The sequence below is a fragment of the Protopterus annectens genome, chromosome 10.part0 (genome assembly GCF_019279795.1).
Source record: "Protopterus annectens isolate FY-2018-M chromosome 10.part0, PAN1.0, whole genome shotgun sequence".
Lineage (NCBI taxonomy): Eukaryota > Metazoa > Chordata > Ceratodontiformes > Protopteridae > Protopterus > Protopterus annectens.
In genome coordinates, this window is record NC_056744.1 from 1,640,990,566 (window position 1) to 1,641,278,923 (window position 288,358).

Sequence of the window (288,358 nt, forward strand, 5' to 3'; positions counted from 1 at the left end):
AGTAGTCAATGTTTGATTATGGTTTTGTGCATAATACTCAGGAAGCTTTATTTATGGTTCTTGTTCCATAAAAAAAAAAATAGTTTTTTTCATCAGATGAAATCTGGGAATTACACCAGTGATTATAAAGTGTAATTTCTGGTCACTAGTTTGATTCCATTATAATGTTATAATCCATCCATACATATGCAAAATTTAAACCGATACTATGTGCAGAGTACTCAGTAAAGTAAACTGACAATATTATAAGTAATAAATATGAGAAAAATTGCAGATTGTGGAGAATGGGTGTTCTGGTCTAAAACATGAAACACAATAAAAATCCCATCTTTTTCCAATATTTAGACAGTCCAAATTTGGGATTTACTGGCATTTTCCTCAGAAACTGGAAAATCACGGTCCCTAATAATATTTTAACTTTACATATACCAATTTCAGAGCCTCAGCTTCCTTTACTTAAATCACTCTGGCCTATCCTTTGTTAACATCTATAGCATTACCAGCTCTTCATAAACAGTATAGTACGTTTGAAACTTTAAGTAGCACATTTCAGAACAGCAATGAATTTTCTATGAGATGTCACATACAATGCATACTGTACTGGACTGAGTATCTAATCACAGTCTGCTCATCTTCAGTTACCAATGTTTAACGTTTCATTATTTAATATTCAGTGTTTTGGGACTCAGTATCTATTTGTTTATGAACCTCAGTACATGCTTTATTGCAATATGCAATTATCTCTCAGTTTAACTGGCTATTTTTTATCTAATCATCTATAGTCTGAATCCATGTCTGATTATCTGTCTGTCTGTGCCTGTCTACAGGCAATCTATTATATTATCTCTATTTGAGTATAATTTTGACTGGTAACTATTGTTTGTGGTGGTCTTGTATGTGGATTGCTAATATAGACACTATCACAAAGTGTGCAATACTATTAGCACATATAATGTAACTAATAGCAGATTAATTTACCATATTCCAAAAACAAAATTAGTACAAGCAACAAGCAAGACAGGAGACTGTGGATGCTTTTGGGATTAGGTATATCACTAAGGTCCCTAAAAGAATGATAATTCATAGTTAGATACAGTTTATCCTGAGCCTCTGGTAGTTTACTTTATCAGAAATGTTACAACAAGGCAGTTCTCTGGATTAGGCTGAAATGAAAAAACAGGGGAAAATGAATGATCAACTAACTTGTTGAGGCTACTCTGAAGTGTATTTTATGTTGCATGTGTGCCTGAATAGATTATACATAAAAACATGCAAAACATTGGCAGCAACAGAAGAGTGATGCATACATGAGTCAGGCATGTCACATTTTGTTTATGGTATAATGCTTACATGAGTCAAGCATGTCACATCTTATTCATGGTACAATGCATACATGAGTCAAGCATGTCACATCTTATTCATGGTACAATGCATACATGAGTCAGGCATGCCACATTTTGTTTATGGTATAATACATACATGAGTCAAGCATGTCACATCTTATTCATGGTACAATGCATACATGAGTCAGGCATGTCACATTTTGTTTATGGTATAATACATACATGAGTCAGGCATGTCACATCTTGTTCACGGCACAATGCATACATGAGTCAGGCATGTCACATTTTGTTTATGGTATAATGCGTACACCAGCCAGACATGTCACATCTTGTTCATGGTACAATACATACATGAGTCAGGCATGTCACATCTTCTTCATGCTACAATGCATACATGAGTCAGGCATGTCACATCTTCTTCATGCTACAATGCATACATGAGTCAGGCATGACACATCTTGTTCATGACACAATGCATACATGAGTCAGGCATGTCACATTTTGTTTATGGTATAATGCATACACAAGCCAGACAAGTCACATCTTCTTTGTGGTACAATACATACATGAGTCAGGCATGTCACATTTTGTTTATGGTATAATGCATACACCAGCCAGACATGTCACATCTTATTCATGGTACAATGCATACATGAGTCAGGCATGTCACATTTTGTTTATGGTATAATACATACACGAGTCAGGCATGTCACATCTTGTTCATGGCACAATGCATACATGAGTCAGGCATGTCACATTTTGTTTATGGTATAATGCATACACCAGCCAGACATGTCACATCTTGTTCATGGTACAATGCATACATGAGTCAGGCATGTCACATCTTCTTCATGCTACAATGCATACATGAGTCAGGCATGTCACATCTTGTTCATGACACAATGCATACATGAATCAGGCATGTCACATTTTGTTTATGGTATAATGCATTCACAAGCCAGACAAGTCACATCTTCTTTGTGGTACAATACATACATGAGTCAGGCATGTCACATTTTGTTTATGGTATAATGCATACACCAGCCAGACATGTCACATCTTATTCATGGTACAATGCATACATGAGTCAGGCATGTCACATTTTGTTTATGGTATAATACATACATGAGTCAGGCATGTCACATCTTGTTCATGGCACAATGCATACATGAGTCAGGCATGTCACATTTTGTTTATGGTATAATGCATACACCAGCCAGACATGTCACATCTTGTTCATGGTACAATGCATACATGAGTCAGGCATGTCACATCTTCTTCATGCTACAATGCATACATGAGTCAGGCATGTCACATCTTGTTCATGACACAATGCATACATGAATCAGGCATGTCACATTTTGTTTATGGTATAATGCATACACAAGCCAGACAAGTCACATCTTCTTCGTGGTACAATACATACATGAGTCAGGCATGTCACATTTTGTTTATGGTGTAATGCATACACCAGCCAGACATGTCACATCTTATTCATGGTACAATGCATACATGAGTCAGGCATGTCACATTTTGTTTATGGTATAATACATACATGAGTCAGGCGTGTCACATCTTGTTCATGGCACAATGCATACATGAGTCAGGCATGTCACATTTTGTTTATGGTATAATATATACATGAGTCAGGCATGTCACATCTTGTTCATGGTACAATGCATACATGAGTCAGGCATGTCATGTCTTCTTCATGCTACAATGCATACATGAGTCAGGTATGTCACATCTTGTTCATGACACAATGCATACATGAATCAGGCATGTCACATTTTGTTTATGGTATAATGCATACACCAGCCAGACATGTCATATCTTTTTCATGGTACAATAAAGGCAGCTCGTGAAAACGAAGTTTGAGTCTTGGCTTCCTCAGATCACTCTACTGATGGACTGGAACATAAAGCAATAGACTAATGAGGCAAGCCTTCTGACATGGAGATTTACTGACTTGACTGCCTCACCAGTGATCTAAGCTAATTTGACATGCAAGGTATGAATAAGTGACCTGAGGTCTGCTTACCTACCTCGGGGGGGGGGGGGGTTTGGGGAGATCATTTTATAGAGTCATTTTTTGACAGGTGCTAGGAAACAACATTTCAAATCTTGCATATACGCCAAGTAAAAATAAGAGGAGATGTATGCTGGCTGCACATTGTGGGTGTGGCATTATATGCATGTACCTTAGCATTTGTAAGCATGCATGCCCTGGTTAAAGGTCAGGGCTCCTCACTTCTGTACTAGGATGCAGTAGGAGGACCAAATGATATGTAGATCACCAGTTCTTGCTCCTGTTGCAGACCACCTTGATATGTCATGCCAGAAATTAATCACCACTGGAAAGGGAGGCCCCACCCTGCATAATGTGATGTGGAGGTTAAGGTGATAACAGTACATGGAGGGATGAATGTATTTTCTGAAAGTCTGAAGCCTGAATATGGAGGGGAAAGGGTTGTTGTAGAGAAAGGACCACTCCAGTATAGCTTTTCTAGACTTCATTTGACTTTATTGATACTATGATACAAACTCTATTTGCTGGTTGACATAGACTTACATGTCAGAAAAGTTATAATTAGACAGTCACCAGCAAGATCCCTTACAATTTTTCAGCCTAGTACTGCAGAGACAAGACTTTTCCATCATTTATTGGGGTCACAGTTTTAGGAATTGGCTCAGAGAATCAGATGGGCCATCAAAGTCGGATCAAGGTCAAATGGGGCCCTAGGCAGGGTAATGAATCACGACACCCCATACCCCCCCACACAGTCATTTTAGTGTCCCATTGCTTGGCTATTCTCTTCAATTAACATAAACACCTCCCAGGATGCATACTGTTTCCTGCTTTACCTCTACAATGATTACAGCTATTTGGATTTAATCTAAAACTTTTATTTCAAATTGTAAAGCACAAACACTGACAGGGATTTGCTACACAAAGAAATACAGTCTCACAATGAAAACAGACTTAGCTGTAAAACTTCTCTGCCTTTGAAACTCACATTCACCGAAACAGCATTGAAACCCAAATTCAAAGAAAATGCATCTGGCTAGTGGTGGACTAAGTTTACCTTTGGGCTGTTTTCAAATCATAAGCCCCTTGTACACATTTTTAGGACCATGCAAACATGCAAGAGTTCTTTGATTCACCTTCTTTATTGCATAACACAGCACCGATTGTTAGAGCAATTAAATTTATAGTTTTGAATATTTTTCCAGTAAGCAATGAAACAAAACATATGAGCAAATAATGACAAAATTGCCCAGTGCAGAACATTTCAACCATAAAAGGCCACTCAAACTTCTGTCATTACTGTCAATATCAGTCAATATGCACAATCTATGCAAAAGTAAAAGTCATTTGAATAATTCCACATTAAAGAGATATGTAACTAATGAACAGGTTGCTGCTAGCAAACAACTTTATATTTCAGTGTTTCATCAAGAAATTCAGTGCCTGCTGCCCTTGAAGAATAAATTGCCTATGTTACATTAAAAAAATGGTAACCTGGTAATATTGCTATAGGGAATGGATGGCAAACTGAAAACAGGTTCATAGTTACTAGGCATCCCATCCAAAGGAGGATATACTAAGGACTGCAGCACCCCACTCCCCTTAAAATATAACACAGTATCAGCAATCTATCTGTCTACTGTGGGTGTAGAACCCAGAGCCTACTTTATCAAGAAGCAAGTATGTTGCCTGTTGTGCTATCAACTTTGCTTTTCAATTCTGTCCCATAATCGATACCATTTGCTAAATAAAACAGTTGTACATTGTAAACAGACAGCATGAGCAGCAGTAAACTTCTCTTCCCTTGAAGTTCACAATTCCTTGAAAATGCACTTGAAACTCAGTTCTTTAAAAATGTACTGAAACTCAGTGCCTTGAAAAAGGCAGCTTGGTAGCTGGAGGAGAGGATTCAAGCTCTTGTTTCCTGTAGCTAAAATACAGAGCTTAAGCCTAAGCAAATTACTAACCATCTGCTAACCCTAACTAGGGCATTTCACACTTTCACACACACACCTCAACCTCTTACTGCAAGAAATCTGGACAAAGCCTAAAATAAATTGAGACAGATTATAAATACTGCTCTCATAAACTAAGAAAATTGGTAGAGTAAAATGATTCATGTTAGTATGCATTTTTCCAATAGATATGATGACTAAAACTCAATTGTCTTGTCAATATTTAGCAACTTTAGTCCTTTTATAAAGAGCAGACAAATATGGGGCAAAAATCTGGACAGTTGAGGGGCATGCTACCTTCCTCTTATACACACACACACACACACACACACACACACACACACACACACACACACACACCATACCTCTGAACCTGTTTGCACAAGCAATCTAAACAAAGCCTGTCATAAATGGGGAGACAAAGGCCCAAAACTAAGGACACATCTTAAATATTGCTCTTATAAACTTAGAAAGTTGCTAAAATACAAGATTTGTGTTAGAATGAATTTCCTGAAGGATATGAAGACTGAAACTCGGGTTCCTATTGGATGACCAAAGACTCATTATATCGAATGCATCTTGGTCGAACTTAAAAGAACGAAAAGGTGAAACGGCTTTTAAGTGAGTTCTTTCCCAGAGAAAGAATTCGCTTGGCCGCTTCTGTTGCTTTACAGTTTTCGGCACTGTAGTGCTATCTTGGAGTTGGTATATTTAAGTAGGGGGATGTGGGGGCACAGCCCCCACATTGGGGGTGTGGGGGGGTCAAGCCTCGAGGTTTATATATTATTTAAATTTTTTGGGGGGGGGTTTGTTTTTTTTTTTGGAACAGCGTTTTTTTTTTCCCCTTGGAAAAAAATATCGCTGTTCTGAGCTTTCGAGATTGTAAGCTTTCGCTTATATGGGTTTGATTATTCATCGTTCACTTTTTTAAGCGTTCGATGATATAATATAGTCCCCTGAAACTCAAATGCATTTCATTACTTAGTGACTTTAATACTTAGGTCATCCTAGTGATTTGTCAAAAAAATGCAATTTTTATGAGGAACAGACCAAAATATAAGGGAAAAAATGGACATTCTGCAAAAATCTGTACAGTTGAGAAGTATGACACACACACCCACACACACACACACACACACACACACACACACACACACACACACACACACACACACACACACACATATTCCTCTCAAACTCTTTGAGCAAGAAATCTGGACTGGGTGGGCAAAGGCCCAAAAATAGGGACACTTTTTTTTTAAATATTGCTCTTACAAACTTAGAAAGTTGACAGAATAACAAGTTTTGTATTAGCATGATTTTGCTAAAGAATATAAAGTCTGAAAATCTCATGACTGCTATTATTTTCTGACTTCATTTCTCAGTGATTTGCAAGAAAACTACAATTTTATGAGAAACAGACCAAAAATATGAGTCATAAATCTGGACAGTTGAGAGCTATGCACCCTACCTCCCTCTTACACACACGCACACACACACACACACACACACACACACACACACACACACACACACACACACACACACACACACACACACACACACCTACCTCTTAAACAATTAAAACCTAACACTTAAACACTTAAAAACGCACATCCACACCCACACACCCTACTTCTCACTTGACCGTTCTTGATCTGCAGTCCAAACCTCTTCTGGCATTCAAATTCCACATGCACATGGAACACAAAGATGTAAACAATCAGTCGCACACACCTGTTGTGTCTGTGCAACTGGACACAAAGGGTATTAAGGGCATTCTTAAAGAAGAACACCCTTTTATTAAAAAAAAAAATCTCCTGGCCAGCGGGGCCTTCTGACAGCTAGTGGGCCTTAGGTGACTGCCTTGGTCGCCTAGTGTTGGATCCAGCTCTGTGAGCCACAAGAGCTTAACATCCCCTTTCCATTCTTGAATAGAAGTAAATTGAGGTTTGAGTTGATAAGTAAATGATCACTAGTAGAAACTGACACATACGAAGCAGCTGCTGGGGTTTAAAAATAGGAGAGCTGTCCATGGCAGGTACCTTTGACATCTTTGTAGACTCACAGCTTAGAGGAAGGACTGAGGCAGAAGCAGCTTTCTCTTAGGTCCATCGAAAGGACTAATTAGCCCATCACTGACACCACAGTTCTGTACTCATTGGTCCATCACCAACACCACAGCTTTGTACTCATTGGCCATCACTGGCACCACAGCTCTGCACTCATTGGCCCATCACTGACACCACAGCTTTGTACTCATTGGCTCATCAGTGCCACTACAGTTCTATGCTCATTGGCCCATCTCTGGCACCATAGCTCTGTACTCATTGGCCAATCACTAGCACCTCAGCTTTGTACTCATTGTCCCATCACTGACACCACAGCTCTGTACAAAACCAAAAAACAGCAGAAGGAAACACTTGACACACAGTACAATACTCCAGTTTGTTTCTTTTTCAACACTGGTTTAAGACTTACACTCACATTTACCCCACGTTTGACATCTGCTTGAAGTAACGTGGTGATAAGAAAATAGTTGAAGGTGAATGTGTTAGAGTTTTTTTATATAGCTCTTTTTTAAACATTTTTTTATATGTTTTTTATTTCACTGCCTATTTTATGCATATATTATGTTCTGTGATATTTTATAAAATGTTCTATAAGCCATTGTATGGCTTTAAGGAAGGCACATGTTTTCATGTGATTTTATACTGATTATATTAAAGTGGAGTTGAAATTCTCTCTTTGCACACTGACGAAGGACATAGGTCTGAAGGCTCTGTGAGTTTACTGTTTGTGATTAAATCTTTTTTGGAGTATTGTACTGCTCGTTGAGTGTTTCCTTCTACTGTTTTTTGGTTTTGTTTGGACTTTCTTGACTACAGAGAAGGTTTACCTTAGTGCTGGTCCTTGTTATTTACCACAGCTCTGTACTCATAGGCCCATTAGTAGCACCACAGCTCTGTATTCATTCACCCATCAGTGACACCACAGCTCTGTTCTCATTAGCCCATTTCTGGCACCACAGATCTGTGGATAGTGTAAAATAAGCTTCGCATTTTTGGCTGGCATTAACACAGTTCTTTAAAAGGAAAGGGAGACCAACCCAATGAATTTAATCTGGGATGTAAACCTTGCTATTCAGCAGGATTGAAACAGTGTCAGACTTTGATCAAGGCTGGGGAGGGATCCAGAAAGCAAGTGAGGGTCGGTAAGTCCCAGAACTAAAGTCCTGACTCCAACACACCCTCTCAGTAGCAGTAATATATTATGCATAGTTCTTTGCAATCAGAAAGGAAATAACACTTGCAGAAAAATAGAGTTTCATATGGAAAATGAAATTAGTCAAACTAGATATAACATTTAAAGGAGGTGCTTATCAGTGGTAAGTGTTGTGTCTCAGACTTGAACAAAAGACGTAATTTAGGGAATGGTTGCATACCAGTTTTGTTGTAATAAGTACAATGCATTTACTTTCTCTCTGTGTCTCTCTGCAGGTTGATTATGGGGGTCCACTGGTATGCAATGAGAATGGAACCTGGTTCCAAGCTGGCATTGCCAGCAGTGGCTTTCAATGTGCTTTCCCAGGCCAACCTGGCATTTATACCAGAGTGACAGCTTTTGCGGATTGGCTGCCTAGAAATGTCTCCTATTTTGCCAACCAGACTATCCAGGTGGAACCCAACCAGGAAGGAGATGACAACTGTCAAAATAGGAATCCAAGTAAATAGACATCTATTAACTTATGATACTCAGCATAAAACAGAAGAACATATGCAGTTTGCTAACTGTATTATTATCTTTATTAATATTACACATTGCATAGTGACATGATTAAGCATTCAGTTATAAAGCTACCTGTATTAGTTTTATATGCTCTTTGCTACTGTACCTAGAAACCATCAAGCCTACCTCTGTCATATAGACCATTTGTCCATTTGTTAACCCTTTACATCCTGGGGTTTCCCCACTGAGGGCATAAGCTGGCCAGGAGAGGCCATTGTACAGGCAGCCTCAGCAGGGAGGGTTGTTCCTGTGATGGCTTTACAGCATTGAGAGTATATTTTTGTATGACACTTACCCATCCCCTGGATAGGGTACAAGTGGTCTGTGTCACCATAGGGGCCAATATGCCCTCCCTGTGTGACTGCATGCAACCCCTGCATCCATGTGGAGAACTACAATGTTTGAGGCTTGGTGGCCAAATAACCACCCTGGCTGCCCTTCCTTCACTGCCCATTCTCTGAGGGACTGAGGAGTTGGATGACTCTATCTTCTGCTCTCCCAGATAATAGTCTCATCCATCCTGTCCACACCAACAAAACCCAAGCAGCTAATTGAATTCTGGTCACCTGGGCCATAGTCAGAGTTTTAACACTCTACTACAATAGAATTCCAGTGTGTTAATCGTGTCATTAGTAGACATAGATGTTTCCCCTCATTTCACCACATACAGTTAGTTGCTATGCATAATGTGCAATAGAAAAGCAATTAAAGTAGTCTGTAAGACCAGACATGCTCAGTGAGAATAAAGAGCAATGCTGCCAACTGAATGAGACTCACCTGCATGATCAGCCCCTGCACTTGTCCTACCCTCTGTCTCTACCCCTCCCACTTAACCTCACCCATTGTTAGAAGCATTTCCAGAATTACATTCCACTGCATCAGATACAATGGCACTCTTCCAGTCCTTAATTCTTTCACTGACTATATTTCTCTTCATTTTTCTTGAAAGTGCTTATTTATTTATTAACCAGGAAACAACTTGGAACAAAGCCAATTTTCAGCAGAGGCCCAGAGTGAAATGTTCCAGATGCATGTCTTTGTAACGTGGGAGGAAATCAGAGCACCCAGATGAAACCCACATGAACACAGGGAAGATGTGCAGACTTCACACAGAAGGCACCCCAGTTGAGAACCGAACTGGAGAACCTCTTGCTGTGTGGCGACAATGCTACCGCTGCACCACTGTGCCGTCTGTACTTCCTACCATCTGTCAGTTATACCCCATCTCCATTGTCCATCCATTCTCTTCATCCCTTCTTCTTCGCATGCTGTGGACTCAGATTATGATCCTTTCTCCTCCCAACTGTAAAATGTTCATGGTTGTCAGTCTCTCCTCATATTTCACACTGTTAAATTACAAACAGTATTTTAAAAAAAAATCAGTATTTTAAATAAGCTTAACTTATTATCATCTAATACAATGTATTATGGCTACTTCATCTGGTTTGGCAGATTTAGGCATTTTGTGAATATGTTCACTTTATGACTAAAGTTTAATATACTTGCAGCTGACACTCCTAAGTGCCATCACTGTATATCAAACCTCAAGTGAAGTAGCATTTATCAAAATGTGCTGTTTCACTGCATTTTTTTCCAGGGGATGCTCACCTGCACCCCTCAGTGTGGTGAGCTATACTGCCACATTCCCTATTTCTTAAAATACTCTTTTTCAAGATCATCGCGCTATGGAGAAACATTAATTCCTTTAGACTCTATAATCTTGATTGTGAAACAAAAAGGAACAAATAAAACAGTTGTGATCATACATTACAATGTTGATCATAGATGGCTCACAGTAAAGGCAGGAGCATGCACATTTCATTCTACAACTGTCATCGTGCACCAACATTCAACTTTACTTTTTCTGGCACTTTTTATATGTTTTTTCCCTTTATTTTTATTGACAGTTTGCTTTTTCCACTTTATTCCTGCTACCTAAAAATTTTCTCCAAGGGGCCTTCAGTCCATTCATCCCTCCGCTGCAATGGCCACTCGGTGGAAATTTAATGTGGAGACAGTCGACCAGAGGGGCCTTCATCATAGCAGCTATGAAAGTACATAGCGCCCTTAGCTGCACTCTCAGTGTCTACCTTGCAAGAAGTGCCTTTATCCCAATAGCCTTGCTTCAGGAGACAGAACCTAATTATTGTTGAAGTATGTTGATCTGTTAACAACAAATCTAGCAAATGCCAGTAGAGCATATAGCTATACATGTATAGGTACCATTGCTGAGGTTGTGCTGCAGTGGAGAAAACTGAAAACTCCACTGTCAATGTAAGCTGTTTTGACACCTTTTCTTCAACCTACTGGCATTCGGTAGACTTGCTGTCAATACACTGACAGGGCCCAGGTGTGAAATTATTCTTAGCACAATATTCTTTAAGCCTTAATAACACACTTAGGCAAGGAATTACAATACCTTCCCTATGTACATACATATGCACATGAGCTAATGAAGGCTGTTACCTACACTGCTTGGGAACACTATGTGGACATCCCTGACCTTTTGCACTGTACAGTATGCACCTCTGTCTCCTACAGCTGCTAGCGTTGTAGTGCATCAGACCACATCCCTCCCTTATAATCTGTGACACAGTGTTAACTACAAAGTCCCACTCTAGGTTATTGACTTCTTCAGTACCAATGTCTCCAATTAATCCCTAATGATATGAGTTATAAACAGGCCTTTATCCCTCTGTACTACAGAACAGATAATCTTTTTGACACATTCTCATTCATGCACTTTCAAACCCCCTTTTGTAACATCTCTTTAAAGTATTTTTGCTTGAATCAACACTTACTGGCTTTACATTATTCTTTGCCATGTTGAAAATATACTTGTCTTTTGGAACACAGACACACAGGCACTTTATTTGTTAAGCATACACTCAACTTGTTTACTTGCATCAGTGTCAGCTATTTCCATAGGCACTGTTGTACTTAATGGTTGCTCTGATGTCAAATCTCCTTTAAATTGCATCACCTTCATGTATTCTCACAGTACATGTTACAAAAAAGGCCATTTCTTAATGCGTCATTGGATCATATGAGGTACAATGCAACTGAGCAAAGTGATCACTTCCATCTTTTAAGCACCCACCCTTAGGCATGGGTCTATAACAGAACATCGAAGTATTAAAATTTTGAATGTTCTGATATCGAACACTATTCAGCGAACGCTAAGAATAGCGAAGCTGCAGAACAGCGAATTCTTTCCTCGGGAAAGAATTTGGTTGGCCGTTTCTGTGGCTTCGCTATTCTTAGCAGGTGAGGTGGAAAGTAACGGGTTGGGTTCAGGTAAGTGTGCGATTGTTTGTACGTTAGGGTTAGGGCCAAGTTAAGTGAGTTAGGATTAGGGCTTGGGTTAGGCGTTTGTGCGATAGTGACAGACTTTAGGGTTAGGGGCGGTTTATGTGACTTGGGGTTAGGGCGCAGGTTAGGCTAATGAGGAGCTCTGTTTGACATAGATAGGTAGTCTGTTCCAGAGTATGGGAAGTCTCTGGGACAGGAATCTATCCCTCCAGCATGTTCTGTTTATTGTGGTGACAAGGTTTAGGTCCCTACAGCGTGTAGCTCGCAGGGATTGGGATTTCTTTAAGTGGAGCATGTCCAACAGTTCTGGGTTTGACATAGCTTTGTATGTTAGGCAGAGATCACCTCTGAGTAGGCGATATGCGACGGAGTAAAGCTGGAGTTTTTTGAGATGGTCTGCATAGGGCATATGTTTGAGGCCAGTAATCCTCTTTGTGAGGTATTTCTGTGGCCTTTCCAGTTGTTGTAGATGTCTTGTGAGGTACATACCAAAAAGGGCATTGTACTCTATAATGGGTCTAATGAGTGATAAGTAGAGGGGAACAATGACCTCTTTTTTTCTGGATGAGAAACCTTTTGTGATGAGGTGAGCCACGTAGAAGGATTTCCTGACCACTGTGGCAATGTGATTATCAAAGGAGAGACTACTGTCCACATGTGTCCCAAGGTCTCTTATCACATTTTCGGTGTTAAGTAAACTATCAGCTATGCGGTAGTTCATGGGTACAGAGTTTTTACCAAAGGGGATGACAATACACTTTTTGGCATTGTGCTTCAGGCCATGGCTTTGATACCAGGCATCTGTCTCAGTGAGGCCCTTTTGTAGTATGTCCACATCATTAGGAGTTTCGATTATGGCTCCTAGTTTGCAGTCACTGCAAACTTTGTTAGCCAAAGACCTTCTGTGTTAGCCTGTACTTCAGAGAAGTAGATACCAAGCAGGAGATGACCCAGGACTGAACCCTGTGATACTCCACTTGTCACTGGTCTGAAGTCAGATTTGGGGTCTGCTACTTTCACAGTGTGGGTTCGGTCCATGAGCCAGTTGGCAACCCATCTTGTGACATAGGGATTTATACCTAGTTTATTGAGCTTATCTATAGTTCCAGAGTGGGGGATGGTGTTGAAAGCCTTGCAAGATCTAGATAAGCTGTGTGAACCACCTTACCCTCATCTATGGCTTTGGTGACTGCTTCAAAGAAGTCAGTCAGGTTTAGGTGACATGATCTGCCTTTTACAAATCCGAACTGGGTAGGGTCCAGAGTTTGGAGATTACCAATGTCTTTGTTTATGAGTTCCATGATGATATGTTCCATGGCCTTGCAGACCAGGCTCATCAGGCTAATGGGGCAGTAGTTCCCGGGGTCCGTCGTGGCTCCCCCTTTGTGGAGTGGGATAATCGTCGCAGTGCACCATTCAGTGGGCACAAAGCCTGAGGTGAGGCTATGACTGAACACATGAAGTATGTGTTGTATTACTTTTTCCACTCATTTGTTTGTGTCCACAATTCACTCTGCCTTAATCATTTTTCCTATAAAATTACAATTCAGCTCTTTTTATCTTATGCTTAAACACCTTTTCTCTTCTTTATCTTCATTTCTTTTGTTGACAGACTCAGCAGTCTGCCCTCCGCTCCACTCAAAATTTCTGTCTCATATACTATACCACAATTTTTTGTTATTAATTTCATCCTGTGTCAACCAAAGTCCATCACCGTCATCAATTTGATAGGCATTGGCTTGATTACAAAAAGTATTAATACTGTCGCATAAAAAGTACTCAATGATGGATCTGGTGGTTAAAACATCTTTAATGAAAATTGAACATTACAGAAGGCTTGCAGTGCAGACGGTCGAATCCACTTCACGAGAAACCCGAACCTCAAACGTTGGCAATGTCAATCTCCAATATTGCCGAAGTACAAATCTGGCCTCTGTCTGGACCCATGATATAACTCGCCCCTAGGTCGCATTCGAGATGTATTTTGGCAATTCCAGAGTTTGGCAATGTGCGTTTTCACGGATGTCGGTCAATGATATGACCATTCAATCGAGTCCGTTTCAATTAAATGATAGTAAACTGAAACACACACATGCACCTCACCTAATGCATGCATCTTCTACATTACCCAATGGCAGTCATGAACTTGTGGGATTACATGTCCTAGCTGCCCCTACATAGCTACTCAGAATTCCAAACAAGCTGTTTTAGATTTAAGAAGACATACTCTGCTCTTCCTCAACTCTTCTTCAACTACTTCCTGGTCATTCTTACTCTTTCTTCCCATCTCCTTCCTCCCTGTCTCTTTTGTTTGTGTTTGTATACAGTGTGACAATAAAATGATATGTCTGAGTCAATATTCACTGCACACAGACAAATTTCTCTGGAAAATATCTACACTCACCCTACACAGATGTTTCTCTTTGTCTGTGTTTAAATGCTTGCAATTGTTACTCATTGCTTAGTCTATGCATGTTATCTTTTCTTGTAGATTACTGTCTGCATTTGATTTTTCTGCCTTCTTAGACATGTGGCCAGATTCAATAAAGCCTACACTAAGTGTACACTAAGCATACACAGTATGTATTCAATAAAATTCTTATCACATGTTTTGTGCTTTCTGTGGAGATATGTGAAGGCTGCCAGCCTAGCTAGATAGAATTTTGTAGATAATTCTGTCATTTGTAAATATTAATATAAGCCACAGGCTTGTTCTCTTAAATGTGAAAAGACTATATTGGATGTTGAACTGCAAAAATGTAACAATAGTGCATTCTGCTGTAAGAAAGCTAATAAGTCAAGCATTTTATGCCTGGTTTGATCTCAGGGCACGAAGCCATGGTGTCTGAACCAGCAGATTCTTTTTATTTTTTTAGACCAGAGTTAATGGCTAGAATTTACATGTATAATGTCTTTTATTGCTCTGGCTTCCTTACCAGGTGTAAGCTTACTAAGAAATGTTAATGTAGAGTTTCTGTTAGCCTGGGAAACCAGAGAATTGTTAAGAATGACGTAATCTAAAATGAGTCAGCAGGATGCAGTATTAATTTAAAGGACTTTCTCAGAGACAGAGAGAAAGCAGTCCCAAGAAAAACAAATAAATGAGCCACTCCACCACGTCTATAATTCTGTAGAAATCACTTTAATTCTTCAACAAACAGTAAGCGCTTTCACGATCTCTTGAACTGCTTCATCAGACTGAATAAAACAACAAGTTGACTCCTATTTAAATGTATTTAAACAGTAAAAATTTAAAGAAATGTGTGTTACCAGCTACCTCCATATGTTTTGCCAGGGCATTTGTCTCTTTTTGATTTAAAATGTCCCTGTAATGCTCTTGTATTCATTCTTTCAACATGTGGTTGGTTTTACCAATATAATAAGCCTGGCAGACTACGCAGAATGCAAAATAAACAATATTCTTGGTTCTGCAATCTGCATAATGTTTGGCATGTATTTCAAAGCCTAACCTAGGGTGAATGAATACAGAACAGGAATATATATATTTACAGGCCGAGCAGTTTCTACATGTATAGGTACCTTTTCTCTGGGACAAATCACAATTCTTCCTTGCATTGCTGTTATAACATAGCTGATCCTTTACCAGAGCATTGGTATTGTTTTCTCCACAGAGAGAAAGCAGTTTTGCATTTGTCATGAGAACATCCAACTCACCAGCACTCTGCCTGTGCTCTGTTTGTAAGTAGGATCTTAGACTTTAGTGTCTCTCTTAGAAATAGCTAGGAAATAGGAAGATTAGACTAGTTGTTTTTCTGTAGTGATGTCAGAACTATTAGACTGTATTATTTTAAGCATTTCCCTGTGACCTCTGAACTCTTGACTAGCACTGTGTAGTAAGAAGTATTGTCTTGTGTTTTTTTATTATTTATTATTAAATATTTTTAAACCTTTCAACTGTGGCTGTTTTATGTAGAGATAATTTAAACTCTAGAGTACATTGTATGTATATAGTGGTACTGCACAAAGCCATTCCAATAGTCTTGCTGCTCAGTCACACTTACCATATGGATAATAATATTGCACAGTAATAATTGGACACCCCTTGGTAAGGGCCTTATTAGTAGCTGCTATTAGTGGTTGGTGGCGGTGATTACTACCTTATAGCCTGGCAGAAAGGAGCATAGCTGGAGAACCTGTGCCAGCCTTCCACAGGAGTGTCTTATAACTCATATCTTAAAGAGTGTGCGTGTGTGTCAGCTACTTGGGCAGGGACACGAAGCACTGGTTGGACAGAGAGGGTGCTGAAGGTTTTAGCTTGACCACTAGGCTGAAAACTGTACCCTATAACTGTGCCACTGGGGAGTCTTATTGATGATCTGGAGAGAAAGGGAGAAAGGGAGAAACCAGCCCCAGACTGACTGTGATCTCTGTGTGCTCTTAAGGGAAATTGTACTTTACTGTGTGTATATTTGTTATCCTTCTCAATGTGGATACCCCTCACTGGTGTTAGTGGTGAGGATTGAGGCTCCTTGATTACTGGGCCAGTTCATGGGTGTCACATATTAATTCCAAGCCCTGAGATCAAAGCAGGCATACAATGCTTGACTTATCAGCTTTCTTACAGCAGAGGGCACTGTTGTTACATTTTTGCAGTTCAACATCGAATACAGTCTTTTCATATTTAAGACAACAAGCCTGTGACTTATATTAATATTTACAAATGACAGAATTATCTACAAAATTCTATCTAGCTAGGCTGGCAACCTTCACATATCTTCACACTTTCTAGTAACTTGGAAAGATTACATTAAGTGTACATGTAGTCTACACTTTGTGGTAACCTGTGTGAATCCCTGTCAGTATTGAAAACTGCAAGAATATCAGTAGGAAAACTAAAATTAAGAGGAAGAAGGTGCGAGTTATGTCTGTTGTCTGTTCACGCAGAACAGTGTACACTTATTGTATACTTAGTGTAGGCTTTATTGAATCTGGCGCATGGTGAACACTGACTGAATACTGTCTGCATATGATTTTTCTGCCTTTTTTGCCATAATGCATACTGTCTGAATACTGTCTGCATTTGATTTTTCTGCCTTCTTTGACATGATGCACACTGACTGAATACTGTCTGCATTTGATTTTTATGCCTTCTTTGACATAACACACACTGAATACTGTCTGCATTTGATTTTTCTGCCTTCTTTGACATGGCACACACTGACTGAATACTGTCTGCATTTAATTTTTCTGCCTTCTTTGACATGGTGCACACTGAATATGTCTGCATTTGATTTGTATGCCTTCTTTGACATGGTGCACACTGACTGAATACTGTCTGCATTTGATTTTTCTGCCTTCTTTAACATGGTGCACACTGACTGAATATGTCTGCATTTGATTTTTATGCCTTTGACATGGTGCACACTGACTTGAATTTGTCTGCATTTGTTTTTTATGCCTTCTTTGACATGGCACACACTGACTGTATACTGTCTGCATTTGATTTTTCTGCCTTTTTTGACATGGCGTACACTGACTGAAAACTGTCTGCATATGATGTCAGTACCTTATTATCAACGACTGTCTTTCTAGAGGTTTTTCTCCTGGCTTTTACCATAAATTGTTTTTTTTCCAATTGAACATCATAACCAAATCATGCAAAAAAATAGATGAATAATTAAATTCTTGTATTCTGATGCAAAAACTTTTGTAACAGAGCCTAGGCATTCTGTCTCTCCCATCTGTGACATGATACTTTTATATACTAACTGGACCAGTTTTCTGCTTCAATTTAGCATTCCATTGAGTGAAAAAGTAACGTGTCTTGTATCAATATGATATTGTATGTCTTAGACTTCTGTGGAGAGTTCCACTGTCTGTCCTTACAGACTTCTGTGGAGAGTTCCACTGTCCTTATAAATTGAATTATTCTGTTTGTTGACAGTCTCTAGTCACTAGCCTGGATTGGGGCTGAAAATGGTTCTTGAACCAGACCATCTACCTGGCTAACACATAAGTGTATAAATGCATAAATGCCACTGAGTGATTCTAGATGGCTTTTCAAATTTCTGAGACGTGGCCCATTGTTCTGGTGTAGACTCAGACCAATAGTCTGCTGTATACCCTAAATTCCATATCAAGGACTATTTGCTTTTTTTTCTTCATTGCATAGTCCAATTTTCTAGGAAAAGCACTTAATGTACATAACATTATCTGAAATCTGCTGTCTTTAAACTTTGGGGAGAAAGGATCTAGACAAGATTTTTGAAATGTAACTTATGGACTGTTGTCCACCCTTCCCCCACCAAGAAGTAGCCAGAAATTTCAAATTTGTACACTAATTCTTATACTGCTATCTCCCCAAACATACATTTTTAATGTTATATATCCTTAATATGCAATAACATATACAACATATTAGAAGCCTTTAAATGAATAATTTAATACGACAAACATACGTTTATTTGTAGCATTATTTGCTGGGTCACTTGCACCTTTTTTGATTTCATATATATATGTTTGAAGTTAGGACATTTTGTGCCATTGAGCTGGGCAAAATAGTGACCCTTTAATATTTAATATGTGTACCATGTCTGGCTATACCCATGATTTTGTGTGGACCACCTTTAATTTGCAAAGTTTAGCCTTCTATTTTACAATTCTTTTCTCTGCTATTTTAGAATATTCTTTTTGTTGGATAAGAAAAGGTTTTGGACAAATGAGTGGGGTTATGAGAGGGGATATAGGAGGATGTTTAGCTTCCTTTAATGAATACATTCTGATCACAATCTTCTCATAATAAGTAAGTGACTAATGAGTGAGTTGACTTTTTAATGAAACCAGTAGAGATTAATCCTTAAATACTTTATGTTCCATCTATAGAATGTGGCTGGTCCTTTAAAACAGAGAGGATTGTGGGTGGTGAAGATGCACAGGAAGGAGCATGGCCTTGGCAAGCCGCCATCTTTCTCAGTGGACAGCTTTTCTGTGGTGGCTCCCTCATTGCAGACCGATGGGTTCTTTCTGCTGCTCACTGTTTTCCAGAGTAAGTAAGGCTAAAGAAGCATGGTGGTTGGGTTAGTCCAACTGAAATAAAAATAAAAATTCACAGCACCAATGAAAATATATGACTTTGTTAAGAAAGTACAGCAGTCCAAATTTGTTATGTTTCATATTCACAATACTTTTGCCTATATACTTAATTGCTCTAACTATATATTTCGCCATTACATTCTGAGATTACATCTGTGCTGTAAATCAAATGCTGCAGTTCTGCATACTTTCTGTTCATGTTTTTGTTATAAAAAGTATTTACCAAAATTGTGAGAATAAAGAGGTTACTAAAGCATTATATCACCATATTTCTTCTGCTGTTAAACTTCTCTTTAATAACCAGGTTGATAGCTTTATTATTACATATGAATACAATGAAGGCATAATAGCAGCAAATATGACCCAGAAAACATCAAAACTGTAACACCAAAATGGCACTTTATCAATCCCCCCATCAATTCTCCATCTGTTATTACGGTTTACCTTTACATAGCCAAAAATCACACGTGCGATTGCTCATATGAGTGAATCCTAAGCACGAAACACAAAACCACGACAGTTTCCAATGTTCAAAAATCAGCAAATCGAAAAACAAATTTGCAGATTTTCGAACACAAAATTCAAATACGAAGTGTAATGAAGTGTCCCCCTGCACTCCCCATGTAAGGGGCTTCATCCCCCCACCCCCCCTACTTCAATATACTAACTCCGAGATTGCACTACAGTGGGGAAAGGGTCCATTTTCCAATCCCCACTATAGTGCAATCCGCACCCAAAATGCCAAATCTGCAATGAGCGAATGTCACTGTGCATTCGCTCATTGAACATTCAAAGCATTTTTCGTTCAACATTTGGGAACTTTACAAACTTCCTTTCGAACATCTGTCGTTTGCCCGTGAGCAGAACGCACATATGAAGGCAAACCTGTTATTACTGTACATTCTTCTTTTTTGCTGCAAATGCTAAGGTTGAGAATTTTGACATTCATTTTTTTTAGTTTTAAAAATAAATAAAGAGACTTGAGAGTTTTTAGTTCCCCAAAATTAAATACATTAGTGCCAGTACAAGTTTAACTAAAAAACAACGTTAGCTGTAAACATGATTATGTGTTTAAATCCCAATGTATTACACAACAACCTGGCATTATATATTAAAATTAGCTTTATAAGATTTTAATTTTGTATTCTTCAGAAGAGATGCCATGTTAATATTTATTTTATAGTATAGACTTAATGTGCTCTTTGCTTTCTTTCTTTTATTTATTTATTTATTTAGTTAGTTTTTTTTTGTTTTGTTTTTTTTTTTGTCTGGACTTGCCACATATACAGACAATATGTTAGTCTGGAATGGGGTCTTGAACAGTTAGTTGTCTACCTTAAATCTACATTCAGCCAATAAGAGTAAAGATTCTAGATTCCAGTTAGGCGACTGTTATGCAGCACATACAGATATGCTCCCTGGTTAATTCTTATAAGTTCATAGGAAGTTACTAAGTATGCAGTTTGCAGACCATTTAATGAGCCTAGCCCAAATTCCCAATCATCCCTGAACCATACTTCTCAACTGTCTAGATTTTCACAGAATGTCCACATTTTTTACTTATATTTTTAGTCAGTTCCTCATAAAATGTGTGTTTTTCTGGCAAATCATAGAGGATTGAAGTTACTAAATAATGACACACATTTGAGTTTCAGACTTTATATCATGCATAAAATGCATGCTAACACAAAACCTATTTTTTAGCAAATTTCTAAATTTATAAAAGCTATATTTAAAATCTGGCCCTATTTTTGGAATTGTCCCTCCATTATTTTAGGCTTTGGCCAGACTTTTGCTCTTAAGAGGTTGAGTTGTATGTTCAGAGCACAGAGACTTGCTCAAGGGCACAAAGTAGGCTGAGGACATCAAGCCCTGTACCACAGGAAGTAGCAAACCCTGTACCACAGGAAGTAACTTGCTAATGGCTCAGACCTTTAATCTTCTGCGCCAATAGCAGACCTTTAGTGACAAGTGTAGAAGTGTAAGCTGCACTATATGAGGGCAACAGCAAGGCAGTGCTGATAGCACCTGGCAGGACAGTTTGATCTGGGCTTTGCTAAACATTTATTCCCATTCTTATCACTACAAAATGCTTTATTGAATCTATGTTTGCTGACCATGTAGGTAGACTGGTTCTCAGACCTTTTTCAGCCATGATCTGGGTACATACAGCACACAATGATATACAAACTGTATACCTCATTTCATAGCAATGAGTACAAAATAACATACAATGAAAGATAAGCCAAAGTCAAATGTTCATATTTTGACCAAAAAAAAAAAAAAAACAAAACACAAAAGGATTTTCAGGTTAATTAGTGGTATGATGTATAGATATCATATGTTGTTTTATCAACGTTTTGTGGGTTAAAGAGATATTTTGTAGTTCAGCTTAGTAGGAATACTGGCAGAGCACAGAGGTTAAGTGAGACAACACAGAAGTTTGGCATAAGAAGTAGGGAAACGCAGAACTTACAAAGGTAGGTAGAGGTGCATATGAGTGGAGAGGACAGCCAATGGGGATAAGAGGAGATAGAGAGACAGACAGACAGACAGACAGAGAGAGAGCTGAGGTGGAGGATATCCTACTATGTGTTAAAGTCTCTAGTTTAGTCTTTACTGGAGTTGGTGGGGAAAATACAGAAGGTCTAGCCATTGTCCTTAAGATATTCCATTCTATGCTGAAAGAGTTTACCAAGAAATATTTTACATCAGTGTGTTGTCTGATTTCTTGTGGTATCCTATTCCAGTTTGCAAAGACAGCCTTGCCAAAGCTTCTTTCTTCAACTGCCAGGTTGAAAGGTGACCTGACCAGTGTAAGAGCATTATTGTCCTGGTTTCTGAGAGTGTATAGTGAGTGCTAGTTTGGAGACAAGTGAAGAGCATTAGTGTGTGTGGAGGATTTTGAAGGTAAAAGTGAAAAGGAAGAGTAGATCTTGTAGAAATGAGTAGCTAATTGCTTTTATTTAGGGAGACATGGTGGCATTAATAGCAAGTGGCTAGCTGGATGAATAAACAGATTGCATTGAAAATGGTCTGAATTATATTGTTGTTGTGGACTGAGTACATCGTAATAGTGGTTAGTCACTGCTCCATTTAAGGAATAAGTACATTTTAGCAATTAAAGAATCAAGAGCTCACCATTTGCAAACTGTAAATCCTGTTTTCTTTATAATAAAAGCTAAAAAAAAACTCTTAATCTACCCACTGCAGTTTTTCATCACATTAACTTAACAATGTGCCCAGTGCCCCAGTTCCAGCCACCCTTAAGTGCTCTAATGATGCTGGTTATGTACCATCTGCTAATATAATCCCTGAAATAAAGAAAATTGTTTTTTATGAATGACAAATGTAATAAGATAAATTCTTCACTCACCCATAGTCATTTTTTAGCAAATCATTGCCCATATTCTTTTACGGTGACACCGGATGGTATCCAGTACTTCATCTGGCATTGCATCTACCACTAATGAAACTGGTGGGCCTCAGTCTTCCTCTGTAACCAAATGTTTCACTATTTACAAGTGGGTTTTATTTTTATTTTATGCTGTTTTATTTATTTTATACATTTGTTAATCCCACTGGACACAAGGGTCCCTGTCCAGGGATAACCCGGGTGCAATGTCTGGTTAAGTGGCTTTCTCAGGGTCACATATTAAGCAAATGGTAGTGTAGTTCTATTTACAGATTAATTTGCTATAACCCCACATTTGGATTCTTTGGATGAATTCCCAACATTTTATTAACTGCTTTATTCATACTATGGCATAGTTTTATTATTTTATTTCATTTTATTTTATTATTAATTGCCTAAGTAGCCAAATATGTTGGTGACTACAGATTAGGTAACATAACTACTTCAGTAAACGATACAGAAGTCTACAAAAAATACACATCTGGTGTATTGGTAATGACATCATATTTAATGTCATTAAATGTAACCTCATGAGGGATGTGGCAAAAAGAACTTAAATTATACCTGCAAAATAAATGGTTAAATCGCAAAGTGACATCTGTCATTAAAGATCTACACACAATGGTAGTAAATCACAAAGTGACACCTGTCATTAAATATCTTCTGACAATGGTAGAAAACAAGTTAAATATCGATAATTGTGTATCTACTAAAGTCATAAACATATACTCTGTCACTATCAAGGTGCAGGTACTCCACGACTATCGAAGCCAACCATCAACCAAAAAAGCAAAAATCAATAAAAAATGTTTATACTTGAACAGCAAAAGAACTTTATTCCATGGGTTGTTAGCGCTTTCACGTCTACTCTGGGCGCTTCTTCAGACTTTAATAAAACACTTCATCACTTCTGTATTTAAACACTTATCAATTAAACAGTTAACCAATGAAAGCTTTTGTACGAATATATAACTATAAAAAGTCAGAAACTTCTAAATAGATAAAAAGTCAGAAACTTATATTGTGAAAATTAAAACTTCAAAATTTCGTCATCTTAAGCATTAGCAGTTATTTCTTGCTATACCTTTGACTTTTTCATGTTTCTTGATGTTAGTAGGAATATATATTTTTAGAAGTTTTTCAGTAGTTTCATACACTTGAAATGTTTTCATTACATGCTGTTTTTATATGCTCTTGTATTTTTAAATATTTATATGCTATTTGCCATCTGAAATGTTAATAACAGTTATAATCTATTACTACATCCATTTTAATGTCAATGTTAAATTTTGAAGTTTTAATTTTCACAATATAAGTTTCTGACTTTTATCTATTTAGAAGTTTCTGACTTTTTATAGTTATGTATTCGTACAAAAGCTTTCATTGGTTAACTGTTTAATTGATAAGTGTTTAAATACAGAAGTGATGAAGTGTTTTATTAAAGTCTGAAGAAGCGTCCAGAGTAGACGTGAAAGCGCTAACAACCCATGGAATAAAGTTCTTTTGCTGTTCAAGTATAAAAATTTTTTATTGATTTTTGCTTTTTTGGTTGATGGTTGGCTTCGATAGTCGTGGAGTACCTGCACCTTGATATTGACATTTTTTCGTTTGGGGACATAGCAGGTATCTTACCCTGAGAGATCTCTGTTTATTTATCATATACTCTGTCACATCTAATTCTAAAGGACACTTTAAGCAAGTAACCTGAAAGAACTTCAAGTGCTTTGATTGCTCTACTGTATCCCCACTGCCTGCCAATCATCAGTCCCCCTTGAGTAACTGGCCCTTTTGATCCCCCATCAATGGGGTGATGGTCAAGATGGAAAGCCATCATTAATGTATACCCCCACCCTCCCAGTGACAACCCCTTAGTAGAGATGCAAAGGTCATCAGTGCTGCACCACCCCTCGCTTCTGCAGAGGGGGGGACATGAGCAAAATATTCCTGGCCACTCAGAAGATACCTGTGACATCAGAGCATGGGCTGATAATCAAATTCAGATTACATGGACTGCAGTCAAAGCTTTATTTTCATGTAACCAGTAAAACTTTGAGAAGGTATAATTGCTCACTAAAAAAATGTAATGAACAAAACTATTCAGATCAGCTTCAGGAGGTATTATACTCTGTTTCTTATAAAGTACTTAGAAATGACCCTGACTGGTTTATAAGGCAATTTCTGTTCTACTCCTATCTGAAGGTCTTGGTCTGGAATGCACCACTAATTAAACTAACACATCATCAGGGAATATAACACTAAAACTTGATAGAAAAACATGACAGATATATTATGCAGTTGCTTTCTGCATTATTAAATAAACTTCCCTTTATAATTAAACTGTGTGTGTGTGTGTGTGTGTGTGTGTGTGTGTGTGTGTGTGTGTGTGTGTGTGTGTGTGTGTGTGTGTGTGTAATTGATTTGCATATCTATAGACTGTCCTCCAGGTTGGTGCTCAAGCCCTTCTGGTTTGCATTTTTGTCCCCCCATCCCCATCCCAGTTCATGAGTTGGATCATGAAAGAGAACCTGGAAGACCTGTTACAAAAGTATTTAACGGGCAATGTGCTCTGACCAGACCTGATCTAATGAAGTTTTGCACATTGTGAAACGAAAGCGCTAATCAGTTTTTATTGTTTTATGTATTAAAGTGGTGCTTGCACCATTTGAGTACTTGTATACAGTTTACAGTCGTTCTTCAAGCTGTTTCTACATTCGTTGATTGCCTTTGGGATTTTTTTATTCAGTTTTGTGAGTTTTTGGCTTGTTTGCATCAGTATCTATGTGTTTTTATCACAAACCAGTGCAGTGGCCACATCTGTGCAGCATTCCATAAGATTAACAGTCAGTTTAGCAGACAGAATTAAAATGTGCTTTTATATGAATTAAAAGGTAATTATTGGTGTCTTCACTAACTCATTTTTCAGACAATTTTTCCTTTTTATATTGATGAACAAAACTAGTTCCTTTCATAATCACTTCTAACTAAAATCCTGGTGTGACGACATAAATCAACATGAACACAAATACGGTATGCAGTGTCCTTTAAAGAATGTACAGCTTCATGAGAGATGTGGCAAAAAAACAGTAATTTGACATTTGGCCATCATGTGGGCAAAGTAGTAAGAAAATCCTTCTGTGTCACCTAATGCATAAGTAAGAGCATGGCATCGAGCCCAAGGAAGTCATAGTGCCACTTTATTTGGCCCATATCAGACCCAGCACTGAGTATAATGTTCTCTTCATCGTGTACCTGGCCAGACACATGCAACAGCTGGAACACCCACAAAGATTCCTTACCAGGAAACTCCAGAGTATAAACACATTGTCCTATATGGGTTACCTTAAAGCCTTATCTCTATACTCAGTGTCCTACAGGTTACTTAGAGGAGATCTATGTCTGACATACAAGGCATGCTTGGATTCAGCTCTCATGGACCTTTTTGCACATCTGCAAAATGAATATCATCAGAGTCACTAGATCCAAAGTATTTAAATTTTGCTCATGACATAAATAAGACATGTAGGTGAGAAAGATATCTGTCTCAGAGGATCCCCATGCTCTGGAACAGGCTTTGCATCCAAGTAAAGCAGAATCTATCCCTAACCCTATTTAAGCATAACCTTGACCAATGGATGGCAAATCAGAAATTTACCCTGGGTCTGGCCCCTATATCTCTGATAGACAGAGGCAGACAGTAATGCCCAAACTAACCCCCATAACCTCTAGAAACTTCCTAACTAACATATCTCCTCTTAATAAATGCCCATGATATACAAGGAGACAGTTGGGTTGGGTTGCATAGCTAGGCTTATAAAGGCCCTGGTGGTTGTTAGCCGAGTATATGCCTATGAACTGGTACTATTAAAACTTTACAAAATGGAAATAAAAGCAATGCTTCCAATTAGAGACTGTTTCTTCCTCTTTCAAGTTATAAAAATGTTGTTTAAAATAAAAAAATACAAATATAAGCAAATAAAAATCTTCCAGCCATAATAGTGATGCCAGCACTCCCTGACTATACATGAGTCAGCTGGGTAAGGAACTGAAGTACAACGTTAGGGCTTAGAACTAAAACATTAAAAAATAATTGATTGTGGGAACTACCTGTATGACTGATCTGCCATGTTGGAGATGTTAAGTAACAGATTTGAATTATTTAAGCAGCATAAAAGAAAATTAAACAAGATTGACGTTCATCTTCTACTAAAGAATGTGACTGCAAAACAAAATAATGAAAGTGTCTTCGGCATACTGAATTAGTGAGGCATTTAGGGAGCAATTGCTCTGCATAAGCACCAAGGATTTTAGGAAAAAAGCAACCCCAGTCCACCAGAGGGACTAACTCAGCTCTGTCATAGAAATGGGGCTTTACATTTGTACATATGGGACATCCCACAAAGTAGTCAAGTACTGGAAACTTTATTCAGTGTTTCAGCTATGAGAAAAACAATCTTACTTTCATTCTGTGAGATCTGAGCACCATGTGAAGCAGTAATGTAACAACAGAGCTTTACAAAAAACAGTGAATAATACCATACATTGCGCTATTAGATGCACTACAAGGAGTTTGAACAGTTTGCATTACAAATGTGCTACCTACCTAAGAGTGTAGAAATCTACAATGAGTTTTAGCTGTATTCACTGTCACATGCATCCATAACTTTTACACATTGAAGTGAATTGCATTTCTGATAGAAGTTTCTAATTCTATGTATGTGTGTTACAACATTCGTTGGATTGTTTTGCTGCGCAATAATCCAGCTCAAAGAAAATCTTAGCCACTCAGAAGTCACTTTCTTCTAATAAATATCATAGCACTGTCTTCAGAATAACTAGTTTTTATTTCTCTTTTTTCAGCCCACAGCTCTTCTTAAACTATTCTGTATATCTGGGCATGTACCAACAGTTTGCCAATGACAGTAATCGAGTTGCCATGGGAGTCAAGCAGATAATCGTGCATGAGAATTTCTCTACAGTTCTTCAGACCAACGATATTGCCCTTGTGGAACTTAATGTCACTGTCTTCTATGATGACTACATCCTTCCTGTATGCCTACCTGCCTCTCAGATTCAGTTTCCAACTGGAACCAAATGCTGGGTTTCTGGATGGGGGGACATTGAGATTGGCGGTAAGAGACAAAATAAAATGAACTTGTGTTATTAGTAGGAAACTTTTCATATGTACATATAAAACTACTATTCTCCAGTTCCACCATAGATTAGCCTGCTAGCGACAGGAAGGCAAGATCACTTTCCAGATCTTCTGGCATCAAAACTGATTGATTGATTGATTGATTGATTGATTGATTGACCGATTAATCTTTGCCTATGCAGATTACAATATAGGTTAGTTAATCCACCAGATTCCATGTATTTTGTTTTCTGTTTCCTTGGTAGCTGAGTGGATCTGCAGTGAAATTATAACATCCATGTTAGCAGTATTGCATTAAAATTGAACTAGGAGAATCAAACACTTGTTATTCTAGACCTGAGTTGTGTTCCTTACAATAGAACTTCATCATTCCCCATGTGGGTCCTGTTTTGTACGTCAGCTTGTTCAGTCTCCTCTTAAAACCATATTACATGACCTAGACTGCAGTGTACTAGTTACTAAGACAACAGACATGTATTATTATGTTTGCCGTTGTGTTTGTTCATGTCATTTATTGATTCACTTTTCGCTGTCCTGATGACCTGCAGTGGTGAGAATGTTTTCCCTGTTCTCAAGTCACAGCTGGTTTGGGGTGTTTATAGTCCTTAGAACTGAATACTGTGGGGCAGTACAGAAATGCCTTGTGATTCACAGCAAAATGCCCTGATAGTACACTTCAGAATGAAGTGTCTATGTCCGTGCAGCTGATCAGTCAGGCACACACTATGCACACTCGTTCACATTTATATATTGTTTACTTCTATGAAGTTAAGAATGCTGTCTTCCCAATTTTGTTTAAACTGCAAAGTGTGGTTTGTCCTTCAATTCTACTACTTTTGTTTCCTGGGTCACAATCTGTACTCAAAATGTTTTTGTTAATGAAAATGTTCCATCTGTACAACATTAGTAAAACCCATTTGCCTTGTGTCCTGTACCTGTGATAAAGGAGGCTACCACTTCACTTTTTAATTGCAGATTATAATTCACTGGGTGTGATTCAACTTTTTTGGGTGCTTCTTTCCAAACAACACTTACACTTTTTATGAATGACTCCAGAAGTGCCTTTTTCATCACCATGCATGCTAACATCTGTATGTTGGTGAAGCCCAAATTTATTGGAATTCCACACAAAGAACAAGGTCCTTTTCTCTCATTTTTGGCAGACCTTTTGTTTTGGATTGACTTCCTTGGTAAACTACTATGCAGACCACCTCAGTGAACAAGTACATATATTAACAGTGGCAGAAATGAGTGGTTTGTACCTCATCCAAAAGAATGTGCCTACAGACTGAGTGCTCTGAACTCTGGGGACTCAGTTGACTCCTGTGAACAATGACAGGGTGCAATCTCTATCTAAAAGCCTTAAAACTGTAAATGTTAGGAGGTGCCTGACTCCTCCCCTCCATTTTGAGTTCTCAAATTCAGAACATTATTAAGTTTCCAGCTCCCTAGCTTTGAGTTACTCATTAATTTGTTAACCTAATAACCAAACTGATTGAAATGGACCCATTTCATTTTTGATCCAAACATATTACAAAACAGAAATCAAACTGCCAACAAATTAAAATCATAGGACTGATATTATGCCAAATATTATATGATGCATAAAATAAAATTAAACTAACAGAATAGTAACAAAATAGAATAAGTAGAGTAACTCAGATCAGAGTATTGTCAGGTTCACACAACGTCCATGAAGAAGAGACTTGACATGAAAATAAGTTCAACAGATATCACAAACTATACACTTATAACAGTCAATTCCCTCTCTCCAAAATACTTGAAAATGTATTTAAGAACAAGAAGAACCCATATCCCCCTCAGAAGACAGCTTCCACCCCTCCCATAGTATTAACACTGCACTTTTTAGAGATAACAGCAAACTAGACTCCTCCTAATTTCTAGACTTGTCTAAAGCCTTCACCAGTTTGTCTAAGCAAATGTTTACTTCAAATGTTGTCCTTAGGTCTAGCTCAACCCACCCTTCTATAATTCAAAAGCTACTTGTTCAATGGGTGTTAGTCAGTAAATGGCACTCCACCATCTCTCTATACCTCCCAGTCTCCACTGGTGCACCACAAGGCTCTATCTTTGTTCCCTTCCTCTTTAACATTCTCACCAAGACTCTCTATACATCCACACCACAGCCCACCCTAATACAATACACAAATGACTCCCCACTCATACACACATCTCTAAAACATTGCTCCGGAAGCTTTAACCACCACTTGAAACTCACAACTCATGCTCAACCAAAAAAAAAAAACTTTTCTCCAAGTCCCTTTCTCATGAAAAAACAAAATTTTATATCCTCTCTCTTAGTAATACCACCATTAAAGTCACTTCTCATAGCAAATTATTATGGATGATAATGGATGATAATCTTAAATTTAGCCTGCATTATACAAAATTGCTTATAAAAACTAACCAAAAATGCTTTACAGAGCCAAAAGCTTTCTCACCAATATTGTCAGGCTGCCAGCCCAGCTAGGTGGAATTTTGTAAATAATTCTGTCATTTGTGAATATTAATATGATTCGTATTCTTGTCTTACAAAAGTAAGAGAACTATATTTTATGTGGATACTAAACTACTGGTGCAGAAGCGTGTGTTGAACTGTATGTTATGTACTGAGCTTAAGGAATGTAACCACAGTGTACCCTGCTGAAAAAGAACAGAAATGTATATAAACTATAGTTGGAACATACAGAGTTAACTTGCAAACTCTCAAGAAAATAAGTTGAAAAGTAAAGAGTTTTACGAGTGTGTTTCAGTGCAGCAAGCAGACACAATGTCTAGAGCTAGAGGTTTTCCTATTGACTTGAAAAAGAAATAATTACTAGGTTTAAAATGTTAAGTATTTTTATTGCTCTGTGACTTCCTAGCATCTGTACATCTGAGAGGTAAGTATTTTTGACACAGAGGTGCTAAATTCTAAGTATCTGTTTAGCCTGGGAACTGGGGATGGTTGATTTAACTAATGTCATCCAAAGCTGACCCAGCAGTAATGTTTTGATATGAATTTGGGAACTCTCTCAGAGACTGTACATTTTGTATCTTGTCTTGGATCTGAAAACATCCATTCAGCACTTCTCATCTGCATTTGCCTTGCTCTGTAAGTAAGATTTAGGTATAGTATTTCTCTTAGAGATAGGAATATAGTAAAGATTAATTTAGATGTTTTCTGTATTTATTTGAGACTGTCCTGCAATGTTGTTTTAAAATATTTCCTGTGATTCTGAACTCTGTAGTCATGGTGCTGAGTTATTGAATATTGTCTTGTTCTTTTATTATTTATTATTAAATATATTTAAACCTTTTAATTGTGGCTGGTTTGTTTAGAAATATTTAAGCTCTTAGAGTACTTGCATATGTATTTAATGACTCTGTACAGGCCACTCCAATAGCCTTGAAAGTCTTGGTCACACTTACCATTTGGATAATAGTAACATTACACAGTAGAATTGGTCACCCTTTGTAAGGTCCTTATAGTAGCTGATAAAGAGCTGATTGGTGGCAGTGATAACTACCTTTTAGTCTGGGAAGAAGGGGGTATAGCTAGTAAACCTGTGCAAGCCTTTCCCAGAAATGTGTGTGTGTTTGTATATAAATCAAATCTCAATGTGCGTGTCAGCTACTTGGGCAGAGACACGAAGCATTGACTGGACAGAGAGGGTGCTGGAGGTTTTGGCTTGTCCGCTCATCTGAGATCTTAACTATATAGCTGTGTCAGTGGGGAGTCTTACTGGGGATCTGGAGAAAGAGGGAGAAACCATCCCCAGACTGACTGTGATCTCTGTGTGCTCTTAAGGAAAAGTGTACTTTACTGTGTGTGTACTTTTCATCCTCTCAATGTGCAGGGACATCACAACTAAAACTAACTTGCCACTACTTACCTCCTCACCTCACTACTTTATGGTACTCCCATTCTTATCGACCTACAGGCATCCCAAAAAGCAAAACTTGAACACTGCTATAATAAAGTGGCTAAAACAGCAGCAAATACCCCTTTCAGAACCCACCACTGTATAGCATTAGAAGCCTAAACTGGTTATAACTACCCAATCAACTAACATATAAACAATTTCTTACCGCCTATAAAATTATCCAGCATCCATCTGCTTGTCTAGCACTAAATACCATTCTACACAACTGTGTTCCCACTCAGTCATTATGATTCAATGACCAAAAACTTTTCTCTGTCGGAAAAACCTATCAAATCGCTGGGCATGGTTTGAAATCATACCATGTTGCTAAGGCCTGGAACTCCATACCTATAACCAACAAGTAAGTACCTTACCTCCAGTTATTTAAAACCATTCTGAAAGATTTCCTAGACTAAATCTGGCTCTGTTCTTGCTCAACCCCAGATTAAACTATATCCCTAATTATGAACAAGTACCTCTTCATACTTTACACCTCCTTACACCCCCTTCTTTACTCACTTCCTAAATTCAACAAATTTCTGTCTTCTGACTGTCTATCTAAATATGCCATACCCTTGTTTTTGTTTTGTTTTTTTTTTCACATTGCAATTCCTCTTCATATTTATTTATTTATTTATTTATTTATTTAATTTTATTTTATTTTATTTTATTTGACATTTGATTACTGGGATAGTCTGACTGGGTTGATAGCCCATTTTCACTGACAAACAGAAAAGTACAAACAAAAAGTACAAATGAGAAATACATTGAGAGTCAGATAAGACAGTATATAAGCACACATTTGTGACATGAATTAGAACTATTACAATCTAAAAAAAAGGCAGGAGATGTTTAAAATTGTGCAAAATTATTTACATATAGTAACTGTTACAATTAGTAAAGTAAAAAATTATATAATAATATTACAGACTGAGTAACTGGTACATACATTCAGGTAAAAACTACTGCCAATATGACTGCATATAAGAGCAGGTAAGAGGTGAGTGTCATATAGGGAGAAAGAGTGATTTCTGGGTAATCAGTGTGGGTGTACTCTAGCCAGGGGTAGTGCAAGAGCACTTCCAGTTGTTGTTTAGGTGGGTCCTAAGATGTTGTTTGAACATAGTGGAGTTGGTAGTGCTAAGGATGTTTTGGGGGATGGCATTCCAGACTTTGGAGATGCAATTAGAATAAAGGGTATCTCCAAAGCTGTTATAAAATTTAGAGACTGAAAGAAGGGATTTATCTGTGGATCTTAGTGTTCTGAGATTAGAGTATAGTTGGATGAGGTTTTGAAGTGCAGGACAGTTTCCTGGATTAGTAATGATATTCTGAGCAGTGGATATTTGATGGAAATGCAGGAGATTGGGTAGTTCTAGCCAGCTGAGCTGGTGGAGTTCTGCATAGTGGGGGGACTTGTGAGGGGAATTTGTAGTGAATTTGGTTATTTTGTTGTAGCATGTCTCCAATCTAGCTAGGTCAGGTTTTCTCAGGTTAGTAAAGACTGGTGAGGCGCATAACAGGGTGGAGAGAAAATGGGTTCTAGCAATAGCTTGCCTGGTGGGATGGGTAAGGAATTGTTTGGACCTGTAGAGAGTGCTAAGCTTAATATGGGTTTTCTTGATAACTTCGGATATATGCTTGTCAAATTTAAGGTTACTTTCAATAGTGATGCCTAGAAGTTTTTTATGGGATGTAGGTTCAACTTTGGTGTTATCTGCTGAGAAGATAGCGAAAGGAGCTGTTGGGTTTTTGTTAGAGAAAAGAATGAGTTTAGTTTTTTGGGGATTCAGTACAAGTTGTTGGCTAGAGAGGTAAGATTCTATTTCTGTGAAGGATTTTTGGGTTTTTTCTTGTAGCTGGGACAGAGGGAGCAGCACAAATTAGAGCTGAATCATCTGCATAGTAGTAGCCAGGTAAGTGGCAGTATGCAGACTGGTGCTAAAGACTGTAAAGAGCAGTGGGCCTAAGACTGAACCTTGTGGGACTCCTACTGATACTGGGAGGTGGAAGGATAGGTCATTATTCCATTTGACTGCTTGGTGGCGTTCTGTGAGGTAGCTTTGAAACCAAGTTAGTGCGGAGTGGAATAGGTTGAGTGAGGCAAGTTCATTTAACAGTTTTTGGTGTGACACAGTGTTGAATGCCTTGGACATGTCCAAAAAGATAGATGCTACTTGTTGGCCATTATTTTTAGGTGATTAATAGTGTCCATGAAAATAAGGAGGGCAGCAGTGGTCATACTATGGTTGGGCCTGAAACCATGCTGGAGCTAGTTAGGAGTTTGTGATCAGTTAGGTAACCCATAAGTTGGGTATGGTTGCATTTTTCTTGGACTTTTAACAAAGGAGATAGAATAGCTATCGATCTATAGTTTGTGAATTCAGTTGATACCACCCTTGTGTAGAGGGATCATGTATGAGGTTTTCCAAAGTTTGGGAACATACTGTTCTTTGATTGATCTGTTAATTAGTATAGAAATAGGATAGGCTATGGAGTTAGCAGCTAGCTTGAGGTATGAAGTTGGTAACTGGTCGAGAGCAAGAGTTGTGGGTTTTAATTTATGTAGTAGTTTTCTTATGGTGGATGTTTGGATGGGTGCTAGGGAAAAGGTAGTAGTGTTGTTAGGGGGTGGGGATGGGATGGTTGGAGAGGTGGGGGTAGTGTGATTTAGGAGGGATAGGATGGAGTTAGTAAAAAAAAAGAGTTAAGCTGAGTGGCCAAAATATCTGTGGTATTGGAGGTGGTGGGGGTGGGGCTGATGACTGTCCTGATTGCAGAAGTTTTTTTATACTACTCCACAGTTTTTGTGGATTGCTATGGTGGTTTTGAATTTGAGTATAGTAGGCTCGTTTATCGTTTTTGACTTACCTCTAATTTCTCTAAACTGGCTAACATTTCTCTAAATATTAAATTACCATCATATAATTTTTATCTATTTTTAAACAATGTTTCACATTATGTGTAACTTGGTATAATTATTTAATTTATGTAGATTTTTTTATTATTTTTAAAGCTTGTAAAATTATCGTTCTTAAAATGTTTTTGTAATACTTGGAGCTTTTCTCCCAGGGCCTTCACTGAAAATGGGCACCTACCCAGGCATACTTTTCCAGAAATTAAATGTCAGTAAATAAAGAAAACAAAGTAAGAAAGAAAAAAGAAGGGAAAAACTCCATCATGCTGGCTGCTCTCCAATAGGAAGCATCTGCAGTTGTGAATGGATGTGTGAGTTCAGGGCTGGATTACTGAATCACCACGGAATACTGCAGGAAAGCAACATTGGGATGAACCTCAGCCTGAAGAATTGCTGATAATGTTGATTTTGCAAAATTAAGAATATTATTATGAGATCATCACCCTGCCAGTGGTGAGTCCTCTATTTTAGAGTATGCTATGCACACACTCTCCATTGCCAAGTCATTAAATTGAGAACATTAACTAATATTCAACACTTCTGTGCTGCCCCCAAACTGAGCAAGCTAATGAGTTCTATACACCAGGACTAAGTCTATAAACTGAGCAGATAATTGCCTGACAGTGAAATGCTTGAATTCTTCCAAATATTTTCACAACCCAGATAGAAATGTTGCACTTCTTCACTAATATTACCTTTCAAGACAGCTGCATTTTTCACTCATACTTCAAGAGATAAGGTCATAACATGAACATGTTGAAATTATAGGGCACCAATTTTGAAAAGTACTGAAGTTGTGAGTACATTTAAGTTTTCAAGAGACTGAACGTTCACTGGTCAAACATTCAGTACATCAAACCGGCTTTTATGCTGATTGCCAGTAATGTGGGGATTGTTAAGTGTGCCCTAGAACATGGTAGCATGATCTTGGAGTTGGTGTATATGTGTGTATGTGTGTGTGTGTGTGTGTGTGTGTGTATACATATATATATATGTATATATATATATATATATATATATATATATATATATATATATATAAATATCTTTTCTTCCGGTTTCCTCTTTTCCTTTTTTTACATATATAAAGAAATGGTATGAAGGAGAACTATTTCAGCAAAGTTTTTTGTCATTTCTAGTGTAGCATCTTATTGCTGATAGACTAAGTTTCAAAAACTTGACAGATTTGTTTGAAGCATTTCTAATTAGACTACCAATCTATGGATTCCATGAGGGAAATGGATTGGTTTACTTATTTAGAAGTCTAAGATAACATATGTACATATATATATATATATATATATATATATATATATATATATATATATATATATATATTATATATATATATACATATTAGTTTATGGCATGTCTGAAAATAAATTATATATGTTTTGCTATAAAAAATACGGCTTTGTTAACTCTAGATTATTGAGGTATTTTAACTAATGCTGCTGATATGAAGTCCTTCCTTTCCCTGTAGTCTTGTTCCCCACATGTCCTAACCCTGGCAGCTCCCCAGTGAGACCCGTACTGAGGCAGTCTTCCTTCCAGGTAAGTACTTGTCCTTGGAGTCCCCCTACTCTATGCCAGGCTAACACAGCTACAGACATGCCAGTAAAGTGCAGCAGAAAGAGGTAGGACCTGTGCCTGGCCCTAAATTCCACTTCTATGTGCTGATGGCAGTCATGTGAGAGTAGCTACAGCACATGTTTGGTACCCAGGCTAATAGAGCTGCAAAACCTGTGCTGATTTCTCAGTATCTCCAGGCTGGAATCATCTCCTTGAGCTCTGGCCTCCAGTGGAGTCCTATCAGAGAGGGTTGTCTGCCATGGTCCCACCTCCCAAAATAGGCATGCCTATACTCTCTGCTAGCAGTGCCAGATGCCAAAAGCTGCTAACTGAACTCAGGTCACCTGGGTCATAATCTGGACTTTGTCCATTGGGGTGGCTTTGTTAGGTCTAGATTAGTCAAAATGTAACTTGTATATCAGTTCATATTGCATCTAAAATATTTTGCAATAATTACATTACAAATTATAATGACAACACTTAAGGTACTCTCATTGCATATACCATTGGTCTAAATAACTTTAAATTTGTTAACTCCCAAAAACAAGGAGGAAATAGTGTCTTGAAAGTCACAATAACCAAAAAATACCAAAGCACGCAGGAATCCAGTCACCACAGCTTCACGAAGTGAATAAGGCAGCAAGATTTAATCTTGTTTTAACATTTCAAACAAAACAACTGCATTTTCGTCCACCTACATACAGGACTTCATCAGAAATACAATAAAAACTAAATTCCCTCCTTTTATACTACTTCCTGTAACATTTAATCACTTGAAAACCCTTTAATATAAATTAACTAATTAGTAACTAAGCAACCATAATTATCTAAAATTCAAGTTACAAGCAAACTGTAGTAATGAATGTTAGTTAAAAATTTTATATAAATTTCACAATACTACATACAAAATGTCAAAAAGGAATGCATTTTTCAACCCATTTAAAAACACACTAGTGTGCAAAACAATGTTAACATTCTAACTATATACATACAATAAGTTAAAAGTAAAAAGTAAAATGCTATAAATATAATGGATATGGTATACAAAACTAAACAATACTGCCATCTCCTGGTTTTGTAAGCACAATACAACTAAACAAATTTCAACCAAATCTTGTCTTAGTAGAGGCCAACATTTTTTTTTTAAAAAGGACCCAGTTAAAGTTTAGCAGACCTGAGTTTAAGAACTGGGCCAATGAGACATGATCATTGAGTCCTGGTAGCCTATTGGCTTCTAATCTGAGTTGCCAAAATAGCTCCCTAAACTCAATAGTTGTCTCCCAGGGACACCCCCCCCCCCCCCGTGGAGCTGTGGTTACTGGATTCCTGTGTGCTTTGGTGTTTTTTGGTTATTGTGACTTTCAAGGCACTATTTCCTCCTTGTTTTTGAGGTTTGAGTTTTTTGTTACTTTATGGAGGATTTGGTGACCGGTATCAGCTCTTCATTCGGAAGAGCAAGTGACTTACAGAGTGTGAGCGAGAGGCTTGCACGAGTTGAAGGGCAACTTACACAGTTGGTGGCTATTCTGACTCAGCACCCAACTAGTTCAGCTGGCATTTCATTTTATGACAATAATGGAGCACATTCTTTGCCTGGCAACCAGGAGGCATTATCTAAACAACTAGGATGTCCAACATCACTTCCGGAATTGTTACCGGGCACACAGTTGCCTCGAGGACGGAGGGTAGAGAATTCGGAAGAGAGGAGAATTCAGCATATTGTGAATTTATATCAAATTTTTATACTAACATTCATTACTATAGTTTGCTTGTAACTTGAATTTTAGATAATTATGGTTGCTTAGTTACTAATTAGTTAATTTATATTAAAGGGTTTTCAAGTGATTAAATGTTATAGGAAGTAGTATAAAAGGAGGGAATTTAGTTTTTATTGTATTTCTGATGAAGTCCTGTATGTAGGTGGACGAAAATGCAGTTGTTTTGTTTGAAATGTTAAAACAAGATTAAATCTTGCTGCCTTATTCACTTCGTGAAGCTGTGGTGACTGGATTCCTGCGTGCTTTGGTATTTTTTGGTTTAAATTTGTTAAATTACTGGGACAAATTTTTCCTCTCCTGTACACAAACAGGCAATTATCCATTAAGTGTGTTGAAAGTATGGGGTTAGATAGTAAGATACCCTGATATTTTTGTATCAGTTTCCTAACCTCATGGGTTCAGGGGCCCAAGAATTCTGATCATTTCATGCAAGAAAAGAAAGGTTAAATCGAAATGAGAAAAGATGAATTATACTTACAGGTGTTTGTACCTGGTCTAAATGAGGAATACTGACATTCTAGATATCACCCCAACCACCACCATTTGACTACTTAAATGAATAAAAATTCTTGAAAGAATACAGATATAAATATAGATATAGTTATGGATATAGATATAGATATAGTTATATATATATACATATAGATATAGATATAGATATATTTTGATGATTTTTTTTTGAGATTATACACACCTGTTTGCTGGTTTTATTTGTAATAATATTTCTTTAAAAAGGAAAATGTTTTGTAATATCATTATTATGTGATCAGGAGAGAGGTTATATAATGCTTTGTAACTGGCTGTTTCTGATCTGTACTGATGACGCAGTGGGATATACCATGAAACTGGTTTACATTTGTCTTATCTGAATAAAGTCTATTTTTGGCATTCTAGTATAGGCCAGAATATCAGGTGGATTTAGATATATCATATACATCAGATATTAGGGTAACTAGAAAGAGTAGAATTTGAATGTATTCTGGGAGAATTTACTGAAATTAAAATATTTGACTTTGTAGGCTCAGAATCTTTATATACTATTCATGTTTTTGGAACCCAAGCATGTCATTGTCATCTGCCCCCTACTTTTCTCATTCTTGCATGGGGTGGGGGTGTCATGTCCACAGTATTCAATGTGACTAAATCACCTCAAGTCAATGTTTACACCACCGGGTGGATAGCCCTGACGTAGCCAATCCATCTTTATAGGGAAAAGCATGGAGTATTTCTGTTCCATCCTGATGCAGTCCAATATCATCCTGTGACTATCACAGGAAACTTCACCTTTACAGATGCCTCCATTACTGTGTAAGACAAAGTTACTACAGAAGCACATCTGCAAGGATAACTAATTGTTACTCCAGTCCAGGGTAAAAAATGTCCTCCTTCTCTATGCCCCATAATTCTAAGCTCTTCAGGCCATTTCATGGCCATCTAAATATCTTATAGTAGCCTGAATTAGCTGAGATATGATCTCACTACATGCATTAAAGCAGGATATGCCATAACCAACCATAGAAGTGATATTTTCTTGTTTATAAGGGTACTAGCATTTATAATGCTGCACTTGTTTTCCAGGGAAAAATACCTTTTAACATTTATTCTTAAGACAGTGATCCAGGCACATTATTAATAGAATTCTTGTTTCTCATGAGTTTGGCTATAAGGTCGATTCTTTTAAAATCATTTCTTGTCCATTGCCTAGTTAATGTTGTTATACTTAGTTTAATTATTGGCAGTAGCTAATAAAATGTATTCATACTTGACTAAAATTAAAGCATGGCTAGATAAACGGTACGGAGCAGGTGAAATTCCATGTACTAAAAAGCAATATAATCAGGTTTCACTGATCATAACTATTTGTTATGCTTCACAACGTGGATATAAAGATTTACACCTTGTGCTCCGGTTTCCAAAACTCTTTAGGTGAAACTCAAACACATAAGCTGGTTATGATCAGAAACACAATCATAATCTTTTGTATTATTTGTCATTAATTAGTGACTAAGCAGCTGCCAAACTCTTCTCTTGTTATTTTATGAAGGGAACACAATAGCAGGAATGCTTGTGTCTTGTGTATGAAGGGGAAGAGGGCTACATTTTGGAAGTTGATGAACAAGTCCTAAAGTCCTGGCTATGCCTATACCTTACTGTTCTCCGTGGGTGCAGTGGGAACTAACTGCCTTAGTCTAATATGTCATATGTCATGTCTGTCAAAGTGCTTAAACAAATACATTTTCTAACGTGGGGCTTAACGGGGCATTTATATCCTACACAAGATGAAAGTGAATTGACTGACTTATTACTACTTAAAATCTAAAACAAGATGCTAAACAGGGTTGATATCCACATGGTCTTTTATTTGTAGGGGGTTATGTATCTATATGTATATCAGTAGACAGATGTAATCATACATGTATACACACACACACACACACACACACACACACACACACACACATGCAGAGTCATGCACTATAGTGAAACTAGTGAATTTCTGGCTTGTAAATATAGTGGATGATCATGTTTTTGTGCTAACATTCTGTTTCACATGTCTCTATTTTATTTTGTTTTTCTAGTTGGCCTTCCTTATCCCGGAACTCTACAGCAGGTGGAATTACCTATCATTGGTTATCAGCACTGTAACTGCATGTATCAAAGCAGCAGTACATGGGACATTATGGAGATTACCTCTAACATGATATGTGCTGGCTTTCCACAGGGAGGAAAAGACTCCTGCCAGGCAAGTATAACCTCCAGCTTTGGGCTTTATTATTCTAAAGATTCTGACATAGGATGGGGGAATAAGGATAGAGACCCTTTACCAAGCCATTATGAACTGCATGTGAGACTAGAAAGTGTGCTACAGAATAAAATACCACACTTAGAAATAACTTCAACAGCAGATAAAGACTCCTTTGTGCACCTAGGTTTCCTGTCTCAACACCTACTAAATAAGCACTTTAATCTTTGTTGTCATCATCCTTTCCTTCTTAGAACCGAGATATGTATCTGACCTATTTATTCTTGAGTCCGGTCACTGTTTCTGACCCCATTACCTAATTTTGGACTCCATTAATACTGCACCCACTGTTGTTTCTTTGAAAATGTACTTACCTCTTGCACATTTCTTTTTTATGAAGAATGTGTTGCTGTTAGATTTGGGTCACTATCCTGTAATTTGCAGTAATGCCCCCTCCCCACCATTTCTTCTAGAACATATAATCGAAGGTCACCAGTGGGTGAGGACTCCAGTGTCTTCAATCCAAACTGGCTGTATACATGGAGTCTGCATCAGGACAAACTGAAATTCCAACACAAAATTGTCAAGTGACCAATTATTTAGAGCTACCCCTTCAACTAAATTGTTTTATTTCTCAAAACAAAATAAATCCATTTCCAAATCCTCCTCCTTCAAAAGAGTGACTGTAATAAGTGGATCTGAAGGGATTATAAGGATGAAAACAATCTGTAAAAGGAATGATATGTAGTCAGTCTCTCTCTTTTGCAGGAGCAGGATTTGGAACTGGATTTATTTTGCTTTTAGAAAAACAATAATTTGATTGAAGGGATTGCTCTAAATACTTGGACTGTCAACAATCCTGTGTTGGAATTTCTTCTAGAATGCAGACATGCATGCACTCTCAAATATGTAGACTATATAGTTTTCAGTATGATTTGACAATTCTTAATCAAGTGGCTTTCTTCACTGCATCTTCAAGATGATTTTTAATTTTAAATGATCAGAAATAAATTTCTCAAATTATCTTTCCTCTTTTGTTGTTAAAAGTGCACTTGCTTCTAGTATGTGCTATTTACAGGCATTGTTCTTCTCAAGTAGCAATGATGTGCATTAAATCGGAGCTGTAATTTATATAACTATTCATGTGGCTTTCCAAAGTGGCATTTGGTCCTCTCACCACTGTCATGTGTGTCTACTCTGTTTTAAATCATTGTGTCATCTGCAGAGACATTTCTTTCAGTCCCCTCACACTGTCATTTGCATAGACATTGAACTGGTTCATTCACAGTACTGAGTTCTGTGGAATCTAACTGTTAATCCCTTCTTCTTTAGTGTTGATGTCATCAACTATTACCTTCACTGGGCTGTTTGCAGCTGGCTTATTTGCAAGACTGTTACTTTACAGACCAGTAATGGAGGGACAAAGGCCCACAAACCATGAGAAAATTTTAAATATTGCTCTTATAAACTTAGAAGGTTGTTGGAGTTTTGCATTAATGTGTTTTTTTCTGAATTATATGACGTCTGAAACTCAAATGTCTACCATTATTTAGTGACTTCAGTCCTCAGTGATCTGCCAGAAAATCACAGATTTTATGAGGAACAGACCAAAAAACATGAGGCAAAAATCTGGACATTCAGTAAAAATCTGGAATGTTCAGAGGTATGATTACCCTTCATCTGTATTAATCTTTTATGAGTTCTCCCATGTTTAATGTTTTGCTAAAAGCTTGACTAGCCTCTTCTGTAGCACCACAATGGTTTACTACTTTGGACAGCTACTTGGTTAACTTTATTATAAATGTTTGAGATGAATTTTTATGTGAGCCCAAGCAATCTTTTAAGCATTTAACATACTCTACTCTACTCTACTCTACTCTCTGTGAAGAACGGTAGAAAACATGTAATTGATTTGCCGGTAAAGATCCACAGAGATATAAAATATGCAACTGTACTTCTCAGTAAAGCAAAATATGTGAAAATGGCAAGCTACACAGAAAAAATACTTTTCTGTAGCATTGCAGCAGAACTTTAAAAGTGAAACTGTTTTTTCACACACACACACACACACACACACACACACACACACACACACTTCTATTTCCTGTTGAAGCTGTAATGTTGGATTTGCGCACACACCTACTTAGCTGAGTATAAATCTCCTTAGACTGCTTCTTCCCATCAAAAACTAAGTTACCTTTTATTTTTGGCTCAATGTTTTTGATAAGCTAAGTAACTTTGTTTTGGGGGAAGGAGAAGATAGCCGATTTAAATTTTTGAAGTGGCTGGAAGTAAAGGGTTAGAACATCCTTACATAATATAGAAATGGGGGGATGTGTGTAAAAGGACTGTGCAAACTGAACATCTCCTATAAAGGAAAGAAACTGATTGTAGTAAACAGGAGCATAATCATATGATCCATGTTCTTTAGATATGATCCTTGGTTTCCTTGTTCTGTTGAATGTTGACAGTGTGTTTTATACTTAGCTGCAAATAAATCTGACTACATGAAGTCTGATTTTAATGTTAATATTTTAACTGTGAATAAGTTGTTTGTTTGTTTTTTGCAGGTGCTCAGATATGAAATGCAGTGTGTTTGGGCTGCAACAGTTTGGCTAGCAGTTAGTACAGATGAGTAAGGCTATGAGCTGTTAAAGAGCTCTTTCTTGTAGTATATGGTTTGATTCCCTCAGCCTTCATTTGTCTTCTATGTGACTCTGTCAAGTTACTTCACCAGATAGTACTGTTGTGTTGCTCCAGAAAAGGGACATTTGTGCCCAGTGGGCTGTCCCACTCTGTTACCAAATACATTATACATTTATCTTTTGAATTCCTGCACCTTACACAGATACGCTTATTAGTACTTCACTATATACTGTTTAAGTAAGAATCCCTGCACATCTCTTGTAGTTTACTGGGTGGTCAGACACATTTCATAGGTTCATAGGTTGGTATTAGGCTATCGGTCCTAGGGCCTATACAGGCCTAGCCATAACAATTCTCTTGCTATTTCTTCCCACACTGTTTACTTCTCTGGACCCCTGTCTAGCAGGATTTTCATTAAATGTGAGTTTCTAGGCAAGATAAGTTTACTGTTTCTTATGCCAAGTCTGTTTTCAATGAGAGTGTTTTGTTTAGAAATTGGCTGTCAGTGTTTTTTTTTTCTGTAACATTTTAAACAGATGTTTTAAATGAAATGAAAATCTCTGTGATCATTGTAAAAGTAAGAAAGAAAATATAATGTGCACTGAGTGGTTTGAAAAGTTTTTATGGTAATTGAGGAAAGGCAAACAAGTAAAAGGACATTAGAATGACTGCAGTGGGGGGAGGGGCTGGTTCAGTACCCTGACTAGAGTCCCATATGAACATGATGTAGCTGTGGGTGAGGCACCATATAGACACAGGGGACCAAATAGTCAGTCAGATGAACTCTTTCAGGGTGTCTGAGAAAGGCAATTAAATCATGTGAGAGGAGTTGCTACAAATGTTAGACTGGGGCAACTTAGAAATTCAGCAATCCTTGGGCATCACCAGTAATGATGGAGTTAAAGAACAATCACAATGCCAGGTTCTATGTACCATATAAGAAACTGAATAGACACACAATGTTGGAAGCTTTCCCCATGCCAAGAACAGATGACGTTTTACAGCATTTTGGTGGGGCTATGTATCTAAGCACTACTAACCTGACTAAAGGTTATTGGCAAGTATGTTTGGCATCTGTGACATGGGAGATGTAAACTTTTGTTACTCCCTGAAGGTTGTATGAGTTCGACAAAAATGTTATTTAAAAATTAGTGTGCTCCAGTAATTTTCCAGAGGCTGCTGGATTACATTCTGGCAAAAGCTTGAGATTTTCCTTTGAAAGGAAGTTGGTACAGAGGTTTAATGCTATGAGCTGTATTTCTTGTAGTGCAGGGGGTTTAATTATCACGACTGTTATTTACCTACTATATGTCTTTGAGCAAGTCATTTAACCAGCTATTGCTTCCAGGTCATCCCTAAAAAAGAGATTGTGTGCCCAGTGAGCCCACTTGGTTATCAAATGGATATTATCATGCCTTCTATTACCTAGGCAGCATTACAATTTATATTCAGTCCTGGCAGGACCATGCTCAACATACTAGGAATGTATTTAGCAGATTAAAAAAAAGCAGGGTTAACTATTAAAGCAAACATACATCAGATGGGAATGGCAGAAGTATCTTATTTAAGTCATTAGGTAGTTAATAGCAAGATCCAGCTAGAGTTTACTGAGATGAAGGCTATACAGGAAAGACCTATGCCTATTACCAAAAACAGACAAGGCATTAATTGGGACAGCAGGATATTATAAGAAACTTAGCCTCACTACAGCACAATAGCTAATTCACTTACAGACCTTACCTGAAGCAAGAATAGACCATATGACGTCATTTAGACACTGGCTTGTCAGCAGGCATAACAAGAGTTCAAGAAGACCTTGATTGGACCTCTGTCCTAGCCAGTCATGATTACAAGAAATTGATTGTGAAAGTGGATGTGTCAAACCTCAGTCTGGGGGAAAATGAGGTTAACCATGCCTCTTCAAAGGGAAAAAGGCATCTAGTAGTAAGTCTCAGGCATACTCTTTAGACACTATTGCAATCAGTTGTAGAAGAGGAATGCTTGGGGATAGTCTGGACTCTCTAAATGGTTCAGATACTTGTATGATAGAAAACTCACAGTGATTGCAGACCATAATCTGTTAAAGTGGTTCCACAGGGCCAGTGGTCAGAACACTAAACTGTTCAGAATGAAGCTTTGAATGACAATCCTGCAATGTGATAATTCTTTATAGGGGCAGTGCCACTAATGGAAATACAGATTCTTTGTCATGACAGGGACGTTGGTAGTTTAACAGGCTTATACTTAGATATTCTGTCTTCTTAGTGACTCAAAAAGCTTGTTTGTTGTCTAGGAAAGGAAGAAATGTGGAAAAATATGTGTAAAACTGAAAAACCATGTGCATTTTTCTATGATAACGTCAGAGTCATGCTGCAACATTGCCAGAATGCTGCTGTACTCCCAGAATCATGTAGAACCATAGCAATAATGTCAGAATAATCTCTACCATTCTAACAATTCCAGAATGCTTCTGTACCACTGCAATAATGTCAGAATCATGTAGTACCATAGCAGTAATGTCAGAATGTTCTTTAACACTGTGACAATTCCGGAATGCTGCTGAACCCCTGTAATAATGTAAGAATCATGCAGTACCATAGCAATAATGTCAGAATGCTCTGAACCACTCTGGCAATTCTGGAATGGCGCTGTACCCCTGAAATAATGTCAAACTTGTGTAGTACCATAGCAAAAATGTCAGAATATTCTGTATCATTCTGATAATTGCAGAATGCTGCTGTACCCCTGCAAATCCCAGAATCATGCAGTACTATAGCAGTAATGTCAAAATGTTCTGTACCACAGTCATAATACTGGAATGCTGCTGAAGTCCTGTAATAATGTCTGAATCATGCAGTACCATAGCAAAAATGTCAGAATGTTCTATACCACAGTCATAATTCCAGAATGCTGCTGTTCCCCTGTAATAATATCAGAATCATGCAGTAACATAGCAATAATGTCAGAATGCTCTGTACCATTCTGATAATTCCAGAATGCTGCCATACCCCTGTAATAATGTGAGGATCATGTAGCACCATAGCAATAATATCAGAATATTCTTTAACACCGTGATAATTCCAGAATGCTGCTAAACCCCTGTAATGAAGTCAGAATCATGCAAGTACCAGAGCAATAATGTCAGAATGTTCTGTACCTCTCTGGCAATTCTGGAAGGGTGCCGTACCCCTGAAATAATGTCAGAATTGTGTAGTACCATAGTAGTAATGTCAGAATATTCTGTATCATTCTGGTAATTCCAGAATGTTGCTGAACCCCTGTAATAATGTCAGAATCATGCAGTACCATAGCAATAGTATGCTGTGGTAGTGGTGCTGCGGTAGCGTTGTCGACTCACAGTAAGACATTGTCCTGTTCGATTCTCAGCTAAAGCGTCTTCTGTGTGGAGACATGCGTGAATGGGTGTACCTTCATTGAAGGTTGTGCATCAGGGCTGGCAACTTGGTGCGTAAAAAATCTACTGACAATCATTAGTGGACTGGAATTCTGCTGTGGCAACCCCTAACCGGGAAAAGCCGAAAGATACAACAACATGCAGTACCATAGCAATAATGTCAGAATGCTAATTACCATTCTGGTAATTCCAGAATGCTGCTGTACCCCTTGCAATAATTTTAGAATCATGCAGTACCATAGTAATAATGTCAGAATGTTCTGTACCACTGTGATAATTCCAGAATGCTGCTGTATCCCTGTAATAATATCTGAATCATGCAGTACCATAGCAATAATGTCAGGATGCTCTGTACCACTCTGGTAATTCTAGAATGGTACTATACCCCTGAAATAATGTCAGAATTGTATAGTACCATAGAAATAATGTCAGAATATTCTGTATTATTCTGGTAATTCCAGGCTTCTGCTGTACTCCTGCAATCAATGTCAGAATCATGCAATACCATAGTAATAATGTTAGAATGGTCTGTACCATTCTGATAATTCCAGAATGCTGTTGGATCCCTGTAAAAATATCATATCAATAATGTCAAAATGTTCTGTACCAATGTGGTAATTCCAGAATCCTGCTTTTCTATACCAATATTATGAGAATGCTACCGTCAACAGTGAAAAAATTGTTGTTATACCCCTGTAGCACTGTTAGATTGCTGATATTTCACAGCAGAACTGTCAGAGTGTTGTTATCATACTAGCAATGTTAGAACACAGTTATACTATAACATAATTAAAGTCAGAAAGTTGCTGTTCATTAGAAGGACTGTCAGAATACAGGAGCACCACAGCAATAACATTACAATACTGTTGTACCACTGTAATAATGTTTGCTGCTGTGCCACAAAAGTACTGCCAGAATGGTGCAGTTCCAAAGTAATTATGTCATAATTCTACTCATCTGAAGAAATATCAGTATGGCATTATACAAAGCAAAAATAAAACAATGGAAGAATGGTATAAGGTTGCATCAGTAGTGCTAGAATGCTGTTATTGCACAGCAGTAATGTCAGAATGCTGCTGTTCCACAATAACACTTGGAGAGTGTTTTTATTAAAAAAAAACTAATATATGAGTGCTGCTGTACCACAATAAGCTAAACCATAGCAGTAACACTTGAACATCATTATACCACACTGGTAATCTCATAATGAACTGATACTACAGCAATGACATCATAACTCCCGTTTACCACAGTTATTTTCATAATAATTTTTTTATAGCATAGCAGTAACATCAGAACACTGTAGCACTACAATGATACTGTCATTAAAGCAGTAATATCTGAACTCTGTTGTACCACAGTGTTAGTGTCAATACCATAATACTGTTACAGCACAGCAGTAATGTCAGAACACGTTGTACCATAGTGATATTGTTATCACAGCAGTAATATCTGAACTCTGCTGTACCATGGAGCTAGTGTCATAATGCTGTTACAGCACAGCAGTAATGTCAGAACACTGCTGCACCACAGTTGCACTGTCATAATACTGTTACAGCACAGCAGTATTGTCAGAACACTGTTGTATCACAGTGATACTGTCATCACTGGAGTAATATCTGAACCCTGTTGTACCACAGTGGTACTTTCATAATACAATTACAGCACAGCAGTAATGTCAGAAGACTGTAGAGCAACTATGATATTGTCATCACAGCAGTAATAGCATAACTCTGTTGTACAACAATGGTAGTGTCATAATAATGTTACAGCACAGCAGTAATCTTAGATGGGTGTTCTACCACAATGATACTGTCATAGCAGTAACATCTGAACTCTGTTGTACTACAATACTAGTGTCATAATGCCCTTATACTAGACCAGTAATATCAGAACTCTGTTGTGCCACAGGGTCAGTGTCAAAATACTGTTACAGCACAGCAGTAATGTCAGAACAGTGTTGTACCACAATGATACTGCCATTACAGCAGTAATATCATAACTCTGTTGTAATGCAGTGTTAGTATCATGATATTGTTACACCACAACAGGGATGTCAGGAACACTTTTATGCACCAATGATACTGTCATCACAGCAGTAATATCAGAAGTCTGTTGTACCACAGTGATAATGTCATAATACTGTTACAGCACAGAAGTAATGTCAGAATATAGTTGTACCACAATGACACTGTCATTGCTGCAGTAATATCTGACCTCTGTTGTAACATAGTAGTAGTGTAATGATGCCCTTACACTACAGGAATACTATAACTCTGCTGCACCACAGTGGTACTGTTGTAATACTGTTACAGCACAGCACTAATGTCAGAACACTGTGGTAGCACAATAATACTGCCATCATGGCAGTAATATCATAATGCTGCAATACCACAGTGGTAGTGACATAATACTGGAACAGTACAGCAGCAATGTCAGAACATTGTTGTAGCACAATAATACTATCATCACTGTAGTAATATAACTCTACTTTACCACAGTCCTTACAACAGTTATATCACAACTCTGTTGTACTACAGCAGTACTGTTGCAATACTCTTATAGAACATCAGTAATGTCGGAATGCTATTGTACCATAATGATACTATTATTAATGCAATAATATCTGGACTGTTGTACCACAGTGGTAGTGAAATAATATTGTTACAGCACAACAATTAATGTCAGAATTCTGTTGCACCACAATGATACTATTATCACTGCAGCAATATTTGAACTATTTTGCATTATAGTCGCAGTGCCATAATGCTGTTACAGCACAGCAATAATGTCAGAACACTGCTGCACCACAGTGGTATTGTCATATTACTGCTTGAGGACAGCAGTATTGTCAGAGCACTGTTGTACCACAATGATACTGTCATCAGTTAGTAATATAATGACTCTGCTGTACCACAGTCATGATGTCATAATACTGTTACAGAACAGCGGTACTGCCAGATCACTGTTGTACCACAATGATATTGTCATTCATGAAGTAATATCTGAACAATACCACAGTGGTAGTGCCATAACACTATTACAGCACACCATTAATGTCAGAACACTGCTGTACCACAGTGGTACTGTCATAAAACTGTTACACCACAGCAATAATGTCAGAACACTGTTGTATCACAATTATATTTTTATCACTGCAGTAATTTCTGAACTCTGTTGTATCACAGTGGTAGTGTCACAATACTGTTACATCACAGCAGTAATGTCAGAAGACTGTAGTACCACAATGATATTGTCATCACAGCAGTAATAACATAACTCTGCTGTACTATAGTGGTAGTGTCATAATGCCCTTATACTACAGCAGTAATAAGTAAAATAATTTTATTTGTACCACAGTGTTAGTGTCATAATACTGTTACAGCACAGCAGTAATGTCAGAATACTGCTTTACCATTCTGTTATCACATCAGTAATATTATAGGTCTGTTGTACCACAGTGGTCATGTCATAATAGTGTTATAACACAGCAGTAATGACAGAACACTGTTGTACCACATTGATACTGTTATCAAATCAGTAATATAATAACTCTGTTGTACCACAGTGTTAGTCTCATAAGACTGTTCCAGCACAGTGTCAGAACATGTTGCACCATAAAGAAACTGTGATCCTAGCAGTAGTATTGCAACTCTATTTTACCACAGAGGTACTGTCATAATACAGTTACAGCACAGCAGTAATATCATAACATCATTGTCCAACAATGAAGCTGTCACCACAGAAGTAATATCATAACTCTGTTTTACCACAGTACTAGTGCGGTAATACTGTTACAGCACAGCATTAATGTCAGAACAAGACTACAGTAATATCTGAACTGTATTGAATCATAGTGCATTAATATCTGAACTCTGTTCTACCTCAGTGGTAGTGTCATAATACAGTTACTGCACAAAAATAATGTCAAGACTGTAGTACCATGATACTGTCATTACAGCAGTAATATCCTAACTCTGTTGTACCACATTGGTAGTGTCATAATACTGTTACAGCATAGCAGTGATGTTAGAAGAGTGCTGTACCACAATGATACTGTCATAAGAGCAGTAATATTTCAACACTATTGTACTACAATGCTAGCATCATAATGCTTGTTACAGCATTGCACTAATGTCAGAACACTGTTCTAGTACAATGATAGTACCACAATGCAGTAATATCTGAACTCTGTTGTGCCACAGTGGTAGGGTCATACTGCCCTTACACTACAGCAGTAATATCATAACTCTGTTGTACCACAGCAATAGTGTCATAATACTGTTACAGAACAGCAGTAATGTTAGAACGCTGTTGTACCACAATGATAGTGTCATCAAAGCAGTAATATCTGAACTCTCTTTTACCACAGTGGTATTGTCATAATATTGTCACACTATAGCAGTAATATCAGAGCATAGTTAAAACACAATGATACAGTCCTCACAGCAGTAATATCATAACTCTGTTGTAAAACAGAGTTAGTGTCATAATACTGATACATCACAGCAGTAATGTTAAAATAGTTCCATACCTCAATAATACTGTCATGAAAGCAGTAATATCTGAACTCTATTGTACCATAATGCTAGTGTCGTAATATTGTTACAGTACTATAGTAATCTCAGAACGCTGTTGTATCACAATGATATTATCGATACTATAATAATATTTGAGCTCTGCTTTACCACACTGGTAGTATCTTAATACCGTTATACTACAGCAGTAATATGATAACCATGTTGTACCACAGTGATACTGTCATAATACGGTTACAGCACAGCAGTAATGTCAGAATACTGTTGTACCACAATGATACTGTCATCAAAGCAGTAATATCATAACTCTGTTGTACCCCAGTGGTAGTGTCACAATGGCCTTATACTAATCAGTAATGTTATAACTCTGTTGCATCACAGTGGTAATGTCATAATACTATTAACATTCAGCAGTAATGTCAAAACTTTGATGTATGACAATGATGCTGTCATCACAGCAGTAATATCATAACTATGCTGCACCACAGTGGTAGTGTTGTGATACTGTTACAGCACAGCAGTATTGTCAGAACACTGTTGTATGACAATGATACTGTTATCACTGCAGTAATGTCTGAACTCTATTGTACCACAGTGGCAGTGTCATAATACTGTTACAGCACAGCAGTAATGTCAGAACACTATTGTACTATAGTGATACTGTCATCATGGCTCCACAGAGCACCCCAGCACTACCAGGCTATAACTCATACCACACATTTCGGCCACATAACATGGACCGAAACACAAAAGGAGGGGGTGTATCCATATTCATCAAGGATACTTACACCTCCAGGTTAGTGGCGCAGCATGATACCTCCGAGATCATCCATGTGCAACTAACATCAGGAAAATCTGCAATGCAAATTGTGGCCTGCTACAGATCACCCTCCATGACCCAGGACCACCACTCCGCCTTTCTGGAGACACTGGAAAATATGAAGGTCCTACCGAACACCCTGATATTGGGCAATTTCAATTACCCTACCGTTAACTGGGAAAACTACTCAAGTACAAACTCCCAAGTCCAGCGCTTCCTGGAATTTATCAGCTCAAATGCCCTGGATCAGCTGGTAAACTCCCCTACCAGAAATGAAAACATATTGGACCTGGTCATCACCAACATGGGCTACAGGTGTTCCACATCCATCAACCCATCACTGGTTAGATCAGACCATAAACTAATCACTCTGGATGTCCACACTACACCACCACCTCCAATAAAGGAAACCACAGTGAAAAACTTTTCTATACCAAACTTCACCTTACTTAAGACAGAGGTGATAAGTTTCACAGCCCCCATGCTAAAGGATAACAGTGTCCAAGATGCAGGAACCTTTATAAATGCACTCTATGAGCACCTACAAGGATGCATGGATCGTGCCATCCCTAGCAAAACCAAGACTCATTCCCCTAAGAGAAGGAAACCAGTCTGGTGGACCCCTGCCATAAACAGGCTATACAATAGAAGGAGGAAACTAGTTCAGAAAAAAAGCAAATCCCAAGAAGGAAAGACATCCTTGATCAGTATCAGTAAGAAACTAAGGTCCCTCAAAATCCTCCATGGCTAACTTCGAAAGAAAAATAGCCAAGGATTCGAAAGATAACAACAAAGCCTTCTTTAGCTATGTCTAGAATCTAAGTGGCAACTCGCAGATATGCTCTGAGCTAGTGCAAAATAACACAAAATATACTGAACCCACTGATATTGCCAACATCCTGTCAGATAGATTCACTGTAAACTTCACCCCCTTCTCACCCCCAAAAGGGACCACAACAATACCGGAAAAGTGTAGTGTCCCAGAAATCACAGACGCACAGGTGAAAACAGCCCTTTCAAAAGCCAAAAGCACAGCATCAGTGGGGCCAGATGGTGTCCCAGGCTGCATCTTGCATGAACTACAGAATGAACTAACCCCCCCACCTAAACACACTGTTCAACCTCAGCTCTTCACAGGCTACGTGCCCATAGAATGGCACACAGCAACAGTTATTCTGCTCCACAAAGGAGGGGCCACAACTGACCCTGGTAACTATCGCCCCATAAGCCTGACTAGCCTGGTCTGCAAGGCTGTGGAGCACATCATCATGGAACTCATTAACAAAGATATTGGAAACCTCCAAACACTTGACATGACCCAGTTCGGCTTTAAGGGCAGATCATGCCTACTAAACCTGGTTGACTTCTTCGAGACAGTCACCAAGGCCGTAAATGAGGGGAAGGTAGTTCACACAGCCTACCTTGACCTTGCCAAGGCTTTTGACACCATTGCCCACTTGGGAATTATAGAAAAACTCACCAGTCTGAACATAAACCCCTATGTCACGAGATGGGTTGCCAACTGGCTTGCAGACAGAAATCACACGGTAAGAATAGTGGGCTCCAGGTCTGACTCTAAACCAGTCACAAGTGGTGTCCCACAAGGCTCGGTCCTGGGATCCCTACTGTTTGGCATATACTTCTCAGAAGTACAGGCAAACACAGGAGGACTATGGCTAACCAAGTTCGCCGATGACTGCAAACTGGGAGCCATAATTGACTCTCTGGCTGACACAGACATTCTCCAAAAGGGCCTTACTGAGACAGACACCTGGTGTCAAAGTCATGGTCTCAAGCTAAATGCCAAAAAATGCATAGTCATCCCATTTGGGAAAAACAAAACACCCATGAATTACCACATAGGTGGCAGCCCCCTTAATACAGAAGAGGTAATAAGAGATCTGGGGACCCAGGTAGATAGTAATCTCTCCTTTGACAATCATATTGCCAAAGTAGTTAGGAAATCCTTCTATGTAGCCCATCTAATTACTAAAGGGTTCACATCTAGAAATAAAGAGGTTATAGTGCCCCTCTACCCATCACTCATCAGACCCATCATAGAGTACAAAGCCCCATTTGGGATGTGGTTCACAAGACACTTCCAACAGCTGGAAAGACCACAAAAGTACCTCACCAAGAGGATTACTGGCCTCAAACATATGTCCTGTGCAGCCCGACTGGAAAAACTCCAGCTGTACTCAGTGGCATATCGCTTACTCAGAGGTGATCTCTGCCTGACTTACAAAGCCATGTCCAACTCAGAATTGATGGACATGCTCCACCTAAAGAAATCCAAGTCAATGCAAGCCACTCGCTCTAGTGAGCTAAACCTCACCACAACAATAAATAGAACATGCTGGAGGGATAGATTCCTGTCACAGAGACTCCCCATACTTTGGAACAAAATGCCTAACTACATTAGGCAGATCCCCTAACTAACACTTTTCAAGAGAAACCTTGACGAGTGGATGAGTAACAGAAAATACACCCCTGGGATCACTTATTGGCTCTTCTTAACAGAGGCTCAGTTAATTAATCAATGGGGTGACGAAAGCTGACACACTCTGGCTAGGCGTATAAATGCCCTCGGGCAGATAGCCTAGTACCTACCTATGAACCTATGGCAGTAATATCAGAACTCTGTTGTATCACAGTGTTAGTGTCATAATACTGTTTCAACAGAGTGGTAAAGTCAGAAAACTTTTGTATGATAGTGATAGCATCATAATTCTGATGTACAACAGCAGTAATGTCAAACACTATTGAACCACAGTGGTGGTCTCTAATGCTGTTATACCACAACAGTAATCTCAGAACACTGTTGTATCACAGTGGTAGTGCTACATAAGTTATGTGAGAGTACTTTTGTACCAAGAGGTAGTATCATAATGGTATTTTCCCACTGCAGTGATGTCAGAAAGCTACTGGATCCCTTACAGAAATGCTGACTTGTTTCTACACCTGAGCAACGCTGAATGCTGATGTACTACACTGCTAATGGCAAAACCCAGATTTAGTATGATAGTGATTCTTCACTGCTGCGGAGTAATCACAGTATGATTCAGAAGCAGTTAAGGGTTGGCATAATGGCTAAAGTATTTATCTCACAGACACAGGGTACATGGTGTGACTCTGACCTTTGGGGAAATTGGCTAGGCTAGGCTTAAAATGGTCCACTAGGGCAGTTAGCATAGTATTTACCTATGAACCTATACTACTGTTTTTAGAATGACTCTGTCCCACATTAGTGTTATACAAATACTGTTGCTTCAAGGAAATTATGCAAGATGTTTGTTACATCACAGTGAGCTTTGCATTAATGATGCCAAAATGCAACTGTTTTAACAGGTCTCAAATACTGTGCTGCACATTTGTCTCTGATGTGATAAAATACTTCAGGCACAGTAGTGCAACTTCCTGCGTGTGGCAGAATAACACAAGAACACAAATCATTATCAACCCCTTTCTTCCACCTTGACATGGGATGTGGTTATAACAAGTTTCATGTGATTTGGATTTTCATTAAATCTTTTTTCTTTTATTTCGCGTTGCTGGTCTTCAGTTTGTGGTTCTATGATTCATCTTTACTGGTTGTGGTTTATTTCTAATACCAATAATATGTTTAGAATGCAATACTGGGCAGTGAGAAGATAGTGGTAAGTGGTGTGTTAATAGAATGTGGAATACTGGGGAACCAAATGAAAGTTATAAGCAGGAAATCAATGAGATAATACAGTCAGCTGAACTGATAAGGCAGCATGAACAAGGTTGATAGGCGCATAATAGGTTAATAGGATAATAGGTAAGTACTAGGTCAGCTGCCCTAGTGGGCCATTTTAAGACTAGCCAGTTTCCCTTTTTGTACTCCAAATAACCTATCCCATTTGGTTACAGATTGGCCTTACCCATCTTATGGTCAATAATTATATATTACCCCTAATGATAATAACTGGGATCATACCATAGATGCTGTTAGGGGACCCATGCATTGGATAATGCATTTAGGAGCTGCATCTGTCTATTAGTAGTACAGGGGGCAGTCCTGGGGTAGATCTAAGTTGCCCTTGAAAACAGACAGGGGTGAGGTTTATTTTATGTGGATGAGGAGTCTGTTCCATGGCAGCGTTATCCTCTGTAAAATGTTTAGATCCCCTAGACTGAGTATTTCTGATGTAATTTGACTTGCTGTTGTGCAGTGAATCCATCAGTAATGGGTCAGAAGATGCCTTGCATGCCAGACACAGGTCACCTCTTAGCAGCCTGTAGGATGTCAAGTATAATGACATTTTTTGAGTCAATCCATGTAGGACATGTTGCTTAAGAATTGTATCTCTGTGGTTGTTCTAGATGTTGCATGTGTCTGGACAGATACATGCCAAAAGGGGCTTTATATTCAGTGATTGGTCTAAAGAGGGATAAGTAAAGGGGGACAATGATATCCCTAGATCTAGACACAATCCCTTTGTTAATAAGGTGTGAAATATGTGAAATATAGAAGAACTTTCTTTTGGGTCAACTCTTAGTGGTATATTGTCAATGTGATAGTTCCTTGGAGTAAGTGACTTCCCAAAGGCTACAATAATGCATTTTTTTGGCATTTAGTTTCAGGCCATGATTTTGACACCAGTTATTTATTTGAGACAAACCTTTCTAAGTGACTGCTCCTAGCCTGCAGTCATCAGCAAATGTAATCAACCAGAGTCCTTTGGTATTGACTTTTACTTCAGAAAAGTAGATGCCAAACAGCAGAGGTCCCAGCACAGAACCTTTGGGTATTCTACTAGTGACTGATCTCTTTGTGGAGGTAACTTCCTGCATTTTGATTATCAGAGTCCTATCTGTGAGCCAGTTGGCAATCTAGTGGGTGACATAGGGGTTTATTCCCAGTTTATTTAGCTTTTTTGTTATACCTGAGTGGGGAATTGTATCAAAAACTTTGGCCACGTCAAGGTATGCAGTGTGTACCGTGTTGCCTTCATCCATTGCTTTGTTGAACTTTTCAAAAAAATCCACCATGTTGAATAAGCATGACCTGCCCTTGAAGAATCCAAACTGAGACGCATCTAGTTTTTGAGGTACCCTATATCCTGATTGATTAATTCCATGATAAGTCTTGCCATAGTTTGCACATGTGGCTGATCAGATTTATGGGTCTGTAGTTGCCTGGTTCTGAGGAAAGTCTTCCCTTATGCAAGGGAATGACTGTAGCTGTTCTCCATTCTCTTTGTACAAATCCTGTATGACAAAGACCATCAAATCACAGAAGAATGATTTAAGGCAATGGTACTACTGTAATAATAACAGAGTAAAAATTAATCACTAAAACACAGCAAAAATAGTATTGTGAACTGTTCAGGACAGCCTAAAGGCAGAAATATCAGGAAATCACTCAATGTTGACAGACTAATGGTAATACAGACTGATAGCAAAAGACCAGTTTAATAGAAATTATACAGTAGGAAAAAGGAAACAGCCTTTCAGTGGGAAAATACCAGCAAAACACTTTAGAGGCAAAACTGCAAAAACAGTGTAATAGTAAGTGAAACGTTGTTGTTGTTCTTGTATCTTTCGGCTTTTTCCGGTTAGGGGTCGCCACAGCGGAACTCCGGTCCGATAATGATTGCCAGTAGATTTTTACGTACCGAGTTGCCGGCCCTGACACACAACCTTCAAGGAAGGTACACCCATTCGTGCATGTCTCCACACAGAAGACGCTTTAGCTGAGAATTGAACAGGACAACGTCTTACTGTGAGGCGACAACGCTACCGCAGCACCACCGCTGCAGCAATAGTAAGTGAAACGTGCATCAGTAAAAAGAGACAAACAATCAAAATAATGTAATTCCATACAAACCAGTAAAATAGTGATAAAGCAAAGGGAGTATAATTTCAAAAGAAAAATCCATTTTTAAATTAACCAGAAGAGTTTACCTTGTTGCTGAATTCTGTTAGAGCAGGAGTTGAATTTAGATATAGAAGGAAAGTAAGCTAATATCCTGCTGATTGTACAGTACGTTGTGAGGCACAATTCATTAGAACCCAGGTGGGAAAAGGACTTAATTGTTATTCTCCTTCTCTTTCTCTTATCCTTGTTGTTGCATTGGACTGCACAGTGGTCATCAGCTCAACAGAGTACAACGCCAAGCTGTGTAACTATAAGAAAATTAGAGGAACAACTTGGCCAGTGTTCCTGCTCTCACCAGGAACTACTGGCACAACAGTTCCAACATAGCTCAGACAAGCAGGTTTGTTTCACATGTTTCATTGACACATTCTCTTGTACAACTTCAGTTTGTAAGACTGCATTCAATGTCAACTACCCTCTTGGTGAAGTAATGCCCTCACATGTCTGGCCTGAACATGACACCTCTGTATATTTATACTTTACCCAGGTAAGTGACTTGGGCCACAAGTCCCATTTTGAACTACAACCTGTACTTCATGTAATAAGTGTAACGTTACAGTGTATTGCAAAGATAAACCGATATATAAATAAAATCAGGAATTAATACATTTTAAGGAAACAGTGCAGATATTATGCTGAGTCAAATATTTATAAAAGTGGTATATGCATTCTAACACTAACAGTATTACAAATGCTGAATAAAAGAACACAATTTAGTGCACTATGTACAGTACATAACATTTTAGGGAGTGAGGTTAGCTTGTATTGAGTAACATTGCTTTAGTGAGAATATGTAGGGCAAATGCACTGGGTGTAGTGGCGGCAGGATAAAAATCCAAGTTTGAAGAGTAGATCAGATGGTACAGAGAATCATAATAATAGGTACTGAAGGATATAAAATTAATAACGATCGTAATACTTAATTAATACTTAATCGTAGTTCAGAACTATAATCGATATATTATAGCTAGAGATTACGTGGAAGGACAAGATGATGTAAAATCTATAATAGTGAATTAATGTGCATGTGGGCTATTACAGACAAGACTTTGTATTTTAGAATGTTTGGAGTAATAATGTAAACTAGCTAGAGAAGTGCTTGATGGGGAATATCAACAAAGTACCACACATGAGTAAGTATTAACCATGTGTGAAGCATCTACATTTAGCTTATTTAGTGAGGTGCTGTAGCAGTAACAGTTTTGAATACAATGTAACTTTGCGTAATTCTCAAAAGACTGATTTTTAATGTACGATTACTAAATTCTGCCCAAATCTTACACCTCTTCTTACGTTTCAGCCTGCTTCATTTTATAGTCCATCTAAATGTCTTGCAAGTCCAGTTCACGTTTCTTCTGGTTTTTTTTCTTCCCTCAAGACTATCCTGGTTTAATGTTTTGGATTTTTCTTATAATCACCGAAATCTGTTCTCCACAAATGATTATAATGGTATTCAACAACCCAACAGTTTCGATGTCTTATTCAAGAATACGTACATACAAATATTTCAAGCAAGGGCAATGATATCCTTCTAGCCTGCAAATACACCAGAACAGTTGTTCCCATATTAAGTATCTAGGCTGTTCTTAAAAATATCAAAATTGGCGCTTACTTTAATATAATTTGGTAGACTGTTCTATGCATCAGCTACTCTCTCATAAAACCAGATAGCACACTTCGCATTCTTACAGAATGGTCTCAGAACTAAACACAGTACTAAAGGTGTGGTCTGTCCAAAGCTCTGCAAAGTTTGTTTGTTTGTTTGTGTCTTTCGGCTTTTCCCGGTTAGGGGTCGCCACAGCGGAACTCCGGTCCGCAAATGATTGGTAGTGGATTTTTACGTAAGTATCAGTATATTTTCTGATTCCCTAGAACAATTTCCTGAGCTTTGCAACCAAATAATTTGTTAACTTGTTATACAGATTGGAACACTGTCCTCACTGTTGGTATAAATGTGCTTTGCAAAGCTCTGACAAACAGAAAACATGTTATGTAGTGTATTTTATGAAGTAAAGCTGTCCTTCTTGGTTAATGAACTAGTGCTTTCTGAAGTGGTCTTCTCTGTTATTTTGCTTTCAGAATATCAGTGTGGGCAGGCAGTAGGTACTACAACAACTAAAACAAATTGCAAAAATGAACAAAATACTGTTCAATATAATGTCAATCACTTTCATCAGGAATTCAATCAGACTTCTTTAGAAATGAGAAAGTCTGTTTTAATTGTGAATGAAAGTGCTAAACATTATATTAACCAAATACTTCCAGAATGATGGCTGAGTCACTTGAGTTGTATCCCATATGATCTTCATTGTCTCTAACAGTGGCTGGGATAAGTAATTTTGGGGGTGCTGTTCTAATGCACAGAATAAATTAATGTAATTTGATTTAAAGATGTAAATCTCAGAATTAAAAAATCTAAACATTTTTATTTGCAATTTTCTAGGGAGATTCAGGTGGACCTCTTGTCTGTTCTGACAATGGAGCTTGGCTGCTTGCAGGAATTGTTAGCTTTGGAAATGGCTGTGCAGAGCCAGGATTCCCTGGGGTCTATACCAGGGTGAGCTCTTTTCAGAACTGGATTTATAAATATGTTCCTGAAGTACAGTTTGTGAACACAACAAAAGCAATTCCCCAGACTGTAGACATTTATGATTGTCTGTCGTCCTCTGCAGATTGCTCATGCTGTAAGCTGTCCTTCTTTTTCTCATCCTATGTCATTTTATTTGCAGTGGCCTTGATAGAGAAGTACTTAAGCACCAATTAACTTCTGAGATGTCTATCCTTAGACCTTTTATCAAAGAAACACTATCACCTATCTACGGTTTGTACTCTAAAAAGAAATCTATACCTCATGATAAAGGCTGTACCCTCAAATCTTCTACCTCAGCAATCAGGGACAAGACTTAAAGGAGAGGACTTGATAACAATGGTCACCCCATAGAAATAAAGGGGCTGGTCCCCATTTCCACTCGGATTTGTCCATCATTTTCTGTAGTACAAAAGACAGTAACAGACTAATTTTGCTTACTTTCAGGTTGACATTTAATATAACTAAAAATCCATCTATTCTCTGCAGTAATTCTTGTTTGGTTTACTAGGAGACCTAATAATCTGCGCTACCTTGTTTTATTTAATGTTCACGCAAGTGTTCTATGGCTTTGCAATATCTGCAGGGATAAGGAGATCTTCTCTGCTAATTCATAGTCCCAGGATGGCAACAGTGAAAAAACTTAAGGAGATTTATGAATAGTATTTCTAAACCATATTGTTCCTTCCTCGTTTACTTTTCAGTATTGTCATTTGCAGAGGACTTCTGGGATTTGTAGTTTCAGAAGAGAGCTTAGGAGCAACAAGAATTCTTCCATAAATTTCACAGCAGAAAACAATTAAAAAGTAATCAAATAAATGAACACATTTTGCACAATGATGCATACACTGGAATCAGTTCTTTCGTTGGCATGGCACTGTTTATGCTCTTCCATGTTACAAATTCAGCAACAATATACCAAAGATGGGACAACATTCAATTATGAGCAGCCTTTCATTTCAAGCAGACAGAAACAAATAAGGGACGCACAAAATGGCACACCTGTGTATGTCTGAGTGGCAACTCCATCTTCCTGTCTCTTGATAGAAATTCTTGTCAATGTAATGCTTAACAACTCAGAAATATTAACACAAAGAATTCCCAGAAGATGGAGCAGCAAAGGCAACATCCGAAAAAAATGAATCCACTACACAGATAGAACTGGGACCAGCAGGAAAGCCAAATCACACTTCTTTAGCGAATAAAACATCATTGATATGACCTAATTAAACAATTAATTAATAAGTAAACTCATCCTAAAATTACTAATTAAAATCTAAAACTTACAATAAATACCATTTAAACACCAGAAAAAGACAAAAGACAAAATATTTAACTCAGAAATGTTGAAATGTGATCACTGAAATCCAGCGGGAGACAGTGTCCCTGTAACATCCTTGATGACTCAAGAATTGTGGTTTGAATATGGGATTAGATCCTCTGCCTCCAGTGTGTCCTTGCGATGTCTTTTTAAAATTAATTAGGGGCAAAATGTTTTTTTTCTTTTCTCTCTCTCTCTCTCTTTAGAGAGAGACTGCAATAATAGCTATTATATAATGTAGTTCAAAATAGGTGCAAACTAGTTTGAAATGTATACATTTCTTTCATTGCCATAATTTATCATTTCAGACCTTAATAAATAAATATTTCTACATTAATCTCTGAATGTTATGTATTATGTCATGTAAAGTCAAAGGTAAGACTCGAGAAAAAATGAAAAGGCTGATAAAACAGGATTACTAAATGGTTGTAGCAAGAAAGTGCCATTGCTGGCAAGTATATTTCTATGACATGACATTCATTGGATGGACATTCAAAACATGTACTTGAATTGCAAGTTTCCCACCACCCACAACCCACCCCTGCATCTTTCAGCAGAAACATTACTGCTGTTTTATTGTGAGATATTTAATTCTTTTGCATAATCGTGCCAATAATCTTTTATGGAAAGAAGAGACTGTAATATTATATGTCCTTTTTCTTTCTGTATACAAGGATGTGTGATCTATACATTCAGAAAAACATATGTCTTGAATTCAGATTCTCCAGATCTTGCATGCTTTTGAAGAAGTATCTGATACTATCCTTTGATGTTGTTCCCCCATATTGGTGCCATCAATAAATATAAACAGTAGGGTCAGAGATTCAGGTAGACTAATTTGATCTTGACTTTGCTCAGACAATTATACTGTTGTTGAAACCATATTGTGATTGTCACTATTAAAAGGGAGCCTTTGAGCATACAAAAAATTAATAAAAAATGGTCATAGCCTACCAATTATAATCTAAAAGTAGTACGATCAGTGTGTGTGTGTGTGTGTGTGTGTGTGTGTGTGTGTGTGTGTGTGTGTGTGTGTGTGTGTGTGTGTGTGTGTGTGTGTGTGTGTGTGTGTGTGTGTGTGTGTGTGTGTGTGTGTGTGTCTGTGTGTGTGTGTGTGTGTGTGTGTGTGTGCGTGTGTAAAACAGGCAGCATTTCATTAATATTCTGCACAGGCACATTTTTTTCTAATTTTCTTAAAAAGTAATATGAAAAATGTGTGCATAATGAAAGGGAGTACAAAAGCATACAGTTAACTCTAAAATGAGTTTGATGTTTGTATATAAACACACACAAACAGTGGACAATGTTTCACACACACACACACACACACACACACACACACACACATTCACAGTGGACAATGTTTTCACACACATACACACACACACAGTGGACAATGTTTTCACACACACACACACACACACACACACACACACACACACACACACACACACACACACATACATACACATTCACAGTGGACAATGTTTTCACACACATACACACACACACAGTGGACAATGTTTTCACACACACACACACACACACACACACACACACACACACACACACACACACATACATACACATTCACAGTGGACAATGTTTTCACACACATACACACACACACAGTGGACAATGTTTTCACACACACACACACACACACACACACACACACACACACACACACACACACATACATACACATTCACAGTGGACAATGTTTTCACACACATACACACACACACAGTGGACAATGTTTTCACACACACACACACACACACACACACACACACACACACACACACACACACACATACATACACATTCACAGTGGACAATGTTTTCACACACATACACACACACACAGTGGACAATGTTTTCACACACACACACACACACACACACACACACACACACACACACACACATCCACAGTGGACAATGTTTTCACACACACACACACACACACACAGTGGACAATGTTTTCACACACACACACACACACACACACACACACACACACACACACACACACACACACACACACACACACACACACACACACACACACACACACACGCACACACACACATCCACAGTGGACAATGTTTTGCAAGCAGACAAGAATGAATAAGTTTAAAGCAAAAACAGATACCAGACAATGTAAGGTCACTCAGCCCTCAGCTAACTCCATCCTAAGGATTATTTTACATACATGCAGCACCTCATTGGATAGAAGATATTAATGCTATCCTATTCCAAGACTCTGCATATGGCACATGCATCCAAAAACAGAACACACACAACTTGCAAGATAAATAAGTGATTACCTAGGAGCCATAATGTTCCAGTTTCATCCTAATAAAGAACCAAGGCATCATATGAAATAAATGTAAAAAGCTGAACCACAGCAATGATAAAAATATATATTTACACTTTGGCAGTTTCATCAAAAGATTTATTTAATGGTTGATATCAAATATTTATCTATACTCCGGCAGTATAATAATGCATTTAATTATTCCGCTGACAGCAGCCATAGTTATTCACAGTGGAATAATGTCTAACAACTAAAACAGATACATTTATATTGTAAATTCCATGTTATTTATTATTAAATGTTTGTAAAATGTATTTTAAGAGCCTTAAGCAGAGAGGAGGGAAATGCCATTCATCATTTTCTGCCACAATGAATAAAGAAAATGCCATCTGTGGAAGAAAGCATCCAGTTAATTCCTTCTGCAGTATTACATTATTTAAAACAAACTATTCCTATCAGGAACATTGTTTAACTTTTACAACAATATCAGTTCTAGCTTGTTTCATTACTCTTTTGAAAGAATGACAAAGCTAAGTAACCCATCCTGTTCTGTTGCGATCAGTATGAAAGACTGACTCTGGAAATATTTCTTAAGCACAGTTATGTAACTAGATAAGATTCTTGCTGTAGGAAATCCTAATATGACTAGGTAACAGAGCAAATATTACAACCAACCTATGGTGTTGAAAGTCATGAGCCCAATGGGCTTGTGTCATAAAATCCTAGCTTACTGGTTCCACCTCTTTAGTTCACCCAAAATATATGACTGCATTTATAAAATGCCACATTTGTAATATGCAGCCATTTTTGTGTAAAGACTTGCCTTCTGTATGTGCTGAATACATTTTCATTCTCATTCTAACCACCTACACTCTATATCATTACATTATGAATGTACACTTAGTTACATTTTATCTTTTAAATCAGTCATATTTTAGCTGGATGGCAGAGAGAACCATATCTTGCCACACCAATCATCATCATCTTCTTTCGGCTGTTCCCGTTAGGGGGTCGCACAGCGGATCTTCTGTTTCCATTTCTTCCTGTCCTCTGCATCTTGCTGTTTCACACCAACCACCTGCATATCCTTTCTCACCACATCCATAAACCTTATCTTAGGCCTTTCTCTTTTCCTCTTACCTGGCAGCTCCATCCTTAGCATCCTTTTCCCAATATACCTAGCATCCCTCCTCAGCACATGTCCAAACTAACACAATCTCGCCTCTCTTGCTTTGTCTCCAAACTGTCCAACCTGAGCTGACCCTCTAATATACTGATTCCTAATCCTGTCCATCCTAGTCACACCCAGTGCAAATCTTAACATCCTTAACTCTGCCACATCCAGCTCTGACTCCTGCCTTTTCGTCAATGCCACCGTCTCCAACCCATATAACATAGCTGGTCTCATTACCCTCTTGTAGACCTTCCCTTTCACTCTTACTGGTACTCGTCTGTCACAAATCACTCCTGACACTCTTCTCCACCCACTCCACCCTGCCTGTACTCTCTTCTTCACCTCTCTTCCACACTCACCATTACTCAGAACTGTTGATCCCAAGTATTTAAACTCATTCACCTTCGCCACCTCTACTCCCTGCATCCCCACCATTCCTCTATCCTCCCTCTCATTCACACACATATATTCTCTCTTAGTCCTGCTGACCTTCATTCCTCTTCTCTCTAGAGCATATCTCCACCACACCAGGGTCTCCTCCACCTGTTCCCTACTCTCACTACAGATCACAATGTCATCTGCAAACATCACAGTCCATGGGGACTCCTGTCTGATCTCATCTGTCAACCTGTTCATCACTACTGCAAATAAGAAAAGGCTCAGAGCTGATCCTTGATGTAATCCAACCTCCACCTTAAATGTATCTGTCACTCCCACCACAGTCCTCACCAATGTCGCACTACCCCTGTACATATCCTGTACCACTCTTAAATACTTCTCTGCCACTCCCGACTTCCTCATACAATACCACAACTCCTCTCTAGGCACCCTGTCATATGCTTTCTCTAAGTCCACAAAGACACAATGCAACTCCTTCTGACCTTCTTTGTATTTCTCCAACAACACTCTCAGAGCAAATGTTGCATCTGTACTGCTCTTTCCTGGCATGAAACCATACTGCTGATCACTAATCATCACCTCCCTTCTTAACCTAGCTTCCACTACTCTTTCCCATAACTTCAAGCTGTGACTGATCCATTTTATCCCTCTGTAGTTACTGCAGCTCTGCACATCACCCTTATTCTTAAAGATAGGTACCAAAACACTTTTTCTCCACTCCTCAGGCATCCTCTGCCTTTCCAAAATTTTATTAAACAATCTGGTTAAAAATTCAACTGCCATTTCACCTAAGCACCTCCATGCTTCCACTGGTATGTCATCTGGGCCAACAGCCTTTCCATTCTTCATCCTCTTCATAGCTGACCTTACTTCCTCCTTGCTAATCTGTTTCACTTCCTGATTCACTATCCCCACATCATCCAACCTTCTTTCTCTTTCATTCTCTTCATTCATCAGCCCTTCAAAGTACTCTTTCCATCTACTCAACACACTCTCCTCACTTGTGAGTATGTTTCCCTCACTATCCTTTATCACCCTTACCTGCAGCACATCTTTCCCAGCTCTGTCCCTCTGTCTAGCCAATCAGTACAGGTCGTTTTCTCCCTCTTTAGTGTCCAATCTCTCATACAACTCTTCATACGCCTTATCCTTAGCCTTCGTCACCTCTCTCTTTGCCATGCGTCCCATCTCCTTATACTCATGTCTACTTTCTTCATCTCTTTGGCAATCCCACTAATTCTTCACCAGCCTCTTCCTCTGTATACTCTCCTGTACTTCCTCATTCCACCATCAGGTCTCCTTGTCCTCCTTCCTCTGTCCAGATGTCACACCAAGCACCTTTCTAGCAGTCTCCCTTACTAGCTCTGCTGTAGTTTCCCAGCTATTCAGTAACTCTTCACTGCCTCCCAGTGCCTGTCTTAACTCTTCCCTGAACTCCACCTCACAATCACCCTTTTTTAACTTCCACCATTTAATCCTTGGCACTGCTTTCACATTTCTCCTCCTCTTCTTCATGACCAATGTCATCCTACAGACCACCAATGTATGCTGCTTAGCTACACTTTCCCCTGTCACCACTTTACAGTCTCCAATCTCCTTCAGATTGACCCTCCTACATAGGATATAATCCACGTGAGTGCATCTTCCTCCACTCTTGTACGTCACCCTATGCTCCTCTCTCTTCTTAAAATACGTATTCACCACAGCCATGTCCATCCTTTTTGCAAAATCCACAATCATCTGACCTTCTGCATTCCTCTCCTTAACACCATACCTACCCATCACTTCCTCATCCCCTCTGTTCACTTCACCAACATGCCCATTGAGGTCCGGTCCAATCACTAGTCTCTCACCCTTGGGTAAACTCACCACCATTTCATCCAACTCACTCCAAAATTTTTCTTTCTCATCCATAGCACACCCAACTTGTGGAGCATATGCACTAACAACATTCATCATTACAACATCAATTTCAAGCTTCATAAACATCACTCTATCAGACACTCTATTCACCTCCAAAACATTCTTGGCATACTATTCCTTTAGGATAACCCCTACCCCATTTCTCCTGCCATCCACACCATGATAAAACAACTTGAACCCGCCTCCTATACACCTGGCCTTACTTCCCTTCCATCTGGTCTCTAGCACGCACAATATATCAACTTTCCTTCTCTCCATCATATCAGCTAGCTCTCTCCCTATACCAGTCATATATATCTTGCCACACCAATCAAATGACTGAAAATGACATTGATAAGTTAAGAGATCTCTGATAATCAGTACTGAAAACCACTGCCTTATGATACATCTGTTTTGAGATGCTACCACTGCCTTATGATATGTCTGTTTTGAGGGGCTACAACTGCCTTATGATGCATCTGTTTTGAGGTGCTACCACTGCCTTATGATACGTCTGTTTTGAGGTGCTACAACTGCCTTATGATACATCTGTTTTGAGGTTCTACAACTGCCTTATGATACGTCTGTTTTGAGGTGCAATCACTGCCTTATGATACATCTGTTTGGAGGTGCTTCCACTGCCTTATGATACATCTGTTTTGAGGTGCTACCACTGTCTTATGATACATCTGTTTTGAGGTGCTACCACTGCCTTATGACACATATGTTTTGAGGTGCTACCACTGTCTTGTAATACGTCTGTTTTGAGGTGCTATCACTACCTTATGATACGTCTGTTTTGAGGTGCTACCACTGCCTTATAACCCATCTGTTTTAAAGTGCTACCACTACCTTATGATACATCTGTTTTGAGGTGCTACCACTGCCTTATGATACGTCTGTTTTGAGATGCTACCACTGCCTTATAACCCGTCTGTTTTAAAGTGCTACCACTACCTTATGATACATCTGTTTTGAAGTGCTACCACTGCCTTATGATATGACTGTTGTAGGGTAGTTTTAAAACAGCCTTATGTTTTTTTGAGGATGGTGTTAATACTTCCTTGACATACTTCTGTTTTTTTTTAATGTTATTAGTGCTATCTTATGATATCTGTTTTTTAAGATGATGTTAGCAGTGTCTTATACTACTGTTTTGATAGAGTATTAACACAATCAGTTTTTTGCAGGGTATTAACAGTGTCTTATGATATGTTGGTTCCAGATTTACAATATGGCTCTTTTTCACAATGTTATTAGCACTACCGTGAAATCTCTGTCTTGTGGCTAGTGTTAACGGTGCCTTATCCGTAGTCACTTACATTAGGAACAACTGCATTGATAGTGCTTACACATCTTGCCATGGTGTTAAGTACAGTCAGTGCTATCGAAGCATGGCTTAATGGCATTGCATTGCTAAAGCAGAAATATGGGGGTGGTCAAGGATTCCAGCAATGACTGGAAACTGAACAAATGTTTTCCTTTTTTTTTTATATTAGCATGAAAAATGTTTTTTTTTCTTTTAGTGGGTCCAGAAAGTATTAATTCAACTTATATGATGAACGTTAAAGACACAAGGTCCATCACTTTTACTTTTTTGTCATGACAGATTCTTTTTGACAGTGCTGAATTTAAAGTTTTTGTGTGGTATGGCAGAACTTCCTTGAGAGTCATTTTCATTAATGCAATTACCATGTGGCCACTCAGAATGCCACATTTCTAGATATATTTGAAAAAGACTACAGACATGAGAAAGGGGCATCAAAGGGCACTTCCTCTGTTGTCTTCAATTGGTCAGTGGTCAGCTAATGCTTCAGCAAGGCTGAGCAGATAAGTACTCTTCTGGGGAAAATGTACCACTTTAGCAATGCTTCTGAGGAAAAGTTTATTTTTTCTTTACAAAATTATAAGGCTAGGAATTGTGTTTTGGTGGTTTTCACTAAAAATGTTACTTCACAATTTTTAACTTATGCCAGTGTACCTGTTTAGGAGAAACTATTTTAAAATCATTTTTGTGAAAAATTCTGCCATATTTTTATTGAGAATTAAATATAAGGGCTTGGACTTGAGACTTTGTGGCTGTCACTTAAAATGTTATGACTCTGCTGAATGAGACTTTGTGGCTGTCACTTAAAATGTTATGACTCTGCTGATGCTGTACCCCAAGCAGCTGCTACTGGATCAGTAATGAGGAGGTTTGACTGCTCCCTTAGATAGTATTGCTTGCCTCCCCCCTTCTGCTGAGGTCCACAAAAGATTTGATGAAAGAGGAAAGTTAATTCAAGGGTTCATTAAAATTTTTCAACCCTCCTTGTCAATGTTTTATAGCATATTTCCTTCCAATTCAGGATCATTTTATAAAAAAAAAAAAAAAAAAAAAAAAAAAAAACAGAGCAAACAGTCTCAACAAGGTTCAGGCAAATACAATTTAAAAAAATCAATGGCAGGAGGCTCAACAAAGAAGGGGGTGGGGTCACAGAACTAAGGACAGTCCAAAAAGACAGACCGACTATACACTCACTGAGGTGTTTCACCCTTCCCACCATGACACCATATTAAACATTTCCTAAAGTCAAGGTCTTCGTTTTCTCCATGGCAAAATATAACCTCTGACAATTGGGTTCAAGGAATCATTTAAAAAGGATACAGCTGGCAGTAGGAGTCCTTTCTTCCTTTTCAGGGGATTCCCCTCCATCTGTCAAACCAAACTTCTCTATTTCCTCCAGTCCTGGAATAAATATTATCGATAGCGGTAATAGAATCAGTTCCTCCATATTAAGCAGAAAAAGGATATTATTCAAGAATATTTCTGGTGTCAAAGAGTAAGAAAGGGAACATGGAGACCAAACCTAAATCTTTATTTTCTAAACTTTCACATCAAAGTCCCAAAGTCCAAGATGTTTCTCTTTAGTTTCAGTTACCCCTCAGCTCACCTCTCAGGTTTTTGCTAACTCTGGATTTAAGAGATACTTTTCAGCATATCCTAGTTCTCAAAGACTGTCTTATATTTGTAAACTTTTTTTTTTTTTTCAAAATGCCAGGAATCTCTTACCTGGGCAAAGGACCTCATTCTCAGTCTGGGGTTCCAAGGAAACATCTATAAATCTTTCCTCATTTTTTCCTATCCTATCAAGGGTAGTATTTCTGGGATGCCTTTTGGTTACATCCCTCATGAGAGATTTTCTTCCACAGGACAAAGTAGATCTTTACAAGAAGTGGTTTCTGATTTTTCTCAAACCAGTCTCTGACTTCAGCCATAGAATATCTCAGAATTTCAGGTCTTATGGCCTCTACAGTTCTCATGATTTATCTGGTTTGACTTCCCATGAGAAAAAAATCAGTGGTCCCTCAAATCTGTTTGGACCCCACCAGCATCCATTGTCTTTTCAGATCCCAATGTTGGGATTTGTCAAAAGACAGTTATTTTTGTAGATGGACCAGTTGTCTCTCAAGCCAGGTCCCCCTTCTCTCTTCCAGTGCCTACTCATTCAGTAACCATATGTGTCTCAGACTCTGCTAGGAGTTTTCTTCCCAAGGGGATACAGTTCAGGGTCTGTTAATCATGCAGGATAGGCTAAAACACATAAATGGTAAGGAGATGATGTTTTTTATAAATGCTCTTAAATCTCTAAACCATCTTGGGACTCTAGGCCCTCTCATAGGCTTAGTTATACAGTTCCAACTCAAAGGCCATTGAGTGTTATATTGAACACATCCTTTCCCATCCAATCAACAAATTTTATTTTGAATAAATAAGCATTAAGTGATAACCTGATATTAAGTTGAATTTTATTCTAAATCCCAGAATTATTTGAGTAAGAAATATTCTTCTTATATTTGGTTACAACATCATCTTCTTCTTCTTCTTTCGGCTTTTCCCAATTAGAGGTCACCACAGCAGAACAATAGTCCGCAGAATGATTGGCAGTGGAGTTTTACAGTATCGAGTTGCCAGCCTGGCACCCAACCTTCCACAGAAGGCACACACACTTATATGGACACACACACCTAGGGCCAATTTAGAGTGTCCAATCCACCTACAGCATGTCTTTGTCATGTGGGAGGAAACCGGAGCACCCGGAAGAAACCCACACGACCACAGGGAGGACATGCAGACTCCACACAGAAGGTACCCCAGCCAAGAATCGAAACAGAAAACCTCTTGCTATATATTTTGTTACAGCATATATCAAAATGTATGTTATGCCTATGAGATGAAGATTTAGAAGATAAGGACAAGTTATATACAACTTCTAACATGTCATCATTGAAAACCTTATATACAGTTACTGCCTTACCCTTTTTGAGTCTGTAAAGGAGGGAGGATAAATTTAGTGACATGCACATGTCAGGGTAGCTAAGGTTCCTAACTGAAGGTGCTTTCAGTGTATTTCCATTGCACAGAGTCTGTTTTATTTTGCTGAATCTGTGTATAGAAACAAAATGCAGTATTGCAGTCAAGAATGGGTTTTGCATATAAGTTATATAACTGTGTTTAAGTTATATTCATCTCTTAAGGAAATGCATTGGAATATCAATTCTATAAGGCTTAAAGCTCTATTTATTACCACCTAAAATTGTCCAGCATCCATCTGCTTATCCAGCACTAAATACCACTCTACACAACTATGTTCCCAAAAAAAATCCTCTCTGTTCACAAACCTATCAAATTTGCTGTGCATTGCCTGAACGCATACCATGTTGCTAAGGCCTGGAACTCCTTACCTGTGACCATCAGGTCAAAACCCTCTTTCCAGTCCTTTAAACCCATTCTGAAAGACTTCCTAGCCAAAATCTCTTTTCTTGTTCACCTCCAGAATAAACTGTATCCCTAAATATGAAGAAGTACTTATTCATATATCTTCTTGCCCCCCTTTCTTCACTGAGTTCCTCACGTCAATCAATTTTAATTTGTTTCAATTTCTCAGTTTCTTTCCCCAGACTAATTAAATATCCCAAAACCCTGTTTTTCTCACTTCATATTGCATTTCCTGTTTGTATCATACTAACTTACCTTTAATTTCTTTAAAATGAGTAAAATTTCTCTAAATATTAAATCATTGTCATAAAATTTGTATCTATTTTTAACAAATTTTGTCACATTATGTCTAATTTGATATAATTTTTTAAACCATAGATGTTTTAGTATTATTTTTGGATTGTAAAATGATTGCGCCTAAATGTTTTTGTAATACTATGGAGTTTTTCTCCCTGGGCCTCCACTGAAAATGAGTATCTACCCAGTCAGAATTTGCCAGCAATCAAATGTCAATAAATAAATGAATAAATAAATAAATAAATAACTAAATAATAATGTTCACATTATTAGCAAAGGAAAAACCCAGAGGTATAAGAATTCTTAAATATTTGAATTCACTTACTTCATGAAAAATAACACAATTAAGAGTTAGATTATGTTTAAAGGATGGTTTGCCAAAGTATATGATTTGGCATTTATTCTGATTAAAAAATAATCCAGTCTTAACTGGCCATAAAACAAAAATGCCTTTAAAAATTCATTGATGACAAAATAGCTCAAACTACTGCTAGCTATGAAACCCACCTTGCAATCATTGTAGTATTTTGCAATCCAGCAATGGTTAATTGAAGGAAATTTGAAAAAATAAATTAAACATGAACAGTTCCAGGACCAATCCCTGAGGCACACTTGATGTAATAGGTTGATTATCTGAATGAATTCCTTATAACAGCACTCAATGACTGTAACCAGAAAAGCTGTTATTGATCTGATTTTCCAAACATGGGTTGAAATTATAATGCCTTAATACCAAGTTTATAGGATAGCAACAGGGGTGTCAAAAGCTTTAGTTTAATGAGTCTACTGCCAAAGAAAACTGGTCAAAAAATTCAACCAAGTTAGTCAGTGCAGATTTACCCTGTCTATACCTGTGTTCATATAAGTCAAAACTAACACCATTATTGTTTGAGATGGATAAAAGATTTAGCATGTATCTCTCAAAACATTTGCAAAGTATCACTCTCAAACTAATTGGCCTGTAGTTGGCAATATCAAGTTTATTACCCTTTTATAAACTGGAGAAATAGGTTATTTCCATAATACAGGTATTTAATATCTCTTCAATAGTTTATTAAACATCAGATAAAGAACTGGATTAATCATATTCCAGATACCAGATATCAATGGTTTACCTTCAAGTGCATTATGAACTCGTGCGAATCAACTTTGTGGGAAAGGAGGTTTTCAAATTGGCAAAACCTCAAAAAAAATTGTCCGAATGTGCAATGGGTAAATGCACATTGGCATTCGCTTATTGCAGATTCTACATTGTGGGTGCAGATTACATTATAGCGGGGATTGAGAAATGATCCCTTTCCACACTGTAGTGTGATCTAGGAATTAGTATATTAATGTAGGGGGGTTCAGGGGGCTTGTCCCCCTGCATTATGATGTGTCTTTGACATTTTAGTTCAAAAATCAGCGAATCAGCTGTTCGATTTGCTGATTTTTCGAACTTCTGAGAATGTTGAAGTTTGAAATTCGCGCATTTGGTTCACCTAAATGCGCGATCGATATTGTCATTTCCGACAATATGAAAATAAACTGATATAAGTATGGCTGCAGTGTCATCTGATTCCATAGGTGTTTTAGTGTCAATCTTTTTTTAAAGCTTCTGTGATCAGTTGTTCAGACATAAGACGGCAGGCATAATTATTAGATAACAGAGGTTCAGTGGAACTGGTATTATTCCTGTGAACCAAAGTTTCTAATTTTGAAAAATAAATGTTAAACTAATTAGCCATCTACTGCGGATATGTCGGAATATTGCCTTGTAAGGATATAATTATTTTTTTTTTTACAGTTTACACATTTTAAAAAAGTGTTTTTATTAGTTGTTACTGCAGTCAACTTCATTTCATAGGTAAGCTTTTTTTTTCCTCGATATGGCTGTAAAGTTCCAGTTAAATCAATTAATCTTGGTTTTAATGCTTGGTGTTGATGATTTTCTATTTGCAAACATAAAACACTTTTTTCCTTCTTGTATAATAACGACAATTTCTCACTAATAAGGAACCTTTTGAGTATTTGTGATTTGTTTTGTGAGATGGAGTTTCTTCCATAAAATATTGTAAAATATATTTTAGTACATTATACTGGGTCTATATTACAGCATTGAAACGTAATGTCAAACACCAAATGAGTGACACGTATTCATCAAAACGCATTTAAGCGATTCAATGAATACTTTACAGGACAAAGGTGTAGTTGGCCAACTACACAATGGTGCTTTTTTCTCCACTGTAGTGCAATCTCGGAGTTGGTATATTTAGTTAGGGGGGGTGGGGGGGTAGAGCCCCCCACGTTGGAAGGGTGGGGGGGCAAAACCCCCCACATAGTTATGTTTGTGTGTGTGTGTGTGTGTGTGTGTGTGTGTGTGTGTGTGTGTGTGTGTGTGTGTGTGTGTGTGAGCAAACAAATTCTTTCCCAGGGAAAGAATTTGCTGTTTTGACTGTTCACGCTTTACTGTAATCGGTCTTTATGTGTCGACGAAGAGGTATTTGCTTAAATGCCTATTCGGTGTTATAATATAGACCCATTATACCTTTCATCAGAGTGTTGAGCACTCTCATAGATTCACTGAACATGATTAGCAGACTCAGGTAGGTCATGAAAATTAATAACTTTAAAATTATATATTTTATTCACAAATGGAAGTGAGCATTAACATAACAAAATATAAAAAACAATGACTTATGCTCAGAGTTACTTAAAGGTGATTCAAAATTAACTTTAACTTCTTTATGGTCCTAGTTTGTTACAATTATATCAAAGATGTGATTGTCTCCAGTGGGATCTTGTACCACGTACACTAAGTTGTGCAGTACAGTCATATAAAGAAAGTCATGGTCAAAGCTATAGCCAGATGTATGCATTTTCCATTTAATTCTGGGGTAATGCAAATCTCCTACCTTAATATAATCAAAGTGAGTTTTGGAATCAAATAATTTCCTGTTAGTACAAATTAATCGTGCAAGATCAGTAGATGAAGGGACCCATATAGCAACAATGTTTCTCGAAGAGGTGTTAACCAAAACTGTGTTAGATATGACATCATTCCAAATTAACGATAGTACACCTCATCTGTTCTTTTCTGGCTTTATGCACTCATTTTTATTATAACCCAGGAACAAAAGTTACATGGAATCCCAAACCCTGGTAATGACTGCAATACAAATGGTGTCTTGTTTGTTCCAAGGCTACAGATGTCACAATAGAAAAATGTTAAAGGAGGATCGGGTCTTTTGTATTCGAAGCCATCTGTTCTGAATTATGAAATGGTCTAAAAACTCATTTAGGTGAGATGTTAATTTGTTATAAACAAAGGCGGCACTGTAGTGATTGAGGTGCAACTTGTCATAAGCAAATATATCTTCCCAATGTATGGCTAGTTTCGGTGAGAAGGCACTTCTAAGTTGCTTAAGCCAGTTGTTAAAATTTGAAACCTTAGTTTGTAAGTAATCATCCAAAGAGAGGATGAGTTCCCCTAAAACTATATAATTTTTATTTGATTCACAAATCTCTAAGATATCCAGTAAGGCAACTTTTATATGATTTACTATTTTTTTAATCATGTGTTCCATAGTGAATAAATATAATATTGCATGTAGCCCCTTCTAAGAGTAATTTATTAACTAAGTCGGTATCTCAATTAACTTAAGAAGAGACAGGCACAAAATAGTTACCTTAGCATTATCAACATTGCTTAACTTTTGCCTGACTGATTTAAGCAGAGAATCTGATAAGATCAAAATTTCATTATAGTCTTAACATTTATTAGAGTAAAGTTGTGTGCATGACAACAAATACATTTCAGGACCTACCTGAATTATTATCAATAATATTAAGTCCAATAGTATCTATCTGCCTCTGGAAAATCATATGAGCTCACATCAGCTCTACACTGGAGGAGTATCTGTCATAAGAAAAGCTTTTATATGATGTCCTTCTATTCTCATGTTGCAGTATTCCAAACTCGGGTTTTCCTCTCTCCCTACCCCGAAGGTCTGGCCAGTATACAAAAGCTTCTAGTCACTGCAGAGTACATGGGATGTCTGACATTGGCTAAAGGAATGTGGGCCATAAAAATTATGTCTGCACATACCAAACCTCAGAACATCTTTACCGCCAGTCGAACATCAGCTGTTCCTGCCGTACCAGCCATCAAATCAAATTTTCTAAGATAAGTACCATGTTGAGGATATTTTGTTTTTTTGGATCACTGCATGCCTGTGTAGATTCATGTCATCCAGTAAGGGAAAGTGTAGGTGCAGTCATCAGATCCCCCATAAAGACACCCATGACCTTTGTCTATTTTGCTTAGGGCCTATGGACAACCATAAGTCCTGTTCCATCTGCCAGGCCTTTGTTCTAAAAACCCTGTGCAGCCATCTGCACTTGTTGAACATTTATATTGAGAATTAGCACCTCAAGCACTTAGCTTTAGGAATGGAGGGGCCATTCAGTCAGCCCCATCAAGCCACCAAAGAAAAAAGGTAAAGTCACTAGGCCAGAATCCGTAGCTGCACCTCCTCCACCAAACATCTCTTCTGTGGCCTACATCAGCCTGGAGGAATGATCGGTCACCTCCAAGATGGGTACAGTGGGTACCAATGTAGAAGCCACAGAACTCAGAGCAGAAGGCACATCCTCAGAGGTAATGCAGATGTTGGCTTCTAACAGAGAGGAGGAACTTCAGCTTGTAACAGCCGGCCAGATGGATCACTCCAATTGTTTGCAGGTTACTGATCTTAGGCCTACCTTTGCCCCAACCCCAATTAGGCCTTCCCTTAAAAAGAAAGAGAAAAGAAAACATGTTTCTCCCCCAGTAGAGAGACAGACAGACTAGCAGGCCTTTTCTCAGAATTTTGTCAATGGCTTTATGGCTGTAAGGCCTGCTACACCCTTAGCCTCCCCAGTGGCTTCTCCTGTGATAAGCCCCATACCTCAAGCCTTAGATACTTCACAAGCTGAAGCTGAGGAATCCTCTGACTCTTCCTCAGATGATTCCCTGTCATATGTCTCTCAATTACCATCACCGCTTGGTTATGCCTCCCCGAAGGAGGAATCTGCAGAGGCAGATTCTCCAGATGAAGATCTCACCTTTGGGGAGACCATTGCAAAGATGAGGGAACATTTCAAATGGGACTTCTCTAAGATGACAGAAGTTCAGGAAAGATATTATGAGCTTCTTCAGATGGACTCCCCTGCCCCTTCAGCTATACCACCAGTACTCCCAGCATTTCTGGATGCATTTAATGCTGCATCGATCAATCCTGATTCTCAGCCTCCTGCACCTCCAAGGCTTGACAGATTTTACAAGGTCCCTGACGGACCCAAATTCTTGTTAAGTGCCCTGCATCGGACCCAGACACTGTTTCAGTGTCAGCGGATAAGGCATCTAAACTCCTTCTATCCTCCTCACTACTCCCACAGACAAAGACAGCAAGGCCGTGGAATGCCTTAGGAAGAAGGTCTATACTTCATCTACCTTGGCATTCAGGGCAATAAACTACCAAACCCATATATTCAAGTATGCCCTAGCCCTTTTAGAACAACCCACTAAACTTCTGATTGACATCCCAGACTATACTGCTAAGGCTCAGATATCCAGCCTTATATCTCTGTATTCCCAGGTCAATAGACATTCCATTAGGTGCAGTTACTATGCTGCTGACACTTTTGCCAGGTCTGCTGCATCCTCCTCAGTCCTGAGAAGATATTCTTGGCTAAGGTTACAGCCCCTATCTGATGACATTAGGTCAAAACTTTTGGATGCGCCTCTTAACAACTCTGCCCTCTTTGGGACAAAGGTGGCTGAGTTATTCAAAACTCTGCAGCAAAAGGAGAAGGAGTTACAAGACCTGAAGCACCTATTTGTTTCTCCTATCCCCATCCACAGGAACTACTCCTCAAAAACACAATTCATCAGGAAACATTCTGCCCCCACCCCTCCTTCCAGGGGCAGAAAGACTGCCAGAAAGCAAACAACTCCTTCCAGGCCAGTTTAGACTCCAGCACAGAAGCCTCAATTTCAAGACAGGGCAGGTAGTCTGTGAAAAAAAAAACCCTGACCCCATCCCCCTATCCCAAAGGCTCTCTTACTGTCTCCCTCTTTGGAAAAACATCACCACAGACAGGTGGGTCTTATCCATTATAGAGAAGAGTTATTTCATGACCTGGATTACAACTCCATCCTTGATGGGAATTCCACAGCCTCCAAAAGAACAGCTTCCACTTTTTCAGCCGGTTATAGACACCCTCATTGTCCAGGGAATAATCCAACCTTTTCCTCTGAGACAGAAAAGAAAAGGTTTCTACTCCAGGCTCCTCCTAGTCCCAAGGAAATATGGCTCCTAGAGACTAATCCTAGATCTTTCCCCCCTCAATCTCTTCCTGCAAATGTGTACTTTTCGAATGCTCACTCTGCAAACCCTTTTCTTTATTTTATTTTACATTTGTTAACCAGGAAAGTCCATCTGGACATGTGTCCTTTTTCAATGGAGGTCAGGGGAGAAAAGCTCTTCAAAAATCATACTGTACAGCAATAGACAGTACAGTGTTTTGTTACAGCAGATTTAGAAAAGACAAAGTAATTACACTTCTAATACATTACAAAATTAATAGTTACACAGGAGACTGAACAGGAAAACGTTTTGTAAGACTATTTACAACAGTGATGAAACAAATGAGTGAGTTACAGTCTAATGGGGTTGTATTTAAGTTCATTATGATGAGTTATTAAGAAAGGAAGTATAGATAAGATCAAACATAGATAATAGATAAAGGGGAAGGTAAGATTTATGTCTGATTTTCCCTCAGGGGTTCTTGGCCAACTTGGACTTCATGGATGCCTACCTCCACATCTGCATAAGGCACAGTTACAGGAAATACCTATGCTACTCTGTGGCATCCTCATATTTTCAATTCCCTGCCTTGCCCTTTGGTCTTTCATCTGTACCAAGGGTCTCCATCAAGTGCTTGGCACCAGTGGTAGCCTTCTGCTGGAACTAAGGGATTCAAATTTTCCCTTACCTAGATGACCTTGTCATTCAGGCAGACTGCATAGAATCCCTGCAATGCCATTTACAGTAAGTAATATCACTCCTGAAGGCACTGGGCTTCAAGATGAATTACCCCAAGTGCAACCTGACCCACTCCCTGAGAGTGTGCATGCGAGTGAGTGATATGAATGAACTATTGTGGCAGAACTAGCCACCCAGCAGTGTAAAGCTTGGCTCAAGATGATTGTCACTGCTGAAGTGACACGCCAATTCCCTGTGCAAAATGGAAAAAGGGGCTGAGGATGGATTAATTCGTTTTTGTGTTTCCATTTCTCTCAAGGAAGTTTTGAGTATTTCTTTAATAAACCTGTTTGGATGTTTAATTACTTAATGAATTAGTAACTGAATGTATGTATTTAAGAAGATGGTGATGCATTAGAATTGTTCTGAAGTCCCATGTATGGGGATGAAAGCACTTAATCATTTTTGGACTTAATAAACTTGTTTTATTCAAAAAGTTTTTTTTCCCCAAGTCTGCTTTTAACTATTTTAGTGTATGCTACCTCTATTCATGAGACAACATAAACCCTCTGGCTTGATTCTTGGCTTTTTTATAGTTGCACATCATATACACCTGTTTATGGGAAGTTCCCATCTTCTACAAACACAGAAAAAGTTTGCAAAACTTAGAAATATTTTGGCAAACTCAGGAGAACATTGGCAACCTGAGAACAGCTTTTACAGTACCAGAGGAGGTTAGGAAATATCAGAATACTGTTAAAATGACCTAAGGGCAATATATTTACAGTGTGGTTGAGACTGCCTTAATTGTTGGTCTACAGAAGTAACGCACATTGGTTTATCATGCCAGATTAATTATGGATTTTTCTTTCTGCTGATCCTACTGTCAGGGCTACATGTAAAGCACTGCAGGGGCTTTGGCTGGACCACACGTTAGATGAAATGGCTAATATGATGTAAGAGTTAGGGATCCAAGTTTATGTTATTCCATACAAATCCAACATAGAGAACAATGGGAAGTTAAGTTGTTGGGATCATTCTACCTGGAGGACAAGTTGTTGGGATCATTCTACCTGCAGGAAAATGCTATGTGAAATCAGGAAAAAGTTACACATAGGATGTGGCCATTCTATAACTCCTTCTGTTGCATTTATAGTCTGACAACAGTAATCGTTCTAATGGTGTATTTTATTTTACCACTTGTTTGCCAAGTAAATCCTGCTAGACACATAGAGATGGTTTCAAGGTTGATTCAGAAACTGGGGTCTGTTCCAGTGCTTGTCTTGAGATAGCACAGTGTCCAGCTGTAATCTGTGGGACTCAGACTCCACTTATAAGGTGACAGTTTCTTCATGGCCCTGCCACTGAAAAGTTGGTAGTTTTATTGTGCCATCACCTACCTAACCCATAGTTATGCCATTGATTACGGCACAGAACTTCTTTGTCAGCTGTACTGCTGATAGCATATAGTGTTCTAACCCCTTGTTTTTGACCTGAAGTAGTACCACTGATGATAACCACAACATTTTGCTGATAGTTGTACAACTCCCTGTTGGTATAGACCCATGGTGATGGTACTGTGTGGGAGCAGGAAACAGCTGACAGTTGTATAACTCCCTAATGGAGCAGTTTGCACTCACACCATTATGAAAATTGCAAAATGGCATGGAGTATAGTATCTGTCTCTCTCTCTCTCTCTCTCTCTGTGTCTCTCTCTCTCTCTCTCTCTCTCTGATAGCTGTATTATGCCACTAATAGGGAAGGACTGGTATCTGCCAGTGAACACTGCAAATCCCTTATGGTAACATTTAGTGATCTATTACAACTCTGACCTAAAACAATGACATTTATGAGGGTCATAACATCTGCCTAACATCTGTGTCACTCAGTGTTGGCAGCATAAAGGGTTCTGATGTCATTGTGATCCACAGCAATGCCAATGATAACAGGGTGTGACCATTTGTTTGTCAGTATGCAGTGGTCTACCAGTGCTCTAACCTACCTTACTGACATTGATGAAGGGACAGAGCAGGATATGGTACATAAATCAAGACATTATACAGTGATATCCTAGTTCCGCAAATAAATGAGGGAGAAACAAGCAAACAAACCTATGGTCTTTGGTGATGGAGGGACAACCGTCTTACTTAATATGACTTACTTCAATTTTGTAAGATTTTGGAGTATGCTACAGATTTTGAAGGACGTGATACCTTCCTATAGCAGCTCTTGATCTATAATTAAGTTATTGGCAAAAGCAGATCACCAGTGTGTGATAACTGCATTACCTCATAACATTAGTATATAGTACTCTGACACTGTTCTACTCTAGAACTGTGCAGCAGAAAAGAAACATGGCACTGGTCTAGCAGCTGTCTAAGCCTCCCTCATAGATGGCTGATTTTATACTGTAAGAGATTTTAGCCATTGTACTTACTCTTTCCGTCTCACTGTGTTTATAGCTGAAAGGGCTCCACGAAGGACCATTTCATCTACTCAGTTAAAAAACAAAAAGAACTAGTCAGGCATGGCAATGTGCAGTCTTTTGGTATCGTTATGACTTGCAGCCTATGATAATTACTTTGGTAACATGAAATGGTGTGGCAGCATTCAGCTTCACAAGAAATGACATTAAGAAATGGGCAGAAGAGACCAGCATAATGGTTAAGATGTTTACCATGCAAACACAAGGTGCCGGGTTTGATTCTCACATGGGGTAATTAACTATGCTTAAAATAGCTTACAAGGACAGTTAGCCTAGTACTAATCTATGAACATATAAGAATGTTACCCCATCTACTCTCTAATGGTGTTAAAAAGCTCGCTGGCAGAATTCCATCAACCACATTAATGAGGAAGGGGAACAGACTGACAGAGCTGATAGTACCTGTAGCAGCTCCAATAATTAGGAGAATCTCACCGAATGACTATAATGTTATAGCAGATACCACTAATGAGGGGTTGATCATCTGTCTAGTCACTAATGGGGAAAAACATCTGTATATCTGTTATGTTGCTTTCAGTGGGTCGCAAATACGGCTGTGGTATCATTCTGACCTAGAGAGTTCCAGATGGTGGGCATTGGGTCACAACATGCTTCACAGGTGTGCTTTGTCCTTATGCTAAGTCATCAGTATGTTTGCCCAACAATGGCACCAATGAGGGGAAAGCATCTGGCTAAGAGCTGGGCTACTGCCAGTCTGTAGTGCACTGACAGCATTTGGATCCAAGGAAATGGGATAGTGGAGGAATATAAAATTCTCTGGAGACCTGTGCTACTCCCTGATGATAGCACGCTGTGCTTCATTACTGTCCTTGTTGGTGGTGGTGTGTCATAGGGAATGCAGATGGTAGGTGGTGTTTGAAGACAGGGAAAAAAGCAATACAGATGCAGCACAGAATACAGCCATGTAAGTTACCAGTGCTCTTAACACAAATGCAGCCTTTCCTAGAGCTATTAAGTAAGCCTCAATGGAAGTATAAATGCACTCCCTCCTGCACATGTAGAGCAATCTTGCATGGAAGCATATAGTGTTGCAAAGTGAAATGAGTCCTCCTGTGTAGGACATAGTGTAGCATTCTGCAGAGAATGCAGGTTTCACTTACTAACAGATAGAAATTCAGTCTGTCCCGGTGGCATAGTACAGAGTTTAATTCTGACTTCAGTATTGGCAGGGCTTAAAATGGCCCTTCAGAGCAGTTAATTTAGCATTCACCTATGAACCTAACTACAGCCTGGGCAACTGAAGTTCATTTAGCAGAGTGGGCACTTGATGGCACCTCCATGAGAGGATGATTATACCCTTCCAGGGTTGGAAGGCATGCACATTTCCAGGAGCACATGCACACTGGGATCTCCCTGGTGGATGCTGGGAATCTGCAATGCAGTACTTCCTCTAGATAGGCAAGGTGTTCTGCTGATGTCAATCCCTTGAGGAAATCAGGGGAGGGACAATGGTGATGCAAAATGCGTGTCCCAGCCATGGGTTGTCATTGAGCAGGTATAGCAATTAAGGCTTAAAAAATAAAGCCTGAATCACCCCTGATGACTGCCTCAGTGATGGCCTCTTTGTTTTGATCCATTGATGGGAAACACATGGGCCAGTTGTCCAGGAGGACATGATGATCAGCACACAGGAAGGACAAACCATGACAAAAAAAGATAGAAAGTCTGGCAGTTATTGTAGCGGATTAAGGCTATGATTTGTTAATGAACTCTTTCCTGCAGCCCAACACTCAGCCTCCATTTGCCTAGTGTATGGCCCTGAACAAATCACATGATCAGTCAGTGAAGTCTGTAAATCAGTCTGAAAAAGGCCCATGCGATCATTTCTGTACCAAAGTTAACAAACACAAACTTTTTTTTGGTGGGGGGGCAAGGTATGAGACACACATACAGGAAACAGCAAATAGAAACCAAAAGATTTACAGAAAGGCATGCATTTCAAAAACATGCATCTGGAGCATTTCTCCCCAGGCCTCCGCTGAAAATATGTTTTTGTCCGAGTCAAACTTTCCCAGTAAACAAATGTTAAATAAATAATAAAAGATAGGAAAAGATCAACAAATCCAAAAAGTACAGGAGAAGGGGCAGATGTAAGGGTAGATAGAGCAGGAAAAGAGACAGAAAGGGATAGAAAATAAACACCTCAGTAACTACACAGGAGTTAGAAAGAGCAGGAATCCAAGTAATTTGGAGAGGCGTGCACAGTAAGGTAAAATATAAAAGTTAGGAAAGGCAGCAGGAAGGAAAAAGGAGACAGCAAGATATAAAATCAATGAATACATTTAGTGCATAAAGTTACAAATGAAGACATTTTTTCTTAGATATTTATTGGTAATGACTTATTTTACTGGTTTAATCTGATGAAATACCCAGCTGTAAAAAATACTTATCATTACGCTTTAAGTTTTAATGGTACTTTATATCTTAATAAATCTTTTTTTTGAGTTTTGTGGTTCAAGAGTATTTCTTTGGGTAACAGCAACGGGAAGGAAAGGAGGGACACACGAACGTCACTGCAGGGATAAGGATATGCATATTGCGGGAGTGCAAGGAGAACGCAGCAGGCAGACCTGTGACTGCTACAGGAAGTAGCTGAGAAAAGAGTACTTGTAAGCATGTCAGCAGTGCTTATTAGTGTTATAACAATGAGTTAGAGCCTAACAACGGGCAGAGGGGGTCCAACTGCAGGTTACTGAGTGATAATAAGAGAGAGAGAGAGACAATTGTCTAACAATGAAATGGACCGCCAGTGAAGATAACATTGACTCCCTATTAATAGGGTCACCACCTTTTCAAATGCCCAAAGTTGGACATTTGTTGTAGGAATGGGAGATTCTGCAGAACAAAACATACCCACAGCCAGTGCAAATTTGGAACTTCACATCTTTGCCAAAATAATGGCTTATTTTGTAGCATTTCAGTTGCTTATGCTATTTCATATAATATTTATGTGTTCCCGACACAAAATGACTGTTTTTTGCAACTATTAAAGAAATCTTAAGAAATATATTCTGTCATAATAATCTGAGGACATTTGACATTTTTTTAGCTTTTGTTCACAGGACACAACTACCCAAAGTGAGACTGTCCCTCACAAAGAGGGACAAGTGGTAACCTTACCTATTAAATGTCAGGCAAGTAATTGAGATTCCTCAACTTCAGAAATTGAAAAACAATATTTTCCAGCAAATATGGACATGTGGAAACCCACTGCAATATCATTGAAATATTTTTGAGTTGAGGAACAGGAACAAACTTCTCTAAACCCCACAATGCCCAGCTACTTACAGTACCTTAGAGTATGGGGGAGGGAACACCCTGTGAAGTACCCCAACCTCAAACATACTATTTGCACTATTCACACTTACAGTCTCAATATTCCAAGGACTGCACTTCTGATCCTTGTACGTTCAACAGGAACATTCCAAGGATTAAGCAAATACACACTTCTCAACCTGAAAACTTGTAAATCAGCGATACTGGACAAAGTAGACAGACCTTATTAGAAGAAACTGTTCAAATTAATCAGCCCAGGACTCCAGCTTTCAGAAGGATTGTGGGACATGGCACACACGTGCAACTAAATTCATCTACTATGAAAAAGTTCTCACTGTTCCTCAACTGCAAATCCTCAAGAAGTGCCAGTTACATACAAGATAAGAGGACAGTTCAAAACAGGTGTTCTTTTACATGGAGGCAAGTCCCCTTTCGTGCCTCATGTTGCAGGCAAGTCCTCTACACATCCAGACTTATAACTACTAACTTCACAATCACACAATATTGCACAATGGGGAAACATCCCAAAACAGTCCAGATTTTGAGCAGTCATTTGTTTCACTTTACCATATGCAATCAAATCATTTTTGAGTTACTGCAGATTGAGGACAAATGGAGAAGTTCAGTTGGATTTACACAAAAAAATTGTTTATTGGTATTATATATACATGTATGATTCTTTCTTTTATAACAGATTGTGATGGGTTTAAATTATATATTTCTACCATGACATTTTGCCTTTTAACAGATTATAACATCAACGTGAATGTAAGGAGAACATTTCTGAATCTGTTTTCAAGCCATTTATTCTAAGCTTGGTTTCATCATGGTTTACCTATGAATCTCTGAGATTTCAGTTTGCCAGAAACTTAGTTAAATTACATGAGATCCAAAACACAGAAGAAACTCAACAGTGTTTTTTTCCCACAAGGGTCAAACTCCCTTGAAAATCCCTCATACTCCCCAAATGTGTTATATACACACATATATGCATATATTAACTTCTTGGTCATGCAAATACAAAAAAAAGGAGAAATCTCCCAAAATGAAGGACTCAGTTTAACCTAACAGTTATAAACCACACCAATGCTGCTATCATATGGAAATGTGGAATCAGCAATTTCAGCATTAGGCATTTGGTTCTCGTGGAGTTGAAGCTCAAGAAACAGAGGCTGGAGGAAGTGTATGGAAGCCTTCACCATTTTTCATAGGGTATTAGTGTTCTTGATCATAAAATTATGAATTAAAACAGTTAAGATAATTTTTCTTGATGGTAAGAGGTAATTAAACAATAGAGGCGAGAACAGGTGATAATGCTCCCCCTTCAGGTTAAAGAGCCAGCATAGCCAGCCTTAGGCATAGGCCAACTAGGTGGCTGCCTAGGGTGCCGGTCTAGCAGGGGTGCTTTTCCAGTATTTATTTGGTGTAGGTAGACCAGGATGGGAGCACCAGGTGGTGTGGGGGGTGCCATGGAGCCCTTTTGCCTAGGGCATCAGTTGACCTAAGACCACTCCTGAGAGGCAGCGATCACAAAGTTGTTGTTTTGTATGCCTGGGTTGGTTTTTCCCTACTAAAATGTTTCATTCTGAAACAATGTTATTCTAAAGTCTAAAGTACTGAATATGATATAAGGAATCAGAGACAGTGATTTAAATAACCTTTTAAGTATCCCAACAACATAATCAGAATATACAGACATGCACATTAAAATACCGGACTAGATATTTATAGTACATCATTTTCAAATGTAAAGAAATAATGATACAGTTGTAAAGAACAAAACAAGTACATCAAAATGTTCTTTACATTTACAGGGTTTTGTAATTATATGTTACTGTGAAATATGTTGCCATGAGAGGGACATTGTTTAAGCAAAATAGGCAAAGGTAATTATTCTGATTTCATCATAGTTTGTCCAAGATGATGTAACCATGCATCTTTTCCTTTTTGTGTTGAAAAAAGTGAAAGTGTCAGTATGATGGAATAAATAAGAAAAAAAAACATTTGCAGGAAATTCTATTTCCTGTAAGATGAGTTTTTTTAATATTCTTAGTTTATAAAGCATTCACCATCATTTTAGCACATATTGTGATAGGAAGACACTTATAGTTCAATCAAATAGCCTTGTAAGGATGTTGTCATAAAACAGGGTGCATTAATGTTCTTCCTAGGTAAATACTAGGCAATCAGTCTGCAGACTATTACATACTTAACCAATGGTCAGCCAGTGACCAAAAGTGAGAATCAAACTCTTTACCTTGTGCTGGCAGGATAAGTACCTTAACCATTATGCTAACTCCTATCCTAAAGTTGATACAACCCCAAATGGGATTCAAACCCACAATCTCTGGCTTAGCAGACCCATGTCTTATTCATTAGGCTGTTGGCCTTTATTGCACTTCTTTTGGGAATGAATAAGTACATAGTCATCATCATTTTACTGGCATGACAATATTATAACATATTGTTTTAAGGATTTTTTTTTTTAGTTTGCTTCAAGTGCCCTTACAAAAAATATTCTCACAAATCAAAGTATATTAGAAGCCTTTATAGCATTTTTTACATGAGATCATGTAAAGAATTAATAAGTTATTAGCATTACAAAGAAACAGATGCTGCTCAGCTGTGCATTCAAAATGGCTGCATGTTCCTGATGTCTTGAACATTGATAGAAACATTGCTGAAAAATCTCACAAAATTCTCTACAATTTCAGGACCATTTTTTTTGCAGTTCTTCAAAGACCTTAGTTATGCTGTAAAAGGTAGTGTGTATCTACACATCATCAAAAGTAAAAATTCACCTAAACAGCCATAATTGGACCAGAGAAGTCAGATATTGTAGAAGCAATATAAACAATGGTCCAGAAATCATCAGTTTATTATAAAACAACAAACAAAACTTTTGAGTTAACAAACTCTTCTTCAGTATAATGTTAATACAGACAAGCTGTAATGCATAAATATTTATCACGTCAGCCAATAAAAACAACACAGTTCATCACATGGTATAAAAGCGTACAATTTTAAAATCAAACATGACTAATTGTTTAACAAAGCATCAATTTGAAGTTAAGTCACATAAGAGTGTTTCTCTTTTAATACTGGTTTTAAACTATTAGTTTAGTCCTGGTGGGTGGTCAGCCAAAAATAATTTATCCATTTATATTCCTCTATCTCTGTTTTATTAGCAAGGTCACCACCTCTATTCCTTAGTGTTACTCGTGATAAAACACGAAATTTAAAGCTATGCTGCACACAATTCATCATTATAAGCTTTGCCAAGGTATTAGTTGGCACACTTTTTGTAATATCAGAGAGATGTGAGGAAATTCTTTTTTTTAACTTTTGGTTGGTCTTTCCAATATAGAATGCCTTGAAGGCTATACAGTTTGCTAAATAGACCACATCCTGGGTAGTGCATGTTGCATACTCTGTAAAGAAAAAAATGTTATAAGTATGCAGATGTATAAATTCATTAGCTGTATTTATATATCTACAAAAAATTAAAACCACTATTAAAAGAGAAACACTCTTTTGTGGCTTAACTTCAAATTGATGCTTTGTTATATGTTACATTGATGCATTACAGCTTGTCTGTTTTAACATCATACTGAAGAAGAGTTTGTTAACTTAAAAGTTTTGTTTGTTGTTTTATAATAAACTGATGGTTTTGCATCTACACATCATGGCAGAAGGGGTTGTAAAAGAAGTAGTAAGTCGAAACAAGGAACCATCTATTTATATGCCTATCTATCTATCTATCTATCTATCTATCTATCTATCTATCTATCTATCTATTTATCTAATGTATCATTTCCTTACTGATTTTCAGTAAATGAGCTGGCCTGTGACTCCCTTTCAGCAACAACCTGGAAGGCAGATGGAATTTAAGACTATGTAAAGCTTTTCAGAGGAGCTGCCGCATTCTCTAGTGCAAGGAAGGAAATGATGAAGCAGTGCAACTGGTTGCTCAAGGAATGAGTGAGAAGGCAGGGGCAGGGGACAGTGGGAGACTGGTGAAAACATAGTGAGACAAGCACCTCCGTGATGCCCTCAGAGACCTCATGTAAAAGCTGTAGGGGGAGGGGTAATAAAGAGGGCATGGTGAGAATGGAAATAAGAACAGTAAAGAGATAATTCAAGAGATAAAAAGGTTATTAGAAAGGAAGTTTGCTAGGAAGGAATGCATATGGTTTGGGAAAGAAAATAAATAAGTCACAGACAGTTATGGTATCTGGAGAGGAGGACCGACTAGCAATACCAGGGAGTTAGGACATAGTAGAACCAGGAAGCAGGATCATTAGGAACACAAGACAAGGAAAAGAGGGTGTCAGTACCTGTATATGTAAAGGAAGGGATCAGCTTTTGGTATAACAGTGGATGAGATAGAGGCATTATTTATTTAACATTTGTTAACCAGGAAAGCCAGACCTGGAACAAAGCCAATTTTCAGTAGAGGCCCAGGGAAAAACACTCCAGACACACATCTTTGTAATGTGGGAGGAAACCAGAGCACCTGAAGAAAACTGACATGAACAGAGGAAGGACATGCAGACTCCACACAGGAGGCACCCTAGCTGAGAATTGAACCAGGGTACCTCTTGTTGTGAGGCAACAACATTACCGCTGCACAACTGCATCACCCACCAACATTAGAGAAGGAACAGAAGAAGAAATGGATTAGACTTTTTCAGACATTGGAAGCAAAGGAGGGGACATTAATAGTTTGCCACTTTCTACAGACTGTAAATGCCACAAAAAGGGAGTTAAGAAAATAAAAAAAAAAAAAACAGAAGGTAAGGTAAAGTATTTTTCAAATTCCCTAAAATGGACTAAAGTATCTCATTATGATGGGTCAACAAAGAAGATGACACAATGGAGATGACTGATCATGAGGTCATTGCACAGAAGTGAGGAAGGATGACTGATATTGTGCTGGTGCACATCAGAGGAGGTGCAGAGTGTGGACCTAAATGTTTCCCTTGCAAGTAGTGACCACAATAGCCTTTACTTCTGAAGCAAGGACAGGACGAAAGTGGAGAAGGACCATGGGGGAGCAAATTATAGAAACATTTCAGGGTCTATGTTAAATCATCGAACACTTAAAAAAGTGAACGATGTTCTTGCTCCCTAAACCTAAAACACCCCTCCCACTCTCTAAACCAAAATCCTCCTCCTGATCTCTGTCCAAAAACTAAACTACACCCCAATCTCCACCACGTCTTTCTCCATAGCGCCAGCTTACATTTCTCAAACTAGAATAAGGTGCTTGGGCAAGGTGTGTCACATTCTCTGTCTCTCTGCATAACTGCCTGACCTTGCCTGAGCTCACAATTTAAGTCTGAGTAGGAAATCAGGCTATGCGAGCTGCATGACACTCGAGTCACTGGCTGCAAAACGGTGGTCTTTGAGCAGCTGGGACCAAGGTACTTCTAGTAGGCCCATAAGTCATGTATGTTCTCTAGCATTTGCCTGCTGCTTAGCTGTCAACAGAAGATCAAAGAATCTTTCTTTTAATAAGAAACCTGTGCATCTTCTGCTGTATTGGTTGATGCAGGATGTCGTCTCCTGTTGAATTGTTTCTTAAGTCTCCACATTTTCATTCTGTTCTCATTCTACTTTTCTGTTTCTAGTTCATTACACAACAGGAAGAATAAGCAACATATATATATATATATATATATATATATATATATATATATATATATATATATATATCTCTGTTTGGATACTCCTGGTTGTTAAATAAATAACTGGTATCAACACTTTTGCTATGCTTAGCAGATACTTTGGTGTATTACTGTCTTACAAACTACTGCTCATTAGCGGCAATTTCCAAAAATCACAGACAATATGTATATTAAGAGGATTGTACAATTTTGTTGTTGATGTAAAATTGAAATGTTTTATCTCCTAAACTACAGACAACGAGATGCACACACCTACACACAGAGTAATCAATTGTCAATTCTGTGAAGTAGGGCTTGAATTTGGGAAAATTTAATTTAATCCCATGCAACCCCCTTGTCCACTTTTATATCATCTTTCTCTTCTATATGTAGAATCTTGTCACTAATTTCATCTTCCTGTGGAATTAAGCACAAATAGCAGACATGGCAAGTGAATGTCAATTGGTCTAAGGCATATCTACATTTGCAGATGGAAGACTACCAGGACAGAAGCCATACTTGTTAAGATGGTGAAGAGTCTAAAAATGCCGACGCAATTGGCATATTTAATGGCACTGTTCACTGTTGTGGTATTAGGATTCCTGTGGGTGACACTGTTCACTGTTGTGGTACTAAGATTTGTGAGGGTGACACTGTTCTCTGTTGTGATACTAGGATTTATGTTGGTGGCACCAATCATCGCTGCACTATCCTTTGCAGAATTTGTGCTGACAGTGCTTGCGTAAGGATTTCCATTATCCTGTATTATCACTGCCACTCCATTTTGGAACTCGCATGTTATATTAACCAAGGGCGATGTTGAAGTTTGGGTAAATGTCACAAACTGCAGCCTGGGCACATTGCTCTGAAGCCATGTCTGGAATTCTGTGACATGTGTGAACACCGCAGGGCGAAGAGGCTGTGCGCATCTATATCCCCAACTTGTCAGACCTACCAGTATCCAGACTGCACCCTCCTTGCATACTAGTGGTCCTCCAGAGTCACCCTGCAAAACAAATGGGGAAACATCAATCATGGTGAACAAATCACTGCTTTAAATCTCTGTAACATATTTTTGAAACATGTCTGCTTGCTTCTAAATCAGTGTCTATCACAGAAAGGCACCAATAATCTGACTTGCAAATAGACATACACATCTGATTCCAAGCTCAGAAATGTATTTATTTGCCACAAAAAAGAAACACAATTTTTTCCCACTTTTTCATTAAAAAAAATGTTTGTGACCAATTCATTAGCTCACTAAGTCCATGCCAATTTTCCAAGTACGTTTTGCTTTTTTGCTGTTACCTGCAGTGTTATGCTGTCTCCAAGGTTACCTGTAGTGTTATTCTGTCTCCAAGGTTACAGAGTATGTATATATGGATCTAGTGTCTGGATGTCCAGTCATTACTGGACATATATTTTGTTGTATGTTAAGAGGCAGCAGGAAGCTACATGCCTTGTTTAGCAGTCACCCAAGGAATATATACAGCATGTACATAGCAACACATCCTGGAACATGAACTCTGCATCATTACATGTGCAGATCTAGTTTGGATGTAATGGCTGTAAGATATACTGTAAGCACTTAAAAGACAATACAGGCAGAGATATGTCAAAACACGTTTATTTGCAGAACTAAATGAAAAATGAAAGTGCACCCTACTTATTTTTTTTCAATAAATTCCACAGTTTAATATATACATGGTACCTTTCATTTAAATTTACAGTCCTTAAAAACCACCTCCACCATAATGTTTCAGTTCTACATGAACCCTTCCAGCAATAGGCTGCAAAACAAAGATCACAGCTGAAAGCCTTCTCATGCCTATCAGTTAATAATAATTAAAAAAAAAAAAAAAAAAAATCTTTCCTTGAACTTGCTTCACTCTATATCCACAATAACTTCCAAATGGACCAGAATGGTGACCCTCAGTTTGAGGAACTAGCTTCCTCTCGCTCTCTCTCTCTCCTTTTTTATTATTATTATTTTTGTTTGACATTTGTTTACCGGGATAATCTGACTGGGTCAGCAAAACCCATTTTCAGTGTGGGCCCGGGGAGAAAAGCTCCAAATACAGATATATATAAAATAGAAACATAGCATACATACATTACAATTTCATAGCAAAAAAGAATATGTGTACAAAATTCCTGTGACACAAAGTAAGTCGATATCACATCAGTTAATGTAATAAGCAGACATTTATTACAGTTCCACAGTAAAGAAGAATCTGTGCTCCAAAAATCCTTTGATAGAGAATAAGCAGATAACACGCCACTTTAAATAACAACAGTGAGTAGCTCACAAGTAAAACAGTTGAATATAACGTTTTTTTTTAGCAATGATTGCATACGGTTGAGATTGTTAGCAGAGTAAGGGAAAAGTCTAAGAGAAGGGAAGAGGAGAAACGTGCTTTTAAGAAAAGCAGTTTTGGTTAGATTTGATTACGGTGAGTTCTTCAGATCGAGTTGTAGAGGATTAAGCAGTTGAGAGAGCAGAGCAATAAAGATATAGTAAAAGTGACTTTACAGTTTAAATTCTTTTATACATGCTCAAATTGTAATTATTACTCTATCTAATGTAATAATTGTCAGCCTATTTTTTGTGAGAAAGCAACAAGATATTTTTAAAGGCACATTCCACCCTTTCTTCCACACACAAAATGGCAGTCATGTCACTCTTTCCTCTATCTCTCTATCACTCTCTCTCTCTCTCTATATATATATATATATATATATATATATATATATATATATATATATATATATATATTCAGAAAGATGCAGCCCAGTTCATCAAGTCTGAAAATGGCAAGATGAAAATGTCATAACTTCAGAAGCACGAACTCCCAGAACATCATCTTTCCTCTCAGGGAAAGTAACCACTTGGCCACCATGATGAATTTTGTCCTTTCTCCACTGTAGTGTGATCTTGGAATTGGTATATTTAAGTAGGGGGGGTTTGGCAAATCCCCCCACTTCAATGGGTGTAATTTGCTACCAGTTGTGGTTTTTTCATTGGTGACCAAGTGGTTACTTTCCTGGGGGGGAAAGATGATGTTCTGGGAGTTTGTGCTTCTGCGGTTATGACGTTTTCGTCTTGACGTTTTATACACACACACACAAACACACACACCAGGGGAGAAATGTGTTCTAAAAAAAAATAAATATAAATATATATATATATATATATATATATATATATATATATATATATATGGGTTCACTACACATTACCGAAAACCCATAATCCCGGCGCCCAGAATACCGAACCCACATTACCTAATGCCCATAAACCCGACATTTCACAATACCGACGCCCAGAATATCGACAGCCCATAATCTCGAATTCGAATTCCACGTCACAACAGCATTGAAGAGCAGTTCATGTGATAAGCCAACACCAAACCACATTCCTATGTGCAGAACAACACCCTGAGATGTCATACGACAGAAAACAGATAATGGAAACAAACCTACATCACCATAACATCTAAACACCATCCCTTGACCCTAACATACTTTAGTGTAACACTGACATGACATAACAACAGACTTGTACAGTATAAAAACATCACAAAATGCAAACGGATACTGGAATAACGGCAGTATAACACCTTATATGCAGCTATAACATCTCACATTTTAAGGAGCCTTGCAATACATCTCATAAACTCTAGGGTCGAATAATCAGCTTTATTGTCTAATAACCGTTGAAACTTTTCCTGTCTTTCTACAACACGCCTACGTTTAGGAGAGGGTGAACATCCAGCTGCTAATTGCTCACGAAGGCTATCTACTCTATTCTGCTCTCTACTAAGGCATGACATTAACACAGAAAGATCTCTAGCCCTATCCCCAAGTAAGCATGTCAATCGTCGATGCCACGCCTCCACCGAGTTTTGTGTTCGTGGTAGAAACAGTCTATTCAACTCAGAAACATTCCAAAATGTCACAGGGAATACGGGTGGAAACCTACTAATGGCAGTTGACCTAGTTGTAAACTTCCTTACCCTACCGAGTGCATACCAGTCTGTAAAATACTTTATTAATTCTCTACCTTCTTCAGGAAATGACCCCTTCAACTCAGTGAACGTTGGTATTACTTCCGACTCATCAAGGAATGCCAGTCCAACCAAAGACTTAACAGATAACTGGAACCCATGGCATTTGTTATAAAGTGACCCTAACCCTAGCTGTTGCACTTTACGCCACACATTCATACTGAAGTGAAAAAGGCAACCCTTGGCTGTAACATCAGTGAAATTAAGCCTAATACTTTTAATGGCTGCCACCTCATAATCACACAGGATAAACTGTAGTGACAGGTTTAATTCCTGGCAAGCAAACAAATGTAAAACACAGTGCCACAACATATTATATGCACGGAGTGACTTTTTGGACATTAGAGCGTAAATAAGTGGGACAGATTTACTATAGCCACAACACTTAACTATGCCATGAATACTGTATAATTGAAGACATATAGTGCCTTTACAGAAGTACGTTCCGTCCATCATCCAAATTGTTGCTACACTTAGATCGCTCAGATTGTTAACTGTACTAAACACAATGACATGTGTACCTGAGCCGGTGTCACTAGCCCGTTTGACAACAAATTCACCTGTTTGTAAAGGGAATTTACTTACATCTAGTGTCTCCAGTGTCAAATTAGGTATGTGAACCACACCTGCACTCTTAGACCTAACTCGCCATATTTGCTGGAGCATTGCCTTCCTATTTGGAAGGCTTGGAACACAAGCTAGCGAGGTGGATGCTAACGCATCCTCCACTAGTAAACAGGGAGTATCTCTGGATATAGCAGCCTTGTCGCAGAGTGATCCACAAATGCTATAGCGTTCTACTTCGAACAGATCACCCGCATGATTATGAGGCATAGATTTCTTCAGCAATTCATCCTCAGAGAGTAACTAAGTTACCATTCGACCCTTGCATGTGTTGCTTCTTTTCAGTTTACAACACCAGTAATGCTTGCTACCGGTCTTGCGTTCTAAGTGATAAATGTACCCATCTATAATGAGCACCTCCTTACATTTTTGTGATCTAAGACGTGGATAAAGCACACCAACACTACCAGGTGCATCATAGGTTGGGTTTGCCATCCCTGCACCGTCAGCCGTTGAACAGCTTACATTGTATTACACCCAGTTTTATACTTCCACGTCTGTTGACGTGTAAATAACATTTTTACTATATCCGCTAGTGCACTATTTTCCTGACTTACTAGCTTTTACTAACTTACTGACGACATATGTACGATACTCTTCTACTTCTGCAATTGTACTCAGCATTTCATCATTACGGTATTGTGGGCGTCGGTATTGTGAAAAATCGGGTTTATGGGCATTAGGCAATGTGGGCTCGGTATTCTGGGCGTCGGGATTATGGGTTTTCGGTATTGTGTAGTGAACCCATACATATATTTATATATATATATATATATATATATATATATATATATATATATATATATATATATATATATTCCCCCCCTCCAGTCATGACCTGTACCAAAAAGATAAAGGCTCAATGGTAATGAACAAAGTGACAGAAAATAATACTACTTAGCAAGGAGACATTGTTCTAATAAACTCCACTACAGAACCAGAAATTCTGAACGTATTTGTACTGAAATGTAATCAACATAATGACCTAAAAAGAAACCATAGCAGAGATATTTACAAATAGTTAGGGAAGTACAAAGCATTTAAAGTGTTATACATAAAGTGCATTTTATGTATCATTCTTGTGTGGTGCAGTCCCGTAATACTTAGGTTCATAGGTTCATAGGATGATACTAAGCTATTGGCCTGGAGACCCTTATAAGCCTAGTCAAGAATTTCACCCATGTTCCCTCAAAGTCAGCACCTCTTTCCCCTGTCCAGCAGGGACACAGGTGGGATCCCAGGGGTATATTTTCTGTTTCCCATCTAGTCACCCAGGTTCCTCTTAAAGAGGGCTAGAGTGGTACTATGCTTGACATGGAGAGGGAGTCTATTCCACATATGGGGGAGTCTTTAGGACACAAATCTATCCAACCAACAAGTTCTATTAATGTCACAGACCAGGTTAAGGCCTTGTATGCCAGTTGTGCGAATGAAGTTTGTCTTATGGATGTGCAGCAACCCCATCAAGGCTGGGTCTGATATGGCCTTGTATGCCAGACACAGGTCACCTCTGAGCAGTCTGTATGAGACTGAGTAGAGGGACAGGGCTTTTAGCCTATCTGTATAGGATAGGTGTTTGAGACCCTGGATTTTCCTGGTTAGGAACCTCTGTGGTCTCTCCAACTGCTGCATGTGTTTGTCAAGGTACATCCCGAAGGGGGCATTGTACTCGATAATGGGTCTGATAAGGGAGGAGTACAGGGATGTTATAACCTCCTTGTTCATGGATGAAATACCCTTATTTATTAGGTAGGCCATGTAGAAAGCCTTCCATACAATGAAGGCAATGTGGTGGTCAAAAGTCAGGTTGCTATTAGCCCGGGTGCCCAAGTCCTTCATGACTGATTGCATGCTTAGTACAGCTTAAACAACTATGAAAAAATGCAGTTAAAACCATACTGATAAGCAGCTATTAAATGTCAAACTAAACTGAGTTGTTTTAATGCACTGTACAGCACAGTATCGTAGGAAATGTAAAGGTTTGATTCAATTCTGAAATGGGGATCTTTATTAAGAGCTTCAAAAAAAATCTGTGTTGTGGTTCATTTATAATATCAAAGATAGACTAAATTGCTTTACATAGGAATTTTCAGACATTTGTGTATACCTCAATCATGTGAGAAGTAAATTCTATAACCTTATAAGTGGCATATACTGCACTATAAAGATGAAGCAATTAACTTTTAAAATAAAGTAATTGTATACCAGTATTTCAATTTGTAAATTATTGCAGATTACTCAGTATGAAAAGGAGCCATAATATATTTGTTTTTGCATACAACTGTGCCCCCTCTGCACCTACCTGCACAGTATTCTGTCCACACCCCTCACACGCACACATCTAAATAAATATACAGAGGTCACAATCCCTCAGAGAAAAAAGGAAAGACTGGTTTTGATGGCAAACCATTTCCTTTATTCAAAGGGACTGTGACTTCCAATTTAGAAGGTATAGCTCTCATGTTGAGGAGTGCCAGGCCATAGGTGGCAAAAAAGTGTCACTGTGCTTCAGAAGTATATTCATATAGTCTTTGCAATTGACAATACTCAGAAATACTCTGTTTCTGTTATTTGAGGAGCCATGGCCAATATTGTTAGCACTGATTTATGTGGTGTTTCTGTAGCTTATATATAATGTTTTGAAATTTACATTTTTTTATGATTCTCCTTTTTATAGAGGGGCATGAACACACAAACACACACATGCACACATACACACACACACACACACACACACACACACACACACACACACACACACACACACACACACACACACACACACACACACACACACACACACACACACACACACACACACACACACACACACACACACACACATACACACACACACACACACACACACACACACACACACATACACACACACACACACACACACACACACACACACACACACACACACACACACACACACACACACACACACACACACACACACACGCACACATACACACACACACACACACACACACACACAGACACACACACACACACACACACACACACACACACACACACACACACACACACACACATACACACACACACACACACACACACACACACACACACACACACATATTACACTTACTCTGAATTCTAATACATCAAAGAATGGAATTATGGAAGTAAGAATTGCATCCCCTTGATCCCTGCTAACTTAAATATACTAACTCTGAGATAGTCGTGGAACCTTCCTATGTGGAAGGTTTAATTTCTGTAACTCATTGGACAGCAAGGGAACCTTTCTACATCCTAGCACTGGAAAACATTTGACCTTTGGTCTAGCAGCTGATTGCAACATTACCAATATGGTATACCTGGCCTACTGTGTTATGTGCCAGGTATTCTATTTAGGTGTGACCACACGTAGACTATGTGATCGCATTAGAGAACATCTATATAACATTCGTAGGGAAATTGACACTAATGCATTAGTGAGACACATCTCGGATACAGATCTATCGCATACATTTAAGTTTATGGTTGTGGAGAAAGTATGGATAGGGAATAGAGGAGGTGCTGTCAGAAATAGAGTTGAAAATAAGGAACTAGAGTGGATCATCAGAATGAGAGCAACAATGGGTAAGGGCCTAAATGATACGCTGTCTATGTTAGCTAATAGACCCCTTAAAAGATAAAAGATGTATTCCTGCATATATTTTTATACATATATATATATATATATATATATATATATATATATATATATATATATATATATTTATACATATGGTATGCATCTTTATGTATGTGTTTTTATCTTTTGTAGTAATTTTTTGTAGTGTCCTTGCAGTATTTATGTAAAATATTGCTGTATTCTTTTCATATATCATCTAATTGCATATACCTGTATTATCTTAAGCTTGACTGAAAAAATTTATTGAGTGATTTATTTTTAATTGTTGTTGGCTTATGAATGGATTGCATGAATTTAAATAACAGGAAATGCAAGGAGTTTTTGTCTGATAAAGCAGCTCTGGCTGCGAAAACGCTCACTTTTTACTACTGGGATAAATTTGTGTATGATTTTATCAGCTGTGGTCTGGTCTCTTCTCCTGTTTTATTTCACTTCAGTATTATTAAATGTGCTTATGATGCAGCAGATGCTGTATTCATAGGTCACTAAACATTTTCAATGTGCTTATGATGCAGCAGATGATGTATTCATAGGTCACTAAATGTACTAAATGTGCTTATGATGGAGCAGATGCTGTATTCAAGGCTGCTGCTACTTCTACTACTACTGTAATGCATAGAAATGCTTGGATAAGATTACAGAATTTCCCTGATGAAGTTAACGTCCCTCTTACCTGAGACCTCTTGTTTGGCAATTCTTCAGCAGAACTATTTTTTTAATCATCTTTATTGAATTATTACTTATGACATAGGCAATCATACATTATATGATTGAAAGGGTTTACTATGGGAATGTCAGATCAAGCTCGGTCGAACGTTTACTATGTCGACCTTAAATATTGAATCCGAAATTCCGAATAGTAACCCACAACGAAACTGAATACATCAAACTCCATGTTTTGATGTATTCCACATAGCAGGAGGTGACATCACTCACCTCCTGCTATACACAGTAACCTACTGTTGAACTCTACATTCAACGGTATGTTAATTCTACCCCTGCACTCCCCGTGGGCGGGGCTGTGCCCCCCCCCCATACCCCTGCACATTAAATATATACCAACTCTGAGATCACACTACAGTGAGGAACTGGGATAATTCCCTGTTCCTCACTGAAGCATAATGTCTTGGTACCTCGTTTGTTGAAAGGTCGAGTGCACCATGCAACTCGACTAAATGTGGTCGACCACTCTTGATTCGTTTTCGTGCCCCTTGGAAACCATGATTTCAACAATCAGCCATTCGACTAACTGCCAGTCAGGTAAATGATTGCAAACTGATTGAAAGACCATATTAACATATTCTCAGTTACAAAAATTATACGTCACATATAATCTTCTCTGAAGTCATTGTCAATTAAACATTACATAGCTTACTCAGTTCCTGCCTTCCGTTAAACCTTATTCCGGCTCCAAAACATGTTTCTCCATATATTGTTCCCACAACTCCCATTTTTTAAGCAGTGTGCTCCTACCCTTTTCTAAAGATCCACTTCCAGCTCCTTTATCTCTGTTACTATATTCACTCCTTCAAATACAGTTGATTTAGACTTTGATTTCCATTTGCTAGTAAGTACTTGTCTGACAGCCTTCAGAATTAAACTTAGCAAGGTCTTACTATGTCTAGGCAATTCAGATCCTGAATCCCAGCTCAGAAAAAAATTATTTCATTATTTACATCAATTTGGTCACCCGGTATTTCTGACAGACTAACCTATATGGAATTTTTAAAGCCTGCCAACTCATTACACACCCAAAACAAATGTTCCCAGCTATATATTCCATCCCATCACACCTAGAATATTTGCTCTCTATCTGAGTAAAAATTATTTGGAGTCTGCTTGGGGTATAACAATTTCTATGCAACAGCTCCAAGCAAAAATCCTAAATCTTCTAGACTTTGTTGCAAATTTGGGAGCCGTACAAATATTTTCGCATTGTTTCTTTGCGAACTGTTTATCCAGCCTCTCGGCCTGATCTTTTCTAACCTGCTCTTATTCATTCCTGTAGTTATCCCACAATATTTTACATGCCCTGCCAATTATCCCTCTTCAACAACACCTTCTTTTCCAGATTTTACTTTATCAATATAATATTCTGTATGGCTATTGTTATTCTCCTAAGGATCTGCATCCAAGGATCAGCCTATCCCACTTGACTCTTGCCCTCTTCCCCTCCCAGACAAAATCCTTCAACTCTTTATTAATTGCTATCCACAACTTCTCCTCTGGTTGATAAAATTATTCCTGACATGTATAAAACTAAAAGGAACTAAAAACATTTTCACTGTTTGTATCTTGCTATCCATATCCATAAACAAGAGCTTCCAATTCCACAGTTTTTGTATTATCTTTTGTTTAGTCTCTTCCCACATATCTTTAGCTGCCAAAACAGAATCTATTTTAACCCACACTCCTACGTACTTTATTTTATCATGTCAACATAAATATGGGTATTGTGGAACCAATTCAATTGTGGGTACATAGCTTACAATTATAGCGTCTGTTTTATCTTCATTAATTTTATATCCCAAAAAGACTTGAAACTGTCTCAGAATGTTCCATTACACTGAGATGTCCCTTTCTTGTTTTATGAGGTACAAAATAATATCATCTGCAAATAAAGCCAACGTTTCATGATTACCATACCAATTATATCTTTGAATTTCAGAATCCCTTTTTTTGCCATTGGTTCTAAATATAACACAAATAATGAAGGCAGAAGAAGACACCCCTGCCTGGTTTCTCTATTCAGACAGTACTTATCAGAGAAGAATTCCCCTATTTTAATTTTCACCTCCAGTCCCTCATGTATCCTCCTAATCAACCTCATAATTTTATCAAGGAATGCAAATGCTTCCATTGCTGTACTCATAAAATGCTTTCTCCGCATTTTCTTCTATTCTGCTTCCCTCTGGATCATCATTGCTCTGTTAATGCTGTCAAACATTTGACTCCCCTCCACAAAGCCTCTCTGATCCATATCTATAAATTTTGGCTTCAACTTTGCCATTCTTTTAGCCATTAACAGACATAAACACTTTATAATCATGGTTTAGGATTGAACGGGCCTATATGAGGCTGGATCTGATGGGTCTTTACCATCTTTAGGTATTACAATCACCAGAATTTTCTTCCAGGATATTCATGCTTCTTCTCCTTTTAAAATACTGTTAAACAATACCTTCCTGATCTTCATCACTTTCTTCTCTCCTAGCTTCCAAACGTCCACAGGAATACCATCTATTCTTGGAGACTTTGTTGTAGATTGGTTATACGTCACCATTTTTATTTCATTTCCTTCTATCCTAACTGTTAATAATTTAGCCTCATCTACCTCTAACCTTGGCATATTTAATTCCTTAGCAAATATTTCCATTTGTGTTTTTCTTGATTTTGATATTTCTCTGTTTTATATAGATTTTCATAAAATTTCTGAAATATTTCTAGTTCTTCTACAGGATCTCTGGTTATTTTCTTTGTTACAGGCCCCCTAAGCTTGGCAATGACCCTTTCTACTTTCTGTTGCCTGGGTCATTTTTACTTTGGCAGAATTATTAAAGAAACTGGAAAGACGTGGTAAGTTGATGCAAAGAGTCAAGCAACTTTTTTTCTCCTATTCCTAGATAGCAAAAAATATACCCATTTTTCTCTGAATATTTTTAAGTTCTTTAAAGTTTCCCAGGAAAGCCAGTGGGACAACTGCCTTGGGTGGGGGGGGGGGGGGTCTAAAACTAATCACTGATCACTGCAATTTCTATCAGGTAGTGGTCATCTTCCAAAAACATTAAATCTGTTCAGGTTTTCTGACCCAGGATGTAATAGAACCAAGTTTTTGTTACAGAATGTTTCTAGTTCCAAAAAAAGGAATGCACATGGAAACCAGCTTTGGACCATTCAAAGCTAAATACTTTTGTTTCCCTTTTTTTCCACTAGGCTCTTCTAGTAACCTTAGACTTAAATGATACCTACCGGTGCACTCTAGTCAACAAAAAAATACAGGCATAACAGTAGAGTCTTTGCCTTGGGGTTGCACTTTCAGTTTATGTCTTTGTCTTGGTTTTTCCACTACCCCAAAATTTTTCACAAAATGTTTAGCCCCAGTCTTAGCCTTTTGCAGACTTCAGGGCATCTATACTTTTTCACATTTGGATGATTGCCCCTTCTGAGCTCCATCAGTCCAGTCAGTCCAAGATACCTTAATAGCTCTTCAGTTTACCATGAATCTATTCAGCAGTCTATGATTCATGCTAACTCTAGAAAAAAATCTTATCTATATGCCTCTCACAAGTTGGTTGCCTATTAGATAACTCACTGTCCACTGCATACCTCCATCCAGACAAATTACCATCTTATCAGATTCAATTTCTGAATTTGGTCCAACAGAGCATGTCCACTGTAAGGAAGATTCTCAAAACTCTGGGTTTAATGGCTTCCTCCATCTTAATTGTCCCATTTGCCGGCATACCCAGTGATACCTCAAACCAGTTTGGTCCAACCTCTTTATTCTTTGCCTTTCAAGATTCCAGTGCTCAGTTTCATTAAGAAGGGCCTATCAGGACTTGCTAAATCCATATCTCCCATTTTCTTCCCCTGAAACGAGAGTCAAGCAAAATGAAAGCGAGTGGATTAAAGAAAGCTATGTGTGAAGATACAAGATAAAGGTGACACAGAAGACAACTGACCGAGCAAAGGTGCTCATGGAATACACAACTGCAGTGCCACAAAGAGAAGAGTAAATCTTTCTAATACATTTCAGTCAGCCCGCTGGCTTACAGACATAAGGCCCTGACTATGGCTTAGGTAACTTGAGTTCGATTAGTGGTTTGGTCTCTTGAGGAGGGGTGTGCCCACCCTAATGGGAGAGGGAGACAGATGTAGTAACAAGCTCAAGTAGTCCTTTTGAGGAAGAAAGTGGTCATGCATGTAGGTCAACTAGCCACTAGACAATAGTAGCCTTCATCAATCAAGTCTATGGGAGTGACACTTCTACAGGGGAAGGCAAAGTATCTCATGTCTTGATCGGGGTCATGTGTCCCCCTGGCAGGGCTGGGGTTAGGCCAAACAATAATATCCTCATTGCCACCTTCTTTTGGTTGCATAAATGATGCCCCTCCTGGATAACTCAGCAATACGTACTAGAGTCCAATTGGTGAGGAATAATGGCTAGTAGGCATTTGGGTAAATAAAAGCAAACAGAAAAAAAATCTTTCTAATGCGTGTCACTGTTTTGTTATGCACTGATTAAATAATTGTTCTTTCATCTCTTAGTTACATTACAGATAGTGTGTCCTGAGACCTTCTTGTTCGTATTATACCTTTTACAACCTTTTTCACTTCATCCTTCACAGCTTTGTAGGCAGTAATAAAGTCCCTTCTTAATCTATACCTGAAAGAATACAAAGAAAGACACTTAAATTTAACTGAGTAAATTATAGAACTCAGTCTTCGGATTTTTTAAAGTACTTATTTACAGGTTCAAAGTTTCTGGTATAAGCAACAAAACATAATCAGAAACTATCATTATCCAATTATTGATGAATATATTATAGTATGATGGCAATAGAATCTCAGATTTCCTTGAAGTTATAACCCTAAACTTTTGATTTATTATAGCGAAACCTTTTTTTTTCAGTAGGCATTCTAGGACAATTCCATTTTTCTTTTAACGACAGAACCTAGGACGTTATATCTAATACCTTCTTTAAGAATATCGCAGTTAAGTGACGTGAGTAATGTTTACTATTCGGCACAAGATATCCACCTTCATGTTCTTTTTATTCTTATTAAAGTTGCTTACATTTGAGTCACCCTTAAAATATAGGTTATCAAGCTATGTCTGTAAATTTAAAAAAATATGGCAGTGTTATGGGCTATTTTCCTAATTTACAAGCATCCATGAATTTTGAGAAGCAGAGTACAATAATAAAAAATATTATTACAAGACTCCAAAGAAGTTCATTGGAAACCAAAGCTATCTGTAAAAACGTTTTATTGATGTAAATGGTATGAGCTTTACTGGTAAACCAACTTGTAATCAATCTGATGATACAGTCATTAGTTTTAAATAGAATAATCTTATTGATAATATGGCTAAGAGGAATGGAGCAAATCTAACATTATAACTTCAACAGGAAATAGAAGTGTGTGTGTGTGTGTGTGTGTGTGTGTGTGTGTGTGTGTGTGTGTGTGTGTGTGTGTGTGTGTGTGTGTGTGTGTGTGTGTGTGTGTGTGTGTGTGTGTGTGTGTGTGTGTGTGTGCATGTGTGTGTGTGTGTGTGTGTGTGTGTGTGTGTGTGTGTGTGCGTGTGTGTGTGTGTGCGTGTGCGTGCGTGTGTGTGTGTGCGTGCATGCTTGTGTGTGTGTGTGTGTGTGTGTGTGTGTGTGTGTGTGTGTGTGTGTGTGCATGTGTGTGCATGTGTGTGCATGTGTGTGCATGTGTGTGTGTGTGTGTGTGTGCACGTGTGTGCTTGCGTGTGTGTTCATGTGTGTGTGTGTGCATGTGCGTGTGCGTGTCTGTGTCTGTGTGCGTGTGTGTGTGTGTATGTGTGTGCATGCGTGCGTGCTTGCGCGTGTGTGTGTGCGCGTGTGTGTGTGTGTGTGTGTGTGTGTGTGTGTGTGTGTGTGTGTGTGTGTGTGTGTGTGCATGTGTGTGTGTGGTATATTTAACTTGGAAGTTGACTATGCTACCACAGTGCATTGGCTGGTAGGGGAAAAAAAAAATTTCTGTTGCAGCTGCTGCCAAAGATGTAGAGATGGACAGCATCTACAAGGGTTCCTTGGTCCCTCCCGTGATCCAGGCAGTATGAACCCTGAATCACTGCCTGACTGTCCTACTCTGGAGGCAGTCAAGGGGTGTATTTCCCTGCATCCCCTTTTGTGGCTGGCCATCATGGAAGACAGTTGCATCATATCCAAAGGCAACTCAATGCCATTTTTGAAATTTCCCAAATAACTATCCTCCCATCCAGTGTCATTACCATCCCATCAAAAGGTAGCAGCTTGACAGGAGGTGGAAAGTCTTCTCAGGAAAACAGCTATCTAGTAGGTCCCACCCAACCAAAGAGGATCTGATATTCTTCGAGTTTCCTCCTGGTGTCCAAAATGACCCAGAATCTCCAGCTACTTCTAGAACTAAGCCACCTAAATTGATATGTGAAGATGGAGCCATTCTGGATGATCACATTGTACTCTATCCTGCTGTATTTGCAGGCAGGAAATTGGATGTGCTGTCTGAATCTCCAATATGCATATGTGTACATAAAAATAGCCAAGCTACCTAGGATATACCTATGCTTCCAGGTGAGAGCCAATCATTAATAATTCAGAGCCTTTGGTCTCACCACAGCCCCCAGATGTTCACCAAGTACATAGCTGTAGTTGCCACCCATATGTGTCTGCTGAGAATAAAAATATTCCTGTATCTAGATGACTGGCTCATTGCTGAATCTACAATGAAAAACTCATTATGGCAAGACAGCATTTACTCCATATATGCCTATCTTTTGGGATCTCAGTCAGGCTAGCAAAATCCCACTGGATAATATTCACAGGTTGCCAGTTGGACAAAGTAAAGTAACTGTCCATTCTTCACGTGAACCTCTACAACAGAGTAAGCAGTGTTAACCTTTCCAAAGCTCAGCTCCAGACACAGCATTGAGTCAAGAAGTGCCACACCTCATGGCAGCTTCCATTCAAACAGTTCCTTTTGTCAGACTGGACATGAAAGTGTTCCAGTGGTCACTAATGGCTCAGTGGTGTCAAGAGAAGGAATCCATAAAATATAAAACTTTCAAAACCTTGACAACAACACTTTTTTGGAGGATAACCCCAGAAAATTTCAGTTCAGAAAACCTCCTTTGTTCATCCAGTCCAAACCAGAACTCCAGCCATTGATGCATGCTTACTGGGGTAGGTGTGTGTGTGGGGGGGGCATTTTTTGAACAGGATGGTTCAAAGGACATAGACCACATGTAAGGCCAAGTTACACATAAACGTCTTGGAGATGAAACTGGTCTTATATGTGTTGCAGAACTTTCAAGATCTTTTCATAGGTGAATACTAGGCTAATTGCCCTTGAGGGGCCATTTTTATGCCTAGTCAATAACTTGTGGTCAGAATCAAACCCTGTACCTTGTGACTTTGAGATGAAGACCCTAACCATTAGGCCAACCCCACCCTCTAGAGTATAGTATCTGTCCAGTCTGACAACATGACAGTGGTGTGGTCCACCAACGAACAGGAAGGAACCCTTTCCTACCCCCCTCTACCAACAAACTATGTGGGTTTGGGAATGGGCCATTTCTTCACATTGCTTTCTCATATCAATACATATCCTTGGGACAGACGACATAATTGCAGGTAGATTAAACAGATTATGTGCCCTCACAGATTTTCTCCTCCATGGGATCTGAATTTTATTTTGGAAAGACTAACTTTACCTCCCCTTGAGAATGCTAACACAGCTGACATAAGACCCTCTTGCTAGTGGCATCTCTTCAACTATAAGAGTTTCAGAGCCACAGTCTTTGTCGTGCAAATTTCTCTTCATCACATTTCATAATGATAAGGTATCTCTTAGAATTAGGCCATTTTTTATGTCTAAGGTTGCTATGCAGGTCAGGTTAAACCAATCTGTTCACTTACTTGTATTTTTCTCAAACTATTCCAACAAAGGAGATTACAGACTTCATTGCTTTGACAACACAGATGTTACCTTCATTGAACTAAGGAATTTAGAAAGGATGTCTTAACCTTTTGTGCTCTTTCCAAACTGAAAGAAAGCCAAAAGATTACCAAAGCTTCACTATCAAAATGGTTATCTGATTGCATTACTTTATGTAATTCTTCTGGCAACAAATTCCTACCAACCCAACTAAGAGTATTCCTTGTCAGGGCTCAGGCTACCTCAGTGGCCTTCCACTGAAATCTACCTTTCAAAGAAATTTGGGCAGCAAATACTTGGTCAACCTTATATACTTTTGTGAAGCTCTATAGTCTGTTTAAACTATTCAGGTCTAGAGACTCTCTTGGAGGTTCTATTTTTTTAGGTATTTTTCTCTTACTACCTCCTTAGGTCTGCTGGGGATTCTATCCACAGGACTCCAAAGCGTGGACAGGACAAGCTTAAATATATATGTTATGTACTTACCTGATCATTGATTTAGTTGGTACCTGTCCAGAAACTGGAAACATCCCTCCCACCTGTCCCCCATCAAATTGTTTTTCCAGAGGAAACAAAGGGAGGAGCACCAGACATCTTTGACTGGCACCTGTCTGATAAAGTGGACATGTCATCTGTTTACTTTTTTCTTCTCCATGTCTTTGCATATTAGAATGGCTTCACTTGATTTGGAGAGTTTAGTGAGGCCAATGAATTATGGGGCATAGGGATGAGCTCGTGCTGGTCTGAATAGTTGGTGTTGCCATGGGATTCAAACCTTCAGCAACCAGTTCATTAGTTTCCAGTGCCCAATCATATACCAAATATATCCAACATTCTGGTAGGTACAAAACTTATGTTTTCCATTCATACAGTCTCAGTCTTCCAGGACTCTCACTGATAAGTTGCAGGATTTCAAATGGTTACCTGTCTAATCACACAATGTATATAATGTACATAGTTTAATAGTTACAATATGGTGTATATTAGATATTTAATTACTTATGAGAATGGTTGAATTAGAATGAAATTTTAAGTATTGCAAAATGATTTTTATTGTATCCTTTGAAGATATTTGTCTGTATATTATGGCAAGTTGTCTGCAATATCAACCCTTAAAATAAAGAAAATGATGTTTTTATCAGTATGAGTAAACCTCATATTGTTCTAAAATTCACTGAATAATGTTATACTGTTACCATAGCTTACTTTGAATTTATTAAAATGGCATATTTGCAACTACATCAAAACACACTGATGTTTCAGTTTAGTATAGTTACTTACAAGTAGAAACTACCTGCATCATTGTTTCTAGCCTATATGCCCACACTTAACTTGCCTAAGATTTATTGAATACCAGGGTCTAGAAATATCCCATGATTCCCCAGCATTCAATTTAAAATATAACTTATAAGTAGTAAATGCTCAATAAAAAAAATATTCTTTATTGTGAGAACTGTCAATGTAAATGCTCAATAAAAAAAAACTCTTTCGGGTCTACTTTTTTTGGTCGAAGTTTCAGTATTTTGAACTTCACTTGTACGAACCAATTGTTCGAAGTACTGAAACTTTGAAAACTGACTACGGAAATCACAATACAGTGCGGAATGGGAATATTCCCTTTTCCTCGCTGTAGTATGATCTCGGAATTGGTATATTTAAGTAGGGGGGTGGGGGCACAGTCCCCATATGTGGGATGCAGGGGTGCTTGCCCCCCTGCAAAAGCATGTTTTTCTTATACTTTTTTTATTTGTGAGGCAATCGGGTGCCTAGACTTCAGCGAAAGTGCACTTTCGTTAAAGTGCACTTTTGCTGAAGTGGGTAATTTTCTGTTAAGTGACAATTCGTTGTAAAGTAGTAGACCCAACTCTTCCTTATTGTGATAACAGTCAAGGTATTAAAAGTCTAGTTTACTATTAGAATATCAAAGCGAACTCCGTCAACTGTACTATTGTGAAATACAGAAGTTCGAAAACGGTAATATCGAAGACCAAAAACCAGCCTAGGAATGGGTTTTAAAATGGATCAAGATAGGTGTTCAGTGTTATTCCGAACTACAAACCTCTCCCCTATCTCGACCAATGTTAAAATCCGTTCCTAGGTTGGTTTTCGGTCTTCAGTATTACCGTTTTCGAACTTCCGTGTTCAACAATAGTACAGTCGACAGAGTTCACTTTGATATTCTAATAGTAAACCAAAAGTATAAATAGGTGCACAGAGTCCTCTCTAGGCACAAAACTGTCAGTGGAAAATAAGGAACTTCAAATGTAAAGAAGCACTGACAGTACCACAGCGTGGAGATTTATTTAAGTTAAACAGTACAAACAGTACACAGGTTAGCGCTTTCAGGGATCTACCCCTTCATCAGACAACTGTTGAAATTCCACACTCCCTTAAATACTTGAGTCAGTCACATGATGATACAAGCAATTACCCTAATCACTGTTAATTGAAAAGAAACACAGTTGCCAATGCAGAATAAAAATATAAAACTAAATATTGCAATAAGAATTCATTGTCCAAGCTAATGATACTGTTAAAACATGCATAGAAAAAATACATACAAAAAACATATAAAAAAATATATAAAATATATCTATGAAAAATGTGTACAAAATACATATGACTTGATACCAGTGAGTATATGTACTAATGCATGTGCCTTGCTAAGAGTATATAGGCGTAATATAAATAGTGAGAAATATATATAAATTAATGCCAAAATATACTTGTGTATTGACATACACATAAAAGCAGCATATAGACATGCATAAGTATAAAATATAAAAATATAAAAAAATGTATATAAATATATATATATATACTGGACATGCCATTTATTCATTGGCAACTGTGTTTCTTTTCAATTGACAGTGATTAGGGTAATTGCTTGTATCATCATGTGACTGACTCAAGTATTTAAGGGAGTGTGGAATTTCAACAGTTGTCTGATGAAGGGGTAGATCCCTGAAAGCACTAACCTGTGCACTACTTGTACTGTTTAACTTAAATAAATCTCCTAGCTGCGGTACTGTCGGTGCTTCGTTACCTTTGTAGTAAACCAAAAGTCTTTACTTCAGTACAGTACAGTTCAGTAAATGGATTATAATGAAAAAAATCAGTCCTATTTTTTTTAATTGTCACAAACTGTTCTTAATTTAAAAGGTGAGCAATACTGACACATAGTATTACAAGTACTTTGTTCAGCCAGATTCGACCTTTGATACGACCAAAAGCAATTCCTTTTTGGGTGCTTGTTTTGAAAGGAATGCAGAAGTATAAAAATAATGCCTGTAATTAGTGATATAAACACTAAACAAGCTGTACAACCTGCAGTGAAAACATGACTGACAGTTTGGTTCATCCATGTTGGTTTCACAATCTTAATGAAAGTATGGAAATATTGCATATATAATGGCTCATTATTATGTGTGGTATAGTGCATTATACGTTGACAGTGATTTTTTTTTGTCTCAGATCTAGATATTTTTCAATATGACCCTCAATAACATGTAGAAGACTCGGTTATGAAAATAAACATAAGTATAAAAATAGGTACCATGAACATCAGCCACTTGTTAATATCACAGCTGTAGTGCATCCTGTACAAACAATGTTAGCTTCCTTTCATTTCTCATGCACTGCCCAAAAGACATGCGGCCTGTCATTAACTCGCTTGAGGAAGCCAGCTCATGATGCTTTAAAGAATGCTGCTGTTGTCTTTCGGCTTTTCCCGGGTAGGCGTCGCCACAGTGGAACTCCGGTCTGCTAATAATTGGCAGTAAATTTTCACGAACACCGAGGTGCCGGCTCGATGTTCAACCTTCAACAAAGGCATGCCCATTTACGCATGTCTTACGAACAGCCACCCAGCCGCAGGGAGGACATGCAGACTCCACACAGAAGGCACTCCCTGCACTCCAGCCGAGAATCGAACAGGAGAACCTCTTGCTGTGAGGCAACACCACTACCGTTGCACCACCAAGTGTTAAATGGTCAACCTGCACTACAACTTAAGGAGTTATCACTGTTATATTGTAACTTCCAAACTGCCAAAGTCCAAAATTCACTGCAGAAAGACACATGATCAGTTCTTATTTATATACCCATTCTTACTCTATTACTGTTTGGTGTGTCCTCTACTTTAGGAGGACATAACTTACATTAAATACCCAACAGGATGCATAGCAATAAACCCACCCATACTCTCTCCTCACAAATGGACTGGTATTGTGAAATTCTGAGTTTTCCTACTACATAAACTTTTTGATAATATGTAAAAGAATACTGAAAAAAAGAAATCACACAACACTCTGCCCCTCCTGCCACAAGTGTTGTGAGTTATACAGTTATTAAATACTATAGCAGGGAGTGTAGGGGTGACAGCAGGCATTATTAACAGTAATAACAATTACAACAAATACTTTTATCTTACCATTTGAATTTGCATGGCTGTCAATCAGCCATTCTCATTCCTCTAAAGGCGAGCACACACCTGGTTGAAATATGTTGCAGGGTGCTTAAAGTAAGTTATAACTTCATGTCTGGATAATGCACTTTAAAAGCACAGTAAATAAATGTTATGTATGATTATTGCTCATCTCCCAAAATGGAAACTATTTTAAAGCTGGTTTATTCTAAGAAGACCTATAAAGAATGGAAAGTGGTTTAACATTTCCTAACACTAGGGATAAGATGAATAATTCTCTTCGAAAGCAGATTTTGAAGAAATGGATTATAACAACAGAGGCTGTGCCCAACACTGGTAAAATACTGATAAAAAGTCATGAAACAGAAAAGAAGGAAGGACAATTGAAAATATTTAAAGGCTTGTGCTTCGAATTGTCATATCATCAAGCCTACAGCAGTAATTGCTTCATCTTAAGAACCTTTGTCTCCTGTTCAAAAGACATTTTGTTCCCTTTTCTCTCCTTCCTCTGCGTGGCCTAATAACACAGTTGACTCTGCTCTATCCTCACTCATTGACTAGCTTCCATCCCTGGCATTCCACCTCTGAATTTGAATTCAGTCCATAAAGCTTCCCAATAAATGCCTTCACAATTAAAAATAAATGAAGGAGCACCTTACCAAAGAATACAAATGCTGTTGTTTCAGAAGCTTTGGTTAATTTGTCTCTTTAGGTATAGTCATTAAGAACAGGTTCAAAATGTATTTAAATGTACTTTGTACATTTATGTACAAAGTTATTATTACAATCTTTATCATGTACAGTAGCTCAGGGCTGTGGCTGAGAAAGATCCAGTACTCATTCATTCACCCGGTTACCAGACTAAATAAATAGATAAATAAATGGCCTGTTAATGATTTCTTCTTAGAAGTAAGGTGGAGGCTGCGTCCAAAAGCTAAGGCAGGGTGAAGGGGGTGACTTTCCCAGGCACAAGCTGTTGGGAGGGGTACAATCGGCATTATAGCTGAGGTGTTGATCAGTCACTGGAGGAACAATGAGTAATGATTTAAGCATGGCTGTATAAATGCAGGTCAGTCAGTGGTATTTGTTAGGGGTGTTACAAACTATAACAAGGCACTAGTATACCTCATTTAGCTCTTTACTGATACATAATACCTCTTTTAGTTTTTTATTGATACATAATTGATTGTTTAGTTTTCTTCATTGATCTATAATAGCTCTTTGGTTAGTGACGAGTGTGACAATTTCTTGACACTTTTTTTTTTTGAATGATGTGTACCAAGCAGTGAATATCAGTTTTTTAATGTTGCTAAAACAACATTTTTTTTTTGTATCTCATCTTCTAACTGGGCAGGCATTGCCCTGTGCACCAACCAGCCTAGCCCTAACAGAGACTGTGGCATCTCTCCCAGTCAAAGTGTGATAATCAATACAAGATTACAGATCTTTTTTTTATCCCCCCAAAAAAATGCTATTTTACACGTGGACTCATTCAATTATTTTTTTGCTTTCTGAGGCTTCACAGCTTACTTCATCTGCCAGCTGGCTAACACTTAAGCCAAACTATCATGACTCTTGGTGGTTGCAGTAGGTGGATGTAGGCAGGTCAGGTTCTACAATCATTCACATTGGTAATCATTACTTCTTTAAGACTCCTCAGCTATACACTGGTATCACCACATATACTGTCTGAAGAGAAGGTGCTTCTAAAATTCAAGAATTGGAGATGTTTAAGGAGAAGCCTAGATGAGGACTGCTGCTGCAACCTTCCCTGGTAAATCTGAATGTGCCACCAATAATGTAATATTGTAAATATTTTAAGATGGACATAGACCCCCCCCCCCAGAACCATAGGCCCAGATTGCCCCTGCATAATCCATTAGTGCACACACATACAAAATCATTCGTATGATATGTATACCTGTGGGCAATTTGGAGGACTAGAAGTTCACCTAAACCAAGTCTGTGGGATGTGGGATGAAACATTACCTCTCTGTGAAAACTACATGGGCATTGGGTGACATGCAGACTGCCCACCCACCTTGGAACTTGACATGAAGACTACCCACCCACCTTGGAACGTGACAATAGATCGATAACACTAAAGAGTGTTTCACTTCCTTTATCTGTAAAAGCCAAACAACAAAAACTGTTCTTTAGTCTCCTGGCAGTAGTTAGAAAAGTTATTATAAAAAAATTAGAAATTTAATTCAGTTCCTATGTTCAAAGAATTTTTTAAATTTAACAACAATACTATGTAAAAACTGCAGTGGTGGTGCTGCGGTAGCATTGTCGCCTCACAGTAAGACGTTGTCCCCTTCGATTCTCATCTAGAGCGTCTTCTGTGTGGAGACATGCGTGAATGGGCATACCTTCGTTGAAGGTTGTGCGTCAGAGCCGCCAACTCGGTACGTAAAAATCTACTGCCAATCTTTAGCGGACCGGAGTTCTGCTGTGGCGACCCCTAACTGGGAAAAGCCGAAAGACACAACAACAACAACAACAACAACAATACTATGTAAAACTGAAAAAGAAGTGATCAGAACAAGATCTATAAATCATGCTAGACTTTTAGCAGTTGAGATAACCTTAAAATTATGCTACGATGTCCTTGATGATTCAGTGTATTCCTATCATTGTATAACAGTATGTAATGTTGAATTTCTTCCTTTCTGTATATATATTGTAAATATACTAAATTAATAAAAAAAATTCTTAAAAAAGAATTCAATACTACAGCATTAATTTTGCTAAGATCTCCTGACTGCTTGTTTATGACATTCTATTTTAGACAAATTCTGAATTTCATGATAGAACATTCTACTTATAACAAATCTTAATAGTTTTCTAACCCTGTCTGCACTTGTTAATATTAGACAGGAAACAAGCTAACAGATACATACAGAAGGAGACTCAAGATTTCGTTCTGCTATGAAAGCATATTAGAAATGAAATGCAAGCACTAACATTTTTCCTTCTCTCTACTTATCACCCTGCACACCATCAAAACATAAAAAATGTTTTTGACGGCGTAAGCTCCCATGCACTTATATCCCTGCAACTCTAAATATACTAACTCTGAGATTGCACAGCAGTGGAGAAAAGAAGTATAACCCCCCCTACACTGTTGTTTCCCATAATGGTCTTCATGTAATACATGATCCTGGTACACTGAAATGCATCCACAAGAAAAAAACAAACATTTTGTTCAGAAGTTTCCTGTGTCTATCCTATTTCTATAAAAGGTCACACAACAGTGGGAAACACAAGAAAATTGCTAGTCCCCACTGCACAAAAATTGCCATCTGTTAAAAATGTAACTCTTTTTGTATTCACTTTTCTTGTTCGACTTTTGTTGATATAATCAAAACATGATATAGTGATAATAAATAAATTTACGATGAGAAAAACAGCAAATACTGCTATTCACATTATTTACAGATTTTATAGGATATAAAGAGAACAGAAAACACGGGGAAATGTGTGGAAATGAATGAAAGAAGCATAAATTGTGAGGGTTATTTATTTTTTATTTAATTATTTGTTTTACATTTGCTTACTGGGAAAGTCTGAATGGACCAGAAAGAAGCCCTTTTTCAGTGGATGCCTGGGGAGAAAAGGTCCATACAGACTTCTTCTTTCAGCTGCTCCTGTTAGGGTGTCGCCACAGTGGATCATCTGTTTCCATTTCTTCCTGTGCGGCTCTGTCACACCAACTACCTACATGCCCTCTCTCACCACATCCATAAACCTTAACTTAGGCCTTCCTCTTTTCCTGTTACCTGGTAGCTTCATCCTTAGCATCTTTTTCCCAATATACTCTGCATCCCTCCTCAGCAGATGTCCAAACCAACATAATCTTGCCTCTCTGGCTTTGTCTCCAAACCTTCCAACCTGGGCTGACCCGCTAATATACTTATTCCTAATCCTGTCCACCCTTGTCACACCCAGTGCAAATCTTAACATTTTTAACTCTGCCACGTCCAGCTCTGACTCCTGCCTTTTTGTCAATGCCACTGTCTCTAACCCATATAACATAGCTGGTCTCACTACCCTCTTGTAGACATTCCCTTTCACTCTTACTGGTACTCGTCTGTCACAAATCACTCCTGACACTCTTCTCCACCCACTCCATCCTGCCTGCACTCTCTTCTTCACCTCTCTTCCACACTCACCATTACTCTGAACTATTGAACCCAAGTACTTAAAATCATCCACCTTTGCCACCTCTACTCCCTGCATCCTCACCATTCCTCTATCCTCCCTCTCATTCACACACATATATTCTGTCTTAGTCCTGCTGACCTTCATTCCTCTTCTCTCTAGAGCATATCTCCACCTCTCCAGGGTCTCCTCCACATGTTCCCTACTCTCACTGCAGATCACAATGTCATCTGCAAACATCATAGTCCACGGGGACTCCTGTCTGATCTCATCTGTCAACCTGTTCATCACCACTGCAAATAAGAAAGGGCTGAGAGCTGATCCTTAAATGCATCTGTCACTACCACTGCAGACCTCACCGCTGTCACACTACCCTCATACATATCCTGTACCACTCTTACATACTTCTCTGACACTCCCGACTTGCTAATACAATACCACAACTCCTCTCTAGGCACCCTGTCAAATGCTTTCTCTAAGTCCACAAAGACACAATGCAACTCCTTCTGACCTTCTCTGTACTTCTCCATCAACACTCTCAGAGTAAACATCGCATCTCTAGTGCTCTTTCCTGACATGAAACCATATTGCTGATCACTAATCATCACCTCCTTTCTTAACCTAGCTTCCACTAATCTTTCCCATAACTTCATACTGTGACTGATCAGTTTAATTCCTCTGTAGTTACTACAGCTCTGCACATCACCCTTATTCTTAAAAATCGGTACCAAAACACTTTTTCTCCATTCCTCAGGCATCCTCTCACTTTCCAAGATTTCATTAAACAATCTAGTTAAAAACTCCACTGCCATTTCACCTAAACACCTCCATGCTTCCACAGGTATGTCATCTGGACCAACAGCCTTTCCATTCTTCATCCTCTTCATAGCTATCCTTACTTCCTCCTTGCTAATCCACTGCACTTCATGATTCACTATCCACACATCATCCAACCTTCTCTCCCTCTCATTCTCTTCATTCATCAGCCCCTCAGAGTACTCTTTACATCTGCTCAACACACTCTCCCCACTTGTGAGTACATTTTCCTCATTATCCTTTATCAACCTTACCTGCTGCACATCTTTCCTAGCTCGGTCCCTCTGTCTAGCCAATCAATACAGGTCCCTTTCTTCCTCCTTAGTGTCCAACCTTTCATACAACTCTTCATATGCCTTATCCTTAGCCTTCGCCACCTAGCTCTTTGCCATGCACCTCATCTCCTTATACTCCTATCTACTTTCTTCATCTCTCTGACAATCCCACTTCTTCTTCACTAACCTTTTTCTCTGTATACTCTGCTGCACTTCCTCATTCCACCACCATGTCTCCTTGTCGTCCTTCCTCTGTCCAGATGTCATACATTCCTTCATTTACTCCTATCTTATCCCACCTTCTCAGCCTAATTACCCAATACCAGCTCCCCCCATTACTCCTCCCACCTATAGCCATCCTTCTTAAACTCTGTAATCTGTACTCCACCCAATAATTATAGTCCCCTCCTCTTTCCTTAAATCTCTAGAATACCTCCATCACTTTTTAAACCCTTTCTTCTTCATAGCCTTCTCCATTTTCCTAACCACTCATACCACTCTCTCTTTGCTCCAACATGCTCTCCTCAAGTTATCACACCCTCCAGTACCCCGGCTCCTCTTTCTGTTCCTACTTCCCTTATACTATGCTACCTCATATCCCACCTATGCTTGTCCAATACCACCTACAAAGACAACTACCATACAAACCCACCTTCCCCCTCACTCTTACTCCCATTTCCACTCTATCTCCTCTTCTCTCATTCAGCACAACCCTCTGCACCTATTCCACCCTAAACTCTTCTCCTCTAAAGTCAAGACACTGTCACCTGCTCCAGTCTACAATCTACCAAAATTCATGCCTGGCAGACCAATATGGCTAAAGGATATCTCCTTCAACAACCTAGTCTAAGCTGGTCCTTTATTAACAACACTCATCCCTTACCCTCTTTCTCCTATCTCAACACCCTAAAGATTTTTACAATTAATGCACAAAGTCTAAACAACAAAGTACACCAATTTCAAGCTTGGTTAAGCCATAACCAACCAGATATCTTAGCCATTTCAGAAACCTGGCTCAAGCCCTTTATCTCCGACTCTGAGATTCTGCCCCTAGGATTTCATTGTCTCAGAAATGACCAAATAAATAAAAAAGGTGGAGGCACTGCCCTAGTCTACTCCAACCTTCTTACCTTAATTCCCCTCCAAATTCCAATTCCTCAATTCCAGAACACTGAACTAACTGCTGGAATTCTAAAACTAAATAAACGTAAAAATATCTGCATCATTGCCCTATATATCTCACCTGGTAACAATATCTCTATACTTGAAAATATTCACCTACGGGCCTCTACTGAAATTAACTATGAAACTTATATCCTTGGTGATGTGAATATTGACTGGAATAAAATCAATTGCCCCTCTCCCTCCCTATCCATTAACTTCTATAACTTCACTCACATAATCTTCTCCATCACTCGACCTAACAAAATAAACCCTCTCGGATCCACTATAGATTGGATCCTAGTCTCAGATCCAAATAAAATTACCAATTCTGGCACAATTCCTGATACCTTTAGCGACCACCTCCCAGCCTTCATGCATCGCTCAACTAGTTCCTCCCCACACTAGCATCAGTACATTTAAACTTATAACCTCAGTAGCTTCAACCCAACTACTTTCTCGAATACTTTCAGACAAATGAACTGGCAAATTCTAAACAGCCTTTCTCTTGACAAGGCTATAGAATACTTCAGCTCTGTCTTCCTTGATACTTTAAACTCACTATCCCCACTAAGAAACAAAAGGATAAAAACTAAAACTGCTCCTTGGCTATCCAAAGAGACAAAACAGATTATGCACCACAGAGACAAACTATGGAAGCTTTACCAAAACAATAAACTGGACAATACCTTGCTCCAATATAAACAGCTCTGCAACCATGCAAAACGACTAATCACCAAAGACAAAAAATCCTACTATATCAAACTTCAGTCCAATAAAAATAAAATCCCCCAAAAATTCTGGAACTCAGTAAACTCACTCCTCAATCCAGGCTCCAAGAATAATCCCTGTCCTGACCCAAGTAAATCTGATCTTGAACTAGGCTCTGAATTTAACTCATTTTTCATAGACACTATTACTACCCTCACCAAGACATTTCCCAATAATAACCCAACTGCTCTACACTCTCCCCCTTCTAACTCACTTCATCTGTTTGAACTCAAACCCATCTCCACTAACTTTATAAAAAAACTTTTGTCCAAACTTAAACCTTGCTCTAACGCTCCCGACAATATTCCCTCTTCCTTCCTAAAATGTGCTGCTGATGGCATTGCACTTCCAATCAGCATCATTATCAACTGATCCATAAAAGAATCATACGTCCCCAAACTCTGGCGCTCAGCTTATATTCTTCCTGTTCATAAAGGAGGCAAAAATACCAGCATCTCAAACTTTCGCTCCATTGCTTTGCTCTCACCAATCGCCAAAATCCTAGAAAAATGCATCCACCTCCAACTTATGCCTTTCCTGACCCAAAATAATCTTCTCACTCCTACCCAGCATGGCTTCTGTCCAGGCCATAGCACAATAACTGCTCTACTCTCTTTCCTAGAAACTGTCAATCAAGCCCGAGATTCAGACCACTTAGTTTCTACTGTTTTACTCGATCTGTCTAAAGCCGCTGATGCTGTTTCCCACAAGCACCTTCTCTGTCATCTCTCAAACCTTAATCTCTCACATAATGCTTTATCCTAGTTCTCCAGCTATCTATCAGACAGATCACAGGCAATCAAATGGAAGAACTCCATCTCTTCCTTCCTACCTACCCCAACTGGCATAACACAGGAATCCATCCTTGGGCCAGTGCTTTTTAACATCTTCGTCAATAATTTTCACACTGCTATTCCTGATGCTAAAATCATTCAATATGCAGATGATTCAACCTTAGTCTGCTCTGCCTCAAACCTCTCTGAATTGCTGACTAAAACCCAAACTGTCTTCTCAACAACTGAAAACTGGATGCATCAAAACCACCTCTCTCTCAATGCAAATAAATCAAAGATTCTACTATTCCCTCCCACAAAGACCCTCTCCTATGATAAAAACAACTTCAAAGTCTATAGTCAAACCAACTCACCTATAGAAGTAGTCCACTCTGACAAACTACTTGGCATTACTGTAGATGAACACCTCAAGTTTGATATTCATATTCAACAAATTATTAAGAAAACCCATCAAAAGCTAGGTATGCTCTCTATAGGAATAATCGCTTTCTATTCAACTCTACCAGGCAAACTCTGGCCTCGACTTTTCTTCTTCCTTCCTTATTATACGGAGCCCCTCTCCTAACCAACCTGTCCCCCTCTGTCACCTCTAAACTAGAAAACTGCTACAACAAAATCCCTAAATTTGCTTCTAAATCTTAAAATACCACCCATCACTGCCAAACCCTACAATCCTTGAACTGGCTTGAACTCCCGAACTACCTAGACTATCTCCAACTCACTACTGCACATAGACTCATATTTCACCCAACAAAATGTCCCGCTCTAACTAACATCCTTCCCCCTTATGCACCCAACAGAGCTCTCAGATCTGAAAATCAGAACTTAATTACTATCCATAAACCTAAACGTCCTGCTGGCCAACCTCTCCTATCTTTCTCACTAGGCAAAAAATGGAATTCCCTTCCCTCCACACTAAGAACCATACCAAACTCAGAAAACATCAAAACCCAACTATTCATACACCTGTTCACTAAATGGAAATGTACCTGCCTTCACCCAACCTAATCCAATGAGGTTCTTGCTCTGGTTCCCAGGCTCTACAACTCTCATAGTTATCTTCCTTTGAGCTTATCTAAGCTCTCAACAATTTCTATAGCTTTTCTCTAAGCTCTCACCTCCTACAGCTACCCTCACACAGCCCAATCTTGTAAATATTGTAAATAGCATTCTACTGTTGATGTGTGTAAGTAAAGTGTATTTACATTTTCTTAAAAGGTTTGTATGTAATCTGTTTCCACACCTAACCCATATCTGTTTTCTTCAAATGAAACTGTGTGATTTCTACCTTCAAGCTTAATGAATTTGTTAACTATGCATGATATTGAATACATTTATGAGTAACTATTCTACATAATATCTTTAATATTAACTATCATTTGTATCTAAATTGTATAATGCACCTTGGAGCTTTTCTCCACAGGCCTCCACTGAAAATGGGTCAATTCGGCCCAGTGGACTTCCCCGGTAATCAAATTGCAAATAAATAAATAAATACTAAGCAACTTTCTAGCCGTCTCCCTTACTAGCTCTGCTGTAATTACCCAGCTATTCGGTAACTCTTCACTGCCACCCAGTGCCTATCTTAACTCTTCCCTGAACTCCACCTCACAATTACCCTACTCCATCAGACCGACCCTCCTGCAGAGGATATAATCCACCTGTATGCATCTTCCGCCACTCTTGCACATCACCCTATGCTTCTCCCTCTTCTTAAAATACGTATTCACCACAGCCATGTCCGTTCTTTTCACAAAAATCCACTACCATCTGACCTTCTGCATTCCTTTGCTTAACACCATACTTACCCATCACTTCCTCATCCCCTCTGTTCCCCTCACCAACAAGCCCACTGAAATCTGCTACAATCACCACTGTCTCAGCCTTGGGTACAATCATCACCACTTCATCCAACTCACTCCAAGCTTTTTCTTTCTCATCCAACTTGTGGAGTGTATGCACTAACAACATTCATCATCACACCATCAATTTCCAGCTTCATAAACATCACTCTATCCAACACTCTTTTCACCTCCAAAACACTCTTAGCATACTGTTCCTTCAGAATAACCCCTACGCCATTTCTCCTCCCATCCACACCATGATAAAACAATTTGAACCCACCTCCGATACACCTAGCCTTGCTCCCCTTCCATCTGGTCTCTTGCACACACAATATACCAACCTTCCTTCTGTCCATCATATCAGCTAGCTCTCTCCCTATACCAGTCATACTGCCAACATTCAATGTTCTGACCCTTACTACCACAGTCCTAGCCTTTACCTGCCTTCAGACATGCCTTCCCATATGACAAAAAATGTTAAAGTTACAAGTGAAATGGCATGTGAAATAACAAAAAGGCGTTTTACAACTGAGTTGTTTAAACCCAGGAAAACTTACATTCTGTTCAAAAACACATTGTATGTATATGGTGGTTAACTAACAGTTCAGGGTGCAGATTGTTAAGATGTGATAGTAGTATGGATAGACAGTGTAGTAGAGAGTCCACCAGGGGAACATTATCAGTGGAGTTATAAATTAGGAAATAGACAAGTATTCATAGGATTAAAATACCTATGAAGTGATATCGGTCATGCCCTGAGCTTTCTAGCACCAAGCCTTGAGCTTTCAAGCACATAGTGAACATTCAATGCCAAAAGGAAGAAGGAGTGAGGCTGGATATAAATAGAAACACTTAAAGAGAGACAGGCATTTATTTATTTAAATAAACATTTATACAATTTGTTAGCCGGGAGAGAACACTAATCCCATTGGACCAATTTCAATCTCAGTTCAGAGTCAACGTTGACTCAAACAGAAGAAAAAGACTACAGGATTGTACAGGAGGAGAACAAGATACAGTTTTCATTTTAGGAAGCATGTGTTGTTCATTACTGGATTCATTTCATTTCTCAGCACCGTATAATAATTGGTTCCAAAGACAAGTGTCAATCCTCATTATAATAGCTGTTATTTCTCTAGGAACCCTGCTCAGAACATGTCATATTACTCTTTGGAGTGGTCAATGTGAACCAGAAAAATGTTATTTTAATAAACTGCATTAACCATGCCTGGCATACTGTGATATGTTCTAGAAGATATTTAATATATTTTCCAACTGCAAAGTTACCGCCTTTATATGAAAGAGGATGCTAGTAGAGCATGCTTTAGTAGCTATGCATATCAGTGATGGCTGGATGTCCTATATACAATATTATATACAATATTGGCATTGCAGAGTACACTAGTGTACGTATTCCATAGTACTGCAGATCACAGCTGAAAATGTCCTTTCTGACCCTGCCCACCTAGCTATCAAATAAATAAATACAAATAAAATACAAACACTCATGTATCCACCACCTGTACCGTGACTGATGCTGCTTAAGAAATACTTACATCTGTGATCTGTTATGAGATCCTACTACAGTGGAACCATTTCTGAGATCATACTACAAATGAGGCCAGCTCTGAGATCATACTACAGTGGGGCCATCTCTGAGATACTACAGTGGGGCCAACTCTGAGATCATAGTACAGTGGGACAAACTCTGAGATCATGCTACAGTGGGGCCAACTCTGAGATACTACAGTGGGGCCATCTCTGAGATCATAGTACAGTGGGACAAACTCTGAGATCATACTACAGTCAGACCATTTCTGAGATCATACTACAATGAGGCCAACTCTGAGATCATACTACAGTGGGGCCAACTCTGAGATCATACTACAGTGGGGCCATCTCTGAGATCATACTACAGTGGGGCCATCTCTGAGATCATACTACAGTGGGGCCATCTCTGAGATCATACTACAGTGGGGCCATCTCTGAGATCATACTACAGTGGGACCATTTCTGAGATCATACTACAATGAGGCCAACTTGGAAATCATACTACAGTGAGACAAACTCTGAGATCATACTACAGTGGGGAAAGGGCATATTCCACAGTCCCCAGCATATTGCAATCTATTACTGACAATGCTGGCACATTTTTATCTGCTGTACCAAATCTGTCACATGCCAAATTACCAGACTCCTTGGCAAAATGTTCCACTCCCATAGAACCATGGAACAGCTTACCGGTCCCTCAGTTCTTCATTTCTCTAGACCCAAGACAAAATTACTGAAGAGTCCTTGCCAGTGCAGCGAGCTCCTTCTGTGGCTCAGGTCAACGGTGGGTGTCTCTACTTTGTCCATTTCCTTTTCCTTGGACCATTCAATTTTATCACTGAATCCTTCTAGTGTGCCCCTTCATCCACTAAGGACTGATAGATATTTCCTCAGTGGCTGTTCAGGTTTCCTGCTTGGGCATGGGAGAGCCACTCTTGTTGGGCTATGAGGAGGGAGTGGAGATGCTTCCATGAATGGCTGGACTAAGAGACCTGTTCCCCAGGTTGAAGCTCCATCTAGTAGTTAGTGTCCTTCTATAGACTATTATATAAAAAAAAAAAAACAGACAGTTACACATTTACCCTCTCCATGCTCAACCTTTACATACAGTTGCATGTTCCTCTGATAAAATAATTTGTAAAATTAACCAATATTTTAGTGGGAACAAAATGAAATTCCACCACCCTCTTTGAAAAAAAATACTGTGATTTATTACAAACTGATTTTCCTCAATCAGCTACTGTTCCTCCACATTTACCAGTTTTAAAAGATGTTTTTTCTTATACTCTGTAGTATGTCTGACAGTCAATCTTCAGCCCCAAAAAGCCATATGGATTATATAAAGTTCCTCAGTCTCATATACATTTATTTTCTCATTTCATATCTGATACTGCAGAGATTTCTGTGACATATCCCTCTGCTGATAAACATTTAGTTAATGTGAATCCCACTCCTTTTGACAAGGATAAGAATGTTTTGACACATTTGGAAAAAAAATATTTATTGTTCTGTCACTTTATCTTTAGAGCATCTTTTGAGAATATGAAGAATATTGCTGTCAGTTTTCCCTCCTCAGAAAACAAGTCTTGTTTGAATTCTTTAATTAATTCTAGTGCCCTGGTGACCAAGCATTCTTTAAAGTCCTCCTAAAATTGCACTGATGTTGTTTCCAGAGCAGCAGCTTCAGCTACTAATATGAGAAGGTTTACATAGTTACAGACCCAAAAGTTACCGGAGGATGTCAAAGCTGAAATTTTGAACTCTCTTTTGGACTAGAAAGTGTCATTTGGTTCATCTGCTGACAGGTTCTCAAACAATATGACGAAAGTGGGAAGCTGATTATTAGGTTACTTAGTTGTTTCAATATTCTCTTTCAAAGTTTACAAATACTTTTTTCTTTGTACACAGGACTTTTTCACAAAAAGCAAAATAAACAGTATCAACAAGCTTCTAACAAGCAGGCTTTCAAGAAATAGTAGCAGGGAGTTTTTTGTTTTTTGTTTTTTTTTTGTTTTTTTTTTTTTTGGGGGGGGGGCTGTCAGAACAAAAGATGGGATTGTCCAATAACTTAGAATGCTTATTGCAGCATTCTCCCACCCTGTACCACCACCTTAGCAATGCTTTAAATCTGTCCCAAGAATCTGTTTCTTTATTTTCCTCTTTGGCAATATATTATCATAGACAAACGGGGCTGAGAGTGATACTGTGGTGATACAATTGGCAATGAGAGACTCTTCCTCCTTTCCACATCCGCTAAATCAGACTTATTGTTCCCTCCAGTCATTAAGCAAATGCTTTTCGTGGGAGTGGTGGAGTGAGTTCCTTTAAGAAAGATAGGAAAAGGTTTTTACTCAAGATTTGTTTCTGGTGTCAAAGAAGAAATCCTCTTGGAGACAAGTTCTTGATCAATTCTCTACCAGTTTGTCTACATAGGAAAAAATGTCAGTCGTGGTAACAATACACACAGGGGAAGAATGAGGTTTAAAAGAAGGCATGACTTCAAATAGCTATGTAATGCTTGACTGAAAATGATTGGGTAGAATAGATTATAAGTGATGTGTAATGTTTGCAACTGGAAGTGTGTCAGCATGGTTTGTGATGTAAAATGCTTGCAACTAGTATTGTGTCGGTGTGGTTTGTTTTCATTTATATAAATACATGATTGCTTATGTCATAAGTGATGGTTTAATAAAGATGTTTCTTGTTTAAAGAAAGGGGCAGGAATAGAATAATTTATGTAATGTTGCTTAGGTTATATGGTATATGGCAATATATGTGAAGTATAATGTTTGTTAATGCTAATGTGTTAATAAAGTTTGATTACTTTCGTATAAATGTAAATCTGCCTATGTCACAAGTGATAATTCAATAAAGGTGTTTAAAAAATTTTTTTCACCAGTTTGTGAAAGTTTCAAAGTTCGAACTGCTGTCATATTCCTTCTTTTCACTAGTTTTGTAAAACTAGATTTAAACATACTTAACATCATGTCTACAGATTTCAGGTGTTTCCTAAGATTTTCTGTGTCTTTCAGGTCTCCGCATTACCATTTGGTCTATGTACTGCCCCAAGAATGTTTACAAAGCGTCTAGCTCCTGTGAGAGCCCATTGCAGATGCAAGGCATACATGTCTTTCTTTATTTAGATAACTTACTTATCTTTGCAGAGTATCTTGCAAAGTATCAGGACTCTGTTCTGGGGTAAGGCACATCCTTTCCTAAGATTTTCTGTGTCTTTCAGGTCTCTGCATTACCATTTGGTCTATGTACTGCTCCAAGGATGTTTACAAAGTGTCTAGCTCCTGTGAGAGCCCATTGCAGATGCAAGGTATGGATGTCTTTCTTTATTTAGATAACTTACTTATCTTTGCAGACTATATTGCAAAGTATCAGGAGTCTGTTCTGGGGTAAGGCACATCCTTGTCACCCTAGTCTTGCAAGTGAACTGTCAGAAATTCTCTCTAGTTTCCACACACAGGATAGTGTTCCTAGGATACGTTCTGCATTTATTCATTTAAAGACCCTTTCTTCAACAGGAAAAAGTAGATCTATATCTACATCTGTTCCTGAGTTTTTCCATTCAGCCAAGGACTTTAGCTAGGGAATTTTTTAAGATTTTAGGGTTCATGGCATCTATGATTCTTGTAATTCTTTTTTCCAGACAACATTTGAAAACATTCAATGGCTGCTGAAAACCATGTGGTTCCACCATCTTCACCCCCGGATTCCAGTGCTGGACTTTGTCAAAACAGAATTGCCATAGTAGGGGGACCAAATAGCTCTGAATCCTTGTCTCCCATTCTCTCTGACAACCCCTGCACAATCTGTAATGACAGATGCTTCAGAGTTTGTATGGGGAGCTGTGTTTATGGGAGTTTATGGGGGTAAAAGTGAAAGGGGTTTGGAATAAACAAGACAGACAAAAGCACATAAATGCAAAAGAGATGTTAGCAGTAATAAATTAGCTCAGTTCCTTTAATCATTGGTGGTCTCAAGGACCTCTTCTACTGATTATGGACAACATCATAGTCTTGGGGTATATAAACAAACATGGAGGCAGCAAGTCAGCACCTTCTGACGTCCTACATTCCATCAGAGTAAAATGTTATGTTAGACAAGCAGAGCAGGACCCAGACGGGGTGGGGGGGGGGGTCTTCCAGGATCTGATCCATTTGTAAAGAAGTCCTCAAGCAGATCTGTTTGCCTCCTTTCAAAACAGACCACTAAAGAAATTCTGCTCCAGGATTTCTTGCAAACAGGCCTGGAAAACATATGCCTTTTCATACCCTTGGTTAGGACTGTTCCTGTATGCTTTTCAACCCTTTCCACTGACAACCAGGATCATTCTTAATATTCAGAAGGATTTTCAAAATATCACTGCGGTGACTATCATCTAGCCCAGGCAACAGTGGTTCTCCCTTATTATGGACTTGGCCAAGGGCAGTTACTACAAGCTTCCTCAGAGAATGGATCTACTCACACAAGACAGGTTGTATGATACACCCAGACTAGGAACAATAACAATTAACTGCCTGGATGATATAATTTTTAGGCATGTTTTTTTTTTTTCACTACATGCAACATGTGTTAATGATGCAAAGAAACCTGCTACTAGGAAGTCATATATTGGTTACCAGGTAAGATTTTCTAGTTAGTCTGCAGTAAGAAGCAGGACTCTTTCAAGGCTCCTTAACCTCTGCTTATGCAATATATGTGTGAGTTATTATCCTCTGCTCTTTCATACTCCTGTATCAAGGTTAATCTCATGGCTGTCTCAGCATGTCTGTGCATGGATCCACCACTTTCAACACAATCTTTAGTTAAGCTTTTCTTACAAAAGGTTCTACATTTGCATCCACCTAGAAACAGGTGGCCCTTACTGGGGATCTTAACTTTCTCTTTGGAAAAATAACACTTTCTCCTTTTGAACCAGTTTGTCTGGTTGATATCAGGTTCTTAATTTATATAACAGTGTTACTCATTGTTCTGACATCTACATAAAGAGTATCTGAGCGGTAGGCTCTTATGGTGTATCAAAATTATCTAGTATTTCCTAAAACAGGGTTTCTTTGAGAACAAATCTTTCCTGTATGCCTAAAGTGGTTTCAGAGTTTGCTTTGAATGAAATCATCCATCACTGTGTCTTCTTTCCAAAACCTAAAAATGCGAGCAAAGGAGTCTCAAAATCTGGATGTATACAGACTAACTCAGATATTATCTTGACAGAACTATTTTTTGTCTGGAAACCTGAACAGCTGTTTCTCCTATAAAGGTAAGAAAAAAAGATTAACCAGTGTGGAAACAGACTATTTCCAGATGGTTTCATCTGGCATTTTCTTTTTGTTATTCTCACCACAAGAAGGTACTTCCACCCAGGGTCAAGGTTCATTTTACTATGGCCTTAGCTTCTTCTGTGGCTTTTTGGAAAAGGTAGACACTAGATGCATTCTAGAGGTAGCTAATTGGTCCCTTTTTCATACTTTTACAAAGCAGTGCAAACTAGATTTCTCTTCCAGCTCTAGAATAAGCTTTGCTAGGACCATTCTCCAGGGTTCCCAGACCCTTGTCCTTTGTCCTCCCATACTATACAAGCTTTAATAGTCTGACCATACAGCTTGGGCTGCTGCAACAGCGAACTAATGATGGACATAATGCAGTTGTGTAAGTAAACTTACCATAACAGTATATATTCAAAGACATCACTGCAGCAATGGTCATTCTTTTCCTCCACCCCTTTGTTTTTATGTATTTAGTTACCGGGGGGGGGGGGCTTTTCATGTATATACATAGCATTTCCATTCTCATTAGGATGTCATGCTTCATTTTTTTCTTTTGGCAAGAAGGACCTGAAGATTTTGCCACCCAGAGTGCTAATTTTCCCATTTGGGAGCTTGTATATTCAACAGTCTGGGCACATACTTAATTTAGCATTTTGTTTTTCTTTTTCTTTAAGTAAAATTTAAAATATAAATTTATGTCATTGGCAGTTATGTTCAGCACATAACCTAACTTAAGAGACGTAGTGCTGAAAGTAAAAAAAATAACTTTTTAAAAATAAAATTTTAGTACACAGTGGCTGGCCATTCCCACCACCCACCCACCAGAACTGTGGTCCCCAGGTGACCACTCAAATCACCCCCACTATAATCAGCCACTGTGTACAAAGATGCCTTGGGCAAGCTTTTTGTAGGAGTAGAAAACTTTCTTTTGGCGTACCATTTAGTTGGCTGCATTTATAAACACAGGTGAGTCAAGTTATGAAATGGTGCCTACATTTATAAGCACAGTTGGCTCAAGCTATCTACCTTCTATATATGGTTCCTCTGGCCCCATTTTAGCATTAGTATGCTCTAACAAATAGGTGTCACACAAAATGCTTCCTTTTACCAAACAGAATTACTTATTTTTTAATTGTTTTAATTCTGTTTAAATATACAAAGCAGTCCACAAATGCAGTAACTCCTTGTATGCACTAGACGTATAACTTATAAAAAACTGAAGGCACGGCTTTCGGATTCTGTCCAGTAGTGTAGCAGTGTGAGAGGAATCACTAATCAAGCAGCTGTCATTTTACAGGATTAGCCAATAGTAAGCTGCATGGTTGTTGCCAGAACATTGTCCTAAATATTACCTTGCTAATCAAATGCACAAGGGTAGGGTGGCATAATTGTCAAGGTCTTTACTTCACAGATAGAAGGTACATGGTTTGATTCTGATCTCTGGTTATTACCTAGGCTTGTAGTAGTCTGCAGTCTGATAGCCTAGTATAGACATATGCCTACAAGTTCTTAGCCGATGAATGGCATGTCACTAGTTGTGAAGAAATCAGGAAACTATGTCCAAACCTTCTACTCTCAATACCAGGTAATAATGCATGAGTGACATGGCAAACCAGGTAATAATGCATGAGTGACATAGCAAACCAGGTAATAATGCATGAGTGACATAGCAAACCAGGTAATAATGCATGAGTGACATAGCAAACCAGGTAATAATGCATGAGTGACATAGCAAACCAGGTAATAATGCATGAGTGACATAGCAAACCAGGTAATAATGCATGAGTGACATAGCAAACCAGGTAATTATGCATGAGTGACATAGCAACAGTAAAATAAAACAGATGAGTAAGCTCAATAGAAAAAGTTATTTTCAACTATCTCTGTATCATTGTAATTATACACATAAAATAATTCCTGGAATTTCATAATGATGTTGAATTATGAGCTGGTCCATCTCTTAAGTAATACTTTTTTTTTTTTTTTTTACATCAGAGCTTGATTTGTGTATGTGACAGATGAATATTGTGTAACTTAGAGTAGAACATATGACTTCATCAATGTTCCTAATTCATTACTAAAGACATACATTTAAATCTAGTGGGTCTTGCTCAGTTAACAAAGCAATATACATACACATATAGATATATAGATAAAAACATAAATATATTAGGCAACAAAGAAAATGTAAAAGTTTACCTGACAGGTACTCTTTCCACCCAGCGTGTACCCAGCACATATGGTATCAGATGATACGATCTGCTCTTGTTCAGTGTAAGTATTGTTCACATGATAAATGCAATCACACTGCGGCTGATTTATGATGGGCATTTCCACTTGCTGTAAAGTCTGAGGGTATGGAAGACTGACTGAAAAAGCACAAGGGACTATGGGTAATCAATTGAAAAAATAAGCTGTTGTAACATAAACATAAAACATCCAAGCACCTTAAATGATTCAGCAAGTAATCCAGAGTCAAGGAGAATAACAGTAGTAGCAAACGCTTTCTTTGTAGTTCAATGGATGCACTCTGCAATGATAGTAATGAATGATGGGGGGAGGGGTTACTCAGTCATGAAGAACTGGAAGCAAATTACATGTACTTCACAGAGCTGCAACACAATGAGCTAGCTACGTCCAAGATACCACAATAGTCATTCTTTCTGATGCACATTATATCAGTATTACAAAGTAAATGGCTTTAGTTTTAATCCTACTAGTACACTTGGTAGCCACAGTGAAGCTGTGGTTGGCTGCTTACTGAGTATCAAAGGGTTCTTATAAATCTGAAGACATGACTTTCGAATATAATGTCCGCAGATTGAGAGTGGCAACTCCATTTTGGTTGCATTGCATATTGACATGGACTGAGTAATATAATGGAAAATCTCAGCTCCCAGTAAACAGAAAATCAGGAAGATATCAGAACATACAATTATTATAGCAGGTTTGCACCTTACCCCTTTGACATAGGGTATACCCCACATCCAACTATTTATTCAGACTCCAAGGCTGCATGACCTCAGATGACCTCGGAGATGACTGCACTACTCATTTTCATGTGAAACCAAGCACTGCAGTCGTCTCTGAGGTCATGCAACTGACCAATTGAGATGCCAAGATTTTTAAATCTGACATTCTTAATGTCTGGCCATAAAATGCTTAATCTTTTCCTATAGACTTACGTAGTGAATCTGCAGCCAAATTACTTTTTAGTCTGACAAACAATCGATATAAAACAAAAAACAAACTGTTAAAAACAACAAAACTTGCAAGAAATACCGAGTCACTGTGTAATATTAGCGCTTTTGTCAAGTTTATTAACTCAACTTCATCAGACAAATAAATCACTTCACAATGTATACTTAAATGGTCTTCCCTAATCACATGACTAAAACAATTGAGACAATTGATTCATCAATACTACATTTTAAAAATATTAAATATTAAAAATTATACAAACATATAAATGTACATATATGTGCATATAAAAAATAAAAAATAAAAAAATATATAAAAATAACAGCAATACTAATGATTGCATTCATCTGTTGAGGCTTTTAAGCTTTAAAATACATGAAATAGACGATATATCATTCAGACCTGGTCTAGCATATGCTCTGGTTAAAATTTGCCAATGTAATTCCAATTGCTCTAATAATAAAGACATAGATCCCCCCCTATTATCCACTACTACAGTGTCAATGGCTCAAAATAAAAATGAATGGTTACAATAATCTTTAACATGCCTGGCTAGGGCATTTTCAACTTTTTCTTTTCAAATATAATATAGGTGCTCGTACACCCGCTCCCTTAACTTCTTATCCATTTTGCCTATGTAAAAACATGGGTAAACTTGGCATTGGGCTAAGTAAACCAGTCTACTTGTATTACAATTAAATCTATGCCTCCTAGTAAAATCTTTGCCTTGGATAGAGAAGTTAGCACTCATCTGCATATATCTGCAGTAGTTGCAGGATTCACATCTATACATGCCCACTATCCTAGGAGGTACTAAATGCTTGAAACTTAAAACATTCTTAAAATTAGTTGTGCTTTGGAAAATTACCCTAGGTACAATTCTACTCTGAGGTGATCTCTGCCTAACATATAAAGCTATGTCAAACCCAGAGCTGTTGGACATGCTACACCTAAAGAAATCCCAATCCCTCTGAACTACACACCACAATAAACAGGACATGCTGGAGGGCTAGATTCCTGTCCTAGAGACTTCCCATACTCTGGAACAGGCTACCCATCTATGTCAAGCAAAGTTCTTCATTAGCACTCTTCAAGAAAAATCTTGATGTGTGGATGGGAAATAGGAAATACACCCCAGGGATCACTTCTGTGGCTCTGCTGGACAGTGGCACCGGAAAATAACTTTCTTGGGTGGCGTAAGCCAGAGAACCTTGTTGGCCAAGCTTACGTAGGCCCTTGGGCTGATAGCCTAATACCTACCCATGAACCTATGAACCTATTCCCAGACATGTATATCTGTACATGGCACAGTGAGCACAACATACGTGTTATTCCCAGTCATGTGTATCTGTACATGGCACAATGAGCACAACATACGTGTTATTCTCAGGCATGTCTATCTGTACATGGCACAATGAGCACAACATACGTGTTATTCTCAGGCATGTCTATCTGTACATGGCACAATGAGCACAACATACGTGTTATTCCCAGTCATGTGTATCTGTACATGGCACAATGAGCACAACATACGTGTTATTCTCAGGCATGTCTATCTGTACATGGCACAGTGAGCACAACATATGTGTTATTCCCAGTCATGTGGATCTGTACATGGCACAATGAGCACAACATATGTGTTGTTCCCAGTCATGTGGATCTGTACATGGCACAATGAGCACAACATACGTGTTATTCTCAGGCATGTCTACCTGTACATGGCACAGTGAGCTCAACAGGCTCATTCCCCATGTAATGTCAAGCCAGCAAATTTTTGATTATTCTAAAAACCTACACTATCAGACAAAGACAATATTGAAATAGTCAAGTTTCAAGGCTTTCCTAACCTGTTTTAGATATAAAATGGTACCTTTTGTTGAAAATAATGTTTTTTTCTTTATAACCAGGGTACATTGTCTCAGTTTTCTTTGTTAAAAACATTTTATTTATTTAACATTTGTTAGCCAGGAAAGTCTAACTTGGAACGAAGCCAATTTTAAGTGGAGGGGCAGGGAGAAATGCTCCAGATGTATGTCTTTATAATGTGGGAGGAAACCCACACGAATGCATAGAGGACATGCAAACCGCACACAGAAGGCACCCCAGCCGAGAATCAAACCAGAGATCCTCTTGCTGTGAGGCAACAATGCTACAGCTGCACCACTGTGTTGTCTTTTCTGCAGCCCTTATTTCTACAGTCATTTAATTATTCACCAACCTACTGCGCTACCATCAGACAATTTATGCTAACAAATTTATCATCCCCCACTCTTATTATGGCTCTGAGGGACTCAAGATGCATTGCTTCATTTATTATGGTTCTAAGGGGCTCAATGTTTAGTATTTATTTTATTAAAGTCACTAGGGACTCAATGTTTAGTACTTCTTTCACTCTACTTTTGAGGGATTTGATGTTTATTTCTAGGACTAGTTCACTTTCCAGGTTTTGTACATGTTGAAATTCATACAGTCAAAAAATCCAAAGCAGTGATGTAATTCAACAAACCACCTACCAGCATAATTCTACTGCAGGATTCAAACTGGTCTGCAAATGTTGAAATGATCAGACATCCAGTAAAGTCCTATTACACCCACATACAGTCAGGCAACAGATCCCCAAATCAAAACCAAGGAACATATACAGACAGGGTACACAGATGGAGCAGTGCAAGTCAGTTATTAACTTGATAATTACAGATATCATCAAATTATGAAATCATAGCCAACAGTAATTAGTGGCAGTTTCAGAAGCCACACAATATCTTTGGTGATGATAAGTCTAATCAAGGCAACTAAATGAGTTTGGGTTGATGAGTTTAGGCTAAGAAGCCGAAAGTTAGATGGGCAAAAACCAGCAAAGAACTATTAAAATGAAAATATATATCACAAACTGCCGGCAAAACAATAAGAATTCCACCACAAGAGAGGGAGCATATGACTAGGCAGCCAAATGCTGCCATTTTGCCTTATTTGGGCTATGCAGTTCTGATGTCTATGCAGAGAAAAGAAAATAAATCTATCTCGACCTTGGGAAAGGCCATCAGAATAATAAGGGGGGGGGCAGAAACATAAGGGATATCAGAGAAAACTGGAGTAATGAAGCCTTTTTACCCTGGTGGAAGTTGAGGAAAATGGGACATAAAAAGATGCATAAGATATTGAATTGCAGTGTGCTAGAAAGTAGGAAAGATGGGAGAAAGAACAGATACAGCTTTCAGATTGAGGGTACAAACTTTAGTCTAAATGTTAGAAAGCAATTATTCTCAAAAGACTGGCAGAGGTGGAAGATGCCACCAGACATAATCACTCATTGCTAAGACCACAGATGCTTTCACTGGAGTCCGCAGACAATGATAGATGGGAATACTGCAGGGAACCATCAACACTAAAGGGGCAGACCAGATAGGCAACCTTGTCTTTTGCTGCTCTCACCAACATATAACATAAGATGCACCATCAGTAGAAACAAAAAAGATTTTATACTCATATGCAGACTGTTGGCCCTAGCATAATTTGTACAGTCCTAGAGGTTTTTTCATCTTAAGGATGCAGATGGAATATTGAAAATTGCCATACACATGACATGTAATCTAACCTAGAAGATGTATAAGGAAGGATCAGAAGAGTTTAACATCGTTAGTCTTAATAAAGTACTGTGGTTTGTGACACACGCAGTCTCTTTTAAGTACCTTGGGAGAACACACAAAGTCTGGGAGGCTATCAATTTTGAAAACAAAAGAGGTGCTTGAAAAAAGTTCAAGGGAAATGTGAGGAAGCATTACTTCACATAAACAGTGGTAGCTATTTACAGCAGCCTTCCTGGAAATGTCAAATGGTCAAAAATGAAGAAATTCAACAATGCAAAGGTCAGACATAAGGTAAAAGTTATGGGGTGGGGAAATTGGGATTCTACATTGCATGGGACAGACATAAGAAAATATGTATGCCAGGAGATAATAGAATTCAGTGATGCATGAGACAACCCAGCCACTGTGGATGCACAAGCCAGTGCATTTCTTTGTGCCGCTCCCAAGCCCAGATAAATGGGGAGGGTTGCGTCAGGAAGGGCATCCGGCATAAAATTTTGTCAAATCATACATGCGGACAACAGTACAGATATACATACCGGATTGGTCGAGTCCCTGGTTAACAATGACCGCCACTAGTACTGTTGGTCAACAGGGTGCTGGTGGAAATTGGGCTACTGTTGGCCGAAGGAGGAGAAGAGGGGGAAGGCATGCCCGAAGGCAGGTAAAGGCTAGGACTGTGATAGTGAGAGTCGGAACTTTGAATGTTGGCAGTATGACTGGTATAGGGAGAGAGCTAGCTGATATGATGGACCGAAGGAAGGTTGGTATACTGTGTGTGTAAGAGACTAGATGGAAGGGGAGCAAGGCTAGGTTTATCAGAGGTGGGTTCAAATTGTTTTATCATGGCATGGATGGGAGGAGAAATGGCATAGGTGTTATCCTGAAGGAGCAGTATGCTAAGAGTGTTTTGGAGGTAAAAAGAGTGTCGGATAGAGTGATGTTTATGAAGCTGGAAATTGTTGGTGTAATTATGAATGTTGTTAGTGCATATGCTCCACAAGTTGGGTGTGTGATGGATGAGAAGGTAAAATTTTGGAGTGAGTTGGATGAAGTAGTGATGACTGCACCCAAGAGTGAGAGACTGGTGATTGGAGCAGATTTCAATGGGCATGTTGGTGAAGGGAACAGAGGGGATGAGGAAGTGATGGGTAGGTATGGTGTTAAGCAAAGGAATGCAGAAGGTCAGATGGTAGTGGATTTTGTGAAAAGGATGGACATGGCTGTGGTGAATACATATTTTAACAAGAGGGAGGAGCATAGGGTGACATACAAGAGTGGAGAAAGATGCACACAGGTGGATTATATCTTATGTAGAAGGGCCAGTCTGAAGGAGATTGGAGACTGTAAAGTGGTGGCAGGGGAAAGTGTAGTTAGGCAGCATAGGATGGTGGTTTGTAGGATGACATTGGTGATCAAGAAGAGGAGGATGAGTGCGAGGGCAGCACCAAGGATAAAATGGTGGAAATTGTAAAAGGGTAATTGTGAGGTGGAGTTCAGGGAAGAGTTAAAACAGGCACTGAGTGGCAGTGAAGAGTTACCGAATACTGGGTAACTACAGCAGAGCTAGTAAGAGAGATGGCTAGAAAGGTGCTTGGTGTGACATCTGGAAAGGGGAAGGAGGACAAGGAGACCTGATGGTGGAATGAAGAAGTACAGGAGAGTATACAGAGAAAGAGGTTGGTGAAGAAGAAGTCAGACTGTCAGAGAGATGAAGAAAGTAGACAAGAGTATAAGGAGATGAGGTGCATGGCAAAGAGAGAGGTGGTGAAGGCTAAGGATAAGGCGTATGAAGAATTTTATGAAAGGTTGGACACTAGGGAGGGAGAAAAGGACCCATAGCAGTTGGCTAGACAGAGGGACTGAGCTAGTAAAGATGCGCAGCAGGTAAGGGTGATGAAGGATAATGAGGGAAACATACTCACAAGCGAGGAGAGTATGCTGAGCAGATGGAAAGAGTACTTTGAGGGGCTGATGAATGAAGAGAATGAGAGGGAGAGAAGGTTGGATGATGTGCGGCTAGTGAATCATGAAGTGCAGTGGATTAGCAAGGAAGAAGTAAGGATAGCTATGAAGAGGATGAAGAATGGAAAGGCTGCTGGTCCAGATGACATACCTGTGGAAGCATGGAGGTGTTTAGGTAAAATGGCAGTGGAATTTTTAACTAAATTGTTTAATGAAATCTTGGAAAGTGAGAGGATGCCTGAGGAATGGAGAAAAAAAGTGTTTTGGTACCGATTTTTAAGAATAAGAATGATGTGCAGAGCTGTAGTAACTACAGAGGGATTAAACTGATCAGTCACAGCATGAAGTTATGGGAAAGAGTATTGGAAGCTAGGTTAAGAAGGGAGGTGATGATTAGTGATCAGCAGTATGGTTTCATGCCAGGAAAAAGCACTACAGATGCAATGTTTGCTCTGAGAGTGTTGATGGAGAAGTACAGAGAAGGTCAGAAGGAGTTGCATTGTGTCTTTGTGGACTTAGAGAAAGCATATGACAGGGTGCCTAGAGAGGAGTTATGGTATTGTATGAGGAAGTCGGGAGTGTCAGAGACGTATGTAAGAGTGGTACAGGATATGTACGAGAGTAGTGTGACAGTGGTGAGGTCTGCGGTGGGAGTGACGGAGGCATTTAAGGTGGAGGTGGGATTACATCAAGGATCAGCTCTGAGCCCTTTCTTATTTGCAATGGTGATGGACAGGTTGACATACGAGATCAGACAGGAGTCCCCGTGGACTATGATGTTTGCAGATAACATTGTGATCTGTAGTGAGAGTAGGGAACAGGTGCAGGAGACCCTGGAGAGGTGGATATGTGCTCTAGAGAGAAGAGGAATGAAGGTCAGCAGGACTAAGACAGAATATATGTGTGTGAATGAGAGGGAGGATAGAGGAATGGTGAGGATGCAGGGAGTAGAGGTGGCAAAGATGGATGAGTTTAAATACTTGGGATCAACAGTTCAGAGTAATGGTGAGTGTGGAAGAGAGGTGAAGAAGAGAGTACAGGCAGGATGGAGTGGGTGGAGAAGAGTGTCAGGAGTGATTTGTGACAGACGAGTACCAGTAAGAGTGAAAGGGAAGGTCTACAAGAGGGTAGTGAGACCAGCTATGTTATATGGATTGGAGATAGTGACACTGACAAATAGGCAGGAGTCAGAACTCGACATGGCAGTGTTGAAGTTGTTAAGATTTGCACTGGGTGTGACGAGGATGGACAGGACTCAGACCTTGTTCTTAACTTGTAAGCACTAAATAAGCTACTAATTACTATAGCACTCAATCTTCCTCATTACCTAAAGGAAAACAGTTTTTGTACTTACTTTCTCACTTGCTTAGAGAAAAACAGCTCTTGTACTCACTTTCCTCACTTATCTAGAGGAAAAATATTTTTTTTTTATTCAGGCATGTCCAAGGGTCAGCTCCCAGTGTTCTCTCCTGTCTATCTGATGAATCTGGACATCTTGAGGCAATGTAGAAATTGTCTCATGTACACAGACAACCCTCTCCTCCTATGACCCAACACTACAACCTGTGAGAGATGCACTTATCTAGCCAAACTGGAGGTAAAGCTCTCTCCAACCAAGACTGAACTTGACAGTCATGAGGAGAATGTAAACATTTGCACCACACCACACTCATCACATAGTCTCACTAAATATACACCACCAAAATCCACACATAGTAACACAAAAACATTCGCGGAGGCTCTCAGTAATAATCTAAGCAATAGAGACCTCCAAAGCAGAAACACAAGCAACCTCCATCCCCCAACACAACCCAAATGACACATAGCCCACAGACTCAGTGTGCCACTCAACCACAGCCAATAAGGCAAAACAATATACCCAACACACTAGTCATAGGTGACTCTATAGTCAGGCACACTGATGTCCCACTCACCAGGCTAAACAAGGAGAAAGTTACTGTCAGCTGCCTGTCGGGTGCCAGGATCTGCCACATAACCCACGCACTCAGGTCACTCCACAACAAGTACAAATATGACTCTGTCATTGTCCATGTTGGTGTGAATGACTTGAGAGGTACCTCCCTGGACTACATGAAAAAGAGACATGGAAGAGCTCTCCAATCTTGTAGCCCAGGTAGGTATGATCCTAGCCCTGAGTAGTATTCTGCCATCGCCCAGAATGATACGCAAGTACAAGGACAAAATGATTGACTTCAACAATTGGCTAAGCTTCTGGTGTCATTCTAAGGGGATCCAGTATCTGTCTGCTTGGGATGACATGGTCGGCAGACCATGATGCTTTGCCACAGATGGCCTGCACCTGTCAACCCTGGGATTCCGGATACTGGCTAATACTCTTGCTGCCCCTATAGTGCCTTTTTTAGACAAGGTTCAAATAACAAATTCACCACCATAACAGGAACAGGCAAGCAAAAACTCAGGGTAATGTTACTCAATGCTAGAAGTCTAAATCTCAAAATGCACTCACTCAAGGCACTCCTTAAAATGGAGAAAATCAATATCTGTGCAGTGACTGAGACCTGGTTCAAGGCTCCAGAGAGCACCCCTGCACTAACCAGGCTATAACTCATACCACACTTTTCGGCCATGTAACCTGAACCGAAACACCAAAGGTGGAGGTGTGTCCATATTCATTAAGGATATCCACACCTCCAGGCTAGTTGCTGAGCATAATGGATCCGAGGTTATCCAAGTGCAACTAACTCTGGGCAAAACTGCAATCCAAATTGTAGCTTGCTACAGATCCCCTACCATGCCCCAGAATTCCCACTCCTCTTTTCTTGATGTACTGGAAAATATTATGGTTCAACCAAATACCCTAATAATAGGTGACTTCAACTACCCCACCATTAACTGGGAAAACTACTCGTGTACCAACTCCTTAGCTCAACGGTTTCTGGAATTCATAAACTCCAATGCCCTGGATCAACTTATCTACACCCCCACCAGGGGCAACAGTATCCTAGACCTAGTCATTACCAGCATGAGTGATCGGTGTTCCACACCTGAAGTCAACTCCTCATTGGTCTGGTCCGACCATAAGCTAATCACCCTTGATATCCACATCCCACCCCCACCCCCCATTAAGGAAACCACAGTAAAAAAATTCTCCAAAGCCAACTTCATACTTCTTAAGACAGAAGTGGTGAACTTCATGACACCCATGCAGATGGACAATGCAGTTACAACTGCTGAATCCTACACAAATGCACTCTATAAGCACTTACACGAGTGCATGGATCATGCTATCCCAAACAAAACCAAGACGCTATCCTCCAAAAAAAGGAAGCCAATCTGATGGTCCCTGCCATAAACAAACTGTACAACAGAAGGAAGAAACTGTTGCAAAAGAGAGTAAAATCCCATGAGTGGAGGAGCTCCCTGGTCAGCCTCAGTAAGAAGCTGAGATCCCTCATAAAATCTTCTAAAACTAGCTATGAAAACAAAATTGCCACTAATTCCAAGGACAACCACAAAGTATTCTATAGCTATGTCAAGAACTCGATGGCAACACCCAGATCTGCTCTGAGTTACAGCACAAAGGCAAGAAAATTACAGAACCAACTGATATTGCCAACATCCTGGCAGATAGGTTCAGTGCTAACTTTACCCCCCTCTCACCCCTTAAAAGGCCCATATCTATACAGGAGGAATGCAGAGTCCCTATAATCACAACTACGCAGGTAAAAGCTGCACTCTCTAAAGCCAAAAACACAGCATCCATGAGACCGGACATCACAGGCTGTGTTTTACACGAACTTCAGAATGAACTGACTCCCCACGTAAGCACCATGTTCAATAATAGCCTCACATCAGGCTTTGTGCCCACTGAATGGCACACAGCAACAGTTATCCCACTCCACAAAGTGGGAGCCACCACTGATCCCAGGAACTATCGACCTATTAGCCTGATGAGCCTGGTCTGCAAGGCCATGGAACGTATTATCATGGAACTCATAAACAAAGACATTGGAAACCTCCAAACTCTGGATCCCACCCAGTTCAGATTTGTGAAAGGCAGATCATGCCTGCTGAACCTGATCGACTCCTTTGAGGCAGTCACCAAAGCCTTAGATGAAGGTAAGGTGGTTCACACAGCCTATTTTGACCTCGCCAAGGCTTTCAACACCATCCCCCATTCTGGAATTAAAGCCTCACTAAACTAGGTATAAATCCCTACGTCACAAGATGGGTTGCCAACTGGCTCACTGACTGAACCCACGATGTAAAAGTTGCAGACTCCAAATCTGACCTCAAAGCATTGACAAGTGGAGTACCACAGGGTTCTGTCCTGGGACCTCCCTGTTTGGTATCTACTTCTCTGAAGTACAGGCTAACACAGAAGGCCTCTGACTAATGAAGTTCACAGATGACTGCAAACTAGGAGCCATAGTAAAGTCCCCAAATGATGTGGACATCCTACAGAATTGCCACGCCGAGACAGGTGCCTGGTATCAGAGCCATGGCCTCAAGCTCAATGCCAAAAAGTGCAGTGTCATCCTTTTTGGTAAAAACTATGTACTCATGAACTACCACATAGGCAGCAATCTACTTAACACCGAATGCGAGTAGTCTCTCCTTTGATAGTCACATCACCACAGTAGTTAGGAAGTCCTTCTACGTGGCACACCTCATCATAAAAGGGTTCTCATCCAGGAAAAAAGAGGCCACTGTTCCCCTCCACTCGACACTCATTAGACCCATTATAGAGTACAACTCCCCTTTTGGAATGTACCTCACAAGACATCTTTAGCAGCTAGAAAGGCCACAGAAGTACCTCACAAAGAGGATTACTGGCCTCAAACAAATGCCCTAAACTGACCACCTCAAAAAGCTCCAGCTTTACTCTGTAGCGTATCACCTACTTCAAGGTGATCTCTACCTAACATATAAAGCTATGCCAAATCCAGAGCTGTTGGACATGCTACACCTAAAGAAATCCCAGTCCCTCTGAGCTACACACTCTAGGAACCTAAACCTTGTCACCACAATAAACAGGACATGCTGGAGGGATAGATTCCTGTCCCAGAGACTTCCCATACTCTGAAACAGGCTACTCATCTATGTCAAGCAAAGTTCTTCATTAGCACTCTTCAAGAAAAATCTTGATGAGTGGATGGGAAATAGGAAATAATCCCAGGGATCACTTCTGTGTCTCTGCTCTACAGTTGCACAGGAAAATAACTTTGGGTGGCGTAAGCCAGGGAACCTTGTTGGCTAGGCTTATATAGGCCCTTGGATTGATAGCCTAGTACCTACTTATGAACCTATGAACCTATGAATAAGTATATTAGGGGGTCAGCCCAGGTTGAAAGGTTTGGAGACAAAGCCAGAGAGGCAAGATTACGTTGGTTTGGACATATGCTGAGGAGGGATGCAGAGTATATTGGAAGAAAGATGCTAAGGATGAAGCTGCCAGGTAACAGGAAAAAAGGAAGACCTAAGATAAGGTTTATGGATGTGGTGAGAGAGGACATGCAGGTGGTTGGTGTGACAAAGCAAGGTGCAGAGGACAAGAAGAAATGGAAACAGTTAATCCGCTGTGGTGACCCCTAATGGGAGCAGCCAAAAGAAGAAGAAGAAGTGATGCATGAGACAGACAAGAAACTGCTGTCAAAGTAGGATCTATAGCTTCTCCTGTAGTTAGGGAAACAGACTAACAGTGAGAGTCAAGAGGTCCTTGTCTACCACCAACATCTATAGTTTTATGTGGGTGTATATGTATGCATGTATGCATGTATGTATGTATTTATTTTGTTATCCATCTCGGTAGGCTGGTTTGCAGACTATTTTCAGCCATGACATGGGCCAGTGTGACACTTGCAAGTTTCAACATATAATTAAATTTGTTAGAGATAATAATGACAGAGCACACGAGTAAGTAGAAATGTACAGACAAATTATAATAGCTATTAATGGATACACAAGTAAATGAAAAAACAATTCCATTCTCAGATAGGAAATAGCAGCACCTTATTGTGGTAATGAAAATGAAATTTGTACAGTTTAGATGTACATGGACTCAAGCACACTATATCATAAGGCTTGCCATAAACTTTTGCTTGATGCTGCCATAAACTGTTGCTTGATGCTGCCATAAACTGTTGCTTGATGCTGCCATAAACTTTTGCTTGATGCTGCCATAAACTGTTGCTTGATGCTGCTTGAGGTCAGGTTTTAGCCAGTGTCAGAACAGCAGCACTTATTACTAATACTAATTTCCATAAAGTTTTTAGTTAGCTACTCTTTAAATGTGGTTAATTTCTGGATTTCCATATGGTATACTATCAAAACCTGAAAAGGCAGTCCATCGAGTAATGACTTACTCGACAAATAAACTTGAAATTACAAACATCGGAAGGCACAAAGACGAAACCGGTAATGTCGACAAGTCCATTTCCAACATAGTCAACATTACCCAGCGTACCTTACCAGCCAGACATGTCCAGCTAATGTTTTGCAGGGGGCAAGCCCCCCCTGCATCCCCCCATGTGGGGGGGGGGGCTGCACCCCCACACCCCCTGCTAATTATATATACAACTTTGAGATTGCACTATAGTGAAGAAATGGGTACATTTCCCGATCCTCACTGTAGTGCGATGCACATTTGCAACAGCAAGTTGAACATGTGCATCCCGATACACTGCACTTTGTCAAAGTGATAGTGAACCTATATATATATATATATATATATATATATATATATATATATATATATATATATATATATTGATCATTTTAGTAATTTGTATGTGAGGCAGTTAAACAGATGAGCAGTTCAACCAGTCTGCTTTTTGCAGTGAGTATCAAGGGCTACATTCTCAGGTGTAAGGAGATGGATCGCCATATCCTGTTAACTCTGACTAGGACCTTCCAGGAGTCTTGGACTAAGTGTAGAACAAATATGGGTCAGCAGTATTCTAATTATGACAACATCATTGTAATGCTAGGATTTTCATGGATTCTAGAGGAAGCAGGCTTGAATACTCGTATGTTATAGCCTACACTGTTTGAGGGGTGCTCTTGTGACATTTTGTACAAGGTGAATTTTAGTTGTTGAGCAAGTGTTATTCCCATGTATCTTTGTTCTGTAACTAAAAGTAAAGGTAATCCATGGGGTTAATAATGTTTAATGATGGGTATGAGTTCAGGTTCTGGTGTATGCCCAAAATAATAACAGTTTTTTTGCTTTGTTTTGGAGGGGGGGGTTGTGTTTAATTACAAGTTAATTTCTGCAACCAGTTCCACAATAAATTGAAGTAATTTTACACTTTATCTTTCAACTACAATAATATCATCTACAAAAAGTATGGAGCATTTCTTCCTATGCCTCCACTGAAAATGGGCTCTGTCCCAATCGGACTTTCCTGGTAAACAAATGTTAAATAAATGAATAAATGAAGGGTATATATAAGCCTGATAATTCCAAAGGTAAATAATTAATGAAGATTGAATAGAGTGCAGATGCCAGGGCTGCACCTTGTGGCACTCCTGCTGAGAAGATACAATCTTCTGAGTATTGAGACTCATGCCTAAAAGTCAGAGCAGGAGTTAGAGATATGCACCCTGGGCAAGTCCCTGCACTGACACCCTGTCACCTCAAATCAAAGTCAGATGTTCTGATGTACTTATTTAAATGCTTGCATGGCAGTACCACTACTGAAGACTACTGGCAATCAAAAATGTCTGTACTTTGCTACCGCACTGTCAAATTACTTATTTAAATGAACATATGGTGGTACTGGTTCATAAGTTCATAGGTGTATACTAGGCTAATCACTACTCGGGTCCTTATTAGCTTCGCCATGCATCTCAAATGTCACCCACAAATTTGATTTATACAGGAAGTGATTTACTGACTGCCTCTCTCTCCATCAGAGACTTAGGAGCCAGACCGGGGTGAATTTCCTATTAGCCATGCATTGGTCCAAATTGCACTTAAATAGGGAGAGGGAGAAACCCTGCTTAACATGAATGGGGAGCCTATTCTACAGAATGGGAATTCTCTGAGAAACATATCTGTCTCCCCAACATGTCCTAGTTATGTCACAAGCAACATTTAGGTCTTTTAATCTATTAATAGTGCTGATGATGTTTGTTTTGCAGATGTTCAAAAGATTCATCAAAATAGGATCCAGGGAATGCCTTGTATGCCAGGCAGAGATCACTTCTCAGAAGTCTGTATGATACCAAGAAAAGACACACAGCTTTGAGGCAATCAGCATAAAACGTTGTATTCTTTTTGTAGGGAACCTTTATGGATGTTCCAGGTGCTGTATGTGTCTGGTCAGGTACATACCAAGGGGGGCATTATACTCTATGATGGGTCTGATGAGGGCTAAGTACAGTGGTAGGATGACCTTGCAACTGAATGTTGGGTGGTCACAAATTTTAAAATGGTTTCTGAATTTGTGAAGTAATTACTAAATATGCAGTATTTGGGATGTTGAGAGTGAGGATGTAACTTATTTTATGTTATTAAGCAGCTCAAATAACTATTAGAGTGACTGGAATGACCAGTAAGACATTTTACTGGATTGTGGTCACAAAGAGGATTAGGTAGTATATTTGCTTGCAGACATCTGTGTGGGAAGTTATGTTTGTTTGCGGACATCTGTGTGGGAAGTTATGTTTGTTTGCGGACATCCGTCTGGGAAGTTTTTATAACTGCATCAATTAATGAGGAGTTAAATGTTACAGAGAAAGTTCTTGTTGGATGATAAACCATTTAACAAATGTTACACTTCTTAAGGGACCTATTTAAGAGTCTTCTTTGTGGGCCCTTCCAGTTCAGCTTGAGGTCTCCTAGAATAATGTGTATAGATTTTCGAGATTTACTTACAGAAAGGTCTAAATAATAGTCATAGAAGGTTGGGGAGGTTGGAAGTGGAAAGTATATCAGAGCAATCTTGATGTTTATGGCTTTTCAAAAAGTAATTTTAACCAAAAGTAAATCTGGGTTGGAGTCACCTTGAGATGAATTGCTTTCAATGAATCTAGCATGTATTGACATGTTATTCTTAGCCAGTACAAGGCACCTCAATTTATCCTAGTACCTGGTCTGTCATAGAAACAATGGCAGTTATCCTTACGCTTTCTTCACTTTCACAAGCCCTTCTCACCCCCCCCCCCCTCTATCAGCTTACTTCTTCTAATTCCTCTATTCCATTCCACCTCTTATTCCACTTGCAAACTCCTCCCATCCTTCCTATCCCTCACCCCCATTCCCAACTCCCATCCTCAACCTACCAGATCTCACTTTCACACTATATCCTCCTCTCTAGTTAAACCAAACTCACTCCACTACTTCAAACCAAAAATGATACCCTCCTCAATAAAACATCACATGCCTAAAGCAAATATTGCTTTCCCCACAGAACTCAAGGAGCAAACCCAAGCTCCTGCTCCCATCCTCCTTTGACTACTTATGCTTAGCAGGAGATATACACCCCAACCCTGGACCTAAGACTAGCACCAATCCTACTCCCCCAATCACAACCAATATTACCAACCATAAATATCTCAAGCTACTAAACATTAATGCCCAGAGTCTAAAAAACAGAACAGCCCACTTCCATGCCTGGCTATACCACACCCTACTGGACATAGTAGCTGTCTCTGAGACATGGCTAAACCCCACATTACTGCCTCTGAAATCCTTCCCCTGGGTTTCAAGCACTCAGATGTGACCACCAAAATAGGAAAGGGGAGAAGTAGCCTTAATCTACTCTAGCCTATTCTCCATCACTCCCTCCCAAAATCCCATTCCTCAGTTCAACAACGCTGAACTAGTCATAGGAATACTCAAAATGAATAACTATAAAAGCATTTGTGTTATGGCCCTCTATATCACCCCTGGAAACAATACCACTACACTTGAAGAAATTATTCTATGGGCCACAACTAATATTAAGCTTGAGACACACATATTAGGGGATGTGAGCATTGACTGGAACAAAATTAATACCAATAATCCTTCCATATCTATCAATCTATTCAATTTCACTCAACTTACAAATGCCATTACCAGACCCAATAAAAACAACCCCCCAGGCTCCACTCTTGACTGGATCCTAGTCTCCCACCCAAATAAAATCTCACACACAGGCATCTTACCAGACTCCATGTGTGACCACTTTCCAGCCTTCATCCATCGAGCAACCCCCTCCACCCCTCACCTACACCAATATATCCATACACGAAATCTTACAAACTTTAACCCCACAACTTTCTCCAATTCCCTCAAACTAACAAACTGGAACAATCTAAAAACACTTCCTCTAGACAATGCCATAAAATTCTTCAACTCAACCTTCTTAGTTATCCTGAACTCCCATGCCCCACCAAGAACAAAACAAATAAAACCCAACTCTGCCCCATGGCTAACTAAAGATACTAAGACACTTATGCAACAAAGAGACAAGACCTAGAAACATTACCATCACAATAAGCACCCTGACACCCTTCATAAATATAACTAACTCCACAACCTAGCCAAAAAAACAAATTATAAAAGATAAAAAAACTTACTATACTAAACTCCAGTCTAATCATTCCAAAAACCCCAAACAATTCTGGAACTCCATCAACTCTCTTCTGAATGCAGGTACCAAAAACAATCCTTGCCCTGACACCAGTAAATCTGACCCAGAAATAGCCACTCTATTCAACTTCTTCTTTACCAACTCTATAGCAGAACTCACCAAGACCTTCCCAAACCACAACCCCTTCCCTCAACTCAAACCCTCTTCCCTAGCCGCTACCCAACCTTCCATCCCTAACACTCCTCCCATATTTCATCTCAAACCCATCTCCACCTCATACATAAAAAAACTTCTCTCTAAATTTAAGTCATGCTCCAATGCCCCTGACAATATCCCCTCACTCTTTCTAAAACTTGCAGCAGATGGTATCACCATCCCCATTAGCATTGTCATTAATAGATCCATACAGGAATCGTATGTCCCCAAACTGTGGTGTGCAGCCTTTATCCTACCTCTCCACAAAGGTGGCAAAAATAATAACATGTCAAACTTCCAACCCATAGTCATTCTCTGCCTAATTTCAAAAATTCTTGAAAAATGCATGCACCTCCAGCTCATGCCTTTCCTTACCAATAACCAACTCCTCGCCCCAACAGTGCATGGTTTCTGTCCTGGCCATAGTACAATAACTGCTCTTCCCTCTTTCCTAGACATAGTAAACCACGCCCGTGACTCTGGAGAAATTGTATCCACGGTCCTTCTAGACCTCTCCAAAGCTTTTGACACAGTCTCCCATACCCACCTCCTGAACCACCTTTCTAACCTTAATCTCTCTCAAAACACCCTAACCTGGTTCAACAGCTACCTCTCTAACAGATCCCAAGCCATGAAATGGCAAACTGGCACCTCAGCCTTCCTTCCTATCCCAACCAGGGTACCCCAGGGATCCATACTTGGTCCAATGCTCTTCAATATATTTATTAATGATTTCCATGCAGCCATTTCTAACACTAAGATAGTACAATATGCAGACGGCTCAACTTTAGTCTGCTCCGCTTTTAACCTCCCCGAGCTCCAAACAAAAACTCAAACTGCTTCTCAACTACAGAGAACTGGATGCTTCAAAACCACCTCTCTCTCTAAATGCCAACAAGTCCAACATTCTACTGTTCTCTCCCTCAAAATCCCTCCCTCTTGACAAAAACTCTTTCACTATTATCAGCCAGGCCAACTCCATCATAGAAATTGTTCCTTTTGCTAAACTTCTTGGGTTATTATTGATGAACAGCTCACGGCCAGAGCAAACACCAGAACCTGGAAGCAAATGATGTTCAAACAAAATCCTTTATTTGCACGTTCGATATCCACAAAAAACGGACAGCTCACAGATAAACACACTGATGCAGTCAAGCGCTTTCGCCCGGGCTCTCCCAGGCTTTTTCAAGACAATTAAAACTGGGAATCACCCAATGGAAAGGTGATAAGGTTCCTAATGGTTTGTTGTTAATTTAAGCAATATTATACCTAAAGACATGTCTGTTTGTTGTGAACAAGGATGAAAATAGGAAGACATTTTCAGTATTGACTATGTAGAAAGAAGTTCACAATGTCCACACTTGTTTGGCACTAATTTAAATTTGCACAACTCACATTAAAGTAAGATTAATTATTAAGTACACATAATATATAGATATATTCAAAAATGTTTTATTAATGTTTTTTAGCGGAACTTTTTTAAACATTGAGTATTTATTCTTATAAGAGGTAGCTTATACTGGTATATTTAGGACACCCGTATTATTAGTAATAATTATTGAATTATGACAATTATTTATACATACTGTTTTAAATTTATGAAGGATTACACTCTAACAAGACTTTTCTGTAGTTAAAATTTTTATACATATTTTATTAATATTAATTACTTGGTCTTTTATAAAGAAAGCAAGCTTTTTACTTTATATGTTTTAATAAAATTTGGTGTTTGTTGATCCCTAATAATGTATGTAATAATGTTATCTTAAATATGTTGTGAAAATGTTTGTGTAACATTTTTGTTTTATGCAGTTTCTAAGAAAAGTCGAAAAGAATTTACTAATATGACTTTAAGCACCAGGGATTGCTTAATTAAACACAAGTAATTTAAATCAATTATAACCAATAATAGCATAATTGGGAAGGGGAAAAGCATATAAAAACGGAAGGTATTCCCAGTTTTAATTGTCTTGAAAAAGCCTGGGAGAGCCCGGGCGAAAGCGCTTGACTGCATCAGTGTGTTTATCTGTGAGCTGTCCGTTTTTTGTGGATATCGAACGTGCAAATAAAGGATTTTGTTTGAACATCATTTGCTTCCAGGTTCTGGTGTTTGCTCTGGCCGTGAGCTGTTGCTTCTTGGTTTTATTCGTTCTTCTGTTTTGGATTACTGTTACTATTGATGAACACCTAAAATTCGATACTTATATTCAGCTAAATAATAAGAAAACATCAGAAACTTGGCATGCTGTACAGAAACTCCCGTTTTCTCTCTCCTTCTGCAACAGCTACCTACTTACTACCGTCACTATTGTACGGTGCTCCCCTACTAACCAACCTATCTTCCTCTATCTCTTCCAAACTTTAAATTTGTTACAACAAAATCTCAAAATTCGCCCCTAAATACAAATACTCCTCCCACCACTGTACATCTTTCCACCAGCTAAATTGGCTAGAACTTCCCAACTACCTTGACTACCTCCAACTCACTACAGCCCACAAGCTAATCTTTAAACCTACTAAATGCCCAGCACTAACAAACTTCTTACCATCATATCCCCCACACAGAACTCTAGGATCTGCCCACCAAAACCTAATTACTGTACACAAACCAAACCGTCCCGCCGGTCAGCTTCTCCTATCCTGTTCCTTAGCCAAAAAATGGAATTCTCTCCCTCCCTCTCTAAGAATTTCTGAAAACTTTGAACACTTTAAAACCCAGCTCCATTCTTACCTCTCCCATAATTAGAAATGTAATTGCACTCTACCTACCTAACCTGCTAATGACTCTACTACAAGTAACTCTACTCCATACTGGTTTCCTAAACAGCTGCCTTACTCTGAATATAACATAATCTAACATCTGTATCTTGAATGTATATATTGTAAATAGTGTATTCTCTGTCTTCTCTCTCCCCCATCTGGGAATGATTCTCACAACTGCCAACATATAAATTTTGATGCTATTTAACAAAGAACAACCACACATCCCTAACCTAAAATGTAATGTATGCACTCCGCTTTTATCTATTATACAACTACCTCTCTCTGAATACATCAATATCATGAATGTGTATACTGTAAATAATGTACTTCCCACCTTTATTCGCCCCTTTTCTGGGGAAAAAATTTTTATTTATTGCCATATTACAAATGTTATTTTTTATAATCCATATACAGATGATTTACAACCTCCATACAACTTGTTCTCTTATCTAGTATGTAAGTATGTAATATATGTTCTTAAGTAAGTAATATATGTTCTTCTATTTTGCTTTTATACTTTGCTTAGTTTTACTATATAATATTACATTTTGCTTATTTTTACTATGTAATATGGAGCTTTTCTCCCTGGGCCTCCACTGAAAAAGAGCTCCTTGAGCCCAGTGGACCTCCCCAGTCATCAAACTGGAAATAAATAAATAAATAAGTTCGATACATAGTGATTGCCTGCTAGTCATGACTCAGTGATAACCAGTGGGGGGTTGTTTTGTGAGATCTAAATTTTTAGAGTTGACCATTTGTTGTTTATACTGTTCAGGTTTACTGAAATTATTGTAAAACTATGTTTTTTGTGGGGGGGGGGTGAATTGTAGAATGGAATGGTTAGTGCTGTGAGGGCCTATGTTTGGTTCAATATACTTCACCAATGATCAGAAATAGTGCAGCTAGGAAGGACATTGAAACTATACTGTTGGTTAGAAGTTAATACTTTGTAGGCGGGAGAAATCTATGTTGCATAATTATATTAGCAGTAGTAACTGTGTATTTTAAGTAGTCAGACCACCAGTCATGTGTAGAGACAGTTATGTGTAGCACAGATATGTTGGTGCTTGTTTGTGTCCAACCATTTCTGAATGTTTGCAGTAAGTAGTTGGCACTTAGTAGGCAGAATGTTAATAAGATGACAATTAAAAATGTAGTTTGCATTTTATTACATGAGGAAATGTTTTGGTAATGTATGTTTCTCAGACTTTATTAAGGGTTAGTGGGTGTAGCAGGGGTAGGATGTTGTTACTGAATGAGGAACTAAAAGCACTGAAGTCAAGAATTAAGTGTAAGAGACATATAATGTATGGGTGCCTAAATGTTATCCACTAAATAAGTGGGAATAGCTTGGGTAATGGACATATGAGAGACTTATGGGTGAATCAATGCCTTTGAATGGAGAAAAAATACAGAAGCAAGAGGTTTGGAAATTGTGTCTACACAATGGGGCAACTGCATTATGAAGGTATATAAAAAAATAAAATGGTTTGATAGTTGATAATGATTACTATAGGTTTACATATCATTGGGAGGTTATTGTAGTGGAAATAATGGAGAATTATATCTCAGCCACTTTCCATTTCAGAATAGCCTTTCTAGTCATGGCTTCCCTTAATCAGCCTTAATCATAGAAAAAACTTAGGTTTCTAGGTTGTTCCCATAGCCAGCCTTAGGCATAGGCCAACTAGGCAGCCGCCTAGGGTGCTGTTCTAGTAGGGGTACTTTTCCAGTATTTATTTGTTCATTTCTTTACTACAAAAAATTGTTTCTTTAAAATATGTTGAATTAATGCGAGAAAAACTGAATAGAAAGAGAAACAGAGAAAAAGAAAGAAGAAAGTAATCTGAACAGTGTAGGTAGACTAGGATGGGGGCAACACATGGTGTGGGGGGCACTGTGGTGCCCTTTTGCCAAGGGCACCAGTTGGGCAAAGGCTGGCTCTGGTTGCTCCACATTATTTTATTGTATTGTAAGGTGTTATTAACCCCATCTACCCCACTTGCTTAACATCTTTTGCCTTGCATACTGAATGTTCATCATAGAGCAATATAAATTTTGGTGTGCAATACATTTCTAATTTTCCTTAGCTTGTAGCTGGGACTGGGGCTTGAGTCATTGTGACTTTCTGTGTTACATGTCTTTTTTCATTCATATATCAATACCTTAAAAATAATTATGGAGTTATATATGCAGAGGAGTGGTCGTAGGCCTTATATTCTCAAATGGCAATGGCAAGAGGGCATCCGATCTGTAGGCTGGTAGATATTTGGTGCAAGAGGTCACTAAGTAATATGAAGTCTGAATCTCCATTTCTCTCTTTGGCATCAGATTGATTTTAGACAGGTGTGTTCTGAAAGTAATCCATCAAGGTTATAAATGGCAATAGAAGTGTCACTCACCCTCCAGACCAATTTTTATTTTCTTTTCCCTCCTGTCATTCAGCATATGCTCTCCCTCCTCCTCATTTAGAAGAAGGGGGGTTATTCAAGGATGTCTCTGGAGCCAAAGAAAGAAGATTCTTGGAGTCCAGTTCTGGATCTTTCCTTTCTAAGCATTTTTGTGGTAGTGCCCAAGTTCAAAATGTTGCCACTTCACAACTTATTACACCTTATTGGATATTTCTAGTAATATTAGATTTAAAAATTTAGTTCATGACATTCATACAGATCTAGATTTCAGGCTTTTCCTAAGTTTTTCTGTGTCTGGATTACATTATCAGTTCTCTGCCTTACTATTTGGTCTATCTGATAGTCCAAGGATATTCACACGGTGTCTAGCTCCTGTGACAGCCTACTGCTAACTGATGGATAATCATATTTTTCTTATTTAGCTGATTTTCTTATCTTTGCAGAGTATTTTCCAAAGTCTAAGGAATCTCTCACCTTGGTAACAAATCTTCAATTCAAAATGGGGTTTCAGGAGAACGTACAAAAGTTTTGACCGAGTCCTTCCTACAGGATTGTTTTCCTGGTGTGCCTCCTGGACACCTCAGTTCAAACAAGTTTTCTTCCACAGGAAAATACAGATCTGTATCTAGATCTATTTCTGAGTTTTTCCACTCAGACTACTGTCTCAGCAGGGAAATTGATTAGGATTTTTGGGTCTTATGACATCTTTGATTCCCATGATATCTCTTGCAAGATTCTGTTGGTTTAATTTCTCAAAGTCTTTTGGGTTTCCAATACCATGGCAGGAATGAACCTCATTTCTAAGTCAAAGTGTGACTAAAGTTCATGAAATTAGTATTGTTTCAGTCTTTGATGTTAGCCAAAAGTCCTGTTTGCAGTACCCTCAATGTGCCCACAACTGACTCCTTCTACAGTTCATATAGAGTCACATGTATCAGTAACATATCTAAATAAGACTTTAAATTCTCTTTTTTTAGACAGATTGCTTCTAATACTTTTGGAACTGTCTGGGTGTCCTACTTCCACACTGACTTCATTCTTGCCTGCAAATAAAGATATTTTATAACTATGTGTTTCTCTTTATATAAGACATTGTAATCAGTGGGTGTAGCAATTTCAGTGATCAATGCTACTTTTGTCTTCTTTTCATAGACTGCTATATCTGGTTTTCTCACATTTATTTTCTGAAGTGTTGGTAATGGGTGATTCCTTGTGATATAAACCTCATCATTCTCTATAATACTTTGTGGATCATGTTTCCAATGTTTTTCAGCTACTTCAGTATTGCAATGTTTGCACAATCTCCAATGCAACAGTCTTGCCACATTATGCCTTTCAGTACACAGTCCTTCTACCATTAGTGTATCACACCCACCAACAACATGTGTGACTGTTTCCAATTCTGTTTTACAGAATCTGCATTTGTCTGTTTCTCCCACATGTCCAGTGGACTTTGTAAACCCACGTGGATGTAGTCTACTATCCTGGACCGCTAATATTAACCTTTCATCTTTTGGTTTAAATTCACCTCTCCTCAACCATTCCTGCATCAGATCCTGATCGACATGGGGTTGTTCCAGGAGTTTGCTGTACTTGCAACTAAATTCATGCCTTTTGCACATTTTTTGCCTTTCCATCTGATCCTTCTCCTTATATTCTTTCTTTTATTTTTGGTGCATTCAGTTGCTGCCTGATTTTTCTCTACTTCTGGTTTCCATTCCCACTTGAAACTGATATGCTTCTGCTAAACTAAGCAAAGAAGTCATTTTAAATTTGTTCTCTTCATGTTTCAACACTTTCACTATGTTTGGATCTGGCGAGGTCACCAGATATGTCTGCAGTCCTATGATTGTAGATCTATACATGCAATCAGTTTCAAGGATGTCCATACCTCCTTCAGAACAAGGAATATATAATCTTGTATACACTGATTTTTATACATTATTTGATAAGTATGAAGTATTTTTCTTGCTTTCCTGTCCAGCTGATCCAATACCTTTTGGGTCCAGTCAATCACACCAAAACTGTAAGTTAGAACAGGGGAGCAAATTGATTTATAGCTCAGACTTTGGTCCAAAAAATCTATTCGTACACACCAATGGTACTCCTTTTATTTTTGCTGCTGACCCATGAAAATTTGTGGGGAGACTAAGATGCAAGTTTTTGTCTGTGTTATGTATAGGGCAGAAGAAAACTAGATTTAAAAGTAGAAGTATCTGCTGTAGTATCACTAGGACTATGTAAAACTGTCTTTGTGGTTGCATTTTAAGGTCAAAACTAGGCATTGTTTTGACAGTCATTTATAATGGTAATATAGATCTGTCTGTCGATGGCCAGAATGAAGGTTAACCAAGATCTCCACCATATGTGTACATTGACAAAACTGTTAAGGTTTGTCTTAGTGGCTCTATTTTGTTGCACTGTTTGTTTGGGGTTCAAGGAATCTGTAAGCCAGGGTACCATACTGAGCTTATTTATTACATGAATGCAAAACAGTATGAGGCAAAGTAGTTTATTCATACTGATAGTGGAAACAGAGTAAAATAATTAAAATTGATGTAGTAGGGAAAAGTATTGGTGCAGAGTGGAGAAAGAGTACAACAGCTGTGTTGCTATGGTAGAAAAAGTGCTGGAGTGGAGGAGAAGTGAATTTCTGCAACACGGTAGTTTTGGCAACAGTTAGGAAGAAGTTTGTCTGATTAGCTATGATGATTATCAGCTAGCTGAATATGTTGGGAGGGGAGGTGCCTTCAAGCTATAAAGGAATTGATATGATTGGTTGTGAGGATGGTTACAACTTCGCAGAAAGAGATGGGGTGTAGTTTGAAGACATAAAGGAAATAATGTGGGGTGGGTGGGTAGGTATGTGGTAGGGTAGGGAAAGAAAAATAGCTGCTGAGCTCAGTGAGGCTGTATGGAGTGAGACTATGCCACCTCAGTGCTGTTCCACAAAAAAAAACAATCTGTGGTGCCTGAAGGTCAGAACAGGAATAGGACTGACCCCCAGTGATGCAGTCTATAAAATTCAGCTGGGGCAAGTAGGACTATCATACATTTGAAGTGAAACTTATTTGTATGTTTTAATGTTTTACATTTACCCAAATTATTTCACACAAAATATTTACTAAGCTGGGATGGTCCTTGCTACATCCCTGTAAGAGACCTTCTACTGTTTAAAGAGGAATACCTGAGCAAAAGTAGCAGAACCCTGTTTAGGTAGTAGAGAGGTGTGCATGTGAAACTTTGCAAGATGCCTTTACCTTCCTATTAGGTGAAGTGTTCAGGGAGAGGGGGGACCAACCACCACTAAACCCAGCACTTAAAACTAAGTAAACTACCATAAATTGGCTTTTTTTATATTCTAAGCAACTGCTGACAGAGAAAAGTTTTCATAACTCATAATGGCCTCTTTGGAAAAGATGGGGTAAGTGTGCTTTCACTTTGTAGGGTAAGTTTCCTGTCTTTCAGGTATTGCAGCTATTATTTCTACCTTTGCATCTTCCAAAACAAAGAAGGGTAGAATAATAATATTTCACTATATTATCCTGCCAATTATACAACAGTGGTTTGCTATTATGAATGGCAAGAAACTTGCATTGCATGAAAGTCTTTGTACCCAGTTATAAGGGCAGCCCACACTAAGAAGCAACAGGCGCCAGTGCATAAAGAACAGAACCAGTATCTGTGATAGCCACAGAGTCCTAAGATGCCATGCTGCAGAAGGAGTTGAGGGAGGGGGTGTAACAAAAAGTCCTAGACCAACTCTCAAGGCAATTGTATTCTTGTACCACTACAGAGAGAGACTAGACAGACTATCAGCCCTCTTCACTACCTAAGGTTTGAGAATGCAGCTCTGGCAGGAAAAACCCAAACTAATCAGAACTCATATATATCACTACCTGACCGCCATATGGACAAAAGTGGGTACAGCTGTCCCAGATGTCTTACAGCAACAGACTGCCATAATGGCAAGAAGTGGTTAGGCTATATAAGAGGTTATCTTTAGTTTCCTCCCAGCTGTTCAGAAATACCATCCACAGAAGTCATTTCTCCTTCAGATTTCTGTCATCTAGTCAGAAATGCAGTCTATCCCTCAGTAATTATGTGGATTTTACAATATAAATCAGTAACAGACAATTCATTTTCCCACCTCTGCACTCACTTGTGATGTCATGCAATGGTGTATGTGTGTCCCTCCATGAAGCAGACATACAGACGTACTGTGCTCTGACCCTTCTATGATATTTAGAAAGAAGCCTCAGTTCAAGGACACAAGCACCTTCTCCTATTTGCATACTGTAAGAAAATGTTATACCTGACAAACTAGGAGTGATGAAGGTTCAGCTAGATGTGATTGTATCTGGCTAATCCAGTACTTACAGGCAGTATTAGCTTTTAGAAAGAGATGCTGCTTTGCTTTGAGTCATCTCTCATTAGTGTCCCACACCAGTAGTGAAGTCGACACTGTTAATTTATCTTGCATCTCGATCTCTGGTAATAAAGGCATTCCAACCTTGGTGTTTCTAGCTGCTTGGTTCTACTTCAGACCTAAGGCAATGAGGGAAGTTCTGTTCCTTCTGTTTGTCAGGCTACTAAGGAAAAACAGAACACACTGAAACACCCTCTAGGTTAGCTAAAACTGAGAATAGCATAATCTACAGGAGCACAGGAGGTGTGGGAACAGGATGAATATGCCTACTATTTCATTACACGTTGCTTTTACCCTCATACCCTGCAGCAGTACCATAGATGGTAGTGAAGAGCTGTGGAAATTTGCAAGATGTCTTCACTTTGCTGCAATGTGGAGTGCCTAGAGGGTCAGAGGAGCCAATGATTGCTAAACATAGCATTTCACAGATAGGTAATCCACCATAAAATAACTTTCCCTTACTCTAAGCAACTGCTATCTTTCAGGAATCCTAACATCCTTTCTTTGGACATGGGCAAATATGCTTTCATTTCTAAAACATGCTTACTGTCTTTCTATGGATTACACCTGTTATTTCTACTTTTGAGGTCCAAGCAGCTACTGGCAGATGTAATCTTTCTGGACTCCTGTTGTCCTTTCTGGGGAAGAGGGAGACAAGGCTACTGTCACTTGGGCAATTTTTCTGTCCTTAGAGGGATTACAACTGTAACCTCTACCTTTGTGTCTGTGTGTTGCCTGGGTTGTGTAGGAGTTGGCAGCATTAGGTACAAGAAGTAGAAATCTGAAACCTTAAAATCACAGGAGAACACATTCATTTTTATTACTGAAGTCACATGCAAAGAATTTCTAAATGGTTAAATCACGAATACTAAAATAAATGGTTAAATGAATGAGATTTCACTCTTACGTTGCACGGCATTGCCCCCCCCCCCTTCAAAAAATGTTGAGACCATACCTCTCAACCTCTCAGTCCAAGAAATGTATTATTTATTTATTATTTATTTATTTAAATTTATTTACCGGGAAAGTCGGATTGGACACAGGTCCTTTTTCAGCAGAGGCCCAGGGAGAAAAGCTCCACAAGTACATTAAAAGTAAAATAGTATAATAGTAAAGGAGTTTACAGTAAGTCACATGACATTTATAGTACAACAGCAGCATGGCATTCAGAATACATTGATCAATAGTAGGAACAAACATACACTAAATACTGAGTGAATAAGTTGAATGTTATAACTGAGTGACAAAGAGAGAAAATGCCAAACAAGTGACAAGTGGAGTACCTAAGGGTTCAGTCCTGGGACTGCTCTTGTTTAGCATCTACTTCTCTGAAGTACAGGCCAACACTAAGGGACTCTGGCTAACAAAGTTCACAGATGACTGGGAGCCATTACTGAATCCCCAAATGATGTGGATATTCTACAAAAGGGCCTTACAGAAACAGATGCTTGGTGCCTGAGCCATGGGCTCAAGCTCAATGCCAAGAAATGTAGTTATCCCCTTTGGGAAAAAACATGTACCCATGAATTATCACATAGGTGGCAGTACACTAAACACTGAAATTGTGATAAGAGACTTAGGGACACAGGTGGACAGTTGTCTCACCTTCGATAACCACATCACCACAACAGTCAGGAAATCCTTCTATGTGGCACACCTCATCACTAAGGGCTTTTCATCCAGAAAAAAGGAGGTCATTGTCCCACTGTACTCATCCCTCATTAGACCCATTATAGAATACAATGTCCTGTTTGGTATGCACCTCTCAAGACATCTGCAACAACTGGCAAGGCCGCAGAAATACCTCACTAAAAGAATCACAGGCCTAAAGCAGATGCCCTATGCTGACCGTCTAAAAAAACTCCACCTACATTCTGTCGCATATCGTCTACTCAGAGGCGATCTCTGCTTAACATATAAGGCCATGTCAAAACCAGAGCTGTTAGACATGCTACACTTAAAGAAATCCCAATCCCTCAGAGACACATGCTCCAGGGATCTAAACCTTGTCATCACAATGAACAAAACATGCTGGAGGGATAGGTTCCTGACCCAGAGACTCCCCAGACTCCGGAATAGACTGTCCATACATGTAAAGCAGAATGCCTCTTTGGCCCTCTTCAAAAGAACCTTGATTGGATGGCAGATAGGACATTCACCCCGGGGATCATGTCAGTCGCCCTGCTAGACAGGGATCCAAGGAAGTAAATAATGTGGGAAGAAATAGCCAGGGAAATGTTATGGCTAGGCTTGTATAGGCCCTAGGGCCAATAGCCTAGTACCAACCTGTGAACCTATAAAGTTATGGAGATCAAGCAAGTTTAGTGGCGGATAAACATATAAGGTGTACAAATGGCCTAGGAGCTATGTTAATCGGGGTTGGAGCAGGGGCAGAGCCAATGCTTTTTTAGGTGAGATTTGAGAGTGGCTTTGAATAGACTGCTGGATGGTAATTTGGTTATGGAGGGTGGGCAGGCTGTTCGATAGTTTGGATATGGTACAGGAGAATGGGGCTTCTGCTCTGAATTTTTGGGTTTGGTGGTAAGAAGTAGATTTTTTTCTGTTGGATCTTAGGGGTCTACAGGAGGTGTAGGGTTGGAGTAGGTTTTGGAGAGATGCAATCTTATGAGGGTGGTTTACTAATTTATGGGCAAATGAGAGTTGATTTAGGTGAAGATGCTGAGTTCAAGGCAGTTCAGTTCCATGAGAGTCTTACACTGGTGGCTGCGTTAGGAAGTCCCCATTGCAAATTTTGTGATTTTTATTGTAGCAAGTTTCAAGTCTGTTTAGGTCAGATTGTCTAAGGTTGGTGAGTATGAGAGAGGCGTGGAGTTAGGTGGAGATAAGTTGGGAGTTGGTGATAGAGGTTCTGGCTGCCTTGGTTAGGTATTGTTTTTTCTATATACCGCACCGAGTTTTTTGTGTACTTTTTATGGTAAGAGATATGTGGAGGTCAGATTTGAGTTTGTTGTCAATCTCCACACCAAGAACTTTGGTGTGCTCTGATGAGGAGATAAGGGTGTCATTTTTGGCATATATGTTGAAGTGGGTAGTAGTTTGGTTAGATTTGTAGGGGTGGAAGATGAGACTTTGGTCTTGTTGGGACTGAGTAGAAATTGGGCACTGGATAGCCAGCTTTCTACAGATATGAATGACTCTTGCTTGATCTTATGAAGTTCTGGTAAAGTGGGGCAGAGCAGATGAGGGTGGAGTCATCAGCGTATTGGGTGAGAGTAGCATGTTTGGTAGACGTATGAAGGTTATTAGTGAATATGTAAAATAGTAATGGGCCAAGAATGGAGCCTTGGGGGACACTGAGGGTTATGGGGAGAAGAAGGGATAGCTGATCTTGCCAAGCAACTGATTGCTGTCGGTCTGACAGATCGCTATGGAACCAGTTGGTGGCAGTGCATGAAAAGGAGAGATTAGTGAGGACAGAGAGGAGTATATCATGTGATATCATATCAAAAGCCTTTGATAGGTCCAGAAATATAGCGGAGGAGAATAAGCCATTGTTTTTATGTCATAGAATTGTGTTGGAGAAGGAGATTAAGGCAGTGGTGGTGCTGTGATATGGCCTGAAGCCATGTTGGGTTTTGGAGAGGAGATTATTGGCTAGGAGATAGTTTAGTACCTGAGAGTTAATACATTTCTCAAGGATCTTGGAGAGTGGAGAAAAGATGGCTATCGGGTGGTACTCGGAAATGTCAGTGAAGGAGCCACCTTTGTACAGGGGAATGATGTGTGAAATTTTCCACAGGGTAGATACATAGCTTTCTGATATGGAGCAGTTAATCAATATGGAAATGGATAGGTTAGGGTATCAGCTGCTATTTTTAGATATTCTGAAGGAAGGTTGTCTGCTGCAAGCATTGTGGGCTTGAGTTTTGTCAGAAGTCTTTTTATATGGGAGGTAGGCACTGAGTAGAAGGTGAAAGAGAGGGGTGGAGGATTGGGGTTGTGTGGGGCTGAGGGGATAGTAGGTGAGAAGTGTTGTTTTTTGACTAGGGATAGTATGGTTTCAGTGAAGTAATTGTTAAAGGAGTCATCTATACTGTTGGAGGAGGAGAGAATGGTAGGTGGAGGGGTGCTTAGTTTACCTGGGTGGATTATAGAGTTTATTGTGGACCAGAATTGTTTAGGATTGTGATGGAAGGAGTTTAGAGAGGACCGATAATAAAGAGCTTTGTCTGTTTTTATTTGCTTTTTAACCTTGTTGTGCAATCCAAGGAATGATTGCCTAGCAGAGGGGGATTTTGTTTGGCGACAGTGTTCCCATGCTTTATTCCTTGTTTTTATCAGTTCCTGAGTGGCTTTTTGAAACCAGGGGGAATGTTTAGTTTTGACTCTGGCATTTCTTAGGGGAGCATGAGTGTTTAGGACATTGAGAAAGGTGCTATTGAAGACGTAGACAGCTTTATCTAGACTGACATGCTGCATTCTATTCTGGGGGGACAAAGGCACACAATAGGAACAGATTTTAAATATTGCTCCTATAAACTTAGAAAGTTGCTAGAGTGGCAGATTTTATATTATTATATGTTTTCTGAAGGATATGAAGTCTGAAATTCAAATGTCTGCCATTATTTAGTATTATTTAGTGGCGTCAGTCCATAGCGATTTGCCAGAAAAACACAAATTTTATGTGGAACAGACCAAAAGTAAGAGGTGAAAATCTGGACATTCTGCAAATATCTTGACAGTTGAGAGGTATGGTTGTGACTAAAGAAAAGATAATTTAGCTTTTAGGCTGAGACAGAATAGAATGCAGCATGTTATTCCAAAAATGCAATATTTTTCCTAAGACATTGTTAAGCTCTCTTCTCATGTTTATGACCTATGACCTATGAATATCCACATCCACCTTTAAAATTTCCCCAAATCATGTTTACAAACAGAATATATATATATATATATATATATATATATATATATATATATATATATATATATATATATATATATTTATATATATATATATATATATATATATATACAATCTCTTACTCTTCCAAAGCATCATAATCCCACAGAGTTCTTACAAAACCAGTCTAAGAACAAGAAATTATGAAATCTAAAATGATCCTAAAGCCAAAATATGGGTATCTGATAGCAAATCCATTCCACTTCTCAAAGTATGTTGTGCCTTTCTAAGGTAAATGATGAATGTAAAGTTAATTGACAAATCATCTCCAGGGCCTAGGCTCTCAACTTCTGTTATGAATAACCCTTGAAAAGACCTCTTCCTCACTTGGTCATACGGACCTTTTTCATTTCTAAATAAAGATTACAGAATGCTTGCTGCCATTCTTTTTAAGAATTTTGCTATTTTAGCTGCAGAAAATTCAGGAGACCAAAGCAGATTTAGAGCCGACAGACAAAACCAGAATTATAAAAACAACTTTTCTTGTGAAATGTAAGTGGCAGAGCTTGTTTAGGCTCATCTCAGATTTCGTAGAAAACTCTGGGGAGGACAAGTGACACCCTTAACTATTTGGAGGGAGATAATAATGGATGCAAGACTATTATACAATGACCTCCCCCCCATTAATATTCCAAAACGTGCACGTTGATTGGCCAGCGTGCCTATTGTAAATCCCACAATATACCAACGGAAAAAGGTCCGGTCGTCCGGACTTTTTTCCATTGGTATAAAGTGCTAAAAACTTTTTTTTAACAAATAAAAAAGAAAAAAAGAAAAAAAAAGAAAAAACTGAGCAACGGAGACTTCCTTTTCTCCGTTGCTTCCATTTCAAAGCATTGAAGTACTGGGTATGTGTCGGACGCAAATCCCATATGCAGGCGCAGTACATCAACACAAGGAAGCAGTATACCACCACCGGCGGAAGAACAGTAATGCACCGTTATACAAAGACATTATTTAAGAAAAGCAAGTATTGTTTTTCTTAAATAATGTCATTGTATAATAGCAACAACTGACTCTGTTGTTGTGGTATATTGAAATTTATCCACGGTTGGCTTTATTTAATTACTTGGGCTTTGCCCTCGTGATCAAACCACACCAACCATGGGTTCATCTTCAATATACCACACTACATCGTCGGTTATTGCTTAATTAATTCATTTGTTAACTGCTCCTTCTTAGTGAAATACCAGGCAATGGTAAATGCAACATGCATATCTAATTTAGTGCATACCGCATACTTTTAGGAAACAGGAGGAAACTGGAGAATGCAGGTAAGAGAGCAGAGGTAAGAATCAAACCCGACACCCACAGGAAAGATCTTACTCCTGAACCATTGTTCTAAGACTGCAACTGATTTGATTTAGTAACCCTTTTTACAAGAGAGGGATCATGCCAGATGCTGGAAACAAATATCCCATCACTTTGACCTCAGCTGTAGAGAAATAATGCGGGATAATTTCTGAAGGTTAGGACTGCTGATTCTCCACAGATCTTTAGTGTAGCAGACCCAAGGCAGCCCATATTTACGTCGGAAGGGTCATACCAGGTTAATCTAACAAAGTTTCTTTATTTTCCTGATAGATTGGCCTAAGTGTTGGAAATGAAAAACTCTGAAGGTATAGCCTGTTTATAGCAGACCATTTGATACAGTGCCACATAAAAGGAGAGTAGACAACTTAGGCAGCTGTGTGAGATTCAAGGAAAGTAAACTGGATTAAATATTCATTGAATGTATGGATAAAACTGGTATAAGAAAACTTTTACTTTGGGGAAAGAAGCATTAGCAGTATGCAGCATAAGGAGACAACATTACAGCTGGCCCTTCTTAATGTCTTTATACATGAAACGGATGTTGACAGGAAAGATTTATGCTTTTGCAGTGGCAAAAACACTAAAAAAGGGTACATGCATCAAAGGCTTGATGGAAAGGATAATAAAGGAAGACGCAAAGTTGGAAGAATGCAATGACCAAAAGCCAGTAACCAAAGCACAGTTTATTTTCTCTAACATCTCGGACTCCTTGAAGGCACTTGTGCCGAGAAAATAAACTGTGAATTGGTTACTGGCTTCTGGTGATTGCTTTATTCAGTGAAGTGAAGTGAAGAGGTGGATCGAAAGTTGGAAGAATGATTAGATATATGGCCCTTTACATTTATTACAATGAAGTATAAAATAAAACATCTACGAAACAAAGAAAAAGGAAGAGAAAAAAGATTAAGTATATTAAAAATGAAAAAATAATAATTATGCCTAGGGATCTTGTGCTGACCATATCAGATGATGTGCATATAAGTAAGCAACGTAGGTTCATAGACTGGTATTTACTAGATGTGTGGTATAAAGAACTAGAGCCAAGCTTGATTTCTCAATTGTCCCACAGTACTTGTTAGTTAAGAAACTTGGTCAGAGTCACACAGTAGGCAAATGTAATCTATAAGAATCAAACCCTGGACTAAAAGAAGCAGCAGCTGAAAGTCTTAATCCTCTACACTAGCCAGCAGATTAAATGAGTATGCCAGAAGAGATATTTGAACCTTCACTTGTAGAGGAGAATGCAATGTGAACACAGCGCCTTCAACTGTTTGCTACAGATACTTATACAGCATAGTAACTATACATGCAGTCACCCTCTTCTAAATTTGTCAGTGCACTAACCAGAATATGATCAGTCTTGTACTCACCACCTGAGCTGATATCACCCCAACCAGTGGCCCAGCACATTGTACCATCAGGAATCGAGTAAGAAGAGTTTGGCAGGCAAACTGGACGGATGTAGTCTGTATAATTCACAGTTTGTGCAAGTTGTAGGACAGCAATGTCTTTACCAAGTGTAGCGTTTATGTAGTTGTCTTTGATGATTATATTACTGACTCCAAGTGTGAGCATGTTTGAATTCGGAAGGTCCAACTGATATCCTCCTAGGATCACTGCGTACATACTCATATTGACTGGTCTGAAAGACATGAGATGCAGGTAAATTAGTTAAATTAAGGAAAATCAAAGTGCTCCCACATTCTGTTACTATAACAACTTGATTACCACTAAAAGTTCATTACTCTGTAAGCATGTGGCCCATTTTTTAAGCTTTGTTTTTTACTGTAATGAAGAAATTATTCTGGTCATCTAAGAAACTTATATATCCCCAGATGAATATCTTTGCCAGTTTTCTAAAGTACATACCAGTCTAGCATTGACCATCCATCTTAAATTAAATACGTTGAAAGGCAACTGATCGAACACAACTTGATGATCAGTAGCGTATTGAAAAAAAAAAAGAGCGAAAGTTTTTTGCAGGAAGGGCAAGTCCTCTTGCATCCCTACATCCTGCTAATTACATATACAAACTCCAAGACAGCACTACAGTCAGGCAAGAGCAAATTTCCTAATCCCCACTGTACCTTGATGTTGCATAGAACAACTGCTGGCATGTTCAATCAGCTGATTAGAGATCAGTTGTGCCAGTATTTTTCTGAGTTCGACAAGCTGCTGTTCAACATCTTGTCGGTATCCCACGCGGATATGAATAATGAACACAGTGCCTGTAAAGCCTCCGCTTTTACCAACCATTGAACATCTGCCCTCAGTTAAGGCACACTCAGCTGCTGTTCATAAGTTCCTTTCCCACTGTCCCCATGGAAGGAGAGCTGTCACTGCTACACTTGGGCATTTCCTGTTACCTAGGATCTTGACAACCCAGAGATGTCACGTGGATCAAATCACCAGTAATAAACAGAGATACAGTTTTCACGGTAGGGGTCCAACTGGGGGAGGGGAGTATTTTTTAATCTGCTTCCCTGTGTTTATCCAGGAGCAGGAGAAATGAAGCAGCATGAATGACCCAGTGAAAGGTTTGGCATGGAAGTCTCAGAATTGGAATACCCTGGGGCATTTGCATCATTAGCTTTCTAATAAAATATTATTTTTTCACTCATGGCAGTCTGAGTATGACTCATTCTCTCATTTCATCTAGTGTGAGCCTAATTTGTCTTCCTTGTCATGCACTCATGGGTGAAACATCAAAAGATGTTAGAGTACTTAACTGAGAGCCACTCCAACAATCTGACAGGAGGTGGTTCATACCTAGGAACCTTCATATTATAATCTGGTTCAGGTCACATCACCTCCATACGATTCTTGATTTACTCCAGAAAGCAGACATTATTCCTAATGCACACAAGATCAACAGTTACAGAGGTGTTTTATCTTTATATATTATCTTTATTTATGACAAGTTGAAGGCAGTACTACATTTATATCTTATGACCAGCATCTGCGGACATTCAGACATTTGAACACTCCGCATCACATCATTTCCAAAAGGGGAAAGAAGAAGACATTTATTGCAGTTTTTATCATTGAGTTTGGATGATTTCATCTGGAACAGAAAATTAACTAAACCAGCTTTATAGAACCACACACACATGCAGACATATCCAGCATCCTATTTAAGGAAAATCATCTGGAAGTATACCTATCTCCCCACTAAACATCCTTCACAAACCTGCCCGCTCTACACCTACCTTTATAATTTCAAATTCTAGAGAGATAAGCTGCTCCAGTGGTGCAAAGGGATAAAGCCCAGATTATGGCCCAGCCAAGCTGGGTTCGATTAGGAGCTTGGGGTACTGACATAATGCCACAGATGGTTAGTTGTGTCCATCATGGGAGAAACGGTGGTTGTCACTGATGTTCTCTAAAAGGAGACATTGTCCAAAGAGACCAAAGAAAAATCCTTGTAACAACTGGGTCCAGAAGAAGGACATCCAAAGAGGGCAGTTCCTCTCAGACATAGTCGACGTGAGGGGGGGGGTTAGGGCATATAAAAATTTTTTAAAAAAGGATGAAAGCACTGATGGCTGAGCCCCCAGGATACCCTTAGGATCTAAAATTTGCCCCAGCAGTATGGGAGTAAGTCCAGGGGTGTAAGAGAATGGCTAATTGACCAGGTGTGGACATGGAGTACGAGGGCAGGGCCAGTAGTATGAGGTCTGAGGAGACCAATACATTCTACATGGCTACATTCTGTGTATTGTAGTCTGTACAATAGACCCATTCCAGCCTCCACTTCATAGTTCTTCTACATCTGCTTTCCTTCTCCATCTTTCTCCCATAGCTTTTATCCTTCTGACAATCTTCTCTCCTTGCACTCTCCTCTTAATCCAGCCACATATTTCATCTTTACTGTTCCTGCTTCATTTCCTCTCTCACCCTCTCACAATCTCCAACTTAAGTCACCTATTTGAAATCAATAATTCTGTCTCTTCCTTCCAACATCATTCCTGCCACCTACATTTACCTGAAACAGACACAGTGCCTAACTATTGTCTACTCCATTACTGTACTTTCACCCTAAACAGATCACCCAACTATTGTCGACCTCTTTACTGTACAACCTACCGTCATACTAGACAGACACAATGCCCAACTATTGTCGACCTCTTTATTGATTAACCTACATTTACTCTAAACAGGCACAACACCCAACTATTGTCAACCTCTTAACTGTACAAACTACATTCACCCTAAACAGATCACCCAACTATTGTCGACCTCTTAACTGTACAAACTACATTCACCCTAAACAGAGCGCCCAACTATTGTCGACCTCTTTGCTGTACAACCCTTCACCCTAAATAGACACAGAGCACCCAGCTATTGTCAACCCCTTTATTGTACAACCTCCATTCACCCTAAACAGACACAGTGCCCATATATTGCAAACTCTTTACTGTACAACCTACATTCACCCTAAACAGATAGTGCCCAACTATTCTCGACCTTTTTACTGTACAACCTACCGTCACCATAGACAGACACAATGCCTAACTATTGTTGACCTCTTTACTGTGCAACCTACATTCACCCTAAACAGGCACAGTGCCCAGATATTGTCAACCTCCTTGCTGTACAACCTACATTCACCCTAAACAGACACAGTGCCCAGCTATTGTCGAACTCTTTATTGTGCAACCTCCATTCACCCTAAGCAGGCACAGTGCCCAGATATTGTCAACCTCCTTGCTGTACAACCTACATTCACCCTAAACAGATACAGCACCCAACTATTGTCGACCTCTTTACTGTACAACCTACCTTCACCCTAGACAGACACAGTGCCCAACTATTGTCGCCTTTTTACTGTACAACCTGCATTCACCCTAAACACACACAGTTCCCAACTATTGTCAGTCTCTTTATTGTATAACCAACTTCACCCTAAACAGACACAGCACCCAACTATTGTCAACCTCTTACTGTACAACCTACATTCACCCTAAACAGACACAGCATCCAACTATTGTCGACCTTTTTACTGTACAACTTACCGTCACCCTAAACAGACACAGCACCCAACTATTGCCGACCTCTTTACTGTACAACCTCAATTCACCCTAAACAGGGTCCCCAACTATTGTCAACCTCTTTACTGTGCAACCTACCTTCACCGTAAACAGACACAATACACAGTTATTGTCAGCCTCTTTACTGTACAACCTCAATTCACCTTAAACAGGCACAGGGAACAACTATTGTCAACCTCTTTACTGTATAACCAACTACACCCTAAACAGACACAGCACCCAACTATTGTCAACCTCTTTACTGTACAACCTACCTTCACCCTAAACAGACACAGTACCCAACTATTTTCAACCTGTTTACTGTACAACCCACCTTCACCCTAAACAGACACAGCACCCAACTATTATCGACCTCTTTACTGTACAACCTCCATCCACCCTAGACAGACACAGCGCCCAACTACTGTCAACCTCTTTAATGTACAACCTACATTCACCCTAAACAGGCACAGTGCCCAACTACTGTCAACCTCTTTAGTGTACAACCTACCTTCATCCTAAACAGACACAGCATCCATCTATTGTCGACCATTTTACTTACTTTACAAACTACCTACACAGACACAGCGCCCAACTATTGTCAACCTCTTTAATGTACAACCTACCTTCAACCTAAATAGACACAGTGCCCAACTATTATCGACCTCTTTACTGTACAACCTACATTCACCCTAAACAGACACAGTGCCCAACTACTGTCAGCCTATTTACTGTACAATCAACTTCACCCTAAATAGGCACAGCACCCAACTATTGTCAACTTCTTTACTGTACAATCTACCTTCACCCTAAACAGACACAGCACCCAACTACTTTCGACCTCTTTACTGTACAATCTGCCTTCACCCTAAACAGACACAGCTCCCAACTATTATCGACCATTTTACTGTACAACCTCGATTCACCATAGACAGACACAGTGCCCAACTATTGTCAACCTCTTTAGTGTACAATCTACATTCACCCTAAACAGACACAGTGCCCAACTATTGTCAACCTCTTTACTGTACAACCTACATTCACCTTAAATAGACACAATGCCCAACTATTGTCAACCACTTTATTGTACAACCTACATTCACCATAAACAGACACAGCACCCACCTATTTTCGACCTCTTTACTGTACAATCTACATACACCTTAAATGGACACAGAGCCCAGCTATTGTCGACCTCTTTACTGTACAACCTACATGGACCCTAAATGGACACAGCGCCCAACTATTGTTGACCTCTTTACTGTACAACCTACATTTACCCTAAACAGATACAGCACCCAACTATTGTTGAACTTTTTACTGTACAACCTACCTTCACCCTAAGCATTCTACCTATCTCCCCACCAAACATCCTTCACAAACCTGCCCACTCTACACCTACCTTTATAATGTCAAATTCTAGAGAGATAAGCTGCTCCAGTGGTGCAAAGGGATAAATCCCGAATTATGGCCCAGCCAAGTTGGGTTTGATTAGGAGCTTGGGCTACTGATGTAATGCCACAGAGGGTTAAGTGTCTCCATCATGGGAGAAAAGGTGGTTGTCACTGATGTTCCCTAAAAGGAGGCATTGTCCAAAGAGACCAAAGAAAAATCCTTGTAACAGCTGGGTGCAGAAGAAGGACACCCAAAGAGGGCAGTTGCCCTCAGACATAGTTGACAAGAGGGGAGGGGGTTAGGGCATATAAAAAGAAACAAAAAAGGAAGAAAGCACTGATGGCTGAGCCCCCAGGATACCCTTAGGATCTACAATTGCCCCCAGCAATATGGGAGTAAGTCCAGGGGTGTAAGAGGATGGCTAATTGACCGGGTGTGGACATGGAGTACGAGGGCAGGGTCAGTAGTATGAGGTCTGAGGAGACCAATACATTCTACATGGCTTTCTGTGTACAACCTACTTTCACCCTAAGCAGATACAGTGCCCATCTACTGTCAACCTCTTTACTGTATTACCTCCATTCACCCTAAACAGACACAGTGCCCATTTATTGTCGACCTCTTTACTGTACAAGCTACATTCACCCTAAGCAGACACAGCGCCCATTTATTGTCGACCTCTTTACTGTGCAACCTACATACACCTTCAATGGACATAGAGCCCAGCTATTGTCGACCTCTTTACTGGACAACCTACCTTCACCCTAAACAGACACAGTGCCCAACTATTGCCAGCCTCTTTACTGTACAACCTACATTCACCCTAAATAGAGCACCCAACTATTGTCACACCCAACTATTGTCAACATCTTTACTGTACAACCTAACTTCCCCCTAAACAGACACAGAACCACACTACTGTTGACCGCTTTACTGTACAACCTACATTCACCCTAAACAGACATAGCGCCCAATTATTATTGACCTCTTTACTATACAACCTATATTCACCCATAACTGACATAGCGCCCAACTATTGTTGGGGTCTATATTAGAAGACCAAAGATCCGTTCGAGCGAATCGGAACTGAGCGACACCAATAGCCGAACTACGGTAATGGTGAACGTCCAAAACCACGAAACATGAAATGCTGAACTGTCATGGTTGGCCCGTCTGAGGTATAGCTCCGTAAGGTAAGTGTGCAATAGTTATGGACCTTAGGGTTAGGGTGCAGGTTAAGGTAAGTGCATACATAGGTAATGTATGTAAGGTTTAGTGAAGGGTTAGAAGTAGGGTTTTGTTAAGTGCATGTGTGTGGATTATTTGTTTTGTTTGGGTATATGTCTGTAGGGCAAGTGTGCGATAGTTACGGACCTTAGGGTTAGGGTGCGGGTTAAGGTAAGTGCATAGATAGGTAATGTATGTAAGGTTTAGTGTAGGGTTAGAAGTAAGGTTTTGTTGAGTGTATGTGTGTGGATTATTTGTTTTGTTTGGGTATATGTTTGTAGGGTAAGTGTGCGATAGTTGCAGACCTTAGGGTTGGGGTGCGGGTTAAGGTAAGTGCATAGATAGTAATGTATGTAAGGTTTAGTGTAGGGTTAGAAGTAGGGTTTGGTTAGTGTATGTATGTGTTTTATTTATTAAGTTTGGGTGCGTAGTATGTAGCGCGCATTGGTGTTGGCCGACTATGACGATTCGAGATTTTAAATTTTGAGGTTTAGGGAGTTTGGTGTATTTGCGGTTCGGGCTGTGTGTGTGTGTGTGTGTGTGTGTGTGTGTGTGTGTGTGTGTGTGTGTGTGTGTGTGTGTGTGTGTGCGCTTATAGGGGGGGGTGCCTTTGCTAACATGATGCATGAGCCTCTATGGTGAACACTAGCACAGTCAGGTCTGACACCCCTGATATTTGATTCAGAGACACAGTCTTTTTGTCTTTTTCCCGGTAAGGGGTCGCCACAGCGGAACTCCGGTCTGCTAATGATTGGCAGTAGATTTTTATGAAATGCCGAGGTGCCAGCTCGATGCCCAACCTTCAACAAAGGCATGCCCATTTACTCGCGCATGTCTTTCGAATGCTACCCAACCGCGGGGAGGACATGCAGACTCCACACAGAAGGCACTCCCAAGCCACTCCGAGAATTGAACAGGAGAACCTTTTGCTGTGAGGTAACAACGCTACCGCCGTACCACCGCAGCATACTGTGATTCAGAGACACAGTAATCAGCCAATAATGAGATCTTTCTTATTTTGGCCATACCTGTGTCTAAATCACAATTTTGCACCTTTGCACTAACTGACCATCCTGCGTTGGGAATTAGTGCAAGTAGTGAGGATTTTACTGAAGCTGAGCCTCAACTTTTCTAATGCCTCAGAGAAAGTCCTTCAGTGAAGAAACTGAAGCACCAAATAGATGACAAGTAAATAAAATAAACAAAAACAGCCAATAAAAAATATGAATTAATTAAACAATGAATCCTCTTCAATTACATTCTGTATTAAAAAAATAAGGCTTCAGTGTACTATATGTTGGAGCAATGCTTAAAACAGCATTGCATATAGCTTGCCATGTATGGGTCTTGTGATACATATGTTTATTCAGCAATGAACTCTTACTGCCTATAATACATTAATTTCCATTATTTTGTATAAACTGTTATGAAAACGTTATACCGCCGTGCATAGCTCTCAGCTTGTTACCCCAAAGGACATATGTCTGAGAGTTTGGAAGATATTTGATTGTAGAGATTTCAATTAAGAGTTAAAAAAACACAGACATTTCCACTTACCATGCTCCTACATAACATCTTGATTGCGACATGGTGAAATCAGTACAATGTCTATCAAGTTTTTGGAGTGCCGGGTTTTTGACAATTTGAATTTTTTTGTTTGCTTGTACATTACATTTTATGAGAACACTGAATAATAAGCATTTTGCCTCAGACGTTCCCCATGTACATAAAGGGCAATCAATGCAAAATATAAATATGCAAATTAACCAAGTGTTACTATAAAAGCAGTGTATATGATATTATGAGCAGCTCAGCTGTGTTTTGTGTGCCTTCATTTCTCTGAACACCCGACTCCTATATGCCTAAGCAGATGATCTAACTATATTTTTCTGCAAATTATGTCACACATTTCTGTAATGCATTAATGCATTAATGTGTATGCAACTGTCCCACAATAGTGCAAGGGTAATATTAATGACTGCATACACTTATTATTGAAATGTTTATGTATTTTGCAACACAAATGAACTGCACTGCACATTAGTCTAGGATGCATCTCAAGTGGGCCCATGATATATCACATCTAATCGAACCGAAAGAAAGGATAACAAGACCGTGTACTAGACAATACAAAACGATACTTGTATTAAACACTTGTTTCTTTTCTCAGTATTTTTATCTTCTGCAGGCCATGGCAGCAAAAGGGGTGCTATCTAACTCCAGACTGCTTACCTAGCACCAAAACAAACAAAAAATAAACAAATATAAAACAAGTGCATACAAAAACTGTGATAACAAGGCTACATAGAACAAATCAGTACGTTGTGAATGGACTAATCATGGGAAAAGACTTTTTGTTCCTATAATTGGTTGTTTATTGACAGAATGGTCCAGTGGAAAGAGTGATGTAAAGATGATAGATGGGAACGGGGGAGTGGTAGAAGAGGAGACAGAAGACACAGAAGAACCAAATCAGGGTTTAGAGATGAGTAACCACTTTCCGGATGACAAACGGTTCACACAAAACTAAAACAACAACCAAAAGCCATTATGTGGAAACATGGTGTCACTCACTCAAACAAACCAACTGTACCATCCTCCAATGACAATTTCATAAAATTTTATAATGAATATAAATGCACAGCACAATCCACAATCCAGATTATGTGCTTTCATTCCTGAACAACTGGAACTTCATTGAATCTGGATACAAAGTAACATAACTTCCTTAAACATCTACAATTTAAAGCCATACACTCTATTACAAGTAAACCTTTTCTAAAATATATCTAACAATACATAGCTAATGTCTTTCGGCTTTTCCCGGTTAGGGATCGCCACTGCAGAACTCTGGTCTGCTAATGATTGGCAGTAGATTTTTATGGTGCAGAGGTGCCAGCCCGACACCCAACCTTCAAAGAAGGCACACCCATTCATGCACGCACCTACTTGCATGTCTTTAAATGTCACTCGACCGTGGGGAGAACATGCAGACTCCACAGAGAAGGTGGTCCAGCCGAGAATCGAACCAGAGAACCTCTTGCTGTGAGGCAACAGTGCTATCCGCTGCACCACCACGGCCTAAAATGTATCTATAACTTCATAAGTAACATTCTAAGATGCAGGTTAAAATGCAAAAAATAATCTATGAAATATATATACTTTCTATAAAATTAATATATTCTCAAAGGCATATAAATGACATGCTTCATATCAAATATATACTGTCTTCAATATAACTTGTTAAAAATAATACCATAGGAAATGTAAAATAAGTAAGTACATGTAATTGAACATCAATTACAAACTTCTTAAAATATTACTTAACCACAAGAAGGGACTTTTTATTCCAATTTCATCGATCACTTCCTTAATATTACAGAAACAGAAAATATAGCATTGAGCCCTGGAGGTTGAGTGGCATTAAGTGTAAATTGCCACGACAATTTCTTGTGTTTTCACAGTAATGACCAATCCCCTCCTCTTGGTTCGATACTCACCCTTTCCAATATAACAAATTTAAAACCCTGTTACATGATAGTCAAGGGAATGTTTATATAGTGGACTATTGCTGTTTTTCCCTCTGATATCATACATATGTTCATATATACTTTTATTTAGTGAACATTTTGTTTTTCCTATATAAAAACTAGGGCAGTGGTTACATAGGGAAATATAAACTATCCCACATGTCTCACAGTTACCTTTCCTTGGTCTAGTCAAACTACATATACCATTATTTAACTGTAACTGTTCATCTGTCATAATATATTGGCAATATTTACAAAAACACATCTGGATGTCCCCTTCTTAACTCAATTTATGTAACATTCCTTATTCTTTTCAGGGGGAGGTTAGCATAATGGGTAAGATATTTCCCCCTTCCAAACACAAGGTCCAGGGTTTGATTCTCACATGGGTTAGCTGGCTATGCTTAAAATGGCCCCCATGGGCAGTTAGCATAGTACTAATCTATGAACCTATTTTCCATATATTGTTTAAAATTAAGGGTTGTTTTACATGTGAAACAAAATGACTTTATACATTGGGAAAGCATTAATAATATTCTAATTTCTCCTTATTATATTCTTTATTTTATATGCATACTCATATTTGATAGTAAGTGCTTTATTGAAATTAATACCAGGATCAGTTGTTGCAATAAAAGAGTCACTGTTCTTTCTCTTACCATTTGTCCTAATAATGGTATGTATTTCTTACCCCATTCTGACAAGACATCCACACTAATAACCTGAATAACTTTTTGAGGATATCCTCTTTCTAGGAACATCCCCTCCATTTTCTGAAATTCATTAATTACTTCTTCTCTAGTTGAAGCCATAAAATCCATAAGAAGGGTAATAGCCTCCAGAATTAATGGGTGGCTCACCAAGATATTATGAAAAAATAATCCTTTGTCCCTAGAAATACAGATGAAAAGATCAATAACATCTGTTGTAAGAAAAATTGTATCATTAGACCATAATGTAGATGAAATTCTACCCCAAAAATCCCACGAGTCAATTAATAAGTGATTAGTTCCCTTAATAACAGACTTTAACTTTGTATTTATAAATGCAGTTATTGGATACATTTTTGATCCCTGGGAAGCCACAATAGGTCTATATTTTAATTTCTCTGTTCCCTTGTGTATTTTGGGGATTCCAAAGAATACAGGAATTTGAGGGGTTTTATTGTTAAGAAACATATAAGTATCGAAATCAATTCTTTCTTCTAAAATAAAATCTTCCAAAATCAGATCCATTTTGTGGTTAGCTATATTCACCTCATTACATGGGTGTGCCTTCGTTGAAGGTTGGGCGTCGAGCTGGCACCTTGGCGTTTCGTAAAAATCTACTGCCAATCATTAGCGGACTGGAGTTCCGCTGTGGCAACCCCTTACCGGGAAAAGCCGAAAGACAAACAACAACAACGTGAAGAGGTAACAAATGAATCCACATCATATAACATATCCAACATGTCAGATGAATATTGTAGAAAATCCACTAACACTGCACCTCCACCATTATCCAGTCTCATGACTCTTCTAGATTTGACATGTCATTTACATGCACTTACGTATTTTACATTTCCTATGGCATTATTTTTAACAAGTTATATTTAAGACAGTATATATTTGATATGAAGCATATGTCATTTATAAGTGTTGGAGAATATATTAATTTTATAGAAAGTATATGTACTTCATAGATTAGTTTTTGTATTTTAACCTGTATCTTAAAATGTTATTTATAAAAGTTAAATTGCTAAATATATTTTAGAGAAGGCTTACTTGTAATGGGGTGTATGGCTTTAAATTGTAGACTTTTAAGGAAGTATGTTACTTTGTATCCAGATTCTGATGAAGTTCCGTTTGTTCAGGAATGAAAACACTTAATCTGGATTGTGTTGTGCATTTATATTCATTATTAAATGTTACGAAACTGACTTTGGAAAATTTAGAGATGTCCTATGTTTTGATTTGAGGCAGTTGATATAGTAGCTTTACTTACTTTATAATGCAGTGAGCAGCAGTCACGACCCAGTCAGGTGTTATGAGGGACCCACCACATCTATGTGTGCCAAGATATTGTAAACTGATCTGCCATGGCCATGCCCCCTTGACTGCATCAGTCCCTCCCACAATCCGACTCTTGAAGACTGGTTGACCACATTCTGAAAAACAATTAAAAGATACTGATTCTAAAAACTCCAGGAAGAAAGCAAAATCTCGTGATGCAAAGGTAATTATCTTAAAAATGCTTAATCCAGCTGTACACTATATTTAGTTATTAACCCTTTTGCATGCGCATTTATACGTCTGGTGTAAAAATAAAACTGCCTAAATAAATTACAATGAAAAGTAAATGAAGATGATCACTGGCTAGAATTGCAATTTGTTCAGTGCATTTTCTCTTATGGGCAAAAATGCAAGATAACATGTTTCTTTTTTAAGGTAATTTGGGAGCATAGCTGGTTAAAAGACTTTCTAACAATCACATTCTGTTCATCTGAAGACTGACTGAAGCAAGATGACAACTTCTGATTAAAGTTTACTGGGGACTCACTGCCTCCCTTATTGCTATTACTGACAGGTACAGTTATACTGAGCATGCTCAGAAACATATTACCATCTTTAAAGCATAATTGGAAATGTATAAACCTCCTTTTTTGGATTACAGTGAGTATGCTTAAATGTTTGCTCCTCATTTGACAATAGTGACAGTGCTCAGAAATTTCTTAGAAATACGGGGACACTTGGCATGCTCAGCAAGATTTATTTCTAATGCTGATCACACTAATGCATTTTTTCAGTGCCCATCCACAAATGCAGTTCCCATGAAGTGCCTTTCTCCAGATGGGATCATATTTCTACTGTAAAAGGAGCAGGGATTTTCAATAACTTCTACACTTCTGGTTACAGTGTGAAGCCTCTATGAATACATATAATTTCTTGGGACACCATTCTTGGACTGTTAGATGTGCCATCATCATTAATTGTAAGACTGCTTTCACTGTAGAATGGATTTATGAATTATGTCATAATTCATTATAAGTGCTATAACTGCCCAAAATAGGACCTAAGAGAATGTTAAAAGTTGGGTAAAAACAGGTAATATAAATACTAAAATACAGACACTCATTTTATATATATATATACCCAACACCCAGTTGCCCGAGACGAGAAGACCAACACCTTCAGAAGACCGACATCTGGAAGGCTGACATTTCACGCAAAGTAAGTAACCGCTTGGCCATCCTGATTAAATTAACTAACCTAAGCAAAATGTAACCCAGCAATGTGGGGGACTTCGCCCTCACACCTGCCTATCTTTTATCCATTTTCTACATGGGGTTGGGGTGCTGTGCCAACTGTCACCATCTCTCTCAATTTAGGGACACTCTCCTACTTTCTTCAACAGTCATGCCTGACTATTGCTCATCTTCTCTCACACAATCCATCTATCTCTTTGCTGGATACCATTGTTTCTCCTTGTCTTCTTCCCATCTGTCCCAAATCTTCTTCACTAGACTGTCTTCTGCTTTCTTTGGCATTCTTCTGTCATGCACTACCCCTGACACACTGTCCCAGTTGACTGTATTTCCCTTCTCCTCCAACACCCCTTCTAGATACTCAAAGCTGTTAACCTGTTCCACTATTTTTCCTTCAATCACAGTTCTCACCTTCTTCTGATTTCCCCCATTTCCTAAGTTTATTCTTCAGACTTTGCTTCAAACAAATGATAAAAACAATAAAAAACAGTTTTCATTGTTTGTTTGAAGCAAAGTCTGAAGAATAAACTTTGGAAACTACCACTGTGTGCGTGCCTCAAGCCCTCTTGCCTGCATTCCTGTTTTTGCAGTTACCTGTTTCGGTATTCTAAGTTCCCCCATTTCCTGCCATTACCATTGTCTTATCTGTAATCAGTTTCATCCCATCTCAGTTTTGCATTCCATTCCCCTATCCTTTGCTGAAGTTCTTGCTCAAAGTTTGCCTGTAATGCCAGATCATCTTTGCAGAGCAACTTTGCTGCTCTGTCCCCTCCAGCCTTTTTGCTAATGTAGTCTATAACCAGTACAAACAAAAGTGGGCCAAGAAATGAACCCTGATGCACACCCACTCCTCTGTAAGACCAAACACTGCTTATCCTTGAGTCATTGTGTTGTACATAGCCTGCACTAATTCTACCAATGTTTCTGGGACACTGAACCACCACAAGACTACCCAAATCAGCTTCCTTGTTACCTTTCTCCAAGTCTAGGAATGTCCAGTCGGTGTCTTTCCTCATCTCTAGCTTCTTCTCAACTATATATCTCACTGCAAACATCTGATCGGCTGTGATGCATCCTGATCTGAATCTGAGCTCCTCAGCTCCCATCTTACTTTCTACTACTCTACATATTCATTTATCAATCACCCTCTCAAGAACTTTCTTGCAGAGTGACAACAGTTTGATACCTCTGTAATACCCGCAGTTGTGGATGTCCCATTTGTTCTTGTACACTGGCACTAATATACTCATTCTCCAGTCATCTGGGATACACTTTTCTCTCCACACTACTATAAGTACCCTTAGGAGCCATTTCTTCCCATCCCACCCAGCATCTTTATCATATCTGCAACGACCTCATCTGAGCCTGCTGCTTTCCCTGACTTCATTTTCCTTAGTGCTGTTCTTACTTCTTCTAGGGTGGGCTCCTCCTTCTTTTCTTTCATTGTAGGCCATGTCTGGGGCAGTACAGCTTCTGTGGGGTTTTCTTCATTCAGAAGCTGCTGAAAATACTCCTTTCATCTGCCTTTGATGTCCTGTGGACTGGTGAGCAGGTTGTTGCTGGCATCCCTTATGAAGGGTGTCTGACTATTTTCTTTATCTTTCTGTCTTGGACTTGCAACCTGATAAAGTTTCCTTGTGCCATCTATCGAGTCACTTTCCAGAAGCTACAGAATGTCTAAATAGCAGAATGTCAAGTTCCTTAATGTTGACAAAAAAATTAAAAAAAATGACAATTAACAGTCCATGCCTTGAAACATGCATAAAAAAAAAAAACAATGCTTTTTGCATGGGGCAAACCCCCCTGCACCTTCTGTTAATTATATATTCTCTCCCCAAGATTGCATTGTGCCAAAGGGAGTGCATATTCCCCGTAGCTGGTATTATATCATTCTCCTACAACTGTCGATTAGCTATGTTGTTGATCAAATTGTATTGACAAAACAGCTGTTGATGAAAGCAACAATCAACTAAACTGATACCTCCTACAGAGACAAACACACACACACACACACACACACACACGCACACATATATGTAGACATGTAGACAGATAGATATGTAGATATACAGATATAGATATAGATATATAAGGGGTATGTATAGTTAGTGGAAACTTCAGGTGGTCGAGCAGAAAAAAAGCCAGTACAGCCGATCAAAAATTAGCTGATTGCACATACTGGCTTTTTTCTTTGTGAGATTTTGGTACACAAATAGGGAATTGCCCTTCCCCATGTAAATGTGATAATGCGACCTTCAACTTGGTATATGCAATTAGTGGGGGTTGCAGGAGGGTTTGCCCACTGCAAAAAATTGTTTAATTCATTTTCTTTTTACTTAGCTGACTTTTGAGCAATAGCGCTTGATCACTTATGGTTTGATATCTTGAGCATACGACCAAATGTCATATACTCATATATATATATATATATATATATATATATATATATATATATATATATGGGTTCATGTCATTACATCGACCAGCGGAAGATCGACAGTCACTCCACCGACACATGAAATAATCGAAACCGCAAACACGGACATTTAACAGGTAAGAGTTTTAATTTCGATAATCATGCCTACCACACATGCATAACACTACTACACTTACTAAAACATGGTAGGCATGATTATCGAAATTAAAACTCTTACCTGTTAAATGTCCATGTTTGCGGTTTCGATTATTTCATGTGTCGGTGGAGTGACTGTCGCTCTTCCGCTGGTCGATGTAATGACATGAACCCATATATATATATATATATATATATATATATATATATATATATATGTGTGTGTGTGTGTGTGTGTGTGTGTGCGGGTATGTTGTAACCATTACCATGCACTTGGTTGAATGCTCACCTTAATCAACAAAACTAAAAGCAACAACAAAACAACGGAATAAAGCACCACGCGAGTACACCAATAAGTGCTCTCACACTACGATGACTAATGTATGACTGAAACAGTAAATTCTTGTATTAAACTGAAAGAGCAAAGTGGTTACTAATAAACTTAATTTATTAAAATAATGACTAAAAACAACATCCACGTACAAACAAAATCCAAATGTTGAGCGCTTTCACCCAGAAAACCTGGGCTTCTTCAGAACTAATTGTGTTAATACAATTCAGATAATTTAAGCCTTTTCTGTCGCCAAAAAAGTTCATTCAAAAGGCTCTCAATTAAAGTGATAGTGACTGCAAAACAAATCTGTTACTGGTGCCAAAGTCTGTAGCCCTACCAAGTGATTAGAACGCATTTGGAACAAATCGTTGACAAATTTAATACTATTATAAGTTTCAAAAGGAAACCTATCAGTTCCTATAATAGTTAATAAATGACATCACAAAAATATCACAAAAATGAAATGTTTCACCAGTCCATACAAACTTGATCTAAAAAATCTGATACATATAATACATTATATCATGTAAAAAACCTATGTTCTAAAATAGTATATTAGTTATTTACTGAATAAAGTCTCTATTATTTTGTATATAAACATTTTTCATAAAGAAATTTTTTATAAAAAATTTGTCATATAGAACAACCCCACCACCCTTATCCGGTTTCATCACTCTTATGTTCATGTTGTCTCTGAGATCAAATAATAATTTCTCTTCTTCGAATGTTAAATTATTAGTGGAGGTAATTAATTTCAATTTTTTTGACCCATAATAAATTTCCCTAATAATAATATTCTCAAAAGTTTCAATAATAGGATGACTGGGTGGAACAAACCTACTGACTTTCTTTAAAGGTAAACTAGAATTACCTACATGAACGTGATTATCAGTTTCATGTACACCTAAATTATTAAAATAAATGTCTAAATTAACTTTCCTAATGAATTTTTTGAAATCAATTATAGTACCTGCTAAATCGAATTTAGGATTTGGGATATATTTCATTCCCTTAGTAAATAAATCAAAATGTACATTGTCTATACTCGCGTCAGTGTAATTAAAAATGTTAAAATTATTGTAAGTATGTAAGTTTATTAGTAACCACTTCACTCTTTCAGTTTAATACAAGAATTTACTGTTTCAGTCATACATTAGTCATCGTAGTGTGAGAGCACTTATTGGTGTACTCGCGTGGTGCTTTATTCCGTTGTTTTGAATGCTCATCTTGTTGAGGGGTAGGTGAAGTGTCACTGTCTGTTGGTATCACAGTTTGCTGACATCTGTTATGGCTGACTCATACTCATATTTAGTTGACTATAGTGTCCTATTAGTGATTTCCAGTTGGTCTAAGTTGTGTGACAGTGGAATTAGGATATATAAGTAAAATGGCACATGTGTAAAGTCTCTACATAAATAGTTTATAAGGTTAGTTTGTGTAGACATAGCATTTGCTTTTGTAGTTATTTGCCTTCTGATGTTATTCAGGATTGATGAATATATGCTCTATTTAATTAAGAGCAGTGAAGTGTCTGCGGAAATATGTGTGAGTATACAGATCAATAAAATCATATGTAACCATATATAGTTATTTACACACACAGACACACACATGCTCACATATCAATATAGGTACATGCACGTGTGCACAAGCAATTACACACACGTACATATATATACACACACATGCAACACGTACATAATATATTATAATATACACATGTAGATCATAACTTTTAAATTAGAATGGATGACAGGATATATTTTTTCACACAGATAGTAGGGAGTTTTAGTATCTGCTTGTCAGACTAAGTATTAGAACAACTGAAGAATTCAAAAAGACATTATTTAAACTGTTTAAATGGAGGGAGAGGAATGGAGGAGCAGTTGTATCACAGAGTTCAATATGAAGAGTCTATCATTTTTAGATTTCCTTAAATAATTTAGAACTCTCCCTTCAATAAACTCCAAAATTTCCACAGGTCGTGAATTTCCCACCCCATCACCATTCATTTCCCTCGGTCCCAATGAAGTCCATGTTCTACTTTAAAATACTCCCACTGACACCCCCCCTTGATCTGACAGCATAAACCTCTGGTTCATATATCACGGCAGAGATCATCTGTTTCTTCCTCTTTCCCATATATATCTATATCTATATCTAAAATGTATGTGTCTCACACAAAACATCATGCCACAAATCTAGAAAACTGCTTTAATCACACCTTTCCCAAAGCAAACTAACTCAAGAGGTACCTCTGACTTCCATCCAATATCCATTCTCCCAACTCTGGGCAAACTTTTAGAAAAGATAGGCTACACCCAACTCCCCCTCTGTATTCAGTAGTACCACCTGCTCTAGACCTAACTCTCCCTCTATATCCAGCGGTACAACCTGCCTACACCCAACTCACCCTCTATATCTGGCAGTGCCACCTGCTCTACATCCAACTCTCCCTCTATATCTGGCAGTACCACATGCTCTACACCCAACCCTCCCTCTATACCCAGCAGTAGCACCTGCTCTACACCCAACTCTTCCTCTATATATGGCAGCGCCACCTGCTCTGCACCCAACTCTCCCTTTATATCCAGCAGTACCACCTGTCCTCCACCCAGCTCTCCTTCATATCTAGCAGAACCACCTGCTCTACACCCAACTCTCCGTCAATATCCAGCTGTACCACCTGCTCTACACCCAAATCTCCCTGTATATCCAGCTGAACCACCTGCTGTACACCCACCTCTCCCTCTATATCCAGCAGTGCCACTTGCTCTACACCCAACTCTCCTTCTATATCCAGTAGTACCACCTGCTCTACTCCCACCTCTCATTCTATGTCTGGCAGTGCTACCTGTCCTACACCCAGTTCTCCCTATATGTCCAGCAGTACCACCTGCTCAACACCCAACTCTCCCGTGATGACCATTAGTATCACCTGCTTTACACCCATCTCTCCCTCTATGTCTGGCAGTGCCACCTGTCCTACACCCAACTCTCCTCTATATCCAGCAGTACCACCTGCTCTACACCTGATTCTCCTTCTATATCCAGCAGTACCACCAGCTCTACACCTGTCTCTCCCTCTATATCCACCTGTAGAAACTGCTCTACACCTGACTCTCCCTCTATGTCCATCAGTACCACCTGCTCTACACCCAACTCTCCCATGATGGCCATTAGTACCACCTGCTCTATACCCATCTATCCCTCCATATCCAGCAGTACCACCTGTCCTACACCCAACTCTCCTCTATATCCACCAGTACCACCTGCTCTACACCTGGCTCTCCCTCTATATCCACCAGTACCACCTGCTCTACACCTGACTCTCCTCTTTATCCAGCAGTACCACCTGCTCTACACTCAACTCTCCCTCTACATCCAACAGTACCACCTGCTCTACACTCTACTCTCCCTCTACATTCAGCAGTACTACCTGCTCTACACTCAACTCTCCCTCTATATCCAGCAGTACTACCTGCTCTACACTCAACTCTCCCTCTATATCCAGCAGTACTACCTGCTCTACACCCAACTCTCCCACTATATCCAGCAGTACTACCTGCTCTACACCCAACTCTCCCTCTATATCCACCAGTACCACCTGCTCTACACCTGGCTCACCATTTTATCCAGCAGTACCACCTGTCTACACTCAACTCTCCCTCTATATCCAGCAGTGCTCCCTGCTCTACACCCAACTCTCCCTCTATATCCAGCAGTACTATCTGCTCTACACCCAGCTCTCCCTCTATTTTCAGCAGTGCCACCTGCTCTACACCCAACTCACCCTCTATATCCAGCAGTACCACCTGCTCTACACCCAACTCTCCCTCTATATCCATCAGTACCACCTGCTCTACACCCAACTCTCCCTCTATATCCAGCAGTACCACGTGCTCTACACCCAACTCACCCTCTATATCCAGCAGTGCCAACTGCTCTACAGCCAACTCTCCCTCTATATCCAGTAGTACCAGCTGCTCTACACCCAACTCACCCTCTATATCCAGCAGGATCACCTGCTCTACACCCAACTCACCCTCTATATCCAGCAGTACTACCTGCTCTGCACCCATTTCACCCTCTATATCCAGAAGTGCCAGCTGCTCTACACTCAACTCTGTATCTATATCCAGCAGTGCCACCTGCTCTATAACCAACTGCCCCTCTATATCCAGTAGTACCAACTGCTCTATACCCAACTCTCCTCTGTATCCAGCAGTACCACCTGCTCTACAACCAACTCTCTGTTTATATCTAACAGTCCCACCTGCTCTGTACCCAACTGCCCCTGTATATACAGTTTTACCACCTGCTCTATACCCAACTCTCCTCTGTATCCAGCAGTGCCATTCTCTATTGATATCCACCAGTACAATCTGCTCTCCTCCAGACAGCATAGGGTCATGCCTGGGCAAGTTATTATGACAGCACGTTTGTCCCCAATTGATGACATCCTGCAAAACACTGATAGAGGCCTCCTTACAAGTGCCCTATTTATAGATCTGACAAAGGGGTTTTGACCTCATTGAAAATTGTCTTCTCCAAAACAAACTAATTGAAATTAATATCAGTCCAGATGCCACTCCCTGGTTTAAAAACTTCCTCTCTGGCAGACACTTCAAAGATATAATAGAATCCTCCCAATCAGAAACTGCACATATTACCAAAAGTGCTCTCCAAGGATTTATTCCTGCCTCCCTCGTCTTCTCCATTTTTGTTAACAAACTTCCATGTGACCTCTCCCATTTCCCACTTATCCTCTATGCTTATGAGATGATCGTTTATCAATCAGGTCACTTTCATGCCAACATTCAGTGCCATGTCCAGTCTAACATGCATGAGCTCCACCAATGGTTTATAAACCATGAGTTACTTCTCAGTCCCTTCAAGATCAACATTATACTTTTTGGAACTCTACAGAAAATTCACCAAGCACCTGACTCTTTAGCTATCTTTGATTTATACAGCCATACCATGGAAACAACCTCCACCTTCAAATACCTAGAATTATGCCTTGATCAGTCACTAAACTTTAATTTCCTTACAGAGTGAGAGCTAAAATAAACTCCCTCCTTTTATGGGCTGAAAAGATCTCTTTTCTATCCCAACCAGCCAGAGCAGGCATTGGCAAAGGAGTTCTCCTTTCTCATCATGAATATGGGCTTCCCATTTGTGCTTCTGTCTTCAAGAAAAACACTGCCACACTCAGACAATCTCTAACAGCTTCTGTCAATTCATTGCAGACTCACATCTCTGTGAGCATCACTTTATTACCATAGAAAAAGTCAAATGGCTACCCTTAAAACAAAGCTCTAACCTACTGTAAGGACTGTAACTCAAACTACTTTGATTCCACACATTTACTCCCCTTGCAGCTAGACTTCATGAAAAAAACTCATACAACCTGAGACACTACTCACAAGCCACTCCAACTCTCATTACCCATAGTACCAAACTCCACAGCACTGCTCATGCTCTGTCACACCAACTCTCATTACCCCTAGAACCAAACTCAACAGCACTGCATATGCTCTGTCACACCAACTCTCATTACCCCTAGAACCAAACTCCACAACACTGCACATGCTCTGTCACACCAACTGTCATTATGCCTAGAACCAAACTCCACAGCACTGTACATGCTCTGTCACACCAACTGTCATTACACCTAGAACCAACTCCACAGCACTGCTCATGCTCTGTCACACCAACTCTCATTACCCCTAGAACCAAACTCCACAGCACTGCACATGCTCTGTTACACCAACTTTCATTACGCCTAGAACCAAACTCCACAACACTGCACATGCTCTGTCACACCAACTGTCATTACGCCTAGAACCAAACTCCACAGCACTGTACATGCTCTGTCACACCAACTGTCATTACGCCTCGAACCAAACTCTACAGCACTGCTCATGCTCTGTCACACCAACTCTCTTTACCCCTAGAACCAAACTCCACAGCACTGCACATGCTCTGTCACACCAACTCCCATTACCCCTAGAACCAAACTCCACAACACTGCACATGCTCTGTCACACCAACTGTCATTATGCCTAGAACCAAACTCCACAGCACTGTACATGCTCTGTCACACCAACTGTCATTACGCCTAGAAACAACTCCACAGCACTGCTCATGCTCTGTCACACCAACTCTCATTACCCCTAGAACCAAACTCCACAGCACTGCACATGCACTGTCACACCAACTCTCATTACCCCTAGAACCAAACTCCACAGCACTGCACATGCTCTGTCACACCAACTCCCATTACCCCTAGAACCAAACTCCACAACACTGCACATGCTCTGTCACACCAACTGTCATTATGCCTAGAACCAAACTCCACAGCACTGTACATGCTCTGTCACACCAACTGTCATTACGCCTAGAACCAACTCCACAGCACTGCTCATGCTCTGTCACACCAACTCTCATTACCCCTAGAACCAAACTCCACAGCACTGCACATGCACTGTCACACCAACTCTCATTACCCCTAGAACCAAACTCCACAGCACAGCACTACTCATGCATACTTCTCTCAGGCACCTACACTTTGCAAGGTCTCACCATGGACCTAAAGGAAATCAACACTTACTTCAAATTCAAAATGCATCTTAAAAAGTACTTCTTCACTGAAGCCAAATGCTCTTTCTTCAGAGATATATCATTTAACACACTATTCCTTTCTCCTTTCCAAGTCACTTATCCTCTCTCAGATTTACAGACGGCTGACCCACTTTAGTAACTAATGCATATACTGTACACTGCACTTTGCTTGATTATACCTTGCAGTCTTCTTGTTCACCAGAATGTATATATACAGTTTGTCTATGTAACTAGTCTGAACTAATCTATTATTGCTTACATTTCTGTTTTTGAAATGTTTTATATTTTCCCTAGGCCAAGCCTGAAATTGGTCAATATTATAGGTTCATAGGTTAGTACTAAGCTAACTGCCCTTGCGAGCCATTTTAAGCCTAGCCAATTATCCCTTGTGAAACTCAAACCCTGCACTTTTTGTTTGTAAGGCAAACCCCTTAACCATTAGGCCACCTTCCCAACCCCAATTTGATCAGTGTACTACCCCAGTAAACAAAACAAATACAATTACCACCACCACCAATGGGCAGAAGAGAGGGATTCACTAGTACAAATGCCTTTTTTGGGGATGACTCAGGACTTTATCCTTGTTAAGGAACTTACTTGGATTCAAACAGTGTGCAAGTGGAAACTGAGAGAATCAAACCTTGGACTACAGAATTAAGCTTGTTAGCAGTATATAGACTTAATTTCCTATGCTATACCACCATGCAGGAAGAAATTATTTATTTTGTAAAAGAAGAAATTCTAGTTTCTGCAGTATGGTACATTAGCACTGCAGTACACTAAAAAAACAAATGATGAAATTATTCTGAGAAATCATTCAAACAGAAATTCACTGATCAGCGTCTGCAGAATAAAACAAGCAATAGGCAAATGTTCCTTTTTTTAAATTTTGATTGTTATCTAGTAATTTTATTCAGACACTTTTTTTATGCTGGCCAGATGGTACAGGATCAAGGTATCTCTCTGTGCCATTAGTAATCTGGATATTATTAGCAGCTGAGGTGCCATTGGGAAATTTAGGAGGGAAAGCGGGAAGTATTTTCTCCTTGACATTTCCCTGTGGCGAAATTCATCATTGTCACAAGGATTTCATCCATCTTGGGGGAAATGATGGACTGCACATCACATCACTGACTTTGTAATAGGAGTATATATATATATATATATATATATATATATATATATATATATATATATATATATATATATGTTTATGTATCAAAATATTGATTATGAAAATGTTCAAAAGTAAAAATATCGATCTCCAGAGATCAAAAACCCAACACAACAAAAAACAAAAAACAAAAAAAAATACTTTAAAAACTATTTTATGAATGGGGCAACACCCCTGTACCCCCATCCCCTGCAATTTATATTTACCAACTCCAAGAGTGCACAAAGTGGGGGGAAAGGCAAATTCCCACTCCCTGCTATACAGTGATCTCAGACACAAAAGTAAAGGAAAGTCTATATATGAAAATGTATATATATGCACACACACACAAACACACACACACTAGCGTACACACACACACACACACACACACACACACACACACACACACACACACACACACACACACACACACACAAACACACACATGAGATGCAGTGGTAGTACATATGTCTTCTGTGCCAGAATATGTTGGCTTGCCCTTCAGTTGTCACCCTAATGAAGCAAAAATCAGGTGTGAGAAGAAAGGAGACCTCCCTGGATCCTAGGACATGGGGTATTCATCCAAACAAAGCTCACAATGGAGAATTGCCAAGCATGAGCACCAAAGGACTGAGCTGACTGAAAAATAATCAATGTACATGCAAGAATAACTCCATTCAGGGCATTTACTAATTAAATGCTACTTAACGAGCAGTGGATATAAATTATGTCATCATTCTCAGACATAGATTTGCATTGGTGTTGAAAAGAAAATAGATAATTACTTATAATAAATAATGTTTTTGCATTCTTACCTTGTGCATGACTGTCTTGAATCACTGGAAAGACAGAATGAAACACCAAATTAAATGATTTTATTTGCACACAGGACAAAGGTACACAGCAAGAGAAACAAGATGTAAATTTAATTTATACTGTTAAACATACCTCTCAACCTCTTGGAGCAAGAAATCTGGACAAAGCCACCAATAATGAGGGACAAAGGCCCAAAAATAGGGACACTTTTTAAATATTACTAGTAGCCCCTCTTATGGGCGGCCACGGTGGTGCAGCTGTTAGCGTTGCTGCCTCACAACAAGAGGTTCTCCGGTTCAATCCTTGGCTGGGGTGCCTTCTGTGCGGAGTCTGCATGTCCTCCCTGTGGTCGTGTGGGTTTCCTCCGGGTGCTCCGGTTTCCTCCCACATCCCAAAGACATGCTGTAGGTGGATTGGACACTCTAAACTGGCTCTAGTTGTGAGTGCATGCATGTGTGTGCCTTCTGTGGAAGGTTGGGCAATGGGCTGGCAATTCGGCACCGTAAAACTCCACTGTCAATCATGAGTGGACAGGTGATCTGCTGTGGCGACCCCTAACCAGGAGAAAGCCAGAAGAAGTAGCCCTTCTTACATCAGAGGTAATGCATTCTTAGCAAAATTTCTTCTGCATATTCTTACAACATACTGTACAGGATTATTGATTTACTTATATTTGACTAATGTATGCAGAGTCTTGGCTCTTCTACTTTTTCTTTTTTACTGTAGATATCATTTGTACAGTTACTATTGTGTGGTGCATATGTTATTATTCCCTCAAAATCTTGTTCAGACTGTATAACTGTGTGCAACTATTATGGTATGGTCCAAATGTTACTGTATAACTGTGTACAATTTTTACTGTGGTGCAAATGTTACTGTTTTTTAAAAAAAATTTGTATTACTGTTTGGAGCTTTTCTCGCCAGGCCTCCGCTGAAAAGGGCAACTCTGCCCAGTCGGACATTTCTGGTAAACAAATGTAAATAAAATAAATAAAATAAATATTGTTCTTGCAAACTTAGAAAACTGATAGAATAACAGGTTTTGCATTAGCATGAATTTTCTGAAGGATATGAAGTTTGAAGCTCAAATGTCTGTCATTATTTTCTGACATTAACCCTGATTAATTTGTCAATTATTTGCCAGAAAACCACAATTTTATAAGAAACAGACCAAACTATAAGGCAAAAATCTGGACATTCTGAGAAAATCTGTAGAGTTGATAGGTATGACACTGTGTCATTTAAATTCATTTTGTTGCAATATCCACTACCTGCTTTTGATATTTCTCATTTTAACCAAACATTCTTTTCATTGTGTCATACCAAATTTATTTACAGCCGCACTGTGCAATATCAATGCAATATTGTTATTAATGTATGACTTTTACATCTGTATTTATTATACTGTTTTCTTTGTAAGTGCATTTGTGTTGAAGTCGTTTTCTCTGAGGCAACACTGGGAAAGGGTCTGACCAGCTGAGCATTACTGGTTAACAAATGGAAAGCAATTAATTAATTAATCGTGCCTACTTAGCTCATGAAGTTTGTGTGATTTTTTTTCATATCTGTTGAAAAATGAATGCTTTGCCATATCTCTGCCACAGTTCTATACATCCATATGTATAAGGGCCCAAATCTCTCATCTTATGTACCTCCAACATAGATATCCAAAGGATAATTTATTTCTTTTGGGGTTTCTCCCCCTAAACCTTTTTGAATTTAATACTACCCTTACAGGAAATAGTACTGATAGTCAGATTGTTGTTATTCTGTTTTCCAGTCTGTGCATTGGCCCAAGATGAAGTTTGTTGCTATGCATCCACCAGTAAAATTACTATTTCTATTACTGCTATAAATAATAATAATAATAATAATAATAATAATAATAATAAAAAGAATAACATAGTATGCAATGATAGATGAGTGAACTCGACATACGAAAGGATAACATGAATTTTCATAATAGAGCAAAAATGGGCATACTTCGAAAGCACACAGAAAATGTCAGCCTAAAAACAGTACACATTTAGATTAAAACTATAACCTAAGCAACACTGCAAAAGAAAATTATGCATCCCAGAATCTGTTATCAAACTCTAATCCTACGATAACTTTTGGGAGAAGGAAGAAACAGTCATATATCTGATACTTTAAAAATACAAATGCACAAAAGAGAAAGGTAACTGACCAAGTCCCACAGAGGAGACCATTTGCCAGGTAAAGAGCTTTAAGAAAAGAACTGTGTTGTTTCAGAAATGTACTGGTTTTATAGAAACTGTTGAAAACTCTATGCAGAGAAGTAAAAAAAGAAAGAAAACAAGTGTGCAGAGTTTGGAATGTATGGGACAAATCATAGAATGTACTAGAGCACTATCTGTTGTCAGGTGTATAACGTTATACAGCATTATATCATACTAACTACTGTCTTACCAGTAGTGAGAAACTTGTGATAACATGTATGAGACAAAACACACGTCTTCTTGTGTAAGTTAATTAATAACACTGAGGGGCTGGTAAACCTATAAGAATATTTATCCCGTGGCCATATGGAGACTTGTTCCAGCAAAAAGTGGGTATTCCTGGCCAGTTAAATGGTAGCTTGGAAAAAAGGTTCTTTGTCGGTGTTATAAGATATAAAAAAAAGAGAGTCTGTGCGACAAAATTGCTTTTGACAAAATGCTTTGCATCAGAATATCCCTGATAGACTGGAGCCAATGTATGTTTTGCACTCCTGTGTTGCATCGATTCAGAGTAAAACCTTGATATCTCCACTGAAAATGGGTTCTCTTTGACCCAGTCAGATTATCCAGGTAAACAAATGTCAAATAAATAAAATAAATAGATTATTTGGAAGTGATAATTCCAGCTCTAAAGCCTCTAACAGACCAGGAATAGATTCTGCTGAAAAACATCCTTTTTAATTTAATGTGGTCTTAAGAAACTAAACGTTAGACAAAAGACAATGGTGTTGCTTAAAGGACATGCTTATGTAACAAAAGGGTGAGCAAGGACAAGAGAAAACAAATGAGAAACACTCTCTCATCAATCTATAACTCTCCAAGATGAAGTTCCAGTGTAGAAAAGTTAAGGCAGCTGGGGATGCTGCCTTTGAGCAGAGAAAACTAATGGATGAAAATTAAAACAAAATGACAGAGAATTTTAAAAGGTTGTTGGCCAGCCTTGACCAGTAAAACACATGGCAAACTAAAGGAGACAGAGAAATTACTGACTCTCAACTTTCTGTACAAGTGGCAACAGAGAAACCCAAACGTAAAACGGAATGTGCTAAGTCAATTCGCATCGAAAGCAAAACGGAAAACGAGGAAAGCATCAGGGTATTGTAAAAAGAAAGGAAAAGACACGATTACAAAGTGGAAAGCTAAAATTGTGAAAGGAGTTGCAAAATATTAACACTGTGCTGCTTGACTAAAAGAAAAAACATCGCACTCTGAATGGTAAAAACGAGTTACTAAGGTGCAAGTCTAAGACACTCAAAACAAAGACAAGAACTGTACACAAAAGAAGACAGAAAGTACAAATGAAAGGTAAATAACTACCTCTGATTAGTGGGAGATGAAAATGCTACATGTTAAGGCATACAAAAAGGCAATAACTGGCTTATATTCACTTAATCTTTACATACAGGATTTGAAAGAACAATGCAAAAAGGCCAGGAAGAAATGAGAAAACTGTTGTAAAATGAATGAACAGCATGAATCTATTCTCAAATTAACCAGTGATTGTAAAAAAGCTGAAGGCTGAAAATAAATTCAAAGCAAATCTTTGGAAGAAGTGAACAGTAAATTAAAACAATGTCGTCCAACACTTGTTTCTTGTGCTAACGTAATAGAAGAAAAATATACTTTTATAGCAGACCTGCAAATGGGGACATAATTATCTCAAACAAAAGGAGAACATTCACATTAACTTTCTTAAGAGAACAACAAAAACATTTAGAATCTGAAAAGCATAGAAACAACAGTAATGTACTGAAGACCAAACCAGCCTGCCTGATGAGATTATAAACAAAACAGTTGCAGAATCTGAAGTTGCAAAAACAAGTGCAAGTCAAATGGAAGGGTAGAGAGTGCCTCAAAGGTTGTTAATGTCATTTAAAGCAGTCATAGAGACTAAGCCAAAAAACTGTGAGGTAAAAGAGAGATCAACACCAGCATGAGTCCAAACCGACAGACTCTGAGGTAAAAGAGAACTCAGTGCCAGCACAGATCCAAGTGAAATAAGGTCAGACAATGATAAATGACAACGTAATAATGAAGTCCTCACCTGAAGAATGTTTCTGTAAGGACAGAACCAATACCAATCCTACTAACACTAGCATTAAGCAAGCTAGTAGCTCAGAAAGAGATGCCCATAATAAAGAGGATGGTGAATGGTGTAAGAAACCCAATATAATTTGCCTTTTCCCAGTGCAGTCATATTGTCGACTATTGCCACAACAGACATAAAAGACAGACTAGCCCACTGTCACTAAAGTCAAGGGCCAACCAAAGCAGAATCTGGTTGACAAATGATGCTCATACTTACAGGTATGAGCTGAGGGCAGGGGGGAGGTCATGCGGTCTAGTACCTTTTACCAAACGATGTATGGTCAGCACAGCTGCACAGCTTGTGCTGTGTAAGAGAGGTATAGAAACCTATATCCCATTCTTATAAAAAGATGGACTATGGAGATAGAAAAGGAGAGGATTTCTGGAAAGGAAGCAACACTATAGGAGAGAACTGCCCTTACTGAGGAGAGGTATGATGGGGGTCATAGAGAGCAAGACCTAACTTTGACAGAAATACAGGTTAAAGTCTGTAACAAAAAATATACCAAATGAAAAGAGACAAGACTGCAAATAAGTGGTAAGTTTTGTTTTGTTATGGTTCAAGTTATCACAAACAGGCTGAGCTGAGTTAACAGACTTTTTCTTTTAGTACTATGTTGAACTTTAAAAATATTAATGTGGAAAGCATAGAGTATGTGGAGTTGCTGAATGCTTTATTTTAAAAGTGAGAAGTAAATCTGAATGTTTTATTTTAAAATTCCATTTCAGTATTCTGTGTAGTTTTTACTCATAAGGAAAACTAGATCAGAAAGGCTTAAAACAGTAAGTGCAGCTAAGCATGTATACCTGTGATTTTAGCTGTTGTTTGTCTTTCAGCTTTTCCCGGTTTCATCAATGCCACCATTTATGTATTTCAGACTTAGGTATAGTTCACATTACCTGTTGAAATTCTGAGGACTGTATTGCAAACATGTGAATAGTGCAACTACAGGTGAGAAGGTGTGGAAATATATACTAAGTCTGCGCATGTAGTGCCCTCAATTATTTCCTAACTATCGAGGAACAGTCAGTGATTTCTGAGTTAGTTAGTTATAAGCTGCAGAGATATGGTAAGTGCAGGGGGGCAAAGCCAACCTACAAAACCACTTTAATTTTCTAAAAAGCTTGTTTTAGATTTTGTTGATTTTTTTATTTGTATTACAGTATTTTTTTAGAATTGCAGGACCAGTGTAACCCTTGTGTGGCGGGGCTCAGTTTCTCTTAATCTCTTATTCCTAGCCCAAAATTTTTATTTGCCTCCTCAAGCACAATTAATTCATTGTTGACTTTGTTCCTGATATCACTAAATTAAATATCCCCTTTTTCTTCCCTTTTGTTACTACTTCAGGGCGCCTCTTTACCCTTAAACAAGTCATTATCTCTAATTCTGTTCCACTTTTTTAGAAGCTTCCTTACCCTTCCTATCCTCTCTGATTTCTTCCAGAATTAATTACCAACCCTTCTGATGTATCCTCCTGCACTTCCTGTCATCTTTTCCCATCCACGTCTCATCTCACTATTTCCAAAATATTCCTTCTCCTCTTGCCATCTAATAGCATGACCTTCCCATCCTTCAACATTTTTGTTACATTAAATGCTACATCATAACAATTTGGATCAGGCTTTGTTAACATTTTGGACCAGGCTTTGTTAACATTTTGGATCAGGCTTTGTTAACATTTCGGATCAGACTTTGTTAACATTTTGGATCAGGCTTTGTTAACATTTTGGATCAGGCTTTGTTAACATTTTGGATCAGGCTTTGTTAACATTTTGGATCAGACTTTGTTAACATTTTGGATCAGGCTTTGCCATTTTGTCATTCTTATTACCAATAGTAAATTATGCTTAATATTCTAGCTTTCCCTTCCAGGTCATCATGGGGGGGGTACATTTGGAAACTGACAAGGGCCCCAACCATATTTGGAGTCTCCTGTTTACTGGGAAAAAATAATAGACAACATGCCACCAGACTGCTGCTTGCAAAAAAAAAAATGTGCATTGGTATTCCCAAGGTAGCCTCAGTTTTGGACAGTTGGTTAAAATGATTTTGCATAACAAATTGTCTTTTTCTGGGTATGCACATTTGTAATTATCTGATAAACATAAACACAAGTGTTTTTTAAGGTAATATTTGAATACTAATAGTTGCTATGGTTCCAGAGTTTCTCTAATCTTATATCCACTCTGTACCAACATAGGTTTTTGCTGATATGGAGACCCTGCAAAGGATAAGTATATAATTGGAGAATGAAAGGAAAATTAACAAATTTACACAGTAAGTATATATCTTGATGTGGGGATATTAGTCACACCAGAAGATTTGTGCTGTCAGAGACTACAATTTTCAGAGGAGGTTATATGTAACAGCAGAAGCAAGACTATTTGACCCCGGACAGTTCGACCCCAGACAGTTTGACCCCAATGCATTTCAATGTAATTTCATGTATTAATTTATATGTGATTTTTTAGTGGACAGTTCGATCCCAGACTACTCGACCCCAAACATATTCTAATACATACTTTATCATTATTCAATAATAACACTTTTTTGTATGTTTTTTTCTTTGTATTTCAGTTAATTTACTATGCAGAAGTTCGCAGCGCTAGCTAGCCTTGTCTCATCTGTGTTAACTTCCTTATTACAGCTGTCATTCTTGTTCCGGTCATTTTTAATAAGTCTTTTTCAGCTATCTTTGGTGATACTTTTTTAATTGATAGACAAAACTTTTCTGCTGGTTAATTTGCTATTTACAGGTACATTGTTTTTTCAGCTTACTCAAGGATTTATGATGTTTAAACTTTAGACGTGCACTGATGTATAACATTGTCTTTATGGAGTGTTCGGGGATAAGTTATGACTATATATACTGTTTTTATTCATATGGCAAATTCTTTCCTCAGATATGGCATCTTTTAATATTAAGGTTTCTGCCTTAATGTTTTTATACAGGATTGGGTTGGGAGTGTGGCCTAATGGTTAAGGTGTTTGCCTTGCAAACACAAGGTGCAGGGTTTGAGTCTCACAAGGGATAATTGGCTAGGCTTAAAATGGCTCGCAAGGGCAGTTAGCTTAGTACTAATCTATGAACCTATGGATTCCTTGAGATACTTGATCCAGTAGTATTCCTTAAGTACAGTAAATGTTCTGTTTTAGCATGTTTGATGTGTTTGTTTTTGTCTGTTACAGTTTTTTTTTTTTTTTTGGCATCATGTACGTTCTAATGTAAACTTGTACAGTACATGTTTGATAGCCATTCTGTACAATTTCACTTTTCCTTTTTTTTTTGGTGCTGATTAAACATTTTTACAACGTGGAGTTTCAAGAATAACTCACTTGTCTATATCTTGGCACTGATTTTTGAATACTTCAAGTTCATTTTTTTTTTTTTTTTGGAAATGATGATCAATGTAAGTTGTTCTTGACTGGTGATTGTATAAGTAAAGCAGTGCACTCTCAGAAGCAAATTAAGTTCCTGTGCTTTCCTTTTTGAGCAAGTTCTTTCGCAACGTGTACAGTACGATAGTTTGCGCACTTGCAGTTTTCTGGGGTCAAATCGGTCAGGGGCCAATCGGCGGGATCAAAACGTCCTGTACCCGTAACAGCAGCTGGCAGCATTCCTCTTAATCATCCATGGTTTTCGCTCACTGTTTTGCTCTACATATCTTAAAACTGGTGATCTCTTGAGAAACAGTGGTTGATCACCATCAGAAAATAATGACCATCATTATAGTTAATGATTTATTTTACTTCAGAAAATTAATGTTAATTTATGTCCTCCTGTTCTTTTAATGTTCTGTACCAGTAACAGCAGTATGTAAAATACGTCTTTCATTTGGATTATTTGTCCTTGATTATTTTTTTGTGTTTTTTTTTTCTTAAAAGAGAAGTTGAGGCTGGGAATGCAAGCGTGACATTACATGATCATTGGTGAGTAATCACTGAACTGATATGTCATGGTGGAGGTATTGTGTGTCTCCGAAAGGAATGAGAGGTGTACCTTCTCAAAAGGGTTACATTCCACATTTCACTGTGACTTTATGCGTGTCAGAGAAGATGATATTTTTGATTGTTGTATTTTTGGAAACAAAGACACCATGTCTTTGGCTTTCAACATGTTACTTTACTGTTGTAATTTCACAGCCTCCCTAATATAAATGTCATTAGATTTAGTTTGTAAGAGATGTTCATAATTAGACCACCATTGCAGTAGCCTAAGCTATAAGGGTCTTATTCTGCCAAAGATTTGACAACTTCTAAAGCTTCAGGGTGCCTTCCACTCACCCTAACTGCTGAACAGCTCAGGGAAAGTGATATAAATTCCGTGGATAGGGCACCAAACCTCCAGAACTTTCTTGTTGTCGATGTGTGGTCTCCCTGCAGGATTTGGCAGATTGATGATCAGCTACTTCTTTCCATTTTATTAATTTGTTTTTGGTGAAATGTTCAAATGTTCAGTCAAGATTTATTGTTAAGAACTAGAGCTGATGATTTTAATGGCTGTCACTAAAAGTTTTACTTTAAAAGTTCAACTTATCAGAGCTCTGCTACCTGCTTGTCAGACACTTTTCCCAGCTGAAACATGAATCTCCCAGTTCCTCAGTTCTTCCCTCCCTGGTCTACAACAAGAAAAAAGTTGTAGGCTTCAGTCTTCAGGCTGGCTTCCTCTTCACCACAGCTGCCAGTGTGTGACTCTGCTGTGACCATTTTGGGTACCTCTGACCACTCATGTTCTCCCAATCCCTTTGGTGTTGTTCCTCAGGAAGATGCTAAAGGCTTAGAGGCAGGCATATCTTCTGCAGCTATTTGGCAAGGGTGAACGACTCTTGTCAGCACTAGAAAGGGAGTGGACACTGTTCTTTTACAAAGATGTCTTGAAGAATCTGATTTCTAAACAAAGGACTGTACTTTGAGTCAATATTTGTGGTTTAATCCCCAATTAGTGGATACTGATCCTTCATGAAGTACACCGTGTATCTTGTTTCTTGGAGAGTCTCTCAAGAAAAGTAAACAATTAAATTGACATATTTATTCCCCTTTGTCATTTAGGGCTGACAAGGATGATTGGTTGGGTTTTGCTAAATGTTTATTTAAAGTCTTTCAGTGTTTACATGCAGAATCTTCTCCAAAGAGAAAAGAAAAATGATTTTTGTGTTTGTCAGATTGTGAATCTTTCTCTGAGGGACAAGAATTAGATTTGGACAATATTTGTCCTCCACAGAATGGGAATCAGATTCTAAGGAAAGTTTTTCTTCAGATTCCCCACCTTAAGAGTTATCTTCATAGGTTCATAAATTAGTGCTAGGCTAACTGCCCTTGTGGGCCATTTTAAGTCTAGCCAATTACCCCATGTCAGAATCAAATGCTGCACCTTGGTCTATAAGGTAAGTACCTTAACCATTATGCCAACTTCCCATCCTTTCAATGATACTATTGGCAGAATAAAGCAGTTGTTTCAATGGGGACAAAATGAAGAATCAAAATCCCAACAAAGATGCTATGATTTTGTTCCAGGGGATGTTCTTCAAACTGCAGCTGTCCCTCTGTGTGTTGTTGGCATTGCTGACATTAGAGAATGCTTTCTTTGCAGCCAGCAGTTTTTCAGTCAGCCACCTGCCCCAGGAAGTCTGTTAAATTATATAAGGTCCTCTAAATACACAAACTCTATTTTTCAAATCCAAAATGAGACCCTGTGGTAATTTCTATGTCACAACCATCTTTTCCAAACCATCTTATGGCAGCTAACCCTATCTCTTCAGATAAAGATGTAAAGCTTTTAATAGGTTTGAGAAGAAAGTTTAGACATATTCCACCTTAGCTTTTGAAAAATGAATTCTCAGGCTCACGTGTATGTTTCTGCAGGCTTCTTTTGAAAAACATGAGAAACTTAATTGCTGATTGTCCTTCGTTAGCTATTACAACACCTCTAAATTACTTAATGCCCTGTGTCTCGGGTAACCAAACACTCCTTAAAATGTTCCTATAACACTGATGATGCTGTTTCTAGAACAGCTGCTACTGGGTCTGTTATGAGAAGATTTGCCCATCTACATTTCCAGAATTTACTACACGATGATAAAGCTGAGCTTCTGAATGTTTCCCTGGATAAATAGGTGTTTTGGCCCTTCTTCTACTGAGGTCCTAAAATGATTTGATGAAAAGAGAAAGTTAATTCAGGAGGTTACCCAGACTTTTCAACCTTACATGCCAAAATATTACAGAAACTTTTCTTCCAGTGCACATTATTTTTATAGGAATCAGAATAAGAAATCTCAGCAAGGCAAACAGATTTTCAAAAAGGAATGACAGTGGAGGTTCAAATAAGAAGGGAATTTCCTCCCAAAACCCAGGACAGTCTAAAAAAGCAGACTGACTGTATGCCTGTTCATGTTTCCCCCACTCCACCCAGGTAATCCCGTAAACCTTTCCCAAAATCTATGTCTTTACTTCTCTCTGTGGCACCAGACGACTTCGGACTCTTGGGTTTTGAGAATCATAAAAATAAATAAATAAATAAATAAATAAATAAAAAGTTACAACTGCAGTGGGACACCCTTCTTCATTTTCAAGGGATCCCTCTACATCCAATCAAACCTCCCTGTATCCTAGATCAATGCTATCTAAGATAGTTATAAAACCTGTTCTCCAAATCAAATAGGGAAATGATTGTATTCAATGATCTTTCTCTTGCCAAAGGAAGAAGGAACCCAGAGACCTGTCAAAGAATTTTCCTTTCAAACCTTTCACATCAAAATTCCAAATTTACAAAACTCTGTTACCTCCAATCCCACCACTCAGTTTTCTAGTAACTCTTGATTTAAAAGATGCTTATCATCGCATTCCAGTTCCCAATACTTTCAGATGCTTTTTGCATTTTCCTTGTCTGCTTTACATTTGCACTTTACCCTTAGCTTGTCTACATCTCCAAGGATGTTTACAAAGTGCCTGGCTCCTGTAACAGCCCTTTGCAAGTTGCATGGCATTCACATTTTCCATATTTAGACAACTGTCTTATTTTTGCAGATTTATTTACAGGTTGTCAAAGAATCTCTTGCTTGGGTACACAACCTTTTTCTAAGTCTATGTTTTCAGATTAATGTAGGGAAATCTTGACTCATTCCATCTCACAGTATAGTCTTTCTGGGCTTTCTCCTGGATATATCCATCACGATGGCCTCTCTTCATCATGACAAAGTAGAATTTTGAAAGGAAAAGTTTCTGATATTTTCCTATCAGACTCTGACATCTGTCTGGGAATATCTCAGGATCCCAGGTTTCATGGCTTCAACGATTCTCATGATTCCTTTGACCAGATGTCTCATAAGGAAAATTCAATAGTTCATCAAATCATTTTGGACATAACACTCCCACCCTCAACTATTTCAGATCGCAGTGCTGGGGTTTACAAAAAAGGGAGTTACTTAGGTGGTAAATCAGCTGTTGTGAAACCAGGTCTCCATTTTTCCCTTACAGCCCCTGATCAGTCTGCGACCATAGATGTTTCAGAATTTGCCTGGGGAGGTGTATCTAATACATTGAAAGGTCAGGGTCTGTGCAACAAGTAAGAAAAATTGAAACACATAAATATCAAAAAAATTATGTCTGCAATAAATACCTCAAATCTGTAACTCATCTTTGGGTTCTAGCCCCTCTTCTGGTAATTACAGGCAACACTACAGTGATATGATACAAAAACAGACAAGGAGGAATCAGATACTACCCCCTTTACAGACTTACTATGTTAACAGGGTAGCTAACAACACAGCACAAATTGACCCTCCAGGCTTCTTACATTCTGTCAGAACAGAATATTGTAGCAGACAAGCTTTGCAGAACAAGTTCAGACTACCAAGAATGAAAGTTGCACCCAGAACTCTTCCAGGAATTGATCCATCTATGTGGAACTCTTCAAATACATCTGTTTGCCTTCATTCACAACAGTTAAATAAATATTGCTCCAGTGCTCCCTGCTCATAGGTATGGAAGTTTCTGTGTGTTTTCCACCCTTTCCTCAGGGTTCTTCTAAAGACTGTGAAGTACTCTCTGAAGATGATGCCGATAACCCCATTTAGGCCACAGCAACAGTGGATCTCCCTTCTTCTGAAAATGGCCAAGGGCAATTACACAATATTCCTTTCAGGACAGATTTATTCACTCAGGACAGGGGTTGTTTGATATACCACAACCTTTACATTCTACAATTCACTGCCTGGATGGTAGAATTTTAATGCCTTTTAGACACCTATTTTCTGATGATGTAAAGCAGGTATTAAAGAGGGCTAAGAAATCTGCTACTAGTATTTGGCTGAGTGGAAAAGATTTTCTAGTTGACACCAGCCAGACTAAGAATCAGGATCCTTTTAAGACCCAGGCATCTCTGTTGTTGCAGTATTTAATTGAATTATCTTTTGAACTTTCTTACCCTCAATGGCAGCTGCTGACTTCAAAACAAGGAGGGGCTACAAGAAACAAATGAATGGGTGGGGCTAAATGCAGAGGGGTGGGGCTCTATTACAGCAGATCAATAACCATTAGCTTTGATCAAACAAGAGGCAGGGTCATTCACTTTCATCCACAGTGTGCCACCTACCGTATATACCCATTCATCATACCCACTTTACTAACAGTATAACAGTATACACCTTACATGTCTCGCTGCAATCAACAAGCCAAGCCTTAGACAATATGGAGCTCCATACAGAGGATTTCATGGGCCCACCTTGTTGCTTACTAGTCCCCTCACCCCCTGCACCCCTCCAGTGTTCTCCATTTTTTCCCCTCATGCTTGCCCTGCAACATCCAGATACGTTAATTCTTCTTTGCTTTTTCACACTTTGTCTGACTTTTTAGCCCCCACCCTACTTTAGCACACTCTAACTGGACAAGACTCTCCTATAATTAAGTCTAGAGAAAGTAAATGAATTAAGCCAGGGGTCTGGGCTCCATTAGGCTCCGGACATAGAACTCTAGATCTATTTCATAGGTTCATAGGTTGGTACTAGGCTATCAGCCCTAGGGCCTATACAAGCCTAGCCATAACAATTCCCTGGCTATTTCTTCCCACACTATTTACTTCCCTGGAACCATGTCTAGCAGCATGACTGACATGATCCATGGAGTGAATTTCCTTTCTCCCATCCAATCGTCAAGGTTCCTTTTGAAGTGGGCCAAAGAGGCACTTTGCTTGACATGTATGGGCAATCTATTCCCGAGTCTGTGGAGTCTCTGGGTCAGGAACCTATCCCTCCAGCATGTTTTGTTTATTGTGATGACAAGGTTTAGATCCCTGGAGCGTGTGGCTCTGAGGGATTGAGATTTCTTTAAGTGCAGCATGTCCAATAGCTCTGGGTTTGACATGGCCTTGTATGTTAAGCAGAGATCGCCTCTGAGTAGACGATATGCGACAGAGTATAGCTGGAGTTTTTTAAGGCAGTCAGCATAGGGCATCTGCTTTAGGCCTGTAATTTTTTTAGTGAGGTATTTCTGCAGCCTTTCCAGTTGTTGCAGATGTCTTGAGAGGTGCATACCAAACGGGGTGTTATATTCTATAATGGGTCTAATGAGGGATGAGTACAGTGGGACAATGACCTCCTTTTTTCTGGATGAAAAGCCCTTAGTGATGAGGTGTGCCACATAGAAGGATTTCCTGACTGTTGTGGCGATGTGGTTATCGAAGGTGAGACCACTGTCCACCTGTGTCCCTAAGTCTCTTATCACACTTTCGGTGTTTAGTGTACTGCCACCTATATGGTAATTCACGGATACATGTTTTTTCCCAAAGGGGATAACTATACATTTCTTGGCATTGAGCTTGAGCCCATGGCTCTGGCACCAAACATCTGTTTCTGTAAGGCCCTTTTGTAGAGTATCCACATCATTTGGGGATTCAATAATGTATCCCAGTTTGCAGTCATCTGCGAACTTTGTTAGCCAGAGTCCCTTAATGTTGGCCTGTACTTCAGAGAAGTAGATGCCAAACAAGAGTGGTCCCAGGACTGAACCCTGAGGTACTCCACTTGTCACTTGTCTGGAGCTGGATTTGGAGTCGGATACTTTTACAGTGTGGGTTCTATCAGTAAGCCAGTTAGCAACCCATTGGGTGATGTAGGGATTAATGCCCAGCTTAGTAAGTTTATCTATGATTCCAGAGTGGGGGATGGTGTCAAAGGCCTTGGCAAGGTCTAGATAGGCTGTGTGGACCACCTTACCCTTGTCCATGGCTCTGGAGACTGATTTGAAGAAGTCAATCAGGTTCAGGAGACAAGCTCGGCCCTTCACGAACCCAAACTGGGTGGGGTCCAGTGTTTGACGGCTGCCAATATCTTTATTTATAAGTTCCATGATAATATGCTCCATGGCCTTGCAGATACGGCTTGTTAGACTGATGGGACGGTAGTTTCCAGGATCCAAGGTGGATCCCCCCTTGTGGACTGGGATAACTGTAGCTCTGCGCCACTCAGTGGGCATGAAACCTGAGGTGAGGCTATGATTAAACATGACACTTACGTGAGGTGCCAGTTCATATTGTAGTTCATGTAGTACACAGCCCAGGATGTCATCTGGTCCCATGGATGCTGTATATTTAGCTTTGGAGAGTGCGCTTTTTACCTGTGTGGCCATTATTACCAGAATTTGGCAATCTACTGGTATAGAGATGGGACATTTAGGGGGTAGGGGGGGGTGAAGTTGGCACTGAATCAATCTGCCAGGATATTGGCAATATCCTTGGGATCAGTATATTTAATGCCATTCTGTTTTAGCTCAGAGCAGATCTGAGCATTGATATTTAGATTCTTGACATAATTATAGAATGCCTTGTGTTTGTCTTTGGAATCTTTGGCAATTTTATTTTCGTAACTAGCTTTGGATCACTTGCTTGGCCACATATCTCTTCTGTAGTCATCCCACATGCTGTTTTTAGTGCTGCCATTCTTCTTCGACTAGGTCTGTGTCCCCTTCTACTTGTCTTGGGTACTTGAGCGCTGAGTACTTTCTTGTTCATTTTCCACTGCTAATTGTCTTACATTCATGGGTGAGTTTCAGATAGAAACATTCAGCATGATTTGAGAGAAAGACCCCCAGAGAAGCTCAAGTAGATAATGCAAAGGTCGGAGATAATGCATTGGCCAGAGGTCAAGATCGAATCTTGTACCTTGTCCATGGGAGGCGAATACCTCATCCACTGCGCTACCTGGTCAGCCTTATTTTTCTCTCAAGGAAAAATAACTTGTGTCTAAAGCTTAATACTCACAGCTAAAAAATAGTAGTTCCCCTATAAACTGAAAAGATAAATGCAAGGATATATAAATCGTTTCTAAGGCTAGTGCCTGCCTTCCTACCCCTCCAGAAATATATCATTTTTCTTCTGTATATAACACTCTAATGTTAGATCAAGATAAAAGTACAAGCACAAATGGTTGAAGGGATACATTATTTATTTATTTTATTTATTTATTTAACATTTGTTTACTGGGAAGGTCTGATTTGGGAATGAACTAATTTTCAGAAGAGGCCCAGGGAGAATTGCTCCAGACGCATGTCTTTGTAATGGCTTTATACAGCTGAAGGTCTGGGTGAGGAAGCCAAAGTGCATAGATAAAATTTACAAAGAGACAGGGAGCACATGTAGACTCCATACAGAAGGAATCAACAACCAAAAATTCAGTAGGAGAACCAAGTACTGTTAGATGGCAACACTACCCAATGCAACACTCTGCCAGTGATCAGTTCCTATCACACACATCCTGACCAGACTGTCACAGGCAGACATTTATTGAGCACAATCCCAACGTCTGACTATTGTGGAAAGTGAAATAAAGAATATATACACAACTTCTACACAGTCAGAATAATAACTGGTTGTGTTCAACAAATAATGACACTTGCATCTACAGACAGACCCTGTACCCAGCAATTAAAGCCAGCTTTATTTACTGTACAATAATTTGTCACAATAATTTATTTTATCACACATATACACATTCACAGATGTGACTATTAAGTACAGCAACTTGAATAATTGTGTACCTCAGATGTTTGACAGTGATCAAATGAATGAATATATATATATATATATATATATATATATATATATATATATATATATATATATATATATATATATATATATAAATAACTGCCACACAGGAAATTTATCATATTTTCAGTTCACTGATGTCAGAATGCAGTGCAAACTCCCCCACCACTTAATAAACAAGTTTCTTGTTTAAAAAAAGCTAAAAACTAAAGTTAGGCAAATGGCGAAAAGCCAGTATTGCATTAGAGACCAGATTGGCTGATCCCATCCCCCAACATGTTGTGCCAGGGGCAGTTACCCCTCTTGCGCTGCTCTAGTTACACTACTGATTCAGCCAGGCTATTCATCGCCTTTTCTTTCCAGATCCAAAAAATAAGGAAGAAATAATTCTTCCTACTCTTAATGTCCACAGACAAGTGAGGTACTAAACTGACAGAACAAACCCTGGTCCTAATAACCAACTCTCGTTTTCCAACTCCTCCACTCCATCTACTATCTCTACTACTTGTTCCCCCTCACCTCTATCACTCCCTCTCTTACTACTACCTCCCCATCTATTTTCACTTCCCCACACAGAACCAAAAGACTAAATTTCCTCTCCCTTAACATTCAGAGTATCTCCAACAAAGTGTCTGAACTCCACACACTCGTACAACACTATAACCCCCACATCCTAACTGTCTCTGAAACTTGGCTAAAACCCTACAACCACAACTCAGAGATCTGCCCCCCCCCCCCCCCCCGGTTTCAACATCTACAGACTAGACAGATCTACCAAACGTTGAGGTGGTGTCACTATTCTCTATTCTGACTCTCTCAATATCTTACCACTCACCATTTCCCCTCCCTCCTTCCACCCTGCAGAGCTACTTATACTGACCTGCCATCTCAACACCTACCAAAAACTAGCCTTAGCCTCAATCTATATCCCACCAGGGAATAACATTACTATCCTTGAAGACATCTTATCTTGGTGTTTTCATCACATCCCCTTTGAAACTATCATTCTTGGGGATGTAAATATAGACTGGAACTCAGTTAACTCTAGTACACCTTCACATAGTCTCAATCTGCATGGTTTTATTCAACTTGTCTCCTCTCCCACCCATCTTGGCAAAAACCATTCCAATTCTATCCTAGACTGGATTCTTGTAAATTCTCCAAATTGGTAGCACCAGCCAAGTACACTACCTGACTCCATCAGTGACCACCTGCCTGTCCACATTACTAGACACTCACCCAACCTCACTAATACTCACCTCATAAAATACATCTGTAACCTAAGAAAATTCAATACCACCTCCTTTTACGGAATCCTCTCCAAAATTAACTGGTCCTGCCTATACTCTCTACCTTTAAATGATGCAGTCAGCTACTTCAACCAGTCATTCCTAAACATACTCAACTCTCTTGTCCCCATCAGGAAAAGGCTATCCAAAGAAACCTTCCACCTTATGCATAAAAGAGATGCCACTTGGAAACAATATCAGAAAAGCAAATCTCCTGCCCTCCTACAATCGTACAGGGAACTTAGAAACCTTACAAAAAAAAGAGTCAACCAGGACAAAAGAAACTTTCACTTCTCTGACCAATCTCTGCACACTTCTAACCCCCAGAAGTTCTGGGCAACAATAAAAACTCTTCTCAAACCTGGCTCACCCACAACCCCCAATCAATCTCCCTCAGATACAGCCATCCATTTAAATCACTACTTCATTGATACCATTTCTAAACTAGTACCAAACACCAGCAACGACCCCAACCCTTCCTCTAATTCCACTTCCAGTTCTACTACTTCCACTACCAAGCCCACACCTTTTTCGCATCCCCAATCTGACTCCACTAACCTCTCAGACCCTGTCATGCTCAAACCTGTCTCTGTTAGTTATATTAAAATCTCTCCTCAGTAAACTCAAACCTTGTTGTCCCGCCCCTGATAACCTACCTCCCCAATTCCTTAAACTTGCTGCTAACTCTGTTGCCCTTCCTATCACCATTCTAATCAACCACTCTATCCAAGAATCCACTGTCCCCTCTATTTGGAAGCAATACTACACTATCCCACTACATAAAGGAGGTAACTCCACAGAACCATCTAACTTCCATCCCATTGCTATTCTTTCTCCCCTCTCCAAAATTCTCGAAAAGTGTATCTATTCTCAACTACTTTCTCACCTTACTCAAAACAATCTTTTAACCTCCACCCAGCATGGGTTCAGACCCAAACACAGTACTACCACTGGACTCTTATCCTTCTCACATACAGTAGCTGAGGCCAGAGACAATAACAAACTCGTGTCCTGCCTTTTCTTAGATCTCTCAAAGGTTTTTGATACTGTCTCTCACAATCTTCTACTTCATAAACTTCCTCAGCTGAACATTTCCATCCCCACTCTTAATTGGTTCTCAGGTTACCTGTCCAATCACCTAGAAGCAGTTAAATGGCTAAATTCCTTCTCTCCCTTTCTGGCAGTTCAGATCGGTGTTCCTCAAGGCTCAATTCTCGGTCCCCTTTCTTTCAGACTCTTCACCAATGACCTACACACTGCCTGCCTCTCCTCTATCATTCAGTATGCAGATGATTCAACTCTGATCTCCATTTCTGACTCTAACAACAACCTCCACCATTCCACCCAGACTTCATTTCATTCTGTTGAGAAGTGGCTCACCAACAATCAACAAATCCTGAACCCCTCTAAAACTAAGCTCTTATTATTCCTTATTTGTTTACTGGGATCGAACTCTGATCCCAGTGGACCATTTTCAGGTTCAGCCCAGGGAGTAACATAAATAAAACAAAGCATTGTTTCTGACGGTACAACAGTTACTCTACAATAAAGTATAGATTTATTATCATGCTGCAGAGAAAGTAATTAATATAGGGATTAGCACAGATCAGAATGAAAACTAGCAGAAACATTGGAAACAAATATGCAATATTTACATTATCTATAAATCAGATGGGTTAGGAAAAGGTGGAAGAAGGAGAAGGATAGAGATGAACGTCGGGATTGTTAGAGTAGCTTGGGAAGAGTAAGTTGGGTGAATAAATAAGAGAGAGGTCACAGGACATGTCAGAGATGACAGGGAAGTTAGAATGAGGGACAGAGGAGGGGAGTCCTCATACCCAAAAGCAATGGTCTCTAGCATTTGAAGTGTTATTACAGAAAAGCAAACCAAAAGGGAAAGTGTTACTAGGAAATGACTCAGAAATTCAGTTTGTTGCTGTTATACTACATCTGCATCCAAAAGCACAATCTAACTACATTTTGAAAGAAAATATCCAGACTTTCCTCATGGCAACAGAATGCCTATCCATAAATTGTCTTTATTGTGCTGTCTTAACATCCAAAGGAAAAATTATAACTATTCCTCCAAGCAAGGTAACATACAGGTTACAGCATATAATGTGCGGCATAAAACTCATACACTGACAAAGGCAGTGTGCTGTCATGTAAGTTGAAACTGGTTTGAAGAGAAATACTTTGGGGAAAAATGACATTCTTGAATGTGTTTTGTACTTGAATAACATATTGTAGTTGTCTGATTTATTATTAACTATTTTAGAGAAATTGATATATATCCCCTTACATGCACTGAACAAATCCAGTCTTTTAGAATACTTTTATCACACTCTAACATGATACTTAGCTTTCACTGCGGGGCTATATGACTTCTGCTCAAAAGGCCAGGTGAAAATAATGCCCAGAATACATGTGCACTAAGTTGTCATTATATCAACCATTTCACCAGAAAAAAAAAACTTTTTTATATTTGTAATACATCATATCTAAAATTCCATAATTTAAAATAAATAAAGGAGTGGGGTGAAATGCAGCACCATTCTGCACTGACATTACTGCCTGAAAGTTTCATAAATAAATCTCAAGGGGGGGGGCTTAGATATGTGTCCTTTTATATATAAGCACCAGATGTTTTTGGCCATATGCTTTTATTGCCACAGTCTGATATTCTGTGTTATACCCTATTTCCATTAGGGATGTTTTGTTGAATGCTTCACTAATTTGTCATTTCCCTATTCATTTCCCATGAACAAAGATTTTTCTATGATAATTGAATTATGACTGTCACCCAGTTTAGACTCATAAAAGTTGTGTATATATCACTTTACCATGAATCACAATCTATGCGCATTCTTTAGCTCAGAGTCATGACATATTCAAAAAAAAAAAGAACTTGCTGCAATACTTCATATAGTTCCAAAGATATGGTATTAGCAGCTTCTACCTGTGGTTTTATATAGCCATTTGGGTATTCTGTGGTTTTTTTATTTAGTTCACCTTGAATGTACATTTTGCATTTTTTAGGCTTGCAAGTGCAGTATGTATCTGAAGCATATTATTAGTGTATTCTTATGAAATGAGAATTAAAATAATACTTTTCTCTACTGTACTTCAAAATATTATAACAAGCTACACATATTTTACATGTTCTGACAGACATAAAGATATTCGAGATTCTGTTGTCTGCTTTAAAAGTAAGACAGAAAATGTAGCACAGCACATCTAGACCATAAGAGCTTCTGGAACCCTGGCAGTAATAAGGGGACTTCTACCTCAGGCTCAGTAGAGGGCCCCTCAGTTTCTACTTTGGGCACAGAGAGTTTGATGAAGAGGTTTATGACTATGTGCTGCTAGACCTCAACTCTACAGCAGAACTGAGTTTGATTCCCAGAACTTCCATGTGTGTACTGTGCTATTCTGAGCAAGTCACGTTTACAGACATGCTTCCCATGTCATACCTGAAAAAGGAAAGTGTTTCCAGTGGGCTAACCTAGTTAACAAACATTTTTTCCTATACACCACTGCAGAGTTATTACACTCTTTTTGCCCAATCTCTGCATTTTCTATACTAACTATACTACACCCTTGCTGGTATGTGGCTATGGGGAAAAATCATAATCTTTATCATTGCTCTTGCATCAGCTAGGGATTCTTCAAATTCATTCCCTCTGTTTAGGACAAAACCATCACATGCACCATCTGGAACATACACAGTGAATGCCCTATCCTTAAAATGTTTGTGGGTTATCTTTAAGCGGTACCAGTATATCTTGCCATTTGAAACCTTTTCCCTGTAAAAGATGCAGCCAACAATCTATAGGCACTGTGCTTCTGTCTGCAAAGGCCTATAATTGTAGATGCATCATTTTGCACCAGGTGGAATTACATACAGGTCAGTGGAGGTTCACTTTTCTGGAATGGAGTTTTCCAGCTTGTTTCTGTGACTACATGTAAAGCCTACATATTTTATACCACCCTGGACCATAAAGAAGTTTCCGTCCTATAGCATAACTTATATAATGTCTCATAATGGCTTCTGCTCCTGTCGTCTTCCAAGGCTGTCCATTGCAATGTAGAGGTATGTTCTCCTGCAGGTGGCTCTGTTTCAGCAATGCATGATGTGCTTTTCACAGCCTCTATATTGCTTTCCTCCCATGTGAACTTTGCTTTATCCTTCCAATGTACTAGTGTCCTCCAGATGTAAATCTGTGTCTGGCTCACATGCACCTTCCCTGGTATGCATGTTTGTGTCTCTGCTTTGGTTATATGCATATTTATTTTAGGATGAGGATCTGAACTGCCTTCCTGTGGAATGTTCCATAGAATATTCCATATGCCTGCATGTGCCTTTATGTGTGTCTTTGTTGTCTTTGTGTGTGTGCTGGGGATGGGCTCCTGCTTCCTTTTGTCTTTCTGTTGTGGTTTGGCTTTACTGGTAATTTATGTGGCATGCTTTTTTGTGGCACACAGCAGGGAATATTACCTTGCTACCATTTATGAAGCCCCTGTATACTGTCCTGTGGTTACCTCCTATTCATGCCCCCACTTCTGCATGATTTCTGTACTGCATTTCTGCTTTGTTATCAACTGTTTTTGTCTGGGAGTCCTATTGTTCTGTTCTGCTTCATCTTTACAACATAATGCCTCGTACTGACTGCCACCAAATCAGGGATCATAACAGAGATTTAGTTCCCCCTTCTTTTGGGCTTCCATATTATCCTTGCACAGTGTCTGCTGTGGTATCAGAATATCAAGTGAACCTAGCTTCTTCTGCCCAGTACTGTGTCATCTCTTGTACTAGACGACACTGTTTTCTACTTTTCTCTGCTTTGGATTCTTTCTGATACTCTGTTTATACCTTTGGAGGTGGTTTCCATTGTACATCTGCGTTATTTTGCTCTATTTGTGCTGTCTGCAGGTTCAGGGGGATCTTTGCTCCTGTAAGTTGTCTTTACATTAGCTGTTGTACATCTGTTTTATTTTTCCATTTCTGTACTGCCTGTAAGGGGGATGATACTCTCACCTACTTTTTCTTTACATTTGCAATTGTACACCCCCCCCCATCCTGCTTTATTGCTGACTACAGCAGAGACTTTGAAGTAGCTGGCAGTACCTTTTACATGCCCCCCAACCAAGGAATGACTTGTCCATATTAAAGCTATGCCTGTGATATCCTGAGATCAGCCTTGCTGCTGTGCTGATATCATTACTTGACAATGATGAAAAATTCTGCTACAGATAAAGCTTTTCTGCTATCCATAGTCGGAAGATGTGTCACCTTCTTTGCTTTTGATTTAAATGTAGCACACCATCATATTCCTTCTTTGAGAAATGTTATCAGTTAGAGAAAATATAATATGACATTTACAGTTCTCTGTGGTTTACTATTAAAACCTGGAAGTGCGGTTGATCAAATGGCAGTTCAGGGAAAGTACACTTTCAAAAGTGTACAATCCCAAACTGGAATAGTATCAACTCTTAATAACGAATATAAAACATGATTCATTATTATGATTCCGGAACTGTGAATGCAGATTGCGGTACAGTGAGGATCAGGGAATTTACCCCTTTCCTCACTGTAGTGTGATCTTGGAATTGGTATATATAATTTGCAGGGGGTGCCAACCAATCAGGGACAAATATAAACAGAATCAGGGGCAAATCCAAAAATAATCAGGGACACTTTTAAAATATTAGTTCTATTAATTTGAGACAGAACAAGCGAATGTGAATTACTAAACAGTTTCTGAAGTAAAAGAAGTCTATAACTCTAATTATTGTCATTATTTATTAAGTATAATTCACTACATCTTCCCCAAAAGTCACCAATTTTAGGAGGGATTAAGAGGGGCAGGGCTAAAATTTGAGTAAAAATCAGGGACAATTGAGAGGTGCCTCCCTGCGAAACATTAAAAAACTTGTGCTTTTGAAGTTAAAGTCTAACGACAGGTTAAGCTGAATAACCTGGGTGCCTGATGTCATCTACAGCTATTTCGAATTACATCAAATGCAAACATTGGACAACTGAAGTTTGATGTTGTGTAGCAAAAAAAAAAAATCGTTATGATGTTAGTTTTCACTGTCTTAGACAAATGAAGAAGTGTAATTCTTCTTTTGATAGTAAACCATTCTCTATGTATAATTTTCTGTGACTTCCATCTGGAGTTCTGCTGTCTTATTGATACTGTATACTCACTGTGTGATAGGAGCATGACTAAGAAAGGTTCTTCTAGATAAACTACTATTTTAATTTTAAAGTAATTAAGTAAATACAAATCAGGGATTTAGTGTTATTAGAGTAGCCAACTAATCCGAAATATTTCTTAAGTTAAGCAACCTATCTAGCAAAGAAATCAGAATATTATGAAATAAAATGTAATTGTAATAACTTACCCAAGGCTAGAATTATGGCAACTGCATATAGGCTCATTTTCCAGTCTTGGCAAGAGTGCATGATTGTATTCCTCCAAGTGTGCAACTTTCACAATCCCGGTTTCTGCTTTTCTAAAAATGTATAACAAGACAACATGCCTGAAAGAAATATGATGAGAAACTGTAAATAAACGAGCACACTTAAATAGCTGCTTATGTATAAGGCACGAGGAACCAGGAGATACATTCTACTCATATATTTCATAAAAGGGTACCAACCTGCTTTTCCAGTATAGGATGCATTCCAGAAAATGATTCACATTTAGTGCTGTTTACAGTAATCTGAAAGGAACAATAACAATAAAGATTTTGAAATAATCAGTTACATACTAAGAAAATAATTCATCTGCATCTCACTTGTTTATTTCCTTAAATTTCAAGATTACCTTTGCATTATCAATTCACTGTTATTATTTATTATTGCAAGTTTTGACTATTACAAAATACCTCCACAGATCAGAAACATATATATATATATATATATGTATGTATATATATAAATATATATATATATATATATATATATATATATATATATATATATATATATGTATATATATATATCTAGTGTCCTTCAGTGCCTTAAGAGAAACCATTGTCAACTGCATATTGCAATATTTCTCTCACTCTCTCTCTGCAGAGGGTTATTCATTAGAAAGTGCATTATTCGCTGCAGTCAGTAACTTAACGTTAGAATTTGGTAAGTTATATTTAAAAACACTAACAACTGAAAATAATCTTTACAAGAACTGCTATGTGGCAAAGGAGAACCAGAACTACTACCTGTCGTTTTTCCGTCATTAACAGCAAAGGAATCATCAGTTAATCTGAAATAACTCTGTTGTTTCCATCACTTCCTGTCACTTATATATATATATATATATATATATATATATATATATATATATATATACATATATATATATATATATATATATATATATATATATATATATATATATATATATATATATATATCCCATATCATATTAAAACCAACTTAGAAGCTGCATACACTTTATAAGACTAACAATGAGATTTTACTAAGCACTTTTTAGTCAAACCATTTAACTTTTTCACTTATCTTGAAGAGGAAACCATTATATCAAATTAGTGTGTCCTTTTGACTCCAATGAACATACTTTAAGAATATTTAGACATTCCACAAAGAATGTGCCTCAGTATGGCTCATAGGACTGCTAGTGATTTTATGAAAATGTAGAGAGCATGGATTTAAGATCTTAAGTGTGTGAGAATATAATGCAGCCTTTATATGTTTTTAATTTTGGTCTTTCCACTTTTTTTTTAGTAAAAGTACTTTTGCCTGCCATTTTATTCAGTAAGTCAGCTAACCTTAAGATTCCATCACATATTTCAGCCAAATAGTTCAACCATCAGTGTACATTTCAGGAGTTCAGCTATGAAATTTCAAGTGATCCCAACTAGTTGATCTTTTGACTGGATGAAAAAAAAAATCAATGAAAAATGTTTTCTGTGGGGGGGGGGGGGTCAAGCAACCCTGCATTGCTTATGAGGGTTTCAATCCCCCCTTTACATCCATATACTAATGCAATGGTTGCACAACTACTGGGATAATGGAAAAGCTTAAAAAGTGTAAATCAATGCACGAGCACTACTATAACCTGCACTGATAGTGACTGTCTATGGAAAATGGAAACTGATAAATCAAAGCTCCTGGAAACATTGTCAACAAATTGAAACCTCATCCTTCCTAAACCTAACCAGTTGTCTGAAATTTCAGGACCAGAAAAAGGATATTAAATAGTTTGCAATTAAACTTAATGGCTTGAAGTCAGATGACATTCTCTTTTCAGTGTATTTACCACTTATTTAAATGGTGGAAATAAGAGTAAAAAATTGGAAATTGGGGCTTCATGTCAAACTAATTTGGGTATGTTTAAATGTTTTGGGTATAGAGCCTGTAGGTTCATACATGAAGGTCCTTTTGTTTTACTTACACATTTAGATTACACTATTCCAATACCTGGTAAGTTAGAGTGTGGTACTACAGGTATTGTATATATTGCTGTCTGCTTCACTTGTCCATCTTTTTATGTTGGAATGAGTACAAGGAGTTTGAGGAAGAGAATTCAGGAGCACCAGTATGCTATAATAAGTAAAAACTTGAGTAATGCTTTGTATAAGCACTCCCTGTTTTGCGCCAACTGAAAAAATGCACTTTTTCTATCATAGAGGTTGTATCTCAGGATCCAAGGGAAGGTAATTATAAGAATTTTGTTGAACAGAGAGAAGCTGAATGGCAATTTTGCCTTGCATCTTATATTCAACCTGGTTTAAATGACACTGTTAATATCAAGTGATTTTTAAAAAATAGGAAAGTGAGTATAGGAAATTTTTAGAGCTGTGTTTTTGTATTCACTTTTTTAAAGTTTAATAATTGTTTTTTAAGAGTAAATTTGTACTTAGTTGATATTTAATTAATGTTAAATGTTTATTGGTTCCAATTTCCTTCTAGAATCATATAATAATGAAGTGTGTGTTTGTAAATTTGTTTCTGAGGAAGTCTTGGTGACGAATAGTGACTAATAAATTTAAACTACGCTACAAACTATATTTTGGGTCCCTCTCATGCTTTTTGGTATATATTTTTGGTATACCTTAATAATTGTTTGATCAGTTTAAACAACCTAGCTTTAGAGGGCAAGTCTACATTGGTGTGAAATATGTTGGAATACTTCACTGTGACTATTGTGTATTTGTGTGAAGCAAATTTGAAATACATTACTGTGCCCATTATTATTATTATTATTATTAGTATTATTATTATTATTATTATTACCATAATCAGACATCTGAAGTGTACATAATCAACAGTGAGGTTATAATTGCTGGCACAAGAGCTATCTGCTGATGAGGATTACTGACCCTGCTGACATGAAGTTAATCAGTCACTTGTCTGAGTTTGTGGCAATAGTGTTCCTTTGTGCAAAACAAGTCAGAATAACATTACTTTGTCCATTTTTAACACAGTTAGACATTTGAGATTTACACAGTCAAGTGACTGCAACTGATTAGTATAGACAATGGCAGATTATAAAGACAGCACATTGTTTTTTATGGGTAAAACATTCAATAATGGGCAGTATTGTTAATGGTTAGGTAACTGTGCTTCATTTCTTTATAAACATTAAAATCTTCATGTTTTTTACATATTCGTTTTGCCAGTTTATTTCATATCTAAAGTGATAGGATGAGGTGCACCAATTAGGAAACCCTATGATTTTTTTGTCTAATTTTTCCAAAATTATCGAAACAACCAATCTTGTAGCTTCCAAAAGATTGCTGACCATTGGTTCTACTCTATCTTAACACAATGCTTTGGTTTGACATCTGATTACCAAAAGTATCCAGAAAACAGGTGCATTTTTTTGTCCAAACCCTCCCACCTGGAACAAGCTAAGCATATTCAAAACCACCAATCAGGAAACCTGGTTTGATAAGGATTTCAATGGTCCTAATCAAAAATATTGTTTACAAAAATAACTAACCAGAATTATCTAAATGGCCAAAGCTATTTCCTCCAAATTCACCTTTCATAGGCTGTAGCCTATCTTATGACAAATTCTGTCTGTTCTCCTCATCTTATCACTTTAGTTATAAAATAAACTTGTGAAACTAATATGTAAAAAAATGAGCACTTTGATGTATATAAAGAATTGGTATTTGAAGTATAATTCAGTAACAGTGCTCATCTGCCTAAACTCTCAATAAAGATCAACAAAAAAGCCACAAACAACTTGGACAACCTAATTTATTTTTATGGATTGCTTGTCTTGAATGTTCAGGTCATCTCAACAAACACAAGTGCTCTTTATTCATGTCATTGAATATTGTGCCTGTTGTCAAGTAGACTGCAGTGATGGTACTAAATTTATTTATGTGATCACAAAATAATTTCTATGTCAACCTTTTGATGAGTTTTTGTAAAGGGGCAAAGAATGAATATAGAACTAACATATTCTATGGCAGAGTGCAGGGAAATCTTGGTTAAGGGTATAATTACTGAGTGTTTGAAGGAAACTATAACAACTTCCTATATTTACAGATAAACTGAATATCTAAGTGGTATACCTATGAGAAGATAGCCATTTTTAGTACTGCAGGGATTATTTTACAGAATTTTTTCCCTGGTTTGTCAGAAGATTTTTCTAGTAGCTTGTGCAAATGCTTTGGTTGCAAATTTGCCTAAAATAGAAAAATGGACAGTGTAGAGTTAAGGAATGTTTGGTTATACCTTTCAGTACACGCAGTGATGAATATGTTCGTCCAATGAGGTTGGTTTGAGACATCTTTACCCCTAATTTAAAACTAAAACTAGGTACTTTTCCCAACATAGTGTAGAGTAAAGGATTGAATCTCAAGAACATTATAGAAGTACATCACAGTAAGGCAGAAGCAACTAACAAGGTGATGGTTAAGTGCGGGGCATGCAAGATGTGTAGATATATACACAAGGGTCCCTAGATAAGCGTTATGAATTACAAAAGGACTATTCCCCATGTGGGAAATCTTAGCTGTAATTCCTCTAGGCTAGGGTATTTAGCAATTTTGTCTGCTTGTCCTTCATTTTATGTGGACAAACTGAAAAGAAAACTGAAGGACAGAATGAAGGAGCACTTAAATGACATCCGGAAATGAACCAAGCAAATGCCCTATTTAGGCATTCAGTTATGTGTTCATTTTAAAAAATACTTCTTTTTTTATAATATATCGGGTTTCTTGTGATAACTGGAATGGCAATACTGACAATTATTTTGTTCAGGAAGGAGAGTATTTGGCAAGTAAGGCTAGGTGCCTTTACTAGTCCTGGATCAAATGTTTTCACCTCTATTGTTCCATTGCTTATATATAGGGTTAATTTTATTTAAACTGTTTATTTTTTAAACTATTAAGGGTGTCTAAGTTTCATTCTTCACAACACATATTTTTATAATATATATTTTATCTAATGATTTACTTTATTAATCTTTTTTTTTAAATGATTGGAAGATGAGTTTAACTGTTTTTAAGTTGATAGCCGATCTATGGATCGTGTTTGATTAATGAATTTCTGGCTATGAATTTTTAGGACTTACACTGTATTTATGTTCTGAATTCTATTAACATTGATGCTCTTAATGGTTAGGGTTGTGTTACAAGTTACCATATTGATTGATTGTTATAATTACACTGCATTATTAATGACATTTAAATGAGTTTGGTGGACATAAGTCTTTACTCTGATAACGTCCCTGGATGTCAATAGGGACAAAAGTGCTAAGAGAAAGTTTTTACTTTGGTCTTTACTATGATTGTTGGTTTAGACCCCAATAAACAGTGTGGACTAATTTCAGCTCTTGGTGTGATTGGTTGTGGTAACTTCAGCACTGTTTTGTTTGTGTTTTTTGGTTCACAGTGTACAAATTGTTTCATGCTGTCTGATGACAACCTACTATTCAAACAGCACATCATAGTGTGTAAGAGATATATTTATTTAATGTCACTGGAGGCTAATGGTTCAAACACTGTCTGTCACCACTAGACATAGTCCATTGTATGCCAAGGTTCTAGAGCTTAACCTATCCACACCTCAAAAACCTCTGAAACATGACAAGGGCTTTAAGCATCTTCATCAACATTCCAAGCCTGCAAAATGGGCAAAGTCTACCACCTCACATAGTAACCAAAGTCACCTTGTCTCAGATACTCTACCCATAAGGCATGCATTCATACAACCTCCATTCAAAGTCATATGTGATTCCATAATTGGACATTCAGCTGTACAATTCACCATGCTGATTAAGGAAACTGGACTGTATGTCACTTGCCTGGGGCCAGGATTTGTCAGATCACACAGGCACTCAGGTCATCAAACAGAAAGTACCATTATGACTCTGTCATAGTGCATGTGGATGTTAATAACTTCAGACGCACCTACCTGCACTTACCTACCTACCTACCTACGTAAAGAGAGATATGATGGAGCTCTCCAACTATGTGACCCAGAGAGGTATGAGCCTAGCATTCAGCAGCACTCTACCTTCTCTTAGGATGATACCAGAATATGACCAAAACATAAACAACTTCAATAATTGGCTTTCTTTTGGTGTCATACAAGGGAGCTACAATATCTGTCAACCTGAGTGGACATGGTCAACAGACCACACTGTTTCACCAGGGATAGTTTTCACCTGTCCCCTCTAGGCTTTCATATACTGGCTAAAATGTTATCTACTAATAGTGTGCTTTTTTATGCAATGCTAAATGGCTCAAGCTACTTAAGTAGCAAAACAATCTAAATAAAACTTAAAAGTATTACTGATCAATGCTAGGAGCTTAAACAAAAAAACAAAAAAAACTACATGGTCTGCAAGGCCTCCTCACACTAGAGACCATAAGCATATGTGTATTGACCAAAACATGCTTCAAATCAGCTCAGAGTATTTTAGCAATGCAGGTCTACAACACCTTGCATATATTTCCACAGGAAGGTAAGAAAGGTGGAGGTGTCTCAATCTTCATCCAGAAAAGGCTGACATCAAGACTTGTAAAGCAGCATGATGCCCCTGAGATCCATCATGTCCAACTTACCATCAACAAAGTAACTTCTCATATTCTGGTAAGGTACAGGATGCCCTCTATGACCCAGGAATGTCATAGTGTCTAAGTAAATGAGCTACTGTTATTTAGCATTAATCCAAATATCATACTCCTGGGTGACTACAACTATCCAGCCATAGAATGGAAAACTAATCCCACCATTAGTATGCAAACCCAGAGATTCCTGGACTTTAGCAATACAAATGCCCTGGAAAATCTGGCCAGAGTACCCATCATGGGAAACAACATCCTTGTCTGTCCTCACTATTATGGGTGAATCATGCTCCTTCCCCAATGCAGCATCCTCATTCATCAGGTATGACCACAAAGCCATCTCCCTCATCATAAAGATAAGAACAGAGTCCAAACTGGACCCAGGTACTTTTAAAAACTTCTCCAAGACTAACTTCCTGCTTCTGAGTGATTCACTGGCTAGATTGAAATCCCCTTCAAAACCCAGAAAGCTCTGCTATGTATGTGGAAACATACACCACCAACTTTTACCAACATGCACACAATTTCATAGAAGCAGCCATACCCAAAAGAAGCAAGTGCAGATCAGGCTCTAAAAACAAACCACGGCAAGAATACGATTTATAACAAAATGAAGGAAATAACAGCCAAAAATAAAAAGTGCAGCATGCAGCAAAATAGCAGTCTAATCATAAAATTAAACAAACGTCAGAACATAATAAAGAATACCAAGGCCAAATTTGAGAAAAAAAAGTAGACACCCAAGTCAAGGATAATCACAAAGCCTTCTTCAGCTATGTCTTCAATCTCCAGGGCAGTGCACAGCAGTGTTCTAAGGTAATTGAGAACAGCGCCACCCATATGCAAGCTGTGCATATAGAAAACTTATTAGTTGACAAATTCAGCGCAAACTTCACCCCATCACCCATGGTAATCCTAAAAGAAATACCAGAAAAACATATGACCCGAGCAAATGTATGTCCTGGAGGCATGTTCAAAAGCCAAAAATATAACTTCTATGGGCCCTGAAAATATCCCAGGATAAATCCTAAATAGCATGAAACATGATATGTTTATGCCCTTAACAACACTTTTCAACTTCTGGCTCCAAACTAGTTTTGTGCCAAATGAATGGAAGACAGCTACAGCATAACCTTTCACAAGGGAAGGGTCTCCAATGACCTGGGCAATTACCATTCCATAGGTCTGACCAGTGACATATGTAGGCATGGAAAGACTTATCATGGAATTAATTAATAAGGACATAGGAAACATCGAAACACTGGGCCCATCACAGTGTTTTATTTTTGTTGAGGACAAGTCATGTCTGCTCAGCCTTGTGGATTTTTTATCTAAAAATTCATCAAAGTGATGGATGAAAGGAATGCAGTACACACTGCTGACCTTAATCTAACCAAGACCCCTGACCCACACCCCACTTAGGCATTGTAAATAAGCTTATTAAGCTAGTAATTTGTAGAAAAACACCAAGTAACAAAAAGCACGAAAATAGAGTAGGATACAGGAATAAATAAAATTTATTAAGCGCTTTCGTCAAATATTAGGATTGACTTCTTCAGAATACCCGACAGTCAGCAAGACCATCCTTTTATACAGGCAACAATTAAGCCATTGATTGAATACAATTGAATAATTGAATAATTAAGCATATAAATGTTTAAAGACATAGACTCCCTTGTTTTCTGAATTGTTTCTTTACCAGTAAATTAAAATAATATAATATATGCCATTACTTAGTACCACTGTAACAAATGTATATATGTGGTAAATGTGTCCCCTAACACTAAATTACAAAAAATGCCAGCTTGTAGATATAATACAAAACTATCAACTGTTTTTAGATAAAATATGAACATCATATGTATAAATCTGTGCAACAAGCAATATATACAATAAAATATGTCCAATAAAAACCCAAAATGTCTTGGAACAAACAATAATTAATATCAGTGCTATAAAAACTTACATAGAAATGAAAAACAAGGTCATAGTGTACACCTCATTAAAATAAAAAGTCTGCTTTAAGTTTTAAATAACTGGTGAGGGACACCATATCGTTCAAACCTGGGCTAGTAGTGGCATTAACTCTGAGTTGCCACATAAGTTCTCTAAATTCAAGGAACCAGTCACTGGGTCCCCCTCTCTCATCCATTACTACCCTTTCCAAAATGATAAACTTGAAATTGTCATTTGAAAATGTATTTATGTGCTTTGCCAGGGCATTTTTTGGTGTTGCCTTTAGTTATATCATATGTATGCTGATAAATGCATGTCCTGAAGGCATTTTTGGTCTTGCCAATATAAAACCCAAGACACACCTAGCATATAGCAGCATACACTACTTGTTTACTCGCACAATTAACATTCTGGTTGACTTTTACCCATCCATAACCTTTAATAAAGATTCTGTCGCAATCTAACATGCATTTGCATTGAGTGCAGTGCCCACATTTTCTCATTTTCCCAGTATCAGGTTTTGTGATCTTACAACTGGACTCCAAGAGGTTCTTAATGCTGGAATCCTTTTTGTATATTATAACAGGGGAGTCACCCACCTTCCCTCCTATGGTCTCGTTGCTCATAAGAATGAACCAGTTTCTCACCAATATGTCCTGTATCAAAGGGAATTGCAAGTTGTATGTAAGAATAAGCCCATGTTGAAATGGGGCAGTTGTCGAAACCCTACTTCCTGAAGGTGCACAGAGTCTAGAAATGTCCAAACCCAACAGTGGGTAGAAATAACCTTCCACTCTCTTTTTGGATACTTCCTCAAGTAAAGGTATCACAAATTCTTCAGGGTACCCCCTGTTGACTAACATACCAATAAAACATCCCTTTCCTTGTAAAAGTCATCAATTCTGCTGATCATGCAGGCCAATCTCACCCCTTGTCCTTTTATTAAGGATCTTTTTTGATGAAAGGGATGCCCGCTGCCAAAATGAAGAAGGGTGTTTGAGTATTTGGGTTTCCAGAAGATGTTAGAATAAAACTGGTTGTTCTCCAGATCCATTAGAAACTAATGGGTAGGCTACATCTGCTTCATAGTCTTTGGCATCTCTATCTAGTTTTTTACTCTTTTTCACCTTGATTTTCTCAACAATCTCATCTATGTTAAAAAACTAACAATGTACAAATGCATAGCAATGTTAATAATGATGTTTTTGATGAACCCAGTGAAGACAACCACCCAGGTCCCATCCCTTTAGGTCAACCCCTAAGGAGATCGGAGAGGATCCAAAAACATGGTTACACCCACTGGAGACAATCCAGTGTTGGTTTCCAGGGGGACCTACACCATTTACCCCAGAATTTTTCTGGGAGGGGGAGAGGGAGATGAGTGAATTGGCAACAGACAAGACAGGGCAAGTTATAGACAGCAACAGTGAGATTTCCATTATTTGTAATGACCATCAGGACTTCAAAATTTATAATTTAAGTAACATAGAAGTTACAAATGATTGGGCGAACTTGTTTCAGAAGGGGTTACATTTTGTACCCTATAAGAAATTCAACATGGAAAAAACAATCCTTGACGTCATGCTTTATACTAGAAAGCTAAACCTGAGTGTCCATGTAAGTGAAACTGGGAATAGTTACCAGTTACCAGTTGGGTGCAAAAAAACAAGCACTTATAACCCCACTGCATCCCACTTTACAACTGTTCCAAGGCATTTGCACTAAGGAAATCAGGGATTTAAATAGGGTGAATGACAATAGTAAACTGTACAATTTAACTAAGGAAGAGTCTATCCTTCTAGACAGTATTTCTAACAACAGACAGATCAGAGTCATGAAACCTGATAAGGGGGGTGGTTTAGTAGTCATGGATCAAGAAAGGTACATTGACTGTATGCTAGAACATCTTCTTGGTGACGGATATACACAAATATCACGCAATTAATTAAACATTGCATATAGTCATGTAGACATGGTGCTTTCTGATTTATTTCTTAACAACCAGATATCTGAAGAACTGTTTTTTTGCACACAGAAACATCCACGGATCCCAACGATATTTGGGATCCCAAAAATCCACAAGAACATCTCCCACCCACCATTAAGGCCCATAGTGGATGTGAAAGGTTGCAAAACTATTAGCATTGCCAAATTTTTAGACCACAATTTAAAAAACTGTCTGAGTTCATTTTCCCATATTATAAAAGATTCTTGGGATTGTCAAAAAAATCAGGCAAGAATTTTTTGACAGTAACATTTTTTTAACTATTGACATCAAATGTTTATTCAATGTCATCCCACATTCGGAAGGCATTGAATTGTTCTATAATTTTTTGTGCCAACAGACTACATTCTCCCATACCAGGATTCTTACACTTAGGACTTTAATGGAATTAGTCCTGGAAAACAGCTTCGTGATTTTTGAGGGACATCTTTTTAAGCAAAAATCAGGTATTGCTATGGGGGCGACCTGTGCACCAGTTTTTGCTAATATTGTCCTGACACAATAGGAATCATCCCAAGTTTTCACATCTGAATGGATGACATACTGTTCATTCTATGGGTGGTACCTAGATGACATTCTTATTTTCTGGAGGGGGGACCAGGAGCAGTTGACTGAATTTCTGCTGTTTCTTAACTCCAGTACTACCTTTCTGGAGTTTACCATGGTAATTCATATGGAATCCATTAGTTACCTGGGTATACAGATTTCCAAGGATCTGGAGAACAACCAGTCTTATTCTACCATCTTCAGGAAACCCAAATACTCGAACACCCTTCTTTATTTTGACAGCGAACATCCCCTTAATCAAAAAAGATCCTTAATAAAAGGACAAGGGGTGAGATTGGCCCGCATGATCAGCAGAATTGATGACTTTTACAAGGAAAGGAATGTTTTATTGGGTATGTTAATCAACAGGGGGTACCCTGAAGAATTTGTGATACCTTTACTTGAGGAAGTATCCAAAAAGAGAGTGGAAGGTTATTTCTACCCACTGTTGGGTTTGGACATTTCTAGACTCTGTGCACCTTCGGAAAGTAGGGTTTCAACAACTGCCCCAATTCAACATGGGCTTATTCTTACATACAACCTACAATTGCCTTTGATATGGGACATATTGGTGAGAAACTGGTTCATTCTTATGAGCAACAAGACCATAGGAGGGAAGGTGGGTGACCCCCCTGTTATAATATACGAAAAGTATTCCAGCATTAAGAACCTCTTGAAGTCCAGTGGTAAGATCACAAAACCTGGTATTGGGAAAATGACAAAATGTGGGCACTGCACTCAATGCAAATACATGTTAGAGTGTGACAGAATCTTTATTAAAGGTTATGGATGGGTAAAAGTCAACCAGAAATGTAATTGTGCAAGTAAACAAGTAGTGTATGCTGCTACATGCCAGGCATGTCCTGGGTTTTATATTGGCAAGACCAAAAATGCCTTCAGGACACGTGTTTATCAGCATACATATGATATAAGTAAAAGCAACACCAAAAATACCCTGGCAAAGCACATAAATACATTTCCAAACCACAATTTCAAGTTTATCATTCTGGAAAGGGTAGTAATGGATGAGAGAGGGGGACCCAGTGACCGGTTCCTTGAATTTAGAGAACTTATGTGGCAACTCAGAGTTAATGCCACTACTAGCCCAGGTTTGAATGATATGGTGTCCCTCGCCAGTTATTTAAAACTTAAAGCAGACTATTTATTTTAATGAGGTGTACACTATGACCTTGTTTTTCATTTCTATGTAAGTTTTTATAGCACTGATATTAATTATTGTTTGTTCCAAGACATTTTGGGTTTTTATTGGACATACTTTATTGTATATATTGCTTGTTGCACAGATTTATACATATTATGTTCATATTTTCTCTACAAACAGTTGATAGTTTTGTATTATACCTACAAGCTGGCATTTTTTGTAATTTAGTGTTAGGGGACACATTTACCACATATATACATATTTTACAGGGGTACTAAGTAATGGTTTATATTATTTTAATTTACTGGTAAAGAAACAATTCAGAAAACAAGGGAGTCTATGTCTTTAAACATTTGTATGCTTAATTATTCAGTTATTCAATTGTATTCAGTCAATGGCTTAATTGTTGCATGTATAAAAGGATGGTCTTGCTGACTGTCGGGTATTCTGAAGAAGTCAATCCTAATATTTGACGAAAGCGCTTAATAAATTTTATTTATTCCTGTATCCTGCTCCATTTTCATGCTTTTTGTTACTTATTAAGCTAGTAATAAACCCTTACTTCTTCTGAAGGACTGGAAACTGGCTCTCAGAGAGGACACAAGAAGTCAGGATAGGACTTTCCACCTCAACAAAAAGAGCTGTCTTAAGTGAAGTCTCACAAGGCTCTGCTCTAGGGCAACTCTTATCCAGCATTCACTTCTCAGAAGTCAAAGCAAATGTCAAGAGCCTATGGTTGACCAAGTCCATGGATGACTGAAAGATGAGAATCTCCCAATCAATCAGTGATCTTACAGGTGGTGCTGTCCCAAATAAATAACTGCTGTCAGAATCATTGAATAAACTAAAGGCCAAAAAGTGCATTATTGTGATTTTGGAAAATCATCTATCCCTAGCAATTATCCCATTGACAATCTGCCTCTAAACACAGTAGTAAGGAGTGTGGCACTTACATTGACAATGACTAAGTTTTCGACCAGCACATGCCCGTTATTGTGACAAAGCCCTTCAGTATTGCGCAGCTTATAAATAAAAGGATAGCACATAGGTCCAGAGAAGTCATTGTCCCACTGTATTAGGGCCATCATAGAGTACAGTGCCCCCCCTTGGTCTGTAGCAGACCAGGCACTTGCAACAAGTGGAGCATCCATAGCAGTTTCTTACAAAAATAATAGTGGACCTAAGGCATATGACCTGCATGGATCACCTCAAAGCCTTAACACTAGGTCTCATGCAGACTACTAAGAGGCGACCTATGCCAGGCTTATAAGGCATCCATGAACACATCATTAATGGACCTTCTATGCATCTGCAAGCCAGGTGGTATTAGAAATAACCAGTCCAGAAACCTCAACCTCTTCTACAACATAAGCAGAATAGTCTGGTGGGCCAGGTGCATATCTCAGAGGATACAGCCACTATGAAACATACAACCCATATACATAAAACAAAGCACTTTCATGACCGTATTTAAGTGTAACTTGGATCAGTGTGCATGGGAAGTAGGAAATTTACTCCAGAACTGACCCATATCCTCCTAATAGACAGAGCCAATTCTTAAACACCCTACCTTACAGTAGGGACCCCCATAATACACTGAAGGCAAGACCCAAACAAAACAATCCACTACAAATGAGAACTATTTAAATATAACTATTTTATCGATAGTTAAATACTTATGGGTTAACATAGCTGGGTGACAAACAGGAAGCATGGCTAGGCTTAAAATGTCCTGCCATCGATGAACTCCTAGTATTCATGACTATTTTCAAGATGGATGCACATTGAGTAACAGCTTATTTCTAGCTCTCCCAGTGGGAAAACAGAAACTCAGCAGAGAAGGCTTGTGTTTATGGGTAAATTTCAATAACTGGCAAGTAAGTGCACTGCATGGATGCCAGGAATAAAGAAATATAAAAGACCTGTAAAAAATAGCTACAAAAAGTGAGGAAGAAACACTAACTGGGGAAGGTTCTGCAGCTGTTGAGCAAAAAGCAATGCAACCTTCAGACATGACTTCCAATAACCTACAGGAAAATATAAGACAACTGCATACAGACCTGGTTAAAATAAACAAAACACTGATGGAGTATATCAACACAAACAACAAAAGGCTGGAAAAATGGAAGAAGCTTTAAACAGATATTCAGATAACATGTTAAGGCTGCAAAAATCAGAGGTCAAAATGAAGAAAAGACTGGATGAATATGAGACTGCTCAGGAACAGATGTTTCAAAAATAACAGAATTAGAGGACAGGGCATGTAGGGAAACCCTGATATTTTCAGCTATACTAGAGAAGCTGGAAGTAACATACTGCATTCATTTTATGAAAGCACAAATAAGCAAATGGAATGGTATTCCACAGCAAGAGTTGTTAGTTGAAAGGGCACATTGTGTATAAGCTCCAAACCTGGCTATAAGAAAGCAGCCTAGACCTTTAATACTAAAGATGCAATCCTACCAGCAAAAGGAGTTGATTCTGATAAAACTGTGGCAGAAGGACAAAGTACTAAAAGTGGGAGACAGCAGAGTGTTTGCGGAGAATGATTACTTAATTTACACCAGACAGAAGAGGAGCAAATTTATTCCACTATTCAGGAAATGTCGAGATACAGGTGTGAGATTCAAACTGCTGTACCCAGCTGTCTTAAAGGTATTCTTCCCTAGAGGGAAAAAATATTTTTTTGACAAAATACCTGCTAAGGAGGAAATACAAAAGTTTGTCCAACAAAAATTAAGCTGTGAAACAGAAGGAGATTCTGCTTCTTGTTCTTCTTTTAATAAAGATCACAGGGGGACTTACCTGTGAAACCTTTTCAAAATTTTCAATGGAAAATGTTGGAGAGGAAGAAGGGAGCACGAGAGTTGACTAGAAGAATCAAGAGTACATTGGAAATGAAGCAGAGACAGGATTTTGGAGATGAACAGTAATAAAATCAGTAACTTAATATGGGATTACAATGTAATGCCTAGTACTCATCTATGAACCTATAAACCTATTATCTTTATCTGTAACTTTTGATTAGTTGAAGAACATTTCCACCTACTCTGGACCCTGGTCTGTTGTCTGTATAGCATAAGTAATTCTACTTAATAAAAGCTGATGGGCAGTGGGCTTTACTCAAGATTCAGTAATAGCCAGATGTGAGGCTTCTGTACACTCATTCAGGCCTCTAAGTTGGTTCACATACTTATTCTTGATGTTGTTTTTGTTAACGAGTCTAATTGTTGGTGCTTTTACAAGGTTTCTATTTTTATTACCAGGAAGCTTAGCTAGTAATGTGGGGCCTGGGCATACATGTATTTCACCAGAGTGTATGTTTCAATAATCTTTGGTGCAGCTTCACATGAACTTTCTTTCAGAAATCTGGGATATTTGGGTGAGTCAGAAGAATAATCATTTGAGTGTGAAATTGTTTTTAGGAGATACATAGTAACCTTTGCAATAGTGTTTGTAGTGTTAGGAGGCTGAATTATGTACTTAGGATTATTATTTGGCAATGTTTGGAAAGTATTGGTTGGGTGGACTGGTGCCGTTCCTTAGCCTACATTCCTGCTTAATTATCACCCTTACTGTTCCTGAAAAGTAATTTCATACTTATTACAAAGAATAATAATAATTATTACTCTTGTTTTGCTCCATTATTTATCTCGAACCTTCTAGTAACCAGCCATTACCCACTATATTCCATTTGACTACCATATATAATTATCTATTTCTTAACCTCTTAAATACTGGCCCTAAATTAAAATCTTTCATTGTACTACATCCATCAGTACAGAACCTAGATGTGGGATTGTGAGCACCCTCAAAATCTGGTTCCAGAACAAATGCAGTGTGTAAGCATTAAGATGAAGTATCTATATGGTATTTTTAACCTCTCACATTAGCTATGCACCTTTCCTGTAATGCATCCTAATTTGTCTTACTGCTGCTTGTTACTTGATTGGCTTTGTTTTGACCCCACCCTCTTTCTTATGGCAACTCATTGCAAAACTATTTTATTACTTCTTAAGAGTAGTATGCCATGGTCCCATGCAAAGCATAATAAAGACTAACACTGTAGATTTGTCATAATGCATTGCATAACTGAGTTGAGTTGAGCTGAGCTGAGTTAGAAGTACAAATCAAAAAGGAGAAGCTGTAATATTTTGCAGATTTTAATGTTTACTTAAAGTAACATATTCAGGCATACTTCTTCACCGTACACACATGGTCATAAATGTTATAGGATTCATCTTTCAGTTTCAAATGATATTAAATGCTAAAATTCTGTGCATGTTTTTGAATCTGAATTTCAAAACTTTTTGTCCTGTGAATTTCTGGCGTACATGTACTGAACTTAAAACGGCAGTGCAAACACTTGCAATATCTAAAACAGCAGTAAGAAGTTAATAGAGTGTGATCAAATTAGCAGCATGTTAATATCAGAGTACAATGTCTGAATAATTCAAACCCGGCCACTGGAGATGCATAAGCCAGTGCATTTCTTCGTGCCAGTCCCAAGACTGGATAAATGGGGAGAGTTACATCAGGAAGGGCATCCGGTGTAAAACTTTTGCCAAATGACATATGCGGACAACAATACAGATTTCCATGCCAGATCGGTCGAGGCCTGGGTTAACAATGACCGCCACCAGTACTGTTAGCCAACAGGGTGCTGGTGGAAATTGGGTTACTGTTGGCCAAAGGAGAAGAGGGGTAAAGCATGCCCAAAGGCAGGAAGAGAGGAGGAAGGTTAGGAGTGTAGTAGTGAGGGTAGTAACTTTGAATGTTGGCAGTATGACTGGTATAGGGAGAGAGCTAGCTGATATGATGGGGAGAAGGAAGGTTGATATATTGTGTGTGCAAGAGACCAGATGGAAGGGGAGTAAGACCAGGTGTATCAAAGATGGGTTCAAATTGTTCTATCATGGTGTGAATGGGAGAAGAAATGGGGTAGAAGTTATCCTGAAGGAACAGTATGCCAAGAGTGTTTTGGAGGTGAAAAGAGTGTCAGATAGAGTGATGTTTATGAAGCTGGAAATTGATGGTGTGATGATGAATGTTGTTAGTGCATATGCTCTGCAAGTTTGGGTGTGTGATGGATGAGAAAGAAAAATTTTGGCGTGAGTTGGATGAAGTTGTGATGAGTGTACCCAAGGGTGAGAGAGTGGTGATTGCAGCAGATTCAATGGGCATGTTGGTGAAGGGAACAGAGGGGATGAGGAAGTGATGGGTAGGTATGGTGTAAAGCAAAGGAATGCAGGAGGTAAGATGGTAGTGGATTTAGCAAAAAGGATGGACATGGTTGTGGTGAATGCATGCTATAACAAGAGGGAGGAGAATAGGGTGATGTACAAGAGTAGAGGAAGATGCACACAGGTGGATTATATCCAGTGTAGGAGGGCCAGTCTGAAGAAGATTGGAGATTGTAAAGTGATGGCAGGAGAAAGTGTAGTTAGGCAGCATATGATGGTGGGCTGTTGGTGATCAAAAAGAGGAGGAGGAGGAGTGTGAGGGCAGTGCAAAGGATCAAATGGTGGAAGTTGAAAAAAGGTTATTGTGAGGTGGAACTCAGTGAAGAGTTAAGCCAACCACTGGGTGGCAGTGAAGAGTTACTGAATAGCTGGGTAACTACAGCAGAGCTGGTAAGGGAGACAGCTAGAAAGGTGCTTGGTGTGACATCTGGACAGAGGAAGGAGGATAAGCAGACCTGGTGGTGGAACGAGGAAGTACAGGAGAGTATACAGAGAAAGAGTTTGGAGAAGAAAAAGTGGGATTGTCAGAGAGAGAAAGAAAGTAGACAGGAGTATAACGAGATGAGGCATATGGTGAAAAGAGATAGGTGGCGAAGGATAAGGCATATGGAGAGTTTTATGAAAGGTTGGACACTAAGGAGGGAGAAAAGAACCTGTACTGATTGGCTAGACAGAGGGACTGAGCTGGGAAAGATGTGCAGCAGGTAAGGATGATAAAGGATAATGAGGGAAATGTACTTACAAGCAAGGGCAGTGTGTTGAGTAAATGGAAAGAGTACTTTGAGGGGCTGATGAATGAAGAGAATAAGAGAGACGGTTGGATGATGTGGAGGTAGTGATCAGGAAGTGCAATGGATTAGTAAGGAGGAAGTAAGGACAGCTATGAAGAGGACGAAGACTGGAAAGGCTGTTGGTCCACATGACATAAGTGTGAAAGCATGGAGATGTTTACAAGAGATGGCAGTGGAGTTTTTAACCAGATTGTTTAATGAAATCTTGGAAAGTGAGAGGATGAGTGAGGAGTGGAGAAGACGTGTTTTGGTACCGATTTTAAAGAATAAGGGTGATGTACAGAGCTGTAGTAACTACAGAGGGATAAAATTAATCAGTCACAGCATGAAGTTATGGGAAAGAGTAGTGGAAGCTAGGTTAAGAAGGGAGGTGATGATTAGTGAGCAACAGTATGGTTTCATGCCAAGGAAGAGCACTACAGATGCAATGTTTGCTCTGAGAGTGTTGATGGAGAAGTATAGACAAGGTCACTCAGAAAGAGTTGCATTGTGTCTTTCTGGACTTAAAGAAAGCATATGACAGGGTGCCTAGAGAGGGAAGTCGGGAATGGCAGAAAAGTATGTAAGAGTGGTACAGGATATGTATCAGGGTAGTGTGACAGTGGTAAGGTCTTTGGTAGGAGTGATGGATGCATTTAAGGTGGAGGTGGGATTACATCAAGGATCAGCTCTGAGCCCTTTCTTATTTGCAATGGTGATGGACAGGTTGACAGACGAGATCAGACAGGAGTCCCCTTGGACTACGATGTTTGCGGATGACATTGTGATCTGTAGTGATAGTAGGGAACAGGTTGAGAAGACCCTGGAGAGGTGCAGATATGCTCTAGAGAGGAGATGAATGAAGGTCAGCAGGACTAAGACAGAATATATGCATGTGAATGAAAGGGAGGATAGAGGAATGGTGAGGATGCAGGGAGTAGAGGTGGCGAAGGTGAAAGAGTTTAAATACTTGTGATCAATAGTTCAGAGTAATGGCGAGTGTGGAAAAGATGTGAAGAGGAGAGTACAGGCAGGGAGGAGTGGGTGGAGAAAAGTGTCAGGAGTGATTTGTGACAGATGGGTACCAGTAAGAGTGAAAGGGAACGTCTACAAGAGGGTAGTAAGGCCAGCTATGTTATATGGGTTGGAGATGGTAGCATTGACAAAAAGGCAGGAGTCAGAGCTATTTGTGGCAGAGTTAAAGATGTTAAGATTTGCACTGGGTGTGACAAGGATGGACAGGATTAGGAATCAGTATATTAGAGGGTCAGCTCAAGTTGGACAGTTTGGAGACAAAGCCAGAAAGGAGAGATTACGTTGGTTTGGACATGTGCTGAGGAGGGATGCTGGGTATATCAGGAAAAGGATGGAAAAGGATGGTAAGGATGGAGCCAACAGGTAAGAGGAAAAGAGGAAGGCCTAAGATAAGGTTTATGGATGTGGTGAGAGAGGACATGCAGGTGGTTGGTGTGACAGACCAATATGCAGAGGACAGGCAGAAATGGAAACAGATGATCCACTGTGGTGACTCCTAATGGAAACAGCTGAAAGAAGAAGAAGAAGAATGTCTACATAATTCAGTGAAAAAATTTTGCAAGGCCATCTATGGACACATAATGTTACGTATTTTTGGTGTAATGTCAATCTTTCAGGTTCCTCTTATACTGCTGATTCATGGCAGAGTCAGAAAAAAATATGTTGGGCAGCAACATGTGTGAAGGGAGTGCATTACAAAGTTATCAGGTGAGTTTTGCCCAAACAAAGTTTTTTTATTAAAACAAAAGTGAAGTTAGTGCTTTCGGGTAAAAACCCTTCCTCAGATACAAAAACATCAAACAATCACAATATTTAAAATACATACTGGCCAATCACCAAATAGAAACAATAAAACACTCAACACAATTATTTTACATAGGGTCCATCTCGTTTCACTATACTAGTATTATTTACAATGTCCCCCTTTCTATTACCATCTCTTATATGTTGAAGAGCTTGAAATAAGAAATTATGATATTTGTGACCCTCTATATGCATGGCTAGGGCATTATGCTTATCAGATAGTCTTATTGCTGAAAGATGTCATAAAATTCTATCCTTCAACCTGCAATTCATCTTGCCTACATAGAATGCTGCACAATGAGTGCAGGAAGCCAAATAAATAATATTTTGTGAAACGAGATGGATTATTGAACTGGGAGCTAATAAATATCCTGGTTTAAATGGCGTGGTGCCTTGAAAGTCTATACTCAGTAGGCGTAGACCCTATGTAAAATAATTGTGTTGAGTGTTTTATTGTTTCTATTTGGTGATTGGCCGGTATGTATTGTAAATATTGTGATTGTTTGATGTTTTTATATCTGAGGAAGGGTTTTTACCCGAAAGCGCTAACTTCACTTTTGTTTTAATAAAAGAACTTCGATTTCATCCTGGTGGTCTGTGGATTTATCTTCTTTATTCTTACATTGTTTTAAACCACGGACTTTTATATCTGCCAACCTTATCACTTTTCTGACTGCATTTGTAAATATAACTATAAAATACAGGTTTGTTTCCTGAGCAGGTGGTAGATTGTTAAATAATGTAGCCTGTTGGCCTGGGAACTCCAGACTAAGTGTCATAATGATGTAATGTGTCTACTGGGAAAACCAAAGCGTCAAAATGATGTAATCTGGGAAGGCCCAGCAGAGATGTCTGTTAGTGATTTTAAAAGCTATTTCTCAGAGAGAGACTGTAAGCATTTTGGTCTTTGACTATCTAACTCAGCACTGCCTTGCTCTATGTAAGTAAGTTACTTTAGAAGTATGTTTTCTTGTAGGAATAGCTAGGGCTATAAAGTTAGACTAAGTGTTTTTCTGTTATGTCAGAACTGTACTACTGATTTATTTTAAGTTTCTGTGTGATCTCTGAACTCTTGAATGGCATTGTGGTGTAGTAGTATTGTCTTGTGTTTTAATTATTTATTATTAAATATTTTAAAAACTTTTTACCTGTGGCTGGTTTGTGTAGAGACAAGTTAAGCTCTAGAGTACATTGCATATTTATAAAGTTTATTGTACAAGGCCACTCTAATAGCCTTAAGACTGTTTAGTCACATTACCATTTGGATAATAATATTGCACAGTAATAATTGGACACCCTTTTAAGGGCCTTTGGGTAGCTGATAATTATTAGCTGGTGGTGGCAGTAATTACTACCGTATAATCTGGGTAAAGGGGCACAGCTGGAGAATCTGTGTCAGCCTTTCCCAGGAGTGTCTGTGAAGTTGTAAAAATACTTATCTCAAAGTGTGGGTGTGTGTCAGCTACCTGGGCAGGGACACAAAGTACTGGTGGGACAGAGAGGGTACTGGAGGTTAGCTTGCCAGCTAGGCTGAGATGTGGACCATATAGCTGTGCCAGTGGGGAGTCTTATTGGGGACCTGGGGAGCAAGGGAGCAACCAACCACAGACTGACTGTGATCTCTGTGTGCACTTAAGGGAAATTGTACTTTACTATGTGTATTTGTTATCCTTTCTTCTCAAATGAGACGCCCTCTCTGGTGTTGGTGGTGAAGATTGAGGCTCCTTGATTGCTGGACCAGGGCATGGGCAACACAGTTAGTCATACCTCTCAACTGTACAGATTGTTGCAGAATGTCCAGATTTTTGTCTCATATTTTTGGTCCTCTTTTCATAAAATAGTGGTTTTCTGGCAAATTAGTGGCAAATCATTGAGGATTCAAGTTAGAATACAATGAAAGACATTTGAGTTTCTGGCTTCATACCCTTCAGAAAATTCATGCTAATGCAAAACCTGATATTCTATCAACTTTTTAAGTTTGTAAGAGCAATATTTAAAAATTGTCCCTATTTTTTGGGCCATTGTCTCACATTTATTAATAGCTTAGTCCAGATTTCTTGCTTGAAGAGGTTAAGAGGTATGATATTGGTATAACCCATATACAGATACCAAAATAGGAATGGGAACAGCCTAGAAGGATAGATGTGTAGCAACTGCCTTTCTGTATTTGGTTGGGGGTGTATGATGCACAGAATGGTTGCTGTACATTTGTCCTTGGTCACTAACTTCTTATGCTTGTGTGATTATATCTCTCAGCAAAGAAATGTATTGTGCAAGTAATTCACCATGTTTTGCCCCTGCTGTACAGCTCATGGTACAGTCATTGTGGACAATGTTGTAGTGTTCCATCCAAGCTTGTAATGTACTGTGCCCCAACTCTGCTGTACTTTGCCTTTCTAACAGTCTGCACTAACCAGAGAGTACACCACCCAAAAGGACAGTGTAAACATAGTTGGCACTAAACTTTTTCTTCTTCTTTCAGCTGCTCCCGTTAGGGGTCGCCACAGTGGATCAACTGTTTCCATTTTTTCCTGTCCTCTGCATCTTGCTCTGTCACACCAGCCACCTGCATGTCCTCTTTCACCACATCCGTAAACCTTATCTTATGTCTTCCTCTTTTCCTGTTACCTGGCAGCTTCATCCTTAGCATCTTTTTCCCAATATACTCTGCATCCCTCCTCAGCACATGTCCAAACCAACATAATCTTGCCTCTCTGGCTTTGTCTCCAAACCTTCCAACCTGGGCTGACCCTCTAATATACTTATTCCTAATCCTGTCCATCCTCGTCACACCCAGTGCAAATCTTAACATCTTCAACTCTGCCACATCAAGCTCTGACTCCTGCCTTTTTGTCAATGTCGCTGTCTCCAACCCATATAACATAGCTGGTCTCACTACCCTCTTGTAGACCTTCCCTTTCACTCTTACTGGTACTCATCTGTCAGAAATCACTCCTGACACTCTTCTCCACCTACTCCAGCCTGCCTGTACTCTCTTCATCACCTCGCTTCCACACCCACCATTACTCTGAACTGTTGATCCCAAGTGTTTAAACTCTTCCACCTTCACCACCTCTACTCCCTGCATCCTTACCATTCCTCTAATCTCCCTCTCATTCACACACACATATTCTGTTTTAATCCTGCTGACTTTCATTCCTCTTCTCTCTAGAGCGTATCCCCACCTCTCCAGGGTCTCCTCCACCTGTTCTCTACTCTCACTACAGATCACAATGTCATCTGCAAACATCATAGTCCACGGGGACTCCTGTCTGATCTCATCTGTCAACCTGTCCACCACCATTGCAAATAAGAAAGGTCTCAGAGCTGATCCTTGATGTAATCCCACCTCCACCTTAAATGCATCCGTCACTCCCACCGCAGACCTCACCGCTGTCACACTACCCTTGTACATATCCTGGACCACTCTTACATACTTCTCTGACACTCTCGACTTCCTCATACAATACCACAACTCCTCTCTAGGCACCCTGTCATATGCTTTCTCTAAGTCCACAAAGACACAATGCAACTCCTTCTGACCTTCTCTGTACTTCTCCATCAACACTCGCAGAGCAAACATCACATCTGTAGTGCTTTTTCCTGGCATGAAACCATACTGCTGATCACTAATCATGACGTCCCTTCTTAACCTAGCTTTCACTGCTCTTTCCCATAACTTCATGCTGTGACTGATCAATTTAATCCCTCTGCAGTTACTACAGCTCTGCACATCACCCTTATTCTTAAAAATCAGTACCAAAACATTTTTTCTCTCAATTCCTCAGGCATCCTCTCACTTTCCAAGATTTCATTAAACAATCTAGTTAAAAACTCCACTGCCATTTCACCTAAACACCTCCATGCTTTCACAGGTATGTCATCTGGACCAACAGCCTTTCCATTCTTCATCCTCTTCATAGCTATCCTTACTTCCTCCTTGCTAATCCACTGCACTTCGTGCTTCACTATCTGCACATCATCCCACCTTCTTTCCCTCTCATTCTCTTCATTCATCAGCCCCTCAAAGTACTCTTTCCATCTGCTCAACACACTCTCCTCGCTTGTGAGTACATTTTCCTCATTATCCTTTATCACCCTTACCTGCTGCACATCTTTACTAGCTCGGTCCCTCTGTCTAGCCAATCGGTACAGATCCTTTTCTTCCTCCTTAGTGTCCTACCTTTTATACAACTCTTCATACGCCTTATCCTTAGCCTTCACCACCTCTCTCTTTGCCATGCACCTCATCTCCTTATACTCTTGTCTACTTTCTTCATCTCTCTGACAATCCCACTTCTTTTTCGCCAACCTCTTTCTCTGTATACTCTTTTGTACTTCCTCATTCCACCACCAGGTCTCCTTGTCCTCCTTCCTCTTTCCAGATGTCACACCAAGCACCTTTCTAGCCATCTGTCTTACTAGCTCTGCTGTAGTTACCCAGCTATAAACATTATTGTGAATTGTTGGTCACCACCTGTCATAGATATGACCTGTCATAGACATCCTGATATGAATGTCCATTAAAATACTTAACAATGGGTACAGTCTGATATGACAGTACATCCGTCAAGAGTATAAATACTCCTGAGATGTTCTTAGGGGAATGTATACTAATAACCACTCAACAGCACTTTAAGAATGTGAGTAAAATAAACCAAAGTGAGTATCTGAGTTAGTTCCAGGGGGAATCCAGAGTCCATTCTCTATACCTTAGACAGTCCAAAGTGCTGGAGCTTTTGTCATATACACTGAAATATCCAGAACAAATAGCCATGTGGTAATCCTCTGGGAAGGTGTCATTAATAATGTTCACTGTAACATTCTCAAAATCCATTATAATGTATGCCAGTCATAGGGGAAGCTACACCATCTTTGCCAAATCTACAATTGCATTGAACAGCATGTCAAAGCATCCTGTAGGTCCCTACATGAGTGCAATGCAAAGTGGCAGCAGCCCCCTGTTAACACGTTGGTTATCCATCACTAGACAGTCTGTTCATAGCATGTTTGGCAGGTTCCACAGTATCATAAGAACTAGGATGGTGATGTCATTCACCTCATCATCAACAACGCATTGCAGGAACATGTTGTGCTATAATGGAAGCACAGAGAAAATGAAGTCCTTAACTGGTGCCATATAATAAGGAGAATGCTGTGCTCTTTCTTTCACATGTAACCACTTGTGAGGGGGACTTCCACATAGGCAGTGTTTGCACTGTGTTGAACAACCTTATGTGGAATATCTGATGTCTCTGCCATCTGCTACAGTAGACCATCAATGACATCTACACATGCCATATTTGTGGGGCCAGGGTCATGGTGGACACAGTGAATTAAACAGTCTTCTCACCATCTAGAACAGACAGGTTGCATGCCCTTCCCTTATAGTGTCTGTTTTCTCTAGGCAGTACCTATCTTATCTCATCATTCAAAACCTTTTCCCTATAGTAGTTGGAAACATTAATTCTCAGTCACTGAGTCTGGTCTAGAAGAAGCTATAATTGTTGATTTGTCCCTTTACATCTGGTTGTATGACATACAGACAAGTGGATGTACTCTCTTCTGGATCAGAAAACTTCAACTTGGTGTCACTGAAACTGGAAATGGAGTCCCCATGTATCATGGTACCACCAGGGATCAAGATGAATTCACACCCTGCAGCATAACTTATGCCTCTCACCCCTCCACCCCCAACATGCCTCCTGCTCCTTTCTTCTACAAAGTCTGTGCTATGGCATATACGGGCGTTTTCACATGTTGCTGGTTTCTATTTCAGCTATGCATGTTAACTAGTAGCCCCACCCTACACATGTTTTCCTCCATGTGTACAGTGCCTTTTGCATTGCACTGTGTATTGGTATCTCCCACTATACACATCTGCCCTGCTTTTCTGCAACTTCCCTTGTATACATCGTGTGCTTGCTTCTGTCACTTACATATCTATTTTAGCCATGCCAAAGGGTAAAAAGGTCACACAGACAAACCAGTCAGTAAAATTGCAAGAAAGTCCCAGCCAAGCTAGTGTCTTTACTGTGTAATACCTTAAATCTCCTGTAGTGGAAGCCAGTGGGATATAAGCAAATGACCCCTTAAGGATATAGCATTCAGCTACATGGCTTCTCAACATCTTGGACTCTTTACTTGTTATGCCTCTATGGGTACAGCCAGGCAAAAAAGAGAATGTACCCATAAAGACTTCAAAAGACCAGATCCATAACCGAATGAAATTGTCCTGCAACTTGCTGGTTTGCACTGGATGGTAGGAGAAGCATATTATCTGCCTATCTAAACAGTTTAGGATTTGGGAGTTGAAGGGGGGGTCATCGATAAAAAGAGAAAAGAGCAGTGGGCATAGTACAAAACCTTGTGGTCCACTTGTGTTTTGTGTGTAAGTAGTGGAGGGAAAGTTGTTGCTATAAACATGGAAGGTTCTGACCTTCGGGTAGTTGCAAAACCAGTAAATGGTGTTATCACCAAAGCTGAGTCTTTTAAGTTTATTGAGAAAGAGGCTATGGCTGACTTTTTCAAATTGTTAATCATGTCTACAAACAGCTCTGCTGTAAGAAGGCTTTCATTTAGATTACAATAAATGGTATCAGTGACTATTACCAAGGTGAAGGTACCGAAGGCATTGCAAAAGACATGTTGTGCATCACATTACGGGCCATACTCGCTCATATGGTTAAGTAGTAGTTGTACAGAGGTTTTTTTCAAATGTTTTGGTAATAGGTCATAGGTTAGAGACAGATCTATAATCTTTAATCATATTAGGTGGTGTGACTTTAAATAGAATTATAAATGCATACATGAATGCTGGAGATACAGAACATGAGGAAAGAGAGAGGTTAAAGGTATGAGTAAGGAGCTTAGCCACTTTTTGAACTACAAATCTCAGGAAAATAGGATGGAGTTTGTTGAATTTGAGCCCTGAATTATTAAGATTGAGTAGAAGAGACTTTGTTTTGGTGAAATTTCAGAGAAGTTGAAGGTTGCAGTGTAATTGGCTAGAGGGTATAAATCAGGGAATAAAGGTTCTTGTTCCTCATTGGTAGGAGAGTAATATGATTGAAAGGATTTGATTATATAATTTATAATGGACTGCAGATAGTGGGTATAGTCATTACTGAAGATGTAGTAGTATATGTTTATTGCTCCATTTTTGGATGGTCAATAGTTATAGAATGTCCATATTAAGTATTTTATTTTCTTCCAGAAAAGATCGGGTCTAGTCCAGTTTGCTACCTGTTTATGCCTAAGGACCAAGGCCTTTGCAGAGCTGGTAGCTATTCTTGTTTCTTTTCTTATGCTCAAAAATTTTGGAGTAGCCTATTCTTACAAGTATCATCCATTGCTAAGGTGGGGGGGGGTCCCAGTTTTATCACTGCTAGAATCTCAGTATAACTCCTCAGCAGTAAGTTGAGCAGCATTGAAATGCACACCATTTGGCTAATGCCCTTTACTGACTTGACCCTAGAGTGTGAGTAAAACTATAAAAGATGCACCATTGTGTGGTCAACAGTCATCTTCAGATAGCTGGTAGTATCTTCCATCCCCAACACCAACAAATAACTCTCTATAGTAGACTCATGCCTGTGATCTGCTGAGTCCAGGCTTGTTGTAGGGCCTGTAAACATTACTGTTGTCACTGGCTAGTCATGCTGTGTTACAAGAAAAAGCCTTCTACACTCCATAGCAGACAAATCTGTCCCCTTCATCACTACTGGTTTAAATGTAACACGCCTTCATCTTCTCTGTTTCAGACATGTAATCAGAGTTATCTAAATGTATCATTTTACCTGGAGTTCTATTGACACAGTTATTGCATACATTAAATGAGTGACTGGATCATATCTAAAAGAGTTAAAGGAGATGTACATACCTTTTTTTTAATTAATAAATTGCATAAATAAAAATGAAAGATGCAGTGTTATTTAGTATTCCACTAACTTAATACGTTTCTTAAACTAACGTGAAAGAAATAGAAGAGAAATCTTCCACTACAGTAAGGAAATTAAATCAAGCCAAAGAAGTTATCCTTTTGAGCAGGAACACAAGTTCTGAGTTGTCTGGATATAGCAAGGCCTTGCTTAGTTCAATGCAACTGGCTGCCAAAAAACAATTACTATAAAATAGAAATAAAAATCTAAACCAACTGTAAATGAAGTTCTGAATATTTTTAAACAGATAAGAGAATTGGGGGGGGGGGCATCCTTAGAAAAGGGAAGGAGCAGATTACATGGAAATAAATTGAATTTATGGAAACAATACATGCAGAATAATGTTCAGGAGAAGGAGAAGTGAGTTTAATGAAGGTAGGAAATGAATAATTTATATAATGCTGGCATAAATAATTGCTAAAAGGAAAGAAAACATACATGCAATGCATAATGCATGAATATAAAAAAATGTTAATATGATTTGTTTTCTTTTCTCTGTGTAATTCTATCTGATGTAATAAAGGTGTTTAAAATAAAAATATTTTGCAATAAGATCACACAACAAAGAAAATAAACAACTTACCCAAGGCTAGAACCTCTACTGTTGTAAATTCTCACGTTTTCCAGTATTACTGGGTGTGCATGATTACTTCCCCATCCCAAGGTATGCAGCACGTTGTCACACTTCAAAATCATGTTCATATTAAAATATAGAAAATATATTTAGAAAGTAATGGAAATAGGTCACGAGGAATGAACCTGTAAATAACTGGCATCCTTAAATAGTGAATAAGACATCAGGGGGTATATTCTGACATTCTGCTCATGCATTTCAAAGAAATGAACCACCATCCCCTTTTTTGTTTCTGCATATTGAACATTTCTATAAAATGACTCACATATATGTTCTATATTTAGAAAAATTTTAACTTCCGCAGTGGTTCAGCGGTAGTGTTGTTGCCTCACAGCAAGAGGTTCTCCTGTTCAATTCTCGGCTGGAGTGTGGGGAATGCCTTCTGTGTGGAGTCTGCATGTCCTCCCCGTGGTTGGGTGGGCGTTCGAAAGACATGCGTAAATGGGTGTGCCTTTGTTAAATGTCGAGCTGGCACCTTGGTGTTTGTGAAAATCTACTGCCAATCATTAGCGGACCAGAGTTCCGCTGTGGCGACCCCTAACTGGGAAAAGCCGAAAGACAACATTTAGAAAAATCTTAAAAACCCAAATTGCAGTAAAGATTTTGAAATATATATATACCTAGAAGGGAAAGGTGGTTTTACCTGACCCAAGCTATGTATTTCCTTATTTCACAGAAATTTAGTTAGAAACATGTACATATTCATTAGTAATAAGGCAATCATTTCCAGTTAATGTTGTATGAAAAAAGTAACCTGTAAACTGCAAACTGGAAGGGGAGTTCCTCATTTAAAGGTTCATACAGGGGTAAACAGGGCTTACCTGAAGGGCCTGGAGCCATAGATGCATGGCCATTTTGTGAAGATTACCAGGCATTAAGACAAATATAATGAGAAATTTAAAAACACCACCATCAGTGCTTCCATTGTTTCTTTGGGCCTACAACATACCTCTCCACCTCTATGTGCAAAAAAAAAAAAAAATATATATATATATATATATATATATATATATATATATATATATATATATATATATATATATATATATATATATATATAAACAAAACCAAAAATAAAGGGGCGACAAAGACCCCAAAACAGGGGCAAATTTTAAATATTGCATATATAAAATTAGAAATTTGTCAGAATAATAGGCCTTGCATTAGCATACATTTTCTGAAGGATATGTTCATAGGTTCATAGGTTCATAGATTATACTATATGAAGTCAGAAACTCAAAGTTATGCTATTATTTACTGACTTCATTCCTCAATGATTTGACAGAAAACCACAAATTGTATGAGGAACCTGTTAAACTTGGTCGCCTTCTTCGAAACAGTCACCAAAGTCATGGATGAGGGCAAGACAGTGCACACCGCCTACCTTGACCTAGCCAAAGCCTTTGACACTATTCCCCACTAGGACATAACAGACAAACACTCCCAGCTAGGCATCAACCCATATGTTACCAGATGGGTAGCTAACTGGCTCAGTGATAGAACCCACTCAGTCAAAATAGGGGAAGCCACCTCTAGTAGTAGAAGTGGCGTACCCCAAGGATCGGTCTTGGGGCCTCTACTGTTTGGGATATACTTTTCTGAGGTGCAAGCCAAAACCAGTGCTCTGTGGCTGACCAAGTTTGTAGATAACTGCAAGCTTGGTACTAACATAAATTCCCCTAGTGATGTGAACATCCTCCAAGAGAGCCTTAACCAAACTAATGATTGGTGCGAGAAGCATGGCCTCAAACTGAATGCCAAGAAATGCATCATTATCCCCTTTGGGGAAAATGGTGTCCCCACTAATTATCACATTAATAACAATGTACTAAGCATGCAATCAGTCATGAGGAACTTGGGCACTCAGGTCGATAGCAACCTGACTTTTCACCACCATGTTGCCTCCATTGCACGGAAGGCTTTTTACATGGCCCACCTGATAAGTAAGGGTATTTCATCCAAGAACCAGGAAGTCATAACATCCCTGTACTCCTCCCTTATCAGACCCATGATCGAGTACAATGCCCCCTTCGGCATGCACCTTGCCAACCACATGCAGCAGTTGAAGAGACCACAGAGGTTCCTGACCAGGAAAATCCAGGGTCTCAAGCACCTATCCTATACAGATAGGCTAAAAGCCCTGTCCCTCTACTCAGTCTCATACAGACTGCTCAGAGATGACCTGTGTCTGGCATACAAGGCCATCTCATACTCAGCCTTGATGGAGTTGCTGCATATCTGCAAGTCAAACTCCACTCGCGCAACCCACATGCAAGGTCTCATCCTGGTCTGTGACATTAATAGAACTTGTTGGCAGGATAGATTTGTGACCCAGTGACTCCTCCATCTGTGGAATAGACTTCCTCTCCATGTCAAGCACAGTACTTCACTAGCCCTCTTTAAGAGGAACCTGGACAACTGGATGGGAAACAAAAAATATACCCCTGGGATCCCACCTGTGTCTCTGCTGGACAGGGTAAACAGGTGCTGACTTTGTGGGCTTATAAGGGCCTCTGGGCCAATAGCCTAGTATCGTCCTATGAACTTATGAACCTAGGAACAGGCCAAAATGTAAGGCAGCAATGTGGATATTCTGTGAAAATCTGAGAGCTGAGAGTCATGACGTTACTAAACATGTTTGACCTTGGTCAGTTTTATTAAAAAGAGCCTATCAACTGCAAATAATCTTCACAAGAAATGCTCTGTGACAGGTAAGAATTTCTACCTGGAGTTTTTTTTTTATCAGTAACATCAAACGCAGCAGAGAAGGAGCTAAATATTATAAATAATCTCTTTAAGTCTAGAACTTCTAGTATTCTGAAGCATCTTTTTGATGTGTTTCTGCAGCTCTGTAACACTCCTGTGATATGATATCTCCGCTGGCTTATTTCTTACAAAGAATTACAGTTTTTGAAGAATTTTTGATTTGTTTCTGAAGAGTTTTAGCAAATTTTCAAGCAGGAGGATCCTGTGTTAAGTCTGACGGTAAAAACTTCCACAAGTTAAATGTAACTTTTCTGACTCCTCCCTGTTCCAGTTGTTTTTTTTTTTATTATTCCCTTTGAAGACAAAATGCATTTTCCCTTGCTTCCACATATCTTTTAGTTAAAGCAGGGCTCAGCGATACCCTGAATACATTCACTCTGTTGCTGCAGATGGGAACAAATGCGCGTTTAATTAAGTCAACCTGGTTGCAGCTGTGTATATGGTTGCTTCTGTTCTACAGCACTTAGTCACACTGCTGATGAAACAAGTAGAAAGGGATGTCCTTACGTCCACTGCTGCAGTATTCTTTACATTTGGGATTGTCTGCCACTGAAGCCTGATGTCCAGCCAGTATATCAAAGGCTACTGTGCCTTTAAGGTACGCTGAATGTCACACGTATGCTCCTCACATAGCATAGGGCATAAAGGTAATGTCCAGATGTACCATCCTCAGAACTTCTTTGCCTCCAGTCCAAACACATTTCAAAATCCTTTTCTGGTGGCTTGAATGCATTTTCATTCTCGGGTGATGCCTATGTCTTGTTGGCTGTAGTCTGAGCTGTTGCAGATAAGTACCCTGTTGGGGTTTTGTTTTTTCTTCTCTTTTCTGCAGCTCTTAGGGATCCCCAGAGTGAGTGGCAGGCCTTTACTCAGGGTTTGTTTAATGCTTTAATGGCATTAAATCCTCCTCAGGGGGTTTCTGTTCCACTTCCCCCTTGGTCTTCTACTCCCCTTAAAAGGCCAAGAGAACAGGATTTTCCTTCTGAGGAGGAGTTGGTTTCTAATGAGGAATCCCTGGCTTACTTTATCCAAATTCTCCTCTGGACTATGGGTCAGAGGAGGAGAAACCTAATATCGGATACTCTTTTTGAAAAAATTTCCTTTGGTGGTACAATTTCTAGGATGCTCTCTCTCTCTCTCTCTCTCTATATATATATATATATATATATATATATATATATATATATATATATATATTATATATATATATATATTTATTTATTTTTTTTTTTATTATTATTTTTTTTTTAATGGGATCGTTCTCAGATCTCTGACATCTATAAGAGGTACTATGAGTTGCTACAGTTGGAAGCTCCAAAACCTTTTGCTATTCCTCCTGTTTTTGACAGCTTTGTTGGATGCTTTTTTTGATGCCTTTAAAGCTCCTGATTCTTCGACCCCTGCTCCCAAGAAGCCTGCTGTTTTTATAGAGTGCCTAAGGATTGTAACTTTTTGTACAAATGCCCTGCTGCTGACCCCTCAGTGGTGTCTGTAGCCTTTGACAAGCCTTCTCAGTTGCTTCCTTCACCCAAGTTACTGTCTTCTAATAAAGACAGCAGAACCATAGAAAGGCTAGGTAAGAAGGTTTATACCTCAGATTCTCTGGCCTTTAGGGTTGTTAATTATCAGACCCATATATCCAGGTATGTGTTGGCACTCCTTCCTCAGGCTTGTCAGCCAATTTCTGATCTCCCTGACTCTGAGGGTAGAACTTCTGCTCCATCCTTGTTAAGAACTTCCTCCCAAGTGGTTCACCATTCCATTAGGTGTAGTTATGATACATTAGATGCTTCTTCTCGGGCTGCTGCCTTTGAGTTAGTGATGAAGAGGTATTCTTGACTTCGGCTTCAACCTTTACCTGATTATATTAAAGCTAAGCTGATGGATGCTCCTCTTGATAATAAACTTTTGCTGGGAGAAGTAGCTGCTGGTTTAATTCCATTTAGGATAAGGGGAAGGCCTTACAGAAGCTTAAACATGTGTTTGTTTCTCCTGGGCCTAGATTCCAGAGGCACTACGCCAATAAGCCAGCCTTTGTCCGTAGGCAATCTCACCCTCTTACTAAGAGTAAAAAGAGTGGCAAGTGGACTCTTCCTGCTAAGGCCACTCAGACTTCATGGAACTGATTATCTAGGTACTGCATGACTATCCATCTCTTCCCACCCACATTCTTCTTTCACTTCCTGTTTGGCTTCAGATTACTCAGGATTCTTGGGTTCTATCCATTATTTGCCAGGGGTAATTCATGCTATGGAAATCCTGTCCTCCTTTAATAGGTATTCCTGAGCCTCCTTGGGAGCAACTTTCTTTTTTCCCAGCAGTTCTTCAAGATCTTTTGTCTCAGGGTAGTATTTAAGAAGTGTCTGTGTCCCAAAGGGAGAAGGGGACATAGACACAAGAAAGTTTCTAGTGCCCAGAAATTAGGGTACCTGGAGACCAGTTCTAGACTTCTCTCATCTAAACTCTTTTCTGAAGGTGCCCCCCTTTTGGATGTTGCCCTTTCAAACTCTTTTACTCCCTCAAGCCTATATGGTGTCTCTGAATCTCAAGACTCCTTATCTCCATATTCTGATCCATCATCTTTTCAGGAAGTTTTTGGATTTCTCTGTTGCTTCCTGGAATTTTCAGTTCTTATCTTTGCCATTTGGCCTTTCTACTGCCCCATGAGTATTCACCAAATGCCTTGCTCCTGTGATTGCTTTTTGCAAGCTTCAAGGGCTTCATATATTTCCTTACCTGGATGACATGTTGATTCAGGCATCTTCTCTATAGATTATTTTGCAAAATCTTCATTTTGCCATCTCCCTTTTTCAGATCCTGGGGTTCACAATAAATTTAAAAAGTCTTCTCTGACTCCTTCTCATAATCATGTCTTTCTTGGTCGCAGGATTTAGGCGGTGCCTATGGTGGCATCCCTGCCTCCTCCAAAGGCCTTAGCTCTCATCTCCTTCTTTCAAACACTTCTTCCTCTGGACTCCATTACAGACAAGGATTTTATAAGAGCTCTGGGTTTCATGGCATCCACTATTTCCATGTCCACATAAGAAAGTTTCAGTAGTTTCTGAAGTCAGTTTGGCTTCAACATGCACATCCTCTACACTTTGTAGTTCCTCTTCTTCCTTGTCTCAGACAGGAACTGGACTAGTATATTTAGCAGTTGTCTCTAAATCCAGGGCTCCCTTTTCATCCCCCTCTTCCCTCTCAGGAATTGTTCACAGACGCTTCAGATGTGGGATGGGGAGCAGCATTTGGCTCCCTAAAGGTACAGGGGTAGGGGTCGCCTCTTCAGTGGAAGGAGCGCATCAGTGTTAAAGAGATGAGAGCTCTTATGCTGGCTCTTCAGGCCTTTCATTCTCTTTTCTCTCTGAGACCTCTCAAGGTGTTCACAGACAATACCACAGTCATGTGGTATATCGACAAACAGGGGAAACAAGATCTTACCTTCTTTAACAGATGGCACTCCTGGTTTGGGATCTTGCTGCTAAGTATCAAGTGACTCTTCAGGCAGTTTATATTCTTTCAGATCAGAACATTGTGGCAAACAATCTGAGCAGGTCCTTAATTCAATCCCATGAATGGATGCTTCACAGGGACACTTTTCTGGAAATTATCCACCAGTGGGGTACTCCTCAAGTAGATCTGTTTGCCTCCCCTCTGAAAAGACTTCCTCTGTTTTGTGCCAAAGTCCCTGGTCCTCTGGTGTTGAAGGTGGACACCCTATTCTTTTCTTGGAAGTGGATGTTTCTTTATGTATTCCCTCCCCTTCCTTTCATTCCAAATGTCCTGTTCAACATTTGACAGGATGCTGCCACAATCTTGGTGACTCCTTTTTGGCAGCAACAGCATTAGTTCCCCTCTACTTCTGCCTTTAGCCAAGGCAATCATCACAAGTTATCTTGGAGAGTGAATCTACTCACACAAGACAAGGGATCTCTCATAAATCCCCACCTGTTCACACTTCAGTTGACATAGTGGGTGATAGGATTTTGATTCCACATATACACCGTTTTTTCTGAGGACATGCTGAAAGTCCTGCAGGAGGCCAGGAAACCTACTGCTAGGAAATACTGTTTATGCAAATGGAAGAAGTTTTGTATCTGGTGTCTTTCTCATAACCTGGACCCACTTACTGTGGATATTCGTTTGGTACTCTTTTATTTGTATGAGTTGCTCAATGCTCGTCTGGCATCTTCTATTAAAGCCCACTTATCAGCTCTCTCTGCTTGTCTGCCTTTATCTCCTCCTCTGATCTCTAGATTTGAGGCTAAACAGTTCCTTAAAGGTGTCCATATGACTGTAGGGTTACCATATTTGGTTGTATGTAAAAGAGGACGAAAAAAATATGTGCTGGTACCAGCACATATTATTTCGTCCTGTTAAGGCGGAAGAGCAAAAAAAAAAAAGGCAAAAAAAAAAGGTCTTTATTCTTGTAGGACTAAAACTAGACCTTTTTTTTCCCCTCTTAGGTTGAAGAGTAAAAAAAAAAAAAGTTCTTTAGTCTTGTCTTTAACGCATTTCAGTAGCTCCGTGTTTGGGGATTTTTGATTGGCCCATATGCCAGTATACGAGCCAATCAAAACCTCGCACAGCAGACCCTCTTCTGTTCAATGCGGAACATCAAGCAGTTCCACATTGAACAGAGTTCTGCTTTTTGATTGGCTCATATACCGGTATACGAGCCGATCAAAAACGCACATAGCAGACCCTCTTCTGTTCAATGCGGAACATATGAGCCAATCAAAAAAAAAAAAAAAAAACAAAGCAGAGAAAAGACTCTGAAATAGGGATGTCTGGTTTTTGAAAATTCTGTGATTTGTCCGGGTTTTAAAACCCAGACAAATCGCAGAATTTTCAAAAATCACCCGGACAGGAGCCCAAAAAAGAGGACATGTCCAGGAAAACCCGGACGTATGGTAACCTTACATATGAGACCTCCCAGGAAGTCTGCTCCTCTTTCCTGGGATCTTAATTTTGTTTTGAAGAAGTTGACTACTCTGAAGATGCCCGAATGTATTTACGGGTGAAAGCGCTTAGTAGTGGAACAGTTTTAATGTTTTTCATGTATTTTACTGGACTACTGGATTATTAAAACGTCTTTGCTGTCTAACTACATTGCTGGTTTTCCGGCTTGCTATTTCTTGGGAGCTGCATTTGGTTTACTTTACTAGTTTATATCATTGAGTGGTTCTTTTTGTCCTTTTCAGCCTTCTGCTTCAGTTTCTTTGCAACAATGTTCTTGGAAGACTGTTCTTTGTTGGCCCTTGCTTCTACTAGGTGAGTGTCTTAGCTTTAAGCCCTTATGGCTTGTCCTCCTTTTTTGATATTTCATGAGGACAGGGTGTCCTTGTGTACTAATCCTTCTTTTATGCCTAAGGTAGTTAATGAGTTGTCACTTAGTCTATTCATTTGCCTACTTTTTCCCATCTCAGCAATCTGAAAGTGAGATAGTGCTGCATAATTTGGACTTGAATAGACAACTCAGATTTTATTTGGATAAGACTAAGGTTATTAGTTGTATCCAAGCAAACTATTTCTTCTTGGATTTCAATGGCTATTTCTTTTTGTTATACTTTTCATGGTAACAGCCTTCCTTCTTCTGTAACGGCTCATTCTACTAGAGCTGTGTCTTCTTCTGATGCTTTTTTCAAGGGCTCAGATACTAATTCTGTTCTTGAAGCAGCTACCTGGACTTCTGTGCATACTTTTACCAAGCACTACAAGTTGGGTGTTATGTATAGAGCTAGGACTGGTTTTTGCTAGGGTCATTCTTCATGGCTCCCTAGAGTGATCTACTGCTCCTTCCTCCTCCCAAGTTTCTTCCTGAGCTTTGGCGCTCTCCTTAATGTAAAGAATACTGCAGCAGTGAATGCAAGGACATAGTAGAGTGGTGTGTGTAAGTCTTACCATAACGGTAATATCCTTTCCTTCATTACTGCAGTATTCACTCCCTCCTTCCCTCATTTACCTTCCTGGCTGTACTGGTTACCTCCTGGGTTTCCTTAAGCTGCTGTTCCTACTGGGGCCATCAGTTCTGAGGATGGTACATCTGCACGTCACCTTTATGACCTATGCTATGCAAGGAGCATACTTATGATGTTCGGTGTAACTTAAACCAACAGTAGGCTTTGGTATACTGGCCGGACATTGGGCTTCCAATGGCAGGGAACCTCAAATGTAAAGAAAATTGCATTAGTGAAGGAAAGGACATCTACTGTTACAGTAAGATTTACAGAACTATACTCTTTCCTTTTAGCCACTGGGCAGGAGTGGCATTCTTCAGAATGAAGGACTTTGTTTTAAAAAAACATGATTTTGGGTAAGATGATCCTACACTTCCTTGCATTTATGGTTACAAAGAAATGCATGCAAAGACACATTAACAACTAAACACAAACTGGTTCCAGTTAAGGAACACATGAGATGAATGGCAGAAAACATGAAGGAGAAAGTAAACCCTAACCCAAAAGAAGAGAAAAGTAAGGACAGTTGCATTACTAGCTTTGTTAAGTACAGACTTGCAGTGTTAAAGATTGTACTGCGTTTCATTTTTCTGTCTACTTAATTGCTTCATTGAATATTGTGTCTGTGTCTCTCTGTAGTTATTTATTTTTCTGTTTAATTATTTCATAGAATATTGTGGTCTCTCTCTGTCTCTGCAGTTAGTTTCCTGCCCACCCTCCCTCTTCTTCTTTTGGTATTAATCTTGGCGGCTTTGCAATTGCCCGGCCCTCCAGTAAATTTGTGTTTGAACACACCTCCTGGGTCTATATCATTTGCTCACTCAACCGAGTACAGTGAGATCATATTTTGATTTCAGACACTCCTATCAGTCCCATCTGTTCAGCTCTATCCCAGCTCTATTCCAGTCTAGTGTCACTAGCTCACTCTACCTAATACAGAGAGAACATTTGTGAAGGTCAAGCCACTTAGGTCCTTAATTTTGAATTATCTTCTGTTTATCCTTTCTTCCTTTCTACTTTCCAAAAACAAATTAAAATTTCTAAGCTTGTTTCCTGCCTTTCCTGTAACTAATCTAGTCCAGATACAGATTTGCTGTAACCAGGACTGTGTGTAAGCTTCTGAGCCCCCAAAGCCTTTCTGTGTCAGAGGGAAGTCTTCTAGCTTATCAGTGGGAGTGGCATGCACTAGGTAGCCTATCTACCACAAGAGTGGTTTCTGGCCCAGAAATTGTAGTTTATTGGCTGTTTGGGCAGTTTTTCCATCTCTTTCAACTTTCTGGTTTAAAAGCCTGTGTTTGTGCTTGTTTCCCACCTTCCCTGTAACCATTCTAGTCCAGATACAGATTTGCTGTATCCAGGACTGCTTGTATGTTTCTGAGCCCCCCCCCCCCAAGCCTTTCTGTATTGAAGGGACACCTTCTAGCTTATCAGCAAGAGTGGTAAGCACTAGGTAGCCTATCTGCCACAAGAGTGGTTTCTGGCCCAGAAATTGTAGTTTATTGGCCGTTTGGCAGTTTTTCCATCTCTTTCAACTTACTGGTTTAAAAGCCCCCATTTGCACTGGTTCCCCATCTTTCCTATGACTAGTCTAGTCCAGTTACAGATTTGCTATATCCAGGACAGTTTGTAAGCTTCTGAGCCCCCCCAAGCCTTTCTGTGTTGGAGGGAAAGCCTTCTAGCTTATCAGTGGGAGTGGTAAGCACTAGGTAGCCTATCTACCACAAGAGTAGTTTCTGGCCCAGAAATTGTAGTTTATTGTCCATTTGGCAGTTTCTCCATCTCTTTCAACTTTCTGGTTTAAAAGCTCGCGTCTGTGCTTGTTTCCCACCTTTCCTGTAACTAGTCTAGTCCAGATACAGATTTGCTGTATCTAGGACTGTTTGTAAGCTTATGAGCCCCCCAAGCCTTTCTGTGTTGGAGGGAAGCCTTCTAGCTTATCAGTGGGAGTGATAAACACTAGGTAGCCTATCTACCACAAGATCCAGGTACAGATTCTAAGTATTAGCACTTGAATTTGCTTATTCATGCTCAGCACTTATTCAGAACTTGATGTTAGCACAAAATAAGCTACAAATAACTATAGCATTCAACCTTCCTCTTTACCTAGAGGAAAACAGTTTTTGTACTTACTTTCCTCACTTGCTAAGAGAAAAACAGCTCTTATACTCACTTTCCTCACTTGTCTAGAGGAAATTGTTTTTTTATTCAGGCATGTCCAAGGGTCAGTTTCCAATGTTCTCTCTTGTCTATCTGATGAATCTGGGCATCTTGCGGCAATGTAGCAATTGCCTCATGTACACAGACAACCCTCTCCTCCTACCACCCAGCACCACAACCTGTTAGAGCTGCAATTATCTAGCCAAACGGAGGTAAAGCTCTGTCCAACCAAGACTGAACTTGACAGTCAAGAGGAGAAGGTAAACACTTGCACCACACCACACTCATCACATAGTCCCACTAAACATAGACCACCAAAATCCACACATAGAAACACAAAACATTCACAGAGGCTCTCAATAATAATCTGCTCAAGTAACAGAGACCTCCAAAGTAGAAACACAAGCAACCTCCATCCCCCCAACACAACCCAAATGACACATAGCCCATAGACTCAGCGTGCCACTCAACCACAGCCCATAAGGCAAAACAACGTACCTAACACACTAGTCATAGGTGACTCTATAGTCAGGCACACTGATGTCCCACTCACCAGGCTAAACAAGGAGAAAGTTACTGTCAGCTGCCTGTCAGGTGCCAGGATCTGCCACATAACTCATGCACTCAGGTCACTCCACAACAAGTACAAATATGACTCTGTCATTGTCCATGTTGGTGTGAATGACCTTAGACGTGCCTTCCTGGACTACATGAAAAGAGACATGGAAGAGCTCTCCAATCTTGTAGCCCAAGCAGGTATGATGCTAGCCCTGAGTAGCATCCTGCCATCATCCAGAATGATACTGCAGTACAAGGACAAAATGATTGGCTTCAACAATTGGCTAAGCTTCTGGTGTCATTCTAAGGGGATCCAGTATCTGTCTGCCTGGGACGACGTGGTCGACAGACCATGATGCTTTGCCAGAGATGGCCTGCACCTGTCACCCCTGGGATTCCGGATACTGGCTAAGGCTCTTGCTGCCCCATAGTGCATTTTTTAGGCAAGGTCCAAATGACAAATTCACCACCGTAACAGGAACAGGTAAGCAAAAACTACGGGTAATGCTACTCAATGCTAAAAGTCTAAATCTCAAAATGCACTCCCTCGAGGCACTCCCTAAAATGGACAACATCGATATCTGTGCAGTGACTCAGACTTGGTTCAAGGCTCCAGAGAGCACATCTGCATTACCAGGCTATAACTCATACCACACCTAACCTGGACCATAACACCAAAGGCGGAGGTGTGTCCATATTCATTAAGGATATCCACACCTCCAGGCTAGTTGCTCAGCATAATGCATCCAAGATTATCCAAGAGCAACTAACTCTGGGCAAAACTGCAATCCAAATTGTAGCTTGCTACAGATCTCCCACCATGCCCCAGGATTCCCACTCCTCTTTTCTTGATATACTGGAAAATATTAGGGTTCAACCAAACACCCTAATAATGAACGATTTCAACTACCCCACCATTAACTGGGAAAACTACTCATGTACCAATGCCTTGATCCCAGGAACTATTGCCCTATTAGCCCGATGAGCCTGGTCTGTAAGGCCATGGAACGTATCATCATGGAACTCATATACAAAGACATTGGTAACCTCCAAACTCTGGACCCCACCCAGTTTGGGTTTGTGAAAGGCAGATCATGCCTCCTGAACCTGATTGACTTCTTTGAGGCAGTCACCAAAGCAGTAGACGAGGGTAAGGTGGTTCACACAGCCTATCTTGACCTTGCCAAGGCTTTCTACACTATCAAAACAACAAAACCACCAGAACGACCAACAGAAAAAATAGGTTGAAAAATGGAGAACCCAGTGGAACCACTCAAGTATAAAGCTCCAAACAAAATAGCGTAATCACTTTTATTAAACGCTTTCGTCAAATGACTTCATCAGAAAACGGATACAAAGTGCCAGTATGCAATAAATACTTCAGCAAAGAACAATTATTCAATTACATAATGAATCAATAAACCTATTAAAAACTATTCAAAATTTTTTAACAAAGGATTCCTGTTCACAAACCAAAGGACCCAAAGTGGCATCTAACAAGAGAGAAATCCCCTCTGTTATAGAATGGGGGGAAGAAACAATGGGTCTAAATGGTGGATCTAAAAGGCTTTTGTGTATTTTCGGGATCCCAAATAGGACCCCTATCTTAGGATGTTCATTAACACAAAAATTATACATGTCGAAAGTAATTTCCCCAGACATTAATGCCTCATATAAATGATAATGGATCAACCGATATCTTTTCTTAATCTCAATAACTATATAGAACAGAGGGAGACCTTGTGGCAAATCAAGCTAAGGTCAGATAAACCTCCGGGCTTAAATGATGCGATCAATATAAAGTGTTTTTTACAGGATCGTAGATTGTGTATTAACAAGGATGTTGCTATGAGCCTTTTCATTTAGACAACAATGAACAGTTTTTTAATTAACCAAAAAATTTTTAATAGTTTTTAATAGGTTTATTGATTCATTATGTAATTGAATAATTGTTCTTTGCTGAAGTATTTATTGCATACTGGCACTTTGTATCCGTTTTCTGATGAAGTCATTTGACGAAAGCGTTTAATAAAAGTGATTACGCTATTTTGTTTGGAGCTTTATACTTGAGTGGTTCCACTGGGTTCTCCATCTTTCGACACTATCCCCCATTCTGGAATTATAGCTAAACTCACTAAACTAGGTATAAATCCCTACATCACAAGATGGGTTGCCAATTGGCTCACTGACAGAATCCACACTGTAAAAGTTGCAGACTCCCATGCAGACTCCAAATCTGACTTCAAACCAGTGACAAGTGGAGTACCACAGGGTTCAGTCCTGGGACCTCTCCTGTTTGGTATCTACTTCTCTGAAGTACAGGCTAACACAGAAGGCCTTTGGCTAACAAGGTTGACAAATGACTCCAAACTAGGAGACATAGTTGAGTCCCCAAATGATGTGGCCATCCTACAGAAGGGCCTCACTGAGAGAGATGCCTAGTGGTGGAGCCATGGCCTCAAGCTCAATGCCAAAAAGTGCATTGTCATCCCCTTTGGTAAAAACTCTGTACCCATGAACTACCACATAGGCAGCAGTCTACTTAATGCCGAATGTCTGATAAGAGACCTGGGGACCCAGGTGGGCAGTAGTCTCCTTTGATAATCACATTGCCACAGTAGTCAGGGAATCCTTCTACATGGCACACTTCATCACAAAAGGGTTCTCATCTAGGAAAAAAAGAGGTCATTGTTCCCCTCTACTCGACACTCATTAGACCCATTATAGAGTACAATGCCCCTTTTGGAATGTACCTCACAAGACATTTGCAGCAGCTGGAAAGGCCACAGAAGTACCTTACAAAGAGGATTACTGGCCTCAAACAGATACTCTACACTGACCATCTCAAAAAACACCAGCTTTACTCCATAGCATATCACCTACTCCGAGGCAATCTCTGCCTAACATATAAAGCTATGTCAAACCCAAAGCTGTCGGACATGCTACACCTAAAGAAATCCCAATCCCTCTGAGCTACACACTCTAGGAACCTAAACAACAATAAGCAGGACATGCTGGAGGGCTAGATTCCTGTCAAAGAGACTTCCCATACTCTGGAACAGGCTACCCATCTATGTCAAGCAAAGCTCCTCATTAGCACTCTTCAAGAAAAATCTTGATAAGTGCATGGGAAATAGTAAATACACCCCGGGATCACTTCTGTGGCTCTGCTCGACAGGGACACAGGAAATTAACTTTCTTGGGTGGTGTAAGCCAGGAAACCTTGTTGGCTAGGCTTACTTAGGCCCATGGGCTGATAGCCTAGTACTTACCTATGAACCTATGAACCTATGAACTTACCCCTAGGATTTCAATACAATTAAAGCTATTATTAAGGAGAACTGGGCCATCCTCACTGACAATCAGCAGCTTGTAAGGGTCATAGGAGATCACCCTACTTTTGTATATAAAAAGAGCAGAAGGATACGGAGCTATAAGCTAAAAGAAAATAAGGAACAGCAGGATGACATCAGCTCTAAAATCTGGGGGCCACCTAACTGCACTTTCTGTGAATACTTGATGGAGTGCGACTCATTTGAGTGCCCCTATTTTAAAAAGATGGTGAAATCTTCATCAGGTGGTAATTGTAATTGTAATACTAAAAAAGTTGGATTTAGGGCCAAGTGTAATGACTGCCCTGCATTTTATGTGGGTAAGACTGACTAAACTGAAAAGGAGGATTTCAGGTCATCTTTCTGACATCAGACATAGAGCCAGAGAAATGCCTTATCCAAACACTTATTAGAATACTCCAGACTTTCTGGTTTTAAATTTATCATTCTGGACTGTGTGGAGATGGATGAGGTTGAAGGGGACATCAATGGTGTTTTGGAGAAAAAAGGATTATGCTGGCAGTTGAAATTAAATGCATTCAGAAAACCAGGACTTAACTACTATTGCTCTACTAAGAGTGTGTTGACTTTACGAAAGCCGCCACACAATCTGTAAAGGTATTTTAGGAACTTTTTTGAGGTATATTTTTATGTACTAAAAATATTCTAAATAATAATAAAAATGGTGTGTAGAATGTGTATAAATATTTATATGCTTTGTTACTTTAACCACAATTCTGCTTTGATTAGATTTATTGCATCACACCAGAGATGTAAACGGTAAATTCAAAACACACATTTTTTTCATCCTGCTATTACCATACTGATAGATGCTCATGCACACTCTCTCTCTCCTCTTTACATACCACATGGTACATTAGGCAACAAGCACCTTGCAGCACTCATTATTTCTGTAGCAGTTACAGGTTTTATGGGCTCGCATTGCTAGCCCAAGGCCTAACCCTCCTCAGAGGGTGCACCACTCACTCTTGCATGCACATGCTTATACTTAGGGGCAATTTAGAGTGCCCAATCCACCTACTGCATGTCTTTGAAATGTAGAGGAAACCAGAGCATGTGGTAGAAACCCACATGAACACAGGAAGGGCATGGAGACTCCACACAGAGGACACCCCAGCCAAGAATCGAACCGGAGAACCTCTTGCTTTGAGACAACAACACTAACTGCTACACTACTGCACCACCCCATGCATACACCTGCACACTTTTATACATTACTAGTTCACTTCATCCGCTGTTTTCTGTATTTTGTGTGTTTTTTCTACTACTTTTCATTGTATAAACATATTTTGGGGCTGTAAACATGAAAATTGTCATGATAATTTTTTTTTGTTTTTTTTTTCAAAGCACTAGCATTTTTTTATTTTTTTATGCACACTAATACACATGGTGGGATATTTACTAGATATTATTAGACAGATGTATTTTTTTATATTTATAGTGTTCTAGTTTGATTATGTTTATGGTTAGATAGCTATGTGTTTTTTCTTCATTTTAGTTCTGTCACAGACCTGATGAAGGCTTTATTGTGTTAGTTAGCTGAAAGTGATTTTACTTAAAAGTCTTTTTATGCATATCTTTTTATGTATATGTTATGTTTTTCTTAGTACCTGATCTTGGAATGTGGGTTGCAAATAGATAAGTAGTGTTTTCGTTAACTAGGATTTAGTTTGATCTAATCAGTAGTGGTGTTAGGGTGGATACTTGCCATTCTAAAATGCACTTTTTTGGCTCTGTTTACATTGTTTGTCATGAATAGGCTGGTTTAAAATTAAATAATATGTATATTTTTACAAACCTACTTCTATAAAAGCTGATATGTTTAATATTGTTAAAATATTTCTGTTTTGTTACTGGGGATGGCTTGTCTGTAATGAATAAAGGTGTGTTGCTTTGGAACACTACCTGAGTTTCATGATTTTTGGAAATTATTGTGACTGAGCTTATCAACAGAGTTTTAAGACCACCAGTTTCTCTGTTTTTTTTTTTTTTTGTTTTTTTTCCTCAATACTCATGGTGTTGTGGTTGGAATTAGATAGATTCTTGTGCTTGTTCATTTTCTTAAAATTTTATGCATAACACAAACCTAACACATTTACTGCAAGCATATTGTGTTCTGCTTTATCATCTAAAAGAGGAAAAAAAACATCAGCAGCAGTGGTCTGCAGTATTTTCAGGTTAATAACCTCACAAAGGAAAAAGGTAAACTCAAGCCCCGGGATTCATGAACCTTGCGCCAGGCGCACGCATAGCGTAGGCGCCACAACGCCAGATATGGCCGCCGAGCGATTCAGGTACGATCCAATTCCACGTGCACTACCGGCGTGCGCCTGAGTTGCGCCGCCTCCGGCGTAGGTATGTTAAACACCCCATGTGCGGTGTTGCACCATGCAAATGAAGGTATATAGCAATCCACGAAGTGGCGCAGGCGTAGCATAAGGGCACGGCAATGTAAACCAAAAAAAACGGTTTACATATATCCAAACATGACATAGGAGTAACGGAAGGCTGTCAATGTCAGGTATCATACTGTTGCAATATGCCAATGGTGAAAGACACCGAGAATGTCAAAAGAAAACATGCACAAAATGTAAATAATGACATAAATGGCTTGTCCGCAGAAACCACAGCAGAACCCCAGGACATGTCCGCGGAAGGTGCGAAACAATGAAATAATATGACAATGTCATAAAAGAGCAGTATAATACACATCAGCTTCACAGCCACAATACACCATAGTATGCATGGAAAGCCACAACCACAGCGCAAGGGTTGCCAAGGAGTGGCGGCAGTGTTCGGTGCCGTAACTATGTATTAATAGTCAATGCCATGCAAATGAGGCAGATAATACTGAATCGCAAAACCCCCGCCGGTGTAAGGCTGCACCAAACGGCGCAGCAGTAATACACCGAGGAGTGGCCCAGAGGGAATACATGTCAACCGCAGAGGGGTGTGCCACTGTAGGAGGAAGCACATTGGAGCCCAGCAAACATGGGCTGTACAATGCACATCACAGCAGCAGGACCGGCGTGTGGGGAAATAGTTGCGCTGAGAGTACACAATGCGTGCAGAGATGCATGTGCACGAGGATGACTACGTTCCCCTAACCCAGTCATGTGATGGCCGCCCCGTCAACAACAACGGATACAGGAAGGTGATGCGGAGAATATGAGGAAATGCGGAAGCAGTGTAATTGGAGTCGTAATGAGCAATCAACACCAATCAACCCACGAAGGGCAATTGGCGGCAGCTGACAACTCTGCATGCAGAAACCCGCAAAACGGGAAAGGGGAGGCATATGAATGCAAAGAAAGTAGGGATGTAGCAGAATTGGAAAGAGTGAAGAACCGATACAGCACAGCCAAGTAGAGAGGTAGCATAACGGCGGCAGACAAAATGCATGATATGCCATGTCCCAGAAACGACACATGACAGGGCTCTGCAGGATGCAATCCAGGAAATAGTAGGTGCAATGTGCAGAAACAGTAAGGTAAGGTCTAAAGCTAAACCAATGCAGGCAAGTGTAATGTAACACCAAAGGCAACAGCGTTGCAGTGCCAATGGTAAAACACGGAAGATAATCCACAAATACGGCCGCACAGACACACCCAATGACATCACCGGGTGTACAGCACAACAGTATAAAGTGTGAATGCACACAACACACAGCGCGTATTCCCAAACGCCGCACTTTAGGTGTAAACACACGGGGAACTTTTAAAATATATATGTTGGGTGCCGCCGTGGCCGTGATACATCAGCATGTGTCAGAGACAGACGGAGTTGCGGAGGAGGGTGCCGACAACTACCGTAGGCCTCAGAGGAGAAGGAGAGTGTTCAGACCAAGGGTAACCTACCAGGGGCTTCAAGACCTAGAGATAGTAGAGCGTTACAGGGTGGACAGGGACACGTTACAGCAAATAGCGGAGCTGTGCCGGCCATGCCTGAGAACAAGAAACAACAGAGGGGAGCCCATCCCAGTGGACACAAAGGTATGTGTAAGCTTGCGAATACTGGCTACAGGTACCTTTCAAAGGCCAACCGGGGATATAATGGGCATCTCACAGGCATCAGCATCCAGGGTACTACACCAGTTTCTGGATGCCATGTTACGACATGCCCATGAGTATATATACTTCCCCAGATCTCAGGAGGAGTTGGCTAGCAATATGCGCCACTTCCACCGTGTGGCACAATACCCAGAGGTACTGGGTGCGATAGACTGTACGCACATACAAATCAAGTCACCACCTGGGGAGCAGGGTAGACGCTACATAAACCGCAAGGGATTCCCCTCCATCAATTGCCAGGTCGTGTGCAATGCGCAGGGCATTATCATGGATGTGTGTGCTGGCAGCCCTGGAAGCTACCACGACTCCCATATCTGGCATGCCTCACAGCTGTATCAGGTATTCGCCAGGGGGGACATCACACAAGGCCACCTTGTGGGGGATGCTGGCTATGCACTGGAGCCGTGGATGATGACACCCATCAGAAATGCACACACACACATGCAAGAATGCCATAATGAGGCACACGCACAAACCAGAATAATCATAGAGCGTGTGTTCAGGATGCTGAAATCATGGTTCCGGTGCTTGGATACATCCGGTGGAGCCCTGCAGTACTCTCCAGGCACATGTGCCCACATATTCATAGTATGTGCCATGCTACATAATATGATCCTGCAGAAACAGCTGCTGCAGGGACATAATGGTGAAGGGCCACAAAGCCCATCACAACTGCCAAGGCAAGCACAGGCACAGAGGGTTCAGCGCCATGAACACACTGTGCCAGCCCCAGTAGGCAGACGGAGGCGTACCCAATATGCCTATGCCCTGGCAAACAGGGAACGTATAGCACATACTCTGACAGCGTAGGCCCCATGGACTGACACCTCCCTACCTGCACACACAGTGAAATGGACGGCACACAAACATGGCCGCCCGTAATGTGTACTGTATGGGTGGTCCCATGTGTGACTCCAACATAGGTAGCACCCAAACACTGCACACCCAACAGCCAGCGGAGCATGGAACGCCAACACCTTAACCGTACGCGGGTCCTACAGCAGACGGCGTTGCCGTATGCTGCCACGTTCGCCGCAAGGTGTATACATATGTAGATATGTGCATACACAGATATGGAGATAGATATCATTACACACATAGAAATATATGTACACATACACATATATAAAGTACAACAGGTAAGACAGGGAATCAGAGGGATGCAAGGTGACAGAGAAGTAAGACGCGATATCTGTAGATAGTAAACATAGTGAACGACAACCTGAGTATCCGGGAGGGTTGACAGAACAGGGAACGCCACCCATGGAAAGGTCAACCTACCTAAATGCATAATCGCGAGTCGGGATGATCGCCAGGCCACGGTACAGTAACAGTACATGTGCGGGTAGCATTATTAGGATATGAGGGCAGAGGTAGACACCGCCGCTGGTGATGTGGGCAATGCAGGTACTGTGTGCAACCGTCCCTGTGACAGCGGCAGTATGTGTATGTGTGCGGTGAGGGTGTCGTGTGTTCCGCTGTGCGAGTGTAATGTGTGTGCCACTGTAAAATGTGTATGTAGGTGACTTGACAGGCGGAGTGGAATAACATGTGTAGGCATACAGTATAGGAACCACAGGCGTATGTACAGCAGTACCCCCAAAGTAGTACTGAGAGCCCCTCCCTGGCTAGGCGCGTGGCAACGTAAAACAATGCAAAGCGAAAATGTCCCAGAATGTACCACAGGAATATAGCCAACATGAAATGCAAAGGACGTATGTACAAACCATGACCGTATGTATGACACCGATATGTTAAATGCAAAACGATACGTCGGCAACGTTGCACAGCAATAGTCATGTACCACGGAAATACGCATGTGCTACCCCGGCACCGATCATGGCTACGTACTGGCCCGTAAACATCGCTGTGTGTTCTACGAGTGTCAAACAAGCAATCACCACCCGAATAGGTGGCAACCGGTAGCATACAGGCCGTCCCAAGTACAGGACCACAATGACCGTAAATATCCGGGACAAAATGCCAAGGGATAGTCGGCACGTACGAACAACCGCAGATATACTACCGATGTGACGGAGGAATACATGCAGGAAGCACACATGCAGGCAATACCGACACCAGCCGACATCAACACAACCTACACTCCCAGAACAACAGACAGGTAACTTGCAGCTCCCCAGGCAGGGATGGAGCACACACACAAGCATACCGTGTATGTAGAAATGCAAGGCCCACAACCCGTACCCGTCACCCACAACCGCCGATATACCCCATCGCACATATCAAAGGGATACAAGCCGCAATAGCAGCACAAACATACAGGCAGTCAATGACAGCGGCATAACTGCAACATCTCGCGTGGGACACACTATCAGCAGCGGATGCATACCTGCATCCGTTGTTTAAAGGAATACAAGAGCAATGTTACACATCCGAATGCAAAACGCCATCGACAGACGCTGCCAGGACAGGGACACCCACATGTCGAACATAATACCATACCCAACACACACAATCCACGGCTAACACCACTGCGAAATGTACCTGACGCCACACATAGCGGCTGCAGTTACACATAACATAACACAATACAGACCATCTCCACGAAGGTAGTGCAAATAACCAACGCCCAGGCGAGGAATGCAACCATGCCCTAGTTACAACGCGTAATGTACGAATGGAGTAGATGCACAGGTGATATGCGCACAAGTACACACCGACGAACAGCTATTGGTGTGATGAACCCACATGTCGCAGGTGATGACGGATATAAGGAAGACTCCTAGGATATTCAAACTGTATGCTCATACCGAACCACAAATAAAAAACGGATCGAGTGAGAGACAACGCTATAGCGAGACTCGCAACGGAAAATGGAAGGAAACACAGGAAAGGTATGTAGAACCCACGAGATGTACTGGTGTTTAACGCATGATGTGTATGACGAAGCTGCACTGTATGTGAACGGTGTTTGTAAGTAAGGATACCTGTCCATAAAGCAGAGAGTGGTGAAAGGTGGTTATGTAGTGCTATCCCGCTGAGCATACCAACGACTGTGGACACCGTGTGCACAGCAGTGGGACATCATGTACACAGCCAGGATAACCCAAGGGCTGCCACAGGGGGGCAAAACACAGAACAATGCCACCACCCACGCCGATGCTGGCAGTGGATGTCCAACAAGGAAGTGCCACAGCAGGGGATAGGACATGTATGTATACTGTCACAGCACACATGTGTATGGGCATATACCGTCAATGTCATACGTAATGTGCGCATGACGTGCACGTATGCCTCGCAGTAGGGGTTACTATGTCAAGTATGTGTAATGTAAAGCTGTCATGGTGGATATGACAGACATCATACACAGTATCACAGGCATAGCATGCATAATGGAGGTATGGCCTAGTGTTATGTACACTAACAGGATATGTATGGCCTGTACATATGGGACAGAGTAGTAGCAGAATAGCCACCCGAAATGGAAGGAACACCAAGTAACCATGTCCAAACGATCTGTAGCAGGTGCAATGTGTGCAACAATGAAGTCCGGCAGGTCCATGTGTAAACACATGTGCAGTGTACACAGTAGTGTCACCTCCCCATGGTAGTGTCCACTGAACAGCAGAGGTGGATGTCAACTGCATGTCTACACAGTACTGCTGCTGTGGTGGTACCATGACTATGTGTCACCCTATCAGCAAGGGAGCTATCACATGACCAGTGCCACAGTGTGTCCCTGTGGGATGTGCACAGGACCTATGTTCCACAGCATGGTGTGTGTCGTGTCTGCAGAAGTAACACAGAAGCCCAGGCCATGCAATGTGGCATGTGTGCACATATGCAGGAGTGCTTCATTCAGCCCGCCCACTGCAATTGCCATGTATGAGTACTACATGCATCACTAATGCGGAGGACATGGCCCATGTCAGAGTAGATGATACCCCTGTGTATGTGGTATGCAGATGAGTACAGATGTGTTCCCCATCTGTTATCCACATATGTAAACTGTCTGAGCCTGGTATACATCATGGCCTGATAATGCTGTGCCATGTAAAGTCGTAGCCGTTGTGGAAGGTACACCACGAATGTGTTATTGTAACCCTGCCCGTGTGTAGATGTGTGTATGGCACAGGTACAAAGGCTACCTATGTACCAGCAACACACACAGTACAGATATGTGTGGCCCTGCAGATGTGTACCCATGCCACAGTGGAATATGGCAACCACAGCACCATGTGGGGCATGTGTGTGTACAGCAACCATGTACAATGTGATATGCATGTATGGGGACAGTATCCATGTGATACCCAGTGGATGACTGTTGCTATGCAAAGGTGATGTGTATGCACCATGTGTGATGTATCCTGACGCAATGACATCCACACGATGTATCTGCCACACCGACACCTGTACGGTTGTTATCAGTATGAGCTGGTGGAGCTACAATGGTGCCAGGTATGTAGATGTGGGATATCTAGGCATGGACAGTACTCTGTGACAGCATGTTGTGTATGTAAGCAAATAGTGAACATGAGGGGCCACATGACTGAGGACTGTGTAATGCCACATGTACCTGACATGTAGTAGGTAGCATGATATGCTTGCACCACTGTGTGTCCTGTCCAGGATTCATATAGCCTAACATCCTGAGACACAGGGTATGATGTGATGGTGGATGTGTACATTGCCAATACCAGAATGTGGAATGGTGCTGAAGGACAATGTGGGGGCAATGTCTGATCTGTTACCCTCTGTACCACACCAACCACCCATGCAATGGTATGACAGGTGGCCAGCATGTGTATGTGGCATGCTGTGGCACACAGAGGCCCAACAAGGGTGCCAGTAAAGACATGGAGGTCATCAATGAGTGTGTGAAGCACGGATGTGAGGACGTGCCCCAGTGCCATACTGAATGGTCCAGTCATGGGTGTACGAATGCAGTCCCACACGTGCAATGCAGTACCACCCATGTGTAGTGCGATAGATGCGGTAGTGTGGTGGTCAAGGTACACAACGTCCAAGAACAGGCTAGCAGTTAATTCAGTGGGCTGCTGCAGAGACACATACCAAACAGGTTGGTGGGACATAACAGCTAGGGAGATCAGAAGGTGACATTGGGACAGTGTCCTAGGACATAACCTGTGCATGGCAGTACCATGTATGTGTCCACAGGGACACTGTGATGTCCATGTATGGATTGTAACCCTGTAGTGAGTGAGAGTGTGTATTGTTGGTAGGTACACCATTGCCTGGCATGTTGCCAACAACATCTCAGTCGGCAATGCCTGGGTGACTGTTGTACGCTACATCGAATGTGGATGTAGCCAAACAACACAGACATACCACCACACTGCCTGAGGGCCCACACTGCAATGTGCGGCAGTCATCTGTAGGTAGCTAGCCTTGGAGCATGTGATGGACCACAAGGACCCACCATGACTGTCAAGTGATGCACCCCACACATGTGAATATACCCACCGTGCAACAGCCTGCACATGTGCCCATACAGCAGATGTGCATGGAACACGACTACCACCGTGGCGTCTGTGAAAAGGCCTGTACCGCCATGTCTCTATGTGGAATAGCATGGTCCCTACCATTGCGTACATGTTGCGGAAGTGCACTGTGATATGTGTCAGCATAGTCACGTACACTGTCCATCTGCCGGGGTGCCATGCCATTAACCACCCCCGTCAGCAGACGTCAGTAGTACCGGCTGTAGAGCACATGTACCATGTATGCTGCGATGGGTGTGTGTCCAGGGTGTGGCTAGCAGGGCCATGAAGCATATATGTTCATCTACCAGAGGGGGGATATCCCTAGGTTTAACACAGCAGACACATGGAGGTATGGTGCATGCCGAGGGTAGTGTAGGTATGGTATGTGTTGTGTAATGTGTCACCCAGCTATGTGTAGTGCATGGCCAAGCATGTGTGGGTACATGGGAGTCCATACTAGGGAAGTGTGGGTTGCTGTCAGCACATGGCAGTAGCAGCTGTCCGAGGTGCAATGTACAGTATGACAACACAGCCAGCATGTAACCTGTGGTGTACAGTGTACTCTCTGTTGCGTGTTACAATGTGTCTAGTGGTCACAAACATGGGTATCCGAACATGGAGTACCTATGATGCATTGTGTTCGGAAAATATACAGTATGTGTGTAAAACATTGTGTGATGTGGGATCCCTCACCTGTGTGTGTTGCAGTCCAGGTATGTGCCTGGGAGGTATGATCTGTGTACAATCTGGACTGGCAGGTGTGCTGTGCAGAGCATGGAGGCAGGTCCCAGGCACCGCAGATAAATGTCAGGCGTGCACTAGTGTGCGTGCCGTGCTTGTGTGCAGCACAGTGGAAGGTGCAAGCATTGTCACACATTACTGCATGCCGTGCCTGCCTGTTACAGCCCTGCTGGAGACAGACATGTGACACCGCCGCAGAGGCAGCATAGCATGTGAAGATGTACATGTGAGCTCCACACCCTAGGCAGATGTCCGCAGGTCATGTGTGCCACAGTAGTGTGGTCGACCACGACTGTCATACTGGACAGATAACACATGCTTGTATAAGTACAGTATGAGCATAGTCAACAGTCGCAGTGACAGAGTAGGCCAATGTACAGTATCCCCGTGTGCAGACCACTGCCTACTGTACACCTGGCTAGACACACACCCGGAGGGTGAATATACCTTTGAGCCATCACATGTCCCAGTCCACGGAGCCTGTACAATGCCATCACAGGGTGGTCACAATAACGTGTGGTAAGACAGACACGTTGTACCAGGTGATGTGTCATGTGTGCATATGTTGAGTTGCACAGCCGTTCACACGTCCGCAACATATCGGTGCATGATGTATAGTGTAACATGATGTGTGGAACTGCACTGTGATCCACAACAGGGTCATCTGAGACAGGTGTGTTGTGAATGGTGTAACCCATGGTCACACGGGATACACACTGGTGCTGTTGGCAGCCATGCTGGTGGCCACCAGTGGTGCCTGCAGTGGTCATACAGACATACTGCACACAGTGTTCTGGCAGGAATGTCCATTGTTGTGGATGATGTGTTGCTACGTGAAGGTAGGTGTGTGTTGTGAATGTTACACATCCAGATGTGACCATCTGGCGCAGTCATGGTCATCAACAGCATCACACACATCCACAGCGGTCAGAACCCTGTCCCCAGAATGGGTGTCAGCCACCCTCGTACTGTGTGACGTATGTGCAGATGGCAGAACACCTCCCACTGGCTGGATAACAGTGTCAGCTAGGATGGCTACGTGATGGCTGGAATACGCCGTGATAATGTACAATGCTGGTATCCCAATGAAGTACCTGGAATCACACACAGTACGCCATGGCTGCCATGTAAAGCATGCACAACAATGACTGTGTGACAGACACAAACAATGCGTAGACATGTTGAACATGCACACATGAGAACACCCAATGAGGTATGTTGCACATATCGATGTACAACTGTCATCTATGGCCATAGCATGGATGCAGATGCACATGCCCCACAGGCAGTACCACGCGATGTAGGTAGGGGGGGCATTGCACGTGTACATGTGACAGTTGCTGTATTGCCACATGTCCTGCATAGCCGTCATGTAGGGGTAGCAGTGGTACGTGACTGTTGGACATGCCTGTACATTTGACCATGTCCCACAGGACATGTGTTAAGTGTGTACAACATGTGTTGTGCCGTCATCAAGCTGTGAAGTGTACGGCTGCCAGTGAACCTGTGTGACATGTTCTGCGATGGGTGCAAAGGCACGCAGTACTGCATCGCATGCCCACATGCCCCACACAGGTGCATAGCCTGAACATACAATACAAAGAGGGTGTTGGATGATAGCAACCCACAAGAGGAGATGGGTACGGGTGGCAACCCACTACCACCTGTTCGGGTATGGTGTGCATGTCTATGACACATTAGCACCCGAGAAGCTAGTGGTACAGCAGTACAGGGTTGCATGCATATATGTTCACCAATACCCCTGTGTGTCCCACCACTGGCCCGTGGACAGACAGACACCAACACAATGTGCAGATTTGATATGTGCACAGCACATCACCGATGGCTACTGTAGAACAGGCTTACTGTGTAGACATGTGCACAGTAGGTCTGCGCCAGCCACACTCAAACACATTATGTGCCGAACCACACCAATAGTCCAGCCCATGCCACAGACAGATGTGCACGCATCTGTGTATGTACGTCTGGGAATGTCTCCGGCATAGCAGTATAGCTGTGTCAGTGTTGCGAACAACATATTGAATGGGTTGTATGTGTGAGGAGTGCGTCATATGTGTATGGTCAGATCGACGATACCATCAGTGCCCCTGCTATGTGAACATCCCTGTCCCCATACATGGATACCTATGCTGTGCCCAACACCACGTTCCCCGTGGGAGGGATGGCGCCAGCGGTGCACCAGCAGACATGGGGGTGGCAGCAGGCACTGGATGTAGACATATGTGGTACCCATGTCAGTCCAGGCAACCATCCATGTGCACGGGATAGCAGTGTGTGGGCACATACAGCACTGTGTTGAACAATATCGCAGCACATAGCACCTGTCAGGGTTAATGTGTATGCATGGATGTGTGATACCTGCATGCACCAGACACACCCCACCAAGCAGCGTGCAGCCTACCTTGCATAAGGCCAGTGTCCACACCATGATGATAGACATGTGTAATGTCCATATACACATAGCAATGACATATGGAATGGACAGCCACCCTGCCAATATCAGTACCCCCCAGGTGGGTCACATCCCAGTGCCATGTATGTGACATACCCTGCCATACCATGCAGCCCTGCCCAGCAAGGCTGCACGTGCTATCACAGTCCTACATGGTGCGATGGACAAAAGGCACTTTCACTATCAACCGTCCACAGCAGTAATGTGGCGGTGATGCACCCTGTGGTGTTACAGGTGCTGTGTGTTGCTGTGGACAACGTGCATGCGCACATGCTATGCATGACCTTTCCTGCTAATGTCACATGGTTACACATTGTCCCATGTGTATCACATGTGCAACACAGGTGAGCTGTGGCAGGTTGCCCAACACCCGTTCAGTGCTGTGTGGATGTACATGGCACAACACATGCATGTACAGGTGTCCATGTGTATGTGTGCAGTGCCACCGCTGACGTTCATAATGGCCGTGTACGGGATGTCTAGTGACATATACACAGCATCCAGGTGAACAGTAGAACTGTTGTCACATGGGGACCTGTGCCAACTGATATGGACACAGGTGCAGGCAGGTACACATGTCCACAGCAGGCTAACATCAACATGGTGCATGTACAGTGTGATGAGGTGACACACAGATATGATATGACACCCACTGCTCAATGGTGTGACGGCAACACGTCGGCTGTGTCACTGCCATGATGCATCGCAGAGATTACTGTGCAGATGTTGTACATGTCATAGCAATGTATGTCCAGCAGTATGCCAGTACAGCAGTGTAAATGTGAGCTGTCAACATCATTATGTCTTACAGATAATGCCACGTTCCCGGCTGCCTGCCTTCAGCCGACAGGAGGATGAAGTGATTATACCGTTGCTCCACGACAACTACGACATACTGTTCAGCCATGTGCCACTACAGGCACAGCAGCGTGATGACGTGTGGCAGGATTTGCGCAGGAGGGTGAACACCGTGGGCGGCCACAACCACACATACCAGCAGATCTGCAGACACTGCACAGACCTAATTCGGCATGCGAAACAGCGTGCCACCACAATCGCCAGACAACAAGGTGGGACAGGTGGTGGGCCACCAACCCAGCCCCCACTCACACACACGGTGGAGCTCCTGGCCAGTCTGGGGACACCCAGGGAACAACATGCAGAAACCCTCGCTGCCATCGTGGAGGTGGGTGTCTCCCAACCAACGAGCCTGGAGCTGCCTGGTAAGTCAGTCTTGCATGTTTGTATGATAACTGACGTAGGTGTGGGTGTCATAGTACACCACATAATGTAGCAACACATGCCAGGTATATGGCCACACAAGCTGCATACTACAGTATGCTACGTTGTGTTTGCAGACATGTGCATAGCACATGCTAACACACAGGTGCATGATGTGACATGCACAGTGCTTACCGTGGCGATAGTAATGGATAATGTGTATACTGTTGTGTCGCCCCTATACAGGTACCTCTGGCGTGTCGCACAGACATGGGTCTGTCGCAGGTGAGACTGTTGCTAGTAATAGGCATGATACGGTGTATAGATATTCCCCATGTGTCCAGGTATGACATGCACACCTGGGTCTGCCCCAGTCACGGTATACAGGTTGCACCAACCACACACGCCACCCATGTACAGTAGATACAACCATTAGTATAGACCGGCATGGCACCACATAACCCATCGGTGTGATATGTGCAGTCAGCTATGCATACAATGGTGGAGGTGTTCCACAATGGCTGCATGTGTAGTATGCATCGGTATGCCTTTGCGGTATGCACACAGTACCACATAGTGAGCTGTGATCTGGCCAGAACACAGGTGTTACCACTGTGACCTATGCCCCTGCATTGGGTGCACACGTTGTGACATGGCACATGACATGTCCCATGCACGTGGTGGTCTGTCCGCAACATTGTCACACCATGACATGACCTACGCACGACATAGCAGACATCCACAATGTCTGCATAGCCTTCGGGAATGTGACACCTCAGACTAGTACGGGTGTATGTCACATGGGCCACCACAGGGCTGTGTACACGATGCCCATCACACACAATTGTCCATGAACCAGACAAACATGGCCATGGGTGATACCTACAGGCATGTTGCCACACAGTACATCCGCAGTGGGTAGTCACCATTGCACCCTGTCCACACATAGTGCGGTCATCGCTGTAGTGGACCCCCTGGACATCTGATGTGGTACACCAGACAAATGGAATGCCTGTCTGCAGCCATTAGAGGTGCCACCAATGTCTACCATATACGTGCTGTGGAACAGCATGACTGAGTTGCAGACATGGCAATGCAATGCGTCCAGGTTACGCATCGCACAGAAACATACCTGTGTCCTGTTGCTGTGCAGTGGCACAGTGCCCGTACTCCCCACTGTACAGCTATGTACACAGCTCACACCAACCACACCTGCACAGACATCCTTGTTACACATGCATTCTATCTGTAGACTGTACACATAACACTGCACTGTGACATCCGTTATGATCTGGTGCATGTGGTGGGACACCATTGTCACATGTCCACATGATACCGCACATGTTTGCGGTTTACATGACATAGTGACGCCAGCCATGTGTACTGTTAACCCGCCCGTGGCCACACGGTGTATCACGGTGATGCATGCAAACTACCATGAATGTGTGTACTGCAAGCCTACTAAAGGACACCTGCTTGATGTAGTGTGCACTCCAGGGCAGTATGCATACTACCACTATTAATGTCTGGGCTGCATTCACTGGGCTGTGGTGTGGGAATGCTGCATGCCACCTGCAATATCACATGCATGATGTGTCTGCATGTGTGTGTGTCTGCATGTGTATGTCAGCGTGTGTCCGCATGTGTGTGTGTCTGTGTGTGTGTCTGCGTGTGTGTGTGTGTGTGTGTGTGTCTGCGTGTGTGTCTGCGTGTGTGTGTGTAATGTAACTTACGGTATGTCTTTGTATTCACAGGTGCTGTAGGTGCGTTCCCCTCCTGCGGTCCATCTGATGCTAGTGTCCCCACAGATACTAGAGGTGATGACCATGTGCATGAGGCACAGGCAGGGTCGTCACGGGCAGAAGCTGTGCCATTGGATCACATCCCACCTATGTCCCCTTCATCCCCGCACACGGTTCAGATGCCGACACATACCACATCACCGTTGCCCATAGAGGAAGGACAGTCAGCGTCTGTTGGCACCGAGCAGGAATGTGTGGTGGCTGCAGAAGGTGCGGGTACACACCATGTTGCCAGTGTAATGACTGGTGAAGTGCCACACAGGCATGTGGCTGGTGCTGCTCGTAGGAGGAGCACTGCTAGACATGCACCTGCCATACAGGGTGCAGCAGCTGGTATCACCAGACGCATGTTTCAGACTGTAATGGCGGCACAGGCACGTGCCGAATGGCAGAACCAAGAAGGGCAGAGGCTGCAGAGGGCCGCAATCCATTCCTTAAATGAGAACATCCAGTCATTGGCGAATGCTCAACAGCAGCTTGCCGATGTTCTGGATAGGAGATTAGGTGAGATGGTTGGAATCCTCGACCGAGGCATGTCAATCCGCGAGCGTGAGCTGTCTGTGCTGGAACACCTGGTAGGGGTGAGGCGAGGACACGCGTGGCGTGGGCCAGCAACACCACCTAGTGCAGGTTGGCGTGTGCGCCACCTCTCATGCCCACTCACACAGTGCTGGTAGCAGCAGCAGTGCAGCTGGTGCTACACCAACCACACCAGGACACAGCAGGCCACGTGGACGTGGCCCTGGACAGTCCCAGCGTGGACACGGTTCCAGCGGACATGTGTCATCGGAGAGTGGCCACTCCATACCTCCACCCAGTAGTGCCCGTGCGACCCCAGGCAGGCACGGGTCACGTGGCCGCAGGCGGACACAGTGAGCCGTACAACATGCACTGTACAGTCTGGGGCTGCCAAGTATACCCCGTGTAGGCATCACAGATGGCTGAACTGTGTACACACATACCCACACACAGCAGACACACCTGTAGGGCTCCACCACATCCACATGCATTCTGCACAGTCATGCCCAGTAAATGCACAGGCCCTTACACACACACATGATGTCATCCATTGGTACAGCCTATGCCCCTGGCACACATATCACCCTGGGCATATGATGAAGCCTCTGCCGCAGCACCGTGATCCACACCATCGGTGCACGGTTATGCAAACATATTCTGATGCACAGGGTGGACAAGATAGTGAGAGGTGTATGTGATACCTGTGTCCGCATAGTACGATGTGTATGTTGCGGTGGTTGTGTATGACAGGTGACAGGTGCGTATGTGATGTGGGTCGTGCACTGACATCATGCAGCAGACATACCATGTAGTGCAGGTGCAGCATTCATTGTTCTGTGTACACGGTATGCATGGCGGTTACATGTGTAGCACCATGTTGGTTCAGTTAACCCGTATGCCATTATGGTGTACTTGCATGTGCCTACTGGGAGCACTGTTATCAGTCCCCCACATGTAGCTGTGGGGTACCCACAGGCACATCTGGCAATATCAGCATACCACAGGTACCCGCAACCTGCATGGAACCCTACATAGGTACATAGGCGCACATGTACATACCAGGCTATGTGCCCTATGGCATGTGTAAGCCTAGCCAGACTGTGTGTGGCTGTTAACACCCCTTAGGATGAGGATACCACATCCATCGGTCCGCTGTCCCTCTGTCCAGCAGTGACACAGAGATGATGCCTGGTGCATACCTACGATCACACATCCACACGTCATGATTACTCTTGGACAAAGTCAGTCAGGGGCTCTGCTTGACATGGGCTGGGAATCCTCTCCATGTTGTAGGGGGCCTCTGGGCATTGACCCTGTTCCCCCAGCACGTCCTATTCATGTTCGTGTTGAGGTGTCTGACAGTCGCTTCTGTGCCCGTGTTTGCTTGGAGCCTAGGAGGTGGAACATGTCCATGTCACCCAGGTCGGACATGGCTGTGTATGTCAGGCACAGATCACCACAGAGCAGACGTGCTGGGAAGGTATACAGCCGGAGTCCCCTTGGTCGGGCAGTGTGTGACACATGTCTCAGCACCTTTATCCCTGTGTTGTGGAACGTTTTTGGTCCTTCCGAGTGCTGCAGGTGTCAGGTTAGGTACATCCCAGATGTGGCATTGTACGCAATCATTGGTCTGATGTGTGAAGTGTACAGGGGTACAATGAACTCCCCTGATGTGGATGTGATTCCTTCCTGACCAGGTGGCCACAGTGGAATGTCTTCCCAACCACATTGGCATTGTGTGTGTCGACAGAGGTTACCGACAGGTGTGGTACCCATGTCCCTGAACACGTCCACCATGTTGAATGGATTACCACCTACATGTTATGTCGGGGAGAACATGTCCTTCCCACTGGGTAGGTCTGCACCTTCCCTGGCATGTAGCATCAGGCCATGGCTCTGGCACCAGTTATCCATTTCTGTGAGGCCCCAGGTGGATGTCCGTGTCAGATGGGGTGTTGGGTATGGTGGCCGGTGTGCAGTCATCTGCATACCTTGTCTGCCACAATCCCCCTATGTTTGCATGCACATTGGAAGGTTGAATGCCGAACAGGAGGGGGCCCAGGACTGAGCCCTGTGGGCCTCCACTCGAGACCAGCTTGGAGTCTGACATGGCACCAGGAACACAAACCCTGTGTGGTGTGACCTCCATCCAGTTGGCAAACCATCGTGTGACATATGTCCCCACATGTACGCTGGCGAGCCTTTCCATGAGTCCCACGTGGAGTGTGGTTTGAACGCTCCCGCCAGGTCATGGTAGTCTGTGCAAACCGACGTACCCCCATCAATGGCCTTAGTGACCCCTCCAGACAGGTCGAGCAGGTTAGGGAGGCAGGATCTGCCCTTGACTAAGTCGATGTGGGTATGTTCCGGTATTGGCTGTACACCACTGTCTGTATTTATGGGCCCCAGTATGGACCTCCCCACAGCTTTGCAGACAAGGCATGTCAAGCTGATAGGGCAGGAATGTCTACAGTCCATAAGAGCACTACCCTGGCGTAGTGGGACCCCAGCTGCCGTATGCCATCCAGTGGGGACCCAGCCCGTAGTAAGCCTAAGATGACACAGTGGCCTTATGTGTGGGGCGAGGGCCTCAATGAGGTTGAGTGGCACACAGCCAGGGACACCATCTGGGCCCATTGGTGCTGTGTTCACCGCTTAACAGATGTCAGATCACTCCTGGGCATACGAGATGTTTGGGAGTCTAGACTCTGGTGGGATGGATACGTCCCCTCTTGGGGGGGGGTAGATGTATGCATGGAACATGTCCGCTGGTTTGTTGACAATGTCTGTGGGTTCAGTGACCATTTTACCATTCTGGAGTAATTCCGGGCATGACTGTGCGCTCCCACCCATGTCCCTACCACAGCTAAGGAAGGCCCTATGGTTGTCTCATGTGCCCTCTGCAGTACCACTCCCACAAGCGGCCTTGGATGATTGTATGTGTGACCGTATGTTAACGCCGGTATTAATGAGTGATGCCTTCCCTGGTACTGATATTGCTCTGTCATGTATTAGCTCCAACTGTTGTTGTACAGTTTGTCAATGGCTGGGGTCCACCAGACCATGTGCCTGCCTTTGGTGGACAAGGTCCTGATGTTATCATGATCGCTTGGTGCAGACATCCCTGGGGTGCTCAGAGAAGGCATTTGTAAGGGTTTCAGCAGTGTGGCCTGTGTTTACCACTGGCATGGAGGCCTTGTAGGGTACCACACCGGTCGTATGACGTGTGTGGTTCACTGTGGAGAGGTCGTCACTTACGTCTCCCATGCCGGTGTTGGGTGCAGGATGCGGATTACCAGTGGATACACTATACGGTCTGACATCACCATTGAGGGATGTACATCCTGTGTGGAGCATATCCTCCCCATGTGTGATGATCAGAACTGGTATACGTCCCCCCCTAGTGGGTATGGTGCATGGGTGTTCCACAGCAGTCAGGTGTATGAACACCTGGGACCTGTGGTGTAGGGTGTTGTGTCCTGGGTAATGTTCTCGGTCTATGTATGGGTAGTTGATGTCACCCAATACGACGGTGTTGTGAGAGCATGCACACCCACCAGTGTCCTCAGGACGGCTGTGCAGGTATCCTGGGATTGGGAGGGTGGTCTGTAGCATGCAACATACTGTAGGGCGGTCCTAACCATGGTTAATTGCACCTGGATATTCCCCGCTGCTACGTGCATCTCTGCCAACATGGAGGTGTGTGTATCCGTCATGGAAATGGGGACTCCCTCCTTCTGTGTTATGTCCGGGTTATGGTCCTGAACGCATGATATAGGGTATGACCTGACAGTGCTGGGGTGCTCTCAGCAGCCCTGACCAATGTTTCAGTCACAGCACTGACATCGATGTCCTCCATACTGAGGAGGGCATTTGAGGGTGTGCAGCTTGGCTGTAGACCACTGGCAGTGAGCTGTATTATCCTGTGTGTTCTCCAGGCTTGTAGTGTGGGGTGGTAGGTTTATCATTCCAGCCGTGCCTGCGGTGAGCACTGTGGGGGTGGCAGGTGCCTTTGCCAAACCCTTGTAGACCAGGGGCGACAGCTGCCAGCCATACCATGCAAAGGGGCGTGGCCAAGCATGTCATCCCAGGTAAATGGAATCCGGATCCCCTCAGACTGACACCGGTAACCAGGACATTATCAAGGGTGACCACATTGAGCCAGTGTAGTGGCATCATACTTGATGAGGGTGGGATACTGCCCAGGCTCAGGGACATGCCGGCCTGGGCTACACAATCTGAGTGGCCCTCTATGTGTCCTGTAATGTATCCCAGGGTGGTATGCCACCAGACGTAGACACCGGCATGGGCAATGACCGCGTCATACCTGCACATGCTGCGGAGTGACCTGAGTGCGTGCGTTATGTGGCGTATTCCAGCACCCGGCAGGCAGCCTACTGTGATCATTCCCTTGTTCAGTATGGTGGGTGGGACATCGGTGTGTCTGGCAGTGGCGTCACCCATTACAGGTGTGTCTGGCAGTGTGTGCATCGCCTTTGGGTCTCTGCCGGGTTAGCACACTGACGTTGGGAACCATGTGTTGCATGTCCTATGTCTTGTTGAGGCAGTAGCTTGTGTGTCTGCATCAGAGGGCTCGTTAGGTTCGTGACATTTCCTACAGTGCCTCCAGGTATGTCTTAGTGTGTTCATGTGTTTGATTAGCATTTGCGATAGTCACATGTGACACTGGGTATGTGGTGTGCATTGTGTCCTTCCCCTCCCGCGTGGTCTTGCCGGTCATGGTTGGGGAGAGCACAGCCCCCTGTCTGGCTATATAGTTGCATCTGTCACATGTATTATGTTCATTGGGGGAGGTGCGGCTTGTCCGTGTCCATGAGGCACCTGTAACAGTGGCCAGGATGCCCAGATTCACCATCGGAACAGGAGAGGTCGCTAGCAATTGACCCGTCGACATGCCAGAGGATGTGAATGCATTTGCTGCGTAACCAGGTCAGAAGGCACCTATAGGGAAGTGGGCACACAAGGGGATTCTAGGACAGTGTAGTACTCCATTGAGTATTCATGTACTTTATCTGTGTGGGAATACTATGGGAGCAGGTGCAGAGCTTTTGTGATGTAGAGAACAGACAGTCAGGAATGCAAGAAGAGAGGTCATACACATAAACCTGTGGACCACGGAGCCGGATACAGTGTAACGTTGCTTACACGGTACATGACGCACATGTCCACACATATACTGCACCTGACGCCTGTGGTCAGTGCCACAGGCTACGGTGGACAGAGACATCACATACATGACATGACACAGTACAGGTATGGTGACATTCTGCGGGTGTTGTACGCAGTGTGCTGGCTACTGACCGCAGGTGTCACCTGTCAGCTGTGGTGCACAGTGTTTGACAGTCGGATGCTGTACCGGTATAGGAATATTCCCGCATTCGTGGGGCGTACACCTCTATGGCACACACACCATTGTGTGCAGATGGGGACACCTGTCTGTGTGGTCGGCACCCTCACAAGACAATGCACCGACGCGCAATGTCACAGGGGGTGGTCTTGCACAGGTGGCCAGTAAGGCTCACAGGTATGGAAATGACAGGGCTGTACAATGCAGCACCACTACGGGATGTTCACCCTGTGTGGTCAGTGTCCAGTCACAACACGATATCTGCATACACCCTCTCAACAGGCAGCAGACATACACACATGTCGACACACCGACATGGTGGTGGCCACACATGTCTACACGGAGGGATGACATGTTGCATGTACTACACCATCCACATCGGTGCACCCCACACTGAGGTAGGTACAGAGCTCTACCATGGTGTACAGTGATGTGTGGCACGTGGCACATAGTTCCCCCGATCTGTGGCATACATGGGCACACATTCCTGCACACATGTTGGTGCTAGGAATGCCACACCCGCTACATGGGATTTGTGCAGGTGTGCAGCGGTATGTGGTGCATCCTGCGTACTACCACTGTAACCAGCATCTGTGCCAATATCTGCACTTGGGTGGTGGTAGGGGTTACAGTGGCAATGTGACATATGGTCGAACCCGCATGGCCGATGGGTATGCATCATGGCAGCGCTGTCATGTAAAGGCGACATAGCGGACTGTATGCACATGGCAGGGTAGGACGGTGTGTGACACACCTGTGACCAGCACCTGCACACATGCATGTGGACAGGTGTTTAAACAAATGGTGTACACACAGACTGCCATGCGTGCTGTTACTATGCCACCATATGACGGCCCCCATGATGGGTATGCATGTGTGAGGGGGTTGCAACTGTGTTACGGACACCAGACACCGCCCCTGCACGGCTGCACCGTGCACAGTACACGTGTCACATGTATCCCCTGTTGCCATGTGTGTATGCATTGCTACATTGTGACATGTGTGTCAACATGCATGGAACATGGACTGTGGTTTGGTATCACAGCTGTCACAGGCAAACTGTACAAGGGTATGTGTCCCTGTGAACACCGCCACACCATATAGGGGGTGCATACCACAGACATGTGTCCACCTTCCCTTCGTGTGTGTATTACCGCGTATGCCTGTGTCATGCATGTGGTCCATCACAGGCCTCATATGTGTCCTGCGTGCAGTCCATGCACACAGCCTGGAAAACACATATGTGACATATCCGGACATTGTTTCACTGTGGTACAGCTGCAGTCATGTGTCATACCTGTGTCAGGCCCATGGCATGTGTGGAGCACGCCTGTCCGTGTATACCGGTACGGGTGGACTACATCACACCTGTGGGATCATTGATAGTACATGTGTACTCTGCACGACGGACGTACACCACCACATAGTCTTCTGGACATATGTCACATGCAGTTTCTGGACCGTGAGGCATACTGCTGCACCGATAACAAGGTGCTGGCATAGCAGCTACAGTGTTCACTTCGGTGTGTACATGTTCAGCCTGCACCCATGGCGCCTGTGCTGTCATCTGTGTGTGTACGTGTGACTGCATGTGTGTCCACCCTGCGCGTGTGTACGGGTTTACCTGGCCGTGACTTGCGGTGTGTGCACTCCGTCTGCATGCCGGACGGCGTAGCACATACCACGTGTGAGCATGGCGGTCGCTGTTGTGTGGCTGGACACACACGGTCCACAGTCTGCCTCCCATGCCGTCGCCCCATGTGTATGCATGTCTGCTCTGTGCCGATTCTAAGTGTCTGAGCATGCCCAGTGAGCAGCTGTGTAGATAGACACACAGTACAATGCACCCCGCACCCGACTGCATTGATAACCCGGGTGCATGCCTGTTTCCCCTTCGCAATTGCCACATCTGTGGCATGGCCGGGTTGCTGTTGTGTGGCTGGACACACATGACAGTCCACAGTCTGCCTCCCATGCCGTCGCCCCATGTGTATGCATGTCTGCTCTGTGCCGATTCTAAGTGTCTGAGCATGCTCAGTGAGCAACTGTGTAGATAGACACACAGTACAATGCACCCCACGCCCGACTGCATTGATACCCCGGGTGCATGCCTGTTTCCCCTTCGCAACTGCCACATCTGTGGCATGGCCGGGTTGCTGTTGTGTGGCTGGACACACACGACGGTCCACAGTCTGCCTCCCATGCCGTCGCCCCATGTGTATGCATGTCTGCTCTGTGCCGATTCTAAGTGTCTGAGCATGCCCAGTGAGCAGCTGTGTAGATAGACACACAGTACAATGCACCCCGCACCCGACTGCATTGATACCCCGGGTGCATGCCTGTTTCCCCTTCGCAACTGCCACGTCTGTGGCATGGCTGGGTTGCTGTTGTGTGGCTGGACACACACGACGGTCCACAGTCTGCCTCCCATGCCATTGCCCCATGTGTATGCATGTCTGCTCTGTGCCGATTCTAAGCATCTGAGCATGCCCAGTAAGCAGCTGTGTAGATGGACACACAGTACAGTGCACCCCGCGCCCGACTGCGTTGATACCCCGTGAGCATGTCTGTCTCCCCTTTGCAACTGCTAGGTGTGAGAGGCATGGCCAGTACACCTGTCGGGGTACACACGACAGTCGGCACCGATGTCTGCTACTAGGCGTGTAGCCATGGCCAATGACATCCTGCATAGCCATGGTGACCATCCAGGTGACTCATATGTGGCTGTCATGCCACATTGGCTGCCTACATCCTGCACGCCGGATGCCCTCTCATAGGGTATACTGTCATGTGGTGCATCCCGTATTCATGTCGTGATGTACTGCTCCGTAGCTATTTGGTATTCCCGACTGCAGCACTACCGTGTTACTGTACGGCCACCTTGGGATGGTAACAGGCTGTGTGACTGTGCACTCTGTCTTCATTCCCTATCGGCCGCATTGCCTCTGCAGATGATACCACCCACCTAGGGGTATGCCTCCTGACAGTGCTGTGCTCAGTAATCCCGGTAGCACGTTCTGTAAATGCTTCATGCTGTAGTGAGTTCATGTAGGTAGGCGTAGGTTCGACTCTCGGCCCTTCCGTGTGTGTGTGTGTGTGTGTGTGTGTGTGTGTTTCCAGCTGCCTCTGCAGATGAACATGCTTTTAGACGCTTCGCAACACATACCTTGGCTATTGCCAGCTATTATCTTACGGGTGATGTCACCCGCATAGAAGTATGCCTCTGACAGCGCTGTGCTCAGTAATCTCGGTAGCGCATTGTGTAAATGCTTCATGCTGTAGTGAGTTCATGTAGATAGGCGTAGGTTCGACTCTCGGCCCTTCCCTGTGTGTGTGTGTGTGTGTGTGTGTGTGTTTCCAGCTGCCTCTGCAGATGAACATACTTTTAGACACTTCGCAACACATACCTTGGCTATTGCCAGCTATTATCTTACGGGTGATGTCACCCACCTAGAAGTATGCCTCTGACAGCGCTGTTCTCAGTAATCTCAGTAGCGCGTTCTGTAAATGCTTCATGCTGTAGTGAGTTCATGTAGATAGGCGTAGGTTCGACTCGGCCCTTCCCTGTGTGTGTGTGTGTGTGTATGTGTGTGTGTGTGTGTGTGTGTGTGTGTGTGTGTGTGTGTTTCCAGCTGCCTCTGCAGTTGAACATGCTTTTAGATGCTTCGCAACACATACCTTGGCTATTGCCAGCTATTATCTTATGGGTGATGTCACCCGCCTAGAAGTATGCCTCTAACAGCGCTGTGCTCAGTAATCTCGGTAGCTCGTTTTGTAAATGCTTCATGCTGTAGTGAGTTCATGTAGGTAGGCGTAGGTTCAACTCTCGGCCTTTTCCTGTGTGTGTGTGTGTGTGTGTGTGTGTGTGTGTGTGTGTGTGTGTGTGTGTGTGTTTCCAGCTGCCTCTGCAGTTGAACATGCTTTTAGACGCTTCGCAACACATACCTTGGCTATTGCTAGCTATTATCTTATGGGTGATGTCACCCGCCTAGAAGTATGCCTCTGACAGCGCTGTGCTCAGTAATCTCGGTAGCGCATTCTGTAAATGCTTCATGCTGTAGTGAGTTCATGTAGGTAGGTGTAGGTTCGACTCTCGGCCCTTTCCTGTGTGTGTGTGTGTGTGTGTTTCCAGCTGCCTCTGCAGATGAACATGCTTTTAGACGCTTCGCAACACATACCTTGGCTATTGCCAGCTATTCTCTTACGGGTGATGTCACCCACCTAGAAGTATGCCTCTAACAGCGCTGTGCTCAGTAATCTCGGTAGCGCATTCTGTAAATGCTTCATGCTGTAGTGAGTTCATGTAGGTAGGCGTAGGTTCGACTCTTGGCCCTTCCCTGTGTGTGTGTGTGTGTGTGTGTGTGTTTCCAGCTGCCTCTGCAGTTGAACATGCTTTTAGACGCTTCGCAACACATACCTTGGCTATTGCCAGCTATTATCTTACGGGTGATGTCACCCGCCTAGAAGTATGCCTCTGACAGCGCTGTGCTCAGTAATCTCGGTAGCGCGTTCTGTAAATGCTTCATGCTGTAGTGAGTCCATGTAGGTAGGCATAGGTTCGACTCTCAGCCCTTTCCTGTGTGTGTGTGTGTGTGTGTGTGTGTGTTTCCAGCTGCCTCTGCAGTTGAACATGCTTTTAGACGCTTCGCAACACATACCTTGGCTATTGCCAGCTATTATCTTACGGGTGATGTCACCCGCCTAGAAGTATGCCTCTGACAGCGCTGTGCTCAGTAATCTCGGTAGCGTGTTCTGTAAATGCTTCATGCTGTAGTGAGTTCATGTAGGTAGGCGTAGGTTTGACTCTCGGCCCTTTCCTGTGTGTGTGTGTGTGTGTGTGTGTGTGTGTGTGTGTGTGTGTGTGTGTGTGTGTGTTTCCAGCTGCCTCTGCAGTTGAACATGCTTTTAGATGCTTCACAACACATACCTTGGCTATTGCCAGCTATTATCTTACGGGTGATGTCACCCGCCTAGAAGTATGCCTCTGACAGCACTGTGCTCAGTAATCTCGGTAGCGTTCTGTAAATGCTTCATGCTGTAGTGAGTTCATGTAGGTAGGCGTAGGTTCGACTCTCGGCCCTTTCCTGTGTGTGTGTGTGTGTGTGTGTGTGTGTGTGTGTGTGTGTTTCCAGCTGCCTCTGCAGATGAACATGCTTTTAGACGCTTCGCAACACATACCTTGGCTATTGCCAGCTATTCTCTTACGGGTGATGTCACCCGCCTAGAAGTATGCCTCTAACAGCACTGTGCTCAGTAATCTTGGTAACGTGTTCTATAAATGCTTCATGCTGTAGTGAGTTCATGTAGGTAGGCGTAGGTTCGACTCTTGGCCCTTCCCTGTGTGTGTGTGTGTGTGTTTCCAGCTGCCTCTGCAGTTGAACATGCTTTTAGACGCTTCACAACACATACCTTGGCTATTGCCAGCTATTATCTTACAGGTGATGTCACCCGCCTAGAAGTATGCCTCTGACAGCGCTGTGCTCAGTAATCTCGGTAGCGCGTTCTGTAAATGCTTCCTGCTGTAGTGAGTTCATGTAGGTAGGCGTAGGTTCAACTCTCGGCCCTTCTGTGTGTGTGTGTGTGTGTGTGTGTGTGTGTGTGTGTGTGTTTCCAGCTGCCTCTGCAGATGAACATGCTTTTAGACGCTTCGCAACACATACCTTGGCTATTGCCAGCTATTCTCTTACGGGTGATGTCACCCGCCTAGAAGTATGCCTCTAACAGCGCTGTGCTCAGTAATCTTGGTAGCGTGTTCTGTAAATGCTTCATGCTGTAGTGAGTTCATGTAGGTAGGCGTAGGTTCGACTCTTGGCCCTTCCCTGTGTGTGTGTGTGTGTGTGTGTGTGTGTATGTTTCCAGCTGCCTCTGCAGTTGAACATGCTTTTAGACGCTTCACAACACATACCTTGGCTATTGCCAGCTATTATCTTACGGGTGATGTCACCCGCCTAGAAGTATGCCTCTGACAGCGCTGTGCTCAGTAATCTCGGTAGCGCATTCTGTAAATGCTTCATGCTGTAGTGAGTTCATGTAGGTAGGCGTAGGTTCGACTCTCGGCCCATATGTGTGTGTGTGTGTGTGTGTGTTTCCAGCTGCCTCTGCAGATGAACAAGCTTTTAGACGCTTCGCAACACATACCTTGGCTATCAGCGGCCATTCCTTTACGGATGTTGTCACCCAGCTGTACATGTGCCTCTGATGGTGGTGTGTTCGGTGGTCCACGTAGCGCATTCCATACCTGTGTCATACGTTTGTGCGGTTGGGTATGTGGGGGTGTGGTCAATCACCATGCCTGCCACATGTGTGTGTGTGTCCATGCTCCCAGCTGCATGGGTTCATAGGGTATGGCTTTGAGGTTTACGCAGAACACTCATATCCTGCCGCCATCCCTGTGTTTGTGGATGGTGGGACGCAGCTCGTGTACTGCTTGTGTGCCTGCTGTGGTCGGCAACCTCTGTAGCGTGTTCTCCACGTGCACCCTGCTATGGTGTGGTGGGGTGGTGCTGTGTACATTACACTCACGGGCCTGCCACATGTGTCCGTCTGTATCTCTGTCATTGTATATCTACATACCTATGTTGTGCCCGTACTGCTGCTCTAGCATGGACAGCTGTCTTTCCCATGTATCGCATATTTGCACGGCTGACACATATAACTGTGGTACGTTGCATATCCACTCATTGTCCATGCACCGTATTATTCCAGAACACCCTAAAGACATCTGCTGGATATCGTGGCAGACAGCTATCCTTGCTGTCCTGACACTGTACCCGTACATGCCATACACCTTGTGTGTACTTGCCTATTTATGGTGTGTGTATGTCTACCTGTGCTGTATGCATGGCCGTGTGTGTGTCACGCTATAGCCATCTGTGCAGGTGTTGCCACTATGGGTAATCCTTGTGGACCGCTGTTTCATGTGCACGTCTGCACATACCTGCAGACCGTACTACCCCTCCTACGGCAGCGGCCTTAGATCGACTGCTGCCCTAGGCTGTAGGGCTCCATGGCGCCCACCACCACAACACATGGTGCCCCCATCTTGGTATACCTACATGACACACCTACTAGACAGGTGGCCCTACTAGTGCGGCGCCCTGGGCAGCCGCAGGATTGGCATATGCCTACGCCGGCTATGGGTACATCACAAGGCATACGTCTACATTCGGTGTTTTACGATGTCTAGGTTATAATACCAGAGGGGGGACCTCATCAGCTATGCTATAGAATGCGGATTTAGATGGATTAATAGGTGGAGGGTTGGCCACACACCAGGGCTGACCGATGGAACACTGATGATGCCTCTTTTGAGAAGCAGGTGGAGCAAACCCCCGTAACAGGAATGTAGTTTAGGTACAGATGTAGAGTTAACACACATTTGTCCACTCTTTCAGTTCTGTACCGCTGTATTACAGTGATATGCTATGCATATCTTCCATATACATTGTTAGATCTTTGATTGATGAGTATTCGGCATAGTACAATATCATATAATACATGTGTTAATAGGATGCTTTCTGAGATGTTAACATATGTGTGTGTGGTTAACATTGCGTCTGTGCTTTCTATGCTGTGGTTACATGTTCATTGTTTGCATAGAAAGTAACAAATGGAAGTGTAAGGGGAGATTTAAAGCCTGGATGCTTCTATGTTATGTGTAAGTCTCACGGAACCTACGGGTGATAGCGCTTACATGTCTATGAAGTAACCTTTGGATACCATATGTGACCTGTCGTGGACAAAATGTCTACATTGACTGTTTCATCTACCTATGTGTGACTTGGTTTGTGTGCTATAAGGTGCCAGCGGGTCTTTGATGTTGATTAGGTGTATTCCATGGTCAATTGACATTAATCCTATTAATTCACTGAAGGATGTTCTTCATTGGTGGGAACGCCATAGTTTGACCATCGTATGGCTTTCCTAGCTGATGTTGATATTGTGCCATTGGTATGTGTTCCACAGGTCACCCATTTGTTCCGGTATGGAAGCGCAGTGATCCCCATTTTGGTGCTGGCAGATTGAGTGCTGTGTACGCTGGTATTCGCACAGCGGTCTGGCTTTGTATGGGGAGTGTCTACTGTAGTCCCTATCTGTATTTCCTGTGTTATGCCTCACTGCAGCTGTGTGGTTACACCAGGTTCGCAGTTATGGGTGCCATCTTGGTCCTACGCTTGTCCATC

The 288,358-nt window shown here is 40.1% G+C and overlaps 1 protein-coding gene across 1 annotated transcript; it reads right to left on the bottom strand.

Moving 5' to 3' along the window:
- Positions 1-91,602: 91,602 nt before the first annotated feature.
- Positions 91,603-215,116, bottom strand: LOC122813830 (serine protease 33-like). The gene is made up of 6 exons (XM_044086358.1): positions 214,974-215,116; positions 190,910-190,933; positions 178,145-178,307; positions 166,350-166,621; positions 131,825-131,994; positions 91,603-92,534 (listed from the first exon to the last, which is right to left on the bottom strand). Exons 1-6 carry the CDS (start codon positions 215,032-215,034, stop codon positions 92,007-92,009), a joined length of 1,218 nt encoding a protein of 405 aa, XP_043942293.1. The 5' UTR covers positions 215,035-215,116; the 3' UTR covers positions 91,603-92,006.
- Positions 215,117-288,358: the final 73,242 nt, after the last annotated feature.

Coding starts and splice junctions, on each gene's coding strand:
- LOC122813830 (XM_044086358.1), bottom strand. CDS start 215,034: ATGCACTCTTGCCAAGACTGGAAAATGAGCCTATATGCAGTTGCCATA. Junction 190,934..214,973: donor TGCCATAATTCTAGCCTTGG/GTAAGTTATTAC, acceptor CTGTCTTTCCAG/TGATTCAAGACAGTCATGCA. Junction 131,995..166,349: donor GGGTGATATCAGCTCAGGTG/GTGAGTACAAGA, acceptor GTGCTTTTTCAG/TCAGTCTTCCATACCCTCAG.